The sequence below is a fragment of the Camarhynchus parvulus genome, chromosome 4 (assembly GCF_901933205.1).
Source record: "Camarhynchus parvulus chromosome 4, STF_HiC, whole genome shotgun sequence".
Lineage (NCBI taxonomy): Eukaryota > Metazoa > Chordata > Aves > Passeriformes > Thraupidae > Camarhynchus > Camarhynchus parvulus.
The window spans coordinates 16,208,982-16,497,339 of NC_044574.1; the positions used below are offsets into that span (position 1 = coordinate 16,208,982).

General features: G+C 37.5%; 5 protein-coding genes across 10 annotated transcripts; 3 read left to right on the forward strand and 2 right to left on the reverse strand.

Moving 5' to 3' along the window:
• The first annotated feature begins 334 nt into the window (after positions 1-334).
• Positions 335-14,579, forward strand: LAP3 (leucine aminopeptidase 3). The gene is made up of 13 exons (XM_030948260.1): positions 335-559; positions 994-1,109; positions 1,439-1,493; positions 3,216-3,321; positions 4,430-4,589; positions 7,029-7,190; positions 8,169-8,327; positions 9,037-9,161; positions 10,536-10,624; positions 11,739-11,841; positions 13,438-13,517; positions 14,147-14,259; positions 14,368-14,579. The coding sequence occupies exons 1-13, from the start codon at positions 437-439 to the stop codon at positions 14,564-14,566; spliced, it is 1,590 nt and encodes a 529-aa protein (XP_030804120.1). The 5' UTR covers positions 335-436; the 3' UTR covers positions 14,567-14,579.
• A 1,382-nt stretch (positions 14,580-15,961) lies between these two features.
• MED28 (mediator complex subunit 28) lies at positions 15,962-18,017 on the forward strand. Its single transcript, XM_030947490.1, has 4 exons — positions 15,962-16,134; positions 16,218-16,284; positions 17,121-17,233; positions 17,675-18,017. Exons 1-4 carry the CDS (start codon positions 15,985-15,987, stop codon positions 17,870-17,872), a joined length of 528 nt encoding a protein of 175 aa, XP_030803350.1. The 5' UTR covers positions 15,962-15,984; the 3' UTR covers positions 17,873-18,017.
• Positions 18,018-19,836: 1,819 nt separating this feature from the next.
• FAM184B (family with sequence similarity 184 member B) lies at positions 19,837-55,763 on the reverse strand. Its single transcript, XM_030948303.1, has 11 exons — positions 54,980-55,763; positions 41,723-42,481; positions 34,530-34,640; positions 30,020-30,232; positions 28,598-28,751; positions 27,546-27,658; positions 26,942-27,126; positions 22,802-22,918; positions 22,515-22,620; positions 21,662-21,864; positions 19,837-20,164 (listed from the first exon to the last, which is right to left on the reverse strand). The coding sequence occupies exons 1-11, from the start codon at positions 55,112-55,114 to the stop codon at positions 20,074-20,076; spliced, it is 2,187 nt and encodes a 728-aa protein (XP_030804163.1). The 5' UTR covers positions 55,115-55,763; the 3' UTR covers positions 19,837-20,073.
• Positions 55,764-62,367: 6,604 nt separating this feature from the next.
• On the forward strand, positions 62,368-87,331 carry NCAPG (non-SMC condensin I complex subunit G). Of its 2 annotated transcripts, none has more exons than XM_030947963.1 (21): positions 62,368-62,572; positions 63,184-63,393; positions 64,256-64,484; positions 65,756-65,901; positions 66,809-66,893; positions 70,131-70,323; positions 71,824-71,973; positions 73,958-74,098; positions 75,083-75,206; positions 75,899-75,988; positions 76,143-76,322; positions 76,771-76,881; positions 77,421-77,540; positions 79,030-79,266; positions 79,591-79,772; positions 82,653-82,827; positions 83,267-83,428; positions 84,252-84,423; positions 85,481-85,567; positions 86,009-86,084; positions 86,927-87,330. In XM_030947963.1, the coding sequence occupies exons 1-21, from the start codon at positions 62,462-62,464 to the stop codon at positions 87,051-87,053; spliced, it is 3,108 nt and encodes a 1,035-aa protein (XP_030803823.1). In that variant the 5' UTR covers positions 62,368-62,461; the 3' UTR covers positions 87,054-87,330. The 2 variants fall into 2 exon arrangements, with proteins under 2 accessions (XP_030803823.1, XP_030803824.1); XM_030947964.1 differs by having other exon boundaries at positions 62,434-62,572; positions 63,252-63,393; positions 86,927-87,331.
• A 3,101-nt stretch (positions 87,332-90,432) lies between these two features.
• Positions 90,433-169,785, reverse strand: LCORL (ligand dependent nuclear receptor corepressor like). 5 transcript variants are annotated; one of them, XM_030947959.1, is made up of 8 exons: positions 169,591-169,785; positions 145,756-145,821; positions 139,789-139,868; positions 139,441-139,570; positions 130,428-130,682; positions 121,516-121,606; positions 107,482-112,355; positions 90,433-91,864 (listed from the first exon to the last, which is right to left on the reverse strand). In XM_030947959.1, the coding sequence occupies exons 1-8, from the start codon at positions 169,736-169,738 to the stop codon at positions 91,851-91,853; spliced, it is 5,658 nt and encodes a 1,885-aa protein (XP_030803819.1). In that variant the 5' UTR covers positions 169,739-169,785; the 3' UTR covers positions 90,433-91,850. The 5 variants fall into 5 exon arrangements, with proteins under 5 accessions (XP_030803819.1, XP_030803821.1, XP_030803818.1 ...); XM_030947961.1 differs by lacking the exon at positions 107,482-112,355; XM_030947958.1 differs by lacking the exon at positions 90,433-91,864 and having other exon boundaries at positions 98,912-112,355.
• Between the last annotated feature and the right edge of the window lie 118,573 nt (positions 169,786-288,358).

Below are 288,358 nucleotides of genomic sequence, written 5' to 3' on the forward strand. Positions count from 1 at the left end.
AAAAGCCAATCATAAAATACATGCATTTTTCACAGTGCCGGACCGTGAGGAAACCCCAGCCCCCGTCCCGCTCTCCATCCCCGCTCGGGAGCGCTCCGGGGCTCCGCTCTCCATCCCCGCTCTCCATCCCCGCTCGGGAGCGCTCCGAGGCTCCGCTCTCCATCCCCGCTCTCCATCCCCGCTCGGGAGCGCTCCGGGGCTCCGCTCTCCATCCCCGCTCTCCATCCCCGCTCGGGAGAGCTCCGCGGCCCGCTCTCTATCCCCGCTCTCCGTCCCGGCCCCCCCCGGCAGCCGCCGAGGCACCGCCCCTCGCGGCGCCGGCTGATGAGGCGCTGTGCGCGCCGGGCTCGGCCCCGCTGCTCCCTTCCCCTCCCATCCCCTCCGTGCTGCCTTGCCTGCCGTGCTCGGTGCCGCGCTCGGTGCCGCGCTCGGTGCCATGCTGCTGCCCTGCGTGCGGAGCGGGGCTGCGCGCCGCCTCGCCCGGGACGTGCCGCGGGCCTGCAGCTGCTCGGCGCAGGGCCCCTCGCCGCGGGGCTACAGCCGAGACACGGCCGGGAAGGTGAGTGGGGAGCGGGGGTTGCGTGTCCCTTCCTCCGCTCGGCTCTCGGCTGAGCCCCCCGTGTGCCCCCCAGAGCTGAGTGAGGAGCGGTGCGGCTCCCTCCGCTTCTCTTGGGGGTGCCAAACGGGAGGTTTGCGCTGGCGGGGAGAAGCTCTTTTGTACTTAAAATTACTGATTGAAAGAGTTTTTGTCTTTATGTGATCGGCAAAATTATTGTATGCTCACTTATGCTATATCTGACTTATTTTTCACACTTTAAAGTAGTTGTAGTAGTTGATCCTGGTTTACAGAAGTGTTACTCTGTGCATCACGTTAGATAAATTCAAAAACTGAGATAAATACATAGCGAAGTAGCAATAGTTTGAAAACTGTGCTCGCTCATTCTCTGACGGGTCTGTAAATTCCGTGTTGTTTACATGTGTGTTCTTTTCTAGGGTCTTGTTCTGGGAGTGTACTCTAGTGAAAAGGATGATGGTGCTGCCCAGTTCACTAGTGCGGGAGATGCTTTTGATAGGCTTGTGTCTGGAAAGCTGAGAGCGCTTCTCTCCCTGTAAGTGTGTGATAAGCTTCTGAAATGGACTGAAGTACCTACAAATACCAGTAGGAATGGTACTATTTTTTTTGGTATTAGTGTCTGTGTCCATATCACTGTCAGGCTGGTATTTGCTTTGACAGTTTGGAGGGGAGCTCCCAGGATAAAACCAATCACTGAGCAAACATGCAAAAATTTAATGGGAGCCATCCTCTGCTCTGAATGAGCACAGAGCCAAGTATCCAAGTGCATGTGTGGCATACTGTGTGGTTGTGGAGTAAATGCAGTACTGCAAGATCGATCACAAGTAAGGCCTTCTGTATTAAAATAATCTTTTTGTGTCCTAGATGTGGGCCACCTTTGAAGAAAGGCAAAACACGTATATTTCATGGTTTGCATCAGGTATGAACTTAGTGATTTTGTATGCTAGTTGATTGATGTGTGAAGTTTGTCTTTACATCTAATTTTATGCTGAGTTCACTGCTGTGCTTGTATAAGTGGCTGGCTCTTCTTCCCTCTTGACTGTTTCAACTCCTGTTCTGCACTGCCCATGTTTGCACAGCCTTTTGCACAGTCCTGCACTCCCTCCACTGTGCTGCAAATGGAGAGGATGTGAGCAAGTCTGCTCCAAAGGTGCTGTGATCTGAATAGCTGCTTCTTGAATGAGCTAAAGCATGGCACTTTTGGATCTGACTTCCACACCTCCTGTATCCAGGAGGGGTGAGTCTGTGAGGAGTTACTGATAGGTGCAAAGACCTTCCAGACCTGATAGTTCTCAGACAAGGTAGTCCCTTCATAGGCTTTTGTTAGAGGTTTTAAGTCAAGTGCTTGAAACCTCTGAAAGCAAGTTATGGGACTGTTCTTCAAGTAGGGCTTTTGTCTACACAGGCATGATAGATCACAAGGCTATGAGATGAGGATTCATCTGATCAAAGTCAGGCTTTTGGTTCCACTTGAAAAGCTGTGATAGAACTAATGCACATATGTGAAGCTGACCAATATGGAATGATCTGTGCTTTTTTGGAGTTCTAGTAAGGCATGTGATGTGACAATAGGTATTCCTCTCTAAGTAACTGAATCTTACATTAAGGCTATTTCAATAATCTGAAATAAATCCATTTGTAGTGAGAATTGCCTACCATGTATAAATTCCTGTGCGGACACCCCACGCAGGTGACACTGGACTTGGTAAAAGGGCTCTCAGAAATTTCATGGAAGTTGAGTGCACTGAAGGTCCCAGTTCTGCATACAGGATGGGCTCTGAAGTGAGTAGCAAATCTCTGCAATAGAAGACAGGAGAATGTTAACTGGTATTACTGATTTTCTGGAAAGCTAACGCAAGCTTCAGCATTTTATGGACTAAAAGACTTTACTACAGTGTAGCAGTTTGACACCTGATTGTCAGAGGCTGACAGAGATGGGAAAGCCTAACATTAATTTAATTTTTTTCTTAAGAGCTATAGGGACATTATATATGTTCACATATATAGCTTGGAGCTTTATACAAATTTGACTTCGCTATTAAGAGGCTCCTTTAGTACTCATTCCCTCTTTCCTTCCCCTTGCAGCTTACAAGGCAAGCATGTAGTCTGCTGTGCTACATTGTTTTCCTGAGCTCTGGAGAGGTGTACCCTGTGTGGCTTTGGTTTGCTACCTGGCAAATATTGCTGGCAGAGCTCCTGAGATGAGCTAACACATTGAGCTTTTGAAGTGATTTTATTTTCTTGAACGTAATACTGTGCCAGAAAGGATTATGATTCTCCAGATAAGTTCTGTCCTTTCTTACAGCTTGGAGGCTGGATCTGCTTTCCAAGGACTCTTAGGCTTGCCCTTGGGTGCCCAGATTTACCATGTGTTGAGCATAAAGCCCTGTCTGCCATGTGCAATGTGCGTGATTCTGAACTGGACAACAGAATAACTGACTTGCATGCCTGTGGCAAATGACTGGGAGCATAGCACAGCAAGCACCATGCAGGCACTCTTAATGAAAAGTGCCTGATATAGAAAAAGTACTGCATCTATTTTAATGCTATGCTTGACTGGGAAAGTAAAGTCTTTTTAACAACTCTGCTGTGGCTGTAACAATGAGGAAAATTAATCCATTTGTGTGTTGGCTTCATCTAGGACTTTCCAAGTGTCGTGGTAGTTGGCTTGGGCAAGAAGAATGCTGGAATAAATGAACAAGAAAACTGGAATGAAGGCAAAGAAAACATCCGTACAGCTGTTGCAGGTTAAATATTTTTTAAATTTTTAAAGCATTTTGTCTGTAAAGCAATGCAGTTCTGCAGCATGTTGCACTTTTGAAGACCAAGTCTGGGTATGCCTTTGTTTGGAAATGCACAACTTACTGCATGGTTTGGTAAATGCATTTACTTGTCACTGATACTCATGTCAAATTATTCCTTAGTGAGCAAGGAATTATTAAGAATGTAAATCAAATCTGAAGACAGGCAACTGCAGTTATTTATATCAAATAACTTTCCTAAACAGCGTGATATTGAAAAGGCACTTGTCTGATTAGTATTTTGGTGCCCAGGAGCATCACCAATTGACTTTATGGTCACTCTGTACTTAAGTATGCATATATATTTACTTCTGCCACTTATTTCATAAATGAGATATGTGTGTTATAAACTTTCACAACATCAGTACTATGATTATGTTATCTGTTGAAGACAGAAGAGGGCTTATCTTAATCAAGGATGATGGCTGCATCTAAGTGTGTAAAATAAGAATTAGGAGTTCTCACTGAAGACTTGATAGTCTGTGATTGGATGAGAACTATTTGTCCAAAGTGCTAGCCTCTAGCTGCCATTAACATTGTTAACTAACATTCACTTTGTAGCTGACATAAAACACTTTTCAATTATTTGGGAACAAAATAAAATTTATGGAATTTTGGAATTTATGGAATACATTGTTTATAAAAGGGTATATAAACTCTTCTGGAAGAACAGTCATATTCTTGGCAAAAATCTAAATTATGACAAATTTCTGAAACCTGTAGATAGTCATAATTCATAGCACTCTAGAACCTTGCTTTGGTACAGAATGAGCTTAAGGAGTCAGAACAACTGTGATCTTTCCTATTTTATTCTTGTGAAACATTTTAATAATTATAATTCATCAACTGATATTTTTAGTAAAAAAATGCCAGTATATGGTCATTAGCATTTTTAATTCTTCTGCTGCGTGGTCTCTTTGACTGACTTACTTATAAACTCAGCTATCTCTAGTTAAAATTATTTTTTCCTTGCAATGTCCCATTGATCACCTCAGTCAGCTGTTTTGCTGTTCTGTGCAATACTTGGCCCTCAGTTCTGTGCTGTATTTTTCAGTTGGCTGCAGGCAGATCCAGGATCTGGAGATCCCTTGTGTGGAAGTAGACCCCTGTGGAGATGCACAAGCAGCTGCAGAAGGTGCTGTCCTTGGATTGCATGAATATAATGAGCTGAAGCAAAAAAAGAAGCCTGTAGTTACTCCTCAGCTTCATGGAAGGTGATGGCAAAGGAGAGCTTGCCTATTTATTCATCTGTTTGTTTGCTTCTTTATGAAACTGTGTGCATGGTGTGCTTGTGCATGAGAAAAACAAAACTGAAAGAATAGGTCTAGCAACAGTACTCTTCTTAACTCCTACTGATTTGAATTTCCTGAAGTATCTTACATCTCAAGTATATTTATAGTGTTTGTTCCGTGTGTTTTGATGCCATATTCAGAGGTTAAGGGTAAATAAATGCTGCTTCATAGAAAAGAAGGACCAGGATAAAAATAACAAGTAAAAGCTACCTGAAGAGAGGTTGTGATATACTAGGACTTCTGTTGGTATTGTGTACCAGAATTGTGGAGAAGAGGTATTTCAAATTCCATAAATGGATAAATCCTTTGGAGAATCAGGAACTGCTGACTGACATCAGACCAATATGCTATGGATATATTTTACAAAGTTTATTTGTTATATTTTCATTCACAGAGTATAATGCAAGAAGAGAAGCCTGGACTCTTCTGCTCTCTAAACAGACATCACTTACTGAGAGCAGAAAGTAGAACCAGGGCTTTTGGTTTCAGAACAATTATTGGAGTGGACTTTGGATGTTTGGTATAGGATATTCTGTCATGCAAAGGAGAGGAATTTCCTGTATGTACTATAAACATGAGCAAGTTCTTCCTTACAAAGAAGTTAGTGAAATAAAATGGAAGCTTCTTGATTAAGCATGTCTTGATAAGTTATATGTAAAATAAACACTCCTCCTATTTTGTAGCACTGCAGATAGTTTAGAAACTGATTAAACTTGTATTAAATAAACATTTCGTGAAAACACAGATGGTCCTATGACCAGTTATGGAAGTAACTTTTTAATATAATAATTTAGGTTGGAAAAGACTTCTGGAGGTCATTCAGTCCAACTCCAGCTTGGATTAGGGATAACGTGGACATTACATACAACATTAATGCCTGGCCTTTGTTTAGTCTACATTTTAATATCTCCCTGAGTTGAAAATTCCACAACATCACTGGACCACCTGTTCTAGTGCTTAACTACACTCATAGTGAATTTTTTTCTTTGTGTCCTATTGCATTTTTCCTTGTTGAATCTTGAGATTGTTGTCTGTCTGATTTGTCTTACTGTGCAGCTCTGAGATGTATCCGTGTTCAGACACACTCCTGCTTCAATTCATGTTTTCTCAATTTGTCTACAAGGACTCTGTCTGAAAACCTAGCTAAAGTCAAGAAAAATCACAGAGTTGTTTAGGCTGGAAAAGACCCTAAGGTCAATTACATCCACTGTGGTCCTCTGTGACAAACTGCCTTTCATCACAGAATGCATTTAAGTTGGTCAGGAATTTGCTGCAAATCTAAAATTATGGTTCCCTGTGACCATCTTGTCCTTCATATACCTAGAAATGGCTTTCAAAATTACTTTCTCTACAAACTCCTAAGGAATTAGTCTAGGATAACTGGCTTGTAGTTCCCTATATCCTGCTTGGCATTTTTAAAGATGCATATTTGTCCTTTTCAGTCATCAGGGACTACATTCGGTTTTACCTTTCAAACTGAAAGAGCCTAGGCTTGCAGTGACGCCAGCCAGCTCCCTCAGAACCCTCAGATGTGTTCTGCCTGCTACCAAGGACTTGTGTGTGTCCATCATCCTTAACCTAAGTCCTGAGTCTCTTTTCCTGTCATGAGGAGTGCCCCTCTTCCTTAAACTCTATCGCTGAGCACAAAGAACTGGAGCATCTGGAAGCAGATCCTTACATATCCAGGCACTATTTGTATATTCCTCCTGCATTCTTCTATCACTGTTCTGCTCTTTTTAGAGGCAAAATCCTGTTCAATGCCTTGCTTTGTGATAACTTATAAAGTAAGCTGTCTCAGTAAAATGAAAGGTTTTGTACTGGTCGTCTGTCAAAGTAACCAGAGAGACTTCCCCATTTCCTACACAGGCAGCTCTGTGAATGTTTGCTGTGTCATTTGTTAATGAAGTGCCTTGAGTGCGCTGGGAAATGAGATCCAAATTCCACTCTTACCACATAACCATATTTCAGTAAAGGGAGAAACAGAATTGGGGACTTTATATGGTAAATAAAAACTTTCAAGGCTGTTAAAAGTAATATGATTACAAACTCCAGAAGGGGTATTAAACCTTGTGTTTAAGGATTTAAGCCAATCTTTGATTAGTAAGGATTAGGATAAGACCTAATGAATTGGATAGATAATTTTCCATCTGTCTACTCTTGGATTCTCCTAGATTTCTCTGAAGTATTTGGCACTGACTAGAACCAGAGATAAGTTACTAGACTGGAGTCCTTGTACTAAGATAACTGATATTCTTAATTTCTCCAAATTAATGATAGTGCATTTTAAGAAAGAAAATATGTGAATGCTTTTCTTACTTTTGCAAATGTCTATAATCCTGACCATTGTGTGTTGTTGTTTAGTGCTGAAAGTCAAGCCTGGCAAAAAGGTGTTACCTATGCTGAGGGGCAGAACCTCGCTCGGTACCTTATGGAGGCTCCAGCTAATTATATAACTCCAATCAAATTTGCTGAACATATTGAACAGAAGCTCAGAACTTTCAGCAATGTAAAGGTCCACATAAGGTAAATTCCATGGAAATTATTCTTCTGTAGGGTAAAGGACCATAACAGTGAGATAAGATACCTTCCAGATTATTAAAATCTGAAGTTACTCAAATCTCATTTTCCCTTTGCTACTTCAAATGACAAAAAAGGGAGAAATGTTTGGGGAAAAGGTGTGAGGGGTGCCCAGACTGCAGGCTGTTGTCAAGGGTTAAGTGAGCTGCTAGTTTGCAGAGGAAGAAAGATACTGTGATGCAGTAAAATCATTAACTGTCAATTAGCCATGCAGTCAATTATTGCTTAATTAACACATGTGCCGTGAAAAGAAGCCTCAGTGAATAGAGGGCTAATATTAAATACCTTTTATTTTCTTCCCGAGTGGGTTTTTTACATACCTTTGCTTTTTTTGTGTGGTATGGTAATAAAACATCTTCTATTTGTTACTGTTACTGTTGGGATTTTTTTAATAGTTTTTTAAAATGTGAGATGGAGCCATAAAAGCCCTTGCAAGTGAATTTGCACAGCTAGTGCTCTTGCCCCTGAATTTCTCCTTTCTGCTCTATAGTGGAAACGGTTCCTGGCTGTGCAAGTGTTGGAGGCTATTTTGTTGAAAGCAGAAGACTGGGGGAAATCTTGCTAGCAGAAAGCTAAATGTCACCTGCTGCAATATTGTTACTTCACATACCTTTAGCATCCACAGCCTTACAGGCAAGTGAAAGATCAGTGTTTCTAATGCAGAAACTGTAGACAAGCTGTTGTTTTGTTGGGTTTTTTTAAACAAGACAAAACAAAAATCAAAGAGCAACTGAGGAAGTATTTTTCTGATTCACCAAAAAAAGGTAGTAGTGGTTGGATTTAAACTACATTTTCCAAAATAACTAACTAAAATGAAATGGTTTGTGTACAAGCCATCAAGAATCATGGTATCTTAAAAAAAAATCACCTTGGTGAAGTGTCCAGTCGGAAAAAAAATAAAACTAATACATGTTTCTATTCCAGACCAGAGTCTTGGATAACAACACAAGAGATGGGAGCATTCCTGAGTGTAGCTAAGGGTTCAGCTGAACCTCCCATCTTTCTGGAGATCCACTATTTAGGGAGTGCCAATACAGATGACTCCCGATTGGTATTTGTAGGAAAAGGAGTTACATTTGACAGGTATGTATGCTTCCCTGCCAATATTTTAATTAGAGGGAGAAAAAGAAAATGCTTTCCTGCTATTCATGTTCAACAGGGAGATGCTTTTTCTTTGCTCAGCACATCTTCCAATGCCATTCCACTGAACTTGTGTTATATAGCAGCTTGTGCTCCCTTTTCTGGCAATAAGATAACATCAGTTGTCCAAAGTAGGAATTAATAGGCCGTCATCTTCTAAGGGGAAGAAGGAAATTCAGAGGGAAAGAAAGTAAAAAGATGCTATTTCTTTTCTTGTCCTGAACAAACCTGTGGATGAAGAATTTGCATATTTAGAATTGCAGTATGGCACTGGACATCTAGATAATGCTTAAGGAAATAGAAAATAGTTCATCCTTAGCAGCAGTTCCTTGTAACTACTTTCCATGTCACATACTGCTGAAGAATTTATCAGTCAGTTCCCCATCCATATGTTGATTTTTACCTCTGCCATTATGAAGACCAATGAGTTACTCCACTGCAGTTACCTGGATTTTTATGGTCTCCTAATTAGGAGGAAGTAATATTTTATCTGAAATGAAAACCCAGATACCTTACTTCCAGTACACTTACTAGGGTTGTAGAGGTACTTGGAGCCCCAGGTCTAGCATTTACTGCTATTTGGTGTTAACACACACTGTTGGACAGAGCATCACCAGTGTATGTGGCATGGAACTTGAGCTGTTTGTTCCAGCGGTGGCATTTCACTGAAGCCGTCGTCGGGTATGGATGCGATGAGAGCAGACATGGGAGGGGCAGCAACTGTCTGCTCAGCCATTGTGACAGCAGCAGCTCTAAATCTGCCTTTGAACATAATTGGTAAGTGTTTTTGTGTGGAGAATCCCAAAATCTTAGTTCTACAAGGTTTTGTGAGAGTATTTTTCTAGTATTAGCAATGATAAAAGCCATGTACAAACATCATGGTCTCTTGCGCACCTACTTCTCTCATTCCCTTGCTCAATCTCTCTTCCATTTTTACTTGCATATCAAAAAATTACTGGTTTTTGCTTGAATAAAATATTAGAACACCAAATCAAGATTTTTAAGGTATGATTTTTACATCTTAAGTGAGAAATGTTTGTCAATAAAGATACTTCCAATGAGTCTTTGAAAAGTCCTGATCCTTCATTACAAGAAGGAATGTGCATCTCTGTATAAGCAGTTAGAATGAGGAGTCAGGAGTGCTGAGCTACCTCCATAAGTGCGTGACACAACTGAACAGGAAGAGGGATCAGCTCTAGTTTCCTTAGGTGAATATCTCAGCAGAAAACTAAAACAAACCAAACCAGTCTGCACCTTTATGCATGTGCAATGATTTATTTCTTTTCCCCTGAAAAAAAGTTTATTTTTTTTACAGAGGTAAAATTAAATTAGCGGATTCAGACGCTGTGGCAAGACCAGTTGGCAATGACATGGAACATGGTGTGCAATAAGTTTTAGTTTGAGAAGCTCGGCTTTGGGTTAACGGGTACTTCAGTCACTTCTATGCTTCAGCCAGGAGAGGGCAGCGGTGCCCAGGCACAGCCTCACGGCTTTCCTCACCGAGTGAGGGTGAACGTGTGCCATGGGGAGGGCTGGCAGTGGAGCCGGTCTGTACTTCATGAAAATGGTGCTCCACTTGTGCACCTTGTGCCGGGTGCAGGCTTTCCCTATGAGTGAAATTCCTCATTCATTCCATGATCCCAGTCATAGTTGCAGTTTTGACGGTGAGCCTGTGTTTTACTCATTTCTAGTTGTTCTTGGTATGGCTGGAGTTATGTGACAAGTCCTTGGACTACTCTAGACATTATACAGTGAGCACAGCTTGAATAGCTCAGAGTGTTTATTTGAGAAGTTTTTAATTTCAGAAAGAAAGAAGTTCCTTTACATGTGAATAATTATATACAGGAGACAAAAAATAGTATTTATTGCTCCTCTGATATCAGTTGTCTGGAATAAATGTAGAAGAAAGCCTTAGTGGTAGTGTAGGTGAGATAGCCTGGTTGTGCATCATGCTGAGGAGTTTCCCTGATTGAAAACTGGACCATGTGTCTTCCTGGGAAAGTTTGGGAAAATTTGAATTTTGACTTTAATTTCAAAATTACACTTGTACTGTTTTCTTAAGGAGGTTTTTGGAGTTTATCTAAGTGGGTTTTTTCTACAGCTTTTCTGAGAAAGAAACTAGTAGTTCACTTTTCTTTTTCTCTCTCTGAGGTTTGGCACCCCTCTGTGAAAATATGCCCAGTGGTAAGGCAAACAAGCCTGGAGATGTAGTTAGAGCCAAGAATGGAAAAACAATACAGGTATGCATGTGAAATTTGGAATTTGGATGCTTTTAGTGAACTGGTTTAATCAACCAAGTTGACTGTAGTCAGAGTACATTAAAAAAGCCCTTATAGATAAGCAGTGCAAATATACTGGTTTTAAAATTGTAAGAAGCATGTTGCTAACTAGAAATTGCTATGGTAAGGTTTTTTCAAATATAGATTGAAGAGATGGGACTTGTCTTATAAATCGCTAGGAAAAGCTGCAAAGTAAGGTCATTTATTGAGCATGCTGGAAAAGCTCATTTGGCACAAGAGGTTGTTACAATGCTCATAAATACAGGCTCTAAGTCCAAATAAATAACTTGAATTGCTTCCAGCAGACTCTTGAGGCGAATTCCTTGCTATCTGGAATAAGACATCAAAGTAAGACATCAGTTTCCTGCTGATGTAACACAGTCTTTACACTGCCAAAATGCTCAGTACAATCAGAACTCTGAGTCATAGGGGCTGTTGGTTCAAAGGAGCCTGCCAAATCAGTACCCAAGATACATATTTCATATTTATTACAAATGGTTCCATACTCATCTAATAGATTAAATTGTACTGAAATTCCTTGTGCTGTAGATCACTGATTTAACACAGAAGTATATGGCTTTCTTTTTGTCTGAATTTCTGTGATTCTGCCACTTTTGACTTGCTGAACCTTCCTTTTTTTGGCATTCATCTCTGAAAACTGAGTTCAGTCATCCTCTGCTTTGAGGGAAAAAGACAGGCCATGTATTCCCCCACCAAGAAGAAATCTGCAAGAAAGTTCTGGTAGCTCCAAGCACATGATGTAGCCTCTGTGCTCCCCTGAGACACCTCTCCAGTCTCCAGGCTCTTCTGGAGGAGACCCAGCATGCAGAGGAGGTCGTAGTGCTGAAGGATGACTTACCTCAGCCACAGACATGCTGTTACTTTGTACACATAACTGTATATCAGTACTATATTTTTTCTTTCTTCTTTTCAGTGTAGTTTGAGTAAATTTTTATTACCTGAAGTTTCTAGGGTCTCTATCCAGCAGCTATTTAAGATAATATGTGAGAAATACATCAGTGAAAGAGACATTTACAGTACTTTATCTGATTTTTTACTGGTTTTGCCTTTGAAGGTAGATAACACAGATGCAGAAGGAAGACTGCTGTTAGCTGATGCTCTCTGCTATGCCCACAATTTTAATCCAAGGGCTATTGTGAATGCTGCAACACTAACAGGTAAGCAGTGTCCCTTCCCTGCTCACTTTGAAGTCAGTTTTGTGTTACTCATTAGTTGGGCTGTGGATTAGTTGTGCTGTGTATATAAACCCCCGTTAATTCAAAGGCAACTGAGATGATTTTACATGTTTCAGGACAGCAGTGAGCACAGCTTGTGTGTCTCTGGAGTGGGGAGGGGATGTGCAGGGATGTACATGCTCAGCAGTGGAGATGAAGTAGGGCTGGGTCAACCCAGCTGGAGCCAAGAGCAGGAAAACCTATACAGATGTCAGTGTTTGTGCACAGTGTTTCCCTGTGCACATCCAGGGATTCCATCTCTGAGCTGAACCCTCTCAGCTCCCAGGCCTGTGTGATGCAGAGGAGGTGACATGTTTGTGGAAGAGTCCTGCCCAGTCCATCTGGCATGGAGCCCAGGCAGGTTCCTGAAGGCCTTGCTGGGTGCCTGAGCTCTGACCCAGCCAGTGCCAGTTCTGCCACCCCGGGAGCTGCCTCAGGCCTCCATGATTGCAGGGGAGTCGTCATCGCTCCCCAGGAATTCGTTTGACTGAAGTATTTTTTGTGTAATTTGCATACTTTTAGGCATTATGAAATGTGTTTTAACTTTTTCTCTACAGTTGTATAATAATGAAGTTGTAAATTTAAATTTAAAACCAGCAATTTTGTATGCATGAACTCACTAACAAGCTGTCATGGGTGAGGTCACTGTCGCTGAAATAAAAGCAAACATGGAAGAGTAATTCAGACAGGACTCTACTCTGTTGCTTAGTTAATATGCTAAGCAAAATAATTATGCTTATATAGATTCTCTGCTAATGCCTTAAATTATGTTCCATCAGTTTTCAAATGCTGTGGAAAATTTCAATAGACAGAAGAGAAACTGAATTTAAGATTGTTGGCTTGTATAAAAGTATTCCTATCTGGGATCCTTGGGCACAAAGCAGGAAGAAGGAGGGCTCCCATAGAAATTTCTTTGACATATTTTGCTAAACTACTTTTTTTTTTCGTCTCACTAAGGATTAAGTGTTGCTGTTAGAGAAGCAGTTCTGGGGCATCAAATAGATAAATATGTAATCCTATGGTTTAATATTTTGGTAAGGATTATTTTAATAAATTAAATATTTAATCAAGTAAATTTACACATGATGTGCAAAAGTCTATGTAAGTGAAATTCACAAAAGAGAAAGTATCAGCTCAAAAATTGTAGAGGTCTATAAACTGGAAAAAGCCCATTCACTTTTATTTTCTATATGAAAATAATATCTGTGTTTTTTTTAGAGGATACTGTTATTGTTTAATACATTATCTTAGAACGATTTCTAAGAAACATCAATCTGAAATCAGAAAATTTAGTTTCATGGAAAACAGAATATAATTTTTATGTTTTCTTGTGTTTTTTAGAATATATAAATGTAATAAAAATGTTCAGAATTTCAAAAATGTCAGTATACTAAAGTCCTCAAGTTTTGCGGTCTGATAAATTCCTGTTACTGATACTGGGAATTAAAAATGGAAAGTTATGTGAGGAGTCAGGATGCAAGGAATAGCTCAGGTCTACCTTTGCCTTTGTCATATAAATGTGAAGGTGTGTTCCCTTAGGTGCCATGGATGTTGCATTGGGATCTGCTGCAACTGGAGTGTTCACAAATTCATCTTGGCTTTGGACTCACCTCTATGAGGTAGGTCACCAGCATTATTGTTAAATAATAATAGTAATAATTCAGTGATATGTCTTATTGTAAAGTTAGTACACTACTGAAAGTCCTTATGCAAATCTGAAAGATGTTACCATGTTTTGAAATTTTAGAGGAATGATGTCAGTACTATATTTAGTTGACTATTAATTACTAGCTCTTCAGTGAGATGTAATATCATACACCACACATCTCACGGATCTGCATGTTTTAAATCACTACATATGCATAAACCCTGGACTACTGGCAGTAATTAGTTCATGTTGAAAAGATGATTAACAACACGGATACAGAAATTCAGAGAGGCCTTGTGAGTGGCTGAGGTGCGATGGATCAAGGAAGCTCTGAGGGGAAGGAATTCTGTTGGCAGGGAAAAGGAAAAACAGATGAAAAAAAGTGGTCTTTTGATGTTGCCTTTTGCCTAACACCAAAGTACCTAAAAAGCAGGATTGCCAGTTTTGTTTTGCAGTGTATTTCCAAAAACCTAATATCTTGGGCTGAAGATTTTTAGACTGGTAAAACCTAAACAAAAAGAAGCATGTGTGAAAACAGGGCTTACAAGTGCAGTTAGAAAAAGAAATTCTCAAAATATCATTGGGGTTTTTTTTTTTCAGGCCAGCATTTTGACAGGGGACAGAGTTTGGAGGATGCCTCTTTTTGAGCATTACACAAAACAAGTCACAGACTGTCCTCTTGCAGATGTGAGCAACATTGGAAAGTACAGCAGGTAAGATGGACCAACACCTTCCATGTGCCCCTTTCTTTCAGCTCATTTGTTTAATATGTGTGCCGTTGGAATTGCTTTGGGAGCAATACCTCTTTCTGTTTCCCACAGGGCTGGAGGAGCATGCACAGCTGCTGCATTCCTGAAGGAGTTTGTGACTGCCTCTCACTGGGCTCATTTGGATATAGCTGGGGTCATGTCCAACAAGGATGAGGTGCCGTACCTGCGGAAGGGCATGGCAGGGCGGCCCACCAGAACGCTCGTTGAGTTTGCAGCTCGATTAAGTCAAGACAGTCACAATGCCAAATAAAAATACTTGTCCTAAAATCATCCACTCTGCCTTAAGAAAAAAAATCTTAAAAGGTATCATTCATAAATGAATGCCCCAAGCATATTTTCACTATGGGAATTAACTAAAAATGCATTTATAAATTATTACTTGGGTAAGAATATCTCAACTTTGAGATTTTTCATCCCATACCATATTATGCAGCAAAATAAAAATTATTCTGTTTGAACTACTGAAATATTTAATACCAAAACATCATAATGGGAACTATTGAGACACCTATTTATATGTGAAGTATGCATAACTGTTGTAAACAATAAATACCTTATTTGGATGTGAGTTATGATTGAGAAAGAATAAACAATCAGTGATAGATGTACCTCAGTTTTGAGTGAACTGTAGGTGGGGTCAATGGGAACTCTGCAAAGATTTTCATAGAAACACCATTCTGGCATTTTTTCCTTAGAAAAACTAAACTGCTTTTGGTATGTATTGAGGCAGAAATGATGCTGTGTGATTAGCATTAGCAAGGCTTCAGCATAGAATTATGTAGTAAGTTATAAACATTAACTTTTTTCAGAAAACTTGTGGGTGCAAGTTAGTGTTTGTGTGTTTTTAGGGGGACCTGCCCTTATCTCACATGGTTTATGTCATCCTGATAGTTCCCCTCTTTCCTGGTGTGAGCTGGCCACCCTCCAAGCAGGGACATTATTCCCAGAATCAGTTCAAACATCAAACACACCTGACAGAACATGAGGTGATGTTTTCTTGACAATTTGGGGGATCCAAGCCCATGAGGTGGGGATTTATTTTGGCTTAGTGTGTGTTTTGGGGGTTTTTGTTAAATGCTGTTGTGGACCAAGTGATGCTGAAACAGTGCTTACCCAGGCTCGCACCTGTGAGACAGAAGCAGGGCAAAGGCTGGAGGAGGAGGGTCCCTCCTGGGGGGACGGCTTTGCTGTCTCTGCTTGCCTTGTTCCAGCAGGGCCAGTGCTGTCCTGGGCTGGAGTGGGAAGTGTGGCCCGCGGCTTGAGGGAGGAGATCCTCCCACCTCCTCTGCCCTACTGCGGCCACTTCTGGAGTGCTCTGTCCGGTTCTGGGCTGGTCAGTGCAAGAAACACATGGAGCTACGGGAGAGGGTCCAGCAGAGGGCTGTGAGGATGGACGGTGTGGAACATCTCTTATGAGGAGAGACCGCAGGAACTGGGTCTGTTTAGTCTGGAGAAGTCTAAGAAGGGATCTTATCCACACATTACAATATCTCTCAGACAGGTGCCAAGAGAATGGTGCATACCCCTTTCAGCGGCGCCCAGTGACAGCACGGGGAGCAGCGCATGCACGGACCCACACGCCGCGGCGGCCCGTAGCTCCGGCCCTCAGCGGGCGGGGCCGCCCGGGCCCGCCCCGCTCCCGCCGCATGCGCGGCTGCCGATCCCGCCATGGCGGGCGCGCTGGGCGGAATGTTCGGCTCCCAGGCGCCGGGGCCGCCACCGCCGGGCCCTCCCGGCCCGCCCGGCCTCATCCCGCCGCCCACGGGGCCGCGCAACCCCAACAGCACGCTGGTGGACGAGCTGGAAGCGTCCTTCGAGGTGAGGGGGGGCAGCCGCGGGCGGGCGCTGCCCTGCCTGTGCCGGCCCCGCAGCCGCTCAGCGCGATGCTTCCCTGTCCGCAGGCCTGCTTCGCCTCGCTGGTGAGCCAGGACTACGTGAACGGCACGGACCAGGAGGAGATCCGCACCGGTGAGCCCGGGCGGGAGCAGGGCGCCGCCCCTTCCCGCTGCTGGGGGCGGTGGCAGGAGTGAAGCGAAGCTGGGAATGCCCGGGGTGTGGTGGGACGGTCGGAGTGTGCAAAGTGTCTCCTGCGGTTGGGCTGGCGTGCAGTGAAATGCATTTCAAGCACCAGGGGAGGTGGTGTGATGCGTTCGGAAGCTGAATGAAGCAGTAACCGGGAATGGGAAATGCCAGGCCGGGCAGCTCGGCAGCGCTGCTTTAGGGCTTGGGTGACGCACCTCCGGGGAGGTGGAATAAATATTGGTATGAACAGGAGTTTGAAAAGTTGTTCTTGACTACTCCTTAGAAGTGCAGTTGTCCCTGACAATTTTCTGAAGCTTCACTCAAATGGCGTTTCAATGATTTCGGCATAAATGCTTTTCAAAACTCCTTTCTGGATATTTGGTTATATTCATGTGCTGGCATGGAACAGCTTTTATTACCAAAACAGTAGTGTGTAGTATGTGAGGGCGCAATATTCTCCTCAGTATATGCATAGATTAGAACACTACACTGAGCTTGTTGCTTAGACATGCAACCAAGTTCCATGAATTATTTTATTACTCCTTGTCAGAAATAAAACGTGGGAGGAAGTGTTGTCCTGCACTTCTGAAATAACTTGTACATTTGCAAAGCACTGTCTTGTACAAGGACTTACTGGTTTATAAACACATTATTTTAGATAGTCTAAAGATTTTTGTTCTAGAAGGGACTGTGAAAAGTGTTTTTAATAGACCACTACCATTACCTATTGAAAATCCTATTTTTTGGAAGCTGTTCTTTCAATACTGTTATTATATGTTTAGGTGTTGATCAGTGCATCCAGAAGTTTCTGGATGTTGCAAGACAAACTGAATGCTTTTTTCTGCAAAAAAGACTGCAGCTATCAGTCCAGAAACCAGAACAAGTAATTAAAGAGGTATGTTAATTTACCTGTCCTGTGCTAGATCAGATAAGCTATGTACCTTCATCACTGTGTTCCTAAGTTTGGGTTTTTCAATATGATGCTGTACATTAAGTTGGTGGAATTTGGCTGTCATCATACCTGTCATGGAGAAGCTGGATACCTGCTGCTTTGTGGAGTATTGGAACACAGCTGATAATTCATTGGAAGAGACAAACTAGTAAGTCAGATTTTGCTAGGGATGGTGATCTCTGAAATATGTGACATAGGTGAATGGCACTAGTGCATTCACAATGCTTTCCCTCTGTATCATTAGATGCTTTTCCATTATTCTCCTTTTCCACTGTAAGTTCAGCTTGAAAACTCAGTGTCTAAAAAAGTTACATGCTCTTTATGTGGGGTGGTTATCCTTTTGAATACTGTCCATATACTAATACACCATTTTTTCATCCATAGGATGTTTCAGAATTAAGAAATGAATTGCAGAGAAAAGAAGCATTAATTCAGAAGCATCTGAGTAAACTGCGACACTGGCAGCAGGTCCTGGAAGACATCAGTGTACAGCACAAAAAGCCTGCAGAAATGCCTCAAGGTCCATTAGCTTACCTAGAACAAGCGTCTGCAAATATTCCTGCTCCAATGAAGCAAACATAACCTTCAGTTTTACACAGCTCAATATTTTAAAAGCAATGGTGTTCTTTGTATGCTTTTTGTATAATGTAATTTATACTGCAAATATAGTTAAAACAATTAAGCCAAAAATGTTTCCTTGTTTTCTTCTTTTCTTGTATTATAGAAATATGGATTGGTTTTATGTTTTAATGGAAAATATTCAGAGTTGCTGTTCCGGGTGCTTTCTGGTAGAAGTGTGTCTCCCAGAATGCATCCTTGTTCCTTCTAGAGAGGGTGGCCCTTGCTTTCCCCTCTGGTCTTTTTGGTTTGATCAAAATATTTGCAAAGATTAGTGTTTGATTTTTCTGGAATATTTTAATGTTTTGTGATCCAGTAATTATCCATGAGTACCACTGCAGAAACACTCTTAAAATTGTAGGTCAGATCACTTTTTATTGAAGTGAATTGTCACTCTCCATCGTACTGGATCACCTCATAGAAGGTGTCTTGGGATATTCAAATTTGGTTATTATGGGATGAATTGAAATGGAAAAACACACACAAACGAGTGGGATATGTAATGCAGGCCTGATGTTACTGATGTTCTGACTCTCAGGCCACTGAAGAGGTGTTCCAAAATACCTACCCCAAAATACAAACCATTCATTGTGGAGGTAGGATCACCACCACTGACCAGTATACAGAATTACCGTCTATTGCAGTGCTCTATTTAGTAAATTAAATGTAGCCAGGAAAGCTTTTGGAGGTAGAAATAGCAAAAGACTCCTGTGTATTACTAAGCAACAAATTAAATTCATCCATATAACCACTTTTCTACTTATTTAGGGGGCCAGAGTTGAATAATTAATTGTTGTAATCCTGGAAGTAAGAATTGCTAATTGTCTATTGAAATTTCTAGTGTTCTTGGGGCAGCATGGATGAAAAGTAGTGAGAACGGTGCTGTACATTTCCATCCTCACAGATGCCAAGGTACCCATCAGGGTTTCTGTACACTATTTAATCTCTTTCTTGATTACCACTATGAAAAGTGCCTTTTTGCCAAATCTACTGCCAAAGTCACTTTTCCAATCAAACAGTTGCTCTTCTAAAAAATAGTAGATAACTGGGATGAAAGCATTGGCATGTAGAAGTGTTCTGCCCTTCCTTCCACCTCTGCACCACCAGTGAGATGCAGTGGCTGTTTTGTCTGAAGAGATTGACAGTGATTTGTTGGTGTAGCTCTTGCTGGCTGTTGGATGTGAGCAGAGGTTAGGCTGGAGGTACATGTTCTTTGCATGTTTGACATTTTTTTAGGTAGCTGGGCCCTGTTGGTTGAAATTAAATGGGGATTCAAAGCAATTGAAGAGGAACTATCCTGTCTTAATAGCAGGCTGCTGGTTGCACATTTTCCTGCCTTTTACACTTAATGGGTTAATAACCCAAGAGTCAGCTCTACATGGGTTCTTTCCTGCCAGCATTGAATTAGCATGATCTGATAAATGTAGTCATTTTGCTTTGCTTTTATGTGGGCATAAAATTAGTATGGAGTTAAAAGGTACAAGGGTGCAGTTCTCATCACTGGAACTCAGTGTACAAGTCTGACTTACTTCAACATTAACATAGAACGCTTCTGAAAGACACAGAAATTGGATCATTTACAAGCTTTAATGTTCATACTTACATATCATCTTAATTTATCAGGCTGATACATATATTGAAATTCAATGGCAATATTGCATAGCAAATAGCTATAAATATACAAAACAGTTTATGAAGCAAACCAGAAATTATATCTGAACCAGCCTACTATAAACATGCTACTTTTGAGGGTGTACTACATGCTGTGCAGCTTAAAATTAATTTAACAAAAAGCATTAAAAACTTTTAAAATTACATTATTATATGCAGAACTTATTTTAAACAGCTGATGAAGCAAGCATATAGATGTACAGAAGGAAGGTATTTTTTCAGCTGGTGCCAAATTGAAGTGATACAGTCTCTTCATTAAAAAGTCTTTTCACGTAACTGTATCCAAACTTTTCCTTCATTTTTTACAGAAGTTAAAAATGCATTTTCCTGAAATTCATGCCTGTAACTTACTAGATGTAAGAGAGTGCAGGTATTTCCTATCTTAGAAATTACTTTTTTCTTCTTCCCTTAAATCATCTATTTGATTATCATTCCTAAAAAGAAAACAGGAATGACTTTTATAGTAATTCTGAGAAGTATGGAAATAGTTTGCTTTAAAATGAAAAATACTTAGTAAACCATTCTTGATGCTGAGGGTCTTGTTTTTGGTCATCTTTGGTTTGTGGTGATTCATTGCCATGTGTCCTGTGCAAACAAATAAGCATTAGCATCACCAACCCACTTACTTACAATCTTATCAACATGTAATACTTTTCCCAGAAAAACTCATCATCCCACGAATGGTTCTGTGCTCACATGAATGGATGAGGCCAAAAGGTGCCAGGTACAGTTTTAGTGGGATCTGTGCCAGCCAGGTAACTGGACTAGCAGCACTGAATTGTAACATGAAGAAAAGCATGAAGCAGAGCTTAACAGCTATGCAGAAACATTTGAACATAGTTCTTAACTTGACACCTCAAAAAAATTAAACAAAAGGATGCTTCAAGAATATGAAGTCTTGAAAATCAGAGAATGGCAGCTGCAATTCATTCTTAAAAATACCAAGTATAATTTATAATTTTAAAATGTTGGGTAAAAGTTCTATTTGAAACAGAAAGATTTATCTGAACACTACCTGGCATTCATAATCAATCCTGTTACATAGTCCCTGATTTTCCATCATTCAGGATTTTTTTATCATACTATAGCAAATAGGGCTTAACTTATGATTGACTGACTTAAAAGAATTAAGGGAACAGCAGCCAAGCACAGTCTCCCTGCACGTTCGTTTCCCTCTAAAACAAAAATCCCATTTGCCTTGGCAGTCATCTGGCATGACACAGCATGTTTGTATCTTAAAGAAGTGGGAATTGGCAAAGAAGATCTAAGCCTGTATCCCAGGTTGTTTTTGTCAGCAGTCAGCACCATCTGCCCCCAAGGAAAGAATTCTCTTGCACATAATTTACAGGATAACTAAATCTCCACCAGGAGATAGCTGAGAAGGCTACATTTTGCCCTGAAATATAGTGGTAAGGTTTGGAGATTTTTTAACTGTATATTAGCTACATACATTTTTAACTATTTCTTGAAGAGAGAGTTTATGCTATAAAACACTGAACATTGTTTACATAACTCAAAATTTTGAAAAATTGAAGCTCCTCAGAGAGAAAAAAACAAAGAAGTTAAGTATCTGTTAATCAGTTTTCAAATCTCTAACCTTTGCCAAATGATCAGCCTAGGTTCATTCAAATACTTCTTAACATAAAAACATGCCACCCACATTACCAAGTGCAAGGTGAGGCAATAAAAATAAGAAGGAAGACACACAAGACACACATCCTTAAGAGAACCATTGAAAGATGTTATGTTCAAAATTAACTACATTCTTAGTTAAATACTTGCTGATCCTTCTCCTTTTTTTTTGTGTATGTGTGTGTCTGTGTGTGTGTGTTTTGTTTGGTTGGTTTGTTGCTTTGTTTTTTTCCCCTGCCAGGAGGGATTGCAAGCAAAAGGTCTGCTGGGCAGGGATTATAGCCCACTTTTGCAGTAGAGTTTTGGATCTGTCTGTAGAAAACCAAACACACAGAGTTCACTGCACAGTAGGAACTTAACATCGTTGTGTATTTCATGTCAAATGTGTTTGAATTGCCTACAAGATTCTAAATATGAATTCATTTATCATCATACAAAATGGACAAATACCTTGTGGCAGTAGTGCTGTCTGAGGACTGTGTTGATGGAGAGCCCACCCTCAGGCAGCCAGAACTCCGGTCTAAGCTTGTAGATTTTGTTATTTGAGGAGCACTTCTTTTTGATCTCAGGTCGCAGCTCAAAAAGCTCTTTGCGTAGGAAGCTAAATTCGGAACACTGACAACACGACTGGGCACCTCAACCTTTTTCTTCTGCTTTTTATTGCAACAGAAAACTTCATTACATACACATTTTTTACAATTTATTCTATGAAACCTCAACAATACTTCATTCCCAAATACCTTACAAGGAACACCCAGATAGGAAGATTTCTATCTTTTTCTATAGACATTTAAATTAAATTCTCAGGGTATGCTGTATCCATGGATTTTGTCATCCAATTAAAACAACATGTATTTGACCCTGAGATTTTAGACACATGGAGGTGCTTTCCACCAACTTGACCTCCCTTCTTTCTATGGCTAGTTGTAGAAATATCATGCAGAGGGGCTGGAATGACAAAGGGCAGATACCAAGGAACTCAAACAGACTCATAATTTTCCTCAATGCATGCAATATCCTGATTAGCACCTCCCAAATCTGCAAGCAATGGCCATGCTTATCCCAGTGGAAGACTGATGTCAGATTTCTGGTGTTTTATATTGGCTTAAACATCTGTTATCTATGTTGCATATATACTTCTAATGAATTTCTCATATGCTCAACAACTGACTGTAGGCTGGCACTGGAAAGAGTTCTACTGAATATCATCATAAACATGGATAGCATTTTTATTGTCCTGATATGATTCAAATAGTAATAAAAATATCACAATTTGTTATTTTAATTGCATTGTTCATCTTACCTTCATGGAGGGAGTCAGGCATACTGTATTAGGGTTGAAAGAAAATGACCGATTCCTGTAAGATTCAGTGTTGGCTGAAAGTGAATGCTGACATTTTCTTCCTTCCTAAAGGGAAACAAAGTTATGTGTATGGAAACATGTATTTGTTGGAAGCTGGTATGGAAAGATACATTTGTAAAAGCATTCCAGAACAGAAAGAAGCAACCAGAATGAAGCAATGTGTGAAACACTGAGAAGAGCCTTGCAATAGATTCCAAAATACATATGTCCATATAAAAAGCAATCTTACCAGCTGCTTGATAATCTCTTCTCTCTCACTTAATTTGTCTTGCAGACAGTTTATAAGGTGCATATCTTCAGGCCTGGACTCCCACTTTTTTGACTTTTCTTCTAATTCTTTAAGTCTGTACCAAAGAAAATGCAAACCAGAAAAAAAAAATTCCTCAGATTAGGTTCAAGAGAAACCTTGGATGTACTCTGCCCTATATTCCAAGCCTAAAATACAGGGACATAGCCAGGCCTTTCCAATAAAACAGGATTTTTATAAAATCGGTGCCTGTACATGGTTTATGTAGAAGTACAGAATCTTCTGGAGCTCCAAAATAAATTTCTGGGGTTAATCCACAACACCCGTCCAGTGTAAAATCCAGCCCCTTATGTAAAATAGTAACAAGCTTGCATATCATATTGCTAGCCTAGTTTCCTAAAGAAAGAAATCAGTGTCAGAGTATCTATACATATCTATTTTCATCTATTTGTTCTCTTTTCTGACCCAGTAACTTTGGAATCCTCAGAATTACTCAATTCCTGTAACTTTCATGAAGATAAACATGGATATGCATGTTGCTTTAGTAACTCTGCTAAGTGAAAACCTGTAGTCTGAGTTCAGCTTTTAAAATTCCTAAAATTTCCTTTTTTTAATGTGTGGGTAAACATTTTTGAGAGGACCAGCCCTGAGTCTTATTATCTTAGAGTTATCTCTGAGTTAAAATAAAAAGATAAATCTGTACATCTGAAAGGTTTAAAGGTTAGAGGCCTGCCAAGTCTCTTCTGGACTTCTGCTACTTCTGAACAGTTGGGATAAGAGAAAAGGAGGAGGGATATATAGAAGGGATTATTTCTGAAGGGTCTCAATCTGAAGCACCACAGAACTTCTTAAATCCACAGGGGGCTGCAAACTGCATTTATTTACATGAGCATCATTTTCCTTGGAAATTTTTAAGGGAGTGAGAATGAGGTTAAGAAGCTTTTAGTCAATGATGCTGCTCTGCTGAGCAAAATTAAGTACAAGATCATGGATCAAAACCTCTGGTGTCATCTGTAACACAGATGATTTTACACTTCATAGAATTTCTAGATCCTACATGCAAGTTTTAATTTAGCATAGTAAAACTTCATGTATAGTGCTTTAGATTAAGCAATATCCAGAATTTATTACAATGTGGCTGGGTCTTTTTGGTTTGCAAAGATAATACCTATGCACTTCTATTTTGATCCTTATAATATTTTACTTAGGATTAATAAAAAAAAAACTGTACATATTAAGAATAATAAATAGAAACAGAACTCATTGCCAGCATGAGCCAGAGTTTATTGTTAAATTACTTATGCAGTTTCTAAGGAGAAAATCTTTGCTTGGAGATGTGCCTGAGTGCTGCTGAAATCAGATACTATGGTTTCAATTTCCTTCCGGTGATCTCTTTTCAGTATTTCCAGTTCTTTTTTATGCTTGATATTGAGATCTTCTACCAGTAGCCTTTCATTGGTATTAAAATATGTCTGAATTCTCAGGTTTCAATATTAGTTTATTATCATTGATCAAAGCATGCAGTTTTGAGGAGTTTTATTGACTGCAAAGGTAGTTAACTGGGCAAAGATGTGGCTTCTGCCTACAGATTTGATTGACATTTTGGTTGCAATCTGAGAAGAAATATTTGAACACTGAGGAAGAGAAAAATTATTTTGAAAAGTACTTGACCTTCACCCTTCAGGAAATTCAAGGTCCATTCCATATAATGGTGCTATTGATATTCTGTCTAGGGTTAGTGTGTATATCAATCTTAATGATAAAACATGACAACAAAGTACCATAGAAACTTATTTGTATTAAGCAAAATCATGTTGAAATATCTGAGATTTTAACATGAGGCTCTCATGATATATTTCACTACATCATGACACCAGAAACATTTAATACTGCCTATTGTCATCCTAAAAAAAAAAAAAAAAAAAACTAAAAAAAAGCTAAGAAAAAAATCTAGTTTCTCCCCTTGAAATTAGAGCACAGCCATGGAAGTTACTAATTTGGCACTTAGCATAAAATAAGCAGCAGAAGAATAAGTGTAAAAAAGGGAGAAGGATCCCTTGAAATGAATATTCAGGAGTAGAATATTATCCTTCAGAAAACCCATTTGGGGACTTGTTCTCTCTTCCCATAAAAACATCTTTGTCTGCTCTTATCCTCATCCTCGTAAAAGCTTTCTGTACTGGAGGTGGAATTCACACAATTCAAGAGAATGGAAAGAGGAATTATAACTTCAAGCAGATTATGGGTTTCACTTACTTGGCAAGAGTAGGACTAGTAATTTTAAGTAATTTGTTATAAAAATTTGTCACATACAAGTAACAAGCCCTATCAGCTGTCAAATCAGAAAAGAAACTGGCATAAGACAGGGTTGTTAAAAGCAAAAATAGCAATTACTTATATGCACCAATTTATCTATTCCCCTACACAAATTATTAGTCTGGCAAAAACAAAACAAGAGCTGCAAGTTAGTTTTTCAAGTCTTCCATGGGTTAATTTCAGAGGAGCCTGTATCAGAGGCCCGGGTCCACTCCAGTGTTTTGTTCCTACCTCCAGTTATTTGAAGGATTTCTCCTTATATAATTTCCATTAATGCTTCCTTCCCAAATGCTTACTGTAGTAGAGCTACACCATTCATTCCCTGTAAAGAAAATCCTCCAGCCCAGCAGCCTTAGCATTTGGGGCCTTTTAGACCTCAGCGCTGACATGTGAATAATTCTTCTCTTCATGAACAGAGGCTCTAAATTCCTTCAAGGTAGCTTGAGGGCATTAATGAAACTCTCTGGTTTGCAATTCTCTCTATTGATCTCGCTTCAAAAGCTTGAAATGAAATTCACTTTGAAGTAACTCTCCAAAGAGTGCAATGGCAAAAAAAAAAGTTACTCATTCTTTAAATATCAACTGGCTGCTAGACAGGAATGGAATTACTCTGGCCACTCTGACAGTCTGCAGAGAGACATTCTATCCATTGAGTGTTTTTTTCTGGACTATATGTGCCACAATTTTAAAGATTCCTTTAAGGGCACACTCTTCAGAAATCCTTTTATATATACAGCTTGGGTAGTTAGGGGCATACATTCTACACCACTGCAAAAATGAATTGAAAGATACCCACACACCAGATCCCTCAAGTCTCCCTGCAAAGAGAATGTGTTAAGAATGTTCATCCAGAAATTTCAAAGGATTCAACACCCATACAAATGCAGTGGGCAGTGAACCCAGTCTTGCCTCCTTTGTAAGTCATGCCAGGGGAGGTTTAGGTTGGACAGTAGAAAGAATTTCTTCAAAGGAAGGTGATTAGATATTGGAATGGGCTGCCCAGACGTGTTTAAGGAAAGACTGGACGTGGCACCCAGTGCCATGGTCTAGTTGACATGGTGATGTTTGGTCACAGGCTGGACTCAATGATCTCAGAGGTCTTTTCCAACCTAACTCATCCTGGGATTCTGCACTTTTTCTGAACAGAAATGGGAAGACCCATTTGCAGCACGTGTGCTGAACCTCTGGCTACACTAAGACATGGTTTACCTTCTACAAGATGGCCAAGTCACCTTGCCCCTCCTGTGTCCTGACAGCCTCTCACAGCACCAGGCTCACCATCAGCCCAGAAGCACTGCCAGTATCCACTGGCACTGCCCTTACTTCCCCTGTGCAAATCTGGCTGCTACAGCCAAAGCAAACTCTTACAGGGAATATATGGCATTCTCAAGTGTCTCCTTTGGAATTAACTGTCCATTGGTTTCAGCTACAGAGTATGTATAAAAACCTGATATTTATTCTCAGAGACTTCTATATTCTTTTTAATAGCTCTTTGGTGAGTTTGGGATTTATGTCTTCCAGTGCCTTTGAAAGGCTGACATTATGCACATTTTCTCAGGTCACTCCTGGGGGTATACACTAGACATACTTTTCTGTAACATATAATGAACAATTAGTTCAAATGCATCTATTATGGCTGGAGGAAAATTTGAAATGAACTACTGCTTTTGCAAAATTCCTTGCTTCTAAAATTAGTACTTTAGGAAGGACAGATTCTGACATGCATCACACTTAGGACACCACTCTCTCTGGCATAATTATTGAATCTCTACATAGCACTGTCAAGTGTGAATTCAAGGCAAACCTTCTATGCTGTTTATCTCTATCCTGAAGCTGTGCAGCTTCTTGCTTCTGTGACTCCAACTCAGCACTGAGCAGCTCCATTGTGTCCTTCAAAAGTAAATTCTCTCTCTTGAGTTCAGAAATTTCACTCTGACATTTTTCCAGTTCATCGCGAAGAGATCTGATCTGGCTTTGGCTACTTCCTTCCTAAGAAAAAGGCCAAATTTAGTTATTCACAGCCTCTTATTTTTAATGTTAACATCTTCCTGGATTTGTGCGCATTGCATTTTTGTGATCTGATTTTTCAATTATATGTGCCATGCTACATATATGCAAGACAAGATCAGGGATCAAAAGTTCCTGAATATACTCTACAGTCTCCACAGAATTTATTTTATTGTAACATTCATTCATTTACTTCTTTTGCAGATTCTGATCTTTAATTGGAAAGAAAAAGCCTGCCCACAGGGAAAACAATTATAAACATTTAAAGTGAGATGTAAAGGCAGAAAACCCATTGCATTTCTGGAAGAGGCTGTATACTTTCATTACGACTGGGGAGAGAATTTGCTACTATTGCTTTTGCTAAACACAACATGGCAATGAAGTACAAACTGGTTCCTTGCCTGTTGCTTCTTCAGTGTCCTCACGCTCCTCAGCTCCATTTGTAGCTCTTCTATTTGCTTCTTTAGGTTTGTGCATGATGTCTGCTGCTCAGAGAGTTCCATCCTTAGAGATCCTAGTAACAATCAGACAGTCATTTATGCAGACAGAGGCCAGCTGGATGGGGAAGGCAGATACAGGGAATGTAGATGAAAACATTAATTCATTACACTTTGCTTTGCTCCTCAACTCCTTCCCCATTAAGCATAATGGCCTCCTATTACTGGAGAGGTAACTCAGCTGAGCAATAGTAAGGTCATATGGAGCTACCATCTGTGATATACTGCAAATTTAGGGTATATTAGGTACAAGTTTTTCAAGTACAAGAAGAAAAAAGTTTTTATCTCTGTTGTCTTCTACAATTTTTCTTGAAGAAGAGAATCTATCTATTCAAAGTATAAACTTTAGAGAGCAGGAAATCTTTCTAGCAAATTTTAATTACTGGTGGAAAAAAACCCAGAATAAAATTCAGTTTGTATGTAAAATACTTTCAAATTATTCTTTATTTAATTAAAAACATTTTATAGAGGAGCTTTAATAACCTGAAATTAAACCTGGAGATATTACACATCTTGCTAGTGCAGTGTTCTGTTTAGTTCTTAACAGTTTTGGGCACTTTTGAAACTGACTAAACAGCACATAGGGAGCAAATGATCTCTGCTGAACTCAATAGAGCAGACTTGAAGCACATATTAAAATTCATCTCAACATAGAAAAAGAAGAGTAAAGTCTATAAACTAATTATAATTTTGTAATCTAATATGCCTGATAATGCATACTTGAATGTTGTACACCATACTACTGTCTCAGCAACATTTTGCTGCTGACAATTGAGAGCTTGGTTAACAAAGAATATTAAGATTATATTGTTGAAATTACAGGGTATGACAAAAGAGATTAACAAAGATCTGAGTTCCCAGAAAATGGGAAAGAAAATGAATGGGATGAAAGTCAGTGGTTCTCAGCATATATATAATCAAGCAGTAGGAACTGTGCATGACATGAGACACTATACCTAGCAAGAGGGCTTGCTGCTTTTGTATTTGCTCAAGTTCATCATGTAATTCTTTTTTTGCTTTCTCTTCCAAGGTTTGTATTTCCAGCTTATGAGACTGATGTTGGATCTTGAAAGTCTCATTAAATTCCTTTTTCAAACGTTCTTCTGCCTCCTGTAAGGAAAAGTCCCCCGAAAAACAAAGTAGTTGGAGCCTGTTTATCAGCTTGTTGTTTTACTTGCAGTGCTAGAATGAATCTGGCCTTTCATTGTAGAACTTTAGAATTTTTGTAGAACTTTCATTTTCATCACCACTTTACAGGACATTTTATCAATGCAAGCATAAAAATGAGCTGAAGTTAAAAATTAACACTTAATAGGTACAAGATAAATTTTCAGTGTATCACCTCTTAGATTTGTTGAGCATGATGAAATAATAACAGTGATATTTTTGCACTACTTGACATTAGAAAGAAAGTTTTATTATTCATCATACAAAGGTCCCAGATTTGACCTGTTTGTCATTACTTATCACAGTGTGTCAGACAAAGGCATCTATCTTTCCTTGTATCACTCTTGGGTCATGCTTCCAGTATCATTAGAAGTACTGCTGGTACACTGCAAATGATGGAGCAGTTGCTCTGTAGCGGCTCTGAAAGCAAACTCCTGTCCTCAGTTTTATTCTTACCAACTCATTGTCTTCAGCTTGGTTTTGTCAAAACTGGAATTTTATTTGGAATATATAAACAAGATATTAAATTCTACTTAGGGTGTTTTTATTACCTATGTTTCATAGAGTCCTCTAAGCTGTGGAAACCAAGAGGGACATCTGAACTCCATGTCATAATCACATCTACCTTTTTGAAGTTGATTTTTTCTTGGACAGCAACAATCTTTAGAACTTCAGTATATTGCATTAACATTTTGCCACTGAAATCAATTCACTTGAACTTTTAAAAGCTTTGGCTATCCACTTACTGAATTGATTTCTTGAAGGTATATAAGGCAATACACATCACTATATGTGTCTATTAACTTAAGTATTTATGTATAAATTAATAATGGATGAAACATAATAAAACTGAGTCCTGTTATTAATACTCTCAGGAATTCCCTTGTATTTCTGAAGCAGGTGCACAGATAAAGGACCTTATATTCATTGCAGCCTAACTGTAGGATATATTTTATTCTCACTGTGGTCTAAGTTAAAATGTTAAAATTATTAAAAAACAAAACAAAAATCCCACAAACCACCAACCAACCCATCCCTCCCAGCCTGATGATGAGGAAGTTTCAAAATCCCAGAATAATTCATTATGTGCAACAATAGCAACCCATCATTAAGCTAATTGGAGGTAACTGAGTTTTGGCTCTCACTTAGATGGTTTACCCCATAAATATATATATATATATATATTTAACATTAGTATGTAGTAAACTGACCTTGAGTTCCTGATTCTTGCTTTTCTCCAACATTTTTAAGACTTTTTGATGTGATGCCTCCAACTGCAGTTTAACATTTTGGTTTTCTTTAATGGTGTTTTGAAGATCCTGCAAAAGCTTCTCTTTTTCTTTGTTGGACTGTAGATTATGTTTCTTCAGTGACTCCTTGAAATTATTTGCTTGTTGTTCTAATATTTGCTTCAGCTGAGCCACCTTCCAGAAAAGTAAGTCAGCAGGATAGGATTAATAGCTGCATTCACAATGGAGAGGAATTATGTAAAATTGAATGCATTTTATGAGCTTGTCTTGGTCTATGAAAAAATAGCAAGATGTTTGTTTTGTGCAAGGAGTCCTTTTTTCGGTGAAGAATGACAATCTTTTTGCATATACTGTCTGCTGCTGATCAAGAACATTTTAAAAACAAATCATCTTCATCTCATATGTGCAATCCACAGTTCAATTTGCACAATAATGTGGCACAAACCAGAAGGCAGGCCTAAGGCTCTGCTGAAGCTATCCAATAAAACTGATATATTTAATTTGAAACAGCACCTACCTTACCTGCCTCAGACTGAGTTTAAGTTCACTTAAGTTCTTAGCTTCTTGCATTGTGTCATCCAATGAAACCAATTTTCCAATTTTCCTGCTCAAGCTAGTGAAGAATAATTGCCAAATACTATTCATAATGAAAAACATTAAATGACTTTAATATATCTGTGTAAAGGGATCTCTCTGTGGCTTGGATACACTCCAAGAATAGGCAGATGCCAGAGCCACTTGCCAGCCATACTTTTGTTTCAAGATATGATGAAATTTTTTTTTATTACTTTTTAAAGAAATATGTGGTAAATCACAAGATTTAATCAAAGGTGCACTTTGGTTTTCTGGCTACAGGCAAAAAAACTTTGTCTTCACACCTATTGAACTCAAGCCAATATTTTCCTATGTAAAGAAAAGAAACACTGCAGTTTTTACGTACTGTAGTTCCTTATAAAACTAAACTTTGATGTGAAACACAATGCTGTGCAGTCCCTCCTATCAGCTGACACAATATGCATTAGCATCACTACACTGAAGCATGCATTTTTTTATGGGTTTCCTGAAAATAAAGGGACTGAAAATAATGTGCCAGAAACATAGGCTCTATATTTTATAATAGAAAAATCTGAATACATCTTAAGCAAATTAGTCATATAGGCAGGAAAGATTAATAGAGGCCTATATAAACTTAATTTGTGGTCACAATATTATAAACTTCCTCAACTCTTTAGAGACAATTATTTGCCCAAAGAACTTCTAATATGAAACAAAAGATCATACTAACTAGAAATAGGCTGAGCTGGGAACACAATGTAGTAAGAAATCAGATGGAAAAGTAGTTTTAAAACCATTATTTTTCAGTGATTAAAGGGAAAAGCCCTACAGAGGTGTATCAGGCATACAAACATGTTCTTTCTCATGAATCCTGGTGCTTCTAACATATTAGAAGTTAAGAGACAAACACTTCCATCCTATCAGGTTTCCTCCTCCTCTCTTGCAGTTAAAAAGGTTTTCAAATCCACCAGTGAAAATCCTTCTCTGGAAAGTTTTGCAGTGCCCAAGTATTTTTTTGCACTTCCTGACTTCTAAACAGATAGCCAGACCCTCAATTTGCTGAAGCTGATAAAGCAGTATTTAAGCCAATGAAACTCTGACAACTCACATCAGTCCAGAATCTATTTGGATGTTTTCATTACTATCAAAGCAGCAACACTCTGGGATTTTGTTTTATAATGTCCTCCTGCTGCAAAACAAAAGTTCTTGAAAAAACTGTAATTCCATTGCTAATTCACTTTTATCTACCAGAATTGCACAAAGTGATCTCAGAGATGCAAACATCACCTAACATAACATAAACAGTAATATGGCATAAAAATTAAAACCAAAATAAATTGTATTTTACTGGTTTTTAGGCTTATTTCAGAGTTGCTTCAATTAAGTTCACAGTAAACAATATTCCTAAACTTGTAGCAATTCCTGACCAGAGGAATTGCTGACTGTTCTTTGGTTGCTATTTGGTGCAATCTTCAAGATCCACAAAAACTCTGGGCATTGTACAAAGATGCATCCTGACAAGCTGATGTTTGCACTTCCATTTCATGCATCTTCTAATTCTAGAACAGAACAGAATCATAGAATATTCTGAGTTGGAAGGGACCCACAGGGGTCATAGAAGTCCAACTCCTGGCCCTGCACAGCCCCATACCCAGGAGTCACACCATGCTTGAGAGCATGGCACAAACACTCCTTGAATTGTCAGGTTTGATGCTGTGACCACTTCAGTGGAGAGCCTGTTCCAGTGCCCAACCACCCTCTAGGAGAAAAACCTATCTCTAATATCCAACCTAAACCTTCCCTGAGAGCTTCAGGCCATTCCCCTAGGTCTTGTCACTTGTCACCAGAGAGAAGAAATCAACGTCTGCCCCTCCTTTTCCCTCATAAGGAAGTTCTGGACTGCAATGAGGTCTCCCCTCAGTCTCCTCTTCTCCAGGCTGAACAGACCAAGTGACCTCAGCTGCTCTTCATACGGCTTTTCCTCAAGACCCTTCACCATCCCTGTAGCCATCCTTTGGACGCTTTCTAATAGCTTCATATTTTTCTTATATTGTGGCCCCAAGATCCTTTAACACATGCTGAAGAGATCCTGTAGTTCAAAACCAAGGAACTGGAGGGCCCTAATGAATTAGTATTCAACCCACACAGGATCTCACATCTTTCCTTCCAAATGACCATACAAATGCAAGTCTGATTTCTTTATCCATAAAAATCTTATTAATACAGCAATACTGCCACTTTGAAGTGCAACCCCAGAGAGATGAAATTATCATTCTTCTCTCTACTCTTCACAGTGCTCCAGCTATGTCAGGCCAACCAAAAACGGGTCTTAGGCAGCCAAGGAAGATATTTTTAGGTCTGAAATTGTATCCAGGTTAGAACTGGATTAGTAACAGCACATTGCCTAACCTTTGAGGCGGAAGCTCTGGGCTGAGCCATTGTGAAGGTTCCCAGATGGGAAACATGCCCTCAGTGAAACATAACATTATATAGTAAATGGTGCTTTCTTGGCTGTGAATATTCATGTACCTATAGCAGGAAACAATTACAAGCTGAAATGACTTCACTACCCTGGCAATAGTGCCAAGTAATTAGTTCAGAAAGTAACCTCTGGAGTAATCAAGAAAAATGCAAAATTTCTCTTCAAACGGAGCATTTGCTCCTTTTTGAGAACAGTCAGATTCTAAGACACAATAAAATGTTTTTTAGTGTGTCTGTTCATATTTACCATGGCTCTGTGAACATAAGGCATGCTATGTACTATTTTATATTATTTATGCTTATAGTGGCAATAATTTTCCACCACTCTTTAATTTACCATGATCTTGTGATGCAAGTGGATGAGCAGTTAGAAAACATAAGTTTCCTTCATATTTTACTGTCCTGAACATGTGATTTCAAGAAAAGTAATTTGATTACCCACAACCTGATTTTTTGCATCTGCAAAACCTGAGGAATAAACCTTTATGTCATAAACCTTTCATTCTGAATAGGCCAACATAGGTTGGATTGACCCAAAATTCTCTCAGAGAAGAATCTGTAGGAAACAGTGGCATGCAGAAAAGTGTAATGAAACTTAAAAACAGCCAGAAATTTCAGAACATTAAACTACACTTAAATTCTGTAATTGTAAGACTGGGAAATAGACAGACTGTCAGAATGTCACTGTTTGATAACAGAATGTATAAATATGTTTTAGAGGAGAAACGAAAAAGAAAAACCCATGCTGCACTCATAACTAGTACAGCTAGTGTAGCACAGATGGGAGAAAAACCAGGTGTGGTTTATGTGACCATAAATGAGCACAACCCATGGCCTGATTGCTGGAACATGCACACCAAGGCGTAGTAATGGCATGTGCGAAAGCGGAGCCAGTAAAGAGAGGACAATGTTTTGCTTAGCCTCCTCATGAGCCTATCTGTCCTTTCTCTGTCTTTAACCCCTCAGCAAGAGCTTATTATGGCCACTGAGAGGCTACAAATATCAACTGAAGAAAATCTAGGTCTTCATTTTTTGCAGAGTTGTTGCCATGCAAGCTCCCACTGAACTTCAGGGAAGTGAAACTGGCTAGAATCAGTGAAGATACATCTCTATGCATTAAAAAAAAAATCAGAAAGTTAACAGGAGTTGTAAGGAAGATTCTAATCTCACTTTGTCCTGTAAACAAACAAACAATCACAGTCACTCTACAACTCTCATACAGCCAAACTCCTCACCTTAGCACAGCTCCACAGAGTAATATATGAAATAAATAGGCTTGTCAAAATCTTCATAGATATTTGGAAGCTGTTATTTCTATCTGGAGTCCTTGCATATTTTATTGAGTGATAGTATTAAAATCTAATCCAGACTCTCTCAGATGGGACGAAACATGAAGAGACTTTTTATTACTGCATTACATTTATGCCTAGTTTACCTCCAGTGAAGAGTTTTGAAGTTTCCCAGTAAGAACTTCTTTCTCTTTCTCTAGTTGCTTTAGTTCACACTCAGATTTTCTTTTAAATTCATCTAGCTGTGTCTGGAGCTCCTAAAATTAAAAAAAATAAAAGAAGAAAAGACAAGAGCATGCAGTAGATGGGACAAAACAAGCAGCATGAAAAAGAAGACTCTTCTTCTACATTAACCTAGATAATACAGCAGTGTACACAATAGTACATGCTACTGTCAATTAATGTCAGTTGTGTTATTTAATTTAAAATATAGAAACCGTTTGGTTTGCTTCTTTCTAATATTACTGTGAGACAATACAGCTCACATTATCCTAATCTTCTACTGAAAGCTTCCCTAAGGTGTAAAACTACACCATGAAGAGTCAGACTGTTTTGCCTAGAGTGGTGCTAATCTTCAAAAAGAATTTAGTATGCAAGAGTCACTCACAAGACCTGAAAAACCGTAACTATACATTGGCCATATAAATAACAAGATGAGTAATGTGCAGTTAGTGGAAAGAGAATCAAAATGAAGCAATATCTGACAGCATCCATAAAGAAAATAATGGTGAGGAAGTAAAAAAAAAAAAAAAAATTAAAAAATGAGGAATATAAAATCACCATGTTTCTGGAAATAATTAAAAAATCAATGAGAGTATCAATTGCAAGACAGTGACCAAGAGCTTGTAGCAATTGTTTGTAGCAAGTGTTAGCAATTACTTGTTGTAGAAAGACTGAATGTGCAACTTCTAGAAACTTCTACAAATTCATTACTGTTGTTGCTCTTCCTATTTGTGCAAATTTGCTAACTCAAAAAACATTCTACAGTGTCTTCATGAACTGAAGGAAATAGAAAAAAAATAAACTACTTAACACCTCCCCCATCCTGTACAGCTCCTTCTCACACACCCCTGTGTAAAACCTAGGTAGCAATTAAAGGATGGAATTAAACAGATACATGAATATTGCAAGGGAGGAATTAGCTTTAGTTTTGCCTCTACAAAAATGAGCAGATATAAGTGTCTTTTTGATTAAAACGTGAAGATCAGGTGCAACATTCCCACTTCAACTCTGTCAACTGACTTTCTTCTCTGTATCTTAATTTTTCTATCTGGAAAAATAGATATAACACTTCCTTAACAGCTATTACAGGACTTAGTTGAATAAGAGGATATAAACAGCATCAATAATGAAAAAAATTGTAATTTTATTTGTTTTACTAACTCAATATTTCCTGATTAAATTAATATGATTATCTAAGAAGATATTATTATAAGCAATAATATTTATTGCCTATAAAAAACAAATGTCTACTAGTATGCCTTTGTTCTAAAGTATGAAGTGTTTGATACTTAAATTCAATCTGACTCGCATGAAGAGCTTCAGCCTGGCATAATTTTAAGAATACATGTACAAGCTAATAATAAGTAGAATACACTATATAAAAGGCAAAGCAATTTCCATGAGGCTTCACTAGTTTAACTATGTACCTTGAAGCATTGCATCTTCAGATACTGATCAAAAGTGAGCCATTTCACAAGCAGATAAAATAATTTACTCACCCGGGTTCAATTTTGAGAAATAAGATTGTATAAATGTATAAACTCCAGCAGTTTCATGGACATAAATTCTTTTGGCAAGATTAAACACAATTCCTGGTCTCCAAGACTGGGCAGGTACTATGAAGCTCCACATTTAGGGACAGCAGCTGCTTGCTTTTTAGGACTTCACAACTTGTCAGCAAGTGTTTAATTATTCTCAAGTAAACACTGCACTCAGAAAGTTATAGCAGTCTTAACTGCAGAAAATGGGTAGAAGTTCATTCTTAGCACCAAGAAGGGTCTAAAAACCACTTGACCAGTAGCCTTATTGTCCCATCCTACACACTGCTGAAATTAACCATCTTTTTCTGTCTAGCAGATCTTTGAAGAACACCAAAGTCCATTAGGAGTCAGAACCTAACTTCCTCCTTGGCTTATGCTCAAATTTGGCAAATCACAGACATGCACTGACTTGTGAGCTCCACTAATCATTAAAACATACGTTTCAAGGTTATCCTCCCTTTGAACAGAATTCAGCTCACGCTTAGGCTCCTACTGCACAAAAACATTAGAGACTGCAAATTTCCTAAAGCCAAAGGATTCAGTCACAGACAGCAGCTCTGATGAAAGTGAAATTCTCTGAAGAATCTCTTAAGTCAATTACTGCTAATGCATATCAACAACAAAAATAACAGCTTCCCCACTTAAAACACACTGAAAAAAGGTATTGCTCAGGTAAATTGTTTGGATCTACAAGAAGATGAGCCTTCTTTCTGACTAAAGTTAAATAGAGACACATATATATATATATGTATGTATTTATGTATGCATTGTAAATAGTTGCAATTTCACTGATAACACATGCACTCTGAATTAATTTACCAACATTTTGCATAAATTTATCTGGGTGTTTCACAGCAGCAATCCATGAAAATTTAACTTGGGAATTGGAACAACATCCACAATACAATCTTCTTCAGGAAGAATCTTCTATAAAACACTCCAACTGCCACATGCAAAAAATGCAAGGATAAGTATTGCTAAGAAGGCCATTTATCCCATCAAGGATAAATTCACCTGTCTTTGGAGCTTTTCACAGAAATAAATCAGTCTGACCTTTTTTTTTTCCTTTTTCTGATTTTTTTTCTGTAGCAAGAAAATCCTGGCATTTTATGTTAATTCAAAGCGCCTACAGTGAGCATAATTCAAATGATGTTGCTGTGACCAATAAGATTAAAACCAGATGAATTAAAGCATCTATAAATAGAAGAACATTCCTACCTTCTGCTTTTTTTTTTTTTCAGATTCCATGAAGTTTTAGACTGGCCTTATTTCCATTGTAGCCTTCATTACATGATCTATCATTCCTTTTAATGGCTATTCCTTCAGACAAATCTTTTCCTTATAGGACTGATGCTTGATTTTACAAAGAAAGTTCTCTCTTTTATTCATACCCTCCTTGTAAACAGCTACAGTTTCCACAGCCTATAAAACACACTAGAAATATTGTACAAAAAAAACCCAGGGTAGAACTCCGGGATCACAGTAGTCTATTTTGTAGTGAAAATGTTGTTTGGGTGGCAATACTCCATTGAAAAATATAAGCTTTATTTTAGTTAAAAATGTAGAACTGTTTGGATTCAGGATGGTAAGTCTCTTCTGAAGTCTAGGAATGATTTGGGGTTTTTTGCTGTTCTGGTTTGAGCGGGGTGTGTAACTCACTTCCAACCATGCAGGCTCCCTCAAGGACATCCTTAGTCCTGTGAAAAAGTAGAGTAGATGATTTGCTGACTGTGATGCCAAGTCTAATTTTCCTAAATGGTAGCTTAACAATAGTTAAAGAGAACTAAAAAGTGTAAAAAAGATTCAGGGCTGAACAGTTGCTTAAGGGGAGATATTGCACAGAGGGTACTCTCAGGATACACACATTCCTCATTTTACTGAGTTTATTCCTGCTATAATTTCTGCACAGCTTTTCAGAATAACTATTTTCTATATTTGAAAACAAATCAGTATTCCAGCTTGACCTCAGCAGAGAAAGTCTGCCTTAGACATTGCTCTCTTTAAGGCTTTGGTTACAGAAGCAGTTGAACACTACGCCCTGGTCTAGCCCAAGGACTCCTTTGCTGTCTTTGCAGGAGCTCAGGTATTTCAGGTTATGAACACAAGTCAGTGTTCCACTGAATGAGCTCAGGGATCTGGGAATCTTACAGGATTGACTCCTGTACAATAAAGCTATCAACTGTAAAAAAACCCTACATTGATTTCAGTACTTTTGGTATGCCATTATCTTTGAATATTTGAGAGCAAATCACCTGTTAAAGCTCTTGCACATCTTCAGAGTTGCTCTTTTTCTGACTCTCTTTGGTACAAGTAATTCGCTGCCGCTGCGTTATTTGATGTTTCAGTTCATCTACTTTTTAACAGCTTTGCTTTGGGAATTCAATACAGCTTCCATATCTTCTCTGGCACCAAAATTTACATATCAAGTAGCATAAAAAACTTGCAGAATTTCCAATATCAGTGACTACTAACATGGAAAATACTTTAGAATGACATTAATGAGCATCTTACCTGCTTTATGCAGGATTTCCTTTTCTTGATGTGAATTTCTCTCATTGACTACACTTAGACCTTCTTCCTCTTTTTTCACTATACATTTTGATCCCAGAATTTCTTGCTGTATTCGCTTAAGCTACACTTCCAAATCCTAAAATATGCATGACATTACTTTCACATTTATTACATGTGTAATTTTCTTGTAATAAGAAATAAATGGTCATTTTCTCTCTTGGTGTTCCATGATATAAATCACCTACAGAGCTGATTTAAATGCATTTTGTTTGCTCTTCTATACCCTTAAACTCTCTCTGCTGCCAGAATATTTGTGATGTGGAGCCCTTCCTTCACACATAGTTGGCATCATTGTAAAGTGAATACCCATCAATAGTTACCATCTAAAAGATGTCTGAGATTGTCCTAAACTTGAAGTAGGCTATACTTCTAATAATTTGAAAAATTACAACTTCTAATAATGACAACTTAAGCCAAAAGTTAATGAATATTAATTAAGGTTTTTTCAGTTGCTGAAATATAAAAGTTTGTAACATAATCCATATACAGATGCCTAAACTCAGAAAAAATTGTGTCCTACTTTGCTGGGACTTCTTGTGCCCAGACCTTGCTGGGAGTTGTCTTTCCATTACTAATGGAAAAAATTTGAATCATATTGAATGTGCTATTTCTGGAAGTTCTAGTTGCAGTTTCAGATGTCTAGCATAATACTGCAATACTCAGATAAAACTGCCATTTTTTCCTATATGAATGTCAAGTAAAACCTCAGGGTTAAAACTAACTTGCATTTAACACTCTCTGTAGCTCAAAACCTCAAGGTAAGCTTGTTACTTTTACCTCTGGCATATATGCCAGAATTCTTCCAAAACTAGACTGAACAGATCAGATTTAATGATTTGTCAACCTTTGTATTCTCCCTTCTACAGCAGTAATAATAAATGTGTACTAATGCAATGCTTTTCATCAAAAGGTCTCAAACCGCTTGGCATTCACTAAGGAGAAAACAGGAAAATTCATTTTGTTGAATCAACTGTCCTTTCATCTTTCAAGCCTTATAATAGCTTTTCCTGCTAGTATTTACTAAGGCTCAAAGGTATTTCTGATTAAAAAGACGTTTCTACTTCCATGTCTGCCATTGTCCATAGAAGTCTGAAAAAATGTATTTAATGATGGCGTAAGAAATAGTTAATTTAGAAAGGAGAAACTTTACTATTTTTTTTGTTCAAACTGTAAAAGAAACAGAAAACAACATCATGTCTAACTCTCCCTCCTTCCAGATCTATCCTAGTCTGAGTGTATCTCTCCAAAGATTCAAGGCAATATGCTCCACTGGTATGTAAATCAGCCTCATTCCACAGACTTAGAGGATTTGAAATGTACGAGTTGAGCATATGTCCTTCAGAAAATATTTCAGTTTTATCCAGCTGAAACTGAATTTAGAAAATAAATTGCTAATGACACCACCTTTTTACTTCCACTTCCTATCATATTTTACATTTTTTGTTCCTAAATTACTGCATTCTTATACAATAAACCAGAAGAGTAAACCACATGCATAAATTTTCATGTGTTTATTCTTAATTTTCCCTGAATGTCACCTAAAGTATCCACAGAAAAAAAATTTAAATCTTCCTTTCTCTCTTCCCCTCTAATGCTTCCAACTTCTATAGAGCCAGGATATTTTTTGGAATTGAAACAGATATTACAGATTGACTTAATTTAAAACAGATATTACAGATTGACACAATTTAAAAAAAGGGCTTATGTGCATCTTTGTATCCTCTCCACTTTTCTGTAAAAAAATAGAGGTTGTTCTGCTACAGATCTACACACTGAGACAATGAAATATGAATAATGTTGGGAAGGTGTATTCAATTCATCCTCTGTTCTTGTAAAACAAAGAGGTAGGGACTGTATTGAAGGCTGAACTTCCCCTTAAGAACATCCTAAAAGAAGTAGCTCAGAACTCTGCATCATCAGCAAAACAATAGTGGCAAGCAAGATGTGAGGGCAGATGGTGAAAAGAGTGAAGAGCTGCCTTGGAAGAACACAGCTGACTGGGCTGACCCTGCTCCCTGCAGAATTCTGGGGCTCTCTTCCTCTAAAGGAAGAAAATTTTCTTTCCCATTAGGGAACCATTTTTGTTAATCTGTAATACTTCAAATCTAGACCTTAAGGTGTTTTCTTACTAATATATGAGCTTGCTGTCACAGGGCTGGGGGCATGTCTGGTAGGTGAGTTTATGTGATGTAAAGGACCAAAATAATCAGAAGGAAGTTGAACTGGTGAGCACAGAGCATAGCTGGGTGCTTCAATTTCAGCACTGTGCATCAGCATCTCTTCTGCACTCTGACCCTATGCACCAAAAGCAGCTGTTTGGCAGATTTCCCATGGCATGCCAACCTCTGAAACTGCATCTGACACATGATGCAACCAGGAAGGGTCTGCTGAGCTGTGCTGCAAACATGTGAGATAGACAGCAGTGAGGGTGGGCAGGCAAAGTACAAGGTGAGAACCAATGGCCAAAGTCTCATGGCTCAGCACATAAAACTTCACAAGTGTAAAGGACACTTCATTAAATGGCACTTGAAACAAGCCACTGCTGCAAGAGTCATATAAAAAACTTGATTCTTAAACTGCCAGCTCAGGTCTCATATGTAACCCTCTTTGTATCCATGCGCCGAGCTATTGGCACCCAAAAGGGAAAAGGAGAATGTACTCTGTAAACAAACACTCACTGGTAGCAGTAGTGCCTGCTTGCTGCTCTCGTCCCATTTCTGGGCAGAAAATCTCTTCAGCCAACAGATAAATTTTACTTCACTCCTCCTTCAAGGAATACAAATTATAGTGTTCAAAGTGTTCTCCTAATGAGTTACTAATCATCTTAACTCTTTCTTTAAAGCTGCCAGCATTATATCACTCCTATTTCCATTTTAAGCCTCTAAAACTGCTTTACTACTTAAAAAGCATTTGAATCAACATGATCTTTAAAAGACCATCCTCTCCCAAATTTTAAAGAATTGATAATTTTCACTTTCTCAGGCAGAGATAGGGATTAACTCTACCTGTATCCGCTCCTTCAGCTTCTGGGAATGTTTCTTCCTCTCATTAATCTTCTGGCTTTTCTCCTCTAGATCTGCTTCCAGCTTCTTTACCTGCTGCAGTAAAAAACCTTCCTCAGTCTCTGAGCTCTTCTTTTGCTCTGTTTCTCCTTGTTGGCAGTTTGTTTCTATCACAGATTGCTGCATGGCTATTTTCAAAGTGTCTTTTTCTATCTCACAAGGGGCTTGCAGTTTTCTTGTTTTTTGAATATATTCTTCAGATGTTTTCTGGTTCTCGCTCTTCAGGTTTTCCACCTCATTCATTACAGCGTGCCTTTCCACACTACATTTTTCATCTAAATGTACTTTTTTATCTAGATTTTCTCCTCTAAATGCTTTACAATCCTTTAGCAGTCCATCAAATTCCTGATTTAAATGTAGAAGTTTATTTTCAAAGCCTGCAGTAGTGTCTGCTGTGTCTGTAGAAACACCCGTCTGTGCTTGTTTCTCTTCTGTTCTTGACTCCTTCTCTTCTGCTTGTTTTTTACACAATATTAACTCTGCTAAGGCTTCTTCCTTCAATCTCTTGTGGTGTGCTACTGCAATTTCAAGGGCCTGAATATGCTTTCTCAGTAACTGCTCTTCTTCAGCTTTACTTTTACACTGGAGAATTGTTTCTCTTGTCTCAGCAAGAATATTCTGAATTTCTTCTTCATGAGCCTCTCTCAACGCCTGTATACTGTCCTCATGTTCATCATTCTTAGTGTTCAGGGCATATATCACCTATTGAATAAGAAAAATAGAAAAGTAAAGTATCTTGTCAACAATAACCATTAATCCAGTTACTCTATTTATCAAGGTGTTAAACACTAAAAGAGATTGAAGATTAATATTTTTCTGGTGGTGCTGGCTCTTTGTGTTGTTTCGCTTGGGGTTTTTTTGCCCACTAGGAACAGAAGGGACAATTAAACTGAAAAACCTTATAAAAAAGGTGACAAACAGTATTTTTTTAAATTTTGTCACAGATTTCTTTTTTATTCTAGACAAGCTGTCACTTCATACCACTAGTTTGATCTTTAATACAAAGAAAGAAGTTGGGTCCCTTCTCTAGCTGACTGACTCCTTATTTAAAGTCCAGTCCATCAGATCTTCAGTGCAGCAGGACTACTAAAGGCCACATTGCCTTTAGCATGACAAAGTGCTGGGGACCAGCAGTGGCAAATCTGAACAGTGAAACCTGAGCTCCTGACATGCAGTTCATGTGGACCAAAATCACTTATTGATGTAAATGAAAGTATGGAAAGCAGATTAAATTCTGCACTTCTGTCGAAACACCATGGAAGATGCACTACTGGAATCACATTCCTGACAAGTCAGTTTGGTTAGCATTTCAGGGTAGGTATTGCAGTGTAGGTAACTGCAAGCATCTTTTGACTTGATTCTAAGAAATGTACAGGCAATGTTTCAGGGTCTTTTCCCCATAATTTCAGTAACAGCTAAAAATCTCAAAACTGCTTTTAGCAGATTCAAGCAAATCTCTGATGACGATAAGTAATTTTTCCAAAAAACTGATTTAAACCCTTTATTGGTCTATTTTCTTTTATAAAATGCAGAATAATAATTCTCATGACTCTAAGACCATATTACCCTAAGCAGGCTTCATCTGTTACCATAATATACCCCAAATATCTTTCACAGAAGCTGTTGTAGAAGCACCCTACTGCTGCTTCGAAAAGAAAATACTTTTAGAAGCCCACAGTACCCTGAAATGAAGAGTAAATGCCCAACTTAAATTTACAGCTACATATAACTGCACAACAAAATAACTGCCTTGAAAAGACACATGTTTGTCTTTTCAGACCTCCACCAGGCCATGGGAGCTAATCCAGTTTCTACTGGACATAGTTATCTAACTCAAGGAGAACAACACATTATGTAGGAAGGTTTTTTACTTGATTGGTTGGTTAGGGTATTTTAGGGATAAATTAGTGCTCTAAAATCTAGGCTTGGAATTTGTACACAAATTTTGACAGATATTTTCAGTCTGCTCTGAGCCCACAGAAGTTAATCAAAAGATTCTTAGACAATGTTTGTGAAAATCATAGCCTTAAGTAGGTAGGTAAATAAATAAATACAGAAACAATGACACAATTCTTTAATTATGCTCGAGTTGTGGCCCTATAATTTTCAAGCCTTTACCAGGGCAAGTCTCAATTTAGAGTTCAGAAGTGTCTTGACCAGAATAAGTGTCACAAGCCTGCAATTGTTATATAAGTCCAGATTCTGAAGATGTCTTCAGAATTATTGAATTTGTTTATTATGTCCAACCATTTTTTGTGCTATCTGTATATGAATAACACATTGCATTTCAGTCAACCATAAATGAAAGCAAATACACAAATAAATCTTGTGTATAGTCAAGTTCCTCCCTGGCAGTAATGAATTAGGTACAGAAGCCTTAAAAAGTCACAAATGCAAAACACAGTCTGAATATATTTCTTGATAAACATAGAATAGAATAACAGCATCATATTTCAGAAGAATACCAGACAAGAAGGTATTGTCTACATTTAGATAAGTATATTTTGGGGCCTTAGATTACAAGCCATTAATTCCTCTCTGTTATTTTTAACCATTTTCCTTTGAAATTGAAAGAGTTACAGTACACTGAGCATATTTCTTCATCTCACGAGCTAAAATCATTCTATTAACAGTTCTTATCTATTCAGGAGACAGACAAAAAAACTCCAAGAAGATTATTCTTGCCCACTGAATGGCCAGTAATTAGGTTGGGTAACACTTCAGTTAAGTAGGTCAGATGCTGATGATCACATTTCTGTATTTCATTCCACCACTAAAACAGAAATGAACATCCAACCTTTGTGACTCAGACTTTCACTCAATGATAAATTTATCTAGCAAATCACCATGACCTGTCTCATGCTATGTCGTGGTCAGGATTCCTCTAAAATCTGACTTAATCATACAGGTTTCCCAAATTCCACTAAGCCAGCTACTAGCCATTCTAATTACCAGGTGGTAGTTAGACTACCACCAGCACCTTAGGTGAGTTATCTAAAACCATGGAAGAACTTGGCCTCCCTGCCCCATCTATGAATCCTACCCTTCTGTTCAATACTGGCTAGAACCACAGTGAAGCATTTTGATTTGCATGCCCTTAAATTTAATCTTCAAGCTTGAGTGCTGAAACTGACTCCTCCATATCTTAAACTTCTTAAAAGATTTAATTTTGAGATGGCTGCTGCTCTCTACTTTATGAAATTTATACCCTTCCCTTTCACTCCCTACTGAATATAGCTCCTATATTCCTATTCCAGATACCTTATTTTGAAGACTGGAGTTATTTGAGATGAATGCAGTGCTTTATGTGCTAAAAGGAAAAATACTGAAAAATTATTTCAGACCTGTACAGTGTGAGTGTACTAATGTGGTATAAATCCTTTAACAGCTGTGTTGATAAACAGCTTTTAAAAAGCAGCTCTAAAACAGATCATTTGACAGTACAGGCAGAATAGCTTTCAAGTGAAAAGGGCACATCACTGCTCTGGGAGTCACTACCATAATACCAATGGCTTCTGCCTCCTCACAGCTCTCCAAAACCAAATGGATTGGGAAACACTGTACTGAATTTATAGCACCTGAGTGTTATATGGCAGGTTGGTAAAAAAAGTATTACACATATACATTTGAATATTAACAGCGCAGTGAATGTGAATGCATCTTACTTGTCCTATTTTATCCTCCAAATGCTGTAAATCTAAATACCATTTCCTTTCTCATTTTCTTTATGGTGATATAAAATAACAAACGAACCAACCAAAACAAAACAAAAAAAATTGAAAAAGAAAATTTTCAACTGCACCCTAACAGTGAAGGCAGAGTTAAAGCATTCAAACCAAAAATTACTCTCTTCCTACAGTAGTGTTAAATCCTATTCTTAGAGGAACCTGACTGTCATAATGAAAAAACTGGTTCTAGCAGGTTGCTTTTCTAGCTGAGTAAGACAATTTGGTATGGAAGGTGCAGTGACGATACTAAGATGAATCAAAGAAAAGCAAAAGATCACAAATATTCTTCCTTCAAGCCCAAGCTAGTGGACACAAAACTTCCTGACAAAAAAAAAGGGTTAATATCAAAAACGAAACAAAACAAAACAAACCAAAAACAAAAAACCAAAAGAATGAGAAAAGGCCCTGGATGAAGGTGCCAAACAGGCACTACACAAAGCAGGGAAGGAGACAAACTTCTATTTCTAAGGAAGAAGTTTGCTAGAAGCTCACTAATGCCCAGTGACTTCATGCATCACCTCCTTTTCACTTTTCTTTGAACTCATCTACTTGCCAGGCAGAGCAGAGTGAGGTACTGATAAACATACCTGCCTTAAATGGTCTCTTTAAAAGCAAAGGACAGAGAAATTATCAAAAATAACTTCAGTTATTTAAACAAATGGCTTCTCTTTCCCTTAGCCTTCTTTGTCACCAACTCCACAGGCTTTCTAGAAAATAAACCCACTTCCCACAATTCATTAATTAATATTCTAATCAGTCTCTCATGTTCTAACACTGAAGAATAATATCTTTTAATTAAAGTACAGGCCTAGGCTATGATTACCTACAATGCTGATCCCATTTTACATCTGTGCAGATTTCATACATAGGTGGCAAATGATAAATGATATTGCTGTAAGTATGACTTGGGTCCTAAAGAACTAAGTCTCAGCTCTCTCCTTGCATTCTGTGCAAGTTCCAGTAGTTCCCTGGAAGCACAGGAATAATTTAATGCATCCAAATATTTGCAGCAAATGTTCATAACATAAACACATATGTAGTGTTGTGTAGAATGAGAGAAGCTTTAAACAAATTGTCACTCCAAACATCCCAAAGAGGTGCATTGCTTGTATCCTACACCAGAATGATTCCTAATTACAATATTAAAAAAGGATTTTGCTCCAGAAGGTTCCCTTTTATTTCAGGGTGAATCTATATCCTTTCATAAATAATAATAAGGCCCTTGAGACCCTGGAAGAATCTCCCAGCTACCTTGTGCTGCACCACTCTGGAAGAGGTGGTACAGCACAAAGGTAGCCAATGGCTCTGTATGAAATCCACCTGTGTTTTCATAATCTGATGTCTCTTGGGCAGAAACTCATGGTGCAATGTCTCATCCTCTTGAATCTGCCTCAGGCTTACCTTATCTAGAGATTCACAGTAGAAGAGGGCATGTTGACCTTACATTCTTCAAATTGGAATATATCACCCCTTTTCCTACATTTATCATGTGTTACAGTCAGTCTAAAAACCACAATGAAATACTAAAACCTATCAAGAAAGCATAAGCATAAAATGTCTACAGGTTTCTAATATATTTTGGCACGTCTTTTGACTCCCTCTGCTACCCCCTTTGTTTCCTCCCCCCTTTAGTTTAAATTTAATACAAGAAAATAGCACAGGTACATTTATTTGGTCCCATCTTTTACTTTTTTTTTTTTTCTGCTTGGAGTGTAATACTGAACACAGAAAATGGTACTTTAGTGGTTTATGTATTGCACCTAATCTCTCAAGTGTGATCTAACACAAAATGAACGCTGGCCTAAATTTTACTAAAGAGACATCCAGCTGTCCCTCATTTGTATTTTACAGTTTCTAATAAGCTACAAGAATAATTGCCTGGCAATTTAAGAATTAGGAAGGTAAAACTATATTGCAATAATATTTCCACAAGCCGAGCAGGTGCTAAAAAAGACACCTATAATTTCAGCACAGAAAAAATATGCTGTAGAACCACAAAAGTTAATTGGGGGTCCAGGAAGTGTCTTGACTGCAGTAAGTGTCAAAAGACTAATCTGTGTTGTATGAACCTCAAAAATGTCTCCAGAATGACTGAATTTGTTTGTCTATGTCTAACCACTCTGTCAGATGTATAATGTGCAAGAAGTAGATCTGTCTGACAAATTTATGTTCTCTGTCCATTGTTGTCACTGTAGACTAGGTGAATTTTTAGTACTCAAGTGAAGTCATCAATTTTGTGTCAATAGAAGAAAAAAAAGACCTTATTTGCATGAAATTCACTGATAATTTAGCTCTGTTTTTTTGACATGTCAAGCTCTTCTAAGATTTAAACCTATCTAAACTCATAGAAGTTTCATCTCAATTATGCTTCAAAAATATAAGCTAATGCATTTCATCAACAAGATTTAAATACAGTGGTGATAGAATTCATTCAATAACACTGTATGTTGTGAAATGTTTCATTACATCCCAGACTTGTGAAGAACTTTAAAGAGTCTAAATTGCAGACACATGTTCAGTTCTTTCAAGAGTTTTACTTTGTTGGGTTTTTTTTAATTATTCTAGATATTTACCTGAAATTTTATGTTTCCAAAAAACCTTCTGATTTGCAGATTACAATAAAGTAATATTGTTCAATTTTACAATAAATGCACCACCCAAAGAGACTTGTCAAGTAAGTTGTCACTTGATTCCCATGTTTCCTAGTATTTACTTTAAATATAGTATGATTTGAAAGTCTTGCAAATATGAGTTGCAGAACTGTTGATTTAATTACAGCTCGAGGTGGAAGAGATTTTTCCCAAACAAATACATGGTTTTGTAGAAACAAATATTATAATTTATTTAAAACACAATATTTATCCCAAGTTTTGCCCTTTATGTAGATCTGTGAGAAGCATAGATAAAAAGAGTCCTGTTTCTTCCTAATCCAAAGCATTATACAGATTGGATCAAATTCTTACTCTTCTGTAGTTTGCATTCTCAGAGAGGATTTTTGTAAATTTAAAAGATTTCTTTATATATTCTAGATACTTTGCTAATTAAGAAAAGAAACCATCAGAACCCTCAGATACCCATGAATTTATAAAATCAGTTTCTGCTACTAGAGGCACCAAAATTTTAGTTCTTGCTGCTGTAAGCAAATTCAACTAAAAGATCACAGGGATTCAAAAAGTGATTGCAAAATGTATTGAATAAAAATCCAGTTAGGGCAAGGAAGTATTAAGATACTCTGCCAGTCTCTGGAAAATCTCACAGACCAATGAAGGCAATGAAACTTTAGACAAGAACACCAGTTGCATGTCATACTCCTGTAACTCTCTGGGCACCATCAGAGTCAGGCTATTGTCCCAGACAGACCTCACCATAGTGTTTTTTAAAAGATATTTTTCTTTCAGTTTCTCTCCTCATTTTCAAAGCATCATCATTGGACCCCAAGTCAACATAGTGTTATGAAGACAAAGGGCTACATAATAATACACATCATACTGCTACACTGTCACTGATGTACCCAGGACATTTTTACACAAACATCTGTAACAGTAAAATGGAGCTAGATTGAATACAGCCACTACTCACATTCCCATTTCAGGAAGATACTCTTATTAAGCATATTCTGGACACATTCTGGGATCACACCAATGATGATAAAACCAAGAAAGTTTAACCACCATTTATCATCAGAAAAAGTGGAAGCAGTCTGCAAAGAGTGCAGCAATGCATTGTGGCATTGCTATGTCCTGTAGTCTACAGAAAATTCATTATTTTTATTAAATACTAAGGTATATCAGTATCTTAGTAAAAACATTTCAAGATTGTAAAACATGTAAAAGTATTAGCTATAGTTCTTAACAGCCTTGTTGTCAAATTCTAGTAGCTCTCTCTTGCTGAATGAAAAAAGTAAAATAATCAACTGCAGGCTCATATTTACATTTAAAGGCAGCTTTTCTACAACCCTCTAAGAGGGTTATATAGCTTCAACCAGTCAGTGCACAGTCACAGCCAGATGCTGTAGCTTCCAAAGATAATTAAAACAGAAGACTTTGCTGGTAGTAACCTGTTCTAAATTAAAACTGTGTTTATTTTAAGTGCCTATAAACCAAGTCAGACAAAGTTCTGAATGACAACCACATTAAAAAAATACCATCTTCCTTCAGAAGAATTTCACCCAGGTCATTAACTTAAGAAAAAAAACCCAACCCTATTTGAAAGCAGTCAGTCTGTAGTTTCTTTATAAAATAAAGGCAATATTTCCTCAGTAACAGAGTTATGTGCATTCTGCTGTTCCAAGCTTCGGAAGACAAATGAATACACATGAAGTAAAACGCCAAGTTTGAACCAGCATAGAGAAGTTTGAGTGATTGTGCCCACTGGGGGGTTGGATAAATTAACTCAGACTTGGTACTGCTCTAACTACATTCACAGATTTCCTGCCAGCTTTAAGCACAAGCCACAAAAAACCCCCCAAAACTCACATGTCTATCTCTTTCTACCTAAAAACAGGTTAAGTAGTTTTCAGAACCAGACAAAAGACAGTCTGTTTGTGTACAGGCAGGGAAAACAGTGAGACACTTAACGTGTTTAAAATATGACTCTAGAGGTGGCAACAGAGGGAGTTCTACCTCAGCGTTACAGCTGTTTTAATAAAACATAGAAAATCTTTTAACTAATAAGGATGTGATTGCTGGGGGTGGGGCGGGAAGAACATGATACTTTATGGAAAAAAAGGTATTTTATATACAATATTCAATGCTGGAGTGTTCAAAAGCCTAAAATAGATAGCTCAAAATATTTACATGAGAATGTCTTCAACTGACTTCTAATTTGGGTATAATTTTCACAATTGTAAAATACTGCATGGACATGCTGATTAAAAGAAATATTAGGAGAGAGGTACTATTACAGTGTCACTGAAAAAGGGACTTTTAAATATTACCATAAAAAAAAGAGACAGAACATGAAAAAGCTATAAGCTTGCAACTTTCTTTTGTGCAATTAATGGATCATTAGATATTTTATTGCCTATTGTCTGTAATTTGCATATTAATAATATGCAAAATATGTTGTATATAAACATTAACCAGTATTCATTGATAAAGAGACTTGAATTCATTATGTACTCTCTGTTATAAAGAAGTCTTGAGTTGTCAGTTAATAAGACCATCAGATTGTCTGAAAACTTGATATAATTAGTGCCAAATTTGTATGGCAAGGAAGTAATTCCATACATAGATGTCATTCTTATCCCTTGAATTAATTTAAATAATAATTTCTAGCTATCCACATAAGATACTAGGCTTTTTCCTAATAGAAGTATGGCTTTAATACTGCTTTTGACTAGCAGATCAACACAATTTTATTTCATTGCACATGCATTTAATAATACAGGAGTTCCTTTTTGGGGAGAACTTTCTGTAAGGAAAAACATAGTAATGACAAGTTAAGAAATCAGCCTGCACATTCTTGTCAGCTCATAGGCAAAAATAATGCTAGCTTTGGTAGCAAATTGTACAAAAAAATAGTGAAAACAAATACATCAGAGAGTACTTAGGGATAGGGATGGCTGATTTCATTGGTCTTCTTAGCACATAATTTAAGCAGTTTTAAAAATAGATTCTCTCTATTTGCCTACATGGAAATAATTTTTTATATTCCTTGCCCAAAGGAAAAATACTGTTACTCCAAAAGCATGATCCTAGTTTTTATTCTATTCTATTTTCCTTCATTTTTGTAGAATATTGAATATATCTCTAGAGAGTTGAGATCAAAAAGCCTCAAGCACACAGGAGAGCTCTGGTAGCATAATAACTAACTGCACAGCAGCTGAACCACTGCAAGCACTGGTTACTGAGTACAGCAAACAAGGTCAATAAACTTAAACTATGTGAAAAAGGCCACATTTTTCAACAGGAATATGAGTAAACCACAGAAGTGCTCTGTTAGAGTTACCCAGCTGTTAGGTGCTTCCAGAATAAACCATTAAAATTTGATCATATTTCATGACTGAAACCAAGAAATGTCTGATAGATTTATGGCAAAAAAAAAAAAAAAGCAGGAAAGGTTAAAAGATGTAATATATAGCCCTGCTACAAGACACTGCAGTGGTGTACACAGTTTATGCCCTCACACACATGTCAGGTCACTTGCTAAATTCTTAGGTAAATTTACACCCACAAGAGTGCAGCTAACAAAACTAAATATGAGCATATTAGTGCAGAAGTCAGCCATCCCTCCCTTAAACAATGAAGGAAAGAGGGTTTTGCTTTTCTGGCTGATTTTCCACTGAAGCTTATTAAATAATGGTCATATTTTCTACCTTGCTGACTGAGCTGAGGGGCTGAACCTCCTAGTGACTGCTGGTCAAAGGCAGTCAGAACATGTAACACTTTGAACTGCTCCACACAGAGTCATTAAGGAACATCTGCCTACGTTGCTGCTTCTGGAAGAGGAACACACTTGCTTCCCTTTGACATTTCTTTCCCCTAAAGGGAAAAAAGGATTTGCAAGTGCATTTTACCAGCAATTAACTTGTCCTTGCATCAGCACTCTCTTCCTCTGTTACAACTCACAGTATCTATACATACACAAAATTTTTGCCAGACTACTCGAATTTATTTTTTAGTAACAATCTACTTGACCAGTAATACTGCAATTTAAAATGTGCTTCTTACAACAAGGCTCCCAGGTTTGCAATATAGAGTCAGATGAAGCCCAAAGGAAAAAAAGTACTTGAGAATAACTTTTCTCTCATTAAAAAATACCCCTCCATTGGTATCCAGGAATTTGTTTCTAAGAAGGAAACCAAACTACTTTGTGGTTTAGGTAGCCCTCTGATCACCAGGTACTGTCACCTTTCTAGGTATTGATATTGGGCTTGGTTTCAGAGTTGCAGTCCAGAACAGGAGGTTTGGTTTGAGCCTCACTGGCAGAGGTTTGCAGAGAAGCCTGAATAGCATGGATATCTGCAGTGTAGCTAGCTCCTGTCACCCTGTCCAAACTGCCTCTGTTAATGAAAGCTGATCCTCAACACCCTTCTTCAAGAGCTCATTTGAATTTCTCATCCTATTTCAAGTAAAAAGGACTATGCCGAGAAACCATAAGCACATGAAAATCCCTTAATAGCCGGTAGATGTTACAAATCCATAACTTGGGGCAGCAGGAAGTGACACCCCAAGTCTTATAAAAGTCACCGTGCATCTTAAACTCCACGTTATTGCTAAACAGATACAGAAGTACAATGAACTGGGAAGCCTGAAACAGCAGGCCATGAGTCCAGTGTCTGATGGAGAAGTTTGAATGTCATTACTGGTATTACTTAATAACTACTACAAAGTCATGCATGCTGCTACAATCAAATACAATGTATATACACCCATTTCAAGCGAAGTGAGCTACAAAGAACTAGCCGTCTGCGGCTCAAAGCAAAAAAAATACTGCTAAAGGTCTGTATTTTTTCTGGCTACAGCCAAAAATGTGCAGAACAGAAAAAATGCATGACTGAAGGTATGACAACTTCCTGTATTCTACCTCCACAAAACCAGAAATAGCAGGGCAGTAGAATGGGAGCAGCTCTCAGGGTCACTGCCCAAATTACCTGTTGGGATTCCCTGGATCCCCGTATCCCCGTATTCCCCTAACCGGCACCTTCAGACATAATCAGCACTACACACAAGGACAGGAACTCATCACCTCACCCAATTTGGTTCCTGTTGATACCTTATGTACTTTGCCTTTGAGAGTAGGAGGAGAGAGAATGGAAGTAAAAATCTATATCTTATACCTAATTTACATATTTTGTATTCATCTCACCTGGCACAACACTGAGTAGATGAATAATAAGATCGTTATCTCCTCATCAATGAAAATCTACAGTCACTGAAACAGGAATTTGCAGCTGTGCAACAATACACAGAAGTATTGCATACTGGGTTAGAAATAAAAAAGGAAAGTACTATGGGCCATTTAAATTTAGAAGGGATTTTATTATAATCATTCAGACTGTAATATAACCAAGAAAACAGTGCTTTAAAAGGGAGCTCTCAAAATTCCTGGGCCAAAAATTACTATAACAAATTTTCCATACAGCCATTTTTCAGTTTATCTGGTGTCAGATTTTGCTTCTTACATGCTTGCCATTGGTACTGCATTAGTCTACACAGAATTCAGAAGGGAAAGCATGTGATTTAAATTCCAGTTGTGCCATGAATGCTCTGTAAGTGTAGTGTTGTTGCAGAGAAAACTGCTTAAAAGCCACATTCCAAAACTGAATTATTTGCTTTCCAGAAGTATTTTTTAAGCTTCAGGTATAAATAATCTTTATTTCAGATAACTGAAAAGCATCTAGAGGGGAAATTCTATCAAAACTAAAGAAAAGAATCCACACACACTTTAACAGTAGAAATTTAGCAAAAGACATCTGAAAAAATGACTGCAATAAAATCGTGCAATGTGTGGGCAAAAGTAAGGATTACATTATGCACAAATTCTATTAAAACATACAATCAAAGAACCTGTAAAGTAAGTATTGGTATGGTACAGAAGGTATAACATAGGAAGTATATGTAATTAGAGGTAGCTCTTTTTTATGTATTGATGCACGATATACACTATCGTGTATAGTTATCATGAGAATGATAGCACTGTAACTAGTAAGCCATTCTAACCTGAACATCTAAATGACTTATTCTTTGACCTGCATTTTCAGTCAATGTTTTTTCATTGCTAATAAGTCTCTATCAATTGCAGCGAGGTTACAGACCATGTAAAAGCTGCATTAGTAAACAAGGGTAGTAAATAGGTTTTCTTCACTGACAAAGATGCAGCATAAGAATAGGTTAATAGATTTCCTACATACTTTCTCTTACTTCTTATCGCGGCGTGGAAAATATCGAATAGTTCAGCATTGACTAAAAGTTTTAAATACAATATACCACGTAATTTAGTCCTGTCTCTTCTCCAACTCCTTTTACAAACGTCATTTAAAGTAGCTCTTCTTATGTGCATCAGGAACAATTAACCGCGAGTCAGAGTACCATTGTACTGTAGCACCAAGCTTTGGCTGCAGCTTTGCAACAATATTACCTGAGAACATAGAAAACTCAAATAACTTGCAGTCTTGGTAATTCTAGAAGCAAAGCGGATACTGTCAATCCCTCTCAACAGCTCCCAGACAAGCCCCGCGTCTTCGCAGAGCTGGAGCTCTTCCCGTTATGGTCGCACGGTAATTAGAGCAGCTCAGTGCGAGCCGTCCATCGGCTGCCACAAAGGCAACCCCTAAGGATGGGCTGCAGCCCCCGCGGGGAACTGTGTGCGGGGAAGTTTGTGCACCGCGGTGTTCTCTGTAACAGCCTAAAAAGAGAAGAGCCGCTTCCCTTCCCTCCTCTCACACAGGGGCACCAGAGGAGACAATTCCCTGACACCCCCGGCCAGGGCAGCCTCACCTCCCTGGAAAAACTGCAACAGCGAGACTTACCTTAGTGAGCTGGGCAATCTTCTTGCACATTTTCACGTGCATTTCCCGATTGCATTCCTCTGCCGAGCCGCTGCGAGCGGCATTAGATCCATTGCACGTCCCGGGCTGATGAATGTTGTTTATGCCAGAGGCCATTAGGCTTGAATTTTAATCACGTCTGTCTGCGTACGCTCCGGGGAGCGCGATCCCGGCCGCGCTGCTCGCTCCCCGGGCTGAGCGCACTCGCAGCCCCGGCGCTGCAGGAACTTCAGCCCCGAGCAGGGCACGCTCCGGCCCCGCCGCTCCCCCTCCTCTGCAGATGTCCCAGTCCTTCAGCAGAACACCCAGGCGAGCAAGCAGAGAACAGCATGTGCAAGCGTCCTGATTGGGATTTTTTTTCCCTCCCCTTCTCTTCAAATGGTTGAGCTTCCGCCGGGAGAAGACGCCAGCGGCTGGGTGCTACAAATTCCCCGCTGGAGCCTGAGCCTGCCTAGAGACAGTAGCACAGACGCTGCCGGGGATCTGTTGTAGGAGAGATTGCCTGAAGATCAGATCATGCTGCCTTGTTAAGTGTCAAAGGATTGAAGAGGTCATCTGAGAAGAGAGTACTGGCACCTTTCACAAGCTCTGTTACTTTTGGCAATCCTCTCTAAACCAGCATGGGCCCATAGGTGATGAAGAAAACCTTTGCTCAGCTTTTGCTGCTGTGCTGAAAGCAGAATGGGAGCCAAGGGGCCCACAAGCACAGCTGAGCCCAGGAGCTGTGTCCAGGATCCAGTCTGCCTGCTTTATCCAAGGAGACTCCATTCCCTTCACTTATACTAAGAGCACTGGGAAGGTGCCTGAAGAAAACTGACAGTATTACAGGTCTCTATTTTTTTTATTCTTTTTTTTTTTTTCTGCATACTGTTTCAAAGCACTCAGGCTTGGACATGTAAAATAAGTAAGGGGATGGAAATGGCAGGAAAATAGACACACAAAAAAGGCAGGCTATTAAGATAATGGGATTTTTAAAGAGAATGCTTCAGTGAAGTGTTATACGAGATGAAAACTGTTTGTGGACACGTTTAAACAAGTCTAGAAGAGAAGAAGTAGGAGAAGGCCAAGTAGGGTGAAGTAAGAGGTAGAAAAGAGGAAAAGGGAGAAAGAACACATGAGAGAAGCCAAGAGCTGCCCAACACCCCTCTGATGTGTCACTGCAGGCAGTGCAAGAGACCCCACGGAAATGCTGAGGCTCCACCTCAGGCCCTACTGACTTGCAGCCAGCCAGAGGGGTCAGGAGGCTGCTTCTGCCCTGCTTGCTGCCCCTACCTGGAAAGGCAGGCAGCTTTCCAGTCTGATCTCCTGGCAGTTCTTGCCATTCTTCTTGGGTGAGAAGCTTCCACTTTGCCAGTGGTGGGTTTAAAAAAAGAGCACCCTGAGGACTATCACAATTGAGGAGGAAGATTATCAGGTGTCAGTTAAGGGTAGGGCAGAAGGAAAACAGAAAAACCTTGGTGAGGACAAAGAGAGACAAAGAACTGTTAAGAATAACACTCCCAAATAGAAAAGATCATGGCAGAAGAATACCTAGAAGGCAGTGGGGAAAAGGAACACTGTAAAGATGTAAGAAGATAAGACCTTGGGATGGGGAAACAAACCCTTGATTTCCAGGAGAAAAGGAGAGACTCTAAATCTCCAGAGGCTGAAAGTCTGCACTTCAGGAAGGAGAGGAAATGAAGACTGAGAAATGCAATGTATAAATGAAAATGATCACAATTGCTGAGACATGCTAAGCAGAGCAATGATGTTTAGCCCAGAAAGAGTATTAATAAGAAAAGGTGAGAAATAGATCCTTGCACAATGGAATGACAAGGTACAGTTTCTTTGTTCACTGGCACTAGAGTCCAGGATGCTGCTGGAACTTCTTCTGTGACTAGGACATAGGGACATGCCACTGCTAATTGTCCGATTAAGACATGTACTCACACATAAGTTTAACTCTGTTAATATTTTATAATACCTTATCTATCTGGTCATCAATTTGAGAAAAAGCCTAGGAATTTAATTATATGTAAGATATTGATTAAATTGACAAGCTTATTAGGACAATCAAGAGAAGAGCAAGGGCTGGAGCAAAGTCCTAACACATTGTTTCCTCAGAAAAAAATAGAACAAACTAAGTGAAAATAGAAAGTAAATTAAGAAAATTGCAAATGGTTTTACAAGTACTGACAAGAAGTTATCACACAGGTGGACAGTAACATTTATGGTTGTTCTATTAAACATTGGACCTGAATGAAGGAGTAGATAGAGACTTGAGACACCTGTATGGGCAGAGCAGAGAAGAACAGATCTTCAGATACGTTGGAAAAGGAATAAACTACTGAGATATCTTCAAGCAGTCTGTTTATGTATTTTGGGGCCTTAGAGGGAAAGAACTTGAGACTTTGGTACAAGATGATGTTTTAGCAGAACAAAATTTGTCACTGGTGAAGTATTCTCAGTCCAGACAAGACTTCTCAGACAATATTTCAAACCCCGGAAAAGTTTCAATCAGATCTCATGCACCAAAATGCAACAACAGAAAATAAATTTACAGGTGACTCAAGTTCATTAGTTTCATTACTCAAAAAACCCAACTTAGTATCAAGAACAGAATTTCAGCAGATAATGCCAGAATGTTTCAATGAGCATTTAGCTTTTTTTTTTTTTCATTGTAACTGATCATGGAATCACCTAAAAATGACAAAACAAGGATGTCACAAAGCATAATCTAAATGCGTACTATACAAATATGGGTTTTGTGAGAATCACCTGGAACACAAGTAAATTACAGAATGTGTCTGAACTTGGAGCAGTAGATAGCAAAACCAGTTTAAAATAAAAATCAAAAATCTAACCAGAAAGTGCATACACTTTTGCTTGAATTATTATTGATGCATTAATTTTTGGTTAAAAAAATTTGTGAGAGAAGGTGGTCATGTCACTACAGTTTTTATAAATCTTTGATTAACTGTACACAGGTTTGCGTCTTTGCTATTCAGATATATGAACTAATTTCCTTTTCATAAAAAAAAACCCCAAAAACATACATGAGCAAAAGACTATAAGCCTTCCATTTTTGATACCTCCTGCTTGTTGAACACTCAGACTACATAACTTCTGCAATCTCCTGACTAGCTTCTAGTTGCTATTAAAAGAGCCATACCCTCAAATTCCAAGACATAAAAAAAATATATTTCTGTTGCAAATGTTTAATACATAAGTTTGCACCTTTGTTTAACACATTGCAGACAGCTTTCCTAAAACATAGTTAATACAGCTCAATTCTTTCAGTCTTTGTCTGAACACTAGTGCTCAGTGAGATTTTTTTTTTTTAAATATACAACAGCAAAGTTAAACTGATTCCCTGGATTACATTTTACTGCTGTTTTGCAGTCCAACAAAGTTTGCCTCTGAAAATGGTAGGACAAGAGTTAGTCATTAATTGTCCTGTTATGTCAGGGCTGACAGCATGGGGCCCTGGGCACCCTGAGCTAGTGGGTGGTGTCCCTGCCCATGGCAGTGCTGAAGTGGCAGCAGGAATTAGATGATCTTCAAGGTCCCTGCCAACCCAAGCCTTCCTCTGATTCCATGTTTCAAATGAAAAAGCTGTATTACTAAAACTGACTTCAAACCTCTCAACTTAGTGTGTAAGTAAAGGAAGATACACCCCTGAGATTCTAATTCAATTCCTAAATCACTATCCTCATTTTTGATGTCCACTTACATTCACTTTGGTCCTGGAGTAACTTTTTGATCCCAGAACAGAGAATCTAAGAACTGTTTCCTCTTTTTTTGACAAGAGGGGGAAAAAAAAGGGGAAACAAAGATAAAAATAACAGTTAGAAGACTCATAAAAGTTATGCAGCTCAGGTAATTCACTAATCCATTTCCAATTAAACTTGTTTTGGGATTGAATGCAAGAAAAATGACAAATATGAAGTGTTGCCACTGATACATCTTGGGTAATTACCTGTGTTATACATAATTACATATAAAAGTATTGTATATAACTACTTTATATTTTTCATTTCTCCGCACCTCATAAAACAGACAGGATTCCAAAAGCAGCAGAAGGGCTACTGATTTCCTCTTTGACTGAAAACATTAACTATTCAAAAATGTATATACAATTTTATAGCTGACATATACATATACAAGTTTTGGAGGAATGCGGTGGACATAAGCTCAGATTCTGTTGCATAATGATAGCTTGCTTATGGATGAAACATTATTTTATGTTTTAAATATAGAAAATGGAACCAACCAGACACATCAGATATAAAAGCCCTTGAACGCCTAACAGGATAGCATCAACTTCCATTTTTTATCCAATGACCTACATTTAATATTACCACAAAGCAATTGGCATGCAGCAAGTTTGGCTTACCCTGTGGCACTGTATTTGCTCACATAACAGGACCAACAAAGGAAAGAGAAAGGATCTAGAACAGTGAGTCATGAGAATTAGATCATGGCAGACAAGGTCACTACTTCAAAGCATAAGGAAAAAAGCTGGAATTAATAGAGTGCATTAGCCTTTAGGGCTCAGAGCACCATTCAAGGTTCAGAATTTCATCATTCTTTTCTGGATAGAACTGTGGAATCCCACTGGCTATAACCTTTGGGGCTTCATTACATCCTTGCCCTGCTGGTCAGTCAATATATCCACCCCTCAGGAAGCAGCTGGTCCCCAGTGAGCTCCCACAGTTAGCTCAGCAAGGAACTGAAGGTGCAGGGCAGAGCTGGAATGGATTCCTGGGCCCACAGGAAAAAGCTGTGGCGGCAGGCCTCAGGTGAGGCAGGTTGGGACTCATTAAAGCTGATCAGTGCAGTCAAGGCTGCATTAAAGTAAGCTTTAGTAAAAATTATGATGGCAACACTTCTATCTGTTGAACAAGGTATCTGGTACCACAGAAACATGACCAGCATTTGTGATCCTGCTTCAGCATGCTATTTACCTACATATGAAATATCAATTGTACTGAGAATTTTCTATTTCTACCTGTAAATGCAAAGCCTAGCAGAAATATTTAATGAAGTCTTTACAAAATAAGTCTCACATCCTAGATGAAATCCATGGTAAGGGACAATGAGGTATTCTCCAGGGAAGGTCTTCTTCAGTAGACCTGAGATGCAGGTAGGCACAACTGGGATGCTAAACATGTGAATCAAAAATAATTCAGTTTGCATTATGATTTCACTTAAAATAACTGTCCTGTGTTTTTAATGCCACAAGAATCACAAAGGTTTGTCTGCTCATCTTCCTCTTTGCATCTTCTTGTGCACAGAGAGGAGTTCTATTGCAGAAAAAAAAGCTATATGAAGGTAATTATCCAGTAAAAATACATTAAACAGAAAGATTGTTACACATTGTATTTCCCCACAAAATTTAACCTTAAAAAAAAGTTCAAGTCATTGATGATTTGCATTTGATTATAGGGGTTTTGAAGAGTGATTATTTCTCCAACATAAAATGAAAACTTTTAGAAAAAATGTTAATATGTAAGATTCTATGTACTATTGTATTTGTACATATAGAATCAGTTTCCTACTCTCTAGGAGCAGAAGGTGATTAGACCTGATCTGTATGTTTTAGAAGTTAATAAAAAATATAAAACTCACCTTTAAAATGGAGGTATCTTTTTAAAACACACACAAATGCACGGTAGTATAATATGTCAGGGAAAAAAAAACCTCTGCCACATATTTAAATTATTTTAGAATTTATTTTAGTCTATAAAAGAAGATACTTTGTCTCCAGCTGCTGCCCTCCATTCTTCACATACAGCTCATATATATCCCATAATCCTTGACGCCATTGTAAGGAGAAAATGATTCCAATTATTTGGTTAAAATCTGCCTCGTAAGTAAAACACTAGGAAGACTCAGATCTAGAACAAGACTGACCCCTAGTGTTTTTATTTTTTTGTCTTTTTTTTTTCTTTAGACAAAAAAGACCCTTCTTCAAGACAGATCCTGCCTGCTTGACCTAATGTTATTCGAAGGTTTGTCACCTGTCCTTACTAAATAGCTATCACCCCTTGAGGTCCATTAGGCACTTTTTTCTCTTAAAGCCCAAACATATATGGACGTCAAACCTTAAGTTCCTGCTGTCCACGGCTCGTGTTCACTTCTTTGCATGTTGTCTCTAACTCTGTAATTGATAGATGCTCAGACTGCTTCCCCTCAGCTAATGACCCCCGGCCTTGTTTCGTTAATTGTGTCATTAAACACTCTCCGAACGTTCCGTAACAGTAATGCAGCTCTGGGGTTTGAGCTGAGTTATTTTTCCTGTTTTTAATGAGATACTGAGATAATGCGGCTTATTACTATGCTCAAGTTAAAGGATTTCTGGGAAAGCATTAGGTTCACAACAAGCGCTTACAAACTTGGGGGAAATTTCCACTAAAAAGGGATTCAGTGTGGAAGGAGCACAAATGGGTATTGCCTCCTTATGTCCTCTTCTGAGGCCCCTCGCAGAGGGTGCAGAAGAGCGGGAGTTTCAATGAGCTTTCATTATTTACACAGCGGCTGAGCTTTCTCAGGTTGCTGCCGCACATGCTTCAGTTTAGGGAACCCGTCTGTGTTTACTTTCCCTGCTGCTCGCGTCCGGAGAGGACTTTGGAGAGCGGCTCCGGGCGGGTTTGTCGGGCGCATTTAACTCTTAGCGAACGTAATTCTGGAAGCCCTGGCCCGCGCCTCTTCCCCTCAGCAGCAGCCGGGCTGGTACCGGGAATGGGCTTTGGAACAGCCGCAGGGCCACCGCAGCCCCGCAGGGCCCCAGCTCTCTCCCTCTCCCTCCCAGCCCGCCCTGAGGGGCTCGGAGCACAAATCCTATGAGGAGCAGCTGCGGGATTTGGGGATGTAAAGCCTGGAGAAGGTTCAGGGGGACCTTATCACTTAACTACCTGGAAGGAGGCTATAGCCAGATGGGGTCGGCATCTGCTCACAGGCAACCCGATACAAGACCAGGGAACATAGTCTTATAATGCGCCACCTCTAAGGCTGACATTAGGACGAATTTCTTCACAGAAAAGGCGATTAGACAGGATGAGTCTTCACAGAAAGGTGAGTGGGCTGTCCAGTGAGATGGCAAAGTCACCATCCCTGGAAGTGTTCAAGAAAGGACTGGACTCAGTGCCATGGGATATCAACGTGGCAGTGCTCTCTCACAGCTTGGACTGAAAGACCTCAGATCTCTGCCCCAACCCGATCGGTTCTGTGATTGTGTAGAAATGGCGACGCTCCGCGCGCGCTCCCGGCCAACAGCCGCCATTGGCCGCCCGCCATTGCCCGCCCCGGCCCGGCCCCCGCCCCGCCTCCAGCGCGCGGGCACGAGCGCGCGCCCGCCCGGCCTTCTCGCGAGATCGGGAGCCGCTCCCGCGCCCTGTTTGAAGCTGCGCGCGCGGACGGCGTGGCCGTTGTTGGCGCGCGCGCGGGGCCGTGAGGGGCCGGTCCCGCAGCCGCTCCTCCGCCATGGGAGCCAGAAAGAAGCTGCTGCAGGTCCGGGAAGCCTTTCAGCTGGCCCAGAAGCCTCACCAGAACCACGCGAAGCTCGTGGTGGCTCTGAAGAGCACTTATGCTCAGGTACGGCTGCCCTCGGGCGGCCCGGCGCGGCGGGAGCTGAGGGCCCCAGCGGCTGCTCCTCTGGTCCCCCGGGGGGCAGGGACCGCCTCCGCAGTGTTCCCTTAAAACGAACACCAGTGTGCCTAAGGAGAGCCCGCGACCTAAAAACGAGCAAACAAACAAAAAGAATCCCCCAACCCTCCCCAAAAACCCACCCAAATGCCGCAAAACCAGGTGGCTGAACTATTTTGCCCAGTTGTCTCTTGCGAGCGCGGCGGTGAGAGCTGCCCGCGGGTGCTGGTGATGCCGCGGGAAGGTGTGAAGGTGTTTGGATGCCCGAGGTGTGGGTGTGACACAGGATATCATGGACGGAGTGTGATTGTTGTCCTGGAATCAGTCGGCCGGGTGGAACCTCCGGTTGTAATGTGCCTGCTGTGGAGTTACAGCAAAATACTCACTGAGGGGGGCACGACAGCGGGTATGCCTGACCGCTGGCTGTAGCCCTTTAAACATTTAAATTCAATTGGAAGCTGTCAAATGTAAGCCCACTTACTTTATTTTTCTGTGGTACAGCTTTGAAAGATGAACCGGATAGTTATCGTTTGTTGTGGTTTGATTTTTTTTCCCCCCAGTTGGATGATAAAGAAGGCTTTAATGAAAAATTCATTCACTTCCTCAAGTATGCTATGATAATCTACAGGCGGGAACCGGCAGTGGAACGAGTGATCAATTTTGCAGCTAGATTTGTTACTTCATTCTATGAGATGGAGAAAGAAGATGGTAGTGAGGAGGGAGAAGAAGATAATTTACTTCTGAATTATGTGTTTAAATTTCTGCTTGAGGTACAGTTAACATTTATTCTTAAATGTCTAACATTTCTAACATAGAAAATGGAAACTTTTTGCAGTGGGGAAAGTTGCTGCTACCTGACAAAACTTACAAATTAGAACTTAAAAAGTGAAAGCAAAACAAAGCTAGTGCTTGACACGTAACATCATCCCCATTCCCCCAACACAAAAAGATCCATCACATCACACGCAGTAATCCAACAATCAGATTTCAAAATTTGGGCCTTTGAGAAAAATGAAAGTTCTCCTATATGACTATCAGGTATATTTATAAACATGAAATTGTGGAAGTGTGGTGGAAATTAATTTATACCCTTCCTTTAATAACAAAAATATTAAAAGATCTTCTATACAACTGTGATTGGCATGTGTATTATTCCTTTCTGCTTACTGCAAGTGTTACATAGAAACAGAAACAGTTCCAACAGCATGAACACACAAATAGAATTACATTTTGCTAAACTATTGATTTTCCATGGAAAGATTATGGATCAGGTCTAAGATAACTGACCATAATTGCTAATGTCTTTTTTCCCTTCTAATATTTTGTGGAGGCAGAGCAGCAAGCTGGCTAATGCACTGCAGGCTGCATGCATTGGTCAGCGTGCTGCTTCCTTTGTGAAGGCACTGCTGATTTTCCAGAGTCACTGGTCCAGCAATGGGCTGTAATTGCTTTTCAGTTCTGTGACTTCTTGAGATTAAAAGTAAAATTAAATTGGAAAAGCTTTTGAAACATAGAAGTGCATATTTCATTTATTCTGTAGAATATTAGGCAGTTAGATCTGCATATTAATAGCCTTATGATGAAAATGAGAAAAATGTGATTATAAAAATACCTTTTTTTTCTTTCCCTAAGTCTCACAATGCCAACAGCCATGCAGTTAGGTTTCGAACCTGTCAGCTTGTTAATAAGATTTTGGGAAATATGCCAGAGAATGCTGAGATTGATGATGACTTATTTGATAAAATTAATGGAGCTATGCTGATTAGACTTAAAGATAAATTTCCAAGTGTGAGAATTCAAGCTGTCTTGGCCCTGTCAAGACTTCAAGATCCTAAGGATGAGGCCTGCCCTGTTGTTAATAGTAAGTAGTATTGGTCTTTCACTTTTGTCTAATTTACATTACTTTAAAGTATTTCAAAGCTTTTTTTTTTTTTTGAGCATTGAATAAGTGGATGTTTGAGGGTGTTCTTGTAATAACACATAAACTGTGAAACTTTGCTAGAGGAGTTGGAAGATGCAAGATGTGTGTTCAAGGGGAAAAGACAACTGTTAGGAGAGATCTAGACAGTCATACTGGGCTCAGGCTGCTCTGAACTGAATGTAGAAGTAGGCTTGTGAAAATGTGTTGTATACTAGAGTGGAGGTATAATACATATTTGTTCAGTTCTTGCACTCTAAAGACCCTTTGGTGCTGTTAATTGAATTAGTACAAAACTCTTAGGAGAGTAGAGATGATAGAGAAAAACTATTGTTGTCTCAAATTGTGATCACTTTTCTAGAAGAGATCAGCATCTCTGCAAGGCAGGGATCTTGATGATGCTTGAGGGTTTCTCTGTGTGTTGTATCATTCTTGACTAAGCTGCCATTTCCTTTGCCTCGAGGTAGACAAAAGTGTACATTTGTACTAGCAGAGCTGGTATGTAAATTGTGCCCTGATTAATCTTTACATAGTGCCTTTTGTGAAGAATTACTTAATTGGGGTTTTCTGTTGCTAAGGGAGCTTCTTTTAAATTTTATTTTCTATGTGTTGTTTATAGGTTACTCATTTAGGAGCACATAAATTTCATAGTAAGTCATTGTCTCACAGAGCAAGATGAATTTGTGTATACTGTGATTAAACTATATTTATAGCTGCTTTGAATTTTGGATAAGGTTCAAGAATATAATAAAAGAGTGTGAGGAATGTGAGGGATTTACTATAAGAGTTTTGGTAGGCTTAATGGAGATTGCAATTTTCCATTTCTAGGAAAATTTGAGGATCTAATCCAAAAGATAATGAAAAGGTACAATTAGTGAATAGAGGTCTTAAAGAGCCAATATTTGGAAATGTTTTGTTTTTCTGCTAGTAAATGACAAAGTGGTTATTTATGGGTGGGATTGAGAGCCGCAATTTTTGCAAAGAGTTATTACCTGAAGATCTTATGATTGCAAACATTATTTCTTTTGACATCATAGCTCAGCATGTAGTTCCTATAAAATCTTGGGGTTGTGACCCTGATCTGTTTCCTAAATTATCAGCTCTGCAGGGGCAGGAGAGGGGGTTGGTAACAGCTGCTGATGTTTTTTAAAGTATTTTCTGTTTTTCTATGTTTCAAACTCGTATGAAAGCATCATTGACTATTTTATTTTCAGTTTACAGCACATTGCTGGAAAATGATTCAAACTCAGATGTGAGACGTGCTGTGCTGTCATGTATTGCTCCCTCAGAAAGGACTCTGCCAATAATTGTAGGCCGCACCATGGATGTAAAGGAGGCTGTCAGAAAGCTGGCATATGAGGTAAATTGGTTCACTTGCCATTAATTTCAAAGGCTGACTTAGGAAAAAGGCTTGAAATATTTTATTATATTTCACTTAACACTAAACAGTTAAATACTTTATTTTCATTTACCACAATTTTGAGGGGGGGTGATTTAATCCAAGTTTTCTAGTTAAAACTAATGAACTTGACTGTAGAACTTTCTTGATGGAAATTACTTGTGTGGTAGAATTTGTCTGTTGAAGATGAGGTAGTAACAGTATAAGTTATGTATGCAGTCAGTTGTTTTTTCTCTATGTATTTTGTGATGTTATTGAAGCAAATTTGCTTCTCTATTATTACATAATGGATGTTAGGACCAGAGCAGTAGTAAAAAATGGCATGGTTTTTGTTTTGCAATTTTTGGAAGTATCAACCGTTCTTCATGTTTACATGCAGAGGTAAGAAATATGCTAACGTGTCTGTTCCTTATGCAGGCATCTTATGGGATATCTTGAAACAAAATGTTCAATTTTTTCACACAGAACTGCTTTTTTTATCTTAGGTTAGATTGGTTTTTTTCAACTGAATCTCTGTGTTAGTGGCTTTTTAAAGAAAGTACTAAGTTCTGCAATTTATTGTAGGTATTCATTACTCGGGCACTTTAAAGAGAGAGGATAGTTTTCATGTCCAGGTGTTGCTTTCAAGCAGAGCTGATGAGTTGCTAAGCTATGTGTTAATTTTATTTTACTTTACATTTTATTCCATGCACAAGGATCTGGTTGTTAATGTGTTGGTATAGTGCTGTTGGTATAGGTATTAGAGGTTTCTATTGATTTAGGATTTATGTGGATAGTTAAAACTCTTAGTATAAAACCATAGGTAGGTAATGGGATCATTTGTTATTCACATGTGGAAATGTATTTTAATGTCTTAATATTTTTTAAGGTTTTGGCCGAAAAAGTTCACATGAGAGCTCTGACAATAGCACAGAGAGTTAAATTGTTGCAACAAGGACTTAATGACAGATCTGGTAAGAGATCATAAGTTTCATAACATCTTAATACTAATGTTTAAGAGAGAATACTTTCTGATTGTAAAATGTTGGGGCGATGTATGCAGAAGCTGTGATGGCAATAATAAGGAGCTCGAAGGGAATAATGAGGTACCAGGAAGTGTTTAGACACATGAAATTTGTTTGCTGCTTTGTTTTTCCAGGCCCTTTATAGTAAGCAAACCAGAAAAGGATTGCACTTTCAAAAAACCTGAAAGCCAGTGAGCTTTAAAATAGCACCAAATGCTATTAAAATTTAAAACAAAAGTAATGAAACACAGAATTAGAAAAATGTAACTAATTTGATGTATTTGGAAATTACAGATATTTTCGTGACTAATAAATATATTAAAGAATTTAAATTTGAACATTAATATCAGTTTGAAAATATTTCCTATGTGCTTTCAGAGAGAAATCTTCTCAGCTGGTTAATATTTTGTTTCACCAGCTTGAATTTTTTTAAATGAATCTTTGATCCTTATGCATTTCACCATGGGGCAGCTTTATTCTTTTTAATGTCTTTTGTACTGTATCACTCTATAGAAAGAGCCATTCAGAATGTACCCATAATTGTGTGTTGTGGTGTTGCCAAAAGATGAAAACATCACCTGCATCTGAGCAAGGCAATTTTGACCTGCCTACGTAGAACACCCTTTTGGTTTTTTTGTTTCCTCCAACAGCAGCAATTGTATGCATGAATTTCACAACAGAAGCTACCAGTTTTACTGAGTGCTGGTGTGTAATGCCCCTACTTTGATTGGAAAGCCTGCACTAAGTTGAATTTTACTCTGAGAATTTCCCTTGCTGAGTGATGTGCTGCTTGGGAATTGTGAGAATTATGATCTATGTGGATATTCACTTACAAAACAAGACTGAAGTACTTTAGAGCTCTTTAAGGTGTGTCATGCATGCATGTGTTTTTATTGATCTGCTATTATTTTTGGCTATTTTTGGGGATCATATTCTGTTCTTGACAGGAAAGGAAGAGAATCAGCTGAGTCTTTTTTTATGCTGTGTAGAACTACACTTAAAAAGACCACTTCCTTCTGTATAGGAAGTTTTAGTCACTTTGCTCCATCTATGCTGAATTGGTCTGTAGTAGCCTACAGAAATTTGCCATGTTCTGTTTCTGAAGTCCAGCACTGAAAAACCCATGTTCTGAATTACTGTTTCGTATTGATACACTAGTTTTCTGTTTTATTTAACAGAACAATGCTGCTTGTCTGCTGGCTGCCACCACTCCCCCAGTAATCCTTGGTTTTCAGAGATACTTCTTAGGATGAACATATTTCTCTTAGTAATCTTTCAAAACTGGGGAGGAAACTACTTTCCCTAACTTTTCATGTGATCCTTCACTTGTCAGGAACAAGTATTTGTTGTATTCCTTTAAAGAAAAAGTACAGCCTTTCTATGTGACCTATTTTTTGGTGACATTGATGAGTTCAACATAAAGAAGTGGTTTTTTTTTATGATTCAGGACAGATACTTTCTTAGTGTCTGTCTCCACCTCAGGATGATTTTATATCCCAGCTGTTGAGGACTTTTTCTTGACATCTAGGATCACAGGGTATGTAACATCTGCCAGGGTATGTAGTTTTACTGATATCATATTTTCCTTGCCAGGTAGGACAGGTTGTACTCCAAATTGGCTATTCTGTATTGCAAATCCTGTAACCCTGAAGGGAACATATATCTTTATTGTGAAGGATATATATATCTTTATTGAATTTGATTATCTGGGTAACTCCTGAGGTAACAAGTGAGAAACTTGCTCATTCAAGGTACCTACATTGAAATTTTGGATGTTTTTCCATATTGGCTTCAGAACAAGGGCTTATAATTAGATAAGGTGTAGGGTACATAATGCGAATTCTGCTTAGTTACGCTTTTCAGGGTGAGTTCAGCTCTCATTGTACTGTATTCTACTAGTTTATGCTTTTCACCTTCTTGGAGAGGTATCTTATCCTTAGGACTGTAATTTAGCTTTTTCAAGGCCTTTCTACAGTTCTTTTTGAACTCAACTATATTTAAGTGCAGCATTATTATCATGAGTTACATATAAGAGGAAAGATGAATGTTGTCAGTGTGTGTGGATTTTGTTTCCCTTATACTGGATACTGAAAGAGCTTAAGAGCAAAATTGTTTTGCTCCTTAGTTATTATGTTTTTATCTCCACCAGACTCTAAGCCTTTCAACTTCCCTGCTTAAGTCTGGGTGAATGAATTTAAGATGTATACATTCTGGATGTTCCCATAAATATTTTTTCATTGATTAAATAGTACTCTCTTGATCCAGGAATTGTTTCTTGTGGCAGCGGTGAGTAGGTAGTTAAAGTATCATATGTAAACTTCATAATCCATTCACATAATTGAAATAGCATGAGAATTTTTTATGTCAATTCTCATGTAGTATCCTGCCTCCAAAAGTGGCGAGTCCTTAAACAGAGCAAGTATGTAACAATGCTTGCCCAGAATGTTTGGGACTGGAGCATCTCTGTTACAAGGACAGGCTGAGGGAGCTGGGCCTGTTCAGCCTCAGGAAAACTGGGAGGGGACCTTATCCATGTCTGTCAGTATCTAAAGGGAGGGTGCCAGGAGGGTGGAACCAGGCTCTGCTCAGTGCTGCCAAGCAATAGGAAAAGACACAAGGAGCAGAGACTGATGCACACAATGTTCTGCCTGAACACGAGGAAGAATTTCTGCACTGTGCCGGTGACTTTGCACTGGAACAGGTTGCCCAGAGATGTTCTGGAGTCTCCCACACAGGAAATATTCAAGAAGTGTCTGGATGCAGCCCTGTGCCATGTGCTCTGGGATGGCCCTGCTTGTGCAGGGAAGTTGGACCAGATGACCCACTGTGGTCCCTCCTAGTCTTACCTATTCTGTAATTCTGATTTTGAATATTTCTTCTATAGGAGTTTGTGGTTTGTAGGTTTTTTGGGTTGAGATGCTGTCCTTAAATGTAAAAGTTTTTTGGATAGAGGTTTTTTTTTTTATTAATTCCTTGTGAGGGGAAAAATTACGTTGCTTCAAAAAAAGAATGTATCCCAGGTAGTTCTTGCTCAACAGGGTTTTTATTTAAGGTAATGTTAAGTTTAACTGTATAATAACTTCTTTTGCAAAAAGACTTCTATAGAAAAATGTTTTATGAAAGTACATTTAAAATTTGATATTTTTTAAACTTTGTTTTAAAATATTTGAATTCCTATATTATTAGATGCTGTTAAGGAGGTAATGAAGAAGAAGCTACTTCAAGCCTGGTTACAATTCACTGAAGGGGATGTTTTAGAATTGCTTCATAGACTGGATGTAGAAAACTGCCCAGAAGTGGCCATCCCAGTACTAAATGCTATGTTTTCATTATCTCCACTTCATGACATCATTCAGAACTGTAAAAACCTTGATAGCAGGTATGCAGAGCATTCTTCATTTCCAAAAGATGAGTATTTTCTATGAGAATATGAAACTGAGTTCCTTTTAACCTCTTAAGATACTGGCACATTTCTTGTGTAAGAAAGTTATTTCACTATTATTGATGCTCTTTAAAGCCAGACAGACCCACATCTATAGCTTTGGAGTGCAGTGCATGTAGCATCTACTGATTTCAAAACATCTGTCGTGCTACTAACCAGAATGCAAGGCACTTCATGTGATACTGTGCATTTTCTCCCATAATAACAGAGTAAGATTTTGCTATTGCTTTCTAATCAGTGACAATTGGTCACTTAATTTCATCATCTGAGATTAGACTCCTACCACACTTCAAAATCATTTTGTTCTGATTGATCTGACTTTTGTCCTGAGCAAAATGAAGCTTCCATTCTGAAAAACTGGGCTGGAGATTTTTTTAAGTACCTGATCTCTTAGACTAACGACATTTTGAAAAGTAAGTCAAATTAGGCAGTTTATAATGAAGCTTACATTAATTTAATTTATGGAAAACACTAGGATTGTTTTTGTATGAAGTTTCTGAATACAGCTTGAATGATGGAGTATCAGAATCATAAATGGCTAGATTTTTTGTCTGTGATTTCTATTTGTTAAATTTACTTTTAAATAAAGACCTGTCAGATTAATGAGAATCTGTCAAAAGATCAGTTTTCATCTGCATGTTGCCTTGGGTGTTTTTGTCTGGGTTTTTTGTTTGTTTTGTATGTGAGCAATCTAAAGCAAAACGAAAATTGTTGATAGTTTACAAGTAAAATGGGATTCAAGGGAGTAAAAAGTACCACTGCAGAGTCTTTTCTGTTTTGAGGTAGAATTAATTCAGAACTTCATGTTCTTCGAAAACAAAGATTAATTGCCGTGCTTGGCATGAAAAATACTATGGATTTAAAAAGGAGTGGGGGGTCTTATGATGGATGATCTGTGTATGATGGCAGATGGATGATGAGGTTACAGAGTTGCTGAGAAAAAGTTGTATTAAATTTTGCATTTGATATGCTGTGATTGCTACTCCACTGCTGTCTCAAGATCTTGTATTAAAAATAGAAGAAAAAATTCATAGAAGCTGAAAAAATATTTTAATGCTGTTTTGCATTTCTTTGGATTAATGGTGTTCAGTTTTCCAGACTTGTGCAGTGATAACAATGTTTCATAAAGTACCTGGCTGGTTGCTCTAGGAGGTCTGAAGGGTTGGGCAGAATGTTTCTGCAAACGGGCGTGAGCAGCCTTGAGTTAAAATACTGAGAAGGGCAGTGTGGTGAATGGCTTGTGGAGCTCTGTGTCCTCAAGAAAGAGGAAGTTATTTTTCTCAATCTCTAACTATTTCTGTGGGGAATACCTTTGATAGGCTTTTATTTGCATTTTAGGAAATAATATTTATTTCTTATTTTCTAATACTTTTGTGTGTTTATTGTTTTAGACTCTTTTATTCATCTCTTCATATTGCTTTGTTTATTTCTGTTTAGAAAGCTGATTCCAGTGGAGGATTTAACAGCTGAGAATGTGTTATATTGGAGATGTCTTTGTGAATATCTAAAATCAAAAGGTGAAGAAGGTGAAGTTTTACTAGAACAGGTGTTGCCAGAACCAGCTATATACGCAGATTATTTATTGAGGTACATTGCGTTTTAAAATAAATCTTTTACCACTAAAATAGATTTATTTTTTTTTAGAGATTATTTCTTTTATTCAAGTGTTCAAGTATCCTGCAAACAAAAAATTGCACTTGAACAGGGATTTTAGCTTTTCTTTGCTTTTTTGAAAAGATTTTTGAGAGATTTTTTCAAGCTTGCAGAAATTGACACTTCTTCCAGTGTTGTCATTTGTGAAAATAAAGTAAAACTTTGCTGCTGTCCCTAAGAGAAGATTTTTGAATTGAAACTTCCCTTCTCTTTTGCCTGCTTAGGCAGGCATGCTTCCTAAAAACTTATGTTTGAAGGCAGTGACAGAGCAGCCAAATGAGCAGTTACAGAACAGTTATTTAACCCATCGCAGGAGGGTGGAAATGAATGTTCATGAATTTTGAACAGAATTTGCTTCTGAGCGTGGATAATGCTGGGAAATCTTAACTGAGGTGCTGTACCTGTAAAACAGTGAACCTTCCTGAAATGATAACAAATCAGATATGCTGAAAAATGCATTGTATTGATGGATGTTTCCAATTAAAAATATGCATATTCTTTTCTCACTGTACTGGGTGTAGCATACTGGTAGTGATTACAGAAGTCATTGCTACTTTTCAGTGTGGAATGTGTTAACATGTTTCATAAACATTTAATAAATGAAGCATCTGTGCTTTCTTAGTTTGGAAATGTATATCCAGTCTGGTGGGTATAAATTTATTCATTCATTATTCATTTTACAGTCCATGAAACATTTACTTTCCAAAAAATCTGTTCTTTCAGAGAACATTTGTTCTGTTTTCATCCAATCTTACTCAAAGTGCCTTCAGTTACATACTCTTCAGGGTGAGGCTAAAATTAATCAGGTTTACTAGTAATTGTTTATGGTATCAACTGTTAAACCCCTCATTGTTGAGCTGTTGTTTCAGGTAAGATTTTCAGTTCTCAGTTTTCTGGTGTACAGTGTACAATTGTGCAGTGCACTGTGAGGGTGTTGGTCAGGAGGAGCAGGAACATGCTGGTCACTGGGACTTCAGGAAAAAGCAGGATTGTGAGCTGCATTTCCATATGCACTGTTACTTGCTGCAGGTTATTATTAAGTGATCAGAAATGATTTTCATTTCAGATCTTCTTAAATAGTAGTTACATGTGAAATTTTTTGTCCTAAATTTGAAGAAATTGTAAAAAATTGCTAAAAATAACAAACTGTTACTGAAAAGTATCTACAAAGCTGAGGTAGAAAAAAGCATATTTTTCACAGCTCATGTCAATATTTGAATTGTATTTTATGATATTGAATTTTGTACTTGATGTTTCACTTCAGATTTTCTGAACATGCATAACTCACTGATAGATAAAATTTTGATAAAAAACAATTGAGTCTAGAAAAATAAAGAAATGGAACAAACTGATTACACTTTCCATGCTATATGGCTAAATGTATGTGATAACAGATTATTAGTCTGTGATGACATATTTAATCAGATTAAGACATCACTGTACACTTCCATGATTTTCTTGTATTTTGTCTTGTAGGCAATATAACAATTCTGAACTTGTAAAAGATACATTGTACCTAAGATGCAGGAAATAGTAAGAAAAATGGTGTATCTATACATTTGTTCCTAAGATGTTACCTTTATGCATTTTTACAGAACTGAAATCACATATTTCCTATTGTATTACATTCACAAAAGGGATTTCTTTAAATTAAGTGCATGATTTTGAAACTGTACATTATTTGGTATAAATAACTTCACGAAAAATAATCTATGAAAAGAACCCAATCATTAATTTTTAAGGTTTGTACCTAACATAACCACTTGTTTTTACAGGACACGGAAGTGGTGGGATTTTTTATTGGGGTGGAGCAGGAGTGGATATTTGGATTTGTTTGGAGTGTATTTATTTATTTACTTATTTATTACTGTCCAACAGTGAACCTGAATGTAATTATATCTGTTCTGTTTGGATTCAGTTATCTTCAAAATATGCCAATTCTCAGTGAAGAACAAAAAGAAGACTTCAATTGTTTTGAAAACCTGATGACAAAAGAATTCATAGGCCAGCAACTGATTCTAATCATAAGCTGCATGGATACCATGGAAGAGGGAGGAAGGTAAACTTAAATACCAAATTTGTGTTACTGAGCTTAAGACACTCATGCCTGAGGACAGGTGTAGAACCTCTGCTTGGAAAAGAACCTGATCAAACAGACAAAATACAGTTCTAATGCTAGCTGGAATAGAAAGCAGTCTCCTTAGTGGAATTGGTCCCAACATTGTGCCAAATATTGTCTGCTTACTTTTATGGAAATCTAAGTTCTAATTCTGATGCAGCATTGTTAGGGGAAACAAATTCAGTTGTTTTTGTAATATATCATTGAGATTATGAAATTACAAAACTGCTTATTTGGAGTATAGTATGTAAAAAATAGAGGGAGAAAAATGTATTGCTTTACAACAGATGACTTGTAGCAAGTAGCCTGTTTGTTTCTTGTGTTTTTAAGCTATAATCTGCTAAGGCCTAAAAGGCTACAAATATCTTAGATGCCAGGCTAAGTTGTGTTAACTTAGTCATTCTTATGATTTTAACAGCCTTTTGGTGTGAATTAAGAAGAGCAAATGAATTTGAAAATTCATACCATCTCAGGCATTTTGTGAAAACTTACAGTTATGATAGGATAAACACAGCAGTAATTTCAAACTCTCACTGGAATGTGTCAATGTGTGCCAGACTGGCAGGATAGTTTAAGTTGTATTTTTCTTTCTTTCTTTTTTTTTTTTAATTTTCAGTCAGATAATTTCCATGAAAGCATTCTGCAGTATTGATACTGTTTCTGCTGCTATGACTTTGGATGGTAGAGAGATATGATTAAAAAATTCAGCATTTTCTAATCAAAAGAAAACAGGTAAAATCAGTAAAAGAGAAACATTGCTAAGTAAGAAGATACATTTGGCAGTTAATGTAGCTATGGAGAAAAGTTTCATACTGTATTATGAAATCTTCATCACAATATCTCCAAGTTGGTAGGATAGTAACTCTTATGTCTTCCGTTTTCTTGAATAAGCAATCATTGTTTGTTTTTTTTCCTCTAATCCAGAAAGCATCTGCTAGTTATTTTACAAAAGATTCTCATTTTACCTTCAACTTCAGCAGCACTTATACCTCTGCTTGTTGAAAGATTGCTGAGTATTGTTAAGGATGAGGACAGAAGGATTCAAATTGTAAGTAACTGTACAAGCTTGTTTTCTAGTCTCTGTCCTCCCCATAAATCAAACAGCCTTTATGAAGCATTGTAAAAGAAATATCAGTATTTAAATATTGTCTCCTTCCCTCTTGGGCTTTTTTGGCTTGTTGGGGTGGTTTTTTGTTTTTTTTTTTTTTTTTTTTTTTTTTTTTTTTTTGTGGGCTTTTTTTTGTTCTTGTTGTTTGTTGTCATTTTGGTTTTAGGCATAGCTGCATTTTGTGGTTTTCTAGAGACCTTTATGTTTAAAGATGTGACTGGTGTTGTAAATGCAGTCCTCACACTAGGAATGTGTTACGCTTCAGTAGCCTGTTCCAGAATATTTTATTGTATTAGATGCAAAGTATTTTGACAAAAACATTCAAAGTGAGGATGATGTAGATTTCCAGGTTTCATATTTCTCTTCCTTCCTGTTAACTCAGATAGATGCTTAAGGTCTTCTTGTTCCTTGCTTACCCAGCTGGATGGGAAAAAATGGGACTGAAATGTGCTCATGGTAACATTATGTGTTTTCAAATTGAGGATTATTTCCAGGGAACCAGCTGATAAGAGAAACTGCATGGATGTGGAATACTTTTTCAGAAAGATAATATTTTAAATTTGGAGAAGTGAAATGCTTAGTATATATCTGAACTGCAATTAATGGCACTAATATACTGTTTATAACAATAGATTGCAGAAATTATATCAGAAGTTCGTGAGCCAATTGTTGCTATTGACCAGCCTATTGATGCTGCTGAAATAAGAAAGCGGAAGCTTAAGGTGAGCAGATTTTAGTTAATAATAAAAGTATTTTTTTTAACTTAATCCTCCAGAGTTTTACATAGTAGGTTAATATTGGCTAGTGGCAATAGAGTATCCCTGGCTAATACTACAGGGGTTACTATGTTAATTTTCTTTTTACTTTGTATTTCAGCTGGCTGAAATAAAAGTGAAACTTTTTGAAGCAAAGCAAGCTTTGGAAGAATGCATTACTCTTCAGGATTTTAATAAAGCATCAGTATTAAAAGAAAAAATAACTGAGTTGGAACACACAAAAAATGATCTGATAAAAACAGCAGAGCAACCTGAAATTAAAGAAATGCGTGTGGAGAAGGTCTCTTCCCTTCCTGTATTCCTAAGTGCTGATTATGTTTTAAAATTTATTCTTAATTTTAAAAGAAAGTGTAGCTTGGCCTTGTCTCAAATACATTTTAAAAATTGAAATCAAACATTTATGGTATTAGTATTCTTCTTCTGCAATTATAGAAGCCAGTAGTATGCTCTAGCAAAAGATAAATTGTATAGAAGCTGATGGTATGCTATAGAAAAAACAAATTGCAGTCTTGTTCTTACTCTTTTTACTCTTAACTAACTGAAAATATAAAAAGGAATTAATTTTGATCATATTTTATAGACAGATGATGACTAATATTCTTGCACAACACGTGTAGTGGACAGGAAAAGTTTATTTGGATAGGGTCAAATTGATTAGTGGCCCCATTCTTATCGTAGACACCATTTGTATTAATAATGTTTTTCTCTTTTCCCTGACCAACTTGAAGAATGATCCTGAAACACTGTTGAAGTGTCTGATGATGTGCTATGAGGTTCTGAAGATCATGTCTCTTTCTAAAGGCATCAGTCCAACCATTAATGAAATCATTCAGTTTCTGGTATGTAGGAATGCAAAATAGCTCAAACTCCTTAGTAAATGCAAAAATATTAAATGATACCATTGCCTTGTTCATACTGTATCTAGTCTGGTTTTTTGTGTGGATTTTTACAATTGTCTCCTCAAAACTATTTCAAGTACATCAAAGTGGCATCTGTATTTTGTAACTTGGAACTGTGTATTGTTTCTCTGCAAGAATGTTAATGTCTTTTATGAAGATATGTTTAGGCTTGTTGTGTGTTGGTTTTTTTGTTTCCCAGAGTGATCAACTCAATTTTGTTTGAAAACAAGTATTTATTAAAAACAAATACAAAGCAAAACACTCATGTGACTTTTGCCATTATTTTGTTGCTGATTTCAAACAACATATGCAATCTGCTTCTGTTTATATCTAGATAAACAGAGTATTTGATAGTTGCCATTTTCTAATACTATATCAAAATAAATTATTTCTAATTTCAGGGTAACATATTTTAGTAGTCAGAGTTTTATTTTCAGTTTATGTATTTTGTCTATAAAGTTTAATATTATTGTTTTCAGATACTTCCAGGTGTAACTAATGTCCACCCAGCTGTGAGAAATATGGCAGTTCTGTGTTTGGGTTGCTGTACTCTTCAGAACAAAGAATTTGCCCAACAACAGCTTCCATTGCTGTTACAGGTAAAATATCTGATAAGAAGTGAAATTATAGTCTTTGTGACTTAGTAAATAAATCTAGTCTTGTATCTTCTAACAAGCTATCATACATAGTAATGTTCTTTGAGAACCAGTTATTCCTGATTTTTGAAGATCTGGAGAGTGTGGTTTCCTGTAGATTTTTCTGATGTCTGATAGACTGAATCTTATCTTGGTAGTAGCATGTTTTACCTTTGTACGGTCACCTGTTGTCTTAAAATTTTCTAGGAATTCCTTATCTTTAAGGTCTCACTTTCTCTTCCAAATCTGGGTGAAATCTGTCATGTATTTGTTACTCAATACAGAAAAGAGAAGCTGTAGGATTCTCTAAGCTTTCCTTGGGAAACCAAACTAAAAATGTGTCTGACGGTTTTCACACTTCTGTTGCATACTTCCTGTGATACTGGGTGTCTGATTTAAATTCTGAGTAATTAATACATTTATATTAAGGGTTAAGGAAGAGTTGTTAACTAGAGGATAAAGCAATATTCAAACCAACAAACAATAGCATGGCCAAACATCTGTGAATATGTGAGCATGTTGGATGCTGTAATATCCACAGTTCCCAGCCTTGTGATGATTGTTGTGATACCAAGCTAATTATATCAAATATGACATTAGTTTTGACCCTGAATTTGAGGGAAGTGTGGGTGGCAACTGTGCTTTTCTAAGAGTGTGTTCAGGCAGACATTGGAGAAATGACAACAGAAGTTGAACTGATGTGCTTGGCTCAGACAAGATAGTAGAGTGGGTTCCTAAAAAAGTAACATTTACTATTGTTTTTAATTTGGCTTTGAGTATGTCACGTTAAAAAAAAAAGTTTGTTTGGAGAGGATTTTGGTTACTTTAGTAACTTAAATTTTTGAGTTAAGCAATCTTTCTGCAGATTGTGGGATTTACAATCTCTATGTAGGCTGCAGTCAGAAGCAGGATGTTGGACTAAACAGATGTAGAATCTCTGGGCTAACCCATGAGGCATGGTTTGACTTGCATGTAATTTGAACTATAATACATATAGTAACCTATATAACTGACTTTTATCACTCTCTTGGTCCCTGTTGTCTTTTTACATACCATGATTTTAATTAAACTGTACTTTTGTTTAGCTATATTTCTGTAATACCTAACACTCTGCAGCTACCACAGGTAAATATACTTTGTTTGTCCAGTGTCTGTTTATGGGTTGAACAATAAAATTACATCTCATACATGGATGTTCACTCCATGAGTGAAATTAATTTGATTTTATGTAGTGCAAATTGCATAGGTGACTTAATAAATTATTTCTCAGATTGTATTATAAATTCAGGTTTAAATTTGTATCACACCTTCCTAAAGTTGGAAAATTGGTTCAAGTATTATAAATAGTTTCCCAAAATAACCAATCTTATTAAAGGAAAAATCTTACTATGCCTAATATCAATATTGGTGGTCTACTGGAAGATGATATGTTTATTTTCCTTATTAAACCTAGGTTTTGCAAATAGATAACATAAAGGTAACGCTCAGCGCTTTAAAGGCAATCTTTGATCTACTAATACTGTTTGGAATTGAGCCTTTTAAAACCAGAAGAGGCAATGACTCTCAAAGTGAAAGTGCACACATTAGAACTGAAAATGGTGAGGATGAAAGTGAAACAATAGAGGAGGAAGAGGAGACTGCCACAGTTCACAGCCTTCTGAAGCTTCTCTCTGGCTTCTTAGACAGCAAGGTAAGGAATATTATAAAATTTGCCTAGTTTTGTTTTAAAATTATTTTTGAAGATGGCTTATCATCCTATTAAGTTGCCTGGGAATGTTATGTGATGTGCATTGGAATTAATGGTCTATTATTAAAATACCTGTCCTAGAAAATGACTACAAGTTTGTCACTGGTACAGGCTAAGATTACCCTTGAGCAGCTTTGCATTCTATTTGCAGGTGGAAACGTGAATGTAGAGAAGTGATTGGTAAGATAGGGTATAGCCTATTGCAGTAAAGTATTAGTGAAAAACATTATGTTGGTGTATGTTGTATGTGATGAGCTCTTTGTTCAGTTTTCAGAGCTGAGGACAGAAGCTGCAGAAGGCATTGCCAAGCTGATGTTCTCCAGGAGGCTGATCAGTGCCAAGCTCCTTTCTCGTCTCGTTCTGCTGTGGTACAATCCCGTGACTGAAGAGGATACTCGGCTCCGACACTGCCTGGGAGTTTTCTTCCCTTTATTTGCTTATGCAAATAGGTAATGCTCTTTGTAATTTGTTTGATGACAATATACATTCATCTAGCAGCTTCAGGAACCTTTTTTGGTCTTGCACTAGTAGAAATGGCACAAATGCAAATTAGATTTAGACATCTAATTCACTCTCCTATGCCTATTGCTTTTGAAAGTACATAATCTCAACCTGTGACCATTCTGAAGACTTTCCGTTAATGGCTTTCCATGTGGCTTCCATTTTTTTTTTCTTTCCTAAGCCTACAATTGAAACTCTTCTCAAAGAGATTAAATGAAATTAATTTAAAAATATGTGCTTTACTTATTTATGGTGTGGAGCACTACAGGTAAGCTTTGAAGTGTCACTAAAAAGTAGCTAGCAGGAATGCTTCAAAAGAAAAGCAGTTATCAAAGCAGCAGGCTGCTGGGTTATGGTTTGGGGTTTGTTTTTGAACCAAGGAATACTCCAATTTAAATTCACAGTACATTAAAATCTCCTGTTTATTTTGGTGGTGGACAAAGGAGGTAGAGAGCTTATGTAAGGGAATAAGAGCTTAAACAGCAATTCTCATCTCCTTTTACCTGCTGCTGAAAGCTTACTTTTCAGTAGCTGCTAGTGGTTTTATTAAGTTAGTACAAACTAAGTATTATCTGCTTTTTTATACATAGGTTTTAATTTAGATGTATTATGGCACCTAAATTAAGTTACCTTACCTATTTTTCAAAACAAATTAAATTAAATTTTTGTGGCCTATACGTTGCCACATTAAGAGGAGTAATACAAAGGGGAGTTGTCTTGAAGAGGCAAAAAACTCCTAAGCAATATTTGTATTTGCTGTAGTCAGAAAAAAAACGAAGAATACCCAATTTCTGATAGAATGGGGGTTTCCCTACTCAAAATTCTTATGAAAGTAACAGAAAAATTGATTTAATATGTTTCCAGTATCTCTGATAATGAGTAATGAATTTAAGCTTTTAACATTGATAATATTTTATTTTTGAATGTCATCTGATGCTGTGAATTTCATTCTCTCTTTTTATGAGTTCTAGTGATTGCCCACCTGAGTAGTCCCATGTATTTCCATGTCATTTGTAAATGAAGCAATTTCTTGTGGCATCTCATAGATGACTGTGTTCTTGAAAAAACATGGTGTATGTGTTAAGCAAAAATCAGAAAAATCTGTGGAGAAGAAAAGTTCTATGTCTTAGTCTGGCTCATTGATTAGAATCTCTGTTTATGATAGATACTGTATTATTAGCAGTGAATTATTAAGTACCAGATGTAATTTAGAAGTTGTCTGCAAAGTTGCCATTCAGTAAAGGAGAATTTGGGTAATAAATGAGATTTGATGGAGGCTCGTACCTGTTGTCATTATAGTGTAAGAGTTCTATTGTCATCACATTACAAAGGTTCCATATTGCTAGTTTCATACCTCCTTGGTGTTTTCTGTAGGCAGCTCCTCTAGGCACTGACTCTTCCTTGTCCTTACAGCAGCCAACTGACTCCAGTTCCCCCTCAGCCAACCAATCCACTCTTTTATAACACTCTTCTTATTGGCTACAGGTGTGGCCTGTTAAAATCAGGCCTGTTCCTTATATTTAATAATTAACCCAGCTGCAACTCTTTAGGGGGTAAGATTACTTTCTATACTACCTTTATTTACTTATGTTCTATCCCCCTACACATACCTAAATTTGATACTGATCTCTCACAGAATTTTAAAATTCCATTTTTTTTCTGGGGGCTGCTCTGTTAATCTTTCCACCTGGTCACATATAATCAAGAGGCTTACTTTTTGCAATGAAATATCTGAACACTATGGAAGAAATTTTGATCCTGACTTTTTAAATTATCTGTCATGTCAGAAAGGTGATATGAGATGCTAGAATAGGGACAATTCTTATTCATGGAATGTCTTACTATAGTGTATTAAACCTGCAGGCAGCATAAGAGGAGAAGCTTCTGCCTTGTGCCTGTGTGTTATTAGAGATGTTGGGGTTTTTTTCCATTTACAGGGAATAATCTGAATGATACTTCAGTAATGCTTGAGCCAATATAAGGCCTTAAAGCTGCTGAAAGGGAGAGTTCTTGCTTTGGTTCTTTTGTAGCCAATTGTAGTGCTCAAAAGGCTTTTTTGTCAGCTGGTTTTGCTCCATAATCCAGCAGCAAATAATCTGCTTTTTAAAAAATTACTTGCTTTCTTGGTTTTCTCCTGTAGTTGTTTGGGTTCAAATAGGAAGTTAATATAAATATCAGCAAGAGTAAAGGCTTCACTTCAACTGTACCTTGTACTTTTTGACATCTTACTTGTTAAATTGTTTTGACAAATCTTGTGGAACCACACTTCTAGACAACTTGCTGCATGACCAAGTGAAACATGATTTTTAGGCTTGGTTGGCAGGAGTTATGAACTCTTCTGAGAAAAAAATCACAAGTATTTCTTCCAAAAATCCTGTTAACCACTGCATACTTTTTTTGCCAAGTTTCCTTGCTTTCTTACACAATGAGAAGTACCCTCAAAGAAATATGCTAGCAGAAAGGAGGAATAAGCAAAAAAGAAGATTAATCTATGAAAATGAATTAGAGAAATGTATTTATGGAAATTTTTTCTCTTGTCCTTCAAGATAGAACATGTCTGTATATATCAGTTTCAGTAGGCAGGATGAATATTCAAATTCTTCAGAGGAAGGAAGTGTTACTTAAAACTCCCTTGAAATACCATGTGCTAAAATTTCAAGTGGTACTATGAAGCAATTTTGATATCTTGATCTTGCTGTCTGTTTCTTCCAAGATTGGCTGCTCCCACTTTGCTTTGATTGATGTACCAGGTCAGTGAACTTTCATCATGGAAGAGAAAATTTAATTTTGTCTTATTATGCTACTAATATTTGACTTCACTGAAACAGGTCCAACCAGGAGTGCTTTGAAGAAGCTTATCTTCCAACTCTGCAAACACTGTTAAATGCTCCTGCAACATCACCTTTGGCTGAAGTAGATGTCAGTAATGTTTCTGAACTGTTAGTGGATCTGACCAGACCAAGTGGACTGAAATGTCAGTCCAAGAAGTCTCAGGACTATCAGGTACAATGTATTAAACTGTCGGAAAGTAGCACTTGTGTCAGATTAAGAACTACTCCCCCTTAGTTTACTGCTACCTGTCAGGGCCTCTGTGGGATTCCTAGTGTCAGCAGTTGGATTAAAGGAGTGCCTGTTCAGGTAATGAAGTCTTTTAGCTTGACACTTTCTTGCCCCTTTTCCTTCCCTTTTCTTCCCCCCCATCCCAAATTTCCCATCCCTCTTACAATTAAAAAATGTTAGTAGGAACTTGCACATGGCTAATTGTTTATGTTGTGGAAGATATTTATAAAAATCAGTTGGTGAATGTACTGAAAATAGTGCATTTTAGGAAGATGTTTGCTGTGTAAAATTAGCCAACTGTTTAAATCAGATTGTTCTCACTGTTGTCTCTTGTAAATAGTTCCCAGCAAAATTTCTGATACCTAATTTCTTTCCTTTACAGGAGTTAACAGTGCATGATACTTTAGCCATGAAAATTTGCAATGAAATCCTGGCAGACCCAACTGCACCAGATGTCCGTATTTATGCAAAAGCTTTAAATTTTCTAGAACTCAGTAGTTCTTCTACAGAGAATCTGCTGGTGCTGCTCGATGAGATTCAAGAGGTAGTACATAAAAAGCATGGTTCTTACTTTCTTAATCATTAGTAGTCTAATATTCTGATACCCCTAAAAATGGGCCTTTTGTTTACTTTGACCGTATGACTGGAATTTATCTTCTAAACAGTTTTGAAAATTAATTTTTGAATAATTTATTATAATCTGAGCTGGTATCACTGCATAAACCATAGACAGTATAAGCAGCTTGAAACAGTGTGCCTGACTTGATACATTGCAGTACAGTAAGTTCTTTTGTTAACTGTGGTGTAGTTATTATTTTTAAGTTAAAATAAATTTCAGTATTAAGTCTTGCAGTTTTGCAACTTATCTTTAGTTAATTATTAACGGCTGAAATTTTACACCTAAACTTATGGTATAATGGGAAGATCATTAGGCAACATGCAAAGGATGCTTGATTTAAGATGAAGTAGGAAAGGATTACAACAGTTTTACTTTGGTGCTTTTATTATTATGGAAAAAAATTGAAATTTGGAAGTGTGGCACATGAACACAATGGTATATAGAAATGTTGGTAAGAATACTGAATCCATGATGGGCATATCATCCAGTGATAGCTGTACTCTGTCTCCAGTTGGTTTAATTTTTTTCAGGTTTTCTTTAAAACAAATTATGAAAAAAATATTATATTTTAGTGCTTAGTATTGATGGAGAAAGCTTTTCTTCTTTTAGCTTGACTGGTCACTTTCATATCACATAATGTATCCTTTGTGTAGTAATTTAACCTAATTCTATTAGTAAGCAAATTTTATAGATAAAAGACATAGTTGTAAATTCAAGCAGCATTTAACATGAAATGTCTGCTCTCCAGAAAGTGGAAGATAAACCTTGTCAAAGAGCTATTGAGAAACTCCATATGAAACTAACCAAGGATCCTAATGTGGGCAAAAGCCACTCTGGAAGAACTGAGGAAACAGGTGTGTCTGAAAAGACACAGGAAAGAGACATCACATTGTCTGAAAATACTGTTCACAATGAAGAAGGTAATTCAGGAGGGGTGTAGCATGTGTACAATTCAATGAATTGTTTAGATGTTTCGAAAATAAGAAGTAATGGGACTTGGGAGGCAATTCCAGCTACTCCCCATATCACTTATGCTCCAGCCCCTTCCCCAGCTCCACTGCCCTTCTCCAGACTCACTCCAGCAGCTCAATGTCTGTCTTGCAGTGAGAGGCCCAGAACTGACCAGGGGGAGGGTTTGAGGCCTCATCAGTGCTGAGTAAAGGGGAATGGTTACTGCCCTGGACCTGCTGGCCACAAAGTCTCTGGTGCCAGCCAGGATGCCACTGCTGGCTCATGCTCAGCTCACAGACATTCAGCTCTTGGAGCTGCTCCCTTATCAGTGTCCTCAAATGGAAAACCACTGTTCCCATGCTCATGATCCTCTGATTCAGGGGACTGGGCAGCCTGAGCTCCATCAGTAATATTAAAGAATCCAGCAAATCAAGCACTGAATGGCTCTGCTTTTTTCTCTAGTCCTGCTAGTCAGGTGACTAGCCATCTTCAGCAAGTGTTCATCCAGTGTTTTGTTTGGATTTTCTCCTGCTTTTACTGTACTTTTGAAAGTCCTTCTTTATTGTCTCACAAAACACTGACCAGGTTCAGCTGTAATTGAACTTTGGCCTTTGGTGCCTTCTCCTCAGGTGTATGAACCACAACTCTGTCATCTTCCTGCAAAGCCTGACCTGCTGAACTTGCAGAGATCCTGCAGTTCCTTTTTCCTCTTGAGCTCCACAAAGAGGTCCCTGTTCACACAAGTTGATCCTCTGTCTTGCTTGCTCAGCTTCCAACACAGTGGAAGGAGCTAAACAGTCATCAAGAATAGTTTATGTATTATTGACCTTTGCTGGGGTGGAGCTACAGCTGAGTGACATTTTAAACTTCCTGTTAGCTTTATTAGCTAGTTTCTGGTTTACAGAAAAAGTGAGGCTTTATAATTTTGTGTGGCTTTTTAATGTAGCAGCCCAAATTTAAAATCCTGGTATTTAAGATAATCAAGTTTTAATTTATGAGTTCTGCGTTTGTTATTCTGTTTAACAGAAAATAATGAAGATGCTCTTCATACTCCAGTTAATGAAGTTAAAGAGACTGCAAAATTAAGATCCACAAGAAGCAAAACTGGCAGAGGTACAGTGGCTACAATATTAGTTGTTTTTAATAAAATAATTTCATACTAACTTTTTGTGAATGTATAGATGGGAAAGCCATTCATACTCTATTGTAGATTTACAGTTGTATTTGTTAAAAGATTAAAGTTGTTTGTTCTTTGGAAATTTTGGTGCTGTTAGCCTCTCCCAATAACACAGGTTTCAGAAAAGAAAAAAGGACTGATACAGGCCTGCAGATAACCCAGCTGCAGCCACTGAGAGTAACATACAGATGTTTCTGTGAGAAGGAGAAAATTGTGGGGTTTTGGTTGTTGGCTTTTTGTGACCATATTCTATCAGTGCAGACTGCATATTTCTATGTTTCGAAGCAATTTCAAACACTGAAGAAAAGTAGATACAAAACTAGTTTAAGAAAATAAATGATATCAAGATATGAAAAAAGACTTTTGCTTATACTTAGGACAGCGGAAAGCGTCAGAAGTGAGGTCTGTGAGCAGAAGAAAAACTGGTGCAAGTGTAAAACGTGGTCTTGAAAGGTAAATCCTTGTCTCCCCACCATCAAAACTATGATGTCTGTTCTAGCAAGGAAATTTCATTCAAATGTTTTTCTTTCCCAAACATATATGTTTTGATATTCTCTGTTCCAAAAACACTGATAATATTTTAAGGAAAAAATTTCTTTGAACTGGTACTTTTGAAAGAGTGGCAGGTTCTGCCAAAGGAGCTTGTAATATTTTTGAACATACCTTTTGTGTGTTAACAGATATTCTAGCTGAAAAAATTCAGATTTTTGGTTTACATTATTGCTCTTCTTCCAGTTAAGTTTTTTCTGCCTTTTTAAATCTCTTCTGTGGAAGTAAAAATGTTTTAAATTTAAATTCTTTTCCCCCTCACAGTTTCATTGTTTTTTGTCCAACATTTAGTTGACAAGCATCTAGAAATGACTGAGAAGTGAATATAGACAATGGATTTCTTCCCTTATGATTTTGCAGGATATAAGCATTAAAACAACATTATCTTTGTACTTTTCAACTGTGTTCAAATCTTTCTTAAGCAAGTAATCCATTTACTGTGGACTTTATTGTGACCAGGGTCAGTCTCTCCCATTTGCCTATTTGATGTGTTTGCTTTGATTCCATCTAATTTTGGGGGAATTTGATTCCATAAAATTTTGCTGATTTTGCAACACCTTATCACGTGGTTATCTTTACTGATACTGCTATATCGCTTGAAAATACCAATACATTCTCAAAAAATAAAAAGGGTTTAATTGGTAAGAAGTATTTTTGCTCTTTAAGACCATGTTTCAAGTTTGTTCCTATAAAAGCTCTTCAGTTTTAATCTTTTTTACCTAATTCTTAAACAATCTGTGTTTCAGTTGTGATCAAATTCCAGAACCAGTCCCAGTGTCAAGTTCAAGGCCTCAAAGACGAGCAAAAACTTTGGCACTGGAGAAAACCCGAATGAATCTTTCCAGACTGTTAAATGAGGAAACAGATGAGTGAAGACAGGAGAAGAAAGTGCCTTTGTCAACACTGGTAGTTAACATCAGACTTGAAAATAAGATTTTTTTCTTGCTAGTCATATTTACTCCTTTTATATGAATCATTTATAATTCTACATTTCTATATTTTTTTTTAATAGATGCTTGTATTTCTTGTAATTCCCGATATGAAGTCCCTCATTCATGTAGTAAAAATGGATTAAAATATTACCTGAACAAAACTTGGATGTTTTTCTTTTACTTTATAGAGAAGAATGCATCCTACCCCTACCTGAAAATAGAAATTGGTGTTGGTGCTAAATATTCCACAGTTAAAGCTGTTTTGATATTTAACAGTAGCAGAGTGGTTGCTTGTGATGGCAGCAATTTTGAATGTACCTACTTTAACAGCATCTGCTTTCTTCATTTTTATAAGGTTTCATGACAGTAAAACCTGATCAGCAGATACTTACTTACTATTCATGTTAGTGTAAAATAGTTGATCTTAATTGGGAATTCTGCTTTCTGCAGATGGGTGTCCACTTAATTAAACAATGTCAAAGTGGTAGAACTGAGTAACTGATTTTACAAACCATACTGAAATCTACTGATGCTGACTTTGTTACATAGAATCAGGGATGTGCTTTTAGAAAAGCATAAAAATATTTGTGGTACAAAATAAGATCTGGTAAGGAAAGGAGTATTTAAATAGAGAAGGGGCAAAAAATGAAATCTTCTAAGGTCAGTGTTGTGTCTTGTTTCAGTAGTATCCAGTTGTTACTTCTTTGTAGCTCTGAAGTTCAGAAGGTGGGAATGGCCAGGAGCTGCAGAGGACAGCAGATGAAGCCGTGATCACTCCGCAGTCACCGTGGCTGAGCAGGGTCACTGGCGTTGGAAATGCCGCAGCAGCCGTGTCCGTGTCACAGTGGGGTCATTTCAGAGCAGTGGCACCAAACTCACTCCGTTCCTCGACATGCACATCTCAGCTATTGATGCCAAATGCAGACTTTAGGGAACGTGCATTTTAAACTGGTAAATATGCTATAAATGATCTTTGGTAATTCTTAGGAACGACTTAGGGACACAAGTGAAATTTAGTATTCCCAAAGCGTAATGCCCAAACTATTCTGCTGTTTCCAAGCTTGCATATAGGAAACAGAGGGATTGGAAACTTGTCAAACTGCAAACTGCCACGACACACTTTTCTGCTGGTATTTGCTCTATTTAGAAGCTTCTGTAACTATGATGAATTAATTTTGTAATTTTAAACACAATCTTGACGTCTTGATCTCCCTCCTTTGCTAAATCCTTAAATCCCCAAATTGTGTTGTAGTATGAGTTTGTGTACATGCATCCACTTCAGATCAGAGATGCTTTCTGTCCCCTTGGATGCTGCCTGAACATAGTTGAAATGGGCAAAGTGTATAGTTGTTTTTCTAAGTTATAAGAGCTTCCTTGGGGCTTTAGTTGTTGGGTTTTTTTAAAATTCAAATTCTGTCTCATCCTTCCTCTCGAGTGGTTTGTTTTTTAAGCACTACTACACTGAGGAACTGGTGTTAGTCCACTCTTATTTTTTCTTAAAATGAATTTTGAGGTAAAGCAGGAGCAATAAAAATCCATAAAAGCTTCTGGGCATGCCTTCCTGAATAAGACTTTAGTTTTGCCTTCTTGCTCTTCTGTTGTGCCTTGCCACATATACAGGTTCTGTCTCTGGCATCTCTTGGGAATGCTGAACTGAAAAGATGAGGTTTCCCTCAAGTCACCTCCCACTGTGTGGATGCCTCTGCTGTGGGTGTGGCTTCACTGGGGTGTGTTAGTAGAAAATAGACTTTGTCTAACTAGAGGCTCCTGGGGCTGGTGTGGGGCTGGAGTTCCCAGTGGGAGAGGCCAAGCAAACTGGGCTTGTTGAGCCTGTGAATGTTGGGAGCATCCCCAGTTGCCTGCAAGGAGTCCAGTAAAAAGATAAAATTGGGCTTTTTGTTGAATATGATGACAGCATAAAAAAGCTGGGTATAAATTGAAACTCAGACCAGAAGGTGAAAAAGGCAGTGAAACAAGTTAAAAACTGCTGGAACAGGTTACCTGTGCAGGTTCTGTCCTGGGAGTTATTAAGACAGGATGAGGTGTGAACTCACAGCTGGCTGCCTTTGAGCCGGGTGTACAATTATGGACCTTCCTGATGTCCTTTATGCCAGACTTACCCTGTGATCCTTTCAGGCCAGAAAGCTGAGCAGTAACTGGCACTGCATTTCCAGCCCCTCTGGGTACATTGCCTGCCCAATTCCCTGTAAAGGGAAGGGTTTTCTGTGTAATACAAAATTTGATGTGTTCTTGAAAATTACTTTTACCTTTTCAGGAGGGGTGGCTCCATCACTGCAGGGTGGGACAATCAGATGTGTGCTGTCTCTCAAAGTTCACTATCACTGATGACCAAGGTTCCAGTGTATACAGCTGACTTCCTGAGAAAGGCACATGGTAGCAAGAATACATCCAAAGGTGACAAGGAGCCAAGCTTGGAATTGTCATCCTTGCAATGAAAAACATCTTTTCTTGGTATGCATTACTCCTTCTAGCTAAAATAATGCTGTTTTTTACTTTAATTCTATGTCTTAGAAGTACCTAACTTCCCAGCTTCTTAATTAAGGAATAAAATTTTATTCCTTAAATTTTATTCCTTGAATTTTATTTCTAAAATAATTTAATTTATTTAAAAACAGCCTCTTTCTTGCTCTGGACAAATTACTGTGTGTCCTTCCTCTTTTTGCTGGCTAAACACAACAGTGTCAAGCATGAACTAGATCTAGACTTGACTGCCTATTAAATAACAGTAAAATAGCAGTGGTCACTCATCAAACTTAGATCCCATGTTTATTCCCACACTAGTTTTTGTTTCTTTAATCCAATGTTGTGATTCCTGTTTGCTTGTGTATTCAGTCTCTTCAGCCTATGCACTAAAGCAGCTTCTCTTGAGAACAGGTCGATTGCTCTCCAGGCTGAAGGACAGCAGGGGCTGGTGAGCTTGGGTTATGCCTGAAAACCCAAAGGAATAATAATAATTAGTTAACAAAAACCAGGCTTCTGCTTGGAGCTGAGGGAGACATGTCCAAACCAGCGAGGGGCTGGTATTTACTGGGTCTTTGAAATCCGAACATCCGTGTGGTGTCTCCTCCCACGGGCACACAAACACAGGTCCAGCTGCGTTGGCTCCAGTGCTTGTAAGACTCCTGTGTCCTGCCTGCCTCCTGACTGACCCTTGTGCTTTGGGGGGCTCCACTGAAGTCAACTGCAGTTCCTCTCCCCTGCAAAGTTTAATTCTCCTTTTGGCTTTCTTTCTCCTTTGGCCCCACAGAGTCCACATGCATGTAACAGTTGAGATATATAAAGACCTTCTAAACAGCTCAAAACATGATGAATGTTTATTTTTTAAATCACATTCTTTTAATCATGTCCAATGCTTCAGTGACTCAATACCTTCTTGGGATTTTGTGCCACCAGAATTCATAACAATCTCTTTATTTCAGTTACTGGATTGCACCTGCAAACCAACAAACCTCTGCAAAGAGGAAATGCAGCTTCATTTTTGTAAGGTGAATCCTTAAAACCTTTGTTTTATAAAATACAGTGTCTTCCAAGGAAATTTCCTTCTGGAAAATTAGTTCTTGTCAAGTAAAGGACAGACAACTCATCATGAATTAAGAAACCTCTACTCTAGCTACTGAATGTACGACTCCAGAAAAGAGAAGTATATTATATGGTTTTATTCTAACACTTTTTTTATAGCTGTATCAATAATAAAGTTTTGATGAACAAAGTACATGAACCTTGCTAAGATCATTTAAGCATGGAATGTCTACAATGTAGTCAGCTACAACCATTTACTACTTCTTTGAGTAGAGATAAAATTTCGATTTTACATTGAATTTCCAAAGTACACGGAAAAAATAGGAAGAGCATTTACATCCATTTTAATTGGTGGCAGGCATAAATTCATAAAAACAAATGGGGAAGAAAGACCATTTAGCAGAAACCTCAAAAAGTGCAGTTACAGATTTGTTGAATGACAATCTTTCACGAGATTCTCCAGCAGGCTTGGTCTTTCTTTTAGACATTAGGGTCATTAAACACTGTCACACAGAAGTTCTCAAGGTAAGTGAAGATGAAAGCATACTGCAGAAACAAACTAGTGCTTCCATACATTTCATCCGTTGGTGAAGGAGATCTCAGGTCATTTACCTTTGTACTGCTTTGCTTCGAGGTAGTCAGTCTCCACCTGTTACAGATTTGTTTGAATTATTACCATAAACCTTTACATGGTGACCTATGCCACAAATTACATAATATATTAACTTTCGTGCACAAAAATAAAATTGGGAAACCATAGTTAAATTTAAAGAACATAGAAAAATCACAATACTATTAAAGGGGAGCATCTGATTCTGATATAAATTTGAACTGCAAGAATTTCATGATGGTCAGATGTGAAACTTCATATTTAGAAAAGAAAAAGTACATCAAACTGAATAATGCTAGTAGTATATAAAGCCAAATCACACAAGATCATTTCAAGATCAATGTAATAAATGCTTATTATTTAGCAGAAAAAAAATCAGGAACAATGTACAAAATAATAGTGCAAGAACAGCTGCAATCTATTTGTTCTCATCGGTTTTGAGATTTTGGTTAAAAACTTTACAGCTGGCGAGAGATGCTGCTGAAAAACTCAGATTCCACTCAGTGGGCTGATTAAGGCACATCTTTATGGACTTCAAATGTTCATTTTCTGTGTTCATGTCTATTGAATTCTGCGGCTCCGAGACTTTCACTTGTAGCGTGCTGTGAGAAAAGAAGTGGGGGGGTAGGAGAGGGAAAAAAATGAGAAAAAGTTTAGTACACTTCCCTCTTGCCCTGCAAACAAGCTGATAAGAGGCAAGATGAGGTGCTGGCAGATCCTGTATTCTGCGGGGATTTTTGATGTTGTTTTGTGCACGATGTTCCAGCAACACCGAGATTGGAACCCGACTGTGCGGTGCTGTGCAGTGCAGCAGATTGGGCTGGGCTGTGTGGGGATGCCTGAGCCCTGTCCACTGGCAGTGTCAGTGCCAGGGCAGTGTTCTGCTCGTGCTGCTCCTTTGCAGGAGGTGCAGGAACAGCTGCTCTTGCTTCAATCATCTCCTGCTGACTGCTGTAAAGGCACAGAGCAGGAACTGGGCAAGAGTTTGGGGCTTGTTTTTATTGCTGACCATTAATTTAGTGCAGCCATGGAAGGACTCACATATAGATGGTATTCTGTTTTAAATTTAGGGGAAGAAGTAACACAGAAAGGGAAAGAAAGCCAGTCCTTTGTGGGGGTCACTAAGCAGACCAGGACAGATGTGCAGATTGAATTATCAAACAGTTGGGGTTGGAAGATACCTTTAAAGGTCATCTGCTCCAACCCCCCTGCAATGACAGGGACATCTTCAACTGGATCAGGTTGCTCAGAGCCCCTTCCAGCCTGATCCTGAATGTTTCCAGGGATACACATCCAGCATCTGTCTGGACAACCTGTTTCAGTGTTTCACCATCCTTATCATCAAAAATATCTTCCTTAATATAAAAAGCACTCAGAAGTGATTTAAGATATAAAACATACTCAGAAGATATTTTCAATCCTCATGTCAAACCTCTTCATCCCTTTTATTTTAGTCTACCTCCTGCAGTGATTTGTCCCTGTGTGTGATACAGTGTTTCTCAGCATCCTTTTCAAAGTTTTTAAGAACTTCTAGAATGACAAAGTTGAAAATATTTCTGAGGTACTAAAAATAATGTTCTAAGTACTGTAATTAAGGGTAGGAGGTAATCACCATGCTAAAACCTATCTGAACCCAGTTTCCTATCCAAGGGGTATTTAAGCAGCATAAACAGCTTTTACTTGCATTTCAGGAACTCATTCTGAAGGATGGAATGTGCTGCGGTGTAGTGCTCACATTCAGTCCACAGAGTAGCTGAGGCCAGTCAGTCAGTGTAGGACTACAGCCTAAAACACTGGCTTGTGTTACTAAAATACCAATGATTGACTTTGATTAAAACATTTCCTATGTCACAGCAAAAGGGAAAGACCTTAGGCTTTAGCTAGAATGACAATTCACTGTTGTTTGTCACAGATATCAGAAACAGTTTTAATTCTTTCACATTTTAGTATCAGCATCCCTCAAGGCTGTGTGCTGACATAGCAGTGAAACAGAAATTCCTCATTTCCTAACACTAGTTCCCAACCCTCCAAACTGGTGCACTGCCCCCATGCTCTGCATGTCCTTTTGTCATTATTCAGCCTCTATCTTTTGTCTTGTTTTGCCTTGTGCCCTTTTCCTCTGGTTGCTCTGATCTTTTCCTTCCTGCAGGAAAAGGAGTGCAGGTGTAGATGATGGACAGGACTTCAGCCAGCAAGGTTACTTTCTTGAGTTTACAACCTCTTCAGACTTGGATCTTTGCCCTCAGGAAGTCATAGGCTTTTCTTATGACATGGGATTAAGTGCAGATGGAAGATGGTGTTAAGGCTTCAGTTAGCAGCTTTCCTCACCCCTACTGACTTTGTGCTTTTCAGGCATTGCCATGTAGCAAAACAGAACTTCTAACAACTTCCCAACAGCTAAATGAAGGATAGGGCAGGAATGTTTTGGTTTGTTTTTTTTTTAAGAGTTAGGGTGTTTTGGGTTATTTTGGTGGTGCAGGTATATACCTGCAAAATACTTTAAATCCCAGCATTTCTACTGTCATGAAAGCAGTAGACAGATAAACTGTGTTGAATGCTGGGCAAGTGCCAGACAGAAAAAGCCAAAGGTTTTTTGTTCTTCATTTGACCTGGCACATTCCTTCTGTAGATCAACTGGGCATTGCACCAAGCTGCTAAGGGCCATTTTCCAAACTACACTGCTGGTGGTAACAGTGTATCCTAGATTTGGTGCAACATTTGGCCATCATTCCTTCTCATTTGCTTGGACTATGAATGAAAATGCTGAGTGCTAGTATAGCACCAAACAGCCCTTTCCAAACACAGCTCTGTCAAGGACTGTCCTACCCTTCATCTTTTAGGTTTGTACAGGTTTCTGTACAAAGTGCAATGGGCTGGACTGAAGTTGCAAAGCTAGAACTGGAGTATGTGTTGATAATTGTCATGTGGTGGTCTATTCACCTCTCAGAGAAGAACTTTAGGAAACGCAATACTTTGCTTTTTAAATAAATGCATAAAAACAAGAATAGAAAAATGGTAATTTTTCCCCCAGTTCCTTGGTATAGGTAACATCAACACAAAAAGTATTTTAGAAAATTTTACCTTGATAAAAATTAAGTGGAAAATAATATGATTAGAGATCTGCTTTAATATATTTGTTAACCAAGACAAACCTAGTCTTTTATCTTGCTTTTCATTCCTTCACCTGTAGTGATTATTTTCTGGTTGTTGATGTAACAAGGTAAAAAAAATGGTGCATTTAAATATTTTTAAATCAGAGAATGTAATTAAAGGGACAAAGTCAAGCTCCAGAAGGCATGGAGCCTATTTCAGGAGAGCCTGGAAGAGTATCCCCACTTTACAGCCCCTGGAGCTCTGCACTACCAACACTCACAATAGCAAGAAGATGGAGTTTCCTTTAATTCTCTAAGCAACAGGCATATACTGACCTTACAGAATGGTCTCTAAAAAGGTTGGAATTCCCAGAATTCCCAGCCATGTATTTACCATGCCTGCAATTATCATCTGTTTTGTTTTTATTCACCTGGGACTGACTCAGTTAATCAGCTTCCGTGCATGTGATTTGTGGAAGTCAGCTACAGGTGTTTCTATGACATGGAACATCATAAACTCCAGCCATGGCATATCAATAGCTCTGTTTTCACTGGGGAATTTGAAGACAGGACAATAGTGCTGAAATCCCAGTGAAAAAGGTGAAAACCATCTTCATTTTTTTCACAATTTGTACAACAAATTAGTGAGATGTCTTGAAAACTCACCATTTTTTCTTCATCTAAAATTATATTACCCTTTCCTAGCCCTTTTCTCTAAATGGTCTTGAAGTGCTGGTAACATATTTACCACTTAATTGAAAAGATCTTCTATTTCACCATGTATAATACCTGATCCATATAATTCTTGTCTCTTCTTAGAAAGTAAACAGAAAAAAAAGGCACATGGAAATGTGACTATACCTTTTGATCTGAAACAAGAGCAATCTGAAAAAATGCCTTGGGGAGGCAAATTCAGCAGCCTCTCAGCAGGTGCTCTGCCATGGCTCAGTGCAAGGGGCCTGCTCAGTCTCACAGAGGTTTCACCTTCCCCAGAGCCATGTGAAGCCCAGGGGTGGCACTGAGGCCATGGCACAGCAGGCTGTGCACGGTGACAGGAGCAGGACACGCTGCTGGCTCCTGGGAATGGCCTCCCCTGCTTCAGACTGCCTTTGGAAGCTGCTGCACGCCAAACCAATGGGGCTGGAACAGTCAGAGAGGGCTTCAGGATGGTTCTGTGTGTGTTGGAACTCCCAGCTCCCCCACCACCACTACTGAATCACCTCTGAACTTACCATGTTTGAACAACGGGATGGATTGCCTGTGTTGTTCTAACAAATCACCCCTGTGTGACTAACTCATCTTAGCAGATCAGAGTAACATCGATGGACTCTCAGGTGCCCTCTGGTCTCCTTGGCTAAGTAGAGAACCCTGTGTGTAGTTAAGTTTCCAGGCCTGCTGGGGCCTAAAGGGATCATCTCTCCCCACAAAAATTTCCTCCTATCATTAAATGAAAAGGAATAAATAGAAAGGTTTGAATTCAACCTTCTACTAAGGTAAGCAATGAGTGGCCTCCCCATGCTCCTAAGTGCTAAAGAAAATCTTGTTCTTTTCCACACTTCCTGTTAAAACTGCCTGAATACAATTTTTTTTTTTGAAAATTCAAATTTCTTTCTCTAGTTTTACCCAAATCATCATTATACTGTTATAAATACTGATTTTTAATGGCAGGATGGGAAAGCAACACCAGAAAATTTGAGGCTGCCAAGTAAGAAAGGAAAATAATATTCTTTCAACTGCTTATTTTCTCTGCAGTTTGGAGCCACATTCTTCTGGAAAAACAGGATATTTGACACCTGTTGTTGTTGTTGTATGAAAATGATAAAGTTAAAAAATATCTGGCTAGCTCAACTCTATATATTTGCTGAGTTAATCTGTCACAACATGTTGAAAAAAAGTAGGAAAAAGAAAAAGTAGGAATGGGTAAAAATATCTCTTATCTGTTAGGTCAGTCCTCAGCATTTCCCATCAGAGATTGCCATCAATGCTGTGTTCCTGTGTGCTGTAAAACAGCTATGAAAGTATCACTGCAGGGCTGTGTTTCCCTAAGTCTTCTGCAACAGCTACAGATAAAAACATCTCCTTCCCCACTATTTGGGAGCAAGGTCAAACTGGCTCTTACCCTCCTGTCTGACAGAAATTCTGCAAAGTGCACTTGTTAAACACTGCCAGCAGAGATTGCACACTGGCAGCTTGGAAAGCATAAGAGCATCTGTGACACACAGCACTGACTCGGGGCTTTTACAGAAAGGTTTCAAAAACACTGAGTAGAAACAGTAAAACTTCAGCAGAATTAAAAAAAATGTTCTCTGTGCAAACCCTACTCAAACAACTTCTCAAAAAAGGAACTAGTGGAATACACTAGGTTAAAATCTACAATGACTACAGTAGCTTCAGTATGACTTCCAACAGAGACTGATTTGGTAATGTAATATATATTGAAAAGACAGTAAACCAAGCATGCACAGTCTGACTGATTGTATCTGAACTTTAAACTCATTTTTTCCACAATGCCAAAACCCAGCAGCAAAGAAATCTACAAAGAAAATTTTAATGTCTCACTTCCATTTACCAACTGGATTCTCATTGTTGTATGAAATAATATATTTCAGCTGTGTGGAGGGAATCTCATTTGGGAATCAGAGAGAGAAAAAAATGCCCTAGAAATCAAACAAAGCAAGATGGGGAGATAAGCAATATTCAGGGAGTCTTAAAAGTCAGATATAAGGGCTGAGTGCTAAGCCAGAGTGCTAAGACAAACAGCACAGAATACCAAGACGGGAGGTGAACTGAATGGAGACAAAAAACCAGGGTGAGAAGTCAGAACCAGCTATAATCCCAGACTGAAATTATGGTGGAAAGTTTATTTTGCTCTTCAGACTAACTCAGAGTTGTTTTCTTGGTTTGAGAAGGAAAAAAAAAAGGAAAAAAAAGGAAATATGAGTGAAATACATACAAAATATATGTTAAAGATAGCAAGAAGAGGCAAGTAGGAATCTGTGAGCACTCTTGGCCAGTCAGTGAAAGAGCATCACTAACTGGTAGCTTTTTTTCTGAATCTATATATTAAGATACCAACACACTGTTCAAGCTTTAAGTTTAACTTGCACAGAGCAAAATTATACAGCAGTACTGATCATTGGTACTTCATCTTCAAAGACCACAGCACAACAGTAGCACTGAACAGCAGGTGGTTACATTTTCAGGTAAACATCTGGCAAGTGGAATGGATGGCAACAGTTTGAGAGTGCAGGTGGAGAAATAACACAACTTTCTCCCCAAAACCAGTCAGACTCAGAAATCTACACACAACAGATCACAGGTAACATAAAAGGTTTAAATTACAATTTCCTTGAAGAATTCAGGAACTAAAACTCTTTTTAAAAATAAAATAATCAGGCTTGCACAGCCATGGAAGTACAGAGCTCCATTCTAATGGCTCCCCAAAATACAGGGCAGACTTGAATATATGTTGACAATTCTAAATAGCAACAACATTTCTTCCCCAATTATTTAAAGCAGCCTGACTGAGAAGGTTTTGTAGAACAGTGAGCTTTTTGACAAGAATCACCATGTTTTGTGGTGTTACAGACTCTTTAGCAGTCCACAGAAGACAAGAACAAGGAAGTAGAATATTAATGTAAGCTGTCATGAAGAAGTCATAAAATTTTAGGGTGTAATTTACTAGTGATGATAGTACATAACCTGTTAAAGAGAAAAATATATGATCTCAAATTGTTCATAGCATCCTGTCTTAAAAGATCTTGGTAACAAAAAGCAGCTAAGATTCGAACAGTTGAAAGGCAGCATCATTAATGTGATGATGAACATAATGAATTCTTACGTTCTAGGCACCACCCCAAAACAAGCCTCCCTCTGATCATCAGTTCCCTGAAAGAAAACTAATTTCTAGTTATGACTGGAAGTTAGCAGCATGCAAATAAATAAAACCCCTAAACACCTGTTGTGCCGATGAGCACTGTTGTATTTGACTTACAAACATACCGTAACAGAAGAAAAGCTTTTGCTATTTTTTTCCACCTACTCATAATTAAGAAAGGTTTGGAAGGAGGCTGGGGGCTCAGACCAGTGTGTGCTGCTGGTTCAGGCTGCTCTGAGGAAGCACAATGCCTCCATCTCAGTGCTGGGATGAATGCAGCTGTGGAAGTCCTGCCACTTGAGCTCAAATCTTTAATCCATAACAGTTTTTTGACATTATAAATGCAATTATGTTATGGAGAGAGATCATCTCAGAAATATGATGAGACAGTCCCTGGGTGGTTTAAAACCCACCAGACTTCTGAATTCAGGAAGGTCAAACAGCAATTTGCAAATAAGTAATTTCCTTTTCTGAGACTTCTACTACTTAAATGTAATTTAAAACCAGCTGTAAGTAGTAAACTGATAAATAGGAAATGTCAGCAACAAATACGATACACAAGAGAATTTATTCAAGCACACATCACAAGAACTTTAAACTAGAAAGACAGGTAACAACAACAACCAAATTTTAAGAATTGATACCTTAAGTATAGCTCTTATATATTTACTTGCCTTATAAATACATTTCTTAAATTTAAAAAATAAATTATTAATTTTGAATGTTTTGAAAATTATGCTAAATGCCCCAATAAAAACACTAAGCCTAACTTTAAGTAGTTTTTTTCCCCCTAAAATTTACCCTGCATTCAAAATGCTTTACACATAGGCAAAAGAGCACAATTCAACTGAGAATAAGAATTTATTTTTCAAGAAAAATATTTTAAGTCATTCTTACAGCTTTTAGACAAGATTTTTTCACCTAGGTTTCCATTTCATGTACAGGGAAATAATCCATTGTTTGGACCAAGATTTCAACAGTTTGAAATACGACAGCTTTGAGGGCAGGCCTGGGTCAGTAAAATATTAAGTATAATCTCTGAGTATTTGTGAAATTCACACCTTAGGTAATAGGAACCTGTGACAAGATCCCTCTGAAAAGGCTGACTTCCCTGAACAGCTTAATTTTCATGCATGCATGCAGTTTAATATGAAATGTGAAAGCCTCAATATTCTAATTCCTAGCAGAATAATAATTTAGAAATATTCTACCCTGAGCTACAAAATGAAAACAAATAATAAGACCTGCTTGGAAAAGCCTGCTTGTAGTCACATTACTCACTGATGGCTTGACAGCTGATATAAAACACCCCAAACCAAGCAGAAATTCAGACTTATGCTTTTGAAACTATTTTAAGTCCTAAGTTAATTTTAAGGCCATTTCTACTGGTGTACATCAAGTAAGAAAAGTAGGTCTAAAGTTGATCTTAACTGAAGAAAGAGCTGCAATCAAGTTAAGACACCTGCCCCACTTACAGATAAACCATGGTAAAAGACAGAAGCAGATTGCTCTTACGGATGCCCAGAAGTGACAGAAAGGAGCAAGCGGCAGTGAGTGGAGCATGGAGAGTAGGGGAGTGCACAGCCACAGAAAGAAAGTGTGAAAGTCCTGCCTAAATTTGATTTGTGGTAAGGAGGAACCAATAAAGCTGAAAGCTATAAGTCAGGTGAGTTTCTGTTATTGAAAAGACAAATCAAATAGTAAAACCTAGACAGACTGAAACCAAAGAATAGAACACAGAAAAGGGCACGTTGCCTCCATAAATCATGAAGTTTCTCACTAAAGGTTTACATCCTCTTGACACAGCAAGAGATACCATTATCTGTACTCCAAAGAAATGAAAGAATAATCTAAACAGCCTTTACTGATGTCTGGAACATGAGAGGAATCAGCATTAAAAAATGGTCCCCTTTCAGTTATGAAAAAAAGCAAAGAAACAAAAATTGCTTGACCTGTCCCACAAGAACAGAATGTGCAATTTGCCATGAATAGGGCAGCAGAAACTGCAACTTGTCCAGAGTTATAAAGCATCCAGAGCTGTTGGCCCAAAAGCATGGAGATAGGAAGCTGAAATCTGTTTAAATATTTCGATCTTGGAAAAGACATATCTCTACACTGCAGGAAAAAATTAAATTACCTGGTCTTCAATATGAAAAAAATTGATTAAAAATCTGGTATGGCTTTTTACAAAAGAATTTCTGTACCTGGATTGAAGAAAACTGTGACAAAAGCTGACTGACATTTTGCTCATGGTATTAAAAATCTCCTGGCAGGTGTATGGACCAGACAGAATGGACCAGCCAAAGTACGCAATGAAAAACATGCAGTAAAAAATCAAAACAGGAATAAAACTGGGCTGCACTCATGTTCTGCAGAATATCCTTTGGCACTGACAAACACACAGCTTGGCATAAAAGGAAAGCTGATGCATGATCTGAGAATCAGTTTGGTACTAAAGGAGAGCAAAGTATGAAGGCAGGATGCAGGAAATGTGGAATACCCAGAGTGCAGTGGCCCGGCTGGTCTGTACTGTGGCTCAGACACGGGTCTGAATGAACAAGAGGAGCAACAGCAAAGTTGTGCAATGAACAACAGCTCAGCAGGAGCCTGCTCTGCACCAGCACAGGACAGGCACTGCTGGGACAAAGGCACAGGCAGCTATCCTGGAGCACAGAGGAAGCACAAGTCAATGCTGAACTGCAACACACAAATAAGTGTCATGAGATACAGGAAGCAGCAGTTCAGCCAACACAGGAATGGCAAAGGGGCAATTTTCTCTACAGGAGCAGAGCTGATGTGCAATGATTTGACATCCCAATTGGGCTCATCACACTCCTTGAAAAAGTGTGTACATCTTTCTACAAAAAGGTAAAAAATTTCAGGGAAAACATAGATAATCTGATTTCTTAAGTAATTAACAAAAAAAGTTCATGAAGAATCACACACTGAGAATGAAATATAAAGTGAGCATCTTGATGAGAAAACAAGTCAGTCTGCTGAAACCTGGCAATCCAACAATGGGAAAAAAGAAATAACAGATGAAGGAGATATGGTTTTCAAGATGATACCTCACGCGTTGAAAGGAGACAATGGAGAAAGATGTGTCTCAAGAACAGCATTATTTTATAAAGTTACAATGCAACCAATCAAAACACTGAGTCCTCACCTGGTTAGGACTGTGGAGTATGTATTAATTATTACTCAGTGGCAATAATTTCAATCTTTTATTTGACTAGCAGTGAAATAAGATTTACTGTTCTAGCTTTTTATAAAGCTCTATTAAAAAAACCCTTGTGAGCAACAAAGGAAAAAATTCTAAATAACTTCCCAACTGGCATCTCAATCAAGGTCCTACTTGCAGTTTTTCAAAGAAGCGATTTTCTCTTAAAATCATACCTTAGAAAGGTTCACAGGTAGCACATATCCCTATATAAATATATTCAGGTATAGTCTATATATCACACATTTCTATATAATTGTATTTGGTAAAACCCATAATTCTGATTTCCAAATATTTTCCTCTGATCTCTTTCAAAATATCTAATAATAAAAATCCTTAAATAACTATGAAGTAAACATGGCTAATGAGGACTCCATAAACTTTTTTTTATCCAGATCACACACCCAGAAGCATCATCACATTTGAGATGACACTGAGCACAGGAAGCAGGACACTGCCCCGAGTGCCACCAAGGGCAAACCCACCAAGCTGAGATGCTGTAGTGGGGTGTGCATGGCAATATTGGCAAAATGCTGATCTTAAAATATTAGACTTCTTGTACACAGCAATTTCCTTTCCTTTCAGATACATCCATCTAATTGGTTGTTGATCTTTGTAAAAATATCTGTCTTAATTAGAACCTGAAGGTTGCCAACAGCTTTCAGAAACACACAGCGTTCCCAGTGACACCCAAGATTCAAGGACATTTTACAGAGCCTTTCTTTTCCATGCTGATCACAGGAAACACTGGAGAGAAAAAGGCTTTTGATAAGGAAATACTGTCCTTAAAATATGGCAAAATTACTATTTCTATTAAATTAATATCCAGTTACCAAATAACAAAAACATTTCTATTAGTCTCAAAGGTTGTTTAAACAATATCTTTAAGGCACAACTATTTTAGCAAAATTTAATGACACTGCAAGCAAAAGGATGAACAGTGAATAAAAGTGGCATCGTATTTGACTTATAAGTCTGAAAATTATTTCAAACCATCAAGGGTCTGACTAAAACTATCCTTTGAGGAGTGAAAGATGAATTAGACAGAGAAAATCTAACCAAGAATACATGCAAACAACAACCCAGTCATGTCACACCATTTTAAACTTCCCCCCTCGACTCTGGAACCAGAATCTGCACTTTTTGAATGGAATTAACTGAAGATTCCAGTATAAGACACTTTCCAAAGATGTGGTGAAAATAGAAAAGCAGCACTAGCTTTAGCATATCAACAATAGAGAAATGCAAACCAAGGCACAGTACACAGGCCTCCATGAATTACAGCATCTCTCTTGAACTGTTTTCAACACCAAAATGTGGAATTGTCTCAGCAAAATTAATCTGCTCTGGTCATGGTCAGACTACATGAATACTTAATTTACAGGTTACCTCTTCACAGGCTCAGTTAATTGACTTCCCTCCTTTTCTATCTAACAGCAACAGAAGCTCTGCTTTAAGGCCGTGAACTCTCAACAGAAGAGAGGATTTTAAAAGGATATGTACTTGTCAGATTTTCAAAAGCACCGTGCAGGCCTTGGAAAACTGCTATTTTCTCTTCTAGTAAAAGGCTTTCAAAGAAAGACAGAAGATTTGTCTATATTTATTTAGTACTACCAGTTCCCTAAAGAAAGCTGAAAAATCTAACCATTTCCTCAGGACCAAGGACAAATAGGAAAGTATGACTATGAGTTTCTCAGTTTTTGAAGAGGTAAAATTAAAAACAGACAGCAAAAAAATACTGAATAAAATGATGAAAAAAAGCACCTCAGCTTAGGTATAAAACTGGGTATATAAATCCTACACAAAGGCATAATGATCATGGCACTAAGCTACAGAAAACTACATATCCTAGCAGGTAAAGAAATTCGAAGACCCCAGAGCCAAGTTCTTTAAAAAAGTCCATTATTCAAAGAAGCAAGAGTAAAAATCCTTAGCTCAGAACCCTCAAAAGATGATGAGTAACAGCATACTCTAAGGCAATATGTGAATAACCACAGTTTAAAACTGAACAGCACCCAAAACCTACACACCCCACACTAGATCACCTGATGTGAGAAAAAGAAAAGGAAAGAAGAGTATGTAATTTGGCAAGTAGAATTCCAGAGTGTAAAACAAAATGGAGCATTAGACTGTGGCATGGGAGCTGCTGCTGCTCCACCATGGGGAATGAGGCAGAGACCATTAAGTTCATTAAATGAGTAAGGATTTACTACACATGTATAGTCATTTATATATCAAGCTATCTTTCTGCTTTTACACTTCTGCATTAAAAATGGCCCACTTACTGTGAATAGTCATTCATTTCATATTCTTCTTATATTTCTAGTAATGGTCTTTAGTTTATGTCTGCCTGTGAAAAGGTAACTTCTTGTCTGACAACTACAGGTATGAAAATTTCTATCTGCTTACTCCACATCACAGGTGAAATTTATTTTAGAGCCAGTAAACCTCTGATGAAAAGCCTTTGTGAAAAGAGTCTTCTTAAAATCAACAGATTTAATGACTTACTCTATGTCTTCTCTGCGCTTTTCCTAACCCAATATTTCAAATTTGTCACTCATTAGGGATGTGGTCCTTCATGAAAGCTGAACAGCCTGCTAAAATCAATCTTGTCTGTCACCAGGTCATTCACAGTAGAAGGGAAGTGATCCCCATTTGTAGCTTTATTATTACAGGATTGCACTACCATGACACAAATAAGCAACAATACTGCAATATTAAAGCCATTCTAACACAGATGTGTAAAAAAGAATTCATAAAATTTTCCCTTCCACTTTTTTTGCAAACCTATAGTAATGGAAGTTAAGTTTAAGAAAATGTTCGTCTGTGATATTAATACAGATGTTATTTTATGTGCACAATGGAGAGACCAATTAGACTCACAACACTGAAGTTCTCATAGTTATGATTCTTCACTCTTCAGCCAACTTTGAAATGACCACAAAAATTAGCAAATTCTCTTTTCAAGAACTGCACAAACTTGATTTCATAGATAGAATATAAAAACCACATCCAAACATAATAAAAAAATTAAATTTGAAAAGTCATATTCTCTGCTGACAAATCCAATAGATCTGCTCTAAAACTCCAGGCCAATTGAAGAAAAGTGAAAATATAAGGGTGAAAAATTCATAAAAAGTTCATGTTAGATGAAAATATCCTAACTTTAAGTGATAGAAATCAATTTTTAAAATGCAAGCTGCCACCCTGATATGAAGGCCAAGAGCATAGGTCTGTGATGTCAGCTCTGCCTGCTACCATAGAAGATTCACAGTCTCTTTTCCATCTGTATGAAGTCCACACCCTTTGACGCAGATTTTTAAAATATTCAGTACATTGTAAGATTGCAAAATGGAGTATTTTACACATCCCAGTTTTATTGTTGGATTAATAGTTTTTTGTATTTTAGCTTGGCTTTCTTGAAACCTTTTGCCCAAGTCCAAAGCATGTTAATGTGACCTTCAGTGTTACAAGTGAAGTACTCTTGTGAAAAGAAAACAAGTGCTTTCCTAAAAATGTGCTTATATAATTTTCTTTGCACAATGGAGAATAATAGCATTTCAGTGTTGCTAAAGAAATTAAAATTGCCAGAAGATGGATTTAGAGTAAAAGGGAACTGCCCCTCAACACATCAAATGCATTGTGGAAGCAAGACTTCAGGAGCATAAACAAACATCAAATGGACCCATGTATCTACCAGCCACCTTATCTTGAAAACAACAAGCAATGAGAAAAAACAATAAGCTCTTTTCTGTTGCTGCAATGAGTGCATAGCTAGTTCTGGATGTTGGACACTACCTTGAGCTGTAAGAATTCAATTGTTTATTCCTGCTTGCACATGCTAATGGAAAAACCAAGAGTACATCAAAAATTTGGTGACAACATTCTGCCCACCTGCCACAATGTTTCATAATAAAACAGCATCATATCTCTCTCTTTAAGAACATTTGGTAAGACCCCAAGATCCACAAAAGTTTAAGAAAAACTTCAAATACTGACCATAAATGTGTCTATAGCAACATTTCAAGCATGACAACAGAACAATGATATAGTTTATGATATCACATAAACAAAAATACAGTCCAAAGAACACATGAACGAAACATGATGTTTTCATGTGCATTTAACTCCCAGACGCAGGAATTATGTTTGAAGTCACATGCATGCACAGCTAGAAATCATGTTGCTTCTTTTTAGGGAATAGCTGTATTAGACTAAAAATATTTGTATGATTTCCTTGGCTGGTGCAGAGAGTACACAATGTTGAATCAACACAGCAAAACAAGACATCCTTCCAATATCAGACAATCCTCTGATAGTGCAATAGTACCCCTAGGAAAGATCTGGGGTTACAAGTGTGGAGACAATTCCAGAATCATCATTCTTTGTCTTTTAACATTTCCTTTATCAATTAATTTCCTATCATAGCTTTTCTGAAGACAATGACTGATATGAGAAACCATGAGTAAAAGGGAAAACAACAAAAACTGTAAATGAAGTAATGTAAAATATCAAAATAGTTATCAGATTTCCTGAAAATCCAAAACTAAAGGATGAAAGTTATCAGGTAGATAAAATTGAGTCCCAATTAAAACTAACATGAGACCGTATCACAGTAATAGGTCTTGCATTACCATAGAAACAGAACATTTACAGATAAATATAATTGGAATGTAACATTTTCTCGACGAGTTACAAGTATGAGAGAGCTCTTTCTTCATTTGTAATATAGAAATGGGTATATTCTATCCTTTCCTGGTTTTTTTTCAACAGCAATTTTGTGTCAAAGTTTGAACTTCTTAAAACAAATTATTTATGTTGAGCTTGGCCACAGATCAATGAATCAAAATACAAAAGAGCAGTCCGCAGATAAAAAAATGCTGTACTTTGGAAAAAGCAGGTTTATACTGAATGAGCTTAATATGAAGAATTCTATATATCACATGAAGTACAAAAGAAATAAAGCATACAAGAGCCATTATATTGTTTATATTACAACTTAAATTAACCTTTCCATTTATTATCAGAGATCCTTTTCTAAAAGACAGAATACAAAAGAGGACCTAAAGTTTTGACCTGATATTTTGAATAAGGTTTTCATATTTGGCCAGTATCAGATTAGCTAATACAATATTGTTTCTACAAAGGCAGTAACTTAAATCACATTGCAGGACTTGTGTTTTACTTGGCAAGGATTTCACACCTTAGCAATTTTGTTGAAATTAGTTAAGACTTCTGTTTAAGGATATCTCTTCACCCAACAGAAGAAATAATTACACAAGTGTACTCTCTTTCTAAGTAATATAATGGCCTTTTTGAGATCACAGTTGTATTACAATGTATTTATAAATACCTATCTTTAAAAAATGATTTAATTTCACACTAGCTAAAAGATTCCAAGCCAAGTATTTAGCAGAGTAACTGTATACTGTTCTTGTGAAAAATAATTTTGCATTTTAAATTGTTGTGTAAGGATTCACTGTGCAAACCCCTTAGAGTCAGCAGATTTCACTTGGCATGGAAAGGATACGAAAATGGGTCTCTGACTAAATAATTTTCAGAAGTACAAAATACCATCTTTTACTGTAAAATTACAAAACTATGACTGATTTGTAACAGTAATCATCCAATGAGAATTTTTTAAAAACCAGCTATATGCTAATGCATTGAATTTATGCTTTATTTTATAGCTTACTCCTCCTCACACTATGAGAGAAACTACACAATGGAATGAAATTCTGTTCCTTTTGAAGTCAATAGCTAGTTGTGACTGACTACAGAATGTCAGAACTTCTTGTCTGTCTAAACTATATTGGTTAGCTTATCAGAGCTGAAAGAGTGGTGCAAAAGTTTATAAACATTTTAAAATTGCACTTTCTGAATTATTCTGATGTTATGCAATGTTTGATTTCATGACTTGTCTGAAATTAAAATGAGTAACATGCAATAAACAAAAAAGTGCTTAGTTGCTTGACTTCTCCAATTCTTTAGGATTTCAATTTAAAGATGAAGTGGGGAACAAGAACTTACCTACTTGGTACTTTGGGTAATAAGGTGCCATTTGTCCACTACTGCATGATTGTCTCTTATGCCTTTTTCTTAAATTTGTATCAGTGGTCTCCCATTGTGGACTTTTCCTTTTGTTTATTCTAGTAAGACCTTCAGAACTACCAGCAGGATTATCGTCCTGGTTTAGACCACTACTTAATTTTCTGCTGTGAAACTGGCCATCCAGCTTTTCAATCACTTTAGAAGAATTAGATCCTTTAGATGTTTCCACTTCATTTTCTTGTTTCTTTAATGTATTTTGTTTAGTAGAATGGGACCTTAAAAGAGGATGTCTTTTTTCTTCCATATAGGCCTGAGTGCTTTTACTGTCGACAGCTTCAGGAGAGTAAATGACATTATTTAACTTTAATGAACTGTGCTGCTCAATATGGTTGATTTTTCTCAGAAATATCCTACAGTCTTTAAAGGTTTTGGCTTTCCAAGTATTTTGAAACAGTTTATCTTGGCTTTGTTCTTTTCTAACATTTTGCTGGCAACGAATTGTTCCATTTGCCTCTGAATGTGACTTAAGTATATTTGCTAAACCAGGATGTGGGTTAAAGTCAGACGATCCCATCATCTGTTCAACAAATGCATCTCTGGTTTCATTTTCAGTTGGCAAGAGGCTATTCTGAGACTCTACCAAAGTCTGAGCGGGCTGGATTTCTACTGTATCTTTCTCCTGCAGCTTGGGTGTTTCATCACTGGTTTCCCCACTTGTACTCTTAAACAATTGGCTTTGGCAAAATAACTGCAGATTTTTCTTTTTTGATTTCCAGCCTCCAGGAGCCTGATTATAGAGCTTTTTTGTTTGTCCCCACCTATCACGCTGCAACTTCTTAAATTCATTTCTTTTTAATCTGGCTAAAGTGAAATTATTTTTCATGCTTAAGACTGGAGACCTCACCATGTTATGTAACATTTGCAATTTCCCTGCTGGTTTTGAAGGGGAGGATAGTGCAAACTTTTTAAAGTGCTTTCTGAAAGGGCAAGTGCTAGGATCAGATTGTTTAGTTTCCATCTTTATCTCTTTAGTACTAACTACCTCTAAGGGATTGCGAGCATTTGCCTTTCTCACAAGAGAGAGAGACTGTGTTTCTGTAGTTTGCATAAACCAGGTGCAGAGTTCATTCATATTACACTTTTTCTGGAACAGCATTTTTATAGGTGATGTTTCAAGTCCTACAAGGCAGGAGTCTAAAGGGTCTGACATTTCAGTATTACAGTCTTGTTCAATGGGATCCCTTTTTTCACATACACGTTTGTCAAACTCACTTCCCCCCACTCTCAACCAGGTATTAGTCATCTGTTCAAATCTATTGTTTAGTTCTTCCAACAAGGTGTCACTTGAAGTGGAAGTAGGCCACCACCTGAGAGAGGGATTTGATGAAAAAATGGGATCTGATGATACCTCATTAATGGGCCCGAATCCACCATCCTTTAGGTCCTTTTTAGCATTTCCTGGATTTCTCTGTTCTGAGGTATCTCTGGATGCTGTGCACTGATTGGATTGTGTAAGTTTTTCCTTTCGCTCTTTAGCTTTTTTCAAATGGAGTTTGTAAGATTTATGTAGTAAGGCACTTCTACAAGTAAATGGACTAGAAGATGCTAATGAATGCAAAAAATGCAGTGAAGGTTTTCTGTCTCTAGCAGAGTGTCTTGAAGGAATTTCACGTTTTCTTGACACTGTTGTAGTAACATTGTGTGACCCATCCTCTCTAGAATCTTTCTGCATATTCTTTACTTGACCCATATTATTGCACAGTTGATTTTTTCTTTCCTGTGGTATGTTTTTTTCTAACACATTCTGCTGTTGTAAAGGAGGCAAGCCATTGCTGATGCTCACTTTTCTTTCCTGAGGTGAAAGTCTGCTGACAGTCACCGATATGCCGGAAATTTTTACTTTTGCTGGCCTGCCAGGTTTTCGAACAGTGGTTAATGGTTTCTTAATCTGCCGTATAACATTGCTGCAAGGATGTGCTGATGCCAGATTGCCCTTGATAGGCCTGACATAGTCATAACCAGAGACCTCCTTTTCAGCAGAAGGATTCTGGAAGGCTTTTACTGTTTCAGTTAAAGCATTTCCAGTTTCCACACTGTGCCTTGTTTTGCTGGGATCATTGGCAAAATTAGAATCAATATGTTGTGTGGGCAGAATGCTGATGAGATTTAGATTACCTTCAGAAACATGTCTCTTAGTTCTTCTTGACCTTCCAAAAACAACTGTCACAGTAATATTTTTGTTGCTGTTAATTTCTTCCATTGCTGCTGCATCAGACTTGATGCTTTTACCACCACAGCTAAGTTCAGGTCTAGGTTTTGTGCTTCCACTCATGTCTACTTTTGGTTTAGGAGGCCGTCCAATGGGTCTCTTAACCTGCTTAACTACCTGAGGACCTATTTTCTTTGGTCTACCAGGTTTTCTTTTGAAAACTAATTCACTGCTACTGCTTGATTTCTCCACAACTTCATCATTTTTTTTGGAGTCATTTATGTTAATTTGACCAACTGGACAAGAGCTTGTAGCAGCTTCTGCATAAACACAGCTTGACCTCTCTTTAGTATCATTTTCACTGCAATCACAACCCTTGACACAGACTGCATGAGAAAGGTCACCTGTGGCCTGTTTATCTAACAAAGCATTTGTGTGCCCCTGAAACAAACAAAGATCTGTGCTTCCCTTAGAAGATGCAGCTGCAGATGTCAATGCGTATTTGACTCCTTCATGACTGTTAACTTCTGAGACAAACATAAGCTTAATAGGACTAGAGTAGTTTAAGGGAGATGGGATCTCCCCGGCTTCAGAAGTTACATGCAAGTCCCCATTACTGGAAGCTGAACTGCTTGAATTAAAGGCCAGAGATTTCAAAAGGCTGTCATTAATTTCTTGATCTATAACAGTTTCTTGTGTGTTTGATGCAACACAAATTGCTTTGATTTTACTGCTGCTTGGCACATGTGAATGTGGAAGGAAGGTTTGTCCTGTGCATCCCATTTCACTCAGAGTGAAAGGTAAGCCCCTTCTAGTAGCTGGGTTCATAACCTGTTCATAAGCATTATCTTTTAAATTTTGGCTTATTTTGTAACTATCCAACAATGAGTTGCTAGTCTTTCTGGATAAGCTTATTGTATCTTCTAAACGCTCCACAACAACTTGCAGATTTGTGTCTCTCACAATTTTGCTTATATTTATGTCACTGCATCTTTCAGCATGAAGATTTTTATTTATTCTCATCTTTTCCAAACTTTTCAAGGACTTTCTTGTGCTGGATGACTTTCTAAACATGATATTGTTTGTTACATACACAGAGTACCACCCAGGAGGCACAATGTTACGTTTAGTTCTACCCAAGATTTCATTACTCTCATCCTTCAGAGGAATTGCACCAGTCTCTTTTAAGGTTGCACAATCTCCTTGTGTATTTGGGAGTTTTGCCTGGCTGGCTGCAATAGCACTATTTTCTGAAAGAACTAAAAAGCTGGAGCTGGTCTGAAAATTAGTAAGAGGTAGATTGAAAGACTCTGTTTGGTGTACTGGAAAGCACATTGGTTTGGTTTGGCAGTTCACACATGGATTACTTTCAAGATGTTGCAAAGTCTCATCTATTACAGTAAAAGTATGTCTTTTATTTGGATGCATTTTATCAATTTTTTTTGTAGATTTCTTTGCATTTCTCTCAGAAATTGACTTTTTTCGTACAAGAGTTTCATCAAGGCTTGCAAGCTCCCTCTTGATTTGCAAGGACTGTCGTCGAATGACTGGTGAGTCAGGAGAATTATACGTTGCAAATAAAGTTTCCTGACGCTTGCGAAATCTTGTCTGAATAATTTTATTTTCCACTTCTTTATCATGCTGGCGAAGTAATTCCATAAAGCTGTAATCACTTGCCTTAGCATTATGCAAAAGAGAAGTTATGAAGTCTCCTAATTTGACATCATTTTCTGGTGCCCTGTCACTGCTAGAAAGTTTTACAAGATTTGTGGCTAGATCTGTAGTGTCTATTGATTTCAACTTCTCATTAATGCGATCCATTAAATCTTGAAAAATGGCAGAATGTTCACCTTTCTCAGAGTTCATATAATCATCACTGCTTTCCTGGTCTGCTGATCCCAGTGCTCCATCTGAATAATCAACCTCTTTTCCTTTGCATGTTTTACCCTCATACTCAAACTCTCCCTTGCTTCCTTCAGCTGGCAAGAGGGATGGAGGCTGATTGATGGAAATTTCAAGCTTGTTGTTGTCTAAAGTTGGAAAGTCCATAACCATTCCTTCTGACAATTCAAATTCTTTACTGTGTACAGGTGATAGTGGAGGTGGCGATGGACTGCGGGATCTGTTTGAATTTTTAATGCTGCTTAAGAGGTCACAGTCCTTAGCTGAATATGTACATGCTGCTGCTTTCACAGAATGCCTGTTATAATTTTGCAACTGGTCAGCACAATACTTAGGAGAACTACATGCTTTGTTCACCATTGTCTTAATACATCCAATTGCTACAGCTTGGCATGACAAAGAATGGAAATCTTTAATACAAACAGACAGAGATGGTAAACAAGTGTTTGGCCTTTGATTTTGTAAACAGCACCTTTTTGTCAGCATGTGTCCATTGCAAGTGCAAAATGGAACGTGAACATCCTCTTCAGTAAGGGAACTGGGAGTTTCAGAGTGGACCAAATGTGTTTGCTTGCAACTGCAAACTATAGGAACATTTTCCTCCTGTAATAGGAATTTTAACATAGCCAAAGTCTGTTGCCAGTGATATGCACAAAAAGACTCCAAAACTTTGTTTAATGTTGATTTTCCTTTTTCCAAATTAGCTGTTTCCTCTGAATTTGCATCAGCTGTTGAGCTTGAACTGAAAATGAAAACAAATCAAAACAAAATATAAATTACAGTAAAACACCACATCTAATGTTTTTTATAATGGTTAAACTCAAGCCTAAAAACCTGACATTTACAAAATAGTTCTGGCCTATTTGCAGTATTCAATCATACTTGTAAGTGTCACTAGCAATGATATGCATCTTATCAGTGACAGCACTAAACTACCACTCAGAAAAATAATAATGAAAAAATTAAAGAAAAAAAGAATAATTTGAAATATAGCTTCTTGAACCTAACTGCAATTACAACAATGTTAACTTTCTGGTATTTCAAACTATCTTAACTATTAATGAATGAAAACCTCACCAAGAGCCTGGCAAGCTTGGTATTACTCTCATTTCACTAACTGGGGCACAGAGGAGGTAAATGAGTGAGGTCCAAGGTTGTGGCAGAGGAAAGAATGGATCCATCTTTCCTGAATCCCACTCTTTGATATTTAAATACTAAAGTGTACTGAGTGCTCTTCAGGATACACTTCAAGGTATTTCTAAAGACATTTTTATTTCTATATTTAAAGAACACTTAACAAGCTAACAGAAAATTGAAAAATAGCCTAGTGCTCTTTGCAGGTAAAATTTTCCCTTTCAGTTTTTAAAAATATTGCAGTGGTGCATCACAAGCTCTTCATTGCAATACATTAAACACACACGTGTGTGCACACACACAGATTCCTTAAACAGAAAAAGAGATAATCACCACTGGAATAAGTAATTTCTAAGATAAAAGCTAATATCCTTTAAAAATCCTTAAAACAGGGTAGGCCTATATCGAAGGACTGCTGAGCAGTTGTTCTCAAATGTATTGACTAAAAAAAACCAACTTAAAAAATACTACTTTAACTATTTAATCAATTTCTTATAAATTATTAAAACTAATGTCACTACTTACCTAATCAATCATTTATACTGAAAAGCTGAAAATTTTCCATGGTAGAAATTAATACAGGTATTTCTTCAATTAAATACAAAATCCTTATGCTGGATAGCAACTATCAAGAGATAGTTAACACCTAATTCAAATGTTTTACTGAAACCAATTGCATGAGCAGAAAATGTTGGAAGAATTCTGTTTTAGAAAAGTATGTATAGTTTAAACATATCACCAAACTCTGAACATGACACTAACTTTTTTCCCTGTGATTATCTATCCCCTGTAATTTTTTTGTATTTAAGCCTGTATTTCAAAAAACTTTCATTCTGATTTTTTTACAACTGTACTGATAATGAACAAACATATTTAAAATTTAATGTGCTATATTTAAATATAGTTAACTATTCATTAATTGAGTCATACCCAAAATTATAAGCATCAATAATAACTTCTAGCTTCAAGTTTCTTACTGGATGCAAACTTGTATTTCTATTGTCCTAGACATATTTTAACGTTTAGAGCTTAAAACCAGCCAACTGTGCATAATAATTCTTCATGTTTTTTCCCTTCTCCTGTAATATTCAGCATGAAATGGTATACATTCATCAGGCATCTAGATGATACTAACTCATAGAGGTGTAAGATAATTGTGATGGTATTAGTTGAAGTTCAGATAATATTTAATCTGAAATGATTAAGTCTTAAAAAGAAAAAAACCAAAACCTCTTTGCACTTGCAATCTAAAATAAAACCCACATTATTCAAGGGAATGTCAGTGTCAGGATTTGACTCTTTTTGAATTGCCGCTACACTGAGAAAAGTCTGTTATTCCAACAAATTCAGGAGTCATAAGGTCTCACAATCACTACACTTGTGAGAAGAAAGCTCATTCTAATAGTACAATTAAGGATAAAAGGTAATTGCCCTCCCCAACACCATGATTTGAATTAATGCTTTGAAAGGCCAGATTAAAAAAAGATAAATAAATCAACATGCCACTAGGCCTCCATCTTCCATATTCTGTTTGTAAACCAGAGTAAATCTGTTAAGTACTAATTTTCTAAAAAGATAGCTATAGCAGAGTCTTTTTTAGACTGAATTTTTAAACTAGTACCTTTCTATCTGTCTAGACTTGCAAGGTGTGTCTATAGCTTCACTGGAGAGCTTGAACTATAGAGGACCTGTATCCATAACTGCTATTTAAAGTATGTTCACTGGTGGAAGAAACTTCTGGAGCCTTACAACCTGCTCAAAGGGAGTGACCAAATCATCCACAGGCCTCAAAACTTTTGAATTTGCTATGTGGAGATCAATTTGTTGTATAAAGCGATATTCTGATTATCACAGACATTCTTCTAAAAACAATTTCTTTCCTGATTACCCACCCTTGTGTGGCATCTATAATCTGCTTTCCCTTAAAGTGAGTTAGTTTCTAAAGCTGACAGACAACAGACAACTTTCATCTATTCTATTGTGATTGATCTTCTGAGTTCCTACAGACACATGGAGCCCTTAGCCACCACTTGGGAGCAGAGCTTACTACACAAACAAATTCAAGCATTAAAGCAACACATTTTCCTTGAAGTGTCTCCCTGTAGAGATGTCAATATATTTAAACATACTAATTTTTAGTAGCTTTTCAATACAACTATTATAATTATACTTCAGTTTCCTGTAATACCTTCCTGTATCTCTTTAAATTTGTGTTGTCCCACTGTAGTTTAGCCTATCCTCAGGATAAAAGGCTTAAGCAATAATTCCACAGAAGGAAGACCTATCACTTTGACAAACCGCACGCTTCCTCCAAACCAGACACAGAAAGATGGCAGGAGAGATTGGGCAGGAAACTAAGGGGTGGAGAGGTGAGAGGATCAATGTGCACTGCTACCCTGGCACCTTCTGTATCACTCAGGACCAAGGTTAAGCATGGAATGATGTTTCCCTTCTGGCAGATAGGGGCACTTAATAACATGGAGTGGGGATTGACTAGAGTCCAAAAACGGCATAAAGGCACCGATGTGATAAGGTTAATTCCCAGACTTTCAGTGTATTAATTTACATATAAAGAAGTAAAACTTGGCCTCCTCCACAACTAAAAACTATCAGGGAAGAGCTCTATCAGAGGACTCCCAAAAGAGAACCTTCCTTGCTGTCTCAGCCAGAGAGAAGATAGAGCACTCTAGCAAGAACTGTACAGACCAGGAACAGCAACAAAACTGGAACAGAACATAGTTTCAAGTACTCATACAAACAGAATGGAACTACTATAGAAATACAAATCTGTCTTACAGAAATGTTTGTTTTCTGCCTTTATTAAGTAAGTACCTCAAAAAAACTATACTATTTGTAATTTTTAGCTGCTAACTAAAGGGGGTGTTAGAAAATTAATTTTCTGATTTTGTTCTCATTAGTAATTAATCAATTCTGAGTAAAGAAAACATCCTTCCTTAAAGCTACTTTCTGATAAAATTCTCATAGCAAATTAGTCATTATGAGCTTAATTTGTACAGTTCTTGGTCTTATGCCACTGCTAATCAACTTGTGCCTCAAGAATAAGTCAAATAAGTCAGTGTACAGGTTTTTGTTTCTTTCTTTTTTTTACTGAATGAGCAAATCAATCACATATCAGTGTTGTAAATTTATGTGCAAAAGCATTGAAGTGCTTTACTACAAATTACAACGTAGAAACACGTTAACTAAACAATTAAATTCATACAATCAGATTTAGGAATATAACAACACAAAGAAGAAACAGAATTACAGTACATTTACAACACAAGACAAATACATGGAATTCATTAGAAAATATTGTAATAAATAATTCATGAATTATAGTGCAATTGATTTATGCATAAATATAACTAATTGCCTAAAAATCAGTTGTTAACAAAAATCTGTCAAAAATCAAGGCAGCCATAGAGTTTTACTAAATTACTGCGACAATGGAAATACTGCAATTAAAAAACAAATACAAGTATTTGTACTGTAAACAACTAAAAAAATCAGTCTCACTAAAGTTAATATACAATTTAATATAAAATTGTCATTAGCTACCAGAAATGGTTTAAACAACTTTACTGAGCAGTAGTTCTAAAAACAGAGGCACTGTTTTTTAATATAAAATACTTGAGAAACATTCAAATAAGTAGAAAGCATGTAGGGCTTGCTTTCGCCTTCATTTAAAATTCTGCTGAAACAGGAATTTTCAGAAATTGTCAATTACTAAGTAGTGACTGGTAACTGAATTTATAAAACAGTTCAAAATGTATAATTTAAATGACATTAATGAAATACATAGGGGTTGGGGGAGGAGAATTTACACATTTCCCTGCCTTTCCTTAGTTGAGTAATTAAAATGTTAGCCTAACAATTAGAAACAAATAATTCTGTTCTTTAAACACTTACAGGTTGAGTATCATCTATAAACTATCAAAAAATATTTTAATTGCTATTTCTGACCAAAAAATAAATACAAGTACTAAAATGTTGAAAATTAATTATAATATTACATACAAAACTACTGAGTACTGTTAAGTCAATAGTAAAATGATCCCTGATTTTATGAATCCTGTTAAATTTTTGGTCAGGTCATCTTTTAAATGATATAAAAAGAGTACTGTCACTTGCCTTCAATATAAAGTTCTGACTCAAATTTCTAACAATGTCTGAGGAGTAGAAAACATCAGTATGGTACAAATATTAGGCAATGTATTGAAGCCCCAGATTTTTGCAAGTAAAACTGTATAAAGACAGATGTTGAAACTTTTAATCCATTTTTTCAGCTGCATTTTTCACTGGGGATTTATTCACAAATTAATCCTTCTGGCCCTCATAAAATATGGCTTAATTCTTTTAAAATGAAAGATGACCCTGACATCTGCTGTTCTGCGAACTCCTTACCAGGTATAGTTCTGCTTAAAATCATTGAATCACAGATTAAGCTGAGTTGGAAGGGACCCACCAGGATCACTGAGTCCAACTCCTGACCCTGCACAGGACACCCCAAGAATCATCATGTGCCTGAGAGATTCATTCTGTAATATGCAAGTAAACTTAATGACTGAAGGAGATTCAGTATAGATCTGAGAGACCAAGGAACTGAGATACTGGTTGTGCAGTTTCAAAGGATTATTCTGTTTTAAAGTGGATGTTGCCATTTTTTAGTAGTGTTAATAGATGTGGGCTGGATTTTGCCACCAGTATTGCAGTATGCTCTCCACTGAATTTAATGGCAAGTCTATCTATAAATGAAATTACCTGATGTGGCCCATATGTATCTAATGTCCCATTTAATTTCTACAATTAACCCATACACGTGGAAATTTAAGTGGGGAAAAAAACATGTGCATGAGCACCATGTGTATAAAAGTTGGAGAGCCTTTTTTATGCCAAATTAGATACATAGAGAAAAAATTACATGTTGAGAGGAAAAGGGCATTGATGTTCAGTAGTGAATGTATGAAGCAAGCCCCCATTCATATGTAGACATATAATTTTCATATTACATAAAAAAATTAAGTGTGATAAAAAGTCCAATGTGAATGCTTTGAAATTCATGTAAAAACTGCAATATGAAGGTAATTGGTCTCCCTTAAATTCTATTAAAGTTAGATATTTAAAATGAACTGTCTAACTTCTAACTACCAAATTTATAAAGAATTTATATTATTGAAAGTTCAAAACAGCTTCACTGTTTCATATTTGTATTTCTATCAAGACCCTGAACTGCAAATTTGGTTATTAGCAAGATGATAATGTAACTTGGTATTCATTTTGATAAACTGAAAATGTTTTGAAATGTCACAGCAGCAAATACATTACAGTTACAGTGAGGTTTTTCAATAGGAGTGTGACACAATCCTTAAATAACTTTTAAGTAGTCATAACATCAACTAACCAGCACGTTTAAACAAAAAAACAAACAAACCCAAACCATTCTCAAGCTCATTCTGTGCACATTATGAACATGCTCTAAGTTGCATTCCAACTTTCTTTTTAAACCTTACAAGTTACCTTAATTGTCAAACTAAAAAGGAAAATTATGTTAAAGTTTAAATTATTTTATGCTCTTAGTATTCCATCTTATTTCATATTTAATAATTCTATAACTACAGTAATTTCTCAGATTTCATAAGTGTACACTTTGTAAACACCAATTTCTTTCTAAACCAACAACAAAATTTTTTTAAAATTATAAAAAAATGCAGTTTATGCCTGCTAAACACACATTTTTGTAATGAAATGTTTTTCTTACTTGTATTGGATATTTAAATAACGAACTTTTTTTCTTTCACAGAATGTACTATATCCTACTAATACTTCACAAATTCACTTCCTTGTGAGGAACTATCATTTTTTTAAAATCCCTTGCTGTGTGTAATCTGAGTTACTTACAATTTATTGCAAGTATTCTGTGAACTATAAAAGTCTGCTAACCCTTGGTTGTTATATTTCCATAATAAGATGGATAATTGAATGGGTAAAGTGGTTCTCCACCAATTAAAAATTATGCTTCACATGACAAATACTTGTTTTCCCAAAACATCTTTATGCTAGTGACTACTAAATAAAACCTGAATCTTTTCACCTATTTATACATGGATTATATTAAATACACACTATCAGAATTAAGTGAGCAACTCTATAATTCTGTCCACAGTGAAAACCCTGAATAAAACTATTTTTCAAAAGGCATGTATGTGGTTTTTGAACTGTATAATTTCATGTCTTCTGTCAGAGTGAGCATATGTATTTCTCACATAGTGTGTGTATACAGACATACATACACACACACAAAACAATTTGCTAACAATTATTCTACACAGGCTTGCTACTATTTTTGCAGCTGCCAGTCCCTGAATCTGTCATATTAAATAAGCCAGTATCTGGTAAACGGAGTTTCTTCTTCGGTGGAGTCTTCAATGTTCCAGATCTTTCTTTTACTTTATATTCTAAAGTGCTGTGAGGTACCCCATAAATTCCTTGTGCTTTGGAAACACTCATTTTCCCACTCATTACCATTGCAATTGCTTCTTCCATTATTTCATGGTCATACTGCCGATAGCGGCCACGTTTTTTCCGTGGTTGCTTATTATCTTTACGATCCAAACTATCTTCTGTATTTTCTGAGGTTCCATCTACTGTCCCATTCTTAGCATTAAGACACAAAGGAGAGAGGTCCCCATGCAGAAAGTAGGAGTCAACACTTGAGTGAGTTACAGGTCCAGAACATTCAATTTTGTTCTGTTTAGGGAGGATATTTTTCAATTTTTGAAGAGCTGATCCTTCTAAGACTGAGGAGGTTTTAGAAACGTGGTACATAACATCCAGAAGACCAGCAGTATCAGACTGTGGTTTGGACACAGAACTTATTCTTAGCTGAGGAATTTTTAATTGTACAGTGGGACTTGAAGTTTCATATTGTAGATTTTCACTTTTTTCTTTAAACTGAGTGACCATTCTCTGTAGAGTTAACTGGTGGAGGTAACTGGAAGCTGTTGGGAATTTTAATTCTGAGGTTTCAAGTAGACTGAGTTTACTTTTTTCTGTGCGCTCTGCTTGAGCTCTTGCCCACAAGGCTACTTTTTGTAGGACTGCACAAGTTTCTTTACTGTCTTTAAATGAATAACTATCATTGAAATCTCGAGTTTTATTTTTAAAAGGTGCAGGCTTTCCTGCTGGTAAGGCTTCTAAGTGGAGAAGTAAAGTTTTTTGAGGTATGCCATAAAGTATGCCTGCTTTATTTATGTCCAGTGCTCCAGACTGAATGTCTTTCAAAGCTTTTGAGAGCAAACCATCTGCAAACTCAGCACTTCTTTCCACATAGTCCTCTCTGTTTCTGTGTAGTCTCCTGGATGGATGGAATGAAACGATGGTAAACTGATGTATGAGAGACTCTCACACAGCTATGGAAGGGAAGGGTCCACTCCTTTATTATACTCCTTGCTTCGGTAACATCACTGCTTCTGATACTTTTTAGCCTTTGAGATGTGGTAGTTAAATGATTATCCTAGCAAAATGTTACAGTTCTGGTAGGACAGTGTGTCAAAAATCATACCGTGGCTTCTACAGCAGCCCTTCCAAGAACTTTATATCCTAGCTCAGTATTTAGTAATAGTCTCATGTGCTTGCTATATTCCCTTGTTCACATGCTTGCAGAGCAACACTGTTATAATTTTAATTATACAATTAACGTTCTGTTAAATACCCAAATCCTGAAGGAGTTTTTGTTAGTAGAAACGTGACGTTACCGCTAAACAAGTAATAAAAGAGTCAACCCCCTTATAGAAAATTTGCAGCAATAAGTACATAACTACACACAAACATCCCAGACTTACACAAAACTAGGCTTTCTACAACAAGAAGATAAAGTGCTGTAGTTAACAACCAAGTCCATTTTTCGCAAAATAAGACAAAATTTTAAAAACTTCTACTCACTATTTACAGCTCACTAATTACAAAGCCATCCATTTTCAAACTTTTTCATATCAGCAAATTAATAAAATGCACTTTTACATCATTCAACAAATGCTGCTACTGTAGTCCTATTTGTAATAAGTTATTTGTAAGACGTACAGGTGACAAAAAGGGTCCTGCTATGGCTAGTGGATGGGAGGATGCCAAGATCATAAAATCCAACAAAACAAAGCAATTCACTAATTTTGTGGTAGCTTTCAGCAGGTGCAATAACGTTTTCCTTGCTGAATAAAGAAATTTAACCATTTGCCACCACACACCATAGTCAGAACCATGATGCAAATATAAGTATGATGATTAAGAGCTCTCTCTCACGCGCTTGCTCTCTCTCTATTAAGGAATATAATAGGTAAGAGTCATTTAACTTGTTCATGTTAGTTGAAGAAGATTTTGCATCTAATTATTAACATGGTCATTTTTGTCCAGAATTGAAATTCCCTAAATAAATTCTAAAAGAATTATTTGCATTTTCTTCTACTAGTCTCTTACTTCTACTGTGTTATGTAATCAATTTTCATGTAATTTTTAGTAACATGAACTAAAGTTTGGTGATTGTTCTGATAACTTTTCTTTAAACAGAAAAAAAAAGGAAAAAAGACAAATGAAACATATGATATATACATAGACACACACTTATGAGTGACAAAAATTCTTTTGAAAGCAAAATAGGAACCACATGTGTGTGCCAGTATATACAGGTATGTTATGAACATAAAACCCGGCCAAAGAAGAGAAACCTGGATTGTCTTTTTGATAAGCCAAAGAGAGTCCTAAACATTGCTTACCCAGACACTGAGTTTTCAGAACACAAGGGATCATATTTTGGTTCTTCCAACCTTGCGCTTTTCTTTGTAGAGAGATCTAGCACTCCATCCCCTGCAAAGAATGAGTAGTGATGATAACAGTGGCTTTAAGGAAGATCTCAGAGATTTTGTCAGCAAATGTATTTTCACCTGTGGCACAATTTTCAAGCAGCTACTTTATCCTGTAAATTTTCTGACACCTTATTCCATTAACAGTATCAGCCATCAGCAAATGATTTTGTATATTTGATTTGCCACCAAACTTTATAAATTTGAGAAAAAATGAAAAGTAAACCCATTCAGAAATAATAAAATTTAAAAGAACCTGTATTAACCAAACATGACTGCTTTCCTAAAAATCACGTGTCTATATTGCACTTCTTACTTTCAAGGCAACCAAAACAATGCACTTGATATTACAATTATTATTCATATTTACTTACTGTAAACAAACACACAATTCTGATGCTGAAGTTAAACTTGACATAACTAAATCCTAGGCTTACAGGATAATTCAAGCTAATAAGGATCTCAGGAGGCCCCCAGGCCAACCTCCTGCTCTGAGCAGGGTCAGCAATGACACCAGACCAGGTTACTGAATGAGCAGGTACCAGTAACTGGGTAACTTCCCAGTATGCAGTTCCCTGTAACTGGGAAAAGAGCTTGAGCCCAATACAGAGTTCTAACACTTTAACTATACATACTCTTCCTGCTACCTCCACATATATGCAATAATATTAGAAATTAAAAAAAGAAAGACCTAAAGTGGGGTGGGATTCTGCTCTGTCAAGTCACTGGTAAAAGTTAAAATTCATGATTTATACTTGGCTGTTAAAGTCTATGAAGTATTGAAATAGAAAAATGGTTTTAAAAAATCAGTATTTAAAAACATTAACAGTTAAAATACTACTTTTAATTTTTTTCTTTAAAAAAATCAATGACATTTAAATTATAGTTAAATCCCTTAAATATATTTAATTTCATACCTTTCCTCCTTGGTTCTCTGTTTCAAACTTGGGCTGTTTTGTGTGCCTGAGCTCTGCGAATTCAATTTTGAGTTTCAACATGTATCTCAACATTCAACTCTATAATCACCTTTATACTACCCCTTATTGCATTTACAGTGTAATTTTCATGTTACTGCCTATTATTTCTAAAACATCAATCAATTGCACATATTTTCCCACAGCCTCAGATGCAGGCAATGGTTGAAGCATCCAAATGCCAACAGTCAAACAAGAAGTCAAGAAAATTGTTTGGGTAGCTCTCCTTTATACCAATAATGCAAGGAAATAGAGTTCTGCGTAATAATCAAATTCACATTTTTGTTTTTCGACTGCTTTTTGACTGTTCTTCCATAACTACTTTGTACTATTTGAAGGAGGAGAAAAAGTAACATCATAACTCAGCAATAGGGGATAAATATATATAAGTATGTCCCTTATCAAGTGTGCTTCTTTTTACCCAAATATATTCCTTTCAAAATCTTGAAGTCAGAGAAAGGATTAATGCTAACCAACCTTCCTGATGTATTGATATTACAGAAGAAAAAGCCAATTAAGAACACTACAGAAAAATTCTACATGGACATTTTGGCCTACCCAGGAATACCCAAGCTCAACCCAAAGTCCCTGAGTCCTGTGGAACAGATTTCATCTGTTGTGCTCTGTCAGTCGCACAAAGTAAATCTCCCTTTCTTAAGTGCTTGCGTGCTCCCTTTCTCCATCTTCAGTTGACACTCATAGGCATCACAAAAAAGTTTAGAAGAGATCACTGGAAAAAAATCTACTTCAAAGCTGACAACTTATCAAGCAATAAAAAACTAATTGTCTCTCCACCAATTTACAGAAAAAAAAAAAGGCAAAGCTAGCAGCTAGCTAGATTTTTAGAAAGAGCCCCAACAATCAACAAAATCCAAAGGCTCTTGTAAGAGTCCATAATGAAAATAATTTTCATTCCCAATCTTTTAGAACTGGCTTTGACAACACCAGGCTAGCAATCAGTTGAAAAATTACTAACAGAGCACAGTAGTGAAAATTCAGCCTCCTGAATCAAAAAATAGATATATTTTCAGCCTCTAAAGGATGTGCAGAACTGAAGGAATTTGAGGTTCAAATTCCTTCCTTCTTCCAACACAGCAAATGCAAATTCGTTAAGTTCATGACACCTCCCTGAGACAATGTTCTATGGGAAGATGATACTCAGTAAAGAGAATCATACAAGAAATTGTATATATACATGCAAAATACCAGATAGAGTCACTGGACTACAGATTATTTTTTTTAGTAATTTCATTTAAGCTTTTAAAAAAAGCAAACCAACAAATCAAAAAAAAAAAAAAAAACCCACAAAAAATCCCACCAAAACCAACAATAAACAACCCTCACAAAAACCCACCTCAAACTGGTAGGAAAATGAGAGCATTTGCTGTAAAGCTCTAAGACACAGTGAAATCCTACCTAACGAAATGAATGTATATGCACAGTTGAGATGTTCACTTTGGTACATCAGGTACAAAAAGTTTGCAAAGAGGCATCCTACAGGTGGACTATGAATCTTGGAAGCTTGTTACTTGCAAGGTAGGAATAGTCTTCTCTAAACTGAGCCAGAGCTTTCTATTATTTCTTACAAATCAATCAAAACAAGTATTACAGCAAGAATTCTGGACAGGAACTGAATCATATCAGGAACAGAAAAACCACTCTGTAAGGTGGTTTTAATAAAATATATGATATTTCTTCCACTCTTTAGGTGGAGCCATGACTACTAAGAAGTGATTCTTCATTAAAAAAAGTATAAAACATTGGATAATATAGAAAAATGCATTAGATGTTTTTCAGGTTTGCTACTCATGGTCTTCTAATGCAGCTATTTCTATGCAAACTGAATTATTCTTATCCTCAGAGGAATGGCTCAACCTCTGGCCTTTGATTCTCAGCACAAGATCATCAGGTGCCCCAATACCAAGATGAAACTAAGTGTGATCAAAGTTCATTTTCAAAATAATCAGGACCACAATCACTTGAAACTCCTCCAGGCTAGTGATGTTAGCGAAGCAGGGAGGAGAAGGGGAAGCAACAGAAACCAGGTCAGCCTTGAGTTCCTACAACTGGTATTTGATTTCTAAACTGATTTTTTTTCTGGGTTTCAGGAAATCTCTCAGTAGCTATAATGAACTGTCTTATTAGATCAGGTAACCCACACTACTCAGTCCTCAGCCTCCAAGGCAGGAGAGCACTCCACTCCTACTCTGGAAGAGCACATCAGCCTGGCCACTACCTGCAGCTCCTTGCTCTCCTAGCAGCTGCTGTCATTGGCTTAGGGATCTCAGAGATTTATCCCTGCCTACTCTAGCTTTAGTTTTTGGCCTTGGTTCTGTTAGCTGTGAAATCTAAGGCCCTTTGTGAACCCAGTGACCCAGGACCTCCTGTCACAGCAGTTCTGATGTTTTAAGAACAGTTGAGCAAAACCTGCCCATTACCTGTCTCTTCCTCTAAGAATTTTCAGAGTCCTACCTAGTTTTAATATGGTGAGATTTAGTAAATAACAACTCTCCCTTTACCTTATCCATCCACAGGACAAGGGGTTTTGTAGCAACAAAACAACAATCTTGTTTTCAGTACTTTTCCTGATCGTGCCTTGCCTTTTGCTGGCTATTTTCTGTGCTCCTGAACACCGAGTTTTCTGTAAACTGTCAGTAGGAACGCCAAAGTCTTTTAGTATCTTAACTACCACTATGAGTAGCCCTTTTTGACTTGAAGTGCTATTTAGTAACATAAAAAAAATGCCAGATGAAAAGTATATGGCCATACATTGGGTGATCAGGGCCCAGTCCTGGCAGTATCTGTGAGGACAGGCCAGGGGCTGCCCTGTGCTGGACACAGATGGCTGGGTCCCAGACCTGCTGCAGGACACAGCTGAGTCCAGCAGCCACTTGGGCAGAAAACTCTGGAGAACTGTATTTAAGAAAGGGGGGAAAGTGCCAGATGGACACAAAAAATGGGAACAAAAAGAATGAGAAAATATCAGAGGTAAGTCCAGCAGCAGAGAGAAACTATTAGGTACTGACTAATACTGTGGACAGCCCACACCCAATCCCCTTGCACTACAGGGGTGGTGATGGTCACAAGTGAACCTGGAGTGAAGCTGAGCCTGGGAAAAGAGGGAGGAAAGGCAGTGTTTCAATGACTCTTTTTGTTTCTACTGCCTGAATTAATGATGAAAAAATTATATTTTAAGCAATATTCAAATTCTTTTTCCCAAGCAAAGTCTGTCTAGCCCATGATGGCAAGTGGTAGCAAGCAGTGACCACATCCTTAACTCATAAGCTCTCCTTTCTGCTCTTCCCATTTTCTCCCCTGTGCTGTCGTGAGAGAAGTAAGCAAGCAAGCATCTGACAAGGAGCTTGTCTGTCACCATAGCATCCAGCAAAGAAAAACACCTACTCCCCTCAAAAATGTAGCTTTTCAGGGGAACTTTCTCATGCAAAAGTATTAAACTGTTTCTTGAATACATTTACAGCTCATACAATTTATCTTGGGAACATACCATGTGTATCTTCAATATATATAGTATTTTCACCAATACATATAGTAAAACCAGGATATTAAGAAAAAGAAGTTTATTTTCAGCAAAGTTTGGAATTCTTTCAATACACTGCCAGATATCTTTTGATGTCTTCCAGTCTATGATGGTTCAATGAAACAAGGAAATTAAGAAAATTTTCTTGCATATTTTGGCTATGTTTACACATTATCAGTGTGTGGTTCTGGATATCTTGGTTCCAGAAAATCCAGTAACAAGAATAAGCTTGTGCAGCTTAACCTGCAGATAATATATTGGTACTGCTTCTACTTCGGACTCTTAAAGTCACTTTGCTTAGAAGCTTGAGAACTATCAACCCTCCTGTATCTACCAAGTGAAAGAAGCCTCTGGATCAAACTTTGGTGTTGCTAGGAACATTCCTGAAAGAGCTCAGCCCCATGACTGCACAAGGAAATAAGGATTATTTATCCTTATCCTTCAGGATATTCCAACACTGTTTCTTACTCACTCATTTTATTCTGTAAGGATGCTGCTTCTTCATTGGCTTAGTTTAGAAGAAAAGCAATACTGCAAAAGCACACAGTTACACCTCACTTTTGTTAGATGCCGTGCATGGAAAACAGGTTTTGTTTCACTTTACAGAGTACTCATAATCAAGGCCTGGACTGTAAGAGTTACATAGATTAGAAAAAGGAGTAAGACACAGGTATTTTTGGAGATAGTTGCTGCTAATTGACTGGCAGTGAAATGATTGCCTCATTACCAGCAAGATACACAGGAATGAAAGCACCCTACTAAATTACCACACTTCCACCTGCAGAGGAAAGTAGAGGATGCTCTGGGACTGCACTACCAGTCAGGTGTCAGCTGAACATACCTGGATGCCAGTGCTTAAACTCATACTCAGTGCCAAGTGCTGCAGTTCCAGAGGTGCAATGGGTTCACCTTGGCCAGTAGTTAGACCACAACTCAGCCCCTCTACCACTCCCCATCCTCAGTGGGGAGCAGGAAGAAATAAGATGAAGATCATCAAGATAAATACAGGGAAAACACTTGTCAATTACCATTACAGGCAAAACAGACTTGGGGAAAATTAATTTATTGCAATTTAAAATAGATTTGGATAATGAGAAAAAGATAAAAATTAAAGCACTTCCCCACTCCTACCTCTTCCCAGGCTCTCAACTTCATTCCCAATCCCTCTATTTTCCCCCATCCCAAATGGCATAGGCAAGATTGAAAATGAGGGCTAAAGTCAGTACAGTTCTTCTTCACAGCTCCTTCTCCAGAGGCCACAGACCCTTCAGGAAACACCCAGATGCTCCAAGGTGGGGTGTTCCACAGGCTGCAATGTGAATGAGTATTTGCTCCACAAGCTGCAATGGAACACATGTTCCACCATGGTCCTTTCCATGTGCTCCATGGAAATACCTACTCTGGTGCCTGGAGCACCTCCCTTCCCCATTTCCCTCACCTCATTGCTCCCAGTGCTGTTTTGACCCCTCTCTCTGCCTGTCCAGCATTTTTGCACTTTCTGAACCATGCTTTCCCAGCAGCACCATGAGCCCAGCTCCTCTGCCCCCCTTCAGCCTGGCGTGGGTCTGTGGCAGAGCTGCCTGAGCCTTGCACAGGGAAGCCACACAAGCTTCTCACAGATGCCACCCTACAGCCCTCCCCAGCTACAAAAACCTGCCCTGTAAGCCCAAAAAATCAGGGCTATCCAGTCTGGAAGGATTTTTTGGCTTCAGAGATGGCCTCCAGAGGAAAGGAGGAAGTTTTCTTTAATGGAGAACTTCAGTGGCAGAATCTCCTTTCAGTGCTGATCTAGCACTTAGCTTGGATCTGCTCACTGCTTCTAGTAATCTGGAAAATAAAGTTTACTCCTGCCTCTCAAGCCCAAAAATCACTCTCATAATAAAGGAGTAAGACTGTCTATTTAACTAGTTAGATCATTCACTTTAAAGATAACTATTGTAAATACAAAGCATCTGCCTAGGCAGAAAGTGAACCTAAAGAATTTATACTTGGATTATTATCTGCTTAACAGGATTTGAATTAAAGATTTCAACTTTGAGGATCCATCAAAGCAATCTGAACTTCCTCCTGTTACTGCCACTTCATTTGGAAATTTTAACAGGAATTACAAATAGCAAATACTAAAGAGAGTTGCATGACACTTAAAAAACATTACTAAGAATGGAACCATAGTACAGCTTTTAGAAGTCTCCAGACTGAAGAAGAATACTATGTTAGAGAATTTACATTTCAAAAAATAATCCAATTAAAAAACCGTCATAATTCCCTGCCATAAGCACATGACATTTTACTATAACCAAGCTGTCTTCAGGAAAAGTATAGAAGCGAGAGATGGGTGCAATAATAATATACAGTTCCTGACAAAAGCTAATTGAAATAACTTTTTCATGAATCTTTGCACTCAGAACACAATGCAAATAAAAAGAGCAGGCTGACATTTTTAATCTTGAACTTATTTGCTTGTGTTGCCATCACTACAGTAAAAAGATAAAATAGCTCAAAATTAACACATTCATGGAAAACAGAAAGCACAATACAACTTCCCTGGTAGGTAAGATGTTCAAGCCACCCTTCTTCAACTACAGTCTTATTCCATTATTATTTCTCATTTCAGCATCTCTGAATTTCATCTCTGAACAGCAAGATTTTACCTTTAACATCTAAAAAGCGCTCCAGCAATCATGGCAGTCTAAGTCCTGAGACTCTGCAGTGTCTTACACAGTTCAATGTGTAACTTGTACACTGTGTGTGCTGAGCAACTATTTTAGATTTAGGTGTTCCACCAAAGGTGCACAATTCTAAAGTTGCTCTTTAGCCTTACTACAAGAAAAAATCCAATGACATAAAAAGATTATTTAAATAACTCCATTTCTCTGTATTTTAGATTTTTCTTACAGAAAAGATCAACAGATTTTAAGACAAGGGTGGTAGCATAACTTTCTTCCTGTCCCTGCCCTGCCCACCTCCTGCCTTCCCTTTCATTCCTCAAAGATTTATTTGGGCTCAGCAATGCCCAGCACCTGCCTCTGGGGACTTTGCTCCTTCATGAACATTTAAGACTAGTTATAAATAATCAGCTGCTGAAGTAAGCAACATGCTATAGTGCTGATATCAGGAAATTATTTTTTATTGCTCTTGCAAAAGAAATGTGCTTCAATCTGGCCAATTATAAACCTCTAAAATCTGTAATTCATCTGTAGAAAAATTACATCCAACCACAATAGGTATTTTCTCAGAATTTAAACCACTAAGTATTTACTAAACCCTGGCATGAACTGGTTTCCACTGACCATACAGAATAAAAGCAAGAATTCCAGTATTTCTCAATGGTTTTTCTGTCAAAGAGAAAGGATGCTTGAAATTTAACCCAGAATAGGTATATTTATCATGAGGAATCAATCAGAGCTCCCTGCCCCCAAGGATCTCCAATTAAAGACTGAATCATTAGGTACACACATACCAAATCTGCTAATGTATATAATGCATACATTAGCAGACCTAATATATTAATGTATATTAATAAACAACAAAAAACCCAAACAAACTTGGTTCTGTCTTCTTTCAACTTTTTTAGTATAGTATATGACATACAGGTCAACTTTTCCTTTTGGTCTGCAATATTACAGGATTAACACAGACCCTGATATCTGTAAAAGACAAAAGCTGCTTTTGCCACTGCTTTCAGTTGCACATGACAGTCAAAACCCTTCCTGAAAACTGCTGCTAATCCAAATCTAGTTCAAAGTCCAAAACACTCTCATGATTATATGTTATCAGTTTTGGATAGCAATATTCCTTGAGGCAGAGAAATTATTTCCCTTTTGTAAATGACAGTGAGACAATATTTTTCTAGCTTTACTCTCAGTGAAGCTGCACTGATCTGTAATGATTAAGGTATGAAGTATGGAAATGTTCTCCCAGATCAATCTTCTCTTCCCATCATTCTAACCAACCTGTATTTAAAGTATCAAAGCGTTCAAGAGCTGACAGAGACTGAATGACATTTGCTCCATGAAATCCCAGGATCTTTTTCTCTTTTCTCAGCCTTCTTGACAGCCATTTCTTCAACAAAATTTTGAACCACTGTTACCTGTGACAGCACAGGTGAGAGGACTTAAATTCAGTATTCCAAAGCTGAGAAATTCCAATGGCACTTTTTTAACACAGACACTCGGAAATCAGAACGCTTATCTGCTAGTACACTATATGAAAAATGTTTCTATTTGACATGGACATTTATTTTTCAAGGGAATAAGACACCATAAAATAAATAAATGACAGCAAAACACACATTATCAGATACAGAAATTTACCTTGCTGAGTATTCTGTTCTTGAGTCCGATTCACAGTGAGGTCTAGAGGGCTATCCTGTTCTTCCTGAAGGGAGTTTTCCGTTTGGTTCATTTGGATACTTTTACACATCAGACTTGGTTCAAATGATGAACCATTTCTGTTCTCTTGAATTTTGCTACTTTTTGAAATGTATTCAATCGCAAACTGACGGATCATTTTTTTCATTAATTCCTGAGCAACTAGGGGAATGTTAGGATCACAGTTCTGAGGAAGATCTAGAAACAAAAACCACAGGCATCAGATATATTAAGAACCAAAATTATCTACTTTTCTTATAATAAATACTTTGTATAAGCACACAAATGTGTTAAACAAGTACATGTGTAACGAACATATTAATTCAGATCTCTATCAAGTTTTTTTAATGAGCATTCCTAACTGGAAGTCATTTGAAAGAATATTTAGCATAGATCATTAGTTTTTCCCCTACTCCTCTATCATAGCATGCAAGTAAGAGTATGTGGGGTTGCATTACTTAGGGCACTCAGAATCTGTACCGTTGGCAAATAAGTTGAATTTTCATTTACAGACTGTTCATTTTCAGTTTTGAAAATAAAGTATTTTGAATACAAACCATGGAAGTAAAATAAGATATGGATTAATACAGAAAGAAGTTACTTTCAAAGAACAACCATAACAAAAATAATTTTAAAGTGTAGTTCTTCTAAAGATTAGTCCTCTTCATAACATAGGACAGTTGGACTTTTGAGGAACTGGTCTTAAAAAGAAAAAAAAACCCAAACAAACCAAAAAGATTGTGTTCCACTCTGAGATTATAATCCCCACTGTAGGTTCAGGATTGAAATGTCAGAACTGATATGATGCTACTTGAAATGTCCCATACAATTTGTAGTAATACAAGCAAGAAAGAAGTTAAACTTCTTGCTAAAAAGCATAGCTGAAACTGTAACTGTGAATCACCCAAAAGAATCCTAGTAGAAGCAACAGAAAAAATGTAAGTGTAATTTAGCATAAATAATGTAATTAAGAAACTTAAAGTAAGCTGTGCTACTGATGACTGCAGCACATCACTTAACAGGACAAGTACAACTGACCATACTCAGAGATCTGTGTTTTCCCTTAGACTGGCAGCAGTAGTACTTACTTCACTACCTCACTCTTCCTTCTTCCCCTCAACTCTACACTCCTCTCCACACAAATATCTTTTTCAATATATTAACCACTGCCCATCCTTGACTTCATAGGTAATGAGTGAAACACTTTTCAATCAAGAAGGGAGAGGGATTTAAACCAAGTGTGAAAGCAGTGAACAAGAATTAGCTTTTAGGTGAGCCCTGATTGCCTAGAAGAAATACCAAAGGACACAGTTCCATAGTTACTGGGATAATAAAGTTAATCTGAAACAAATAAAATAGATGATAAACAGAAGGGATTTTTCATGGAAGTGAAGAAACTGAAAGGGCCGGGTTGGGTAGATGTTTGCATGCAAAGGGTACACGTCCTCATAGGAAGTTTGGAGGATCACACAGTATATTTGCTCAAGTATTTTATGCCAATGAAGCTTTATTCATCAACTATCAAGAGAGTGACTGCCAGGCCTGATCAAGGAATGCTGCTCAGGTTTAGGATGAATGCACGGAAGATTTTTTGCTTGTTTGTTTCAGGTTCATTTAAAACATATTCCATTTTGAGAATTCATTTTCACCAACAGAGCATTGCAAGGACTTACAAACCTGCACCTATGAGATCTGCTGTCTATAGCACACGAGAGGGCAGCTGACTCACTGCTCAGATGCTTCCTGTCAAGACTTTTTGGCTGGCCTCTCCATAGTGCTTGATGAGGTATGGTGAAACTCCAGCATTTTTAAGACATCTTGGCTTCAGGAGAACTTACCCAAGGTATGACAAAAGAAATCTGCTTATGGTTAAAGCTCTATCTTCCAACAATCTTTCAACCAGATCTCTACCAAAATACCTAAAATTGACAGGTGTTTCTTGAAGAGAGATATGAGGTAAAATTCTAAATGATGGAGGATACCTACTAAGACCTTTCCCCACCATGTAACCTCCAGGCACAGCAATATAAATAGAGCATACCTAATTCCTGATTCCTAAATAATGAACTCAATAAATGTTCAACTGGAGTTTACCATCCTAGAGACACACTTAGAAGTAAAGAAAAAAAATCAACAACAGATACTGGAACAGTAAGACAACAGATGTACAGTACCGATGCACATGCAAAATACAAGAAAAGAATACAGAAAGTTAAGAGATGAAATCAAATAACTGAATTATCTAGGAACAAAATTGTTTGCATGACAGGGAAATGGTAGATCCAGACAATGAAATCTACTGATCAACAGCTTAGCTTGAAAATCCAAGTATTTGACTGTCTGTAATCAGAAACTCATAGAAAATGCATTATAAAAAATATTATCAAGACTGAGTAGGCTCTGGAATGACCCTATTTATATAGAGCAATTAGTTTGTTGCATGTACACAAGAAAAACTTCTTTGACTACTTCTCGGTACCAGGTGATCATCAGTGCAAACAGGAGAATTATTTTACATTCTGGTGTGATCTGTACCTTCAAGTAGCAAAAGACCAGTGTGTACAGGGGACCTACCATCAGCAGCAAAACACAACAGCCTGGAACAGATTTCTCCTAATTAATCATCATCCTCTGCATCAATTATTACAAAACTGCAAGACAAAACTAATTCAGAGCTGTCAAGTTTTTACTGCCTTTCTATTTCACTTTAGACTCTTCACATCAGTAACAGTCAAGCATGTATTGCTTTTAGACACTTGCAGGAGAAGTCAGCTTTTCCCTTAGGAGCAAAGTCATCTTTCAGCCAGTCAGAATAATAAAGGATGTTTTTTTGGTTCTTATAATAATTTCTTTAGAATTAGTTTAATTTTTTTGTAATGATTTCCAAAAACTCCCTATGAAGAATAAATGCAGCAGAATTTCTTATATATTCAACAGCTGCAGCTATTGGTAGTTCACAGATTTAAAGTTATTTTACTCTAAAAAAGTAACATGATGAGGGGGTGGTGAGTGTCTATCTAAGAGCATATACTCTGAAAGGTGTGCTCCTGGGTTGGGGCTGCATTTGAAGTCCTCTTGCTGCTAAATGCATATTCAATCAAAAGGGTTTGAAAAGACTCAGGTAGACTAATCTGCCAAAAATGCAAATACTGCTGCTATCACATTGACTGTTCTGTAATGCAAATCATTAACTTGTAAATCGTGGTGGAAATAACTTGGGAAGTCTCTAGTAAAGCTGCCTTTTCAAAGTAGTCATCTTTGAGGTCAAAGCGAGTTTCTCTGGATCTTACCTATTTAGGTAAGGAATACTTCCATGGATGGGAGACTCTACAACCTTTGGTTGGCATGTTCTACTGCTTGCCTGTCTTCATTTTTCCTCACATTAAAAAGAACCTTTTATTTCAACTTGTTTACAGTCTGTCATTATCCTGCTATGCACCATTGCAAAGACTTTGATCCTGCCATAAAATTTGAATATCCTGAGTTGAAAGGGACCCACAAGGATCATCAAAGTCCAGTCCAGGCCCTACACAGGACACCTCCAAGAGTCATACCATGTGCCTGAGATTATTGTCCAAATGCTTCTTGAACTCTGTCAGGCTTGGTGCTGTGACCACTTCCCTGGGGAGCCTATTCCAGTGCCCAACCACCCTCTGGTGAAGAATATTTTCCTAATATCCAAGCTGAACTTTCTCTGGCACAGCTTTGGGACTGAGGTTGACCTCAGGTCTTGTCACTGGTCACCAGGGAGAAGAGATCAGTGCCTGCCCCTCCACTTCCTCTCAAGAGAAAGTTCTAACTGCAATGAGGTCTCCCCTCAGTCTCCCCCACGCTGAAAAAGGCAAGTGACTTTCAGCCACTCCCTGTGTGGCATTCCCTTAAAACCCTTCACCACCTTTGTTGCCCTCCTTTGGACACTCTCTAATGTTTGTTGTCTTTCTTATATTGTGGTGCCCAAAACTGCCCCAGCACTCAAGGTGAGGCTTCCCCAGCTCAGAGCAGAGGAGGACAATCCTCTCCCTTGCCCAGCTGGCCATGCTGTGCCTGATGCCCCCAGGACAGGGCTGGCCCTCCTGGCTGCCAGGGCACTGCTGGCTCATGTTCAACTTTCCATCAACCAGGACACCCAAGTCCCTTTCTGTAGTGCTGCTCTCCAGTATCTCATTGGCCAGTCTGTTCCACCCAACATGGGGAAGTACTTCACCCATCCTGTGATTCATAGTCGCAATTTTCCATTACACATGAGAAATTTATAATTACCCATATAAAATTTTAAAACACAATGAAACATATTTTGGGCAAGAAAGGTGTTAGAACTCTGAACTTACTATCACTACCAAATATTTCTTAATTGTTATCAGCAGATGGCACCAGATATACTTGGTACGACCTGAATAGATTCTTTTTCTAAGATGTTTTATTAGGAGTTGTGACTATAGGAAAAACTTGAAAAGTTTTAAATTTGCATGCCTACATCCGTTTAAACCCCCATTTTTCTCACTCATTATAAAATACAAGGCAGCTGTATTTAGCCCATGTACAACATATAATTTAAACCCAGTAGAACAGTCTCTAAAGGTCTGCAGACCTGATGTTGTTAGGATAAAAGAAGACTGAATTTGTGTGATGTAATCTGATAATTTCTGCTTTTGATTGTCAAGGTAAGTCTGAATACAAGAGAAAAGAGTAATTATGTAATGTAATTATGACTAATTGCAATGATTTATTTTAATTCAAAGGTCACATTTAGGATTAATAATTCCTCAGTTTATGTGCTGCACGAGCTTGTAACTATTCAAACCTGTACTGTTAACTATTCTGCACATTAACATTATGTGTGATCACTAGACCGCAATGTCTGTGGTGACAGATTTGACTGTCAGGACAATGAACATTGAGTTAAAAGCTCCCAAAATAGTGTTTCACAACAGTATTCCATTTATCAAAACTAAAAACTCAACCTTATGACTGAATCTGTCTTCTGACACAATGCCAAAAGGCAGTGAAAAGCAGCAAGGAATCACAATCCCCCATGTACCTGCAATCCAGTTGTGTGAGGAGCAGGACTAAGAACACGATTGCTTCTCAGTGTGCTTCATAAATTCACTCCATAAATTCACCCTTTTCACAAAAAGGTCACATTTTACTTTAACAAACCCATCTCAACAGCCACCAAACTGTCCCAGTGACAGTCTTGGTTCTACTTGTAAAATTGTTCAGGTTGCTGTGAGGTCATCAGCACATTACAACAGGAATACAACTATTTATTCTGAAGCATGGATCATGATTAGTTCAGCTAACTTGACCAACCAACAAACAGAAGGAGTAAGTTAACTCTTCTCTTCTCATAAACATTCCACCCTTTTTCTTCCTCTACTCAGGTTGCAATGTTCACTATTCTATATCCAGTCATATTTCTATTAATCCTTGTAAATGTAGTAGAAATGATCAAGAAATGCAGAATCAGTGAAGAGAATAACACTGGCAGGCAGGTGGTCAACACAAAAAGTATCCCCTTAAAAAAGAGTGAAAACCCCACTAAACAGTCTCTCCTGATGAAGTTTAAGAGGGACAGCAAAGCTGTCACAGAAGTTTATTGCACAAACTGTGTCAGTGTCAGTGATTACAGAAAACCATCCAGATTCTGAAAGGACAAACCAGATTTCTTAAGATTAATAATCAATAGCAACTGCAGGTTTTGGATGAAGTAGTGTGTAAAACTCAAAACTACGCCTCAGAAAGTAACACTTTTTTTTTAGTCTGAGATAATATGTGCATGATTACATTGTCATAGGTTTGCTAAATGAAATGTACCATGTCCAAGATGCATAATCAGCTTGTGACAGTTGCACAACTGAAAGAAAACTACTAAAAGAAGAGAAGAACTCAAAGTTAAATTCAGGTATATGGTATGGTATAACAAAGCCATATTTGTGAAAGGAAATATTTTAGAATATAACAAGGATATCTAGAAATAGTAAAGAGCTTTAAAAAGCTTACAGGAAAATTACTTTGGGATGGGAAACATGGCATTGAGGATACTTGACACAGCAGCCCAGAGAATTTGAAAAGATTCAAGTAATCTCAAACATTCTCTCTATAATTTTGTGCCTAAATTCCTTAACTTCTACATGGGCTTCTCATGTCTCAGTCGTCTCTTGGTGGATCATCTATCCTGAGGATAGAACCTGATTCACAACTCATTTTCTTTGGTTTTGTTTCAAGAGGTCACATTAATATTGCATAGAAAAATGAGCTTCTAAGAACATACAATGTGTATTACTAGAAATTCAGAAAATGAATAGTCCATGAACAAAATGTCTGATCAAGCTTTTAAACAACTGTGATTCTGTGATATAACAATGATCATATGTCGCACTCTATAATACTCATAGAAAAAAAAGACCTATACGTATTTTTAAAGCATACTGTGCTTTTCTCTTAACAAAACAGAACAGCTGAACTTCAGCATTATGGAAGCGGAAAAGCACCAATCTAAGTCTACTCTGCTTACACCACCAAAAGGGTAAAGAGAGATGTCATACTTGGGAAGAAAGCATTTGGGTTTCAGACACATTGTTTAATGGCAACAATCAGTGTTTGATGACAAGAAGGACTTTGGATTTGCTGACGTGTCTGCTGAGCACAGGACTTTCCTACAGACAACTGACTACAAAACTGGTCTCTCACTAATACACAGTGAAGTTGGGTTCCTAATGGGAAGACCTTAGTTGTTTACAGCATTTCAAGAGTTTACCCATTTTGGCAGGAGTTTATCATCTTTTATCCTAGATTCTCCAGACAAATAGGCATGTTTTGAGATCTTCTGAACAAGCTTCCTGATACAAAAAACAAAAAAACAAACCAAACCCAAACCCACAATCAAATCCCCTCAAACTAGTATGCAAATTTAAAAAGCCATATATAAATTTATTCAAAATAAAAGATTAATGGGACCAAGAAATGAACTCTCTAATTTGCTCAATGGTTTTAGGGGGTTGTTCACAGAGGCCTAAATTAGTTACAATAGCAAGAGAGTAGATCATCTTGAGGAGTTTGCAATCCAAACAAGTGTTACTCCATTTTAAAGACAGCCAGCTAAGAATTCTACAATTTTCTAACAACGAAAGAACATCTAGTTTGGGACCAGGTATAAGAACTATTCTTTAGCTAACCATTCCTTAGCTAAACAATTACTGGAATTTTCTTTTATTCCTTTCTTCATAAGTTCATACTTGAACTCAAAAACCTACAAAAATTCAGAAAGCAGACTTGGGATTTTCTTAGTAAAACTCTTCATCTTCCTTCTAAAATCCACACCAGTTACTTGAATACCTCATAAATTGTTTCACATGCCCTTTACTATTTTTTTCCTTTTCGCTTCCTGTAATTTGAACAACTTTAAAGATTGTTAAAACCTGAACTGAAGCAATAGTCTCAGTAAATTCTTACCCAAGAATACAGAAGTACTTCAGAGAATCACAAAAACAACTGGAAGTTTCCTTTTTCAATAGACAAAACCTCTTTAACCTAGCATTACTGATCTGGCAGATCAAACGGAAAGAAAATGCTAAAAGCCAAATGTTCTTTGTGAGAAACTTCACTTAGAAGTCATTCACACCACTAAGGTGAGGTCATGCCAAGTTTCACTTCTCCCATGACAGAAGTTCCTCTCAAGGAGTATCAAAAGAGATCATCCGCAGTAGGAGCATAAAGCAGGCAAACACTGAATAACATTGTACACATCAAGACCAAGAAGAGATCTGACAAAGTAGAAATCTGAAGGAATTAAAATATCTGCCAAGGGAGATGCCACACAATTGGGCCTGAGATGAAAATATTATATTCAGACTTTAAGAAGTAATGAGGTGCCAACTTCATTGGACATTTTATTTCAAACAGAAAATAGCTGGCTTGAAAGAAAGCCAAGAGTCCAAAGGATGCACTCAAAATGCTGTTGCACTCCATTTCAGTGATTTAAAATGCAAAAAAGCAAAACATAGACTGAGTAGACAAGTCTGTACAGAAAAAGATTCTATATACGCAGGTTCAAGGGCATAATAATCTCTCCTGCTACAGCTATTTAAAAGGGAGGAAACTAACTTTGCTTTTTTCTCCCACCTATGTGAAGAAGAGACAGTGTTTGACTCTGCCAAAAGCAAGAGAGAGCTGTCACCCTAGCCGTACTCAGCTATTCTGACACACACATACTAAACCCAAGAAAAATCTATGAAAATTGTAGTTACTGCATTCACAGTAACTTCATTCACATTTCTTCATTCACAAGAACTTGGTCATTTTCCTCCTTATTTCTGCTTTTGTGGACAGCGAGCAAACCAAGTAACATTCAGGAACTAAGCTGATTTGTCATTTGCTCGTGTACTGCTCTAACTTGATGATAGAGCTAAGAATAAGAACAGTCAGAGAATCAATGACCTACAAAATACTGCATTTTGACAAGAAGTTTTAACCTCCAACTTGGATGTATTTGAAGTTTTCATGCAAGAAGATCCCAAATTCCATTTTGCAATCTGCAAAGCACATTCTCTTGCCTAAAATGTGTTTCCCATTGAAAACCAGAAGTGAGAATTTAGGAACAGAAAATGTTTAAACGCTTCAGATTCCAGAGAATGACACCTGAGGTTGGCATGAAAACAAAGTAGCAGCTCATGGTAAAAAGAAAAATCCAATCCAATTTATGAACAGGGATTCAAAAGAATGACACATAATGCAAGAGGATGAAGAGGAATGGTAAGCAGGAAGGGTAGTACTTCATTTGGTGATTCAAGTAAGAAAAAGGTTAAGGAAAACCAAAGGAATAAAAAAGAGAAACGGCAGAAACATTTATTTCAGTAGATAAATAAAAAAATACTTAGGAAACAAAATTAACCCTGAATAACTTGATTCTTCTGGATTTTTTGTCCTATTTCATAATTCAAAAGACATGTTTCATTACCTTTCTTTCGAAAGAGTGCATTTAGATAGTTTTCTGCTTGGCATTCAATCTTATCAGTGTTGGACTGGCCCTGAGATGACAGTTCCTCTGTAGGCGTTGACTGTGAAGAACCGAAAACTGATGCACGATCCTAGAAAACAAAGATCATAACATCTTTCAGAAATTAGTCTGCTGGTAGTAAAATATACAATTAAATTACTGAGTTACTGAATGGAATAGAATCACTAAAATCTAACTACCTTGAGTCAAAATGCGGAATTAAATTATTTGCAAAATTAAATTCTCTGACTCTTTCATACCAAAAAATTTGTGTTGAGGAGTAATGTTTAATATAATGCTCATACTTACACTGGCTGTTTCTTTGTGTAAATTACAAAAGGAACATTTCTCATCCATAGACCAGTCAGTTAGCTCTTCTGGCTCACAGTCTTAAAGGAAGAAAAGAAAGCTAGATGTTTTAAACAAGCAAAAATTGATTTTGAGAACAGAACACACTTCCTAAAAATCTCTGAAATAAATTCCATTACTAATATGATATATATTTATTGGTGGAGCACATTCAGTCATATTAAATACTTCAGATATTTTCAAATTCTTGTCTGGCTTTTACAGCTCAACTTAAAAATAGCAGAGAGTGCTTTCCTTAGAAGAAAAGGTAAGGATATTATCTGTCATAATCACTGGAAGCATCTGAATACTGCAAAGAAAACTCTGAATTGCAGACATCATTCTTTTTAACTGAAGTGTGCAAACTTGTGGTAACTAAGAATTAGGATACAGACTCGTTACCATGTGAGCTACATGCATTATACTTATAGTATTTTAATTGATTTGATATAATCACTATAGGTAAATCCAAGCCTTATACTCACTTGTAGCACTTGATTCATCTAGAAATGTACCTCTATATGCTTTATCAGAAAAGGTACTCTGGTCTAGAGGGAATGCAGGACTTAAACTTACACTGCCTATATCAAGTCCCATCTTCTATTGAATGGAGACACATAATCTACCTTCTTTAAATTAAGCTCCATTTCAAAAATTAAGAGTTTTCAGCCAATACCCTTCTCTTTACAAACACCAGTTACTTTAAAACTTTTCCCAAACCAACTGTGCCAGTAGTTAAAATAAAGCTTCTAATTTATTGTTTAAAATTGCACATGGCAACTTATTCCAGTTTGCTTTTGTGGCAATTTTATTATTGTACCCATGAACAATAACTAGGTACTTAGCACCTTGATGCATTTGCAGAGATCTTCATTATCCCCTTAACACTTCATTTTGTGGCTAATCTAGTCCACGTGCTTTTCCTCACAAGATTCAACTCCATCTCTTCTGTACAAGTCTCAATTGAACACCTGTTTCCTGAAGATGGGGAGCAAGATCTCAAGATGATGTCTTTTACCTTTACACCAGACTTCCTTACACGGCAGGCAGTACTTTTCCTACAGTATCCTAGCAATGCAGCAGCCTTTATTATAGCTGCAGTGTTTTGGCAGGTGAATCCAAATATGATTAACTACAACACCAAGGTCTTCTCCATCCTGTTCATGTGCTTACAACCTAAACAACTTTTTCACGCCCATTATTAGTTACCAGGTATGTTTCCTCCTTTTCTCCATACCACTAAATTACAGTCAGTTCTGTTTAGGGAGGTTCTTGAGATTTTCTGCTTTCAATAGCACATGATGGTAGCCTGATCTTGGCTGGCTGCCAATCTCCCAATCCACTGATGCTCTCAATCCACTGCCCCTCTTCAATAGGGCAGGGGCAAGGAAGTAAGATGGTAGGGGAGAAAATCAGGGGGAGAAACTTGAGGGTCAAGATGAAGACAGGGAGATCACTTACCAATTACTATAACAGAGAAGTCAGACTCAACTTGGAGAGAATCAATTTCATTTATAGCCAATAAAAACAGATTTGCATAGTAAGAAACGGAAAACACTAAACCACCTTACCACCCCTTCTTCCCAGGCTTCAGCTTCACTCCCTCATTCCTGACTCTTCTACCTCCTCCCCCACCCCAAAGAGTGCAAGGAGGATGGGAAGGGGGCTGCTCTCAGTTCATAGCAGTTCCTCTCTGCCACTTCCTTCTCTTTTTTCCCTGCTTCCAGCTTGGGGTCTCTCACATGGGCTACAGGCCTTCACAAACTGCTCCAGTGGTCTTCCCACAACTGCAGCTCTTCATGAACTGTTCTAATACATGTCTTTTCCACAGGGCACAGTCCTTCAGGAAGAGACCATTCCACAGACCCACAGCTCCTGCCAGAAAACCTGCTCCTGCATGGGCTCCTGTCTAGAGCTGCAGGTCCTGCCAGAGGCCTGCTCCAGCATGGCATCTCCACAGGCTGTAGCTTCCTTCAGGGCATCTCCACCTGCTCCAGAGGGTCCTCCAAGGGCTGCACTGTGGATATCTGTTCCAACATGGTCCTCCATGGACTGCAGGTTCTACATGCTTCACCACGGTCTTCTCCAAGGGCTGCAGGGGAATCTCTGCTCCAGTCACTGGAGCACCTCTCCCCTCTTCCTTCTCTGACCTTGCTGTCTGCTGGGTTGTTTCCCACTGCCCACTGTCCTCCACCCTCTTCCCTCAACTGCTGAGCTTTAACTTTTTCTCAAAGATATTATTAAAAAGGCAAAATAAGAATAAAATTACTCTGAAAAATAAAGGTTCTTCAGTTGAGCAAAAACATAATGCAAGTAACTCCATGTTATTACTTAAATCTAGTTTGCTCAGCTCTGAAGTACTGATTTAGAACAGAATTCTGTATTATTGTATTATATGCTTTCAGGGATGCGAAAGAGCAATATTTACAGGTTGGACAGCTGATGTTTAAAAACAGACATGGTATTTTTCTTGGCTGGACAGTAACAAGAGATAATGAGCCATTTTTGCTGAATTAATCTACCTGTCCCAGCCCATTAGAGCTATTCCTTTAGGATGTCCACAGCATAAAAACAACACTATTCCCTCACAACAAGTTCATTGCTTTCCTTGCAACCATGAAAACTCTATCTATGAACCCTGAGATTCTACACCTAACTCTAGGACAGGCTTTATACTTTCAGAGAAGTTCCTCTGCCTTGGAATCCTGAATTTCCACTGGTAAAAGTCAAACCAGAGAGCAATTCTTGTGTATTGCCAAAAACGCAAACCTTGAGAAACATCAGCTCTACATAACACTAAACCCTTTATTCAGAGCAGTATAAATCATGTACAAGACTTATTAAGTCTGCCAGTCAGCTAAGCAAAAGTGGTATCATATATATACAAGATATATCAAATGCCAGACAGTCTCAGGTCACCCCCACAAGAAACATCCTGATATGAGTATTAAGTTTTTAACTACAGATAGGCAGCCATACTCTCAGAAAAATCAGAGACACAGACAGCACTTTAAACTGAACAAACTTTCCTCCAGCTGCATTGAATTTAGGATGAGGATCATCCCTCCCCATTTTATCTTGCTTGGGATCACACGATGAAAGATTTGCAGACAACCTATAATGCTTGCTAGCTAGCTCATGAGAAAAAGTTGCTAAGACTCTGCAAACAGCATTTTAATACTAATCACAGTATAGATCAATATTTGAAAGCAAAACCCTTTAGCACAAAGGTGTTAAACTTATTTCCATTTATTAAGAATAAAATGGTGAACTTTGACAAAAAATATTTTTTTTCATTTCTTAGGAGGCTCACATCTTTGTTTCTCCAAACCACTTTTCTCAAGAAGTAATGCCAAATTAAAAAAATTAATTCAGACACCTGTAGTACTGAACAGATCCCATGTCTGTATCTTAAAATATGAAACAATTGTCAAGTAAATCAAAATACAAAATAAAATAGATCAAAATAAAATTAAAAAATCCATCTCTTACTTACCAGTAATTTCTGATTATAATAATGTACCAAAAGATTTTCCAGCTATTTGTGATAATTTTTAACATATCACTGCCTTTCTTTTTTTATACAACACTACTGCTTCCTAACAAGTACATTAAAACAGCTGAAGTATTTATCAAATCCTTCATGTTTTTAATTTCATAAAACCTCCCATTCTATTAGATTTGTGTTTCTAATAAAACTTTCTAATAAAATGCTATTGTATCTAAGCAGCATACATTTCAGCCAATTTTCACATATTTCTGCACAAGAAAGTGACATAATTTCTTGAGGTATGTTTGAAGAAACACACTCTTGCTGCTAACGAGCCATAATATTGCATGTTGACAGTATTAGTTTAGTGGTTAAATGAGGAAAATAAACAGCTTAAAAGATGCAGTAATTCAGGCACATTGCTCAGTGTGAAAACCTGAGTTCTAATTCTACTAGCCATAGTTTTTAACTAAGGCAAATTATTTACTTTCTATCTTGGTTTCATTACCTGTGAAATGAAATGTGACACTTAGGACACTGGAAGAATTTGTACAAATTTTACTTGAGAGTTATGTATTAATCTTTAAAACAAAATTCACACTTCAAATCAGAAATAGCACTGCATACTATACCAATGATAAAGCTGACCTCTACTTTATCAATATAAACCATTTCACATGGCATTACTGAAGTTACAGATACTATATCTATAAAAATGAACTGGCTCCAGAACTAAAATCAATTTTACAGATGCCTCAGACATGGAAATAGGCTTAACTGTTGAAGAACACTTGCACATTAATGACAAAAATTTTCAGAAATTGAAAAAAAAATAGCTCTGAGATGTTGCATTTTAGATAAACACAAATTTAATTTTCAAGACAAAGTCACAAGGGCATCAAATAGCAAAGATTTACAAGCAATGGAAATATCAGATTTTAAATAGGTACGAAATCTTCAACAGCATGAGGCAAATAAGTTAAAAGTTAAAACTTTACCCCTAAGACAGCTCAAATACTGCACACATGAACTCTAAAGGAGCAATATAAACTTTACAGTGTACCATATCATGTCCTTGAACTGTAGCTTAGACTTTGGCCACTACCTCATTAGCTCAGTACTTTCTGCCTTCTTACCCAAAAGAAAAAAAAAAGAAAAAAACCATAAACCCTTTCATACAAAAAATAAAGCATTAACTACTAATCAGTGTAAAGCCCAATACATACAACGAATTGGAATTACAACTCAAAAAAAACCAAAAGAGATACTGCATACTTATAACAATATCCTGTTTCCTTTTCAAATGTGCTTATCACAGCAGTTGAAAATACTAGTCATGAAAACAAGCTTTAATCCAAGTGTACATATTTCTTAAGTGTTTTTATGTCTTATTAGTGGCATGCCTAGCTTGAGAAAGGAAAAAAACATTCTGAAAGCATCAGCAAAGTAGTATTCCATGTTCCCCCCCTTCCCCATGAAAATACTGTGTTATGCATATGATACAGGCCAAGGAACTTGCACATTATGAAGGGGATAAAACCATGATCAAGTTAAAGCAATGGCTCCAAAAGTATTCTAAGCAAAGATACACAGTACATGCCAATATGCCTCATGTACTAGCACTAAATAAGTTATGTGCTTTACAAATTACACTATCAGACAATGAATTATAAAGAAATGAGATAGAACATTTTTACAGTTTCATAACAGAAGTAACATTTTTTTAAGTCATAAAATGAACTTGGCAAAGCAATTCTTTCAATATTCTAAAGCAAATTTTTTCCTGTATAGTTCCCATGTTGTGAAAGATAAATCATTCCATGCTTAACTAAGGATTTATGTGTTATTGACAGCTATTCCAGCAAAACCAAACCCATTTGCACTAATGCTGGGTCTTACAAGGGTAATGGAAAGGGTGTGTATATATATACACTTCAACATACTATGACTTTTTATATATATACATAAAGTACTATAAAAACTAAAAGTTTGGTGTACATATAATAAAGATGTAAAAAAAATGAATATATAAAAAGCATGAACTTTCTTGACAACTACAAGACCAAAGTAGCATCCATTACTTTCCTTTTACCAATTAATGTCAATAGGAAGCTGAGCAGCTTGTCTGCCCTTTGTAATGGATATTCAAAGACAAAGTAGGAGATGCAGTATTCCAGAAGAGTAAGTCTTTTTCATGAGAGCTTTGCAGAAAAGCTTAGCTAATCCAAATTCCCCTGTATGGGAACAAAACCTATGTATCACTCTCCCTAGTGTTTTGCTTCAGCACAGTATGGACACGAAAATTAAAGAATGAACATTGGAAAGAAAAGCACTGGAAGATTTCCTTTTTCAAATTCAAGATATATACTTGGAACTACTTTTAGCTAAAAGAAAAACCAGTAAGTTAAAGTCATTGCACTAAAAGCTGGTTCATTTACCTTCAAATAAACTGAGGTCTCTTCGTAGCCTTGGTCCATAAAGCCCTTCTAAAATACTTTCAAAACCTGGAGACAAAAGAAACATTTAAAATAGTAAATGAAAGGTTTCTTAAAAGAAAGCAAATTCTAGAGAACTGGCAACAAGTATCCTCAAATTCTAAGAGCAATTCCAAAAATTGTTACATTTATCAAACAAATATTTACTTCTTCTACTATAGTACTACTCAATAGCATTAGAAGATAAAAATAAGACAAGGCAACTGCCATCTGCCCACAAGCAGCCTATTAAGCCATGCCCCAACAACCTCATTAGACTTAAAATAACTACCACAGAATCCTAAAGGTGGTAGGATTAGCGTCATAGCTCTAAGCAAGTGAAGGAGTTTCTCTCTTAGCCTGAGAATCAGAGTCATGTACAGAGAGAGGAAAAAATTAAAAGAAGGAAAAATGAAAAGAAAAAAAAAAGAAAACTTTACAGATCAGAAACTTCTCATGATCTCCTGAAACTATATAATCTGAGCAGGCTAATATCACAACAAATAGAAAAAAACAAGCTTCTTTTGCTTCTGATACCATGACAGTGCTCTCTAGTCCTCTGTATCCGCACAAAAACGTTTTAAAATGGAGGATTAGATAAATCCAATTATTTTACCAGCTAGTCTGTTTGGGTATTTGGTAAAAATTAAATACTTCAGTAAGGGTGATGAGACACAGAGCAAATCAGATGACTGATAAATAAATAAATAAATAATGTTTGAAACCCCAAACCCACAAAAAAGCCCATGAAACCTGACGAAATATGGTGACAATTTAGAGCATCAATATAAAAGAAGTTTGGTTCAAGGCAGAAACAGTTTCCAAGTGCCCCCCTTTCTCCTTCCAAATAATAAGCTTATTTGAAAATAAGAGGATAATTCAAAGCAGCATTTGAAGGTTCTCATTCCTTATACTAAAGGCCTGCCCACAGCTATTTTACTAGACCAGAACTTTGCAAGACCATTTTATCATCACACTACATAAAAGATAGCAAAATCTTCAGGAAACAACTTCTATCAACAAAGAACATTCAGAATCAGAAAATTTGTTCATCATGTGATGTCTTTTAAGACAACACAACATCCTGTTCCCTCCCCAAAAGTTATATTTACTTTTTGGTTTAGATTGTATGTACACTAGTATAAGGAAGAATAAATATGTACCATATTTGAAACAGACAAGGGAAGCTATCTTAAGCTGTACAGTTTGACAAGTCAGATTTTGTTAAAATTTTCATTGCAAAGTAAATTTAATATGTGGACTATACTGTCCATACTGAATCAATTATAACCTCTACAAATCTGATATTTGATCTATAAATGGATTTATATATTGAACAATATGGATTTCACTTTCCACTTTTCTTTGTACTAGCTATAGTACCACAAGACAACACAAATTAAATGACAAAACCACTGCCCTCTAACAAATACATATGCACACATCTTTTAAACAGCCTACAAGAACTAGAAAGCAAAAAGCCCAAAGCCCAGGCACACACTAAAATTTATCTTAAAGCATCACCCAGCAACTCTTAGATTCAATGTAATACAAATTCACATCATATCAGCATCACACAAATTCCCGGTTCTTCTGGCTTCAAAGGGTTACAGACAAAAAAGGCAAGAGAGATGAAGCCTGAAGTTAAGACAGCAATCCTAAAAACACAAGAGAGCGAAAATACAAACCACATCATGTGTATTGCCATTCATGTTACACACTGTAAGCCATTTTAGGTCAGCAGCTAGCTACATTCTGCCAAGTTACTGTCCCTGGGTAAAGAAATGAATGAAGCAGCACTTGGAGACAACCCTGCTTACTTCAAAAGAGGAAACAGCAACTCCTGTTTTTCAGGACTTCATCAATCAAACAACAGGAAGCTTGTTTACCATCCCAGTCAGCACCCAAAACCTCTTGGTCTTCGGACACCTATCACCCTTCCCACCCTGTGGAGGGTGGTACTTGTTTCTGCCTTTACTTTTGTCCTTACCTGCCTGCCCTACTGTCTGCTCCTGCCTATGGAAAACCAAGAGCACAGAAACCCAGCACTGTAAACAGCAGTTTGTCGCAGAAAAATGCAACCTCCAGACTTCCATACAGCTTGCATTAAAGACGACAATTAGCATACTGTGGGAGTTGTGGGTTTTTTTTCTTTTCTTACTCTGAGGAAAAGATACACCAGCCTGCTTCTTTGCTAATTCACCAAACTTAATTCCATCCTACCCATCCAAAGGGCTCTTCTCTTCCTGAAGTATTACAGAACTTCTCCAAGGAACCACCACAGACTTACCCTGCCCAATCATTTGCTTCCTCACCTCTGGACACTGGATACCTTCTTTTAAAAGAACACTTACTTGTACAACCAAAGAACATCAAGAGAGTATTTTTCCAGACCTTAGGCTAAAAGTTTCCCAGAAAGCACCTGTGTTGCTTCCATGCTCCACAAAGTACTACTGCCTTTCAGCAGAATTGATACAATTTTAGATCAACCTAAACAAGAAGATGTATCTTAGTTTCTAGTACTGACAAATGACTGCTGGCACCTTTTCCTAAAATGTAAGTATCTGGACACAAAGCAGTTCAATAAATCTTTGTTCTTCTTGAGTCAGGAGGCTTAAGCAAACAGTAGTAGCAGCTTTGGAACCCTCCAGAACCTGAAGAGCCGACAGAAACCAGTCAGAAATACACTTTGCTTATATTTTTATTATTCACTAATGGAAAAAATTTGCTTCAAAAAAGTTTTACAGAATTTGCTGTCTCATGGTGTTTGATTGCCTATCTTATTCCAAACCTGGTCTTTTAAAACTGTTGCTTGAGATCTGACTAACTCCTTTCTAACTCCAAACTGAAAAGCAACACTTGGCTCCAGTAACGTGCAATATCCCAAACCATCAAACTCCCTCTTTCTCTAATAAATTTATTGTATCTTCGTGTAGAAAGAATCAGCTTTCTTTATTGTCTGACACCTTTTAAAATCCCAGATAGGTTCCTCCAACAGTCTTCATAAGCAGAAATTTGTGATAGAGAGAGTCTCTTAACCCAGTTACAAGCTTCCAAGGTTTGTATTTCTGAATAAAGCTGTGAGCAGGGCTTTTCCCCCTGTATTAACTCTCCCTCCCACCTTTCCCCCACCACCGATGCTGCTTTCCTCACTCGGGGCTGGGATGGGACAGGAACTCCCACGAGGAGGGAGGCTGAAGCTGTGACCTCCAGCAACAGGAAGGGGGCTCTCTTTTTCCGTCAGTCCTATTTGGATACCGAAAAGGCAAACAGCCCAGGAACAGGTTCTATCAGGTTTGGTATATAAGCCATGGATCACAGCAAAGGCCACCAAAGGAAGCAATAGGTGACAGTAACAGCAGGCTCCCATGGGGCTTCTGCCCAGCAGCTAGACTGGCTGTCACAGAATTCAGCTCTTCCTCTGGTCCAAACCCAGAATGTTACAGAGAAACTCTTATGGCTTATCTGGCTGTTGAAAATATCATGTTACTCATCTACCTGGCCACCGTGATACTGCCAGAAGTGATCTGCAGCAGACCAGAGCTAACTACCGAGCACAGGGGCAATGCTGAACAACACCAGGCACCAATGGAATAAATAACAGAGCCCAGGTGTTGATCCAAGGTGAAGGCTTTTGTAGGGCAAACAAACATCCTGTGGGATCAACAAATGACTACATGGCTGCAGGCAGGACTTCAGCTCTTATGACATTAGGATCCTTTAAGAAACAGAGTGCTGATCTATTTGATCATGCAAATCAACACTGCCAACAGGCTTTGCCACAGCCTGCAGCTGTGGAAGAAATGGATAGTCTATGCTGCACTAAGCCTAGAGAAAATCATGAGGTGAAGATTTACAGGAATTTTAATGCAAAGTTGGTCTAGGTTAATCCTGGACAGACATAGTATTGAACAGTTATACAATACAAACTGAGGTTGGACAGGTTTAGCTATACATTGGCTATTGTTATTCCAAAAGCTATTTATCTCCATAATTTCTAAGAAAAAACTTTAGTTACTTTAGCCTCAGAGTTGAATTCAGCCATCTACTCCTTCCCTCCCCACATCTTCTAAGTGAATGGAGACTGCAAATATGTTTTCCAAAAATCTGAATGACTCAGACTATGTGTTAGAAAAATAGCCAAAAAAAGAAAAAATATCATGTAATAAATGGAAGCTGACATTTGACTACCACTTTGAAATGAACCACTTAGTAGATCTGAAGATAGGAGTAGTTCCCTTGGGAAAGGGAACAGAATATATGCAGGTTATATTAAAAACGATATGCAGTTGTATTAAAATGTTTTTGATAGGTTTGGTGCACTCCACATCACATAAATTTCTTGATTCCCCTAATCTTGTATATGGCCATATTAACTCCTAAATTTGTATGTTCTTTTCAAATGAAAGTCCATTTCATAAAAGCAGATATATTTCCTTTCCCCTTTGTCTTTTTATTTCTTTACTAGTTTTACTTCTTTTGTTTCTTTTTTCTCTTCCCCTTTCCATGTTTCTGTTTAAGAAGCAATCCAATTCTAGGGCTTTGGCTACAAGGCTTTTTTTTTAAAGTCTATATTTGGGACATTTTACTAAAATGTAACCATTTTTAGTTAAAATTTTAACAAAACATTTTTATTTGTTCTTTTACTCAGCACTAGAACACAATAATACTAAATCTCAAGAGGTGCCAACCAAAACTTGTACAAACTATAATAGTGACACTAATGACCTCACAGTAAGCCACCTAAAAAAACCTTTTGCTTATACTTGCTCTCTCCTCTTCTGATCTGCTGCAGCTTTTCCAGTTTAGGAAAGTATAAGCTTTTTATCAGTTCATCTGCTTAAAGATAAAAGTGCAAATGCTTTTAAGTGCTGGTTTGATATTTTTCTAAGCCATGAAGACTGTTTTATTCATACCTCTGGATGCATACAAGAAACAGTAGATTAATGCTCCTTACAGGGATAGAAAAAATTTAAATGAAAGAAGGAGATGCTTATCAAGATTGCTCATCTGATTCATAGTTACTGCTGTACTTTTCATCTGATATGAAAGGTTACCCTTCAGATGAGATTCTATTGTCCTCTCTAAGTTGCTCTATGTGTTGAGGAATTTGGAAGATTTTGGGTGCGTGCAAATTAAGTTCTGCTTCCTCCCTTCTCTTCCAGTGTATCATCAGCTAGGCACAGGGTGAGACTGCTGCACACTGCTTTGAAGGACAGGGCATGCATGTGTATTTTTATTCCAATGAAATGAGACTTTCAGCATTATGGCCCTCTGGAGGCCCTGTAGAAAAAAAGAACCTTGAGGCTCTGTAAAACACAATTTTGTAAGCCCACCCAAGAAAGCCAGCAGCAGTGTTATGTTGAAATCTTCACAACTTCTGCGTGCCTAAAAGTTTACTTCCATCACCCTTCACTTTGTGGCTTACTACACCAAGAATCACATCTGAATTATGGTAGTTCAAGTTGTTTTATTGAAGTCCAAAACACTTGTTATTTAACTTCTCACATAAAATCAGGCCTCATCTCTGTTAAGTAACAAACATCAGTGAGGAAGATTCATGTATCCTCCTTATTTATTGCATTTAATATTCTCAGCAGAGAAAACAATTAAAAGTTGAAGAAAAAAAATTGCACATTTTAAGCAGCGTGGAGTTTAGCCCATTAATGTTGCTTTTAAAATCAAAACTAATGTGAAAGTAGGTTCAGAACTGCTGATTTCAATTCTTAAAAGGTTGCAGAATTTAATAAATGGTCTTTAAAATGTAATTAGGAAAAGCCAAAGAATAAGATTACATTTAATGAGATTGAGCACTGTACTGCCACACACAGCATTACAATTAAACTACCTTCTTTTATTTTTTGGTGTGGTAACAGCTTCTGTTACTTTACCCAGTTGTTAAAGGGACCTGAGAACTCAAGAGTTCAGTTTCTGTTTCTGAGAAGGCATTTGCCTCTAAACACTTATCTAGTTGACATATGAATTCTAATTCCATTCTGAAGTCATACAACCTATATTTTGAGCTGGTATTTCTTGATCTATGAGGACTCTTACATAATTTGTATGAGGAATCTCAGAATCTAAAATCACATTGGAAAGAAATTATGGACAAGTAAGGACTGAAAGACAGATTCTGCACACTGGTTTGTGTCCCAACCAACAAGCCAATCTCCTCTAGTACCTGCCCCCTCCACCCCACACACACTTTAATTTCAGTAGCAGTAGCTTCATGCCAAGGTATAAGACACAAACACAAAGTTCTGAGCTAAAACTCACTGACATGACTGACATTACCATGAGAAAAATAAATTTTATTTCCCCCCTCTATTCTTGTAAATTTGCCCTTTTCATGCACCTGAAAAGTGACTCCTTTTGAAAATAGCATGTAATTCAAAATAGTACTACATCTAAATAAAAAACTTCACTTCTCTCCATTCTGTATATTTTCATGACGACATTATTTAGCTTGGCCCAGTACAGGAGTATATATGGGGGAAGTTTCGTGGTTTGCCTTACAAAGACAGCTACCTTGGATTAAAACAAATCATACCACAGACAGAATTCAGCTTGATTGGTTTTGTCAAATATTAGAACTGCCTTTAATTTTTTCTTTTTAAATGTACCCAAGGCAGACAAAGCACCAGCTGCAGCTTCCCTGAAAGAAAATCTTTCACTTTTCTAATTCTCTCTCAATAGTGCTTCAATATTTGCTGATAAATATTATTTATCATTAATACAGGTGCAAGAGTAGGAAGCAGTATTTTGTTTTGGCTTACTTAAAAAAGTCATCTGCCTTTCTTACAAGTTATCCCTTTCATAGGAAAGGGGCTTGGAGCTCATGTTCAGTCATCTTTTACCTTCTAATCATGTTAACTTACAGCCTTCTGAAGTACACATTATATTTTCAAGGTGCAGCTTGCACTCTGGTGCACACCATTATCTGCCACTACAGAAGGGAATGGGTTTACCTGAAAAATGGTTATCTGCTCCAAACTCTTGCATCTTTTTTGTCTCCAACTGACAGGAAAATAAAATTAATTACATCAGAAACTCAAATCCTTCAAGAGTATGTGTTTATTAATTACTCAGCCATCACCAAGTTCCTTTGATATAGCAGATCACTCCTAATTATGTAGAAAATTTTTTATGAGCTTCCTGTAGCTGTAGTTCAAAATTTTGAAAAAAACCCCATAAAATAATTACACCAATTTTTCAATTATATCTAGTTACCTTTATCCCACCATTAGGATATAAGCAGAAATTCCCTTACAACTTGTTAAAGGAGAATACACCGTAGAGAAGAGAGTTATTTTAATATTTTATAGAAGTGGAGCAGTGTGTTTAACAGAGAAATTTAAATTAAGCATTAACATCTGTGTCTGTTTCTTTTGCCTCTCCCTTCCTTCCACAGGTCAGCAGCTGTCCTTTTTGCCCACTGTTCCCCTCTAATCATAGAAAGATTAATAATTTTAGTCTTGCTTATATACTGACATAAATCTCAAAGCCACGTGGTTTTTATTGTTGATTCTGGCTTGTTTTAGTTTGGTTCTACTTATATATTTGTTTTTAAATCTACTAGTACAACAATCTGGAAAGAATTGACTATTGTATGAAACAACTGAAGCACTGAAATAAAAAAAAAGGGAAAAAAACCCAAAACACAAACACACAAACCAGTAATCAAACACTCAACCACCTTTTTGCCATTTATACAAATGGCAAGAAGAAACAAAAAAAAGTAACTTGCTAGACAGAATATTCAAGACAGAAAGCATGACAACAAAAGCAAAAATTATTATATCTTTATTCAAACATTTTAATTTTCCTGTTTGTAACATCACCACAGAATATCTATTCTTAAAATACATTCTTTGATAAAGTGTTGGCCAGATTATCAGGTAAAAAGCAACCCATTTTTCTTGCAGAAAAATTCTTGAGACTTAATATAGGACATATTTTGCATAGGAATGGAGCAGGGCGGAGGCTTCTGTTGAATACGTTGTCTAGCTTGAATCCATTTCTTGCTTACAGCACTAAAAAAGTTCTCTTATAATAGAAAGTCCTAACATTTAACTTAAAACACTCATTTTCTTTACCATATTGATTCAGTTCCCTGAGCAAACAGGAACCAACATACCAGAGATTCCAAAATGAAAGGGAGGAAATCCTCTATTTAGACTCGAATACAAATTCCAAACCATAGCTAAAATGATGCTTTTCCTTCTCTGCAGATCTTGACTCTAAGAAATAATGTGGCTGAGGACACTGCTGCTGCCAGCAAGACAGGGTGACCAAAACTTGAAATGAGACTACAGAACCACGTCACTTCTAACCGCTTACTTTTCACTTAGGATAAAAATCCTTGGTGTCAACTCTCTGTGCTGTGCTTTATTGGGGGGATGGAGACAGTGATGAAATATAGTTTCAGAAAAATATTACATACATCAAAAGAACTTGTTGTAACATGAAGCAGCTACAAACATTAAGTTGAATACAGAAGGAGACTGACATTGGCCATACCTCAGAAGCAGAACAAAAAGAGGAAATGTCCTGCCTCCCCCCAATTGTTCACAATTTTAAAGAAAAGGGTGGCAGCCAACAGGGGTGGGAGGGGGAAGTTTTTGTAGGTTAAATAAAGACTGCAATTAGCATCAACTTAGAGTTCAGATATTTATAAATCACAGCAAGAAAAATGAGGTTCAATAAAAAGAGAAGCAGTTTCACTCTCCCAAGTAATCTTCTATGCCAATGTGTCCTTGCAGACTTGTAAACAGGAGAGCCCAACATGACACCTTTTACTATACCTTCAGACATTGCCAAGGTTAAAAGTAGATTTAATTTCTAATGTAGCAGCCAGATATTCTGAGACACTTGTGTTATTTATAATTTAAAAGGCATAAGGAAGACACTTCAGAAGGGACTATGCTGCTCTATGGATAGGAAGAGAGAAAAATGCCTCCAAATGACAGTTACTAAAATTTCATTTCTGCTCTCTCTAAAAACTGTCTTTGAACAGTAATCTAATTCCAGCTGCTGCACTGGGACATTTAAATATAGAATTGGTGTGAATATTGGTGTTCAGCCTGAAGCTTATCCTGCCTTTCTTTTTCCAATACCCTACATCAGAGCTAGCTAGATACCAACTGTTACCCAGAACAGCGCTGGCAAAAATTTGACCAGTTCATAGCTTGTATCATTAGAGAAGAAAATTTAGAGGGAGGAAGAGACTGTAAAAGATTACATCCAGCTTGGAAAAATGCTCATGACTTCCTCATTTGGTATCAATTTAAGTGTTTTCCAACATGAGGAGAACAATGCCCAAGAGTAAGACATAGAAACAACTGTCACTTTCAAAAAACCATGTGCCTAAAGCATGTGTCTCTTTCTTAATAATCCATTTTAAGATTTACAAGAGGACAAAAAAGTTTGGCTATTTTACCTAACAAGTTTAGACTTGTTAGACAAATTCTTTTCTTCTCCTTGAAGGCCTAGTCAGATGTTCACTAAATCACAGAAAAAAGTCAAGTCCACAGCGAGTCTGTAACAATGAATAGGTCACAACGTTGTTTTACTGCTGTGCAGTACCACACACCCAACCAGCATCTGGGAGAAAGTCTAGGAGTCAACTAACAAATAAACAGGTCTTGCACGCTTCCTGGATTGTAAGAACCAAAGAACACTGGGCTTTCCACTAAGAAAAGCTATTAGAAAAAAACAGTTATCAGAAAACCCCAGTATACTGAGCCAAAAAAACCCCTACAAACAACCAAAACTCCAAAAAACAACAAACAAATAAACAAACGAAAAAATAAGAACATTCATAGCCTGATGGGCTTTTGAGAAACTGAAGCTTAGGATTCTGTGTTACACCATGTGCCTACTGCAAGCTAATGAAGTTGCAAGTCTTCAAAGCATTCCATGAAACTGCTGCCTGACACTAAGTTTTACAAGGAAGAATTTCAGAAGCGATTCAGTTTCAAGGGAATTTTCAGGTTTCTTTTCAATTATAATTTCTGTGGCACTCAAACAACCTGTCTATTTCCCACAAATAGCTTTGAAATTATGAACTGGAAAAAAGTAATTTATCTCTCCCAACAGATTCACCTTCCTCCTATTCATAAACTATTTGTTATTAAGAAACTATTTACCAGTTTCTATTATTTAGAAAGTTTGAAATTGACTGAAATCCTGCAACTAGATTGCACTGAAATCAATGGACACTTTTCTTACCTGCTGTAGCTCCAGAAGGAACAGATCTTGTATCAAGCTACCAAACTATAACACAGTGAGTGAACTATCAACTCTCTAAACCTTAATGTCAAATTCTTCAACATATGTATTTTCAAACATATCACTAACAAAAATGCTGAAACCAGATAATTAAAAAACATTCTAGTAATCCTAGAAGTACCACAATGTTAGCATGAAATGAGTGAAACATACCGTTTTAATTGTAGTTAATTTCTTAATTTTGTCTTAAATTCACTTTCTCGCATTTTATAATACCTATGCCATGTAGTTTCACCTTTAATTTACAGTTTATTTTTACAAATACCTAGTTTAAAAAAATAAACCACCAATCCCCCCAAGCCCCTCTAATAGCCACCATTTTTAAATCCAGGCAGAATCTGGCTTTGCAAAGTAAGACAAAATTTAGAGCCAGCAACATGTTAACAAGAAACCGACTTCCATCTATTTAAAAACTTCACTTCAAATAAAAATTTTCAACTATGCTTACTTTCTCTAAAAAGTATACTCTGGTGCTCAAGGCTTAAATTGCAAGTGCCTCAGATGCTCCTGTAAGATTGAAAGAACTCAGCTAAACTGTGATCTCAAACCAGTTCTTAAACATGCTCAGTGAATAGAAGTAAACATGTCATTGCTCAAGGCATGTAGGCAGTGTATCCCAGCCTACAGGTCATGGACAACCAACCTGGAATCTGCATCATTCAAGTCAACATCTGATGAACTTGAAGAATACACTGAAATGAATAGACAAAAGTTTTCAGTTGTTTAACTTTTGATTAAGAAGGCTGAATAATTTCATTTCCCCCTGGAGATCAGAAAAGCAGAAATACAGAAATAACGACTTTAAACACAAATTTTAGCTTCACATTGGGCATTTTCATCACATGAAAGGTGTCATGTGTAAGAGAACAGGAAAAAGTCTTTAGGATTTGCTTTAAGTATTTATTTGACACAATTCAAAAGCTTAAGGAGGTGTGACTGGGGTTTGGGTTTTTTTTTTGGTTTTTATTTTTTGGCCTGGCTTTTTTTTTCTTTAAGTAATTAGGATGCATCTGTAAAAACTTTTTATAAACTTCCTCCTAATCACTAAATGGCACAAGATAAAGGAGAAAATTGTAAGCTTCAAAGTTTGGGAATTGAACCCATCCGCACTGGAACAGAATTCATAGAGCACTGAAATTCAACCATATACTAGATATAAGAATTTGCTGGGAGATTTTTGAAATGGTTTTGTATTAAATTTCTGATTAGACTCCATAAAATTCACATTACTAACAACTGTCCAACCTGAGTTGGGGAGCAGGGAGAACACCACAAAGGAAAACCAGATACATTTTTAAGTACCTAGTGGCAAGATTCTGAATTCTTGAATCAGGCTGGGAACAGACAAGAGCTCTTATACAAGGTAGATGGGTTTAAACAGTAGCTATCCTGTCTTAGAAACACTCTGCTCCTCCTCTATTCCAGCACTGTTTTTTCCTTAGCAAAAGCAAATATTCATTATTTCCACAGACAGCAATTCTCACTACTAAATTTGTTAGTCTGCTTTAAAAACAAAGAGATACCTCTTCACTGTAAATTGTGCAAAAAAGGAAAAAAGTGGATGTCCCTATTTTATTCCTTAAAAAAACAACTCAGCACAAATTCTGCACTAAGATCAAGCTGGAAAAAAAAAGGATTCAAATCAGTTGGTTTGGGGTTCACTTCTTTTTCTCCATAAGAACCATAAATATAAGATAAATAGAAAAGGCAGAATATTTAGCAGAGTCCACTATTCCACTCACAGTTTAGTGAGTTTCTTTGACCCAAGCCATAACCCATTGCTTCCCACAAGTCTCAAGCAAGACAAAACAAGAAACTTCAGTACTCTGAGCTGATCTGTAAGTAGAGCACTTTTCCCTCTTAATGAAGCAATTTGGAAAAACTGCAATCACTTAGGGAAGCCAAGTGAACTGCTAGGTCAAGAATACATTATAGGATTTCTTAAATGAAAGGTGTGATCACAGTCTGCATTTCCAGCAAGAGGGAAACTTCTGCAGGAAACAGACCAATCTCAGTACCAGCATTCAGGAAAACTTAGTATAAAGTTACTTATCTGGTACCAAATTTCTTAAATCAGTCTCATAGGTCAAGATCACTCCTATCTCAGACATAAAACGAAAAAACATTTATTACTTATAAGAAAGGTTGAGAATGAAAGAGGAGAAAATGCCTGATTGCCACTTGAGATGCTGAACACATGAAGCCATCCAGCATCCAGTTTGCAACTCCCCTGAATGCCACTTAACCAGGTCAGTTAAAGGCAGGCGGAGAAGTGCAGCACCACACAGAGCAAAAGAGAGTTAACAGCTCTTCAAACACGCCATCCAAATCACTACCAAGTAAATGCTCTCACAAACAACAGTAGAAGAGGCTGTTTTGGCTCTTTGTGGTTTATGATGCTCGTGGCTGAATGAGGCAGACAAGGTGAATGACTCGATTCCTCAGTCTGAAAAGATGTCAGGATCTCCTCAGACAACATGAAGGAGTGGGAAATTACCTCAAGTTACATCAAGTAGCAGTTGTCAAACTACTACTATATGTGACCGCCTGGAGCAAAGGCCTTACAAAGCCAGGTCTGGGCCAACAAAACTCCTTCCTGAACCACTGGACAAGTATTCTTAAAGTCACCAATTAAGAGACACATGCAGCAAGTAATATCACAGACTTCAATAACCTAAATTAATCATGCAAGTTTCCTCAGGTCACACTACAGTGTGTTTCTCTCACAGCTTTTTCTCCTGCAGTGTAACTGCCGCAAGCATTGACCACTTAAATAAGAAATCCATGATACATTAAATTATCAGTTCACTCTTTGAAGGTTTGTGGGACAAGGAGCTCTTGCCAGAGGTGACAACAGTAATTTAGACAGGACTGATCTACAGACAGACACTCGCTCAAAACTTTTGCTATTTTAAGACTTACTAAGCAGTTTCTCTCTAATATGAATTCTTCAGTGAAACTCTGATGTCTTGTGGGGAAACTCTAGCTCTAAGAAAAAGCTCTGTTCTGTGCAAGTGACATAGTGAGGTACAAAGGACCCAGGGCTCATCTACCATGGCTTCTGAGGGTTGTGCACAAAGCTGATCTAGGGTCAGTACTGAAATGCAGTTTTTCACATCACCACTAAGCTCAGAACCCTCTGGACAATTTCAATGTTTCAAGGTAAGAACTGACACCGTAAGTTCCAAATGGACCATTTTCTTATTAAATCCTATTTCACTAGGGCAGAACACTTGTTCTGGAATCAGTAGACTTCAGAAAGGATGTAGATGGGAAATAAAGGTACTTTCCAAATATATCCTAACCAGTCTGATGGTCCTGTTGAAGAAATTCTTTCTGAGAAGGTATAACATCTGGCATTTCAAAAGGAAGGCCAGTATGAGTTTAAGGGTAAGTTTGTTGTTGGTGTTTAAAAAGCAGTAAGGCATTAGTGCAAACTGCAGTGAGGCACCTAAGAAAAACAAGGCCAAAAATCAAGAGCCACCTCCCATTTCTGAGGTCCTTAGAGAGCTGTGAGGGCTTGGTGACATGGAACAGGAGTGCATGTTTTTGGATGCCACTAGAGCAGACTGGTATTAAGTACTTATGGCACATACATCAGTTAGAGTTAGGACAGATGTGTTGTCATGGTTTAACCAATTTCAACATCAACTGGCATCTCAACACAAAACTTTGTCATGCCTGCAAGGCATTGTGCACGTAAAATAGGCACAGAACTGACAAAAAAATGGGGAAGACAAGAACAAGTAATGCTGAAGATGGTCTAGCCTCAAGAAGACAATTTCCTTTAGAGTAAGTTTTACCTTGCTAAATACATTTAATCAATAATTAAAAGAAGCATTGAAGTACATCAGAAGTTCTCATTGCATCAGCAGAGAGTATGATGCAGGCCTCAAAGATAAACAAATGACATTTCATTTCACATCTAATTAAATGATGTGTAGGAACATACCTGCAATGAAGCAAAGAACCCAATAAGAGCTGCACAGTTGAAATTACTCTCACCAAAGGATCTCACTTCCTGATAGATCTATAACTGAACAAGATGTAGGCATCAACAGAAAGAGGTGTGGCAGGACTTCAATCAGGACAGCTTTGAAACTCTCTAAATATCACAGGAAGATCTCTGAGCTCAAAAGCCACAATAGAGAGGAACACACAACAGGTGGCAAAATTCCCAAGTAAATAGGGATCATAGAACAGGTTTGGAAGGGACCTTAAAGCTCCCGCAGTTCCAGCCCCCTGCTGTGGGTAGGGACACCTTTCAAAATGGCAGAAGTGAGTTTATAAACCTTATTTCCCCAACAGTCATTGTACTGAATCACTTCCAAGTTTGTTTTTAGTCAAATACTACTCATGAAAGTTGAAGGATGGAAAGAAGGACAGAAATGATCCAGGAAGAATAAGAAAACTGAAGGAGCACGTACCAGAAACACAGGTAACTCCACAATCACTGCATTATTTAGCTGATAGCACAGTAAACTTTTGAAACAGCTTGTCACAGCTAGCACTCAAGCCCATACACAGAACAGTCTAAGGCAGCAGTAAAACTCAGATTCTATTTTTCTTCCCCCCATCAATGGCTAACACCAGAATGACCTAGATCTGAACTAAGGTCACAAAACAGTAGCCATTTGATAATCCTCCCCCATTTTCAGATTAGGGGGCTTAATAGCTACACTGAAGTGAAGTCAGATCTTCACATTTAGCTGGGCCTTGCTGTGGCACACTCTGTTCTGTGAGCCAACCTGCCAGCTGTAATCAGAAGGAGGGCTCCTTTAAAGCAGTCCTCTACCATCCACATTATATATGGCAGCAATACTAATTCATTATCAATCAAAAGATGTCCAGCAGTTTTACAGCAGTAGCATTTTAACCTGGCATTACTAACTGGTGTAGTGCTTTTCGAATTGAAAATAAAACTTTTAAATAAGATACACAAAGATTTTTGACAATAGTTATGAAAAGGAGGAGCATATTCAACCCTAGATCAATTACACTTCCCTCTGACCTATTACTGGATCATCAGACTAGAAATGCACTAAAGCTAGTTTATAAAGCTAAATATTCCATAAAATTCCATGAAAGTCAAACTATGACAGTGAGAACTACTATTCACAGATAAGACTAACTAGCCTTTAATTAAGATGATTTGAAGAAGCTGGGAACTATGGAAGGGGGAAGATAAATACTTAAAATCTGAAAATTTAGCATTTTTAAAATAAATTAGCAACATTTTACAATAAAACACGCTGAAAACCAGTAATTTTTCCCCCTGAACAGCACTTTGAACATGAGTAATCAATCCCCAGGTGCCACAAAAGCTAGGATGTCTCATAATTGGATATCAGGACTCTAGTAAGTTATAGAGAAAGTGAAAGCAAGGAACAGACTTAATGAGGTCAAAAATTCAGTAAGCTTTCATTTACCAACAAACTTAAAAAAAAACAATTAAAACAGGAAAAAAAAATTACATCTAGTGACATTTACCCATTTCTGCAATACAACACTTGCTGCTATGGAGATACAAGCCTGGATGGATGTTGAGAACCAAACACAAGAGCAGTAACTGAGATGCTAGAAGAATTTTGCCAAGAATAGGATGTTTATCTAAGAAAGGGTTAATCCAGCTTCTCAAGATACTACACAGGAACCCGGACTGTGCCAGAAGTGGAAACAAAAAAAACGCCTGACATGTGGCTCTTTGATCTGCAGAGTGACATGCTGCTGACCACGCCCCATCAAAAGGAATTCAGCCTCCACAGCTCAGTGCATTTCTGCAGATTCAGAGTTCTCTGCTCTTTGCAATGCATCTTCTGTGCCCTTACATGCTCAAACAGATGAGCCACTACCATCCATCTTCCCTACTCTTCCCTCACTTCTTCCTGGCTTCTTTATGCCTGTAGTAAATGGAAGGATGAAGTGGTAGATTAGCAGTGGAAAAAGAAGAGATGTATCACATAATTTTATATCCCCAAACAAGGTTGTGTTTGATTTTGATTTTGTTTGGTTTTGTGCTCTGTGGATTTTTTCCCTAATGCATGATAGCCAAATGTAGAATGTCATCTTACTTTTCAGAAGTTTGATACTATACATGTGAACCACAGTAATTCAGTTCTGTTTTGACCTCTATTAATGTTCCAACTTATCTTATCAAAGTTCCCACCAAGCACATTGAAGAGAGCAAAGTTCAAGAATAACATAAAAGACAGTAGTTCTAACTGGGACAAAGAATTCATAGTTAGTAAAGTCTATAAAGCTCTGCCTGACCTCTACATAAACACACTCAACTCTAAAGGTTAGAACAACAACTTACTTTGAAGCCCTGATACTTGAGTCACAGTCAAGAAAAAGGGATCCATTGTAACCATCTACTCAAAACACCCATATAATGTAGCTGAAAAATAAAACAGGCAAGGGTGGAAAAGGGAAAGAGGCACTAATTTTTCCCGTTTTAGCGGTAGGCAGCACAAGCCTCAGCTATTCGAGAGTAGCTGGAATACAGCTCCTCAACAGCACACCCTGATCTGGTAACTGATCAGCACAATACATACCTATTATTACTTTCCTCACATAGCAAGGCAGTTCAGGAGACCCAACGAACAGAAAACCAACCCAGAGCAACAACAACAATAACAACAAAATTTTCAGTAGGCCTCCCAGGCTAACGTAAAACAGAAGGGCAGTTCAGTTACACCAGTTACTGTTACACCAGACAAGTTCTACTACAAAGGGAGAACAAGTGGAAAGATCCTATTGTTAGTGGTACTGTATTCTCTCTAATCAACAGTCTTGTTGGTTAGGAACAGTCTCCAGCCAACTTACACTCTTCAAACACCCGAAAATGTTGATAAAATAAGCAGTTGCTAAAAATCAGAAGCCTTGTTCTCCCCATTAAAGCTACTTACACTTAACTCAGGGGAAAAAAAAAGGTACACTGTAAACCTGATTGGAAAACTGATCCAAGCTGAACTAGATCTGACCTTTTCTTTCCTCTTCTTCCTCCTGCCACATTTCTCCTCCTGTTTTCTAGGTTAGTATTAAGCTAGATTAGTTTTACAGTCTAGTTTGTTGAACTGTTTAATAAACGAATGGTCATACCAGTCAACATAAATCATGAAGGCAGGTACAGTGAGTTCAGAAAGAAAAACAACAATACTGTGTCATGCATCAACAAAAAAAATCCCCTGAAAGTTACCAACCTCAAGCATTAGAGTGCACGGTTACTAAATGCCAAATCAAGGGAAGAACTGAGAGGGAGTTGCAGTGACTTTATTTGCACTCCATGGTTTTGGTTTACACAAGTTCCAGCTTAGGAAATTCTCAGTGCCTATAAAGTAGAAAATCAGAGTTTAAATTTCTCAGCTCTCTATCAGTACATAAAAAGTAAACAGCTACCATATAAGAACATACAATAAGAAAGTTCAAGCTATGCCTAGAAACACTGACAAAGATTACAGTAGTTCCTGGAACACTTAAAAATTGAACTGCTTCCACATACCAGTATCTAGACATAGGGAGCACGAAAAACAATCACAGGTTTTATCAACACTACTGCAGATATGTGTATCTGCTTGCATGCCCAGCAACACATTTCTGCTCCATGGTGCAAAGAATTCAAACCAAGCACTGCATGCATGCCACACAAGCCATGGATTAGTCTATGTAGCAGGAACAGTTTCATCTTTCATAAAAATTATGCTCCACAGATCCTCCCAATTGCAGGTTCTCAAGGGATCAGTGAACTAGTACTGCATCTACAGCTAAATACACAGAACTCCTTCCCATTGTCTTTTCAACAAAATCTCTGGGTATCATTAATCTAACTTTTCTTGTACGGTTTTCACCACATAGACATTTCTCTCAAGAGTCAATCGTAAGATAACCCTTCAAAAACATATGACAGCAGTGGGCAATTACTTCTTTCTGAGAGAAAAGCTGATGAGTTGAAATGGATTGTGACAAGATACAGAAGCTGATTTAACACTGCATATTTGAAACAAAGGTAGTCCAACACAAAACAAACCCCATGTGTTTTCTCTTACGTCAGTCTAAAGACAGTTAATTCAATACATATACTGCAGCAACTTCCAATGACCTATATACACACACTGACCATTTTTTCCTCTTTTGTTAACCTGTTTTGTTCAGGGAAATTGAGATGGTGTGTTCAGGACTGTGTTCCATTCCTGTCAGCTAAACCAACCCAGTGGCTCCTTTCTGTTATTACCCGTTCTGCTTCTGTTGCAAAGGCCCATCCCTATCCTTGTGTTAGCAGCAGGAGCCATCAGATTTTTTTTTCCTTTGCAAAACCCCCAACTCTGCAACAGCCAGTTGACCAGATACTGAGTTAAAACAGATCAGATAGGGGTCCAATGAATGGTGATGCAAGCATCCAATAGGCATGAACATGTAGTCAGAATTGCAATTACTCCATTCTAGTAACAGTTCCATGGGAACTGTTGGCAATGCAAAATGGCACTTCATTGCATTCTTAAACTGTGGTTCACAATAAGTGTCCAATCCTAGTGCCCACTTACACACCTGACTCTGTAATACTAGTTTGAGCTATTCCCTTACATGATACCATCTTCCCTCACTGCATCAAAAACTGCCTGTGAACCTGTGCTGTGATTGAGATCTAGATTTAATTCCTGTTCTTCTTCTGACATTTGCAGTAACAGTGAGATTACTTCCTTGATCTGCTTCACGCTGGAATCACACCAAGGGTTTCACATCACAGCTCAAAGCACAACAGATCCACAGGAACACCTTACAGCAGTATTACTGCCCATCATATTGGGTGATGGCACTATGGCCATAGCAGGCTTGTTGGCTGTTTAAAGGTGCTGGAGTGCCAAGGAAGCAGAAGAGTTCAAAACAGGTATCATACTGAAGTCACTCTTGCATGCCACCTGTTAGTGGCCTGACAGGTGACAGAGCACTGAGCCACCATAACTGTCATTAGCAGATACACAAGAACATTACAGATGTGTAGTAAAATAACTGGTTCTCGCACTACTACAATGGCAACCATAGAAAATCACCTAAAACCAGAGCAATATTACAAAAAAAAAAAAAGTGACACTATCCTGCTGCAAAGTACTTACAGCCACATGGAAAGTGAGAACACTGCTGCATATTGTGGGAATAAAGATATGAGGTATTTAATGCAGGAGTGTTGAAAGTCTGGGGATACCACCAAATGAAGCAGATATAAATCTTTTGTTTGGGGGGAATTCCTCTCCTTGGAAAGTGCACTTTTGAGACAGCTTGTTCAAAAATTGTAAACTGGAGCAGAAGTTCAAGTACTAAAACAAAATAAAAATTGAAAGTCTAGATCTATCAAAACAGAATTAGATGCACTAATGTATCCTAGTTTTGAAGGAAAAAAGGCTGGAAAATTTTAACAAGAGTAAAAGAGTATTTGTATGCTAGATATCACAGGCATACAAAAATGGATTTTCACTTTGGTCAAATTTCAGTTTTCATAAGAAAGCAATACCAAGGCTATTTCCTGTCAAATGTGTGCCCTTGAGATGCAGAAGAGGAACAGTAAAACTTCTGCCCTTCCCCCAAACAGCAATGTATTTTTTTTTAGAAAAAGTAGCAATAATATTTTAATCTTTCACTGAAAATGAAAGTTTTACTTAGACACTGTTATATTTTTACAACACACTGCAGGGTCCTAGCAAGATTCCAACATCCATGGTTGGAATTACCTGGCACTTTCCATTAAAAAGCCCCGTAATACTGCTCCAAACCCCACCCACAGGTTACTGTGATAACAAAGCAAAAGCCTGGCCCTGTGCTTGATGAACCTTTCTTGCATCCCAGCCATTACCTGGTCTCACCTCTGTGCCTAATCACGAAAGTAATGGGAACTCAAAGTATGTGCCAAGACTCTACCTATGAAGTTCAAGTGAAATTGGGCAGTGGGATCAATTACTGCTTGAAAAAACCTGCATAAATCCTGGTTTTTAAGGCTAATCACAAAGCTAGACTTAGAGGTCCATACTGCCAAAGCCTCTCAGTCAATGGAATAGAATTAATCAATCCACACAACAAAGTTCTAATCAAAGAGCACCGGAGAGCACTTTTTAATCCTTGTGATATTCACCTCTATAAAATACCTTGCAATTAAACCACCACAGAACTCAGTTACTGGACAACTCAGGTACTTCAATCCTGAGCTTTCTGGCACTTTTCTATAAATACACAATTCACAATTAGGGTATTTTGTGTTAGTTATGCCGCAAAGACTGTACCTAAGCCAAAGCATACCAGTGAGCACTGTTGATAAGTATAAGCAATACTTGTTAGCACATACTATACAGCTCTAAGGACACAACAGAACTGAGATGTCCAGGTGCTTTTTAAGAACATCTAGTTTTGAACTCTGATTGAATCGTGCAAGAGTTAGGAACACCCAATAAGCACAAGTCTAAGCATCTTAGGAATGTCAGTGCTCAACATAACACACACAAAGATTTCCAGCTGAACAGACATTTTGTACTGAACACCTATTTCAAATTTCCATTAATATATTGCATTCATTTACTATGTGGAGTCTTTTGTACCTTCAAGTATGTTTAGATACCAAACAAACAAATTTTCAGTAATGTCAGTGAAATTTTATCACTGTTTTGCTTTTCAAATTCTTTAAGTGTTTGAACATTTTGACATGAGGCTTTAAATCATATTCTGCAGGTCACAAATTAACACATCAGGCTGGCAAACCCCAAGTTTTACATATATGCATAGGCTTTAGAGCTAAATCTGCAACCAGGCTTTGACCAATGAACAATTCAGCAGCTGAGCCCTTCAAGCAGAAGCCCCTAACCATCACTAGCCCTCCACTGAATATTATTTCAGTCTCACTGTTGCAAATATGAACAGTGCTCACTGTGAGCCTCAACCACTATCCTAGAGGTGTTATCTCTGGCTCAGTTTACCACTTCCATAAAGAAAGTAGCTGAGGAATCCTTGACAGATAAATGACATCACTGTTCAGTAATTATACTACAGAAATGCCAATATCAAATTTAGTATCAATACAGTAAATGACACAAGACATCAAAATAAAGTTGTTAATCCAAAAAGTTCAAGAACTGGGGGACTACTGCCTCACCATATTGTTTTTCTCACTTTACTACAAACATAAGATTCTTGAGAAGAGTGCCAAATCCATCAAACTCAGCACTCCCTCCTCCACCATGCTGCCATTTCAGCCATCAACCCAGCCATTTTTCAGACCTTCCAGGTAACACTAACTTTGTTAGACTCTTCAAATCCTTAGGAATACTTTGGCAAGTGAGAACAATGAACCATTTTTACTTTAGAAGTCATTTTTAGCTATTGTAGGAGGTTATTTTACAGAATTTAATGCAACAGAATTTCAAAGGAGTAAAGGGGAAAAAAAAAACCACACAAAAAACCCCCAGCCCAAACCTGTTAATCGTACTCCAGCTCCATTATCCTGACTACTCACTTTCTTGCCACTTTGTTTACACTCTCTCTCTGATAAGGGCTGCTCAAGAGGCCTGCCAAGTAACAGTTCTTAACTGGGAGAGCTCTTGACTAACTATTAAACCATAACCTATGTCCTTTCTCCTTAGCAGTTGCTAATAATCTCAGGGCTCCCTTCTTTTAACTGAATTTCTCATCATGAACATACAAAGAAATCATACCCTTAACTTCTATTCCAAATAAGCCAAAGCTGAATGTGAAGCACAACCATAGTGCAATCAGTGTAAAATATAAGTAATTACATGACAGTTCTGCACTTTGCAATTCTCAGAGAAAGGCTAACCCAAAAGGCAACTCTGTAGAAGTCCCCTACACTCAGGAGACCTGCCCAGTAGAAGACTCAACTTCTTGTATTTCTTTACACTCCTCAGTGTGGGTTGTGCTGTGCAACTGTTTCTCAAAGACACCTGACAGTATACAATTACCACCAGAAGACTCCTTCAGTCATCCACTGTCAAGCAGACAGCTGGATTTCAGTTTAAATTTTTAAGTGAAATGCCATTAAATAACAGGCAGCCACAGAAAGTGTCACTTGTGAGGGATACCCATCCTCGGATTTAACACCTTATCACAGCACCTATGCAAATAAACTGGCTCTCCTGCATATTCTAATTAAACGGCCTTCTTTCTATTAGAAGCGTTATATAGTGTAGAAGTGTTTAGAAAACACCATTTTCTAAACAGTACTATAACTTGGAGGAATAAAGAGACACTGCAAGCATACAGAGACATGTTCACATATATACAGGTGTTATAACAGGTGTTTACAAGTGCTCTTGGGGCAACACAGCAAGATCAAGAAGCTTGCGTGTAACAGGCAATTATCAGGTTTCTGAAAAATGTAAAAAATCCACGGATAGTGGATTAGTACTAATTGCCGGTAAATACAGGTATGCCAGCTTGTTAGGTATATCCACTGCTTACTCTGCTCTTGTCTCAAGCGCTCGCAGAAACACTGAATGAAGTGCTGCTCACCCTCCCAGCCACACTAGATGTGTTTCCCCTCTCAGCCATCGGGGAGGATCGGCACCGACACTAAAGCTCTACTTGAAGATCAAGGATTCTATTTCCCCAAGAAGGGAAACGACTGTTGAAACAATACAAACAGGCAGTTCCCGGCCTCAGCGTTCACACCACCCCTCCACAAAACAAATAAACAAAAAAACCCCAAGCGAAGCGCCCGCCGCCCCGAGGCGGCACACGTGCCGAATGCCAGCGCTTACAGGGACGGGGCCGGGAGGGGAGGCTGCGTTTGCCCGGGCGGAGCGCAGCGGGAGCAGCGCGGGTCCCGGGGCTCCTCCGGGCGGGAACGCCGCCGGTGCCCGCGCGCCCCCGCCAGCCGGACACGCGCGCGGGAGTCACGTGACCCGGGAAACCTCCCGGCACGAGAGCCACCGGGGCAGCCCCGGGGGCGGGAGGGGGGAGAGCTGCCGTCGCCATGACAACTTCCAGGGGGAGGGAAAACTTCAAATCCCAACCGTCAGTGCAGGAGCGGCTCCCTCTTAAAGGCGCACGCACACACAGACACACACACAGAGGCGGGCTCCCTTCCCCCCTCCGCCCCCCAGGCACTGGCGATGGAGGAGGAGAGGAGGGGGGCAGCCACCGGCGCTCACCGCGCGAACGACGAGGAGCCGAGACAAAAGGATCCGAGCCGAGAAAGGCTCTCGGTCGGCGATGACGGGAGGGAGCCAGCGGCCCCAGGCAAAGCCGTAACACCCACCCTCTGGTGCCCGGAGGCGGCTTAGGACCTTCGCTCTCCCTTACAGACCCCGTCCGCACTCCCACCCTCCAAGAAAGCCGCGGAAGCTGCTCCTCCATCCCCGCTCCCCCCCTCCGCCCACTCGACAGATCTGGGCTCGGAGAGCCTCGCCCACCCCGCTGCCCGTTCCCCTCTCAGACCCCGCTCGCCGCCCCGTCCCCCGCCCCTCGGTCCCCCCCGCTGCAGCCGGGACACGCCGCCGCCGCCCTCTCTCTTACCCACACAGTGCATGAGCCGGTGCCGCCAGGAGTCGAGTTCTCGGCGGACTCCCCTTCGCTCCGCCGTGCAGCGGGGGCTCCGGCACTGGGAGGCGGCGGCAGGAGGAGCGGGAGCCGCGGCGGCCATTCCTTCTGTTCCCTTTTCCATCTGCCTCTGACCTCACGCCCGCTCATTTACATACGAGCGCGCGCTCCCCCGGCTCCTCTCCCTCCCCCCCACCCCCCTTTGCCTCGTCGAGCGCGCGCCCGCGCACCCCCTTCTCCCCCTCAGCATCCGGCGCGGGGAGCGCGCGCGCCGCCTGGCGGGGTGACTGACGCGCGCCCGCGCTCCCCACGGTTCCCCCGCCCCGCCGCCCTCCCTGCCCGGGGCCCGGTTCTCCCCCACAGACCGCGGGCCGGGCCGAGAACCGGGTCGAGAACGGAAAACCCTTCCCTGCCCGCCACTGTCCCGCTGCCCATCGATTTTCCCCGGCCTACAGCTCCCGCAGGGCAGCGCGCCACCTGCTCTGGCCCGGCCAGGGCAGGGCGGCAGCAAGGCACGTCGGGAGCTGTAGTTCGTGAGGGAGGGGAGCGGCACCGCCCCCGAGGTTTGTCCCCGGGTGGGCAGCGCAGCCGGCCCTGCCAGCGGCCCCACAGCCCCGCGCCTCACAGTGCTGGGCTCAGAGCACTTCAAAAACCGGCGCGGTTCTCGCCTTCATCCCACGGTCTGTCCCGGGCGCTGCTTGGAGTGGGGCTCCTGGCTCAGGTGCCTCTTCCAGCACCTCCCCCACACCTGCCCCGGGGTTTCGCCAGCTCGCTCCCTCCCGGCCCTGCCAGCACCGCACGGACGCGGGTGACACACAGCGCTGTGCCTTACGAGCCAGCTCGCCAGAGTCACTCCGTAGGGAGATTTTCAAAGTTCTCTGAACTGCTGCCCGGTTCAGCAGTCTGTTTTCAACGGCTTTGCTTTCAGTCCAGTTTTTATGGGGCTGTTAGTGTCATGTAGAGCCGGACAGGGAGGTTTGCTCCCTGGCGTCACACAGCGTTATCTCCCACCACCCCTTTGGAAAAGACTAGCGTGAAAACTAGGAACCAAATTAGTTCAGTATCTGCGATCACGCCTGAGAAGGCTTACTATCAACCTACAAACTGAAGTCAGATTAAGGTAACTGCAAGAAAGTTAACACACAAACGTCAGATTGGATTACTTGGAGCGCTTGACACCCCTTGGACCGGCGGTTGTGCTGCTCCGCGCAGTCACCCCCATGTTGTGCCTCCAGCACAAGACACATCCCTCCGCACCCGTCTAATGCGACAATCGCTACCCATGTCTTGCAAGAGAGCAATTAGCTGTCTTTAATTCCCTAGACAGAAGAATCAAGAGCTGCAGTTTTCTCAGATCCTGGTTTGTCTTTGAGTGCCTCCTCCTCCCCCATGTTCTCTTTCTCATACCAGGCTTTGTAAGCAGTGTCACTTCAGCAAGAAATTACTTTTTCTGTGACTATTTGGAGGTTTTAATAGAAAACAGGATTTAATAAGGTCATAGAAAAGACAAGGCACCATTGCTTCTCCCCTTACTCTCCTATATGGGTTGAAGGTGCAAGGCTGCAAAGAGACAAATCGCTCTATACCAAATTTTCTTTTTGTTCTCGAGTATGAGCAGAGTTAACAGCAGCAATACTGTGTCAAAACTGCAGAAGAGCTTCAAGTTTGAACAATAAAGGGGAAATTATTCCCCACTCATTCCTCCCTCTACAGATCTGTGTAGACTGTAAGAAGCAAGGCTATGTAGAAGTGGAGCCCTGACCACCTTTTAGTGAAGCATATCAGGCAACACTGGAAGTGCAGGCAGCCTGTTGCTTCCCGTAATTTTTCACCATGGCAGCCAGCAATAAATAAGCAGCAACTTATGAGTCTCCTTCTTCACCTCAGATCCATTACAAGTACCTTGGTTCTCATACTGGCCTTCCAAACAGCAGCAAAATTTTTCAGTCCTACCTCGAAGAAATGGCAAAACCCAAGGTAACTCAGAGAAGACGAAACCCACACTAAGTAAAATGCAACCTTATTTGGATAACACAAAAGTTTCAAACTAATGGCATCCTTCCTGCATTTTTTTTTTACTGTAAGACTGGATAAAAACAAATCTATCATGAATTTGCTTCTACTGCAAACCTGATGGATATTTCCTTCTGAACTTCATAAAGATGTTCTTTTTTTATGGCTGAAGGACACATTCAGGGGTTGCTTGTAGACATCCCTGAAGTTCAGTTCTGCTTCTGCTGGGACAAACATGACTTTGGGAACAAATGGCAGATCACATAATTTTTTGTAGAGAAATTTCATAAAAATAAACTTTGTCACTTCTGTAAAGCAGGTAATTGAGCTTAGTGAATTCAACACAGAAGAATTTAAAATGAATGGTGTTTAACTGAATCCCTGAGCTTATGTGATGTGAATCAGTTTCTTAGGGACACAAATGTCCCACACCTGAAGAGTTTTATTTTGAGGTTTCTATGATTAAATAATGAATAGGAAAGGAACTACATCCCCCTCTCATTTTGTGAAATTAACATTATTTTTCTTGCAGTTTCAAGGTCTCTCCTGCTTGAGAGACTTCACCAGGCATGAAAGGAAAAAGTAACAAAACTGAAAACCTTGGTGGGCAGATTTCAGAGAGGAGAAGAAAAGGAGAAAGAAAGCATTTCCAACTGAATTTTTGTAGTTGTCTCAGTTTTGAACTCTTACTCCTTCTGAAAATACTGCTTAGAAATCAGATATGCTACAGAGACCAGCTTTGGACCACTTCCTCCCTTGGAGATGTTTAATTTTTCCAAACAAAACTGAACCAGGTAAGTCAAGGATTCTGCTTCATCAAACTTTCAGGGATATTATTTTTACATTAATAGTACTGGTTTTTTTCTCTGTGAAAATTACTTTCCAGCTAAGAGATTACTTCTTATGTGGATTTGTACTTGATTTTATAGAAATATTTCCAGTTTTCTGAACTAGGGTTGGATCAAAACTCCAAGGCTGACTGAGGGCAGAAGCTGAAGCAGTGAGGGGTAGTTTCAATTTAGTTAATTTTAGCTGCCTGTCCTAGCTAATTTTTATGAGATCAAAGTGCCAGTTACTTAGAAATGACTCTAGAGACAAAATCCAGTACAATTTTTTTGCAGATACAAGAATTATTACTGCTGTTCTTCCTGTTTCATCTCATATTAATTTGGGGGTAAAGAGAAATTAAAACACTCAGAGATGCTTACAGTTTGATACCACAACCCCATCAAAATCTGACATTTTGAATTAATTTTTGAACATATTGGGGAGATTAACTATCTTATTGAAACATTGCAAAATTGTTCATCACCAAAACCTCTTTATAATTAGTCCCCAAAGGCGAAATTTACTCCTGTACAGACAACTTCTCATGGCTCTTTGTCACATAAGTGTTGCTTTATGGAAACTGGGGGCAATGATGAAGTGTAATGAAAAGAACCTAACTTGAGCAGTCAAAACCTTGTAGCAAGCCTTCTGCAGATGCAATCAGTGGTGAGCTCCTCTCTCACATGAATGAAATTAGTAAACCTTGAAATTGTCTGTGTCTTGGTAAAACAGAAGGAGTTAAATGATGAAGGGGTTTTGTGATAGCTTTAGGAATGAATATTGCAGATAATCATTGATACTTGAAAGATATACCACAACAGAAAATAGAAGGGTGGAAATAATGACCCTAGAGGATATTTCACCATAAACATTGACATGATCATTCTTTTTCCTTCAGCAGAGGCAGCTCTACCAGCAGCTGTAGACCAGTACAGCAAGAATGCTGTGAGAGAGGGGCCAGCCCATTATTTATATCTTCTGTGTCTGTGGTGGCAAGCAGCACAGCCAGATAAAAAGATTATCCCTAATCTAGTAGTTTAGACTTTGAATTTTTGTGACAACCTCAATTAGTGTGAAGATACACAAAAATATGTTCATAATCCAGATGTTGCTGATATTTGGGTTAGGGGCCCCGTGAGTCTTGAAAGTTAAACTCCAAACATTTCTTTGCATTGTCATCAGTTCCAAATGAAAATGAAGGGAAATGAAGGGAAAATGAAATAACAAATTCTAATAGGAACAATTGGAAAAGTTTCCATTTCACACACAAGTGGAAGAATGAGCTTTTTAACAGAGCTGAAGAGTCAGGCAACTTCAGGTCTCCTCATTGGTTTTTGGATCACCAGGAAGAAGTATGATTTGTAAGCATTCCAGGTTTACATCTTTTATATCTCTATGCTCATATAAAATTCAAAATAGTTTACAAATGGTGATGGGTGGATAGACTATAATTTAATATCAAATATCTTAAATATGAAGAAAGAAATTATCTGTTTACACCTGAAATTTCGGGGCATGTAGATTACTGTGAGTTGGAAGGGATCCATATGGATCATTGAGTCCATCTCCTGGCCCTGCACAGGAAAACTCTCCAAATCACATCACATATTGGGTATATCTCAGGATATATATTTAGTGTTCAAAGAATGTATATTTCAGTAAAATATACAATTAAAAATACTGCTGTCTCCTTATTACAGGGTCTGTTTTTGTGATTCTCATTGGCATTAGCTGATTCCAGTGCCTGCATTTCTGTTGCTGTTATTGACCTAATTCTGAGTACATGAAACATGAGTATTTCAGGCAGATGACCATTTAAAAAAAAATCTTTGTCCTTTGGATAGGAAGGTAAAAAATGAGAATATGATTATTGTGGTCTAGCAGTAGTGCTCTAAAATCTGTGAGCATCTAACTAGGTGTACTGGTTTAGGGCAACCAAAAAACAAAGTTTGTATCTGAGCAGATGTGCTCTTATCACATCATCTAATTAGCTTAGTGAAAAGCAAGCAGGCTTTCAAGAGCACCAATATTCTTCATGTCCTGTTTACTTATATCAGCTATTTTAGTTAAATAGAGATGTCACTTCCATATATCAAACGTGCCTTTTTGTTAGCAAGCAAACATTAAAATGAAACTCTACAGTAAATGTTTATAAAATAGATGCACTTGGTTTTATGTGGGTAACTAAAACATGAATAGAGCTCTCCATTATATACCATTTTAGCATGTACAGTGAAATTTTCATAGGTTATTTTCAGGTCTTTGTTTACAGTTATTGTTTAGAGACTAAGGATCTGGTGGTACAGGGGCCATAGTCTCATCACATGTATGTTCTGCCTCACAAGAGAATGCATTTATGGAGACTGCACTGTATTTAGACAAACTTAGAGCTAGAAAAACAACCACAACTTTTATGGTGAGCTGAGCACACTTGATCGTAGTAAAATCATGTTACTTTATAGAATCATTCCTCAAAGCGGTCAGCAAGGTCGAAAAAAAGGGACTTTAAACAATGCAGGCTTGTAAGGTGAAATAAATTATTAATATGCAACTATATGAAAGACTCCATGATGTTATATTATACAAAACAAGTAGAAGAGAAACTTTTGTTTGGTACTATTTTAAAACATTTATTATTCTCAGAGTGTTCTTATGAGGATGATATATCTTGTTTCAGTACTAGTCTGGCAGAAAAAGGTGTGTTAGTGAAAGCAGTCAGCTTGAAATGCCAGAAAATAACAAATTACTGTAGATTGGACTGCTGTTTTAATGTGTCATTATTTGGCTATTAAAATTAAATTTGGAGGGAAGGTAAAATCCGATATATACTCCTAAGTGATGTCTCCATAGCACTATCTATCAAATATGGCTGGTTTTGCTTCCATTTAAACCCTTATCCTATGTTCCACACAGCTGAGTAATGTCACTCACTCTCTCTAAAGTTTCCCATGTGGCCAAGTAATTTAAGTATGCCATCACCAGAGCAACTCTGCAGCTGAAAATATACTGCTATTAAATCCAGAGAGAATAGATCACTAATTGCAGCTTAATATTAGAGATGGACATGAAATACTGAGCCAGCCATCAGAGAATGCCCTGGTAATCCAAACTTGTGTTATAATTGAAAAGACAAAGGACTGTTTATGTCTTCATGAATGACTTTTACAATTACAGTAGCTAAGAGCTTGCTAAAGCTAAGTAAGACAAGGACAGCTACTTCTGTTGCGGACCACAACTCAATTATTATTATTTAGGCTAAGAAAGAAGTGTTTTCCCCAAAACCTACCGTTCTTTGTATGGAATGTCACACTGGGTAGGTTTCCCTGTATGAAAGTTGAGCCAACAGAGCATGTGACAAGATACAGCATATGTGGAGCATCACAGGAGGTGGTTCCTTCCCCCTGAAGGATTGCAATACAAATAAAGGATTGCATGAGCAACACCCAGTTCTCAAGCTGGCTGCTCCATGAGAGCCATCACCCAGGAAGCAGAGCATAGGGTATCACCTCCTAGGTCTCTACCATCTCCCCAGGACTGTCAGTGATGAGGAAGGTGTATACGTGTTTTTGATTTTACTGTGGAAATTCATGTTTTGGAGTCCTTTGCACCTCTTTCCAGCTGCAGTTTCCAGAATAGGCTGCAATTTTATAACTAACCTAACCAGCATCCACCCCAAGTGGTAGTCACTTGGGTAAGGCAGTTTATTTCCTGTAATATCACTTGCAAAATTATCACCTCTTGAAGTAGAACTATTGATGGATTGATTTACAACAACTATTTTTATTACATCTTTAGGCTTCATCCTATCAATTTTATGTATAGCCTTTCTTTTAGCTGAATTGAATGTGGTTTAAGCTATATTCTGAATCCCCCCTGATCTCCCTTTTCCCTCTTTTCCTACCCATTCTCTATCTTCATTTACAAGCTAAACTTCTTGAATTGAAAAAAAGTAGAAGAAAAAGAAAAGAAGGAATACTGTGTATGAAATTCATTCTCCTTTCAGGAAAACAGGGAGAGTAACATGACTTCTCAAATCCACAATAAGGTGAAAAAAAGGTTATTACTGTAATGCAACTCTTTCAGTAGCTAGATCAGTCTTGTGGGGTTTAGTTTGCTGTGACCATAGATTTCTTCACATAACTTCATTCTTGAAATATTTTGATAAGTATCTTTTCATGTGGTTATAATCAATCTCAGTAGTGCTGCAGATGTACTGAAAATAACATTTCTATTTTGTAAAGGCAGTTAATTCAACATAATCCATATGTTCTCTTATTTTCCCTTTTTTCATACTGAGATTTAAAAATCAAGCATGGATTTTTTTTCATTCATGTTATTTCTCAATCAGTTTTTTTATTATTATTTTCTTTCATTTGACATTTTCACATTAATTTTAAAGACTGTTTTTGTATTAGGCTAATTCAAACAAAGTAACAGAACAAGTATAGGTTCATATTAAGTATTCCTTTTTAGGACTACATTAAGTAATCCCCTCAGCTAATAAAAAAATGAAGCCACGGTAGGCTGAATATGACAAACTGAACAGCTCCTCATTGGATTCCTGCTGAGAAAAGGAGACAGCAGAGATGATCTACTGCAGATCATCATGAGAAAAAGTGTGATATTTCTGTTGTTCTTTCCCATCATTTGATCATCCTTGAAAAAGCCTTTTCATTTCAAGTATTCATGGATTGACATGCAAAGAGAAGTAATCCTTTCCTTCTCTGTCTTAGGCAAGGCAACTTCCTCATAAAACCCAAACACTTTGAGGGTTTCTTCCATTTCCTCCTCTTGTTTAAAATGTGTTTAATTTCCCACCATTTGCCATGAAGGGTGTTTTCCCAGCTAGATATCTATATCCCCTGGGAACTCCTGCCCACAGTGCAGAGCAAGTTGGCTGAGAAGTTGGTGTGCAGCACTTCAAAGCAATGCTGGGATCCCTCTCCTTCAAGTTTGGACCCAGTGCCACAGCAATTCAGATCTATTCCTTCTCCATCCATTCTCTCTAGTCTATTACATTCCATTTTGCATTTTTTTTTCTTGCCTGTCTGCTTAGGGTTGAATCAAGGTATGTCCTCAACCTTTTCTGCGCTGAAATGTTTAGTTTCTTTCAAGGGGAAGCCAAGAGGCCCCTGTCTTCTGGTCCTAGAGTCTTGGGCTTAAAGAAACAACAGAATTTGTAATGCTAGTGTTAGAGCTGACAATGTTTTGTTCTTTAAGGTGGAAACTCTGTCTTAACTGTAGAGCTTTACTGTTAAAATTTAAAATTAACCACTTAAATATTACACAGATATTTTTACAAGCCAAGGCTGTACCATCACTTCATCAGATTTGGCTGAAAAGGTTTTTTCATGAGTACTTTTCATACTCCTGTAATAAGCCCCTCCTATTTAGATTATTTCTCATATTCTTAGCCTTTTATGCATTCTCACAATCAGCTTTTTCTCAACATTCATCAGTCAGGCGTTGCTGCCTTAATATAGATTCTAGTGAGATACTGCATCAGACTGGAGAGTCAAAGGAAATGCTCAGAATGTCTTAAGCCAACAGCATTTGTTGCTGATAATTTAAGTGGGCTCTAGTCTTTCACTCTTGTATCTACAGGTCTGTGAAACTGGAAGAGATTTAACAGAAAACTAATTGTAGAAATTGCATAAGCTTTTAAAATCCAAAGCAATTTTGAATTCTGTGCCCAGTGAAAGGATAATAGTACCAAGTTTCCTACCACTGTGCAGTTACAAAATGTTTCTTAAATTTAACCAAACATGCCAATTCTCATCTTGCTGTTTCTTATCCCTGCAGAACTAAATACAATCACAGCATTCTGAGGCTTTTTTTTCCTAGGACAACACTTCCTGGTTATTTTCAGCTTCACAAAGCATTTGGTTAAAACAGCCATACTTTCTCTTGTTAAAGATATCTAAGAGGACTGTGATTAATGTTTAAAGAGCTCCATGTGTAACCAATTATGAAACCAATTAATTTAGTCAAAGACTAGCTTAACTGCCATCTGTGGCCTGATTGTTTCTTAAATTTGAGTACTTCTGATCAAAGTTGTCATAAACAGTCTTACACAGCATGTGACAAATCAATGTTGTCCAAGGATATCTCGATAAGAAGAGAGTTCATCATTAAGTGTTCAATATTATTATACAACTTCTATCACCATTCTTTTCAGCATGTATAATTTGGGATACATTTTATTTGTTTCACTAGAACTGAAACCTTGGAATTTGCTAATAAAATTATGCTGCTGTTACTTATGTAATAGGTAATACAAGAACCATATCTAGGATGAGATGATAAATATACACACAGTAGAGGACAAAAGCCAAGGGGAAGGCTTGAAAAAAAGCAAGCTGGAGAAGCAAATGAAGCAGAAACTTGTACTCAGATTGGCCCTTATGATAAGACCTTGCATGGATATACAGCTGGTCACCAAACAGGCCGTGCACCTATTCAGCTATTGGATTTTGCTTTTCTCTTTTGCACTTCACAGTGACCCTTCATACAGTATATGATGTTCAGCTGTTTTATCCAGCATGGCAATTGGCTATACCATCCACAGCTAGTATTTACTCTGGGAAGCACATCTGTGCTCTAACCAGAGCAGAGAAAAGGAGGAAGTAGGTTTATCAAAAGATAGAAACTTAAACAGTGGTGAAAATTGTTGGGAAACTGGGAAAATAGTCACCCTTTTGATCATCTGGAAAGATATTTCCTCTTAGTTACAGAGGTAATCAGCCAAGCAATAACATGCCATAGAGCAGAGAAATGCATGTAAACCAAATCCTTCAGAAGCACTATGCTTCCTTAAAATGCCAGTTTGTAACACAGAAAAAACAAAAACACCTTAAAGGTGAAGAAACAGTTCAATTCCATGCAGAATCTAGATCACCTGCAGCAGATATTTCTCTTTCAGAAGCAAAACAACAAAAATGTATACACACACATACACACACATATCACTATGTACACATACAAAACCCAGTAGCAATTCCTTGTCATGCAAGCAAAGCTCAGGATGAAAACTGAAGTCAAAAGAAAGGAATGTTGAAACATATTCTTGCATATTTTTTTCCTTCACATTCCTTCTTATAAATAGGAAAAAAATTAGACATGGATGAGTGGGCCCTTACCAGTGCAGCAAAAGTTTGCAAAGAAAGGGTCATTATGACAGTTTTTCCTACTGCCTTCTGAGAGAAATGCAGCTTCTTTGTATAAGCAATAGGCAAGAATCGCTAGAGAAAGAGGTTTTAAGGGAATCCTCTTGGAGCAAGGTGTACAAACCTCTAAGCTCCATAAGCTTCTGGAAGTTTCATTTTAGAGAGTTTTCTTTTAATTTTGGTATAGATTGCTTAAGAAATGATGACTTGTAAATCTTCTTTCCTCAAAATATTAAGTGATCTAGTTCTCTTGCATCTTTCACTGAGGAGGAGTGGGGATCCTGGAGTTTATGGAAAGGTTGTTTGGAGGTCTGCTCACTTACCTCTAATGCTCCTATCTTCAGCACATACTGTGGGCTTTTAGGCAATATCAGCAGATTTATTATTAAAAAAAAACCAAACAAACCCAACAAGCAACAAAACAACGAAGCAAACCAAAAACAGAATTTAAAAACCCTCTGTAATGTGCCAACTTCAAAAGAATCAGAGCAAAGGAAAATATATTCGAAAATTACCCAGTACAAGAGTTGAGAAATGCAAAACTCAAGCTCACCACTCCCTAAATTAGGGCTTGTGGTGGTTTCACCCCAGCCAGCAACCAATGACAAAAAAATCTCTACATTATCAACCCTATGTTCAGAACAAATCCAAAACATAGCCCCATACCAGCCATTGGAAAAAAATTATCCCAGATGAAACCAACACAGCTATAATCAATATCTGTTTCCTTTTCTTTCCTTTCTTCTAAAAGAGATGCATTTCAGATTAGAAAATAGAGCACAAAGCCTATTTTTATCTAACCTGATTACCCAAGCTGAGAGCTAGAACCAGGCCTATTATGATAGTCAATTGAACTTTTTGTACACAGCTTACTCTATGGTATTCTTTATAAATCAATGGTATTCTTAATAAATCAATGACTGGGTACAGAGAGAACAGCTCTGGGTGTTGCACTCTGCTCAGGTGTCCATAGGCAGAAGGGGGAAATTCCCCTGGGAGCAGTTAACCATATTCACTTGGGAGAAGGTGTTGGTGTGAAATAATAGGATTATTGTAATAAAGTGATTTCTTTACTACTTGATGTGGGTCTTGCCTTTTTAGGAGGCTGCAAAAGTGTCTGAGGAAGAGAGCACAGTGAATTTCTACAGGAAACAAATTTGTAAAAGAGTTAGGGTTAAGTTGCAGTAACATTACTACTCAGATATTTAAGTCTTAGAGGAAACAGAAAGAATTTTTCTTTGTTGAGGCATTTGTACAGACTGTATTTTGTTTGCAGAATTGCCAAGAAAGAAAAATTAACTTCAAGGAAGGTTTTAGCCTCTAGGGGCTTAGCAGGTAGGGGACAGATTTGTTCTCAGACTATTTTTTAACTATGTCTCAATATTTCTGAATTTTCACTTGTTACAGATATAGTTTGTTCTACTTTTTAGGGATTATAGAGCTGTCATATTTTTGGGTGACTTTAAGAAAAGGTGAAACTGAGCTAATGACTGAATTTGGGTGGGGTTGTTTTGTATAACTTAAGGCCTTGGTCCTGCTGGAATATTTATGTGGACATGTGCTTGCTCTTCCAATAATTCCATCATAACTTACTTGACTGCAGGTAAAAAATAAATATCTTTGTGTTCTTATTTCATAACTCAGCTCTATATCTGCAAAATAATTGGGTTTTTTGTCATCCTTTAACCATTTTTGTCACTTTTTCCAAGGCAAGTGTTTAGTAAAGCTTTGTTTAAACTATGCAAGACTGAGGCTAGGTATGGTATTTTTTTTCTACAGAAAAGTGTGATAGCAAACTTGCAATATCCCATTGCATAGGGATAGGTCTCTCCCCTGAAATGAAATGCAGTGAGTACTTAACCTGAACAACAATTTTAAGAGAGCGAAAATCAAACTATGGATTAGTAGGTGCCCTTTCTGATGCTGTAACTGTTTTAACTACATGTGTCTCAGTTCTGGTGTGAACAAACTACACTTATGGAAACCTGGGAGTTTTTCAGAACAGCTAACGATGTTATTTCCACTTCTTATGGTATTTTGGAGAATGTTTAGTAAACATAAAGGTGTGGGAGTGTTTTTGTATAAATTCAGTGAACATAGAATATTCCATCCATGCTGAATGATTAATTTCAGAAATAAATATCCCATTGTTTATAATGAGCACTAGGATTATACTAATTCTAGCTCATGTTTTCTTATTTATTATGATTTTTAAATATACTTTAATAATATTAACTGTATGTATTTACAGTTCTTTGAAAATCAGCATTTTAATTAAACTGCACTGAAATTATATCCTTGTAAATATTTACTCAGAAAGCTTCTCACTGGGGTGAGGAACAGGAAACATATACACTGCACAATTATGGTTGGAATTACTGCAAACCTAACAACCGTATCTGTTTAGCAATAGAGGTAAGAAATGGTACAAATTGTTATAATATGAAGGAAAACAAAAAGCAATAGGGAAATGAAATGTTTTTGTATAAATAGGCTATTGCTAAGAAACATATCAATCTCAAATTACAAAAATCAAACAGATTTCTAAATTAAGTTCCAACTGGTGTGACAGCACTGAAGAAAGCTAACAAAATTAGCCGGAGTAGAATTTACTCAGCTTCATCTCACTTCCTTTAGCATGAATACTTTCTTTCCCTGCTTCTGTGTAGAATTATAAAATGGAGTCTACGTAAAGATATAGTTATCAGTTATACCAATGTATGGCTCTAATTCAGGAAAGCACTTAAGTAGGTGATTAACTTCAAGCATCCACTTACCCACTTTCCTAATTATGAACTTAAGTGCATACCAAAAGTTCTTTCCTACCCTGGTTTCATGCTAGGCCTGCTGACCGCAGAGAGCACAGCGCTATCTGAGCCAGTGCGAACGGCCCGTGCTCTGTAAGCACAGCTGTCTGGCACCGAGGTGAGTTCACTGACTGCCTTCCAGGGCTCAAGCTGCCTTAGTAAAGCCTGATGGGTTATGCAACTTGCAGTATATATGCTTCCTCCTGTTTGTCTCCTCTATTTTGCCAATATACTGCTATTCCTTTTGGAGGGAGAGTACTACTAGACCTCAAAATCAGAGGAATTGTACAGTAGCTCAAATAAAGGACTTATGAAGCATAAAGTATGATCCCAAAAGACCTTTGTTAGTAGCTGTTTCATTCTAGATTCACTTGACTTCCTTTTCTTCTTTTCCTTCTAATGTGTACATGTGTCCAGATACCTGGTTTTGTGCATGTCCTGCTTGGAGTTTTCCTATGTTCTGCCTTAGTCTGGCAGCAAGCTGGGAACCATTTCTCTACCAAATCCTCTAAGCAGCTTCATCTGGGAGGTACTCTCAGAGCATACCTAATACTTACTACAGGATTAGGCCCTTCAGAAAATGAAGTTGCAATGTTTTCTAAATCACTTTCTGTAATGGCAGCTACAACGACCGGCAGACTGTTACTGAGTATTCCTGTCTTTAACAGAAATGTCTCAATCAATAAGTTAAAGTTGGGCTCTCACTTTCCAATTCAATTTATGACAAATTCTTTTCTGCATGATGTCACAGTGTCAGTAGTATGGAGAGAGCGCACATTCTCCCCCAAATCACCCAGAGGTTCATGGTTATACATATTTCTTGAGGGAGAGTTGTTTAAATCCCTGCAGTTGGAACCAAGAGTGGAGTCTGCATCACCTTGTTGAGTTTTTTTTTTAAGAGGTGAAGATGCATTGTCAAGAAGGATTTATCAGAGATAACCTGGAAGCTTAAGTCTCAAGGATGGCTTATCATAGATATTTTGGGAAACCCATGGAGTTAGAAGGTGAACCATTGGCAATAGAGTACTTGGTGTTCCACGAAATTATTATATACCTCATAAGAAGAGAGACACTTCCTGCCATCTGTTTTCATTCACCATAGTTTTTATAATTTCTCCAAAAATCTTGGGTATAAATGGTTTATATTTTTAAGTATCAAAACTCCTATAGTATTTTTCTGGACAGAAGAGCTCTCTATGTTCATTTCAGCAAGAGACTTTCCTCATTGAACCTGTAGAGTTTTGTACTGGTAATCGTGTCTTATGTTTGTGTTAATTATATTTTTTGAGGGTTTTTTTTTGACTTGCAGTAATCTATCCACTGGCCTAGATGTCTGGCCAAGAGTGGACACTATTACACATGTTTCTGGTACATATCTTATACCTTATTTTTATCTGAAAAGAATGCAGATTTTGGACTCTAAACCAGTTCCATGACGTGAAGCATAGCATAGTAGGTGGCAGTGAGTGGGAAACATGCTTGACAACAGTAATCTTTGAACTAAAATGCTCATGTAATATAATATTCCTTCAATAAAGATAATGATCCAATTTATTAATAGCAATACCTTGCTGATGGTGTTGAAATATGGGCTTTATTTTACTCAGGACTTTGATCTTTTACTCTTTGAAGAACTGTGTTGAGTAAATACATGACAGTAACTCCATACTATCTCAGAGCAAGTAATGAATCCTATGACTAGAGCTATAAAGTTTTTTTGTTAAATGGGTGCTTATCTTCTAACAAAGTGAGGAGATGGTCTTTTAGCATCTTTCAACATATAAACACAGACATGTTTATTAGATATTCCTGCAATAAAAAAAAATCCCATTGAACTTTTAGAAAATCTTTTCAAAGTCTTGCATCTGGAATTAAACCGCACTTTTGCACTGCTGGCCATGCTGCTTTTGATGCAGCTCGGGATGCTGTTGGCTTTCTGGGCTGAGAGTGGACATTGCTGGGTCATGTTGAGCTTCTTATCAGCCAACACCCCCAAGTCTTCCTCCTCAGGCTGTTCTCAATCTGTTCTCCTGCCAGCCTGTGTTTTTTCTAGGGGTTGCCCTGACCCAGGTGCAGAACCTTGAACTTGGTCTCATTGAATTTCATGGTCTTATAACATATTGAAAAATGGTTCAATATGACTAAAACAAGACCAGTAGTGATCTGCTCCTGGCTATAAATGCAAGTACATTTTTTGTGGGCTTAATTTTAACCATATTATTATTAATCTCTAATTACTTGGTTCTATATCTTTGCAAGTTTCACTTAAGTTAACAGGACATTTGCTCAGATATCCTGTTGGTGCAAACCCTATGAATTTTAAACCCCATATCTGCTATTTGGAATTGTATTTAACTCATTGAAATTGTTTTAAAGACATATAAAAAGTGAAAATGTGATTTGACCAGAAAAAGACTCAAGCCTGCATAGAAACCTGATGTGTGGACAGTGTGTCAGCATTAAATGCCAGTTAGGTTATTGAAGATTTTGATCATCTAATTGTGATTGTTTCGGTGAATTTTATTGTAGTAAGTACACTAGAGGATACTCAAGTTAATATGAATCTTTAGAAAAAGATAAAGTAAATAAGCACTCACCTAAGTAAGTGATAACTCAGAAGAGGCAGGCAATTGTATGCATATAAGTAACATCCTTGCTGCAATTTTGTCCCCTGGTTGTATCTCCACTATCTCTCTCTCTACGTTCCCACTACAGTTACAATGAACATTAATTTTGCACACACTGTGCTCAGTAATATTGCCATCTTCATCACTTATATCAGATAATTGACTTGATTTAGAGGATTTTTTCCTGTATTCTGCCTACAAACCAGAAAGAATTTCACTTCCTATATTCTTGCTATCAAATTGATGCCATCATAGTATAATGCTGTTTACAGTTGCTTCCTCGCTTCTAGTTTCTCTTTTGGTTCTCTATTGATTACTGTCTTTCCACACAAACTATAAAGTCTTTCCATGCATCTTGCATGGACCTTGGCCACTCAGTAGTCCAATATATTTTTAGTTAAAACATACATATTTACATTTAAAACTTGTGGGATATTACTTCAGTGTTACAGAGATGCATTTCTTTTAAAACTGTATGAGGAGAATACAGGCAATCTTTCAAAATTTAAATAATTAATGACATACACTAGCTAAATTTGCCATTAAGATAAAAATAAATAATTATTTTGTCCTTAAAATGTGAGAATATGAATCGAGGATTTCATTTGAGTTTTTGGGGAATCAGTGGTAGGTATAAATGAAACTTTAGGTATATATTAAAATATTGATTTGTGCAATTTGTGTCTTTAGAGCCATTCTCTCACCTAGGTAATTTAAGGGGCAGGTTATGCCTGGTTTTCAGTGTGACTGTAGCGCAGTTCAGTACAGTGCTGTGCAGAAGGCAGCATATGAGAGTTTGGGGACCAAGTGCAATCTCCAGATTGCCAGTGTGCGTTATCCCCCTCCCTCAGTCTCCCGAGTTCCCTTTACATCCCTGATGAGATTACACATTTTTGTAGCAGTGTTGGTAGAGACAGAGGGAATGGACTGGAGGGCTGTGTCGAGCTGACCTTTTTGGTTCTGTGGTTCCCAAAACCTCTCCTATGCTGTCCTAGCACATACCAGGACCTACCATTCTAAACTATTTGCAAAAACGAGACTGAAAAAACCAAGACAGGGTAATGGCTGTTTGTTATTTTTAATGTATCTTAAGGGTCCTTGTGCATTGTTAGAAACTAATTTGCAACATTTTATTTTACATGTCCTTCTCATTATTTAACCCATTAAATAATTAATGTTTGCAGAAATGAAGTCTAATCTGAAAGTCAAAGTATTTTATGTTCTGCCATGAACTATTTTGTGGCAAGTAAAAGAATTTTTAAAGATGTACAGTATTTCACAGCTATTATGAAAAAAGAATCAGAAGAAGTTATTTATTTTATTCTTTAAAATACTTGTGTGATATTATGCTGTGAAAATTCACCAAAAACTAAGCTTTGTAGATAGGATTTCTTATTTAACATTCTTCAAAATCTACTTTAAAAAAAGGAAAATAAAATACAAATTAAGGTGATATTTTGAGCTCCACAGTTGCTCATTATATGGTAATAACATTTTAAAATTTTAAAGATGAAAACTGACATACGATATAAGCTGTTAAGCACTTTAATTTTATCTGCATTTTTTGTGTCAAAAATAATTTTAATATTAAAGGACAACTGTAGACTCCTAATGACTTGAATACAGTTTGACTGTTTTCATGAAGTGCTCTGTGGGATGTCAGAATATTTAATTCAGGATGTTAAAAACATCCCAAAATGTCACAATAATTATATCACAGCAGGCAATTAAAACACTGGAAAATGCCAACTGACTAAGTGTGTTCTCTGTTATTTAGGAACCTAATGAGTGAGTGACACATAAGGCAGAAAATACAAATTATAGCCACAAAATCCAATATACATTGTAATTTATTTTAATATAAATGTGTATTAAAATAAATCAACCTGTGTTAACAAAATCAGAAGGAAATATTTATTTGAAGCTGGTATTACAGCTATAAGCTCTATGACTCCCCAGGCATTAGAAGCTGTTTTTGTTTCCCCTTCATTATTTAGTTAATTAGTTATATATTTATGTTATGACACTGTAATATGGGCTAGTTCATGAAGCCCTTACTAACTACAGTGGCTCCATTCACTGCACTGCAATAGTCTCTGCCAAATTCTCCATGTGCTTTTAAATTAGTCTAAGGGCAGCTAGGGGAGATCTGTGTGTGTGTGTGGGGTGGAAAATACAACTCCCTTCACAGCAGGTCAGAGAAACTCTAAAATCTACATGGACTGGGGGAAGTTAGAGCACAAGTAAGGATGCTGCTTCCCAGACAGAAAGGAACGGAGGCTTGGAGGTCTTCTAGCAGAGTTCCTGCATTTGAAGGCAATGGGTTAATTGAAGCGGCAATTCAATAAGAGAGATGCTTTTAATTTAATTTGTACAGGGATTTAATCCATAATTATTAAACCAACATCCTATGCTAGCAGACACTATGGAAATAAACTCATCCAATTCAACTTACAGGAAAGAAGTACTGTAAGAAGCATAACTATTCAAAAACAAAGGAAAAGGAGGGATTTAATAAAGATGACAATAGGCAATTATTCTCATTAGGTAATGATGCTCAAATAACTATCATTACAGTAGCTGTATTGCTTAAATAACAGAAAAATACATGAATTGCCAGGCTCCTGTGCAAGGCTACAGTAGGCAACAGTCTGTATGCCCCATTATTAGGGTTTCCCCATGACCTGGGAGTCCAACAGCAGTCAGAAGAGTTTTAATTGTTTTTTCTTGCCCTTTCCCTTGAGCAGACCTGAACATTCATCAAACTCCAAGGTGAATTATATTTGGCAATGATCTGCTTAAAAAAGCCCCTAAAACTAAACCCCTAACTGTAATTTTCATGGATGTGAGATCTGTTTGCTGCACCATGTGTTTTCCTAAGTGCTAGTGCTAGCACCAGAGAGGGGACAGGAAAGAGGAAAGGGGAAGACAAGCTCAACCCCCTCAGCAGTAGTGTGGATTTATACTGAAATAAACTAATTGGGGAATCATGACATAAAGCATTGTGTTATATTCTTAATTGCAACAGTTCAGACAGATTGAATTATTGCTGCATTGACTTGAGCACTGGAAAGTCAGCATTTAGCACTCTTTTAAAATTACTACTCTCCAATTCCTTCCAGACATTTTTTGACATGAAATAATCCTCAGATTTCTGTAACAGAGCTGAGTGCACTGAATGCCTCAAAGGCATCTAGGAAAAAGAGGAGGAGTGGAAGAGTTACTCTGAGTAGTGTGGGTTTTTCTTGGGTTTTCTTGGTTTCTTTTATTTTTTTTTTAATTTTTTTTAAGATCCCATTGCTTGGATTTAAAACTTAAGCTGTACTTTGTACTTCTTTGGGGTTTTTTTAACATGTCCAGAGTTTTATTTGTGGTTGCAGATGGTCCATTTGTTGCTGAGTCTCTTTTCTGTATCTGGCATCATGTAGTGGTCAGTAATTACTCAGCCCTTACAATGCTTGCATTTTGTGTTGAGATGTATTATCTTGTTTCTGGCTCTATTTTCATGTTATTCTTTGGTCAGGTTGTTGAAGCTGATATCTGGCTTATTACACAGCCTTTGAGCACTGCTTATTGCTAGTAGATCTTCAAAAGGAAGAATTTTGGATCAATTGATTAGTAACTGAGTAGTAACCTGTGTTACTACTTCTGGGGGGAAAAAAGCTGCAAAAGCTCTACTCTTCTGTGTAGTTTTGAGTCAGACTGAAGGGAAGACATTGAAATCTTTCCTCATTTGGTTGCTGTTGAGTAACTGTGCATATCATACTCACCTGAAGGGTGATTCCTATTCTCAGAGAAGTCCAGCTTAGTGCCACGAAAGAGACCCTGGTATCCTGGGGATCTAAAGTCTGAGTACTTGAGGAATAAGAAATTATGTTCTTCCATGGCTTGACACACTTTCAGTCCACTTTGCAACAATGCCAGCTGCTCCACTCAAACAGGTCTATTTTTTTTCTCTTTTGCTATGACAGGATGAACCTTGCAGAGTACCTGTAGACAAGAGAGTTAGAGAAAACTTTAATAGATAGAAATTTAATAGATAGAAATTACCAAATTGTGATTTACTTGAAAAAGACAATCTAGACAAAGATAATACTCATTTCTAGGAAACTCTTTTCAGTCACAAAGGCATTAGAAAACATATTTATAGCTGACCTTTGAAGATTCATAAATCCTTTCAGTAGAGATCTATAGAATTTTGTATCAAATATTCCACTACATTCTTATAAAAAGCATGTGCCATTTTAAACTATAAGTTCTAAAACACTTTGTAGAAGACCATTGAAGCAATATCGCAGTATATGAAAAATTTCTGTTGTTTAAAAAGGTCCTCTGACAATATTTTTAGTACATATAAGATAGAAGGTAAAATATTACAACTAGATAAATAAATATGTGTCATAAATTTCTGAGCTTGAACTATGTAGATTTACATGACAAATTTCTTCCTCTTATCCTGAGGGAAGCAATTTTTTCAATTTCTTACAAAAGTATGGCTGCAAAGGTTAAAAAAAAGGATGGAAGCAGAAAATGATAAAATAATCATTGTTTCTGAATAGCAGCAAAAAAAAATCCTCTTTGGTTTACAGAAACACTATGAAAGACTACTTTTTCAAAGGTGAGTTTTATATGTGTTTCATATTCTTCCCTAGCTGAACCTGCTTTTCTAAAAGCACCATGTTGCAGGCTGCTATTCTGCCAATACATATGAACTACTGTGCTCACAGTAACTAACCTCCTTTCAGTATGAGCTGGTTACTCAACATAGATAAAATTACAGTCATTAGGCTATGTAATATTTTATTAACATCCCACATACATTTACCTCACAGTTCCGGTTAGAAAAAAAAAGCAAAAGCCCACAAATATTACATTAGATTTACTAGATGCCTTGGGAGGTTTCGCTCACTTAATGTTTGGTACATTACTATCTTGTTAGGTATATTAATCTCTATAATATAAAGAAATAGTTATTAAAAGCATTAAAACATTTATAGTAAAATGTTCACTTCCTGGTAATTATTTTAATGTTACCAAAAGTATTTCCAGATACTTTAACTATATTTTCTGAAAAAATGTCTATTACAGAGTAAATCTATAGCAGTGTTGTACACAAAGAATGGCTCCAGCTCTTGAAAGGAATACTCTTCATTAGCAGCCCTGAAACTGAAAGTTGCGGTGAAATCACTTGCCTGTTCTCTGTTCCTGTTCTCTGTGTGGCCAGAACACTGCAGAATACAGCATCTGTCTTTTAAAGTTATTGATTAAACACAAATCTCGTATGTCTGGCTCTGTCATTTTCTGAAGAATTACTGTTTTCAAATTTGTGACTGTGAAATTGTGAAGCCTAGCATATTTAATCTAGCTGAAGGTGTAGCAGACCATACAGCCTTAACCATGGAGCTGCACAACCTCCGTATTTTTACCTTTTTCATTATCTGGAATTCACTGAAAATTCATCATCATCAGAGTGTTTTCCAAATGGAAAAAAACTATTTCATTGAAATCAGTAATTTTTTCTTCTACTGATTTATTAATGGTTTTGAGGTGGTTTTATTTACTTGTTTGGTTTTGTTTTTCTGGGGGATTTTAAAAGGAATATAAAAAATGAGAGAATGGCATTTTGGAAACATTTTTAATTTCCAATATTAATGGCTTTCTGAAAGGGAAATTTGAAGGCAAGAACAAACAAGTAAAAATGAAATTCTGTGAAATTATAAAAATGAAAATACAGATGCTGTTATTTCATGGTGGTGAGGAGCACACAGCTCTACTACAAAACAGCATAAGAGGGTAAAGCTTGGGACAGTTGGTTGAAACTTGCCCTGTATGTTTCTGTGATCATAACTGAAAATACAAAATCCAGTTAGCTCTTTAAGGCTAAAAAACAAAATCAACACATTCTTTAAAACAGGATTACAACAGTGTATACACAACATGGGACTGGGAAGATATCTGCATGTTCTTTGGGAGACTCGACACTCTTGCCACTTTAATATCTCTTTCAGTCCAGATACAGTTTTCAATGATGAATGAACTGTTCATCTCAAAAAGGCAGTTAATCCTAATGACAAGCATGAAAAGGCATGAGGGTTGCCTTTAGGAGCTGTAGACATGGATCAGTGTGGATGGTGGCCTGTTTTACAGTGGAGCCAAGGTCAGAAGACGCAGATCCTCAGAATCAAGGGCTTGTTACCGGTTCTTGAATCTTCCTAAAATCTGAAGTTTACCTACCCAATCTCTTTCATGCAACTTTTACCACCAGTTTATTAACATTTATTTAGGAGTGTGCAAATAATGACTACTTCATTTTGGGAGCTATGCTGAAAAATTTGAGGGGGAAATTAAAAATTAATTGAGGGGTTAATTAAAAATAATTTTCTGCTGTTCAATCTGTAGTATGGGCTGTTTCTATAAAATGAAATTAGGGGAGGTGAAATCTATCTTTCCCAGTATTTTCCAGTGACAAAAGAATTCTCACCTATGGTCTAATGTGGTCCTGTAGAGAAATTCCCTTTTGTGTGATGGAGGATTCGGAGCTACTCTGTTTTACAATTCTTAATATAAAGTTCTGAGCCAAAAGTAATGTCTTAAGAGGGAAGATGGATGAAAGTTAAGGATTCTAGCCTGGACTTCAGAAATTCACGGGGAAAGAGTCACAGGGATGGTACTAGTGGAAACAAGCTTTCAACCTATCAGTGTCTTAATTCTCTCTTTCTCATCTCACAGAACATGCTGATGTGCTATTACTCCAGTCCTCTCCCCCCTCTTTTTCTTCTGACTCCTAAATCACTTCCATGTTTGGCTGGGCACATAGCAGCTCATGCAGAGGCTGGCTTAGTCCATGTATACACTGCCTGTAAAACAGGAAACTGCTGGAGTTACACAGTCTTGCTCTAAATAGGGACATGCAATTTAGTTTGCCTTCTTCAAACAGCTCTCAATTAGCAGACACATTTGTAGAAATTAATATCTTTAAATTTGTATTTTAATGTAGTCATGAGTTGAAAAACTATCAGAAGATCTGGAGTACAGATGTCAATTGACAGTACTGTTACCTAAACCTAATTTACTTAGAAAATCAGAGATTAATGTGGGAGGACTCAGGATAGAAATTGGGACATAGGAAGAGTTTCTTAGGGAGAAAGAGCAAAATTCAATTAGCTTGAAAAACATTCTTTTATGTTGTTCAGGCCAAGTGAAGTAGTTGAATTGAAATAAAAATATGATTTTGGGGTTTATAAGATGGTTTCACATCCTATAATTGTTTATGTTTTAAAACAAATACATATTTCTTAAACAAAAATAGCAATAATTCTTGTAGCAAATGTCTGAAGTACTCAGTTTCCCCTCTAATTTCTGATGTTTCTTTTTTTTATTTTTTTAACAGATCTACTATTTATTCAATTTCCTTGTTTAACTTCTTGTAGCATTTAGATTTGAAATAAAAGTGGTATAATCATTTCAAGCATGACATTATCCTGGCACAGATCATTTACATGAACACTTTTTGGTGATTTATGAGACATACTATATTTGTGATAAAAACATCTTTTGGCTTCATCCTAATAGGAATAATTGATTATTTTGGGAGTAGGTCTCTGAAAACTTTCACTCTCTTGCTTGTAATGATTTGTCTTGATCTGTCCTCTTAACCCAACCTGCCTCTTCTGTTCTTCCACTGCTCATCTGTCTGTTGGCAGAGACAGAGATATGAAAGGCAAGAAGATCGAATTAGCCATGGCCATGGAAAGTAGGTCAGAGAGCAGTGATAGATTTCTAGTGTTTTTTGGTCTGAAAGTTATCCAACTGTAAAAACCTTTCAATATTAGGTTTTGGGCTAATTAATCTAATTAATTTTTTAGTCAAAAATCAACCCCCTTGTTTAATTACTGATTCTTTCACATTTTGATTTTCATTTGTTTCATTTTACTTGGAGAAATCATCAAAGCTGTACATAAACAGGGGAAAATACATATAGCTGGGATTTCCCCTCCTGTGCACCAGTGACGTTATTCCTGGTGATTGTTGTGAGTTCATTACCTGTTAAACCAAATCTCTTCCTGTCCCTTCTCCTTAAGTGATTTTAAATATAAAAGAGTAATATTTTTTCCTGTTTCTGAACTCCTATTACAATAGATGATTATACAAAATTGAAAGTCACTTAATGTGGAAAGGTGAAGATATTAATCTAGCCTTGAGTGGTTTCAATGAACCTTTTCTTTCTTAATGTCCTCTCCTTTTGCACTGAAAGACTTCAGCCATGATAGCCCCTTGCTTATGCATGATCTTTCAGCAGGGAATTAGCTGTTGCTTAGGAAAACAGCACAAATAAATATCTCTCACAGTTGGAAGATGAGTAGCACACAGGGAATAATCATTAGAAAAAATTCAGCATCAAGTTAATAACTGCTAGAAGCAATATAACAATAATCCATAACTTCTGGTTATTTGAAAGGACCGGTGTCCCAGACTTGCCATCAAATCTGTTTAGGACTGCGTATCTACAACTTTATTCAAGCACTGAAATAAATTCCATGATTTTCAGTGTTAGAAGAAGCTCAGGTTTTCTGTGCTGAATTACCAGTTCAGGCTTGATTTGTTTCCACTGTCACAAGCGATATTTCCTTGGCACTGCAAACTGTAAAATGGGTAAATTGCTGTCATTAAGTAATTGTACTCCCTTGGTGACCAAGGCAGCCGGTTTCTAACGTGCTCCAGTCCTGTGCCCACTCCCAGCTCTGTGTGACCTGCCCTGCCAGGTTCAGCAGTGCGAGATTTGTCTGCTAGAATTTGAAAAAAACATCACTTGCTTTGCTCAGGATAAATAAACAGTCATTGATCTGCCCTGGATTCAAAAGGAGAGTGCACACACATGGCTATTTCTGCCTCTTTCAAGCTGCCTTTTGAGACAGTGTATGCTTGTGAGATATTTTAAAGTGACAGAGCAGCAAAAAAGTGGAAAGGATCCTGGGTTGTTCTTGGCTGATTTGCATTCCATTCCTGAGCCCTGTGTACTCATTATCCAGGGAAGCAAAGCACAAGGGAATCTCTGCCGGGCACCTGCTTGGACTGTAAGATTGCTAGCAGAATTTTGGGTGCTGTCTTTTACAGTGATTGAAAAGTTCTATCATGTATTTATTTCTTTATTTATTTTTGATTTTTGAAAGAGATTAAATGATTCTCTGTTGAAACAGTTTATGTTTGAAGAGTATTTTTTAGAGTGTGGTTAGAGAAGATAGTCATGTACTTTGGGTTGGAGCAGTCACTGCAAGTGCTCTGAAGCACACCAAATCTTTCCCAAATGCTGCAAAAAAAAAAAAATTAAATCAAAATGCAAAAATAGCAATGCAGGAGTAACTGCAGTCTTTAATCCACCTGTTGTTGTGGAGTGTACAGAAATATTCCTTACATTTGCAATCTTGTATGTAGCTTTGACAACAAGCAATAGTCTCTGTTGTAGGGAGGATTTTGTTGGGCTGGCTCTGTGTGACTGAGTGCCCTTTGCTTGTGGCACTCACTCTGCAGCCATTATTAATATTTACAGAAGGCAGCACCTACGCCTTTCAGACTTTATAGGAGGCAAAGTCTTTGTCTCAAATTTATGAGTTACCTCAGAGGAATTCACCAGTACCACACATAATCTAACAGTGTAACTAAAAAAATCCTGTTTCAGCTTTTTCCAGCTTTGTTAATTTGTAGCACTAGGTAGCACTTTTGTATTTTTAGTTTGTGAAATGATAGTATTTTATCAATGTAATAAACAACAGAATGTATATACTGGAATTAACACAGTGGATCAAACCCACTTTGGATCAAACCTAGACAAAACCAGGCTTTGCTAATAGCCTGTGACAGGTAGCATAGACGGAAGAACACAGTTCCAAAAACTCCAACAAGCAGCTGCAGTAATTTTTTTTCCCCACACATTAAATGCCTAACTTTTCATACACAGGAAGTGGTTTGTCCGAAAAGTTTAGTTTTTTGTCTGGATCTTTCAGTCAAATGCCTTGGAGTATCTTTAATTGATATATGTCAGAAGCACTATCCCTCAATATCTAATCCTCTTTTGGATTTTCTTAATTTGTACCTGCTATTGTAATAAGCTCCATGGAAATGTCTGGAAGCATCCGGTCAGTTTTGGTTTTGTTATTTTTCTGATCAAGAAACCCCCTTTTAATTTTGTGACTCTTATTTCCTCTTGGGGCAGGGTTGGTGGGGAGAGAAAGAAAAAGCACTTAGCCTGTAAATCTGAAGTTCTTTGTGAAAGAGGGAAACCATGGTTCATTATTCCAGAGGAAGATAGTATGTGACAGTTAGAAATCTGCTTGCCTGCTCTGACCCAAGAAATCCCCACAAATTCTGCAGCACAGTTTGGCTGTTTATGTTCTGCCTTACTAGATCATCCTGTGCTCTCTGTTGTGAAATGCAAGGCTTCAAAATAGATTAAAAAGATTATCTCTAGAAATACTTGTTTTGATTATATGACTGATGACTGTCTAGCTGGGAGGTTTATTGTAAATGCTTTAAAAGTTTTGGGAGAGACTGGAATCCTAGTAGTTTAAAATAATAATCCACAAGTTTCCAGTTATGCTCTTTTACATGACAGTATGTTTAGAACAGCATGACTTAGCAGTGAATCTTTCCAGATCTGACCTAAAATATTTTAAAACTGTTTTTTCTGATGCCTAAAAAAAAGGGTAGGATAAAGAAGTAATTTACATATATGTGTATATGTATATGAAGCTGTCAAAAGCCTCACACAGATAAAGAATTCTGAATAAACTAGGTGAATTACAAACAGGCTCCAAATCTGAAAATATAGTAAAGTATGTTTTTTCAACAGATAGCATAAAAATTTGTGCCTCTGTGTGTTGATGGGAAAGGGTGAGAAAGGAGAGGAATAAAGATTTTATTGTCACTTCTAAGAATGAGTTGCATAACTTCTTTGTGAGGAACACACTCTTCCCAGAATCATGGTCATAAAACCTTTTATTATTACTTGTCCTGTACCTATTTGATGGTCTTTTCATTCCACTCTCTTTAATTGCATGGAATACAAAAAGGTGGATGCAAAATAGGATGATGTAACAGTTGTACATATTATACAAGTTAATAGTTATACACTAGTTATACAAGCTCTACATTAACAGCTTTATACAATCCGTTGCTGGACCCTGATTTGGCTTTCAGGAAAAGTCAATCTCAAATCATCCTACAATGAATTCCTTCAGAAGAGCAACTGACAACTTCTCAGCTTAGCTGAAGAGCTGAGAAAACTCAAACCAGCTTTGGCCAATACTTTTCAAAGGAACTTGAGTGGGCAAGGAAGGCCCCATCTGCCTTGTCCTACAGGGCTGGTCTTTGGAAAGGGAGTTTGGGGCTTCCCAAAAATCAGAAAAGACTTGGTTGATTTCAAGTTGCGTTCCTGAAAATAAAGTACAATCAACCAGCTTTGGAATTGGATTTTTTTTTTTTTAATATTCTTTTAGTTTCCTAAGCTTCCAGTATTTGTTCTGTTTGCTCTACCTACTGCCTTTTAGGTAGGATGAAAAAGGTGTGTGTTCCATGAAGTGTCAAAGCTGTTATTTTGCATTAGTGGATTCCACATCTCTGAGGAAAAGGATTTATCAGTATTCCAAATATCTATCAACATTTTGATTTTGAACTGCCATATATTTAAGGTGTTGATTGTTAGTTTAGAGAAAATATAGATTATAAGGTATCAGATGTTCATACTGGATTTCCAAATACTCTTCCCTGCTCTGAACACAGTTCTGGAAAAAACATTGTGCATCAGAAGGGTGTGAGGATATTTAACATAAGCATGACCTGGGAATGACTATAATAGCTTTCCTGTTTTAGTGTTTACAGAGTAACAAAAGTTCTCTGAGAGGTCATTGACTATTCAAGGTGTTGTAAAGTCTTACTACAGACAACTGGAAGCCAAGAAGTGAGGTTTATTATGGAGTGTAGTAGTGACAACTTTTCTTCTATCCTCTTTTTCTATGAACAAAACAACAGCCAGACTTTTCCACCTGGCCCAAACTCTTTAGAAATAAAGCATAGAACTGGTACTGAGCTCGGTCTGCAAGGCTGGAAAGATGTGATTTGGTAACATCTGAGCAGGGTAAGAGTTTCACTGAAAATGCTCCACACAGGGAACATCTAGGCTGAATCAAGATGATCTGGGTTACTGAACTAGGGACTCAACCCTTTTGTGAGTTAGCAACACTTTAGGTGTCAGACTAATGGTATGAAAGGAATGATTCCTTTCCTACAGTGAACTGTGAGAATAAACTTAAATATTGTGTTAGTGTTGGAGTTTAGCATGTTGGACTCACAGATGTTGTCTTCTGTTGCTGCCACTCTGGGGCTCCCTGGAGGGTTGTTCTGCTGAACATATCACACAGTGTGTTCAGTTTTCAGTGACCATGGAAAAAGTTACCTTTTCATGTGCAGAATGGTCTGTGCCTGGCTTAAAGTGTTTATATGCACACAGGTTATGAGCAAGTTTTATCCCAAACATTGGAAGGCATGTTTCCCTTAACCTACTTTCAGAACACCCCATTTGCTTGTAGAAATAGGTAATAAGAAAGCCATAATTCTAATTCTATTTGAGAAAATGTTATCTATAAGGACCACATACAGGTAGGCTAGGAATTTAAGCAATGGCTTATGTGTTTTCATAATGTGCCGATTAACATGAAGTAACATTTTCTGTGAGTAGCTGGCCATAGCTTATTCTTCGTAAGAACCTTTACAGGTATACAGAATAAGTATACCATCTAAAATTTACACAGGTGCCATCTAATGTCTAAATATACATTAAGTAACTACAAATAGAAATTAAACATCTACATAAAGCAGTACACCACTTTTGAATATAAAAATGAGTGCCGTTAGCAGATGGAATTTGCATAGAATCTTTTAAATATAGAACCACTTTTGCTGTGCCCAGAAACTGGCAATATATCATGGTGAAACACAGAATCAGGCTACATTTAGTCCTGTATGACAGGTGTAAAACCAATTTTTACATGAAAGAGAAGGGACTTTTTCTTGATGCCATAACCTGAAAATTTTGGTTTTTCCAGAAGTGAATGCTTGCAAATTTGTCTTTTGGCTAGTGATATTCCTTCAGAAGCAGAAAAAGCCTGGGGAGGTCCAGAGCTCAGGTTTTGCCTACAAGTTTTAACTACGCTGTTACTAAAGGTAGTTCAAAAGTTCAACATTACCAAAAGCATTAAATGGCCCTTGTAAGTATAACAGAAGACAGAAAGTGAATTAAAAAATTGTAACTTTTAAAAAATGGCAGGCTAGCATGACTTAAATGTATAATTCAGTAGGTGAATACTGTGGAAAATCCATTTAATAAAAAAAGACTGGGTATGGAATAATTTATCTTCTTTACTTGGGACAAAATCCTATCTTGCAGCAGACTTGAGTGGAGTGTGCTGGTTCCTTCTAGACACTGGACTTGGTGGGCTTAGTCTGAACAGGAAGGAATTCCTTATTTTAGGGCTGGATCAAGGTGCTATTAAGAATTTAGACCAAAGTTTTATCTAGTAAGGGGCAGAAAAAGGTGTTCAGGTGTATGACATTGGCACTAGGGTAGGCAGGTCTGTAGATAACTGGTCTGCATTTTGGTTTATAAACCCATAAGGTGTGGACAAGTCATACATTCAAGAATATGCTTGCAGCTATGACACTTTGAAATCTTTATTTAGATTACTCGAAAGCTGCAAGTTTCATTTCATGGCATCAGTTTGAGAGCTAAGGCCTTTCAAAATCCTTTTGTAGTAGAAAGTTGCAGCTTGTGGTAAAATTGGCTGTGAGATTGTCAGCAATTAAGCTCCTGTGCAAGCAGTGTGTTGTGATTTGTATGTTAGTGGTGGGGTGCACTATTGAATCTGACAGGGTTTTTTCCATATGTTTTTCAGATAGTCCTGAGTAGGGGTCTTCAACTGGGAGGGAAAACTCTGCTAGCCTGAGAAGCAGTGCCTCTTAATTTCTTTAGGAACTAGTGGCCATTTGCAATGTGCAGGTTTGAGCACTCTATTGGTTGTGAAAACTGTGAAAAATAAAGGCTCCAATCCTCCCAAACATGTAATATAGAACATTAAAGTTTTTCTTATAGAAAGTCCATGTGTTTGATGAAGGATGGGTGAGTACCCTGACCTGCAAGGTGCTACAGGGCTCATGGGCTCCTCCAGAGGATGCCTCTCACTATCCCAGTGTCTGCCTTGAATCCCAACTTTTATAGGAACCAGATTTGCTCAACCTTGCCCAGCCACAAAGACTGACTGAAGCAGCTTCTGGTTCACCTCCTGGGTTTCTTAATTAAGGCTATATGGCCACTGAAAAGCACTGAGAGCTCTGCTGCTTAATCATCACCAGCATCAGTTTCTGCTGTCCAGCAAGCTGAATCAAGCTTACACCTCTCTTTCATAGATGTCTAATCAGTTCCTTAAACAAAACCCTGTAGGCTATCATTTTCACCATGTGCCTTTAAAATGGTTAATTAATTTATTGACATGCAAAACATGTACACAAAATGTAGTCATTAGTAGCACCACATGTTCAGTACAAGCTATATATGCTTAAAGCTATTTCTGGCATTTTCCAGGCTGCATCCACACAGTGCCACAAGCAGACTTTCACTTGTCCTTCAACAGACTATGGACATATTTCCTGTCAGTCCTTCAGTTGCATAGCCATGATAATTAGACTTTGAATTTTTCATATCTTCATATCATTGTGTTTATGACCTTTGCCTTGTGTCACTTGAGTATTGATCTGGTCAACATGACTCTTTTTCTGCATTGGATGTAGGCTGGTGGAGACAGGCACCTTTTGTTACATTACAGTGCTTAGCACAGTCTTCATGCTGGGGCCACCAGAACTCTATTCCCAGAGTGTTTCAAAGCATGTGAAACTGGCAGCAGAATTTAACACTCCCACTTTGTATCCAGTGGCATTATCAATCTGTTTCAGTATGTGCCTGAGTGCTGTTTAAAGATCTGTAGTAATCAACAAATTTCTATCATTAGAGAGCTGAGACTCTGGCATTTAATTACAAAATAGTAGCACGAACACACAATTTAAACAGGAATCACATAGAAATAAGAACATGGTCTCTGATCCCTTTTCTAGAATATGCCCACTACTATGATTTGCTTTAAAAATTAATTATTTGTTAAGCTATGGATTCTTTAAATTATAATACCAGTTAGTGTCATGTATTCACTGTGTGCAATTAAAAGTTTAGAGTGGCATAACATCACCAAAATAAACACTAGAAATAAATAAAAAATGCAGTTTTGCACAAAAAATTACTCAGTCCTGCACTGCAAGTCACACAACACCTCACTGCTGTGAATTTGGCATTTCTCTGCTTGTACATCACAGTGAAAATCAGGGTCCTAATGACAACTAATTATTATTGTATGTACTATGATTAAATTATAGACAGCTTCCATTTTCTACTTGACTGTCATTGCACATGGGAATAAAGATGCATTTAATAATTCAAGCATCAATTTTTGAAAAATGCATGCCCTGCTCCTGTTTTTTTCTATTATTGCAAAAAGAGCTCAGACTCTATCTAGAGTCTCTTAGCCAGGGATAGTGAGCCTCTAGATAAACATATTTAAGACAGATGGGATGATTGTTTAAATTTTTGTCTTTGTTTCTCTAACCAAGTCTATTTTAATTCGTATTAAAATTAATTTTTCCAAGTCAAGTCTTTTTTGCCCATGTTGCAAACTGTTAAACAATGTCCCTGTCTTACTGCTAGACCAGGAACACTTCTTATTTTCACCCCTTGGACTGTTGAAAAGGAGTGACAGAGCTACTGGGTGGGAGTTTGGTCTAGGGCCAAGGGTAATCCACTACAAAAACATTTATTTTCCTGAAAATAAGTTCACTGCAATTCAATTTTCCAGAAACTAGAACACAAGTGTACATATAATTCCTAATTTTCTGGTTTTCTACATTTTTGCCTTTTAGTAAGAGAAATCCATCATAAGGCACTTTGTTACTGTATTTTATATTTTCTTCTAGAGTGGGAACTCAGAAAGAGCTGAGCAAACATATCTTCACATTGAGTCATCCAGATCTTAAAAATGTTTTCATCCTAGTGCTGTTTTTTTTTCTATTTGCCGCACTGCAGAGTTCAGTGTCTATGTATAAACAGAATATTTGATCTACCTTTTTTATTTACAATCTATCATTATTTTATTAACATCCTATTTTTCAAAGAACCAAACTAGGAACAGAAAAAAACCGCCAAAACCCAAAAAGACAAAACTGTGTTCTGAGGACTGCAAACATCTGCAAGATGGCACAGCTCTTTCCTGAGGAGCAATTAGCCAGTATCAATGACTCAGTATGGTCAGTGCAAGATACCTTCCTTGCTTCTTAATTGCTGAAAGTCTTTAAAAGGCTTTCCCCTTGCACCTTTTTCATTATTCTAACCACTACTAAATGTGATTACTTGCAATAAATGTGTGGCTCCTGAGCAGCCCTTCGGAATGGGAGCGTGGCCGGATGCAGTGCGTGGTGCCGGCTCCGTCCCTGCCTGCTGCAGGCTGAGGGGAGGCATGGCCAGCCTGCATCCCTCTCTCAAACCCCTAGAGCTTGGCTGCTTTCCCAGAGCACCCTCCATTCACTTCTGAGTTCTGAATGGTTTTCAATTAATGTAACAAGGCTAATTAACTGTATAAGAGTAGGGGTTTTCATAGCGTTACTGACAATGCATCTATTTAATAGTACCTTAGAAATTCAGTGCTTCTCATTCTAAAAGAGAAGAGCACAAAGCCAGTGGGTTACTGGGGGTCAAAATAAGGAACATGGATTTCTTTCTTTGCCTCTGAACCTGAACAAAGTACAAAGTTACTAGAAAAAAGTAGTCTAATCAAAATGAGACACCTTTTTAACTGGTTCCCCAACAATCTCACCAGACAGCCTCTACTGAAAGTGGTGTCATACAGTTTGCTGTTTTAATTCCATAGCTGAAAATTATCCCTGTACTTTTACCTAGCACTCAAGAATAGCTGTTAAAAGTAGCTATCAGGTATAAAAACCCACTATCCCCGAAGCTCTTTTTCCTTGCAATGAAGTATCTTTGTGATCAAGTTTCAATAACAGGCAGTGTTAATGAAAAGTTTCCTGTATCATTTTACCTAAACTCTGTTTTAGAGTAGCACTCTGTATGTTCAGAGTTCATTTAAGCCTCTGTCACTCAAGCCTTATGTTGAGGTTGTCACCCAGTGTGCCAGATAATGTCTCTCTATTGGGGGGACACATCACTCGTGGCAAGAAAATGATGTGTGATCTGCATTATATGAGCTATTAAACACTATCAGATGGAAACAATATGATAACCATATATGGCGTGGTAATGAGTATGTGACCCAATTCATGACTTCCTACTATCTTATTTATGCATGCTGCTGGTTTAGGAAAGACTTATTTTTATTATGACAGCTGGTTGGTAACAGGTGAACTGAGCTTCAGTGATTTTTTTTGTCTATTGTAAGAATGCTCATTTTTTTATATGAAACTTGAATGCAGTAGTAAAAGAAGGAATGAGAAGATGAAAGAAAATAGTAACACTTGTTTGTTTCCTCATATTGAATATTAAACATCAACATCTGGAAGGGGCCCACTTTACCAAGAAGAAAATTTATTGATGTGGAATAATATGTATCTTTCTAAAAATATTCATCTTAACTGTAGCATTAATATGTTATACTACTGTTTTATGGTGAAAGAATTCTACTTAACACATGAGCATTTTCAGTCTGCAAACCAAGAATGATACCCAAATTATAAGTATCCCCTACAGCCCAGATTTTTTTAATTGTGAAAAGGGAAGTTCTACCAGGAATCTGGACACATACAAGCCATAGTCCTTCCTGTAGTTTTTTGCTTTGGGTTTTGGTTTTTTTTCAGTTGAGCTGAATCTTAAATCTTGTGGACAACAGCTAAGAAGTAAAGTGTGGCAATGGTATTTTCAATTCTTTGTGATTATGCAGTCTCCTCTTGACAGTTTTCTACTTTTCAAAAAAGGCATTAGAAGTCACTAGGGAGTCTCTTCAGCCTCTTAGAGGAGAGAGATGTCTTTGACTCTAATATAAAGCCAGGGCTATTCAGGACCTGATCTGAAGTTTATGAAATTAAATAGAAAGATTCCCTCTGATTTCACTGAGGTTTGAGTCAGACCTTTAAGTGGTGCTCTGTAATCCCATGTGTTTTTAGTGGTACTTATCTGAAGGAAAAGGCCCTGACTGTTTCTTGATGGGAATAATAGGTACAAAACAGGCACAAAACATTACTATTCTGGTTCTCCTCTTTGTGCTGAAGTAAATATTTTGCAAGATCCAAGGCAATGAAATGCTGAACAAATGCAGGATGAGAGATAGTTTGAGGAAAATAAACTGACCAATATCTACCAAAGGGCAGAGCTCCTACTGATAATCAATTAGCAATCAAAGCCAATCAATAAATCACCTCTGAAGTGTAGTAAATAGCTCATTAGAAGCCATCTACCGAAACTGTTTATCTGATTAAAGATGTATAAGTAATGTATTGTATATAGAACAAGGCTGTTAGTGATTCTTCTTTCACATACAATATATAAAATTTTCAATTTCCTTTCAAAGAAACTCATAGGAAAAAATCTATGACCATTCATTGCTGACCTAAGTAATTATTTTTATTTTTGTTTCAGAAAATCAGTTAGACAAATATCAACAAATGTATTTTGCAATCTGTTACTATAAGTTTAAAAGCATTGGCACAGGAGCCAACAATTAGAAAAGTAGTAACAGCAGCTTTGCCTTAACTGCCTTCAAAAACACAGCAAGCCATCAACAGCACAAGCGAATGACAGTTAAAGGACAAGAATGGAAAATATGAACAAAAAATGGGGTAAATATTTATGCTCTTGTCTTCCTAAAACCATTCCATTTTCCATATCACTCTTGTCTATATACTTGTTTTCTATCTTTCTCCCATTTCTATGTGAAAGGAGCTGTACCTTTTTTCATATAAAAATGAAATCCTTCCAGCTCTGTCTTCAAATTTTGCTGAATTTCCCAAATACAAAATCCTATAATTACAAAATTTGTTTTTAGGATGTTTGATATACTTAATACCAATGCTATAGTTACTACTATCTTTCCTGCCTGCCTTACTGCCTGCCTCCCTTTTTATACCCTCAAAGTCACTTATATTTTAAGTTCTCAAATGCTATATAAATATTTAGAAAAGTAATCAATTTGTGAAACAGCGTGTGCTTCCTTATATGAACCACAGACTTTCTCTAGGTCTCTCAGTAATATGCATTTAGGCAGTTTTCCAGTCATTACACACTTCACAAAATCTTGGAGTCACAGCAGAGCAGAAATTGGAAAGGACTTCTGGAGATCTAATGCAACTCCCTTCCCCAGAACAGGTTGAGTTTTGAATATCTCCAAGGATGGAAACCCTGCAGTCTCTTTGGGCAACCTGTTCCACTGTACAACCGCCCTCACAGTAAAAATGTGTTTTCTTATATTCATTTCTCATTATTTATCCTGCTTAGCTAAGACCTGCCTTACTTCAGTGTCTACTCAGTTCCAAACACAGGAGGGCTCTTCAAGAGCAAGGGCAACAGAACAAATCTATGGAGAAGTTTCAGGACAGGTATACAATAATAAAGATCACTGAAGGCTACTAGTAAAAAGTAGTCTTATATAAACATAAATACATTTCTATATTTAAAGAGAAATTTAAACTCTCAAGTATTTATGTATCATATCAAATTTTTCAGACTAAGGAAAAAAGCAAGATCAAGCCATTACCTCATAAACCACATAATTTTTGTATTTAGTGTCTATTGCATGAGGGGTGGAGGAAATGCTGTACAATATATTGCTGGTTATATTCTTATTAAAGCATTTCCATCATAATTATACAAAGATACTGTCTGACTGACAAGTCTTACTGGCCTTGTTCTTGTTTGCTAACATTATGCCTCAAATGGGTAACTGCTTTCTTTGTAACTGCCATGCAACAAAACTCTAGAAAGGAAGCATCCTTGCAAGTGACTGTTCATAATTCCAAATTCCTATCCCAGGAACAGTAACTGCATTTCTTCTGTTGAAATTCCAAGTTTCCCTGAAGATCCCTCTGACTTGAGAACAAACTCATCCTTTCCTCACATCACGATTTAAATCATACCTGGTTATAGTTATTTCACTTGATTTCCAGTGAGACTTTTTTGGTTTAAGTTTTGGGGTTTTTTGTTGGTTGAGGAGAAAATTTGGATTTTTTTCACTCCAAATTTGATAGGTTTGTACTTCATTTTAGACCCACTCACACTCTTGCCTACTGACACAAACACATGAATGCTCTCAAAAGGGTGGGTTACTAAGGAAACCAGAAACTATGGTAACCTAGACTAGAAACACTCTTATTTGTCCAAGGAGATGGGAAGGAAAATTCAGGCAATGCACACTGCAGTTACACTGAAGGTCCTGATCTTTCCTTTTCTCTCCAGCTGCTGCAGACCTTCTGTTTCTCATATTTCCCTTCTAGTAAGAGTATCAAAACAGAATTTTGACTTAGATAAATGAGAGAAAATCACTACAGTAATGTAGATGGGTATAAATAAGGGTAAATGAATTTAGTCAGTATTACTATACCAAGCTGGTAATGTATTTAGTTTTTCCTTTTACAATTAGGTCAAAATTCCCTCTTAACTTCAATCATTCTTCTATTATTAACATAGCAGCTTGGCCAGCAGTGCACCACATTGCCTGCCTTTGCTCTGAGGCGTAAGGTGCTGTGTTGGCAACACTCTTCACAGAACCTCTTGTCAAAGCTGTCACCCTGCAGATGCTTATATTCACTTTTAGTTCTGCTGTCATAAATAGTCTCATTGGAATAAGAGCTACTGAGGGCTAGCAAATGCTCTATGATTGCTCAGTAATGGTGCTTCATCAGAAGTGAAAGGATCTCAGAAGCTCATTGAACTGGTCTGGAGATATTTCATTTGTGCCTTGTAGAAACAATCCTTTTTACTGCTGGACTAAGCAACAAAACATTCTCTAATTGTAGAACATGCAACAAAATTTAGAAATGGATAATGGAAAAATAACAGATGTCATAATAAAGAGATTAATATTGACTATATTCACTCCTTTAAAATTTTGAGAAAAGTAAGTGCTGTGTATACTGCAGGATAAGCCCGTTTATTTAGAAACAGGGGGGTGCAAGTTGCCTAGGCTGAATGCATTTGTCTGTCTTTGCTAATGATCTGATTCAGCAAGCTGACAGGATATTGAACAGCACAAACTCAAATAGGTTTACTGAAATAAGTGATATTCCCATGAAGTCATTTGAATCAGGATTACAGGACTGGACTAGGATTGACACCTGTGTTAGCAAAAAGTATAAATTCTGTCAGAAAAAACTGGCTACAATGTTCAACATAAATCCTTTATGTAAAAAATACATTGCTAGCCACAAGTATTTTTTTAAGTGAAGCATGCAGAGAAAAATGTGGCTCTCTTATTTAAACACGAACAACAAGTAGATTTGTAAATGTTAATGTTCTTTATATATTTATAAAGAATGTGTGGCTATACCGTACATCATGAAACAGACTACTTATGTTTTTGATATATTTTTGTTACTGTGTAGATGTGTTCATCAAAAGCAAACTGATTAATATCACATGCAGAATGGTTGCTGAAAAACACCTTCTGAGCAGAACTGTGGCATTTTGTGCGTGTGAGCTAGAAAGACAACAGATGATGTGAAATCCCTCCCATTTAGCATACCCACTTCAGAGGTAGCCAGGATTTTGTTGCTATGAGAGAGGGAGGAAGCCAACCTGTGCTGGCTGAATGGCATACAGAGCTTTTTAGTCATACAAGCAAAAACAGAAGAGCTAGGGAAAAAAAAAAAGTCTGATATTAATAGTTTAAAGGAGTTAATTAAATGGAGGAGTCACATAATAAAATGGCACGAAGTCCTCTTTGTTATCTACATGAGTTATGACCTAAGGCTGGTAGTACATGTATTGTTAGATTAGCAAATATTTACAAAGTAAACTATGATTTAGGGGATGTGAAATGCTTAAATTAAATATTAAAAAAATACCCGAAATTTGACTGCTATCATTTCCTAATTAATATTTTAATAGAAATGTTGACCATATCAGATCTGAAACTATCTTCCATAATCACAATTTAGATGAATGTTACTTTTCCTTTGACAAATATTTTGTTTTCAGAAAAGACAAAAAAAAAGTTACTGTAAATAGTGGCTAGGACAAATTATTTTATGCTAGATCTATTTGTATTATGTATGATTTGTTAATATGGACCATTTGTATCAACAGGATCACCCCATTTGCATTTGCAGGTTAAAACTCTTATTTATGCACAGATTACAAAGATATTGCTTGGTCTTTGGGCTGGAAGCACTACAGAAACCCCACAGAAACACCACAAAGCCCATGGGTCTTAATGGAAGCAACATTAAAGGCAGAGAGCAGAAAGTGGAGAAAGAAAATTAAAAGGAGGGGCAATTCTCTACCTCAGAATCCAAATATACCAAAAAAGGAAGGAGGTCTCTTTTAAAAGAACCAGAGAGGTAGAAAATCTCCTTTGCCATGCAGCAAATCTGAGAGGGTGAGATATGAGGAATGGAAGCACAAAGGGAAATAAAGTGCCCTTTCCCTGCCTGCTCATAAACCTGCAGACAAAATTGTGGGAAAGTGCTTATGGCCTGCTTGGTGACTCATCAGCATGGACTTACTTATCTGTCCTCTTCCCTGTAAGTGGAAGGGGAGAAACAAGACACAGATACAGATATCTGGGCTTCCTTGTGTCTTCCTTCTTTATTGAGCCCCTGCACTGTTATACTCTATGCCTTCTACAGCAGCATGACAAGACCTGCAAGTGTGGCCTAAGGTTTTTTACTGATTGTGACCAATGTTAACTGAACCTCCTGGTTCTGTGACTCTCAGTGTTTGTCCTACTGTGCTTTTGCTCTGTCATATGTAGTAGTTGTATTTCTCAGGGCAATTTGTTAGAGTAGCGAATAAGAAAAACAGAGGGGTCATAACTTACTGCTGGAGGCTTCCTTTTGCTGCCTTGTGACTAGCTCAGAACTATAGACTTTCATGAGCAGTGGAGAATGATTGCTTGTAGGGACACATTATATCCTTGAAAAGAAAGGCATTGCTCTTTTGATCTAATCCAGCCTGTTATAATGGCATCACCTCATTTTCACAAGAATTCTGGCTCTATGAGCAGAAATAAATCCATACCAAGAACACCCCGAAAATGTTTGATTTCTTGTTTTGACTGTATCAGTCCGGTTTAATTCCATGTCCTTTATGTCTGATTGATTTATATCAATATTTAAACTAGGTCTATTCCCCAACTAATTGACTTAATTTGGGCAGCCCCATTGCAGTTTTTCAGTGCATGGATTTCATCTTCTAAATTTAGCTGATTTTTAACATGAAAGTCCAAACTAAGGGAAACAAAAACGGATGTTGAGGATGTTCACACCTTTTCTATTTCTGGCATACAGAAAATCTTGTCTATTTTCTGACAAAAAGTGGGACAATTAAAAGTTCAATCAGTTTATGACTGTATAAAGGACTTTTGATAACTATTGATATTCATGTGTCCAAACACATTTTTCATTTTAAATTCTCTATTGCTTCTGGTTACAGCTACAGACCATGATGAGTCTACTGGCCCAGTCAACTGTCAATAACTCAAATTTCTACAGCACCTAAAATTTTTGCCTATTTTCAGGCAGATGAATTCTTCTTAATATGCCTACTATACAGAATAAAGCTTATCTGTTGAATTGGATTATCTCTTGAATATCTGCTGCTAGTGATCTAGTCATCTGTGAAATTCATTCTAGTAACACACATTCTTCATTTGAGCCCAGGAATCCATCTCTGCTGGGTCAAGTCTGTGTCTGTTCCTTTAAGCAGAAAATATGCAAGTCAAAGTTTTCAGCAGATCTGCTTGCCAAAGAATTCCATTTAATCAACTAGTGTGACTTTCTGTATGTCAAAGGCTGTTGTGTCACATACTTATCTCCCCTATAATCCAAATACTTCTGTTAGTGAAAATAATTCCAAATGTCAGGAGACTAAACAGTGGCATGTTGGTTGTCCTGGCTGATCTGTTGCAAACAGCAGAAGTTTACACTTTCCAAATCTAGTGATAGAGATATAATCCTTTGAGCTGAATACTTCATTCATACTTGGTAAGAAAGTGGGCTGTACAGCAGCAAAGAAAGCTGATTGACCTGTCCTGTTGACCTCTCTAGGTAAACTTCTCTGTTTAAGTACTAAAACCAAAAATATCTCTCCTTCTGAATGCATCTCTCAGCTCTGTGTTGCTGAAAAAAGGAAGGGATTTTTTCCCTAATGTAATTAAGGGACTCACTGAATCCCTGAAGCATGAGTTTTGATAAATTAAATACTACGTGAAAGCCAGAACAACATTACTTCTCTCCAGTCCTTTTAAAAATTGTCTGACCAGGGGCTAAAGTGCTCCCAACCCCTCATTCAGGTCCCTCTCCCTCCTGATTGTTCTCACCACAAGTCCATGCACAGTGCTTTGAGGGGCAGTCTGTACTGCAAACCCATGCTCTCACCTTCCTGAAAATGAGAGTTATTGTACAGCTGGGCATGGGAGCCCTTCTGTGCCACAGGGGCTGATGGGCAGCCTGCAGTCCCTGATTGACCCTTTAGCTTGCTCATGTCTGACATTAGAAGAGTACCCTAGTCCTTAGAATAACCCTAGGCTATTCCAGTGAGCTTTCCAGCTAGTTGCTGTGGGGATCTTGGATATAAGATGATCAGCTTTAACTGCAATCGTTAATTTTAGCAAATTCTCCTTCACATCTTTCTTTATCAACAGATGGTAAATTTTACTGCATCCTTAACATCATATGGGATGTAACATCTCCTTCTGCTTCATTATAAATACAGAATAGAAATAAATAGTAATAGTTTTGGCAAATATGCATCACTACTTGTAACTTTAATATATGTATTTAGCAACAAACATAGTAATGGACTTTGCTTTTTTGGCATTTTGGCCATTGTCAACTCTGGATTATTCTGGAAAAATATAGCTAGGAAGCTCTAGGCTAGTGTAAAACTCTCAGTGTTGTGATTATTGTGACTATGGCTGACAAGGAAAATTTTTTTGTAGTTACTTGGAACATTGGGCTCTATGAGTCTGGTTAAACCCCAAAGGTCAACACTGGCTTTTCCAGGTACATTGGATGTCTTTTGATCACATCCCTGGGTAACTTGGGTTCTGGGCTTAAATCTGCTCACATTCTGTCATTCACATGCTGCAGTGCCCATCTAAAGTTCTCCTGGAACAGGGGTCCTTCAAAATGCAGTCCTGAGGTGCTGAGATTATTCTCCAGGAGCAAATTAGGGCTGCTGAGTTTACAGCCTTTGTCTTTGTATCACATGAAAGAAGTTGAATTGTTTCTGGATGAATTTTCCTGGGATTAGTGTATCTCTGTTTTTGCTGTTTCTGAGATTAGGGCCAGCAAGCAAGCAGCCAGGTTCTGCAGCCATAGCAGCAACAATTCACAATCTGTGTAAATGTCAGTTGACTGTGGGCTTAAATAAGTAGTTCCATGAGCAGGGGAACTATAGAAGTCTGTTTTGTTTAGCGTTTGTATCTCACAGTTAATTGACATTTTAACCATATTTTACCAAACCACAGCATGGATCTCACCCTTCTTTGACATCAAATGACATAAGTAGAATTTGTATAATAATTTTTAGGTTGTGAAGTGCAGGAGTTTATAATTGTTGGTAATTCTCAGTATGAAGTCAGCCTTTTCAACAGCTGCAATCTTTATTATGCTTACAAGGATCTATAGTAAAAGGCTGAGAAAAATGTCCAGAAATATAACAACAAAACTAATTTTTATTGTTACCAACATCCTTATAGCAATAGAGTTTGGAATGGGAATGATTAAAAGAGTTTGCAGATGGAGGAAAGCACAGCATAATTAAGCTTAGATTTTGTTTCCCTGATTCCCTGGTGTGAGAGGAGAAGGCATGTCATTTATTTATAAATCTAAATAACTAATTGAAATAAGTCTGCAAGAGCAGAGAAGCATTAGAACAAGATCTTTCAGTTTAATTGTCTGTTACACTTGCCAAAGTCATGCTGTTTCTTTGAGATCTAATTGATAGCTGGAATCAAGCAGGTGAAAACAAGCATGTGTGGGGCCTTCACCATACCTTCTATTAGATCATTCAATTTTTATTAAACATGTAAGAAGAAAACTGGGTACAATGCCCACTTTTATTAAAAGAAAAATGATAATTGACTTTCCATGAGATTATAATTTTTGGCATAGGCCAACAGGTGAAGAAAGAATAAAAAGTCTGTACTGTCCTGCAAGTGATGAACAAGCTCTTACCTCAGTATGAGCTCTCAGAAAGATGCCTCAAAAATAGAAACAAGAAATAAAATTGTAATGAACATCAGTATATTCTGGTTTTGTATAAGATCTATTAATAGAGTGTCTGAGACTCCTTGCACTTGTTGTAAATCAGTTTTACAGCCTGTGAAGTGACACCAAACTTTTTTCTTGCTTTTCTCCAGCTAAGAAGGAACATAATTCTTGTGAGTTACTATTCTGCACAAATTTTGTTACCTAAGTCGTATTTAAAATTTAAGAAAAATAACCATTGGATAGATGCAAGCTGTGATAAGGCATCCTCAACAGTACTGAAAATGTATTTTAAAATATGGAACAACTTTCTCCACTCCAGTGATGTAAAGAAGGGGAATTACCCAGCTAAAGCCATATTTACCTCTTTTCTCAGTATAGATATTTTCCCCTTTAAAATTTCTTCAGCACTCCATAGAAGTAAATTCTCCCTCCATTAAGGAACAGAAATCATTAGAGCTGAGGTCAAAACCTGCCAAAGTCAATGCTTTTGAGAAGGATGTGGGACAATGTGTGGGATGATGTGGGATTTTCGGTCCATCAACATGATGAATTTTAATTTTTCCTTGGAAAACAACATGAAATATTTACAAGCCCTTGTCAAATTTTAGAGCCTGGAACTGAATGTCTTAATAATGCTCCTTTACAGTTTTTAATATAATATTAAAAAAATAAGCATAACCCATATTCAGGCACCTGAAAAAATAAAACCCATTTGTTACTGGTCAGTGCCTCCAAGAAAATAATCTCGTTGCTCTGAGGATTATTTTACATCCTTTATTCTGATGCTGAATTTTAGTCATCCATGTCTGAAAGCTGTGGTATCATAACAGAACTCTCAGTAATAGACACTTTTGAGAATGTCTGCTGAGTTCAGCACACAACCTCTTTTCCTCTGCCTTCCACTTGAATTACTGCTTAAATTCACATAAGCCACTGTTGTACCTCTAGCACAGTACAGAGAGCTCCATGTAAGCACAAACAATACAGGCACAAAAGGGAATCTATAAAAATTGAAAACATCTGATTATAAAGTGTGTAGGGGAAAATCTGTAATTACATGTTAAAGCAAATGAACGAGAATGTGTGGAGCAAGACACTCTAAGCACTGGTAGAGGTTTTAAAATCAAATGTAGTAGCATGAATTCACCATGGAACAGCAATATTTGAATGTTATTATAGTGGATAAACTTGATTGAACTTTAATAATTTGGCTTCTTTAAGGAAAGAATTGTTCAAAAATAAGGATTTTGATTAAATCTAGAGAATTATCAGAAAATCTTCAGTTATGATTCTGTATCAGGTATGAGAATTATTTTCTTAGAAGCTCACTCTTTATCAGTGATGCACTGGAGATGACAGAAATCAAGAAACAGCCTGTGAAATCCAAGAAGAGAAAAGGAGAGAGAGAAAAATGGGTTTCAATCTAGAGCATAGAAAATTGTTACTAAAATAGGAATTGAAGAAAAGCCATGCCTGCCAGTAAAAAGGTTAATAGAAATTTAGTTTTTTTTTTAAATTACATTGGGAACAAAGGAGATTCTACTAATGGGATAGGCCATTATAAAATTGAAGATAGCTAAAATGAAGATAATGTCTCAGGAAATGTTCAACAGATATTCCTATCCCGTTTGGAAAGGTGGATGTGTAAGAGTTACACAAGAACAAAGAAGAACTTCCTAGCCTGCTCATAGAAAAAGAGCTGATACCAATGCTGATGTCAATAACTGGAGTACAGTATTTGAATAGAGCTGGCTAAGCTATCTGGTCTGCTAGTGTTGAATTTGTTAAACATTTGAATACTAAGGAAGTTCCATAGAGTTGAAAATCCCATGTGTACCAGTAATTCAAAAGGGCAAAAGAGGTTCCAGTTATCCTGAAAACACAACCAAGAGAAATAATGTGCAAAGTGCTATCTGATAAAACAATAAAAAAAAAGAATATAATTTATCATCACTGATATGATTTAAAGGAAATAGAAAATTTCAAATAGGCCTGACAGATATCAGGTCCTTGCTAATACAGAATCATCCTCACATGGTGGGTTTCCTAGGGAGGTACTGCTCAGATTCCTATTGGGGTCAATGTTTTTTCAGCATTTCATCAATGATATGAGGAAGCAAATATGAAATCTGAGATGATAAATTGTGCAGATGGAAAGGTAAATAATCCTGAAGGTTCAGTAGTCATTTAGAGAAATCTGGATTGCTTGATTAGCTGGAACGATGCAAGGAATGCTCCTATTCAGGAGTACTGTTTGGAATAGTGTTCATCAGTGAACTGAGACTTCAGGCAGGACTTCAGGAGACTTAAGCCTATAAATGGTGAGTATAGGTGATAGTTTCAGTCTTGTGTCTTTTGCTGTGTGAGTTTTGACCCTAACACAGTCTACATTTACATATTTATAAGTTTAGCCCAATAACTTTTGTCCTTTTCATAGATGTTCTGATCTTTTGGCCATGCTTTTCTTTCACTTCTTTGCATGTAAATGCTTCTTGTAAGGATCCTAGGAACATCTGTATCATGAAATGTAGATGCATGCACACACACACATGCATGTCCCTTGAAATTTCAGCCTGTTGACTATGGAATGTAGTGGGAACAGCAGTGCAAGAGTCACCCAAAAGGTGAATTGAATGTACACAGGTGTACATGGTATTTTTTGAAGTGTGTCTATAAGCTTATATGCAATTTCTTACATTAGAAAAAATGACCTTACTCTTCTCTCAGAAAATATCCCAGATTTGCATATTTTATATTCAATATAAACATGGCATTATTGATTCTTTGACTCCCAAAGTGATGAACCTCTTCTGATACTCATCCTTTCCCTTGGAATAAGGTGAAAATTTGGTCTCCATTAGCTATATTCTATAAGCTGATGAGAAAAATATCCACCTAGAAAGTCACCTCAAACTGTTCCTCAAGTTGTTTTATCTTCCTTTTCCTTCGTTGTTCATTTCAATATATACTAATATATACTTTCCCCTGCAGAACTGCTGCAAATTCCATCTTTTTCCATTTATTTTCTCTCAGATTAAGTTCACATTTTTGGTAACTTGGACTGTATTTTTACTACCCTAAGTGATGTCATCAATATAAATTTTAAACCATGAAGCTTTTTTTTTTTTTTTTAATGATACAACTGCTTTTGGCACTAAACTGTCAATCAAGACAGTGATGGAGAACCAACACATTTTGGAACAAGGCTCTTTGAGTTTGCTGTTTCAGTTCTGTGCCTTGTGCCTATGAAGTGATCTTTGAGCTAAGGAGTTTTCTTTGCCTTTACTGCCTTTGATATTCTTTCAAGTATTGGATCATGATTTGGTTTGTATTGTTTTGATGAATTAGCTTTAATGCAGTTGTTGAAGATTCATTTGAAGGGTCTGTTTGTCTGCTTCCATGTTCATTGCTTCTAGGAAATTGTGTTCTCCATAACATAAGGATATAATCTAGTTTTCATAAACTTTATTTTGGTTTAGATGACTTTGATTGGCAAGTTCTAATTACTATTTTAGGATAACCCTCATTCCACAGATTTTAATTCCCAGATCACAATTGTTTTTTTTTGCTTTAGCAAAAGCTCAATCTTTCACAATTGCAATATTAGTTTCAGATTTATATAAACAATGAAAAAATACTTCCCTTATTCTTTGAACTACTACATAAAACATAAAAAATGTATTTTATTTTTAATTTGATAGTGCAGAACTTCTCACATTTCAAAATCACAACTTCATAGTTATGCTCATCTGCCTTAATTAACTGAAATCTATTAAAAATAAGGACATTAGAAAATTGCTCATCAGATTACAGCTGCTCCCTATTATTTCTGTTAGCTGGTCATTGTCTAATAGCTTGAGAAGTTTTTGGAAAAGGACTATGTTAGTTTAAGACATGCTCAGAAGCTAATTGAGGTTATGTCCTTAGAACTCTGTAGCAGTAAATGTGAACTACAAGAAGTTTGACCTTTATATTTATAAATATCAAATATGCGCAAGTACAGGCAAATTAAAAAAAAAAACCATCAGTGGACAATTTTCAAATATTGAAAGATGAATGACTCAATTTTTCCAAATGTTGAATATTAGGAGAAAATAATAGCATGAGATCCGTGCTCATAAAGACAAACTCTTTATCAGGTTACAGAAAACAATGTTTGCATAGATTTATGATAAACAGAGAATCTCACTTTCAACTGAAAAGCAATCTGTATTTTTCAAAACTGGGTTTTTTTCAACTGTCTCAGTAGATGTAATAGAAGACACATCCTTGCTTCACTTCAATTGACTGCATCCTCCATATTGGCCATTTATAGCATTTCCATGTTAGAAGATACTGTGGCAGAAGCTGGCACTGAGACATTGTGCAGGTCTTGAGAGAAAAATGGATGTTATAGGCTGGGGCAGAGTAGGGCAGGGTAGTGTTGGGCTCTCAATGGTTTCCCTTCTTGCTGCAAGGGCTTCTCAGCTGCAGGCAGGATGGTAAGTGAGGGTGTAGATCTCTGAAGGATTCCCCTCATGGCCCTAAAGCCTTGATAATTTCCAGTGAGGGAGGACTACCAGGAAATAATAGCATTGGTACAGTGGGGTGGCTTTTAGCTTCTGTGATGTTTTAGATGACTGAAAAGTAAGACATTGCTCTGCTGCAGATTATATATACAATCACTATTATTAATTGTTCAGAGTCTCTGGAGATTCAGTGCAGATGAACTTGTGTGTTCCACCTTGAAATACTGCCAGATTCATCTCTGAGTTCACAGTAATTGTAATGTTGCCCAAGGCTCATATGGGAATGTGAGCTGTGTGTCAGGCTGTCTAATTAGTGGTCTTATCACTTCAGTAAGTCTTTATGTGAGTAATGTTCCACAAACTATGAGGTGGAGGTAAAAAATTGAAAGAAACCATGAATATCAGTGAAAAGACTGACCTGATCCTGCATTGAAGCTGTAGAGAAAATTTAGACTTTCTGTTGAGGACATTGTGTTGTACTGCACTAAATAGTTTATTTAGTGGCTGTCTTTGTATTGGGTGATGGGAAAAATGTTACTGGGTATGTCAGGTCATGTGGATGGCAACATTGATACATTTTACAAAACAGTAGCTGCAGAACTCAGGGAATGAAGGATATTACCTAATATTTCTTTATGACTCTGGGATAGAAAAGTTAGAAAATATTCATTTACTCTCTGCCACTTACAAAAAAAAATAATTCTGACAATTTCAGATTCTTAAGATGGAGACAAAACAGTTTTTCAGCTCCAAACACTAAGTCTTGGTTTGCAATACAACTGCAAACATGTGCCTGTAACCCCTCACCACATGGACTTCGGACAATTAGGAAAATCATTGCTCAAAGAATTACGCAGAGCTGTGCATCTCTGGTGTTTAAACGAATCTGAATTAATTGTCTAAAATCAGAGAAGGTGGAAAAAAACAATCTCTGATGTGTATTTTTGTTAGGAGGAGTTCAAAATCTACTGAACATTAGTTAACTTCTGGAGTTATCAGTGGAAAAAAATCTCAGAATAGGTGGGCATAAGTCAAGGTGGGCATAATGATGAGAGACCAGCACACAACTGCCTCTTGATGAATGGTAAAGGTGATGATTTCTTTGGATCTGTAATGTAGTAATGACTGATTTTATTAAAAACCATATTTGTGGTAAAAATGAGTAGGCAAAGGTGTGAAGAGATATGTACTTTCTGTAAAAGACAAGTAGGAGGAGAAAAAGAAAATAAATTATATGGAGCTTAGCAGAAGAGGTGAGAGAATGTAATTAGGCAGTGGTGTTTTCTGAGGTTAGTCAGTTTGTTCAAAGTTTTTATAATAGTTAAAAGAAAATTCCCATGAAGTAATTTTCCACCTGAAACAGGACAGCTGGTTGTTTTAATTTGTTGCTATGTATTCATGTCTGCAGAAATAATGGCCTTTGTGAACACTTGACTAAGAAAAATGTGACTGTTCCAGGATTCTTTGGAAATCAGCTTTGTGTGAAGGACTTTCAATGTATTGACTTTTAAGGATTTGGCTTAAAAAAAAAAGAAAAAATGCATTAGATGTTTTTACAGTTGCATTTTAAGGAACATTTAATACCACATTATTGAGTGTTTATATTATGAGACATACTTTCTTCATCAAAAGTCATTTGCAAGTGAAGGTTTCTGAAACTACACAGTTATTGCTGTCATTTCACTTAGGTGGATTTATCTCTCCTCAAGATTTACTCACATTTATGGAGAGGATTTTTCATTTTAAAGGCATTATAATTTTTATGACATATGCTTACACTTATTTTTCCCCTATATATTTTGCCTTACAATTGAGCCAAACATGAAACTTGCAGTAACAAATTCCACATATTTTTGTCAAAAGTAATTCCCTTAAGGGTGACACGAATTATTTGCAAAGATATTTCATAGGTAGGAAGCAATTTCCATCTTTAAGGAATCTAATAATACTGTTTGGCTAGAAGAGATTGTGTGCCCTGGAAGAAGTGCTACATCACCAAAGGCTTTGCTGGAATGTCAGCACATTTTTCCTGATACTTGCATATCCTGTACAAAAGCCTTATCAAGTTATCCTCTACAGGACAGCATATTATTTGTTCCCATCTATAATTAGGGAAGATGTTACAAAATGAAAAAGAATCAGAAATGAATTGTTAAAATACATTGTGACCAGTAGTTTTCTATTTTGGCAAGAATTAGGTGAAACAGCTACATATGTAGCAGGTAAATATGCTTCACTTGTGTATGCACGTTATATATATATATATATATATATATAATGTGGATATATAGATATATATATACACAGCAAATTTATGTGTGTATATATACATATATATGTTACATTTATATACATGCTATTTTAAATAGATTTTTTTTCATTTCCAGAAGACTGAAAATCTGAAAAATCATATTGTCAATGCAGGATGTTTATTAAATAACCTTTCCAGATCATTCCAGGAAAAACACATCTTATGAACAAATATCCTAGTGACTCTTGACTCTCTGATACGTGAAAACTCTTTGTCAGTACTACTTCTAGTGACTTTTCTAAGATTAATAATTACTGTAAATACTGCATTTATTATTTTAGATTAACTTCACAAAGTGGATTCAAGGCAGCTTGCAGTTTCACACATTGCATTGATGGATGTATTTTTATCTCTGTGAGCCTGTTGTTTTGCATCATGTAATACTTATCCTTACTTAGCATTTTCATTAGCATGTTCACAAGACAAATACATAAATCACCAGAAGGCTGGGGTCCACTGAGGTACTCACACAGGTGGTATGTGTCCCAGTCAATTATACTTCTAAGCCTTGAGATGTTGCATTTACTTTAGCAAGCTGCATGCTTTCAGAAAGCACTAGCAGATCAATTGTTTCCAGAGCTATGGAGCAGCAAGGTCTGGCGTTTTGCTCAGCATCTGTGCTAGAAAAAATAGTTATTGTAACCTCCGTTGATTGAAGAATACTTGAAAAATAAAAATAGTATCCTTTATAATTGCTTTTGTTAAGTAGTCATACAAAGAAACTGGAGAGTTTCTGCCTTCACACGGTGAAGGCAGAACAATGAGAGTCAGGGAAAGCTGAAGTGTTCTGAACACTGCAGCGCAATGGAGCTTCCCAGAGTGTTTTGGTAGTCCTTCACCAGGCCAAGGAGACAGAGCTACGAGATTTTTCTCTAAAGTATGAATTTTTATTTAGAGTAGAAATGATTTTTTTTGGTGCAATTTTTGGAGTGTGAAATGTGTTTTATTCAAGTAAGGAATGTAATATGGAAATCTCAAAGAATCTTCGCAATCAAAAATGAGGAAAATAGTCAGCTCAAGTCAATTGAAATGCTTTATTTAATATCTTCTAATATTTTGTCTCTGTTTGGCTGTGGGTTTTTTTAAACATTTTGTTTTCTTATTACCTAAACTTATTTTTAGTTCAGGAAAAGTAATTTTAAAATTTCAAAGCACCCTGATGAAATGTGTTGGTATTTTCTGAACTCATTTTACAGGTTTTCCAAGGTCAGTTCTTTCCTGATTCAAATGAATAAGCATTTTATGATTAAATATATATAACTGAAAGATTACAATTACTACTTTTAAAGGTTCTTTTTACAACAAGGCCAAAACTATAACTCTTTGATACATGTATTGCTTGTATTCTTGTATCTGTTAATAAAGCAGAATATTTTTCTCATCAGTTGAATTTTGGGACCTTCTAATGAATATATTTTGTTTCTTGGAAAGTTTCATTTTGTTTTCATGTTTCTAGTAGGATTTAATATGTTTTCTGTGTTTTCTGCAGACCACTAATGCAGCCACTGGCTATGAATTTCGTGTCTGTAATGTTTTCACTGTAGAATAAAAGAAGCATATAAGAAAAACTCCTTGGAACTGCTTAGGCAGTGGTCTGTTATTAAAGAGTTTCAGAGCCACTGTTGCTGATACTTGTGTTCTTTTATTCTTAGGAAGGAGCCACCGCTTAGTAGCAGAAAGACTGAGGGTAAATTATTCCATCATTTAAGTGTTTTAGGCATTCCAGCAGCTAAATGGATCCCACTGCTGCTCTGGCATCCTGAAGCAGTTCTGCTGTGACTCACAGAGTTACTAACGAGATTATCTGGGTGTTTTGCTCATGAGCCACTGTCCCTGCAAGTCCCTGGCAGTTCCTGCCCTGCAGGACCCCAGCCTGCAGCTTCCAGGGTGGTGTCAGCTGAGCCAGGGCAGCTGGAGACAGCACAAATGTGAGCCAGCACTCACGGCTCAGTGCCTTCAGGTTTACTTTCCTGAGTCTGAGAACAGATTTTGGCTCAGATTCTCCAGGATAATATATTAGGGTGAGAGATGAAGGCAGAGGAAAAGTGAAAGGCCAGCAGCACTTGCAGAGCACTAAGACTTAGGCCTGGGTACCTCACTGCACATTGCGTGATGTGGGTGGGAAGATGTGATCAGAAGAGAGGGAGGAATTGGCAATGAAATACAGCAAGAACAGTAAGGTAGCTCTACTTTTTTTATTCTCAGTTAATACAGAGAGTTAATATAGCAAAGTGAAGGAATTTATTTTAAGTTCACATTTAAGAGAGTTGTGATGGTATCTTACTATATCAAAGTTCTTATTAAATTTGAGAAAATGCTTCAGTTTTGAAACTCAATGAATCCTTCTGGTGAAGAAAGTCCTATTTGAGTAAAAGAAATACAGCTTGAAATAGAGCAAATATTATCATCCCTAAATGCAATTTTTAATGCTAAAGTCAGCTAACAGATCTTGGTGGGATTTTTCAGGCAGTATACCAAAGGACAAGTTGTGGTAATAATCATATCATGCCCTCAGACTGAGGCTGTGTTCTCAATGAGTTCCAGTACCACTAGCTGACATGGTGCTGAACATCCTTGTCCTTTGCTATATCAGCTGCAGAATCAGCATTATATTTGCAGCTGTTAAAAATGGAATAGGATGAAAATGTCCTGTGTAAGCAGGACACTTGAGCTACGGTGTAAATAAAGAGCTTTTATTACTACTTTAGTGTACTGTCACACATAATGGAAAAACTGTTACAATATCCACATTAAGCTCACATTTCTAAAATAATTTTGAAAAATCATGTGAGAGATGTTAGCAATTCTGCTTTGGCTTTGCTCTTGAATGAAAGAATATATCATAAAATGACCAAAAAATTATAACTCCTTTGTCCATTTCTTAAGCAATATTCTGTCAGATTTTCCTGTCCTGCCCATAAAGACTTAAAGAATAAACACATTCCTAGGGCTGAGTCTTTCATATTAACACTTTACTAACTTCTACATTAAAAAAGTAGCTTCCTCCTTCTTTGTGAATATTTAATAACAAACACTACACAGCAGTAAAATTTTAGATTGTGAAGAAATAAATTGTGCGTGGAAAATATTTTAGAGGTCACTTAATGAAAGAGTATTAAGGAACTAACTATGAACTCAAATGAATTTGTTTTTTCCCTCTAAATGCTAATGAAATGGTTTGGGAAATATTTATGTAATTTTTGGAGCATGCAAAAATATTTTAAGTTGGTTTCAGTACACTGAACAATGGAAATTCATTAATAGCAGTGAGATCTCCTCCAGATAAAATTGAACAAGACTTATTTTAATCTATGATAACATATCATAAAATCCATAAAAATAATATGAAGACTTGGTTTTTAAAAGTAAGTGGTAAATTTTAGTGACCCAATTTCTAATGACATCAGAAAAGCCCATCAAAAGTACTTGCTTTACAAAATCAGAATAAACATATCAGCCCATTAAAATCTGTTGAAGACCATAGGAATCATAGCATTAACACCATAATCAGCAGTCTGGCTCAGGAATTTTTCCCTTTTTCTCACACTCTTTAAGCTCCAGCTGTCTTTACTTTTCCTCCGCTTCTCCTCTTCCCAAAGGGGAGAAGCATAGCTGCTCATTCCTTCTTATATGTGAAGACCCTCATACTGCTCCAGCATATCTCAGCAGCCTTCTGCTCCCAGTCTCAAAATAGGACTGGTCTAACTCTTCTAGTGCTGCTCTCAGTACTGAGATAACTCTACAGATGACATTTTTTTACCTCTCAGTGCAAGATTTCCCCCCTTTTTTTTTGTCCATGTTTGATGTTCTCGTTCCATATTTGTGGTGTTTGTTTAGGCCCCTTTGAATAGATGCAGATAGTGGGTTATGGCTGCTCATGATTCAAAAGCAGAACAGCAGCACAAAAGCAGTTCATTTGCCTGTATACATCATTACTGGCACCCCCCATCAGTCATGCTTTAGCATAGAGAGGTGGTATCTTAATGCTTTAGCATAGAGAGGTGGTATTCTAGGAGTTTCTGCTCCTCAAGCAGCTATTCAGGCTCCCTCTATGATCTTTATTTTAGGGAGCTGTCAGGGTGTTTTACATGTATGTTGGGCTTAGCTGTGGCTCTGTGGATGTCTCACCTGATAGACACTTTTCCATGTTCCATTACAGCAGGGAAGAAGCATCTATCAGAGATCATATGTGGTGGACTTCCTCCTCAGCCAGGGAGCAGAGCCGAGATAACCCATGTAGACTTCCAGACTGTAACAACGAAGAAATGAGCTACTGCAGTACTCAATGTTTTGATGTTAAAGCAATTGATCCCTGCCAGAAGTTCAGTGCCTCATTTTTCTTCCTGGGGCCAACCTCCTCTGCAGTACTCACATCAGGCACTGAAATCTTAGGCACTGCCTCATCACTCTCATCACTTCCTCTGGAGTTTGCCAAATTGCCCACATTGTCTGTGTTCATACTGGGAGTCATATCCAGTCACTTTGAAGTCCTTGGGTACAGTTTGACTCCCCTGATGTGCTGTGGTTACCCTCTTTTCTCTATGAGCATAGCTGTTCTGTGTCTCCACAAGCATAGTCAAAGTGCTGCTGCTTCACCTTCCACCCCCACTGTCCCCCAGCTTGCACAAAGCACCCTGAAGATCTGCAGGCAGTGAGATCTCCAAGTCAGTATAAATGGTGGCTGTTCTGAGGCTGAATCCTGTGACACACTTTTAAACAGAACAGCAGGGACTCACAAGCAGGTGGAGGAAAGTTGAGAAGGAAGGTACCTGCAGCTTAGTCAGGCTGTCTGCCAGTGTTAATATGCAGAAGCAAGGCTTAAATTGAAAGGTCCAGGGGTTGTTACTTTTCTTGTTCCAGGGTGTTATCCTTGTTCAAAACAAGACCTAAAAGTAAATGTAACCCTATTTCACAGGAGTCGGTACTCCAGATAACTCCAGGTATTCAGGAGTAAGCCTTCTCTAGGTTTTGCGGAGCTTTTGTGTGACTCTTCTACATCACATCATCTTTGAGGCTTCTGTTCTTCCCTTACACTCAGTGTCATGACTGAAGTCTTCCCAGCTTCAGCCTGATAATTCATAAGACTTTTAGAGTTTCCATTTCCTCTTTGGGATCATCTGCCAATAAGAGCAGATCTATCAAAGCTTAACAAAGCAACAGGGTTGAGCTAGGCTAAACTCAAGTGAGAGTGTGAGCACCCTTTAAAACTATAGCGCTTCTTAAACTGCATCTATCTTTAACAGCCCCTCATCAGAACTAAGATGACTCCAAGAAAAGCAAGGGAGGATTTCAGAAGTGTTCTTGTAGCTCTAACTTTTGATGAGACTGATCCAGTGATTTTTTGAGAGGGATCAACAGATGCTGTGAGATGGATGTGACAGGATCTGCAGAATTCAGGAGATAAAGTATGAGGGTAGGTGCTGGGTGTAAGGCAGGATCCTGGTCAGAGGCACATCTGCTTTCCTAGGTGCCTACAATGGTGAGCTGTGGATGAGTTAGTCATCAGTCAAGTGAAGATTATATATGTGTGTATATATATATATATAGATAGATAGATAGATAGATGGTGCTTTTCTTGAACCTGAGAGACACCAAAGGCCTGTAATCTGGTAGTGAGTGTGTGTGTGTGTGTGTGTATGTGTGTGTGTCTCTCTCTCTGTTGCCAGGTTTGCCACTTCCAAGTATGGACACAAGAAAATTAACATCCCTGAGTAAGGCTTTTCCTTCAGCCTACTATGACCAATAGAAATTATGGGAAACTTGAATTCATTTGGTGGACCAGAGGGAAGGAAAGTTATAGCAGCTCTCTACTCCTGAGCATAATGTGGCTCAGCATGGATCTTCAGGTTTAGGACTAGCTTGACTCTCTGAAGAAGTTGATGTGGCCTCAAAAAGAAGAATAATAAGGAAGATGAAGAGCAAGAACAGTGAATGACTACTCTGATTCCTTCATATAGCTTATACCTGCAGCTGTTTCCAGTCCTCTGCCTGCAAGCTGCAATTGGTTGTGAGAACTGGGTCAGACAATGGCTTTAAGGCTCTGCTCTTTAAGGCTTTGCTATTCTGGTTTAAAACTTAGCAATAAATAATTCCATTTATTGATTAATTTAGTTAATTAATAGATCTATTTAATTCATCTTACTATGTATTTAATAAGTATTGTATTATTTCTTAGCTCTATGCCTTAATCATAAACTGTAGCCTTCATAAGGACTGCCCCAAAATTTTCGTTTAAATCTCCATTTTGCATACATATTTTCAGAATTAGGAAGGTAGGAATTCAGAAGGCAGGAATAATTTTAAGCTTATTTGAAAAAATATAATTGTACATAACTAATTTTAAAATAATTTTATAGGGTACTTTTGAATGTAATTTTGCCTCCCTTTTAAAAGTTTGTCTTGAAAGAAAATCATAGTATTCTCTTGAAGGTGTTTTTGGTGGTTTGTTTGTTTTGTTTGTTTGTTTTGGTGATTGACATGTACAACATTAGAAGTATCTTAGTAGTTAGTAGTTTTATTGACTGGGATCCCGGTCAGCATATGCTCCTATATTGAGATATTGGGTGTTTAGCTTCAGAACATCTATAACTTCTGTTTTCAAGAATTAAATATCATATTCAGACTTCATTTCATTCTTTTCTTTTTGGTTCCTTCTGAACAAAAGGAATTGTTGTAATGGTCCAAGCTCAGAGTGATAGAGACCAGAGGACATTATTTTCCTCCTTTGGATTACTTTTTGACAGCCTTTCTGTTTTTTTCAGATTGTTCAATATATCATTTTCCTCACATGAGAGAAAGCAGTTATTAAGTTTTACTTGCCAATGGTGCAGAAAATGACACAAATGTTTTGCTTACTGAGCATTCTTAAAGTTCTTCCCAAGCATTAGGCATCCATATTACTTTTGATTAACACCAAGAGTTAGCTTTTTTTTTTTCAATTAAAATGCATCTATTTCAGCTACAAGGAATTTAGAGCAGCATCTTTAGTAAAATAGATGAGAGATACTATTGATCAGAGAGTCACATGCATTAAGCATTCTGGTGACAATAGGAGCCTAAGCTTGTTGCAGATTCTTGTTGGCAAGCTCATTTTTAAAAAGTCATTATTACAAATTGCTTCAACTAGTCAGATCATACAAAATCTACTAGTACTGTAATATTCCAGATGCTTGATTACTGTTCTTCAGTGTAGTGAGTTGCCAATTTCTTCCTCCTGAGAATGTGTGACAGATTGCAGTACAATCTGTTGATGGTCTTGATTGTAGCTAAAGTACATCATTGTCACCCATGCTAAAAAGCTGGTACATTTACTGTAAATATATAATTTTAGGAAATGTATGATAGTGTTTTGTGTTCCAGCAATTGCAAATGGAATATGACAATATACTTGATCTGGTAAGGAGGAAAATCAGAGGCAGAGGAAAACAAAGCAGATAATTAGAGCAGCAAAATATAGTGGGTACACTAATTCTATGAACAATATAGGTTGAATTGTCTTTGGTGTGCGTGCTGGTGTTTGGGTGTTTGGAGAAAAGGAGAGAAAAAGAAAGAGGAACTTGTTTCAGTCATACTCTCAATTTTCTGCTCTGCAAAGTTTGGCACAACAGCCATCCCAGCACAAGGTTGTGAATGCTAAATGTTACAGCTGACTCAATGACTGGCAATAAATCAGGAAATATGGATTGTTTATTCCCTCTTTACTCCTGTGGAAAAAAATCAGGGATAGAAAGCCTTTTTATTTTTTATTCTGCTGTCATCATAATTTATTTGTGCATCTTGCTCTCTCAACTTCCTTTTCCAGCATAGCCCTACTTCTTTGAAGTTCACTAAGGTTCCAGCTCAGGGAAGCATTTAAATGTTTACCGCCTGATCATAAATATATACTGCTAGCTGACATGCCAGTAAGAAAAGTAAGCCTAGGTTAATCTGCTAGGAAATGAGCAGGGGTCAATTGAGATCGCTAGAGAGTATTGATAAATAAGATGGGGGATATGTTGATGGTCAATTTCTTTGATGAATAGCTTCACACCGTCTGCAGGTTCAGGATCGGCCAACGATGTTTGGCCCTTGTATGTATTAAATTCTTACTACTAAAAGCTACTGCGATTAGATTGTGGCATAAGAGGCTATATGAGGTTAATTAGAAGCGGGTGGTTGGTCATGGCATGGTTAAATGTCAGGCACATTCCCACTCAGCAAATGACCAAGGTACTGAAAACACAGATGACTTGGTCTGGTTCTCTCACCCTCTCACAATTATGTATGTTGTTGTTTCTTCTCCAAGCACTTAGATCATGAGGCTGGAGACCTAGACTTGTCCCAGCTTTGGGTACTGCCACTACATCACATCCTCTAGCTCTATATCTTAGCATAGGTTTCACATCAAAAGGGTCTGGCTGTGAAAGCAGGAGTCCCTCTGCCCTGCCTGTCTTTGACCCCTTCCCCCTGACTGGAAATTGTTGTTACACCGCTGCAGAGTCAGGTGCCTTCAGCTCACACGTCAGAACACTGCCCTGCAAAATCATGTCTTATTTTTGTGGGCTCCATCACATGCCAAGATCCAAGAGAATTTTTGGGAACATAACCCTGCAGACAGGCAGATATTTTGGGAGAGGGACTGCTTACTCCAGGATTGCCAGTTCTGATAGGCTCCATAGAGCTGCAAAACAAAGTTGTGCCATCAGACAGGGAGATAGTGGTACTTCCTCTTGCACACAGTTCTTCTGTGTTCATGGATACAACATGACCCAAAATCATAAGATACTGATACAGCTAGTGAAGCCCTTCAGTGAGAACAAGATCAACCTTTAGGTAAGGTCTAAGACCTGCTCAGGTCTATCTTCTCTTATGCTGAATAATACAACCTGCTGGGAAGCCAAGCATTTCCATGTTGTGAAACAAGTAAAACCAGTAATTGAAAGGTAGCAAAATTGGTAGGTTACTGTATTGGCAAATATTATTTACATGATATTTTCAGGAGGACTAGGAGTGCTTTTAGTTTTAGGAGGATGGGTATAGTTTCCTGGCTAGAATTCTAGAATACTACATAGTTAAATTGGTGATATAAAATATTGACTCTATTTCAATAAATAGCTGTTTATTTACTACCAGCAAATATTCAAATATATCAATAAATTCACCAGCTTATAGGCTTTCTCCTTTTTGAACAGGACCTGAAAATGAACGAGTCCTATCTGTGGACTGGTACCATAGATACCAGTACCAAGAGAAAGTATTTGCTGCATATGAAAATTGGAAAAAGTATAGATAGATATAGATATGATTGACTTGTTCTGGTACCAGATGGTGTTGAAAGGAGTTCAAAGAGGTCCTTATAGGATAATGTGGAGATCAAGAAACAGATTTATGTCTAAAGATAGGTAGTGTTCAGTAACACAGACACTTGCTTTAAGGTGGTATATTGATGATAGTTTAAATATTATTTAGTTAATATTATGTGATGCCCAATACTCATGCATACAGGCCTATTGATGTCAAAAATTTAGCTTAATGACCTTTGTCTATTTTTTATTTTTATAACAGCTATTTGCTTTGAATTCCTCATAAGATGAGCTAGTGATAGTGTTTTTAACACTGCACAGGATAAAAAGAGAAAGCTGAGGGACAGTCAAACCATTTTCTTCAGTGTATCCATAAGAGGTTATCTCTAATACTCCAAGAAAATAGTGGAATAACTTTCCCTTGGATTCTTTTCAAAGCTTGGTCTGTTCTGACACCATGCTTAGAACCATCTGGCTTCTATGTATGCACTTCTGTTCAGACTGTGGGGAGTTAGGAGGCCCTTGCTGTTTTTTGTGGGAAGCAGCCCCTCTTTTGGCTGCATCTGCTCATGGGGTTTTCCTGAAAGAGAGCTCAAACAACTAATGAATATATTTCTCTCTAGAAGATAATGTCAGAATGCAAAAATTTTAAAGTGATCTGAACCTCCATGGGAAGACTTTGAGGAATTCTCCCAACTGAATGCTGTTGAGCTGGGCCAACCCATTTTTTGGTTCCTTTTCCTGTAGGTTGCTGGCCTGCAATGGATGATCTCTGTGGCAATGTGGAATTGAGCCATGACAAAATGGCTCAATGGCTGCTTAGAAGTGGGATGAACCCTGAAAATTATAGTAAATTTATGATGATAAAATGTAATGCTGAATAAAGGGTGTCTGCAGTTACCCTATATGTGGTCATGTAATATCACTTACAAAATTGGAAAGATTGCTTCTCTTGGATGAAACATTCATTTAAAACCCCTGCATAGAAATGTCTTGGCTCTGTTATGATTTTTCATTATTTTCAAGTAAGGAAACAAAATAAAAAATGACAGATTTTCTATATGTGCATATTCCTGTGTATGAAGAATTTTCTGTAACATAAACTATATTTTACTGTGTGTTAATGTATGTCATATTCTCTTATACCAAGTCCATTCTTTTGTCCTACAACAAATAGGTGTTTTCCTTTAAAGGTTAAGAAATGAGAGCCATGGTAGTAGGTCACTGAGTAATATACACCTGCTCTCACTCGTTTAAATTACATTTTCTCTGTACACTGTGGCTCAGCAGTATCAGGAGACTATTGTTCCCTGGACTAATGCAATCTTTCCATGTGAAAAGCTCTTGATCTGTTTATTTTCTGCACTCCAGTTGCTGGCACCAGTGTTTGATCTGTTTGGTGCTAAAATGCACAGAAAGCAAATGCACATAGTTTCAGTATTGAGGTGTCCTTCTTCTAGAATCTTTAGCTTGGCTTATTTTCATTAAGCAAAGTTTTCCCTGTCAGCAATGTGCATGCCCTCACGTCCTTCACCTGAGAGAGTAAGAAATTAAGAAAGGGAAATGGTCTATGCAGATTCAAAAGCAAAAATGTTAGAAACCCTTTCAAACAAATGAGATTTACTTAGTGCAAGTAAGCACATACAAAACTGATACACCTTTATTATTGCACATTGTTACACAGATGCATACACAAACATTCACTCATTTCACATTGCAACATGACAGCTTTTAATAAGGGTGTTATTTAAAATAAATAAGAATAGACCTGGTGCTGTTTGATGCTAAAAACCTTTCTTCTCCTATTAGCACCAATGAAAGGCCATGCTGCTATTAGCTAACAAAATTAGTTCAATTTCTTTTTTATTCTTGAGCTTTTATGAGGTTTTTATGGATGTTCATTTAAAAATGTACTTCTGCATAATAGATTGATTTTTTTCCCAGAAAAACAATAGCTGTTCTGGTCTTCTTAACCCAAACTGGTATGATTTGGGATCCAACATTTCTGAAAATCAGATTCACATCAATTATTACACTTTAACTTGTAGCATGAAATTCTGAAATCTGGATAACCTCTTAGATCTCCCACAGTAAACTCAAAGATTACTTTATGACTATTAAAAATAAAAATATTGTCAAAATAAGTATTATATTAAAAGCAGATTTTGTCATATTTCAATTATTTTTCGCAGTAAAACTCTACAAATCTCTCCCCATCAGAGATGATTGAAAAAATTAAAAAAATACAGAGATGATGATCTGCCACAACACCTTTGCTATGCCCATACACAAACTATTGAATTAACAGGTTGCCAATAGAATAGAGCACTGTAAATCAAAATGTTGAAAAATTTCAGTTACTTGCCACAAGAAATGTACTGTATCAGTCAGAACAAAAAGAATGCAAGAAGGTACCAAAAGTAATTTTCATAACTTACTGATCATGCACTAAAAAATAAATATTTTTGTATCAAATTATAAACTTTTATATTAATAATTTAATGAAAGAAAGCTGGAGCTTATAAGAACACAATTTTAATACAATAATAGGTCTAGGTTGCCATATATCTCTTTTTATTCCAGATTTTTGTTAATGAGAAATATAAATACTTTGAAGTACTGCCACATGTACTATTTAATTATCAACAATTTATAATTTATTATCTTTGCATAGGCACTCTGTATTGGTATTATAGTTACTTGTTTTTAATTAAAATTAATGCAAAATATGGCATATGTAAAAACCATAGCATTACATAGAGATCATTGTTTATATAAAAAGCCAAGACTCTCCTTACTGTGAGATAAAAGGGCCTTTAACAGTAGGAATGTTATCAGCCACTAGTGACCAACTGTCTTCTCCTCAATAATTAAAGCAGCAAGTAAATGTACCCAAATGTAGCCTTTTTAACTTCTGCATTTTTGCAGACTCTGTACTGACTGTAGACACTGCTGAAAGATACTGGCAATATGCCAAGGACATTTCTCTCAGTCTTAAATAAATACCATAGAATTGTAATCAACATTCTGTATGAAGATCCTGCTGAGCTATATTTATTTTCATAATGAGCATTTTTAAGCATTTGAAATAGAAATCAAAATTATAAATCATTTTTATAACAGATCAAAACCAACTGAAACAGTCCAACATTTGCCTTTGAATGTTTGCTTTTGTAAAAACTATGGTCCAAATGAGCTTTCAAGATAAAGTTATTAATTCTTTCAGTCTGCTGAATCTTCATGGGGTTTTGAATCAGTGGTGTAGTGACTAATGGTTCCAATTGCCTGAACTATTCCACTGTGTCTTTTGTACTAGGAGACAGCCTTTGCAGCACCAGTCCCTGGGGAATGGGCATGAACTGAGTTTTAGGCTTATTCTCCAAAGACAATTCAGACTTATTTATGCCTGGGTGGGGTTCCCACTTACAATTGCTCTGGAGCCAAGTGATGTACTAGGCTGCAAGGAGGTTTGTGGGATTAAGGCTACTGTAGTGAGTATATGTCTTTATTTTCAAAACATGTCCTGTTTGTATCATTTTTGAAAGGTTGGTGAATATGCAGAACAACTTGAAATGAGACGAACTGACCAGCTGGCCTAAAAGATTTATCACCAGGAGGTTCATTAGCATCTCCATTTCAGTTTTGCATCCAGTTATCTTATATTGTTGCAGCTACAAAATAACCACAGCCCACTTGACACTTAATTCCTCAAACAGAGCTCACTGTGTGGCGTTAAGTGACCTCAGCAAGCATATAGTCCAGATTTTTAAACAAATGTATAGGTCTCAAAATAATGAAAAACTTCATGCTTTGTAGCAGACATTGGCAATTACCTGTGTAAGTACCTTGGAAAATTCTTTAAAGCATGTATCTATGTTGCAAAATGCCTAAATATCTCTTCATTTAAGTAAAAACTTATCATACCCATATGAGCTACTATAAACTCCTGAAAATCAAAATGGCAAAAGAAGCATTAAGGGCAGCATTTGAACAGGTTGTAAATTAGAGATGCCTCTGCAAATCCAAGGGGTATAGAGCTGAGATACTCAGCAGAAGAGATTAGAACATGGTGGCATAGTGATATCTGATATATCTCCCTGCTTTCATCAGCTCATGGCTGGCTGTTCTCCCTAGGGCAGACAGCTTGTCACCTCAATTTAGGAGACAGCAAGGTGTCAGTAAGATTTGGCTCACTGAGACTTGCCCTTGTCGATTCAGTTCTTGCTTTGGGGACTCTGTGTTTAAATGCTCATTAAGAAGATTTTATACATTTTTTTCTCTGCTTCAGATCTACTTCAAAATTACAATTCTGTTTGGGATTTAGTTCACTAAATTAGTTATCATTTGTGGAGCTCTCCCTCCCCCCACCCACACTTTCTTTCTACAGCTATTTAGACATGCCATTTTACTTCATTGGCAGTAGACATTCTAATGTCCCAAATTATTAGCATTTAAAATGTTTTGTCATCTCACATATCTCTGTGAGTTTCTTTTAGTCAGTTGGGTGTTGACAGAATCGGTTAGAGTTGGTTAAAACTTTGCTTCCCAATGTCACATTTATTAGATGATAATAGTGGTAGTTGGTGGTTTTGAACAAAGGCTGCTGAAGTCAGCAGAAAGAATCCAATCCCTCTGAGAAAATGAATATTCATAAAATGGTGTCTTACCAAAGATGCATCATTAATTTGCCAGAAGTGAACTCAACATGCATTATCTGCTGTATGTAGGCCAAAACTGCTGTTTGAAATTTACCTGAGCAATAAAGGGAAGAAGATCTACCTAGGGAAGTAAATCATTGAAAGTATTAGAGTGGGAAGATTCCTACCCATCTAAGCTATCTAAACTTTTTTTCCTAAGTAAACATTGGAAATTTCCAGGAAAAATACTGCGTAGTTGTTTCAGTCACAGCAAGCTATGAAAACAATGGTAAAAGTTTATTCCACTTGCAAGTCTGCACCGGTACTTTCCTTTGTTTTGAGTGAGACAGTTGTTACCTGTAATAGACACTGTAATAGACACTGTGCAGCGTTGGTAAAGGAAGTCTCCCTCCCCAGAAGGGCTGTGGTGGAAATGAGTTTGGGCCCTCTCTGCTGACAGACATGGTTTTATGATCCAGTTATTAATATTTTTATAGTGATGCCTCTGCCCGGATTAAGGTGCAAATGAGACCATGTGCCAAATTCAGTGGTATGGTTTTTATTTAACAGTAAATGAGAGAGAGAGAGACAGAGAGAGAAAGAGAAATAGAAAAGAGGTAAGGGGAGAGAAAGAGAGTAACAGAGACAGTTTATGTACAAAATTATCACTGCTCTGTGGATCTCAGTGGCATCCTGATTGATTCTCTCCACGTGGCGTTCTTAGTGGTGAGGGTCACACCACTAAGAACAGAGTCTTACGGATTAGTATATGTTCAAACCTGGTGGGAACACCCAGGTACCTCTCCTGGAGTGGGGGCAAGTTTGACACAATCTCTTGCAACAGCTTCTGCATCTGTTGCATCACTGTGCATCACATGCAGTACTCTGGTGCAAGGTCCAGGAATGAGTCGGGGGAGTGCTTTGGGGGTCTTTGAAGGTTTGTGACACCCTCTAAGCTGTCCCTCACATGAATGTCCCATGCATGTGACCTTTTGGGGGTGAGGGTTTTACAGCTGAGCCAGTTTTTGTAATGGAGGATGGGCTGTGCCAGACACCCAAAACTCTCCTCCTTCCCCTTGGCTGGCAGAGGGGGGAGTCTGTGCAAACCCAGCCTCAGCAGATGAGCCTATGGGCTTTGGCCTGCTTCACCCTGAACCCATCCGGAGCTGGTTTTCACAGCAGCTGTTGGGTTTGGCTCGTGGATACATTCTTCTCCCTCAGCCTTGTTTATTTCTCCCTAGACCTGAGATAACTGAACAATGGTGGCCCTTTTATCGCAGGTTCCCTTCACCCTAACTCACAGCCCAAAGCTCGTCAGGAGGCATCTTCAGGGAGGGGTGGGTTTTGGTGGTTGCAGCTTCTTTAAACATTTTTGCCATCATGGGCAAAAGGACCTTCCTAACATTGTTTAAGCAATTAACCATAGTATTTCAGTCTCTGACATTGTGCCAGCAGCACCAGCCACATGGCACTGGCTCTGCTGAAGATGGCTCTGTGGAGGAAGCCCATCTCTCTCCTTCTCCTTCATATCTCACACCTGCCTGTATAACACGTGCTCCTTTTCCTACCTGGACAATGTGCCTGGGCAGAGACAACCCTTTATGCAGGAATGTTCCTCTCCAAATCCCTGGGGGTACTGATGGTGCAATGGTGTGTCACTCTGTGTGCCACACGCCTCTGTCCCTTCAGTTAGGAGGGTGGAGAGAGGTAACTCCTGGTCCTTTTTGCCACTTCTGAGACACAGCAGATACTCTAAGTCCTATGTGGACAAAATCTGTCCCCTGCCTTGCCTTTGCCTTGGATGAGGTATCAGTGGGGTTCACACTAGTCCTTTGCAAGTACCTGCACAAGAGCCATTTTCTTGGGGGAAAAAGGGACTGGGTGGGAGATGGAAGAATTTCTCAGGATGAATTTCACTTGTAGCTATGTGTTGGTTCAATCCTGACTAAACAAACAGTAAAAAAGCATCTCCAAAGGAATCTAAAGCAAGGGAACAACTTATTTCAAAGTCTGAACTTCAGTCCCTATTTAAATGTAGATTAATTTTTCTTCAGATAAGAATGACTGACTGTGGGATCATCTAATAAGAAAATCATGGATTCTCCATTACCTATAGTTTCAAAATCAGGATTTGATGTCTTTCTAAAAGACATTCTAGCTACGTGAATTACACAAACATTGCATCTATAATCAAATTTGGAAGATTATTACAAAACTTCTCTATGGGGTTCTCAAAAACTACAGATCTGTTATTTGTGCAGTGTTGCACAGACACAATTTTGAAGGAGAGAACAAACCTCACTCTGAATACCAGGTCTGTCTCATATCCTCAATGCTAACCTACATATCCTGATGACATCACTTGCATTTTACAAAAGGACACCCTGAAAGAAATTACTAAAAGTGCTTCCAGAGGACAAGTTCTGTAAGTGAAACTTGTAGCCATGTACACAAAGAAGTTTTTCATAGCAGTGCATTTTTCCTATCCTAAAAGTACCCATTTATGACAATATGTTTTGATTTAATTTAGTAAAATAGGGCATTTATCAAAAATCCAGAATCATGCTTGTCTTTCTAGGTGAAAATAATGTTGACAGCTTTTGAATTATGTACAGTATATATAGCACATTCTTTAGACCTCAGGAATAGAGAGGAGCAGCAGCTTTGTGTGTGGGCACAAAAGCTGACATTCCACTATCAGGTTTGCTCGAAATTGCTAACGTTGCTCAAAATTGCTAAAATGTTGATGTTTGTTGAATATTATTTTGTTTTGTAAGTATTTTGTAGGAATTATGAGAACTCTCTGAAGAACAAAACAATATTCATTGTGAAAAGAAGGAATATTTGTGTTCTTCCAAAATCAAATTTTGAACTTTAGATGTCTAACTTTGATCTACCTAGCCATGATATATCCCCAAATTTACTAGTACTGTAGGATTTATTCCTGTTAAAGATTTGAAGCAGAATCTCTTAATTATTATAATTACTTAATGTTAAAATGATTTCCATTTTGTCATAATCAAATGCCTCCATTCTATTGACTTAATTTTTATTTTCATATAACTAAACTATCTTTTTTTTCCCCCAGAATACTTACTGCTTTGCTTTTTCAGAAATTCCCCAGGAGTACCTCTTGGCAATTGATATTTACTCTGTTTTTCTGATGATTTTATGGTCAGTTTAATTGCTGTTGAAAACAAACCATCAGCTATATGCAGGATGACCAGGTCTCATCTCTTTTAAAGTTTCACTTTTACTGTAGCATTTATCAAATCCAGGCTCCTATCACAGAGACAGGTTTAAAGTGATTACATGTTTACTAGTTCTTCCATCCTTTAAAATACTAATATTTATTTCATCTATTCATGTGCTGCAGTCCCACATGAATTAGTTTTACTGAACTAATGTATAATTAGTGTTTCTCTCCATCCCCATGTTTTCTACCTTAACCATATGGGAATTCTGCTCATACTTTATTTTCCAGAGAAATAAGAGATTATTAGCATTTGGACTATTTTATGACTTTATGTCTTCTTAAGAAATTCCACTCATTTTAAAATCAGAATTACAGAATCCCTTTTGGTTATTAAATAATTTAATTACTAACTTTTCCACACTCAAAAGTATTTTGGTAAAATGCAATAATCTTTCCTAAGCATATGATATCTTCTGAAGCAGAACACTTTCTTCACCTTCTTTCAGCAGTTATGTGGTTTTGTGTTTCTAAGGCATTCAAGATGTGTTACTAGTTCAAAGCTAGGATTTTGTCTGCCTAAGAGTTTGCAAGGAGAGGAAAGCAACTGGCAGATGTATGACTGAAATGTGTCTGCTAAGGGGATTTTCAAGAAAGGTAAATCATTGCAAACATTAATTTTTGCCTAGTGAACCTGCATACTTATTCTATGGACCAAACTACTTGCTTATATACAGATGAATTATGATCTTTGTAGGAACCTGTGGTGCTACTTTATAATTTTTCAAATGAGATTGATACCACAAAATGCTGGTTCATTTTTGACATTTTGAAACTTTTTGGCTTTTAGCTAAACTGTCCTTGTACTGCCCCTGTGTTCACAGCAGCTTGATTTCCCTTAGGATGGGAGAGTGAGAGCTGGCTGTAATGACTGATCTTGTTCCTTCTATCTTTTACTTCCTCTACCTCAAGTATCTAAACTGCTACCAACAATTATGGGGAATTTGCAATTCCCTGGATAATGGAAAGATTTGTAGTTAGTAATTAGAGACTTCACTCTCCTGGTCCTGAAGAAAATCAGCTGCTGAGAACTAACAAGTACTGTTTCTAGTGCCTTGTGGTATCCTTCTAACTGCCAATTTCCTTTGAAGTGTTTTTCTGATACTTCCCCACAATGACAATCTACAAAATATCAATAGTGTTAGGTGTCAGTGAAGTGAGGTCTCTCTGTCAAACCAATTGCACTCTCTTAATAAACAAAAGGAGCATAATTCTCAGACCTGAGGGAGTGGGACTTCCATCAGAGAGGCAGAGACATATTTGCTATTCTTGCCTTGGGATCCTTCAAGGGTCATTGTAAGTCTTTGTACATCTCAGAGTATCTTGCTCTAGACAAATTACCAGCCAGCGAAAGCAGCTTCAGTGCCTGAAGCAGCAGCCAAGCAAGACAAAGACACTGCATTGAAGGCAGAGATAGGACCCATAATTCCTGGCATTGTGTCAAAACACAGAGTTCTAATTTATTCAGTGATTAATCCCCACCTCCAGGAGAAAGCAAACTGCTGCAGCTGAGCATGACCACTGGTTATTAGGGCAGACCAGCAGACATCACAATTCACATCTGAATACTCACATCCATGCCTTCAGAACTAAAAAGATTGTCTGAGTTTCCCCTTGTAGGGCCACTGTTAGCTTTGGAAAGTGAATTCCCAACACTCTTCATGGTCTCATGTGCCACCCTTGGGAGTCCAGAGGCAAAGCTACACTTACGACTGACTCCAGTGGTCCCTCTCCATAGAGATAAATATGCTGCAGAGGGCAGAGTGGAAACCTTTTAGCAGCTGATAAGAGATAGTGCTTACTGAAGCAATTGCTTTAAAATATTCCCAGATGGGAACATTCTCAGAGCTGCAACATGCACCTGGTAGGACTCAGGGCTGATGGTGGAAAAGCTTCTCTGGCATTAGTAGCACGGGCTCTGTGATCACAAGTTTTTCAGTGTGTGGGGGTGTAAAGTAATGATGATGGACAAAGGACCTGTGAGAAATCACCAAACTCTCAATAAAGGTAAAATTCTATTACTTTTGAATGTGTGAAATGTGTTACATTCTTGAGAATTTGAAAAGAGCTTAAAATGGTTGTTCTTTGATGTAGACTCCACATCTCAAAATCTGTTACCACAGAAGTCAATCAATATTTTATTTGAAATTTAGGTTTATTAAGTGGCTTATTTGAATTAACTATGCAATATTTTTTCAGACTAGTTGCTGTGATTGGGGTTTTGGGATGGAGTATTCTGACTCACACTAGAGAAATAACCCTCTTATAACAAATTTTTATTTTATAAATTTTTTCTTCAAAACTAAGCAAAATCAGCAGGTATTTATTTCAGGGAAGTGAAAAAAAAATCAAATTATGAACTGGTGTGTTATTTAAGGCCTTTATTTTGGGAAGGGGGGCAAGTGGATCAGAATCTTGTTAATTGCAAGGACCTGTGGGGAGTTTCAATCCCCATTGCTTCAAATGTGGTTCATTCAGTTGTGACTGAACTTTTGTTCATACTGAGAGCATTTCTAATTCCTTATTTTGTTCACTACTTCACTGAATTTTAGGATATTTTCCTTTAATTGAGTCTTTCAAGGTTTTTAGCCTCGTTAGTATGAAAAACTACTTACTAGGGTGCTAGCCATCATCCACCGGTTCTGTTCTATCCAGAACTTGATTTTTAATTTCCTACTTGATCTTGATAAACTTACTTCTCTTCTGGTTTAATATAATTAATTTTGTTAATTGCCCATTTATGCAGGTCAAGATCTCTAGGCTTATTACACAAATTTCAGTTTTAACACATAGACTCATTAGCTCACAGCTTGCACTGAGAACATGGTGCCCCATTGGTGTATTTTCAGATGTTGACCAGATATCATGCTGGAATATTGACAGCTTTTTCACTCATTAACTCCAAAGAAAGGAAGAGGAAGAATCTAGTGATGAAGAGAGAAAAATCTTCTAAGCGTGATTGCTCATATTAGCTAAAAAATCTTAGTAAATGTTTAATCTAGCCAACTAGTAGCCAACCGTATTGAACCCAGTTTGGGGCATATGTTTTTCAAGAAAGAGGCAAAAATATTTGAAAGAATAATTAATTCAGACTTTCTAAGGTGTTGTTGAGAGATGTAGTGGGTTGACCCTGGCTGGACATTGGGTTCCCTCAAAGTGCTCTGTCCCTCCCCTTCTTAGATGGGCAGGGGTCAGAAGTGTGACAGGTTCATGGGCAGTCAGGGAGACCAATTACTGTAATGGGCAGAACAGACTCAGCTTGGGCAAATCAGTTGAATTTCTCACTAATACAATCTGAGTAGGATGATGAGAAATAAAACCAGATCTTTAAACACTTTCCTCTCACCACTCCCTTCTTCTAGGGATTGACTTTACTTTGGATTTCTCTATCTCATCCCAGTGAGTTGCACAGGGGAGAAGGGGTTGCAGTCACTTCATCAAACATTGTATCTGCTGCTCCTCCTTGAACTTTTCTATAGGCTGCAGTTCTTTATGAAGAACTCTATAGGTACTTTCTATGGGGTATAGGTCTTTACTACTGCACCAGTGTGGATCCTCTGTGGGTCACAAGTCTGGCCAGCAAAACTGCTCCAGCAGGGGCTCATTTCTCCACGTGTCCACAGGTCCTGCCAGGATTGTGTTCCAGCTTCCCATGTTGGGGGTGGGGGGTAGGTTTCCTGTACTTCCCAGTGCAGCACCATTCAGACACATCCGCCTGCTCACCAGAGCAAGTCCTCTGCAGGCTGCAGGTGCTACAAGGGCGCTGCTACTTCACCATGGTCTTCACTGTGGGCTGCAGGGGAATCCAGGCTTGAGCACCTGGGCCATCTCCTCCCCTCTGTCCTTCTGCACTGACCTTGGTGCCGGCAGGGCCCTTCCTCTCACCCGTTCTCACTTCTTGCTGCAGCTGCGCGGTTGTTTCCCTCCCCCATTATCCTGGGGTGCTGCCCTCATTGCTGATGGGCTCAGCCTTGGTGGGCAACAGATCTGTCTTGGAGGTTGATGGCATGATTGTTGAACAGGGGGGCAGCTTCTGGCATGTCACAGAAGCCACCCAGCAGCACCAGCTCTGCCTCCCCAGCCCCCTATGCCCCCATGCCCAGCACTACCAAGACCTTGGCATGCAAGTGCAATATGTGGGGGAAAAGTCAATAATAATATGGGGATGTTTGAAAGAAGGACTGTGGTGTGACGTGGTTACAAACTTCTATATGTAAGGGCTGCTGTAAAGAAGGGGTTTTCTGTGCTCTGTCCCCACGGTGGCAGAAACTAGATGAATCTCAAGCAAGAGAGGTTCAGATGGGGTATTAGAATAAACTTGCCAGGGCTCTGAAATACTAGAATGGAAGTAAGTATGAGTCTTTATCACTAGAATATTTTAAGAGCAGGCTGGACAAACTGGTCAGGTGTGATAGATAATTGATTCTGTCTGAGGTCATAGACACTTTCTAAATCTCTGAGACTTCTTTCAACTCTATGATCAGATGTTTCTATCACAACTGATCCTGTACTGTTGCTTTCCTTGGGATTTCATACATGAAGGGAAAATTTACCTTAGGAGCTGGCCCTGGTCTGGTCTGGGCTGCCTTTTCTGCTTAGTAGCTGGTACAGTGCTGAGTTTCCTGGATTTACTATGAGAATAATGTTCATAAACAATAATGTTTTGGTTGTTGCCTAGAAATGTTTACCCCGAGTCAAGGATTTTTCAGTGTAATTTGCTCCACTAGTGAGGAGCTGCACAGAAGGCTGACACAGAATATAGCCAGGACAGGAGGTCCCAAACTGGCCAAAGGGATATTCCTCACCACAGGTCATCCCACTCAGTATATGGATGTTGGCTGGAAGAGGCTGATTGGTGTTCAAGGATGGGCTGGGTCAGTGAGTGGTGGGCAACTGTGTTGTGTATCACTTGTTTCTGTCAGAGTCTGGTGCTCTCTCTCTGTTTCTTTATAATTACAGTCTTACTAATTATGGTATTATTGGCATATCATTATTAACAATAACAACAATATTTTGTTTCAATTATTAAATTGCTCTTATCTTAATCCATAAATTTCACCTTTTCTTTCTAATTCTCCCCACAAGACTGGGGGAAGTGAGTAAATGGGTGTGTGATACTTAATTGCTAATTTATTCCACTGAACCTTTAAAACCAGGACTTACTTTATAGGTATCGAATGCCCAACAATTAACCTTATTGGCTTTGGTGAAAATAAAACAGGAACATTTCTTAAAGAGAAATTAATATTAATCGAATATTAGCTACAGAATCTAAGTCAAATCACAGCATTGTTTGGCCTTCTAATTAATTTGACTGCCTTACAGGAGGATCATTTTTTTCCCAAGGCTCTTACATTATTCTAATTCTTATGATAAATCCTCAATTACGATTGTAATTACAGGATAATTTACATTTCACTTAAGAAAATCATTTAAGTGTGATCAATGTAAGTATAGGCAATTCAGAAGTTCAAGTAATTATTTAAGATGCCAGTGTGTTAAATAAGCATTTGTCTTGATTTGGGCAGTATGTCAATTAAAATGTAGCCCAAGTATTACTGAGTAAAAATTACAGCATTCTGTCAGATGTGGTAAGTAAAGGGTAAGTAAGTTCATTTCTGCTTTAAGCTTTCAGAAACCTGAATGGCTCAGGAGTGGAGATAGATGAATGTATGCTCCTCAGACTGAAAGTAAAGATACCATTCCGTGCCATGACTGAGGGAAGGGGTGGCAGTGGAAATGAAATCTGTCGTCATAAGATGATTTATTTCTCAATGGAGCAGGAGAGCTTCCTGGCCCACAGAACTGCCATTCAATTTGCACCCGATTCAGCCAGCAAGGATGAAGCCAGCCAAAAATCACTAAAATGTGTTTGCATAAGAAGAAAGAACTAAAAAGTGCCTCCAATACTTGAGTGAAACCTTAAAACTACCAGTAATAAGCACTGTTTGTCTATTGCTATGGTAATACAATGACATTCCAACCTCTGTGCTGTCATTTTCCATTATGGCAACTGTAGTGTGACAAACACCCTTTTATTTTGCAGGCAAAGTAGAAAAAGGAAAGGAAGGGAAACCTATAGCACTACTGTTCACATACTTTGATGCTAAAGGGATGTGCAAAATATGCATTGCATCTTCATTTTGGCTTTGTCAATAAACTGTAAAGCCGTTCTTTATAAATAGAAAAATTAAATAGGTGACAAAAATATCAAAGAAAAAGATATCTTGCTCGCTCCATCAAAAAAAAAAAAAAAGGAGAGAGAGAGGAAAAAAGAGAAATTAAGAAAACACTCAGTTTCCTCTTGGCTCCTGTGGCCTATTTGAAGTACTGGCATACAAGTTTCCTTGGAAATTCTCAGAAGTGCAGATGCTAGAGGTGGAAAGGACTTGGGAGATCACCTAAAGCATTACCTCACCTGCACAAAAAAGGTTTTGGGTTGTCAGCATTTTTTCCTAGAGAAAGTTCTGGTCATAATAAGCTTTCTTCCTTCCTAGGGTTAGACCTGAAGTTAATCTCTAAACAGGCATTTATTTCCTTGAAGTTGCTGAAGTTGTAGAGGATATCTTCTCTCCAAAGCTAAGGTGTACTCCGGACACTTATAAAAATGATTTTCTGATTTCAGAAATATATATTTGCTCAGACTTAAGGACATATAAAACTATATTTGAACAAAACTTCCTCTTGAGAACAGGTGGATTTTTCTTTTTGTAAAGAAACTACACAGAACTAAATTTTGTAACTAATTATCACTTCAGTGATGTTACACACTTTTATGTATAACACACTGTTATATACTTTTTGTGTATGTGTAACAATTGAATTCACTTATGTAAACTAATAGAAGTTCCCTAAACTCAGTCAATCAATTTCTATCTGCAGCACTGGAATATGATGGAAACTGGCTGTTTACTAAAATCATTCAATTACTTTTTTTTTTCCAGTGGGCTTCCAGCAGCTTTCAAGTTGCTAGCCTAACAGAAAATGTATGCATGATAACTAAGGAGGTGATGTTCCTTTCTTCTCCTGTTCTCATCCTCAGAGAATATCTCCTTCCCAAATGTTTTTGTTTCCTGTATGTAAAACGCAGATAATGGTAATCCTCTGTAAGGAGCTTTGAAATCTGTATTTGAAACATGCTGTTCATAGCAGTAGCCTGCGGGCTATTGCCACTTTCAAACCCCTGCCACCGTGATAGGGTAGAGGAGGTAGTGTTAATCCTCAGGACTGTAGAACAAGGCATCATTCAGCCTTGGTTCCCTCAACCAACAGCCTTTCAGGCATGTGCAAAGATCACCTCATTTTCTTTGAGAAGGCATGGTCTGAGATACTGAGCAGTGGGAGGGCCAATCTGGTTCTCAGTCTAGTGGTACTAACAATAAATATTGTGATTGTTTTAAAAATAATTGTACTGACCTTTAAGAGGGCTGCCAAAACCTGGGCTGGGCTTTTTCAATTAATGTATTTAATAAATTACAAAAAGGTTGCATTTCTTTTCTACCCACAACCTAAATATAAAATAATTATACTTTAAAGGCAAAATAATGTCATTTAGCATCAATGCAATCATACAATTACGTTGTGCACTTGAAATAAATTTGCCCACTTTTACTGTAATATTACTGTAATTGCCAAGAATATTGTGGCTCTCGTCTCTAAAAATCATTGTCCTTTTTCTCTTGCTAATGTTTCTGAGGGAGGCATGCAGGGGGTCCTTAAGTCTGAGCAAGATATTGATGTTATCCCACAAGTCTCTGAATAAACAGCAATGATTCTTTGCTGCATGAGTGTTTACGATTTTATTTGATTATTTTTTCAGTGGGAAAATGATTTCATCTGTCCCTAAGTTGAACACATCTGAGATTCCAGACTCTTTATTGTCCATTTGGATATCAGAAAAGCTGGAGGAAGAGTTAAACATTCACTTGGGTGCCTTTTCTTTTGCCTCTGTTACTCTCTGAGGACCACTGACTACAGTGGCTGCCTGTGAGTTGCCATTTCAGAGGGTTATAATGGATTGAAACAGGCTCACTTAGCCTTCCATAGGCTTTTTCTTTTTCTTAGTGATGAGATATTAGGGAGAGATTGCTGCAGAAATTGCTGTTGGAGTCTTTCTGCTTTTGATATTCCTTCCCTGCAAAGCAGTACTGCAGAAAGAGGACAATGGTGCCCAGTAGGCCTGATGTGAATTAAAAAATATACATGGAAGCTTAAAGTAGATCCTTCTTCTGCCCTGCCTGTTTTGACTGTGTTTTTAAAATGACTGGAGAACTGATTGCAGATGGAGAGGACTCTCCACATGCACAGTGACAGACTGTGCACACAAGGGTAATGGTGCTGCCTCTCAGATTTTCTAGGTTCTCCCTGGATGCCAGTAGTCCAGGAAAACCTAATTTAATGGCAGAAAGCTGGTAGGGGTGGAATAGTATGAAATTCTAGAAAGGAAGGCTTGATTATTTTCCTGCAGTTTTTGAAAGTGCTTAAAAACCTCCTCTGCCTAGCCAAAATGTAAACTAGCAGTGTACTTTTTTTCTGAGGTCTGGACTCATGCTTTGTGACAGCTCAACACTTCTGACTATGAAATATAATTATTGGTCATAAAACCTGGTGGAAAACAGAAAAGGACTGCTTGCTATAAATAGCTGTGTCACTTTCCATGTGCAGAGATGTATTGATAAAATGCAGCTTAGGCTACTTTGTTTTCATTTATTCTCATCTCTGTGAGTGCTATTCACTTGGTAGTTGATTTGGTTTTTTTTTTTCCCCTTTTTCTTGTTTCTACTTCTGGCCTGCAGGTTAAGGAAAAGAAGTGCTCCTTCTATTGAATTTCATACCACAGCACTTTTCACTAGTGATTTATTTGAGACCAGTTTTTCAGTTTGTGATCCATATAGGATGTAAGAAAATTATGTGTACAATGGTTGTGTTTGGATAAAAAACTCAAGTCCAAAACCACAGTCATATACAAAGGGGAGCAGAATTCTAAAAAATTTATCCTGAAATTTGTAGGGAGAGAAACTGACTATATGATATTTTATACTGAACCTAACTCGAAACATTTTCCTTTACTGGGAAGCAGCGCACACAGGGTGAAAAGGTGATGTTGCTTTGTTTTAATAAAAAAACCATTTTTCTACTTGAAGATCCATTTCTGAATATAAACATATGGAATTGCAACATCTCTCATATTTCTATACCAAACTGTCAGGCAAAATTTATTGGAACAGAATGACAGATTTTGGGACCGAGTTTTCCTTCTGCCTTCTGATGCTGTATTTGTTTACTGTGAAATTGCATGGAAAGAAAAATTCTTATAGAAAAAAGTTCAGTTTCAATTTTTAACATAGTATACTGAGTGGTGGTGGAGACTTTGGGCTCCAATATAAACCTGACCTTTTCTCTGAAACCTGTAAAAGTTGTAGAGTTTTGAAAGGCAAAATCTGTAAGAGTGCTGTACATTTAATTAAAGGGACTGAAAAGATAAGGTTCTCATACCTTCATTTTAATGTAAAAAGCCATAAAGATGATCAGAAGACTGCAGCCTCTGATCTTTTTTTCCTATGGAGACTGGCTGAGAGAGCTGGGGTGTTCAGTCTGGAGAAGAAAAGGCTCCAGGGAGACTTCATGGCCGCCTTTCAGAACATAAAGCAAGAGCAACCTTGAGAAAGAGCAACCTTTTACATGGGCAGATGTTGGTACAACAAGGGGAATGTTTTTAAACTAAAAGAGGGTAGATGCAGGTAAGATATTAGGTAGAAATTCTTTACTGTGAGACTGGTGAGGCACAGGTACAAGTTGCCCAGAGAAGCTGTGGATGCCCCATCCCTGGAACTGCTCGAGGTTTGAGCAACCTGGTCTAGTGGAAGGTACCTGTGCCCAGGATGGAGGGGCTGGAACTAGGTAATCTTTAAGGTCTCTTCCAACCCAAGCCATTCAATTTTATTAAAAAAATTAAAATGATGGCTTTTCCCTTAGCTCAAATAATTTGTCATCCTGATCTCATGTGCCCTTTTGTTAAATCAACCAGCTGTTTATAGAGTCAGACATCCTTGGTGTTCTAAATGATGCCCTATGGAGACCTTAATCAAATTTATCTTACACTCTCAGTGGAGAGCCAACAGTATTTTTTACAAAGTCTGAACAGCAGGATGATAATTTACAGTTTGGGAGATTCTGATATAAACACTTTACATCTTGAGGTAAAAAATAGCAGCAACATATCTACACAGAAACAAAAGATCACTCTTTCTATGGACCCCACAATTTTGTAACAGAATAAATTGCATAGGATTGATTGCAAAGAAATTGAAAAAATGCATAAACTGGCACTGATTTTAATGGGCTTCACCCCAGATTTAGTGTTTCGAATTTTGACTAAGTTTTTGTACATACACATGTGCCCACATACACAAAACATTGCAAACACTCTTATTTTTTTTAGTGTTTCCTACAGAACTTATTATGCATTTCAAAAGCAGAATGAAACATGGAAAACCATTTGCAGAACTGAGGAAATCACTCCCAATTCTCACACAAATTAATTGATGTAACATGACAGTAACAGTAGAGATGTTCTTTCCTATTAAGCAAAAATACAACTTATGTCAATTAAATAATTGACCAGGTGCCTCTAAGAAACAGGTATATATCAGGGGAAATGTCATGTCAAGAACATTCAGTTTGAATTAGTAAAAGGTTAGAAACAACTAAGGTAACAGAAAACACAATGGTATTAAAATGAAGTTATTACAGCTCTAGAAAACACCTTTAATTGCTCAGATTCAATTTTACATTATCCAGGAGAAGAACAGAAGAGCATGTGCTGATATTTATGAAGAGCCATGAGCACTAAACTGCTCAACCTAAAATAAAGTGCATTAAGATGTAAGATTTTGCATTAGTCAATTGTAAGGAGAGGATACAACTGGGACTTTCAGATCACAGCTGAGATTCTCTTCTAAAATGCAGCTCCTCTGTTATCCCCTCAGTCATAAGGGGATCCGTTTCTGAAACAGAGATTTGTTCTACTGCTAAATTTTATTTTAAATATTATAGGCAAACCCTTTAGATGAAATTTTTAATAATACATTCAGGAATCATTCCTTTGTTTTTGCTGGTCCTTCTGAATCAGATTCCTATTTACTCTACTGAATAGCTCACATTAATTTTCCAGGAATACAAATATTCAACAGAAGAAAGATAAATTGGCTTATATTTTCCTCTAAACAGGGTCATAATTTAAAAAATAATTGCCAGAGAATCAATTGATTTGAACATGAGGCTATCCCAAGCCTGCTAAGAAATGTGGATTTTAAGATTGTAGACTTTACATCTGCAATCACATTAGATTATTGATCTGGGGTGCTCTGGCTGCCACTTCAAGTATTAAGCACCACTCTGAGTTGGAAGCAAGCTAGGAAATGGCACTTCAGGAATAGCCTGAACTTTTCTCCTTCTCCTTCATCTGAAACAGAACAAAAGAAAATTTAAAAAAACAAACCCAAAAAAACCCCCAAAACCCCACAACCCTCCCCCAAAAAAAAAAATCAAACAAAAAACCCCAAACCCCCAAAACCAAATAAATAAACAAAAAAACCACATTGTTTTGGAAAGTTCCTGCAATTCCTACTCTGCTTAGACAGGCCTGGATAAAGTATGACAGAGACAAGTACTTAATGCTTGACTCTGACTTGCTGAGTTATGGCAAAGGGCAATTCATGTTCCTCCTTATTGCAGCAGCACATTTCTGTTACACATCATTCTGTCTTTAGCTTAACATCTGATGACAACTGCAACAAGGCAATTAGGAAGAGGCTACTGCTGACTTGAATTATAGATACTCTATTAAATGCAAAAAATATTCTGTTCCCCATTGAACTGTCCTGTTGCTACATTGTGCACTCAAAGCCCAGAAATGTCCAAGTTAAGTGGCCTTTACTCTGCCCTCTGGTGTATATGCATTACAATGGTCTTTAATCACATGGTTTCAACAATTTCTCATGTAACAGAATGCAAAAAAATCCCATAGTTACGAATTTTAGCTACAAAACTAAAGCTTTTGGCAGTAATCCTCTTTTTCCTTCTTCTGTAGAAATTCAGTGGTCATGACATTTCTAGTGCTCTAAATACTGTTAAAAAAACTTCAGTAGAAAAATATGATTAAAGCAAATATTTGTAGCAAATTCACATATATATGTGAAATAAATGTCTCATCCGAGTAAATTATCCTTTTGTGATTTATATTTTAAACAGATTTTATTTAATTTTTAACAAACATTGCTAGGAATGGGAAAAAAGACCTTGTTTTCTCAAAGTGTCTCTATATATAAAACATTGTAATAAAATTGAAATGGAGGGTTTCTTGAGCTTTTATTACCATTATGTTATTACTGTAAGGACTGCATTTCAAAATGTCATATTTTTTTTTACATTTTGTATTCAGAACATCCATTAAACAAGGGGAGTCCTACTCTCCTTTCATGAGGTGGAGAGATAAAGCACAAAGACATAGGTTCTAATTGTCTTTAGTACTCACTAAAGTACCTTCTGCACTGCTGTAACTGACAGAGCTGGAGCTCAGGAACACCTGTACATGCTGCCTTCAAGAACCAGATGTGGTGGGCACTGGTAGTTGGACAAGCAGCCTGGGCTGTGAAGCTCCAGAGAAAAATCCTCTCTCAGGTGCCAGTCCTCACGGAGGTCACTGCCACGCTCTGCTCTCTGACAGCTCATCCAGTCTGTGCTGCTGGAGAGCCACCAGGAGTGCCCACCTTGATCACTGAGCATAGATAAATCTATTTTACCTGACACAAGCTATTCAAAGCTCAGCAAAATCCTAAACTTCCACCTCCATTTGCAGCCAGTTGGTATCAGTGCAGGCATCAGGAGTACAAGGTCAGTTAGTACCAGTGCTGCCTCTCTTAGAAATCTCTTCTAGAACAAAATAAATCTCTAAATCTCTCGCTGGAGATGCACACCTTTTTTGCACTGTTGGAAAAGAATCTTGATATCCGATATAAACTGGACACTTTTCAGCATCTGAAGTTAAACAAGGTCACTCTATTTCAAGGGGTCTTGCTCCAATTATGTTGTGAACCTATGGATGATCAGGATGCAAGACCAGGGATATCTAATCCAGAATAAACTGGTTAGTTAAATTTACCAGTGGGACATCCTTCTTTCATGCGTAGCAAAGCTGAAACACTGAGCATTAAACACTAAAGAACCAGCCTCATCCTTTGTAGCCTACTAAAAATCCCTGGAATGAGAATTGAACAGTTCAATTCTTGTGCCCTTTTCAACTAAATAAAATATGATTCAGTAACATCCAACTGAATTACCTATAATGCTGGCCAGCATGCTTGACTGAAGGCTATAGTGCATTGGCCAAGGATGTGAGATGGGAAGATGGGACTGTATAAATCTTGCCCATAGAGATGTTCAACAGCTACTAAACTTGCATGTAGTCTTTAAATTATGAGATACCATTTTAGGGCTACAATGGAATTTCAAAGTTGATTTGCCATCCTTTTGAACACTGACTGATTCTTTGTTATAGCTAGTAGACGCTAAAATAAAAGGCTCAAAGAGTAGAAAACTTATGTAGAGCTTGAAAAAGACTATGAAGTTGTTTATAAAAGTTCCCATAGAATTTTTCATTCCAAAAGTCTTCTTTACAATATTTACATGATTAGATGTCTTACTGAGAAGAACAAACTTGCTAAAGAAACTCATCACAGAAGTTGCATCAGAGTTGACTGTGAGACAGAGATAGTTTTAATTCTGTTGTGCTGTAGTAGTTTTATGCAATACACAAAATGTCTTGCTTGAGTACTGAAGTGTTCTGCTCTGTTGAAGCAAAATTTCTTGTGCTTGTGAAAAAGCTTTCCTTGTCTGATGAAAATAAATTAAAATATACTTAGTGTTCTTACAGCCCTTGAGAATTCTGTTTATTTTTGCTTTTGCCATCTGTGTTAATCACAAGAGGAAAGTCTAGCTTGTAGCATTAGTACAGCACACACAATGCTTTTGAATAATGATGATGTGAAATAAAAAAAAAAAGAAAGGAAAACTAATTTTACCTCTGCAAACAAAAAAGACATTCTTAAGGGCAAGCTATTATTCTCATCTACTTGTTCTAATTCCAGTATGCTTCCGCTAAATTGATTTCCACCTAAGAAACCTTGGTCAAGGGTCACAATTCTAAATACAGACAAAACTCCATCTACTGCTCTTCCTAGAGTGTACTGAAAATCTCCTCCAGGCTCCATTTTGTGTTTACATCTCTTCCTGATTCTCTTGCCATATAGATATTAATGATGAGTACAAATCAAATAAATCTAGATCAACTACATATTTATCCCTTTAAAATATTGTCTTGGTGGGATTTTTAGGCTCTGTTGAGATTGGAATTGCAGAGCCAATGCTAAACCAAATAAAATCAGTTTCTTATGAAAAAAGACCCTTTACATTGTCATTGAGAACTGAAAGAAAGTAGAAAACAAACTTTTGCCTTTTTTCTAATGCCACAGGTTCTCATGTATATATGAACAAAAAGGCAAAATGAAATAAACATGTTGAAGTGCTGTGGCCTTTACAGTTTTCCCAGCCTGAGGTAACAAAATGATTTATTTAATCTCTTGTCTGGATCAGACTCATTAGGAAGGACTGTGACATGTCTTCCTTATTCAAAAATGGCAAGCAGAGACCCAGTGTCTTATTCCTCAAGAGCTCTGATTTGTGCGGCATATTGGGGTGTTTTTTTCTCAGAATAATTTCTGCCTTGATTACTTGTGCAATGTCAAGCTCTTTTCCTTCTGAACACATGCCTTATTACCTTTATTGGCTCAGGTATACTGGACGAAGCCACCTTTGAAGACTACTCAGCTTCTGATCATATAAAGTCAAGCTGCTTGATACTTGTATTTTGGTGACACACTTGATTTCTTTATTGAGAGGCTTAATAACAGTTTCCTTGAAACTAATTAGGATGTATCTTAATGGCAGGCTTTTTGCTTCAGTTTAGGATGATTAAATATAATCAGTCATCCAATGCTCAGATCTTCAGATTATACAAATTTGTACCTTTCACTCTGAAAAAGAATCTTAGACTTTGGTTATTACAAAATAACCAAAGATAGAGGTTGGTATTGAACAAGGTATCAGATAAAGTATCTTAAGAAACAAAACATCACCTGTCTTTTAAAATATGAGTTAATAACACAGATCAAATCCCTAGCAGTGATAGATCTTGACATGCCTTTCCTGCCAATTTATTATCTCAGAAAAATTGGCAACATAGACACCTCTAAACTGAAATTATTAGCAGAATACCACTCAGCTCTGGATAACTGGAACACACACCCGCACATGTACATGTATGTGTCCATTAAACTTAATACACTCTGTGAAAATGCCACAGGAAAATCAGTTCTGCTTCCCAAATTTGTGATGAGTGTTAGCCAGATTTGTGGTTTGTTTTATTGGGGTAGATCATGGAGTAAATTATTACTCAGTGTGAGTAAGGATACCAGAAGGAGTCCCTAACTAATTATGTAGATGTATTATGATTAATAAATAATAACTGCAATTATTGAGGAATGGCTTAACCAATAAGGTCTTCAATAAATGTTTAATAGTTAAAATACATGATAAACAAAACCAGATGGCAATATAGCATATTGCCAAGTCCCACTTGTGCAGCACAGGGTATACTGCTTTATTAGTTTTGAAAGACTAAATGAAATATACCTCGAATGTAAAGAAAAAGTAATTGGACTATATTTTTATTTTTTGTGACTTTGTGTGATTATGTAGTGCCCACACATCTCTAGAGCAAAAGTGGCTATTTGTGTCATTGATTGGATTACTGAAATTATCCATATGCTTTAGCTAAGCTACTTTCCCTATTTCTTTTGTTTCCTAGATTCAGAATAAAAATAGCAGAATAGGAATGCATATAGCTTATCCTTATACTGAACCTTTTAATCACACTTGTCTTTTAGATGAAGTCCATAGCTATCCTGCTACTCACTATTCCTGTACAAAATAGAAAGATCTATTTTATTTTCATTGGAGCTATGATTAATCTGGCCCTGTGCAGTTGATCTTGGTCTGGATTCCATGTTTTCAGTGCACCACATTAAATGAGATTTGGACATTTTCAAATGAGATACAAACAGTCAATACTTGGATCAACTTCTCGAGGCTCTAGTTAGTTGTACTTAAAATTGTGATCCATAAATGACAGTAATTAGCAGATGACTTTTCATTGACCAAATGGCTTTGAGATTACCTTTTTTCTCCCTAGAGTGTCCTGTGATCACAACATGGCTGATCACTGACAGCTCGGTAGCAGGGTTCTCAGGGTTCTTTCCAAGTTAACTTAATTAACTCCTTCTCCAGGTCTTACTGACATTATTTTCCCTTTGTTGTGGTTGTTAGGTTCAGCCCATCATTTCTGTCAGTTATAAGGTTGGCATTTAATCTATGAGAGTAATGTTTGACCTTTACGATAAAGGAAAAAAAAAGGGGATTCAGTTTTATTCCAAGTATACCGGTCTTTTCCAAATAACATATGAAAATAGATTCAGAATTTTCCTTCTGAGGCAGCAATGATTAGAATATATAGGATTTAAAGAATATCTATGCATTGACACAACTTCAATAGCCCAGTTACTAGGGTCTTAGGCCCAGATTTCAGTCTAACTACTGATTCACGTAAGCTAGAGTTTGCCTTTGCTTTTAAGAAAACAGGAAAGGAGTACCTTTAACTTGAATTTACTTTTAGCCAAGATCTGAATAACACCAAGGCAGTCTGTAATTATTATGTTTTAAAAACTTTGTGGTATAGGCTGGCCTTGCTTCCTGCTAGCCAGCTCACCAAATAATAGAGCTTTTGATGTTTATAATTGAAAAATTTATCTTTCCAGCAAAAAAGAGGAATGAAGTAACTCAGCTCTGCTCTGTTAACCTCAGCAAAAGCAAGAAACTTGATGTGACTCCAGCCAAAGCACTTAAGGATCTTCTGAAGGAAGTAGCTGCTGTCGCTTCAACCACTCAGCCTTCCTATACTGGCAGGCTTTTAAACCAGGGATAAAGGAATAACATCCTCCCTTTCTCCTTGTTTCCCAGCCAATTCTCTTGCTTGCACCCATTTTAGCAATTACATCCAGCTGCAGTTTGGTGTTTCTTGCAGGGCTCATGCCTCTCGTCTTTAGAGAAAGCCTGATCTTTTCTTAACAACAGCAACAGAATCCTTTTTACCCTATGTTCTCTCATTTTACCTTTCTGGCATTGGTAGCCTTGGATAAAATCCTGTCCTTCTCTCTAGGTAAAGACCAGAACCTATTCTCTTCACCTAATCCTGTATTAGCAAAATTTGGACAGGCCAGGGCCAAAGAAATATCATTTAACTCATGGAAGTGTTCAAGTCTTCCCTGTTGTGCTTTTGTTTTGGGCTAACTGGCAGCTTTCTAAACAGCTCTGAGGTTTGGCTTGGGAGCAAGTACAGGCAGAGGACCATTTCTAAAAATCAGCTTTTGTGGGACCCCTGTTTAAAGATACAAGCACAAATTGTTTTGGTCTAAAAGTCTGCACTGCCAGAGAATGGTTGCAAGTTTGTTCACCTTCCTGATGTGGACTGACATGGTGAGGACATAAACTTGGTTCTGCTTTTGTAGAGATAAAAGTACTTCTACACATAACACTTCTAGAAGCTTAACAGAAAATACTATAAGGATGATGAAGCATTAATTTATGAAGCTGTCCATAGTGACATGAATATCCCAATTAGAGGCCACAAATTATATTTATATAACAGTATGGATTAGTATTGCTATGCAGAACATAGCATTGTAATAGAACAAAAAAAGGAACACATTCAGTGACAATAAAAAAGACTATAAAAATAAGCTGGATAGAAAATAGCTATTTGTATGGCATAAAATTAGCCCATGGAACTAATTATCAGAAGTTTAATTAAGACATTTTGCTTAGTACAATTCAAACATGATTAGGATTTATATGTATAAATAACTAACTGGAACTAGTCTACCTTGGTTAAAATGTGGCTTTAAATTATCCCAGAGTTAATAAGTAAGTTTATAAATAGTCCCTAAGGGCTTCTTACATCTTGTGCCACTGAATGTTTGCAACTGATATGAGCATCAAGTGCCTTAGAAAGAGATGTGGACTCCTAAACTAAGAAAACCCCAAACAAACAACAGAGTATTTTTTGGATCTTTTAATCTCAGTTCTTAACAATAGCACAAGGATGTAACCATTTTTGTACTGTCTTGTGGAAAACTGTGGAAGACATGAAAATTATGTTGTACCTTTGAGTTGCAGACAGAGTGGGTGAGAGGTGAAGAAGAATGAAATGGGAAAAGGGTGATATCCAAATGCAAATCCTCAGAGACCTGAGTTGCTTTGAAAATAATTTCCTGAATCAATAAATGCAGGGGTTAAGTACTGAATACTAATGATAAGTACTATATACTAAAATTAAGAGCTAATTTAAATCCAAACAAATGATTTGCATTTCCTTCCTAGCTAGAAATGAATATTGTTCAACATTTTCTATGTATTTTGCAGAAAATGTTTATGATCCAAAGGAAATTTTTCAAAGCAGAATTTTCTAGTATGATTAGTGATATTCTATTCTTTTTGCCAGCTTCCTAACTAAATGTAAAAAACATTAAAAATCTGAATTAGCTGAGACTAGAAGGGAACTTCTTTTCAACAGCTAGAAGTCTGCTAAATGTTTGACTAATAGAATTAGAGAGAGTACAGAACATGGAAAATGACAGAAAAGACATCTTCCATTCTATTTTAACTTGTTTTTTAGTGTAATTTTGTAAGTAGCTGCATTATATTTTCCTTTTTTAAATCCAATTTTTCTCCTTTTTTTTTTTTTTTAATTTTTCCTCCTTTTATTTTGTCTGTCACAATCCATATTTATGCTCACTTGCTCCTTTTACTCCCAGTCTGAATTTCTCTCTCTTTTTTTTTTTTTCTGAATTTTCCCACTTCTCTCACAAGGAAAAAAAAAAGTTTTTCTGTAACTCAGACATTTTCTTGCCTGGGGAGGTGACAGTGAAGAGGACTGACCTTAGCAATGCAGCTAAGGTCACGTTTCTCCTGAGTAATTCCAGACAGACTAATTGGGCACAATGAGATCCTCATGGGTTAAGGGAGAAGGTGGTATCTCAGTGCACTACACTAAGAGGATTTTGACTTGCAGAACAGATGGCAGGTACAAACAGCCTCTCTCACTTCCATTTATGAGGCCCTGTGTGGAAATGTGTAGAAATTTTTCTTGTGCTGCTTAGAGAAGCATTACAATCTTGAGTGAAGTGGCAGAGTAATAAAATGCTGCCCAATAGATGATTTCTTTTCTGTAAAACATTTATCATTCTAATTCTTAAGAGACGGTTAAACTACAGTTGAAATACATAGAATCAAACAGCAATGATAATCTTACAATTAGAATGGATTATAAATGTATTCAGATAAGTGCTCTGGAAAGGTAATTCATGCTGTAACAGCTGGATTTAAACTGTCAGTATTTGTCTGAGATTTTTACAAACGATGCTGCATTTTACAAATGATGCTTACCAATTTATACTTTTGGAACTGTACCTTCACCACATAATTGTGGAAACAGCAGTAAGAAACTAAATACACAGGCAGATGTATTCATTCCTGTTGCCAGTGTACATTTTGCATTACACTGTGACTTTATGGAAGATGTTCTGTTTTCTGAGAGGAGTTTGTTGTCAGTACATGACCTAGGGTGAAATCAATTAGTCTTTCTGTCCTCACTACTGAGCTTTTATAATGTTTGCTATAGGATAATCCTTTCTGATAGGAATTGAGAAATCTATAAGAATGCAAAGAGTTGTCATTACCATTTTTATACTATTTCAGTACATTTAGAATGGGAAAAAAAGAAAAAAAAAAAACCCCATATAATTAAATATCGTGGCACTAAAACGTTTTAAAATAAAATTGTGTATTTTTGTCAAATTTTTCCCTGTTTAGAATAAGAATGAAATGTGACTTTTCAAAACTTGATCTTTATGAAATTAAAAGAACCCCAACAATTAGATGTTTATTTCATAAGAAGCTATCGTATCACTGTATCATATCAGTGGTCTATGTTAAAAACAAACCTTTCATGGGTTTTGCATAAAGTCTCCTAGGCATGCAAAACACTGTATAAAAAAGATCATAAACACAGTCTGTACCTCAAATAGTTAATCTTCTAGTCATGACACAGCATGCCTAAAACTGGGCATCATGATACAGAATGTAATTCTAAACCAGAGTATTATAACTACTTTTTTCCCTCAATCTTATTTTAAACACCTCTAGTATAAATGAGGGGATTTCTGGAGAGGTCTGAAGAACAGATTTTGAGAATTCCAGATGTGGGAGCAGAGTGGATGGTGGGCAGAGCCAAAGGCAGTTTGGCAGGGGTTGTAATGTCGAGGTGCTGCTCTCCTTCCCGGCAGGCTGGGGTGTATTTCTTAACATACTCCCCTGAAAATGAAATCCCCCCTTTTCTGCACAACTCTTGGCTCTTCAGCTGCATCTTGATGGGCATCAAATAAGAGAGGCTTGAAGTAAAATCTAATATCACACCCACATCCCACCCCCCACAACATCCACACCAGTTGTAAAAAGAAGTATAGAGACATAAATGTGTCTGCCATGGAGGCATCCAAAACAGCCTCTGTGTTTCAGTGTCTTTTATGTTCCACAGTGTTACCACATTAGTCCTGTTTTCAAGGTCACTGTGACATTTTTACAGCTGTCACTCAAAGAAATAACAGAAACTAGGTGTGGTTACAACAGCTATGGTAGCAATTCAGTTGTTTAAAAGAGCTAAAATAACCAGAAAGTTCAATTGGTGAATTTATCTTGTGATTCAGATATCATTTAAAGAGAATGTTTCCTGGAATTGATGCATATCTGTGTATGTGCTGAACCCAAGAGAGACCTTTTACCGTGAGTAAGAGGCAATCAACTAAGCACTTCACTTTCTCTATCTGATCTGTTACCTTAGGCACTAAGTTAAGAGTTAGGAATGTTTTGAGAGGTAGTTTTTAAAATGCAAAACATTCTGGGGAATAAAATAAGTTGCTTTTCTTATTCATTTTCTTTCCAAAATTTTATGAAATAAGTAGCTGACATTCCATTTCTTGTCATTCATGAGTCTTCATTTAGTAAGGACTTCTTCTTATGGTTGCTACAGGAGTAGTATTTAGTCATATGTAAATGTGTATGTCATTTATAAACTTCAGTATCTTAGTTCCCAAAGCTGATGCAACAGTTCATTGAAGCCAGTCAGTCCAGGGCAAAATGATGAAAAACTGCACATGCTACAAATACCATCATGACGCTATTTCAGATTCCCTTTATACTTCTGTGAATGACTTAATGAAGTGCAAAGGGAGAGGAGATCATTAATGAAATGGGAAATAGGTTTCCCCACCTGTAAAATGGGGATAATCATTCTTACTTTTCCTGGAGAGTATTAATAGCAGCTAGAAAAATGTGCTCTGGTTTTGTAATTATTACTGCTAGAAGACAAGCAAAATGAAATGATTTATGATATGCTTTTAAATGGATGCCCAGACTATGGAACAAATACTTTTAGGGCTGTCTGAGCATAGTTTGCACATTAATTAACTGGATTAGGATCTAATTTAATTAAATTCTCTTTGTATGGAAAATGTCTTTTGGATGAATAATAGTCTATTCATTTGTTTTTTGGTGATTTTTATTTAGTGGTTAAACAAAACTGAAAAGAGGAATACTGAATTCAAAGTAAGAATGCTTGGGGGAGGAATACATAAACTTAAATTAAATTGGTCTCTGAACCAATTCAAGCTGTAAAAATAAGGTCATCTAGATCTGTTACCCAGGTGTTATCTGAACTGTGAATGTTTATGTGCATATACCCGTGCAGAAAATAGAGTGGACTCCTCATCCTAGTTTACTGTCAATCTCTTCTATAAACACTGAGTGGTTAAGATATGGAAGATTTTGAGCAGAATGAAGATCCTAACTTCAGTAAATTGTAGAGGATTGTTCACATGCTAGGAAAAGCTAGAGGATCTATACCTTAATCTTTATATAATAAAATCTGTATTGGTTTACCTTGATCATGCAAATAATGTAATGGCTTTACTTGGCCTGTGCTTGAACACAGCACACTTTGGCCTTGGAATCTGTTTAACCATGGTGTCATGATAGTATGCCCAAAAAAAGTAACTTCCCTGAGAGGCAGAAGGTCTCAGGTGGTTCAGATGTGACTGCATCCCCTTGGAGACAAGTGCTCTGAGGAGGCTAGTGGGTCACCTCTGCATGAGGCAACCACACATCCACCTAAATGTCAGCTCTCACTTTCTAGTGATGTTTAGATGCTCTTAAGTGTTTCATTACCAAAAAACATGCAGTGCAACTGCTCACACTCATCATTGTATTTACCATGGGTCATTTACAACCTGCTGTTAAAACAGAAAACCCTAGCATTTCTCAGGGTGTTAAAACCTCTCCCAAAACATCTTAAAACACTTTCAGTTTTCTCTATTCCTTTCTAATATTTGAAGTAATTCTATGCACAAAAAAACGATGTGAATCTTCTTTTTCCCTGACTGCAGTAGCCTTCAAAGTGTTCACATTCTCCTCTGAAATGTGTAAGTTCCCTCTTCCACTGGCTTCCCCTGCAACTGAAAGTACTCTTCATCTTCAGTGCCCTAAGACCTTATGGTTATAGGACCTGCCTATTCACTGTTTTGTGACAGCTCAGGTATTTAAATAGCTTTCAAGAGTCTTGAATGAGTATGAATCTATGTGTATATGTATGTACACATGCAGTCATGTTCTATATGGTTTTCTTAATTTGGGATTTTGAAAAATATTTTTTAAATTGGTTTTGTTTTGGACCCATCAAGAAAATAAAATGATAGTGCATATGATCTAAAGAATTACAGAGGCATTTGGAAGAGCTGTTTTTACCATATCAGATCTGTGATTTACAGTGTTCTTATCACAAAGTGCATTTTCTAATTATAGAAGGCTTTAGGGGGAGATGAGAGGGATTGAAATAAAAATGAAGATGCAAAAATACAGTGTTTTACTTGTTTAGGTAATTTCCCCGTGTGTTTGAAATATATTGTAATGTTCAAATAGCATTTGTGATTGTTATTATGTATTAATTCACCTCGTAGTTGTTTCTGTAATTATATTTACCAGCTTTGTCATAAATTAAATTTGGAGCAATCTAGTGATTAAAATATACTTCCTGAAAATCACTGTTCATTAAGCTTAGTAAATATTCTGCATGTGCTGACTTCAGCTGATTAACTAGTCACCTGTATCACAGGAGAAAGGACTTTTATTTGAAACTGCTTACAGAATACTCAGCTTGTGGCATACTAACCATTGACCCCTAAGAGACATCTGTAGTAATATTTTAAAGAGACATGAATAACGATGAAAAATCTTATATCATCTAGCTATATGTAGAGATATTCCCCTTGCTTCATGTAAAAATACAATACTCTGAACATTATATTCTATGCTACAATGCTCTTTTCCTGTATGTTTTCATTCATAGAAAACCAGGTGTGGCTGAGTTTGCCACCTGGTAGTCGTACTGAATTAAGTGAAAACTCTGGAATTATGTAGTAGAGGTAAAAGGGACAGGGTAACAGTGAACCTTAGTGAGGAGGAATATGGTGCATCTGTATGGCTGTGGGCCCCCAATGTAAGCACAATGGCCTGGTTCCAGGCTTCTCTCATGAAACTTTCCATGGACGTTCCTGTGGTTAGAGTCCTTGGGAATGTGATGTCCTAGGGAGCCCAGGGACCCCAGCCAAGAATTAAAGGGGACCTGCTTGGACCTGGGATTCTGAAGAACCTTGTGCTCAGAGCAAGAAAGAAGAGTCCTCCAGGAGAGCGGGCACTGTGCAATGGTCAGAGTGACTGGGATGGCTCAGCACAACCACGTGCCATGGCAACCTTCTGCTTTGAGTACCAACCATGGGCCATGGCAACCTTCTGCTTTCAGTGGCCTCAGAGGCCACATATGTATAAGCAAATTAAGCATAATTGAGAACAGCCCTACATCCAATTGCCAAGGGGAGAGGGAAACCCTTCATCCCTGCAGCTTAACACCTCCACGATGCCATCTGGGAATGGCTCTGGGAAAGCTCTGCCTCTTGAACGGTGCTGAAGAACTATTTGGGAAATAGCTGGCAAAGAAGTAGTATGCCAAGGACATTTATTAGTATTTATTTGCAATTAATTAGCACATGTGATTGTGTTTCTGTGACTGGGAAGTGATCTGGACTTTAGATGAACTGACTAGCATAGGCACAGTTTACTTAGCAAAGGTGCTGCTTCCCAGGAGTTGCTAAGTAGAGAAAAGGAGATGCTTTTGTTCATTTTATGTACCTGTGCTCAAATGCAAGGTAGATCATGGATATATTTAACTAAGCTTTTGCAAATACTGTGTTTTGTGGGACTGTTTTCTGAGAACATAATTCAGTTCTGATTCAAAAGCAATGCAGACATACTTACTGAGCCACTGGATCCAGGTTAATAAATTCTGCTTATTGGGAGTAATGTCTGTAGATCATGGAGATGTTGAGGTAAAGAGCTTTATTAAGATGTGTTGGTCTGATGCTCATGGAAAAATTTTAGTCCCTCTGAAGCCATTTTAACTTCAATGGAAGTGGGGTTTGTTCATGCCTCATCTTACTATGATTAAACCTCAAATCTTCTACTGAAAGTGGTTAAAGACAAAGGCTTTTATGTAAAGTGATTTTTTTTCTTGTAACTGTATTTTATTGCTGTGAGGGTTCTACAATTTAATTTAAGCACAAACTACCTCAGCCCTTTCTGAAATAGCAGTTTGTCTGCAGTTTAGCTCTGGAATCCCTGTAGATAAGGCTCCCATGAGAAAAGCCCTGAAATATCTTGAGGAATGATTAAAAGCTTCAGTAATGTTCTATTAAACCTTGCTGCTTTTAAAATAAATGGACACTTCATTGCTGTAAGACATTTTACCTGTAGACATTCATTTGGTGTCTCATGTTTTTAAATGACTTTGCCCCCATATTGCAGTCAAACCTCAAGATATTACAGGAAAGAAGGATTAAGGAGAAATATCTATAATGACTGGTAGATTAGTAATGATAAGCAGAATGACTCAAGCTGAAATTTTAATTTCATATGATGCTTGATGGTTTCAGGATGTTATTGTTGCTGCTCGTAGTATCAATTCATTAAAATAAATAAATGTGGCCTGGAAACTAAAAAGATCCCACCTATGTCTTTCAGAGATGGTCAGATTAAAGTATGTGGTTTTTTGAATAAGCACAAATGGATATGTGCTAAGTATTTTAATGGAAACCTGAAGCCACAAACCTTTTTCCTGTCTTTATGTTTTATAAGCAAACCTAAAGTTAGAATAGATTTAAAATTCTCAGATCTTTTGTTATAACTTGATTGCCATTTTAAATTAATATAGAGCTTTGACCTAGGAATAAATCTGCTACAGTAACCCACAGGTCAATCAATACTTGTGATAATTATTAGCAGTTTGTACCTGTATAAGAAGGGGTGAGAACTCTGCTCCACAAAATGCAAAATTATGTTGGTTTAGCATTTTTAATAGTATGGAAAATAAGTAAGTTATTTCCATAAGTTATGGAAAATAAAGTCCACTTCAGCTGTTGCCCTGAAGCTTTGGACTCATGTGATCCTGAGACTGAGAAAGAGAGATGATTGAAATCACGACAGAAATTTTGCAGACTATTATAGTATGCACCTGTATTAATGACTGAGTAGGCTCTCTTACAAAGGCTCATATATTTGAGTCACTCAAGCAATATTCAGGAGTAATTTTTTTCTCTCTCTCTATATTGCTGTTTCCACAGACAAGGATCAGTTATTTTTTTAAGTTCCACAGACAATGATGAGTTTATTTTTTTAAGTGACTTATTTTGGGAAATGTGGAAGGCATTATTATTTCTGAAAGCAGCTGAGGTTCTGTGTTTTCTTTAATTTTCTGTAGAAATTATTTAAAAAATCTTATCTAGTATTAAAAAAAAACCTTCTCATTGTGGCAATGTTTTGCCTGACTTGTGCTTCCAGTGGGAAGAAGCAGCTACAGAAATCAGGAGTCATGGACAGAGAGGTGATCTCAGATTCTAAAGGTCAGTCCTGTGACAGAGTCCAATTAATGGGATGGCACCACGCACTTGCCTATTTTTAGTGGGGAATCAATGCAGAGATTGGAGCCATGCTGTGATGTTCTTATGGTGCCTCAGCTGGTGGGAAGTTGCACTTGCATCAAATGGAGGTTTCTCAGGAACACACAATTTCTCTCTTTGCTTACATGTTGCAGTAATTCAGCGCAAGAATCAAGTACTGGCTATTCACATCAGTCAAACTACTTCAAAAACTGACCAGCAAAGGCGTTCTGGTCAGCCCACAAATGGGAAAGAGCCACATGTTTGGATATCCAGTTACAAATAGACTTTAAAAGCTTTTAGGAGAGGCTCTTAATAGAAAGGGACATTGTGCAGAATGTAGTTGGAACTAGGTGTTTTCCACTTTTTTTTGTTCCCTTTGCTGTTCCAGCTGCTGACCCCTGCTAAGCACTGAGCAACTTGAGAGATGGCTCTGCTTATATGTGATAAGAAAGCTGCTGTCCACAGGTGGGTATGGACACTCAATGATAAGAGAAAAAAGTATTTTTGCTGGTTAAGAAGAACCTGCCTCCAGATACGTGGTGAAAGTTCAGAAGTGAATAACTGGTCTGATAAAATCTTACTAGGAATAACTGATGGAGTCTGCCAGAGCTCTGTGGGTAGGTGTTGTATCTAAAATTTTACACATATCTGCATTAATTTTTATTTTTATTCTTTAAATTTTAGTTTTATCTTTATTTAGATCATTTTTAATGTTTTATTTAGACTAGAGATGTAAAATAGACTCATTTTAGTAACGTTTCCAAAGTCAGCTTTTTATTTGGTCTTTCATTTTCCTATGTTTTTCTTTTCTCCTGAAACTAAGACAAAATGTCGGAAGTGGTATTATTTATGAGAACCATTTAGAAATATAAAAGAATTCAGCTGAAATGAGTTGTGATTGAATAGTCTTTGCAATTGTTGTAGCAGGGAAACTTAATATAGAGTTGCCATGGAGACTGATTCTTTGGCCACTGGTCTAACACATTGAAGCCTTTTAGTTCAGCAATATGATATTTGCAGTTGATGCCATACATGATATTAACAAGTGGTTTGCCTGCATTAAGAGGAAAATAGCTCTAAAATTACTGCACTTCTCATTAAAACAGAAATATGCAAAACGCCTTGAATTTATTTGAATAATCAGTGATGTGAATGATATCAGTTCATATAACAGCAAAACATGTTTATTGCATCAAAACTTGGGCAGACATCCTAGTCAGAGCTATTGAAATATCAGTTTTAATGGAGGCTGTCATGTCAAGGTGAAAGAGGCAAACCAACTTCTTCCAAGTGCACACTGTGGCGAGTTTTGGGGTGAGGTTACCTTTTCTCTCATTAGCCTTTTTCAAAGGAAGTCTCTTGAGTGCAGGGCTGTTTTGGCTACCAGACTTGCACTGTACCATGAAGACACCAGTTCCTTTTCCCTTGAAAGATTTATATTTATTACTGCTTAATGACATACTGTTTTTGTAAATGGTGTGGTATTTTTACCATGTGGCCAACGCACTGAGTTCTGTAGAGTACATTTAATGGAATAAATGGAAGCACACATTTAACAGACTGCAGAAACTCAAGCAGAGGTAAATCACTTAATAGCAGTGCCTGTAATGAATTTCCTAACTAACTGGCCCATTTCATAAACCGATAACATAGATAGAGACTTGATCAAGCAATGGGCAGACAAAATGAGAGACAGAGCTGTAGCTATCAAAATCCATTCTGCTTAGGCAAGACCCTGGGGCACTCCCTGTAATGACTTGTTTGCTGGCTAAGTCAATATTTCATATCTGCTGTCCAGCTGGACTGGAATGCTAAAATACTGAGTTCCTCAGTCCACCACTGCTGTGTCAAATAGAGCCTGAATAACATTGGGATCCTGTAATTCTAGCAGAGATTTAACTTTCTGCAGAGCAGCTGTCAGGCACAGAGGGGACCCAGAGAGGCCAGGGGCTGGATTAGGACACAATGTTGTGACACTGTGCCAACATTTCACTGCTATCACTGGCCATTTCTGCCAGGGTGCAACAGCATCCACACATCACACATAGTTTGTAATTTTTTTTGTGTAACATCCAAGCTTGTTGGCAATTTTTTGGGGAGGATGATTTATCCTCCTTGTAAAATTGGCTGTCCGAATGCTACTATTTTGATATTTTTAGAAATGTCCTGTGATTCCAAGCGCAGATTTTATATTCAAGAGTTTGAGAAAACATATAATTATTAGTATGAAATTCATGTATATTCCAGTATCCACAGACCTTGTTACTGTTACAGGACAAAGTTCATAATGCAGTAGATGATCCAGCTATATGCTCTGGTTTGATCAGTCAGTTTATTATGGTTGTGTTTGGCACAAGAAGTCTGTGGATTAAGGATGTATAGGAATGTCTTTGGGATTTCTCTTTGCAGAAGGACATCATCTTCCCTGTCTGGGAGAAATATGGATTACCTCACCCTTCTTTCCACTATACAGAGTACCCCATTTTAGTTTCTATTATTTTGTATTTTTCTGCAGTTCTGTTAAAACTCAGCAAAATCAAAATGTTCATTTCAATTGGTCCTGCACTGCACTGATTAATAGAACTAGTTGGTACATTTTCATTTTGTCAGATTATGTAATTTTTCTGAAGTCAAACAAGTATGGGAGTCTGAGACTGCCCTGCATGGGGATTAACAAATTAATAATGTGAGACACCTGTACTCAAATGTAGAGGTTAGGAGTGATGTGGGGTGTAAAATTCTGATCCAAAATTAACATAGCATCTATGGATGATTTTTAATAAATGTGAAAAATAGGATTTTTCCAGAAATAATTTTTTCTTACTATTGTCTGTTTTAGAAGAAAAATTTAAAAATCTATATATATGGGGAAAAACTCCAGAGCTCTCACATTCTACTCCTCTCTAGTAATCAGCTATGAATTCCTTTTCCGTACTGATTTTTATTTTCCTGTTTGCATGAACTTTGAAATTCTCAGAAATTTTCCTTTAAATTCCATAATATACCATAATTTATATCTACAGGGATATATTCTCAGTAAGCAAAATATGCTGCTACTCTGGGCCTTAACTGGGGCCTCAAAATGTAGAAAGGGATAATTTTTTTCAGTGACTCCTGCCCCTAAAAACTTTCCAGAAAAATTATCTGTTACTGTTACTGTGAGACACAAATAGCAAAAAAATGACACTTTTCCTGTGATACTCTGGTTCTTGTCTGCAGTCTTTGATTCTAATAAAGGTGATACACTTATACTCAGTTAAATATTACTGCATTAGACACAATTTTTAAAAAAGATTATAGTTTGTATTTGTTAGCCTTTTAGGGCTGTGCTCCAAAGCTTGCTGGATCAGCAAAGATTTTAGTAATGTGAAGATAAATGGAGTTGGTGGTTGTAATTTGGCATGAAGTGAGCAGGAAAAATGCCTGGATGGTGGGTGGGCAAGGTGAGAGCAAGACCAGAAGCAATGTATTGCTGGTCCTGGAGAAGGGTGGGGAGCCTCTACCTGGCTGCAGAATTGCCCCAGACATTCCCAGGGCCTCAGGGCAGGGAAAATTTTGTCTTATTGCTGAACACATAGCAAAGGGAACTTCTACTTCCCAGTGTCACCCCAACTGACACCTGAAAAGGAGGGTGGGCTTCAAAACTGATAATTAGATTTGGCTGCTTCCTATAGAGCCCTTACTGCTGGCAGTATCTGTGACAGCCAGGGGGGACATCTCTGGTATCCTAATCAAAGAGATACCACACAAGCACCAACTCTTTGGGTATTTGGGGCCAATCCTGCAAATTGCTATGGACTTCCTTGGAAGCACTCAGCACTTTCCTGGCAACTCAATGACAGTCAGGACAGGTGGACCTCAGGAACCAAAGGACCTTAGTGGCCCCAGGAGGTGCTAAGCACCTGGCTGCATGGCTACCTCTGTCTGCAGGCCCAAGAGGGTATTGAACAGTTCAAACTACTGCAGGGAGGAACAAAACCTTTGGACAGAGTAGGAGAAATTATTCATCTGTGTAGGAAAAAAGACAACCTTGAATGATTAAGAACCGTGTGAGAGATATTAATAATCACATGACTGAGCTTAGTATGCAATAAAATACATAATTCATGAACTCACAGAAACGAATGAATGATTCACATCGCCTTGAAAATTAATTAAGAAAGATGTCTGGTAATGCTAAGGATTCACCAGGGTCCATAATTCTGAAAAAGAATGAAAATAGGCCTGTGTTTGTATTCTACTAAAGCATCACAAATTTCTGATAGGGAAGAAAGGGAATGAAACATGAGGTTTCAAATAATTATCAGACTTCTATGTAATCATCAGAAAATCAGTTTCCAAAAAATTTGAAACAAACATCAAGAGGAATTATACAGCCATAGAGCAACACAGAAATCAGTCAAGAAAAATTCACCAAATTTTCATGAAATAAACTTAGAATTTTTGTTTTTAAAAAGCAGCTTCAGAGTTTCCGTTTCCTATCAGGAGTGGTTGGCTAGTTCTCTGTTCTTTGTACTGAATTGCTTTGCCTCTTCTCTGAAAGTCAGGAAACTTGTTTCCTTAATAGGATATAAAACACTACTGGAAAATTTGCAATTGTAATTAGTGGTGGCTGAGGTCAGCAGTGTGAAAAGCTAAATTTGTGAGGTGTTGGAAGCATTTTGCAATTGACTTGCCGCAAGTTTTTTTTCTTTTTTTTCCCTTTATTTTCAACAAAATTAATCTGTGAAAAATCTCTCCAGGTGCTGAATGAAATAAATAATTTGGAAATGTAGGGGATAAACCATTTTTCTTGTTAGCTAAGACATTTCTTCTGTCCTGAATTTCAGTGTAAAGCACACACTATTTCAGAAAGCAAAACATACCAATGCAATGCCACGGTGTTTGCAAGGGCCACACAAAAGAGAATTGTGCAGAGCAGTCCAAACCACCCAGTCCTGGTGAAGAGTCTTCATCTTTCTTTGCAAACCACTACCAGTGGGAATTCTGACCAGGGCATTTTGCACCTGGTCAGGATTGTGTTACTTGGAAGGCAGCAACTGTCAGTGCTCCTCAGTTAGGGCATTGCAAGTGGGGCTGTGCTGGGAGTGCAGCAGTCGCCATCTGTAGGATGGTGTTCTGAGAGGTGCCTTTAAAGCCTTATATAAGCTGATGAAGTTACTGTGTGGGGGAAGTCCTTCCGCAGCCAGTGAGATGTCTCCCTACAGCTCTGGAGGCACACTTATTAAGTGGCAAGAAAGCTTTCATGTAATTAGCTCTTTTCTCCGCAGTTATCATCATAGGGGACAGGAGATTAAATGCAGTGTATTCTTCGTGTAAGGGAAAAATCATTATACTTGCACAAAAATAAAGTTTCCCAGGGATGTTTTTTTTTTTGCTAATATTTGTTCCATATAAGATTGCTTGTATGATTTTGTGCGTGTGTGTTACTATTACTTCACACAATAATTGTGGCGACTTGGTAATAGCACTCAGCCAATTTATTTCATGTGGTACCAGACTAAAAAACTGATTCATTAAGAATCAACAGGTGAAGATCCCCTAATCAATATCATGCAGATGAGATACTTAGGTGCATATAGATAATACTCACAGAGGCATTGTGCTAGAAAGCAGATGTTTTTCTTTGAATTTATGGTTAATGAGAGACATCAGACATATGATATTTGCCCTGCTAAGCATGGTTTTCCAAGAAAGAAAAGATTTCTAAGCATTCACACGTGCTCTAGCCTATCTGTGTGAACACACAGGAGTCAAGACGGTTGTCTTAACAAAAGAGCACATCTCATCTGAAGAGCAAAAACCAGCTCTAGCATTGTTGTATTTTTTTTTTCTGATAATGGTAATTGCTTTGTCCACCTTGCATTGCTTTTATGAATTAACTAGATGAAAGCCTCTGGCCAGTAATGATAGCCAGCTTTCCTTTGGATTTCTGCCAGCAACCTATAATTAAAGTGTTTTCTTGAGAGAAGATCACTATATAGTACCTATTGTGCATGATGTCCTTGGAACTTGACTGCAGTAATTGAAAAAAAAAATCTCTAATTTATATCATGGCACATTTCCATGGCACACAGAAAAGAGAGAGCTGTTTTGTGATGGTCAACACGGCTTCACTGAGGACAAATTGTGCCTGAGAAATTTGGTGGCCTTCTATGATGATGTTACAGCATTGCTGATTGAGAGAAGAGAGACTAGTGTCATCTACTGGACTTGTGCAAAGCATTTGACACTGTTCTAAAAGGCATCCTTCTCTCAAAACCAGACAGACGTGGATTTGATGGATAGACCTCTTGCAGCATAAGAAATTGGCTGGATGTTTGCATTCAAAAGAATCGTGGTCAAAGGCTCAATATCCATGTAGAGCGCAGTAAGAAGTGGAGTTCCTCTGGGTCTGGTATTGGGACTGGCACTATTTGACACCTTTGTTGGTGAAACAGACAGGGGGGACTGAGTGCAGCCTTAGCACGGTCACTGATGACACTGAGCTGAGCTGCAGGGAAGGAATGCCAGCCAGAGGGACCTTGAGGGCTGGGCTCATGTGAACCTCATGAAATCCTGCAAAGCCAAGTGCAGGGTCCTGCACCTTGGCCAGGGCAATCCCAAGCATAAATAGGCTGGGCAGAGATGCACTGAGAACAGCCTGGGGAAGAAGAGCTTGGGGATGTTGGTTAAGAAACAGCTCAACATGACCTGGCAATGTGCACTTGCAGCCCAGAAAGCCAACTTTGACCTGGGCTGCATGAAAAACAGAGTGGTTAGCATGTTAAGGGAGGAGATCCTGCCCCTCTACTCTGCTCTAGTGAGATCCCACCTGGAGTGATGTGTCTGACTCTGGGGCCCCAACACAAGAAAAACATGGATCTATTTGAATGACTCCAGAGAAGGGCCATGAAGATGATCAGAGGGATGGAGTGCCTCTCCAATGAAGATGGGCAGAAGGAGTTGGGGCTTTTCAGCCTGGAGATGATCAGGTTCTGGGGAGATGTTATAACAGCCTTCCAAAGAGGAAGCCAAAAGAGGAATCCTAAAGGAGACCTCCAAAAATCTGGAAAAGGGCTTTCTACGAGGGCCTGTTGTGACAGGAAAAGAGGTAGGGACTTTAAACAGATGGAGGATAGGTTTAGATTAGAATTTGTAAATATATTCTTTACTGTGAGGATGGTGGGACACTGGAAGAGATTGATCAAACAAGTTGTAGATTCCCCATTCTTGTAAGTATTCAAGGCCAGGTCGGAGGTTTGAGCAGCCTGATCTAATGGAAGATGTCCCTGCCCCTGGCAAGTGAGCTAGAACTACAATATCTTTAATGTCCCTTCCAACCCTCACCATTGTATGATCATATTGCCTTTTTCTGTAGCTAGTTACATCTGGGGACTGTTGCAAGTGAAACTGTATTTCAGGGGAATGTAAAAACTATACAATCACAGAATCACAGAGTGATATGGGCGTACTAAAATTGGATATAATAAAATATCTTACAATGAATTAAGCTAATTAAAATGAAGGGATGGTCCCAGAAGTTTAGTGTTTGCAGATAGAAATACTGGGAGTGTCTACCGAATTTAAATACACACCAACACTACTCTTTTAATTTTCTGGCATAGAGAAGATCCAAAATTTCAAGTCTTGTTTGCCACATAAGCTAATATTGCTAAACAAAAGGATTTTGTCCTGGCTTTATCCAGAGACCTTGGAGAAGCTGCTTTATATGCTTAGAGCCATCAGGCAGATGTAATGGCTTTTTGTTTATTGAGAGACAAACCAGAAGCAACCATTATCCAAGCCTGGGCCATCATGGTAAAGGTGGAAAGATTTCTGTGGCTGACATTGTGTGTAGGTTTTTGATGACCTCCATCTGCTGCCTAAATGAGATAATGACTGGAAGTCAAGAAAAAAAGTAAAGACTATGAATAAGAGAGATGTCTTTTTCATCAGCAGTTGTACTGTTGGTATTTTCTATTTTGCATATGTGAAACAACACTGCTTGTGTAGTTTAAGGGTACATGGATTGGTTTACACTATTTTTGCCAAAAAAATACCTGTGTTATTTATAACAACAGTCAAGTTAGAAGCCCTACTTGAAAAAATTTCAGCAAGTTCTGAACATTCTCTAAATTGCTGAGGTCAAGAGCCAAAAATATCTGTAGAATATTGCTTCACACTTGGTATGCCTCAGTAGAGATGCAGCTATAATTAACTGTTATTGAATCAGAAACTACTAAGTATTCCTGATTTAGTTCTTTTCCTAGTAAAAGCTGGGAAATTTGATGATGACTTTGTTAAAAGATTTCAATTTTTGTTGTTTATTTTTTATTTAAAGGAAGAAACTTAAAACAAATCAATCAAGTTACAGGATGTGTGCTTTTGATTTACGTTTGTGTTATGTCAGTCAAATATCTATGTTAAAACAGATTAAACACCTTGTTCCTGGTGCCTTTTCTTTCGTATCAAAGGCACCTGCAAAAGTATGAAGTCAGACTATTCTTTAGGAACTGCAAGGAAACAAATTACTTTTTAAATGGACAGGAGTATTCAGAAGCTTTCCAAACGTTTTCTAAAGTCAGCAAGATTTTGAAAGAAGCACATTTTGATAACGTTCTTGGAAAAAAAATCTGGCTCAGTTTGGATTAACAAAATTCAGCTTTTTGTATGGATGTTAAACTATTCCTTGCACTGTGTCTTGCAATGTTATTACTGAAACGAACCTCAGGATACTGACCACCTACATAAAGTTTATACAATTAGTTTTTTGGGAATTTCTTAATATATACATAGAAACTGTGCTGTGAGTACCGTGCTTGTCTTAATTTGCTTTAGTTTTTTCATTGTATTGCATTCAAATTTCAAATGATGGTGACATAGAAATTTTAAACTCTGGGGACATTTTATTCACATGGAATCTGCTTTAAGAATTGATTATTCTCTTGAGTAAATCGGGATTTCAAGTGTCATTGTGCTGGAAACATCTGTTTATATATAGGATCTGCCAACATCCCATTTCTTTCCAGCAGCAATGCCAAATAATCATAAATAATGGCAGAACTCTTCAGTCTATAAAGAAAAAAAAGTATCCAAAAATTAGTTTAAGACCTATGTAATTAATATCTTCTGCCTAATCCTCAGTAGGATGTTGTGCATTCCAGATTTTGTGGTGATCTAAGGAATTGCTAGATCTAATAGTCTGGTTCCTTTGCCCAGAAGAAAAACGGATCCAGGAAACTAAAATATTGGAAGGAAAGCAGGAGAAGAAAGACATTTTGGAATCTGTTTTTTAAACCCCCAAACACAAAAAACTTTAGTTGTTTATACAATTTGGAGTACATTATGAACTTGTTCCTTCTATGTACCCAAACATGATGGATAACTTGCAGACAGCTAAAGACCTTGGATATATGAGGCCTCTAAGATCAGTAAATTTAGTTTTACAGGAGACTTTTCCTTGAGATTCTCCCCTTTGCCAATTAGAAATTCTGCAAGGCCAACCTGTTCAATACACCACAATCAGATGAGCTCACTGTCTTAACCTCCAACATTGTCCAAACCACAGCAGACTGCTGCCAGGTGCAGGCAGGTCTGAAAGAACCTTTCTCCACAGGCAGGACTGGGGCCTCTTGGATGGTTTCTTTACGTGTAAATATTCATCTTCTTATCAAGTGCCATCCCCTTTATTATTACTAGTACAATGGGAGAGGACCAGAGACCTCAGCTGTAGCTGAGTGGTTTGAGTTGAGAGGATCTCTCTCAGCTTTTTGAAGACTGAAGGGTGGTGCCTTTCCCACTGGCTAACCTAAATGCAATTCAATTTTGTATTTTAACCAGCTGCTTATAGATTTTTATTGTGGTTATCAGTTTTAGATTTCTACATTATAGTAACATAGAAGCTATTTCAGATAGATTTTTGGTACACTTTTTCCAGCTAATACCTACCTGTGTCTGTTTCTTACTCTCTTTTTCCCTGTGTTTGTTTTACAGTCCATTTGACTGATATTTTTTTCTATTGTCCACAGTCAGGTGCAGTTTGGAATGCTTAAATAGATTTTGCCCTCAGGAAAAAAAAATCCAAACAATTTCTTGGGAATCAGACATCAATACAAAGGTTTCTTTAACCCAGAGATATTAAGGATACACAAGTTAAAGTAAGCAAGTTTGGAAGTCTAAGATTCCTTCTGGAGATGTCTATTTCAAAATTTTTCTAACTTCATATTACTGATCCATTGGAACTTGGAATTGAAGTTTGTAAATTCTTTATTTGTAGATTCAAATGAAAGTAATACAGAAATGAGATAAAATTTGCAAAATGTAATTTTGATCCAGTTCCAAGCAGAATATCTTGTTGTGCTACAGATGTGCCTCAATATTAATTGATTATTTCTTTAGCAGAAAAGCTATTTAGAAGTGTTCCAAGATACTAACTGACACTGCAACTGTCTGTATGGCAGCGAGTTATATTGTGTTTTCACTTCTTTCATCTTCCTAAAATTGAATATGGCCAGAAGGAGTGATGCAGCTTCACTGAATCTTATGCTAATGCTTTCCCAGAAAATGTTTTCTTTTCTCCCTAAATTATTCATTGAGCTATTAGAGGTCTGAAATAAAACTTTAATTAGTTGTTAGAGGCTTCACAAAGTATGACCTGCTGGAACATATGAATGGAGTTGAAAGGGAGCCATCTGACTACAGGAATTGCAGCCAGGGGAACAGGACATGGGCAGAAACTTAAATCTGTTGCAGATTTCTAGTCTTTTGGGCAAAGGGATTTTTAGCTGAAAGATGAATGATAGCTTTTAGTTGACTACATTATGGAGTACAATAAAATATATAAAATGCTGTCTTAAATAATGTGTAATGTCATTTTCAACTGGTGATTTCACATTGGAATGCACTTGCCTGTCCACAAGCTAAAATTCATCAGTCTGAGGGCATATATCATGTTATACAGTGCTCAGCATTATCTGCTCCTGAGACTGTTCTTTTCAGCTGCCCTCCACTCTGTATTCTGTAGCTTTTTGCTCAAGATAGAGAGGGAAAAGTGGACTGGAGTTTTGAAAGCAACAGTAGGAACTTATGTCCCTACCTGTCACTAAAACCAACCCTTTAATATACTTGAAATAGAAAAAAAATCCTACTTACATGAATCCAGATGACAGTGAGGCTCAATAATTCAAAGATCTCTCTTCTTGGATGTCTGCTTAGACAGGAACATCTCTTTACCTTTATTCTATTTAAGTTTGTCATGGCTGCACACCCATCTCAGGCTGCAGCATTGCTCTGGTGACCTCATTTCAGGATAAAATCATGAAGTATCATGATAAATTTTTCAAGAAGTGAAGTATCAGTATAAATTTTTCAGGAAAAATAACTTTCAGCAAATTGGAAAATAACAGTATTGGCACTTATCATTATTGTATTGAAGGATTTGTAAAATTTAAGAAGGTTATTAGCAATGCTGAAGTCAGATATCTTGTCATATCTAAAACATCCACCACATTACCACATTGTAATTGTCATTGGGACTTAATATTTCCTCAGGTAGGTACAGGGATTTAAAAAAAAATAAAAAAAAGATATAAACCCATGAAATGCTGAGAACACAAAATAATAGTAATAAACTCTGTGACAATTGAGTAAGGGCTTCTGTGACACTTCAGTAAAGGGTGGTGTGAGCTGCTTTTCTCTACAGGGAAAGGATGGCAGATGAAAATAAAGCAATCCTCACTAATGGTATTGCAGTCCTCTTCTGTCCAGTGAAGTTGAAGTTAATTTACAAAATACATGACACCAACAAAGAACAAGGGCAGGAGAGAGTGGTTAAAGGACTAGAAAACTGCCTAATACAAAACTTCAAGAGCATTAAGAGGGGAGAAAGTCTTGTTGAATGAAACAGGAAGACTCAAGGGAAAGAAAGAATAGGATTTAATCCATGGTGTCACCAGAACCAGAATGTTTGGAGAAAAGCAGTTCTCCACAGCACTAGGACTGGCTGAATAACCAGCTTCACAGTTCACAGATTTGTAGATGTTTTTCTTTTTAATTTGGCTTAGTTTCAAATTGGAACAATTCCATTTTTTTAAGAAAAATTTCTTTAGAAAAAAAAAAGGAATTCCAGGAAAATGTTTTGGAAACACTGACATACTGTGTTTCCAAAACCACACATTTCTCCCTGACCCTACAGCTGCCTAATGGAACTGGCATTCAGAGAGCAGCTCCAGGGAAGGCGAGGTCTGGGGTTTGACTTTGGGCTTTCTGTTTTCAGGTCAGCCGCCATGGGCAGGCAACAAGTAGTGGGTTTAAACTGAACTATGAGATAATTTTTGTTAATTGTTATATGTATTTCACATCTATATAGTTTTTATATAGATATTGCATATATAAAAATTTATCTATTTTTTTCTGTTAAAGTGTCCAGAAGGTATTGTGGAACTGCTAGTAAAATGTTTGTATATGGTTTTTGAACTTTTCACATCCCTACATAGCAAATCTAAGCATAATAACAGCTGATTTTCATTTCTTCTTTTGCTTTTCACAATCCATTTTAAAAGAAATCCATAGGATTTTAAAAGAAATCCATAGGATTTTATAAACTTAGGATTGAACATTTTCAATCCTAAGTTTAATAGAACTGAAGTAGATAATGAAGATCTGCAATCTCTTCCATTCATATTTATTATGGTTATTTGAACTGCATGTGATAAGCAAAGGTAACCTGGAAAGATAACAGTTAATATTCTTTGTAATATTCCCCGTATCCTAATTTTTTTTTCCAATCTTTCTCTAAACACGTCCTTTTCCAAAAAGTCTGGCTTCTTCAAGCCAGTGCATTTTTATACTTTTAAGATCCAAGAATAGAAACAAAAGCCTTTTTCTTTCTTTCCTGTGGCATAGCAACACAGTTTGAATTTTGAAATGTTAAGTGTCCAATGCTCACACTTGTGTGAGCTACTTGTATAGAAAAAAAATCCCTGAAAACCGAAAAATGCAACTTGCAAAAACATGGTTAGTTTAAAATGATGAATAAATTACAATATGTTGTTGCATAGCAGCGTGCAGCAGAAGAATGAATAGCTCATGTCATTTTCAATGAATCATCCACTCAAACTAACAGTGAGGGAAAAAAAGAGCAAAAGAATTGAGTGAGGAAACCACAGAAATTAGTGAAAATACAGAAGGCCTAGATTCTTGTTTAGATAGGCAATTATTTAGAGCTCATATATATAGTCATGCCTATTTTTGATCAAAACCTTTCCTGGGATTCACTATGTGAAAAACTATCTGAATGTCCTTTACTTTAGCTAGCAAAGATCTTGTTGCACACAGAATTTGCAGTTCTTAGATGTTCTTAACATTTCTAGAACATGTCTTAACACTTTCACATCATGTCCAGAGTATTTGTTTTGTGATCTAAACTGTTAAAAATTATTGGAAATTATAAGAAGTTACAATTTGGATATGAATAAGTGTATTTAGGAAAATTTTACCAAAACTTTACTGTTTTCTATGATTAATAAGGTTCTTCCTGAGTATTTAACTGATTAGATGAGGTAACTGAAATAAGTTAATATCAGCTTTTCCAAGGAGTTAGCTGGAACATACACCCTTATAGTCACTGAGATGCATTTCCCTAAACTGGTGATGTCTTTGCTGGCAGTGAAGACCCAAATGCAGATGAAAGGTGTTTCACAGTTCTCTCTGAAATGGGACAAAATTTATTTGTAATTAAAGGATTACCACATGAAGATGAATTTCAAATTACTATACAATTTGAACCCACAATTTGAACACACAATTGAACCCACATTTTAGAGGCATTCATTTAGATATTTATGCTTGTCTTTATGTTTAGAAGGAGAACTTATCTTAATAGAAATTTTCTAGATTTAAAATGTTCCTGCAGACAAATTTCTGATGTGAACATGCATGCCATTACACATAGGATTCAATTTCCCATTTTAAAAAATGTGTGAACAGTCATTATTTGTAATTGTGTTCTTTACATATATATATGTATGTATATATGCATGTATATTTAATAATTGTCTCTCACAGTTTCAATAAGTTCGGCTTACTGCTTGAAAATCAAGGTCTGTGTTTTCATTACTGGACTGGTCATGACAGTCACAACTTATTTCTTTTGATTTCTGGTGAGATAGATGTAAATCTTACAGTCCACTTTATGCTGAGTAAGTCCATAGTAAAAGAACGGTATATTTATTTTACACCTTTGTAAATACATGGAATGAAAATTTACTATTCTTGAGAATTTATACTGTGAACTCATGAAAATTTTTGAAAGCAAGCCCATAAGAAATTAAAATGTATTTGATACAAATAATCTAAGATATCAACTAAAAGATTCCTTTACTTTTAGCAGAAAGTTGGTAATATAACCAGGAGCAGAACTCTGGTGATTTATGGTTATGCCAAGTTTAAATGAAGTTTAAATGAATACTTAATGCCAAATACAAAAAATAATTGTATTAAAATAACTTAAATGAGCAGATTCAAGATTTCTTGTATTTCTGTGCATTTATAAAAATATGTAAATATATTATCAAGGAACTGAATACAGATTAACTTTCTGGGTTTGATTCTACTTTTAACTCACCTTAATATTCACTTCACAATAGATGATTCTTCTCTACTTGGAGAATTCACTACAGTTTCAAGGTTTACAAACTCTTAGAATCAGAGAGTCATAGAATGGTTTAGGTTGGAAGGGATCTTAAAAGTCATCTCATTCCAACCCTCCTCATATGAGCAAGAACACCTTTTGTGAGACCAGGTTGCTCAGAGCTACATTCCAACTTGAACACTTCCAGGGATGGGGCTTCCACAACTTCTCTGGACAACCTGTTCCAGGGCCTTACCATCCTCACAGTAAAGAATTTCTAACTAATATCTAATCAAAACCTACTCTCTCAGTTTGAAGCCATTTCCCCTTGTGTCGCTGGAGGTTTTTGTAAACGCTCTTCTACGGCCCAATTTGCCTTGTGTTCTGAGATGCATTTTCAGCAGTTGACCCTTTGCAGTCTTTGCTTTCTGAAATCTAAAACGGAACAGTTAATCTTGTATAAATATTTGTAGATGATGGAGCTGGCATATAATTTAATACTTTTCTCAATTTAAAGGAAAACGTTTCAACCCTTGGTTATATTAATTGTGAGTAACCTGGAAGTGTTCCCATTTTTAAGGTGTCAGTTTACAGCTGCATTGTAACATAATCTTATCTGAACCCTGTACAATCTGTTCCAAGGCTAGGGACATTAAAAAACCAAAAAGAAAAGGACAAATGTGTTTTTAATCAATAGCTAATATATGTGTGCAAGAGAGATTACTTTAGTTTTACATGTGTGTTTTTATATTTGGAAATGCTTACCTTAAAATGAAATGGTAGAGTGTAAGAACAAACAAAGGTATCTCATTATATTAAACAGAAATACTGTTCAAAGCTGTAATTTTCAGTGGTTGCCTTTTCTATATTTTCTCTCATCCTGTTTTGAAAAGTCTCTTGGTAGGACCTCCTATTAACTATTGTAATAAGCTGGATTTTTGAGAATGCATCCAGGAAATTCTAAATGGGTTATTTTACCTTAATACTCCAAAATACTATGTATTATAATAAACACCAGTGTGATTAGAAGATCATTGTAGGGCTTGTGCTGTAATGGAGATCACCAGTAGTCTTACAACTCTCCCTCCTCAGAGATCCATGGCCTGGGACACAGTGATTAAAACCAGGGAAGAGCCTTCAAATTCAAATGATGGTTGAAATTCTGAGATATTGAATAGATTAAAAAAAAATCTTAGTTATTTAATTTAGTTTTCTTAGTTTTAATTTTTAGGATGCCTTGTCTAGATGCCTACACATTTTCAAATATTTGATTTTCTTTTAAGTGCAGTCTTAACTCAGATATTCCTGGTATCAGCAAACAAATGTGGGAAGCAACCTTCCATTTTATATAGATGGAGAAATCAAGTTGCATCTCAAGCTTTGTATTGCTTGAGTCTCAGAATAGTAATCCCTTTGAAAATCAATATTGAGTTGGTAATATCAATGAAATATAATTTTGTTAATGCTCTTTTGAATTTCTGCTTTTGTATACAGCTTTACAGTACTAGCTCTATCAAACCTATTACATATTGTGCTAAAACAAATACTGACCTTCCTTTCCCCTGAGCTCCTCCCAAGGCTTCAGGTAGCTAGCAGCTGATAAATCTAGTTTCTAGGTTACCAGTGAACCCGATGGTAACACACAAAAAAAAAAAACAAAAAACAAAAAGAAAACCATGTTTCTTCTCACTTATTTAATTATGTTTTCATATAGTTCATTAGCTGAGTTAACTTCTGCTAAAATCACATTTTGTTCCAGGAAAAAGATTCTGCTTTTCAAAAAGTGACTAAAATAACTAAGAGTTCTGAGATGTAAGTTCCTAACTGTTAAAACATGCTGTCATGCAATATAACAACATTTAATACATGCAACCATGTAATTATGCATAATAACTAGTGATCATAGTGTATGCTGATAGGAAGGATAAGGGGGGGAGCTGGTCCTCTGCACCTGCAGAAAGCAGACAACTCTTCTCACTGTGGAGGAAACAAGATAATGACAGCATGATATTAAATGCAAACATTTATTTTTTGCAATAAAATACTAGGAAGAAGTCTATCAATTAAGGTTTGTTATTGGGAACAGCAAAATTATGTTGTTTGTCATCTTAAAGACAAACAAAAGACTTGTGGAATGAAATCCTTAATTCTGTTTACCACATAGCTGCTGAATCCATTATTACTATTTTGAAGAAGATTTATATTGGCTATTTAAGCTTCTGTTTGGGATAAACTCTCTGTATACATATTAAACTCTACTTCAGTCGTGAAGTAAATAATGAAATCATCAGCCCATGTGATCTGATATTTTACTAAAAGAAAAACAAGCTGCTGTGAAAACAGAATTGTACTAATGCTGAGGCTCTCAGCAGGTCTTATTAGCTCAGGCACAGTCCTGCATTAATGTAGCTAATGGCTTTTGGGCAGGCAGTGCCTCCCTTCCTGATGATTTGGAGTGTGGGTGTGGGGCCTGCCCACGGCTCTCTGCATCCAACAGCAGAAGCACACACTGAGCTGATCAGTTATTTATAAAAAGTAACTTAATGTGTTTGGGAAAGATTAAATTCTGCTGAAATATTTGTGCTAGCATAGGAACGTGGCTACCTGCCATCTGGGGCTGGTGAAAGTGGGTAAAACTGCTCCTGGAGATAAAACCCAGTGCTTTCAGAGAGTGGAGCACCCCATAATGCTGGAGCTGTCAGGAAACTGGTATGTGTTATCATGTTTTCTCCATGACTTTCTGTAAGTCTTTGGAAGAAGAGCTCATAGACACTATTTTCTCTCATTAACAGATTTATCAGATTTATCAGCTCTTTAATGTATTAAGAGTGTTGTGTCACATCCTTTGTGTTCTGAGCCTTGGACCAGGATGTTAACTGGAAATGGTTCAGCAGCACTGGTGGGCAGGTTCCTTGTGGCATCTCAGAGGTCACTTCTGTTGACTTCACAAGGAGAGCTGTTGCATGGTGATATTAATATATAACAGGTGCAAACATGAGATGGAGAAAGCCAGTCTTCCTAGTTATACTTCAGTCAGTGATGATGGCTAATCTTTCCTATTGGAGGGAAACATCTACCCGGTTTTTGTTAACAAACTATGTACTCTCAGTCTTTAGTTTGTGCTCCTTATTTATCAAAATTGTTTTTAAAGTAAAACCTGCACTGTAGCACTGGCAATGGATAGTGCTAGCAAGTATTTGCAGTGGTTGATATGAGCACTCAGCAGTCGCAGCAGCTATCTGAGCAGTCTTTCATTTTGGCACAGTCCAGATAAGGAGACAATGAACTTAAGTGCACAGGTTAAATACACGTTTTGAAAATAAGGTCAGATTAAACTGGCTCCAGGAAAACATTGATACTATAATGTTAGATTGGAGCAGAAGGTCTTACTGTAGTTACTGTTTAACTTTTGGACTGCTGAACATATACCAATAAATGCATCAATAACGTAATTTCTTGTTTGCTCTTGAATTCTTGGAACATTCTCACAAATTCAGAATTCCCCAACTGCAGCCAGCTACATTACATTGGATTGAACTCACTAACTACGTGCAGAGCCTCAACAATGCAATCCTAACTTGTCATAGTCTGGATGACAGTGACACAGCGCAGACTGTGCAGGGACACAGCGCGAAGCTGCTTCTACTGAACAGCCCATCTGCTTCTAATAAAGAATATACTAACAATAATTAAATATGGTAGAATCAAGAGGGAGAACACAACTCGTTCATATCCTACTAGAAGAACATTACTATATACTTAGGGCTAATGTGCAATAATCACATTCACAAACTGACAATTCCAATCAGCACTGTAGAACTATACAATTAAAGCAGCAGCATAATTAAGAGCACAGCTTTCTGATAGCCCACATTACTAACAAATGACTATAAATTTGAATAATGTTCTCATCATGAAATTGGCCATTAATCAGATCATAATCAGCATTATTGCCAATCATAAAAGAAATGGATTATCTGGTTTAAGAACAAGACAGTGCCCTTCAGCTAATCTACTCTTCCAGGTTGCATATGTGTGTCACATATTTTATCCCAAAATCCTTGTTTTCTGAGCTTCTGATTTCCTCTGTCTAGAATTTTGTGCATTTTGTGTGCAGTTCAGGTAATACATGTCAGAATGGATAAATGGAAGTGAGAAAGAAGTCAACCACTCTGAATTAATCAAAATGAAGGAAATGTAAGGAAGTAAAACTGAAGGCTATTGACACTGCTTATTTCTTTCCCTTTGGTAAAGCTGTACTCAACTGTGCAAATTTCCTTTAGCATAAACAGTTATCTGTGAGATCAGTTTCAAGCTTATTAACAGAATATTTGCACAAATATCTTGAGACATAAGTGTTAGAGATGACTTCTAAGCCTGTATTACTCCTAAGATAAATGTGGACACACTTGCCTACTTTTTCCTTGGCATTGCCTTCAGGAGTTTTGTTTTTTGATCTGACTAGAAGCTGATCTTAACAGCAAAGTGTTTTCCTTTGGACAAATCAGCTGAACTGGTTAATGCCAGAAACACCACAACTCAAGCAGTGCACCCAGGCAGGGAGACCAGGTGGGGCCAGAGGTTTAGAGAAGTTTAAGCAAACCTGGAAACTTTGAAGGTGGTCATTCTGACTTGCACCAAAGCCTCAGAAAACAATGGGCTTTGAGTGGAACTAAATACAGGTCATTTCTCTGAGAGCTTTTAGTTATGAATATAAAAGAAGATTGTAATGCTTGCAACTCTCAATGCTATTTTCTTACAAATAAATGAAATATTATTGATGTAATAATTATAATGATGACAGAGTTTGCCTATTTATAACTAATAACCTAAAGACTTGTTAACAATTTGGAAACAAATCCTCTTAGCTTCAAACTGTGAATTAGTGCTTTTTTGTATTTATATATTAATAATATTTTTATACTTGTTATAATTTAAAAAAATCATTATTTTTGTAAAACAATGATAGGTCTTTATTAGACCCACTTAATACAGCTGTAAGAGAATTTATTAGTCATGTAAATCTTTCTTCCAAGTCTGAATTTGAAGCAAAACTGCTCAAGCTAAATATAGTTGGAGAACAATTGTATTAATTTAATGTAATTCCATGAAATAATTAGACCATCTGAGAGAAAAAATGATTGGATTGGTACCTGTACAGCAAAGGGTTGTATTTTCAAGCAGAGAACTGGTAAGACTATTGGTTGGAACAGATAATAACCTAATTGGTCAAGGTGATTATTATGTTAGAGCAATTCTGAAGCCCTAAAAAAATAATTCCCTGGGAAAATCATGCAGTTATTGGAATTCAGTCCCAAGCCCCTAAAGGACAAAGACATAATCCAGAAACTCAACACAGATTTGCCAGGGCATATTATGCTTGACCAAGCTGGTTGTCTTCTCTATTGATATGACTGGTTCTTTGTGTGAGAGGAGAGTGGGGAATGTGACTCAGTTTGACTTTCATGAGGACACCATGTCCTACAGCATTTTTTCTTTGTAAGCTGAAAAGTGAGGTCTCAAGAATGGGACTGCTAGAAGAACATTAGCTGGACCAAGTTTGAAGTGCAATAATCCATGGTTTGAGATCTTATGGGCAGCAGCAATGACTGTAATACCCTGGGCTTGATATCATTCAATGTTCAATGACGTTCAGTGTGTTATGAATGGTGACACAGTGACTCAGTAAAGGGAAAGCAGCTGACTGAGGTAACAACCTTAGTCTGGAGACACTTGAATAAATCTGAGGATTGTGCCTGCAGAAATCCTGCTAGTTTCAACATGGAAAATTGGGAAGTTCTTTTTCCCTATGCAGAATTACCCTGCGCAGACTGGGAAGTGACTGGCTGAGACATCTGCAGAAAAGGGCTGGGGTGTTACAGGTGACGTCGGGCTGAAGGAGCAGACAACATCCTCTCACTGGGAATAAATTTTGCAGTACACCAGGCTGAATTTTGAGGAGATGGACCTCAGCCCAAAAAACTTGCTATCCTCTTTACTTGTCACTGGAAAGGCCACTGAGGAAAAGTTCATTCAATCTGGGGCTCTGGCATTCAAGACATACATAAAGAAATAGGAGAGGATCCATCTGGGCTAGCAGGATGCTCTGGTGCCTGCAGAACATCTCCAAAGAGAGGCTGAAGGACCTGGGCTGGTTACTGTGGTGGAAAGAAGAATGAGGGCCCATCTAACATCTGCTTACAACTGTTTCAAGGGTAGCTGGGAAGATGATGGGGCCAGGTTCTTCTTGGTAGGACAGATTATGTAGTAAGGGCAGTGGCCACATGTCTCAGACATTATGAAGTTTTCACTAGAAGGACTGGAACATGTTCACCACATCAGTTATGGGACCTCTGTCTCTGGATGTATTTGAGGTTTGGCTAAACCAAGCCTTGGCCTACCCTATCAAGTGCTGGCTGTGGTCCTACTTGAAGCAGGATGTTGTATTAGATGATAATCAGAGCCCCTGCCCATCAAGACAGTTCTGTGTTTTTCAGCTTTGAAGGCTGGTACTTCTATTTCAGACTTAAAGAAGGAGTTCTGGGTAAGACTTTATTTCTTAACCAGTCAGGTGAGCAAATGTAAAATACCAATTCCATAGTTTTTCCTTTAGTGATAAACTTAGCTTGTGCCTGCTGTCATCAGTATCATAGAGCACTCTTCCAACAGTTTTACTTTGATTGCTGTCTTCTCTTGGACCTCAAGTCAGTCAGACTGTTGTAAATGGATATGACACTCTGCTGGTTTCCTCTGGTGGTTTATTCAGTTGCTTCTGGTTTATACTGATGTAGATGATAACTATAGAGATTTGCCCCATGTTGATGAGAACTCAGTGGATATAAAATCAGTAATAATGTGTCAACTGCTACATAGATTTCAGGATTGTGCTTTCTATTACATAGGACTGCATGGTTATCCTGAGGCCAGAATTCAAGATTTTTGCTTTTCATACTCTTGTGATAAAGACCAACTGCTATTTTAGAAATGCTGGTGGAAATAGTTTCCCTGTAATAAGCAATAGATGCATTTCTTCTGAAATTCAGGCAGTCAACATATATTTACAACTCTTGTTTGAAAGAGAAGATGAGCTCTCACCCTGTGCTCCTGTTCTACTGAATACCTATTCTAAATAATTAAATTGTTTTGTAGAGACTGTAAGTCATACATATGAGACATAATGTATGTTAAATTAAACAGGCGATCATTATAAGTGACAGAAATATACACTATAATAACACAAGGATGTATCTCATGGAAAAGAGAAAAGAGTATTTGGATGATCTGTTCTGTAAACTTTTTAAAAAATATATATTTAATATAATTTTGGAAAACAGCAAACTTTTTTCTTCCTAGTTAGTTGTGTACTTTCACGGCAATAAAAAGAAGCATAATAAGAACATATGGAACATGGACTTTCAAAAGGAAACAGTTGGCAAATCTGTGCTTCAGATTGCTGTCAGAATATCAGCCTTTCGGCAAGCTTGGAGTAGAACAGATGGGAAAAGTCAAAACTGGTAGTAGTTTTCCACAGTTAACACAGGAGAGCAAGTTAGCAGTCTAATTCATCCTTGGCATAATATAATTGCCTTTTCATCTTTTATTTTAATGGTATTTATGTCTAGGGTCTTATTCTCTCTATTTCTATGCTAAGGCCAGAGAGTCGCTATAGAATACACACACAAGCTGGGGCTGATGCACCACATTGTGATGACGGAGGGAGGACATGAGGTTTACCTGTCACTGGAGCACTGGGCTCAATTTCATCCACCCTGTCTGAAATGAAAAGCCATGTGATGTATGGGAATGGGATGAATGGCTGTGCCAGGTCCTGTTTCCACAGGATGCCTAGCTGTGACAGGCATCATTATAGCAATTTGGATTTCAGAAGTCTTTTTTCTCAGAACTTCAATGAGACTTCCTATGGACTAAAAGACTGTGCACACGCTTCAGTTCCTTGAGGCTTGTGCATTGATGGAATGATGATGCATCTCTGTATTGAAGTGACTTTACAGGTTTTCAGCGCTCTACAAATACAACATTAATAGATTTAACATTAAAAATGGTGCTGAGATATAGTTAATATCATCCCATATGTATGTAGGACTAGGTTCTTGGTTCTTGGAGTAGGGGAAGAATCTATGCTCTTGCACACATTAATTGTTAAAACAAAGGTCCACCTTCGCGGTAATGTCAATGAAAGCTTGGGATAATAAATATTATATAAAATTAGGTGTTCTTGAATAGATGGAAGCTTTCTGGAATAGAGATAGCTTTGAGGATGTGAGTTTTATCATAATCAATGAGCAATCAGGGTAATTCTCTAACTTCATGGAAGACTTCTGCATACTATGTAATTTTTACCATTAAAACATCTAATTTGAACTAGTAAGAGTAATAGTATAGTATAGTAATAGGACAGTTCAATGCATCACATCTTCTGCACTGCCTCTGCTTATGTTCTTTTCTGAAATGTCTGTGGAATCAGCAGACATGCTGTGCTTGCTACAAATATTGTGGTGCAACTTGGGAGAATACAGAGTACATCCTCTTCCTTCTCCAATTTCTCTGGTGCTGTCCAGCATGGTTTTGAAAGTTTTCCTATCACAGTGATGCTATGTTGCCAATTATGAATGTACTTCCTGGGAAGTAACGGTGGACTGGGCTTTATTTATGTCTATATATTTTAAAGAGTAATTTCTGGTAGATAGGTTAAATTTAAGAAATGCCACTAGGAGGTAAATATGAGAAGATTTTATGATAAATTTGTGATTTTAAAAACATGAATAATTGTAATGTCATCTCAAAGAAATAAGACCGTGGCAATAAGTGAATTGAAGAATGAAACTCAGAAGATTATAGATTTGTGAAATAGCTAAGAACATATTACAGCATGCTCTTAGGGAGGGTTCATAACTTGAGCTTGACCTTGAAAAAAAGTAATTCAAATTGTTTCAACATTTCTAAAAGACATAAGAGGAAATCACAGATCAGTAAAAGCCAAAATAGGCTTCAATATGTAAATTTCTAATGCTAAATTTATTTAATATTTTACATTATGCTTGGTCCTTTTGGGAAGTTACTGTTCTATTACTATGTAGACTATTTTAGAAATAATTTATTTAACTGAGAATCTCTTACAAAGTACATGAGGAATGATTTACTAGACAGTCCCAGAAAAATAATTCTCAAAATATTTTAGTATCCAAAGTGCTGTTGCTGAAATGCGTGTAGGAACAAATGTAATTCTCTGATTTTAGACATCAAAGTCAGGCATGAGGTGTGGAAAAAAAATCTAAATTCTCTGCATGACTACCTAAATGATAGGAATTTTTCTTCCTTTTGCAATCTGAAGATAAAAATACCTTTAATTTCTACTGAAAGCAACTATAATAACAACTGTGCACATAGTCTAGTTCATGCATTTATACCTTCCTATTACATTTCAAGCTCTTGCATTTTAACTCAGTTTCTTGGACACATTGAAATGAACAGATCTCAAAGGAAATGAAATATGAATGGAAAAAGTAGATCCCTGCCAAATCTGGTCAAACTGCAAAATTAGCTCAAGCAATGATCTGGAATGGTCAGCTGAGTTCAGACATTGGAACTGGGAGCTTTCTGTCTCTGCTGTCAAGCAGTTCAGGGTAGCTTCTTGATTTTTATTTGTTTGAAATAAAAGACCTGATGGGAAAAGGTGATGAGGGCAAGGAGCTTAATGACACTGAAAGGAGAGTCAGAAATGAGAAAAAGCCTGAAAATCAATTAGCTGCCCATGTGGGGCTGGGGGCTGGAACAGTCTGGGGGCAAGAGGGAGTGACATCTTTTCTGGTCCCCTCAGAGTGGTGTGCTGAGGAAGGACTCGGGAGGAATAATATATTATCAAGTACTAAAAACTCTCTATTAATGCCTAATGAAAAGGGAGGTGAATTTATTTTTTTCAGCTTAATCTAATTCTGCAATTTCTAGTTGTTTGCTCAATGTCACTTTGTTTTTCTTTTAATATATTTTATGTACGTGTCTCATGTGAATTATTTTTCAATATATGGAAAGGTTATTTTAAATTGTTTTAAATTCAAATTACACCAGAGCTGGGTTGACTGTCTGGTTTCAGTTGAAGGGGAGTAAAAGATAGTAAACAGATCAAATTTAAATATACATTTTAGTGGAATAGCTTTTGTAGTAAGGTTTATTTCACACATCACCATTCCCCTGAACTTTTTAAAATAGCATAAACAGACAAGCCACACAGTAAGGGAATTTTGCCCTTAAAAATAAGCAAAAAAGTCTCTTCTCAGCAGGCTTGCAAAAATGGTATTTAAAAACCACACTTCTTCCCTGTTATTTTAAAGGCTAAACCACCAGGCATGGATTTGATTCTGATCATTTATGAGCTAATTACTGCACTTTGTACTGAAATAGCTCTCTGGGATTAAAATTTCTGGTTGCAGCTGTGGAAAGAGAAATTCAGAATATTAATGAAGAAAAGATTTTTATTATATTGAGTATTTTTATTCAGTTTTCTGTGTTCTATCCTTTTCCAGTATAAACTGCAAGAGAAATAGAGAATGACAACAAAAATTGACAATTTCTATTTGATTGTTTTTAAACCTATTTCTTAACACTAACAAAGGCCAAAAATATATAAATTATTATTGTTGCACATTAGATGCAACTTCACCAGTTTAATATAATTGAAATACCTGGAAGATATAAGTGGGGAACAGCAGAAGGCAAAAGCTCTACAAAGCTGAGACCAGCTTTTCATAAGGGGTATTCTGTCCTTTTAAAGTACAATATGTAATACAAATTAAGCAAATTATTTGGAAATATATGAAAGGAGCATAAAATTATTTTCCTTTTGTCCTGCTAAGTATTTCTTGGTCAATTTCTTGGTGCTGCTTACTTAAAATCTCTGGACCTCTGGATGGTTTTTTTTGCGTGTGTGTGTGTGTGTGTGTGCCTGAGCAGGGACTTCAGGCTTCCAGGGCTAGACTTCAGCCTCAGCAGCCATCCATGTGCAAACTATCCATCTGCCTTCAACTGGAAATAATGGCTAAGGACATTTTGATTTAAACTCATGGAACTGGCTAAGCTAACTTGGAGGAAGAAGAAAATCTCTGAAATCTAGTATTTCCTCTTAACCTTATTTTGACAGGGGAAATTCTTCCTCTCAGCACCATGACTTGTCCCTGAGTATTTGATTTACAGCTGATTTTTCAATCTGCAGATTATTACATGTACAGTCTGACCTGCCACTTCTCCAAGGTTCTCCTCACATCCATGCAGGAGCAGCCAGGAGCAGACTCCCCTACCATTCTAGGCCCTACCAGAGGCAAAAAGTTTTCCTGGGGCCTCTTAAGATCAGAACAGGAGCAGGCTCTGGATGACAGACCTTGTTATGCTGCATTTTGCAGACAGCATCCACCTTCCTAAAACATTTTTTCCTTAAAAGTGGAATGAAATCGCCACTGGGATGCTTTTTTATTTCTGCCACTTGACTTAAAAGAGAGCTTTCTGAAAACATAGTTTTCAAAGGATAAAAATGAAAAGGAACAGTATTTCAAATTTGTGACTCAGTGTTGCCAGTGTGAGACTTTGATTGTCAATAAACAGGCTGACAAAATAGTTTTGCATGTGCTGATAGTTAACAGAGCTGTAAAATATTCCAAGAGTAAATAAACCTACCTGAAAGAATTTTTTTCTCTTCAATTTTGTCTTAAACAGAAAATGAAGAAATACTAAGTGGCATTAACCATAACAGTTTTACTTGGGAATCACAGCTTTTCCTGTAGGAAGAGGCTTCCATGAGGCACAGTGATTTGTCTGCTGAAGTGCCTGTAATTTCTCTGGATCTCTTTGGGTGTTAAATATTGACAGAAATGAGTTTGGCTGAGCCAGGGCTG

What these genes read in the sequence shown, in the direction of transcription:
- MED28 (XM_030947490.1), top strand. Translation starts at nt 15,985, where the DNA reads ATGGCGGGCGCGCTGGGCGGAATGTTCGGCTCCCAGGCGCCGGGGCCG. An exon ending in AGCTGGAAGCGTCCTTCGAG is followed by an intron (nt 16,135 to 16,217) that starts GTGAGGGGGGGC and finishes CCCTGTCCGCAG; the next exon opens with GCCTGCTTCGCCTCGCTGGT. An exon ending in CAGAACAAGTAATTAAAGAG is followed by an intron (nt 17,234 to 17,674) that starts GTATGTTAATTT and finishes TTTCATCCATAG; the next exon opens with GATGTTTCAGAATTAAGAAA.
- NCAPG (XM_030947963.1), top strand. Translation starts at nt 62,462, where the DNA reads ATGGGAGCCAGAAAGAAGCTGCTGCAGGTCCGGGAAGCCTTTCAGCTG. An exon ending in ATGAAATCATTCAGTTTCTG is followed by an intron (nt 76,882 to 77,420) that starts GTATGTAGGAAT and finishes TATTGTTTTCAG; the next exon opens with ATACTTCCAGGTGTAACTAA. An exon ending in AGAAGTCTCAGGACTATCAG is followed by an intron (nt 82,828 to 83,266) that starts GTACAATGTATT and finishes TTTCCTTTACAG; the next exon opens with GAGTTAACAGTGCATGATAC.
- FAM184B (XM_030948303.1), bottom strand. Translation starts at nt 55,114, where the DNA reads ATGGCCTCTGGCATAAACAACATTCATCAGCCCGGGACGTGCAATGGA. An exon ending in GGACACTGAAGAAGCAACAG is followed by an intron (nt 27,127 to 27,545) that starts GCAAGGAACCAG and finishes CCTTTTTCTTAG; the next exon opens with GAAGGAAGTAGCCAAAGCCA. An exon ending in GACAGCACTACTGCCACAAG is followed by an intron (nt 20,165 to 21,661) that starts GTATTTGTCCAT and finishes TTGTTTGCACAG; the next exon opens with GACACATGGCAATGAATCAC.
- LCORL (XM_030947958.1), bottom strand. Translation starts at nt 169,738, where the DNA reads ATGGAAAAGGGAACAGAAGGAATGGCCGCCGCGGCTCCCGCTCCTCCT. An exon ending in TGCACTCTTTCGAAAGAAAG is followed by an intron (nt 130,683 to 139,440) that starts GTAATGAAACAT and finishes TTTTGTTTCTAG; the next exon opens with ATCTTCCTCAGAACTGTGAT. An exon ending in AGAACAGAATACTCAGCAAG is followed by an intron (nt 121,607 to 130,427) that starts GTAAATTTCTGT and finishes CATTCTTTGCAG; the next exon opens with GGGATGGAGTGCTAGATCTC.
- LAP3 (XM_030948260.1), top strand. Translation starts at nt 437, where the DNA reads ATGCTGCTGCCCTGCGTGCGGAGCGGGGCTGCGCGCCGCCTCGCCCGG. An exon ending in GCCGAGACACGGCCGGGAAG is followed by an intron (nt 560 to 993) that starts GTGAGTGGGGAG and finishes GTTCTTTTCTAG; the next exon opens with GGTCTTGTTCTGGGAGTGTA. An exon ending in ACTCCTCAGCTTCATGGAAG is followed by an intron (nt 4,590 to 7,028) that starts GTGATGGCAAAG and finishes GTTGTTGTTTAG; the next exon opens with TGCTGAAAGTCAAGCCTGGC.